Source organism: Suncus etruscus, chromosome 6 (genome assembly GCF_024139225.1).
Source record: "Suncus etruscus isolate mSunEtr1 chromosome 6, mSunEtr1.pri.cur, whole genome shotgun sequence".
NCBI lineage: Eukaryota > Metazoa > Chordata > Mammalia > Eulipotyphla > Soricidae > Suncus > Suncus etruscus.
Window position 1 is genome coordinate 95568529 of NC_064853.1, and position 207243 is coordinate 95775771.

General features: G+C 40.9%; 2 protein-coding genes, 1 non-coding gene and 1 pseudogene across 3 annotated transcripts; 1 reads left to right on the top strand and 3 right to left on the bottom strand.

The window, feature by feature from the left end:
* Positions 1 to 2527: 2527 nt before the first annotated feature.
* Positions 2528 to 55797, bottom strand: LOC126011829 (40S ribosomal protein S3a-like; annotated as a pseudogene).
* Positions 55584 to 181031, top strand: MAP3K13 (mitogen-activated protein kinase kinase kinase 13). The gene is made up of 16 exons (XM_049775823.1): positions 55584 to 55801; positions 80372 to 80428; positions 110019 to 110145; positions 115263 to 115825; positions 126572 to 126755; positions 136428 to 136619; positions 142290 to 142448; positions 145113 to 145271; positions 146448 to 146556; positions 157466 to 157575; positions 159080 to 159196; positions 159895 to 160032; positions 163193 to 163964; positions 168688 to 168758; positions 178249 to 178546; positions 179725 to 181031. Exons 4-16 carry the CDS (start codon positions 115348 to 115350, stop codon positions 179824 to 179826), a joined length of 2889 nt encoding a protein of 962 aa, XP_049631780.1. The 5' UTR covers positions 55584 to 55801; positions 80372 to 80428; positions 110019 to 110145; positions 115263 to 115347; the 3' UTR covers positions 179827 to 181031.
* On the bottom strand, positions 149602 to 149720 carry LOC126012720 (5S ribosomal RNA). Its single transcript, XR_007497133.1, has one exon. It is a non-coding gene; the product is annotated as a 5S ribosomal RNA (ribosomal RNA).
* Positions 181032 to 191448: 10417 nt separating the features above from the next.
* TMEM41A (transmembrane protein 41A) lies at positions 191449 to 200305 on the bottom strand. The gene is made up of 5 exons (XM_049775891.1): positions 200160 to 200305; positions 197952 to 198105; positions 194373 to 194534; positions 193456 to 193594; positions 191449 to 191732 (listed from the first exon to the last, which is right to left on the bottom strand). Exons 1-5 carry the CDS (start codon positions 200276 to 200278, stop codon positions 191512 to 191514), a joined length of 795 nt encoding a protein of 264 aa, XP_049631848.1. The 5' UTR covers positions 200279 to 200305; the 3' UTR covers positions 191449 to 191511.
* Between the last annotated feature and the right edge of the window lie 6938 nt (positions 200306 to 207243).

Consider the following 207243-nt stretch of genomic DNA (forward strand, 5'->3'; position numbering starts at 1 on the left):
ATAAAAGCCATGGTCTTGAGATAAAAAAAACATGGCAGAGCACCTAAAGAAAAAAAAAAGAAGAAAATAAATAAATAAATAAATATAAATGGAGACAACAACTTTAATAACCATACCAAAATGAAGAAATCGACAAAACCTAGATAGAAATAAGAAAAAAATTGTTTTGTGCCTTTTTTTTTCCCCTCCTGCACAGGCACAGTAAATATTGGGGTCATTCGAAAAGGAATTCCCTTGGCCTAAAAGATACAGGGTTTCTCCACCCTTGGAGTATATTGTCATGGGATTAACTATAGACTCCATTCAGGTTCATTTACTCTCCCCTTGGTGCTTTCGTGGTGTTTGGAAGACTTCTGTTTCATCCTGGGTGATAAAATCAGATCTTTGTATCTAGAGATCTCAGTATCTGCACAGGTCAAGGGGTGGAACTTATGATGAAGCCTTTCTTTGTGGTTCTAGAAGTTCTGTTCCCTCAGTGTCATTTTAATCCATCTTCTGTGTTTGGTGGTCTTGGTCTTTGCGCTGATCTTAGGATGGAGCCTATGATAGTGTCTTTTGTTGTGTTTCCAGAAGACCCATTCCGTTGCAATTGTCTCAGATGGACCTGTGGAACTGGAGATCATGGCTGTTGTGCAGGTCGTAGCTCAAACTCTAGACTAGGGCTTTTTTATTGGTCACAGGATACATACAGTCCGGTCTTGATTCTATCAGTCATCTGTAAATCGCGATCTTGGCTTTTGGATTGACCAAAGGGTGACAAGTATTCTGATTTTGTCTTATCGTCAGCTGGAGGGGTAGGATAACCTGATCTTAGGTCAAGTGTTCCCGTTTTCCTCGTTGTCAGGATATCATATTAGAGCTGGCACTTGTTGGTGTCCAAGCAGTATTGAGGATGTCCCAGATGGGATTTGTTTCCTGTAGCTGTCATTAAAGCCCAACTTTTAAAAAGTTATATAACCCATATGCTTTTGGAAATGGCTCAAAGGGCCAGAGTACAAGCTTTGCATGCAGGAGGCCCATAGCAATGTGACTTCAAAACAAAAGCAAAGTCATCCCTATCTTTTCTATATTTCTCTTTAATCTCAAACTTTTCTAGTTCCCTTAGAGGTAAACAACACTCTGAATTTTCTATGAATATGTTTCTTGTTTATTTCAATGGTCCTATCACATACCTGCATGTGATATAAGCAGTATATTAGGTAATGTTCCATATTTTTAACTATAAAAGTAGAATACTAGATGTATTTTATGGGATGTTAGTCACTTAATACTATTGCCTTAGTTCAGTTTGTTTATATTATGTATAACTATTGCACATTAATTTCACCACTTATAATAATGCATTCTTTGAGTAACCCAGGTATTGACTCATGGGCATTTGTAAGGTTTCATTTCAGTTGTTAAAAGCATATACCTACACCAGTACATGTATTTGCCACACACATGCAAGAACTTCAATTTCCTGACATTTATTTTCACATCACAACACACAGAGAAAAATATTGCGTAGTTGTAGGACACACAACATTATAGTATTGAAGCTGTGAGGTTCTGCTTGGGTTCTAGAGGGCTAACAAATCCAGTTCAGGGATGCCTGTGACTCAGTTGTCATCCCATCCCCAGCCCAGGAAGTTTTGTTGGGAAGTATGTGTGCTGGGGCCGGATGCTGTCTCCAAGCATATGCTTCTCTAACTTTTCTAGGTAATAACAGCTTGCACAGCATAATAATAATTCTAGTTAAATTATATCCTAGAAGCTTCTATAAATTCACATTCCTTGACTCTGTATTAAATTAAAAAGAGAATTCTATAGTACTTTCATCATTATAAAGGTCAAGCTGGTAGTAGAATTTATTTTCTCCTTAGATATTAATTCAGATTTGCTTTCTCAAAACTATAATGGCAAACTTCCTATAAAATGTGACAGGCTATATAGACTGTGCTAAGAAGTGACAATATGCTCTCCTAGTTGTTATTTATTGTGAAAGCCAGCAGCCCCAACTGAAAGAAATTCTTGTGATAGCTACAATTCTGCCTGCCATGTTGAGTGTTGCACTTTTTAGTTTTTAGCCTCAAGAGGTACTTCCAAACAATGTACATAAGCTGGAGTCATGAAAGTTATTTCTTATGCAATTTAATTTTAAAGCTAAACATGGGCAGAGAGATAGTCCAGGAATAAAAGTATTACCTATTGTGCATGCAGCTGATTGACACTGGTTTGATTTCCAGCATCATATATGGGCCACCAAGTACTTCCAGGTGTCACCCTTGAGCACAAAGCCGGAGTACCCCCAAGCAGCACCAGCTCACACTTACACCCACATACCAGAAAACCAGAAACTCAAAAATTTAGGAAAGAAGTTGGTTGTTTAAATTATTCTTTAAATAATAAAAAAGAAAACATGAATATACTGTTTTGTTACGAATGAAAGTCTGAATTTTAAAGATTCTTAGTATGATGGTTTTACATCCATCAGATTTTCAACCTTAGTACTGCCTATCCCATGGAGTCCTTTGAGATTTCCTAATTAAAGTTTAGACTTCTTCAGCATTTTTATTTTTCTAACAAAGGCATCTTGGAGTAAGTAGGTAAGTAGACTTACAAGCCATTTCTGTGTCTTTTCCAATGCTGTCTGGAATCAATTTATTGACCATCTCTTTTAAGTCATTTGTCTGCACCTCTCAAGTCATGATTTCCATCATCTTCTTTTGAATCTGGTAGACTTGCTGATGCGGAGAGTAAGAAGTCTTCTGATTAGATTGTTGTGTTTCTTCGTGAAACCTGCACAGAATAGATGGAGCAATTAACCATCAGTAATCTTGACATCAACATGAGCTTTATTCCTGGTCTGTCATTTTTTGGCCATGGAGCACATTTGTCACAGGTGGGGCTAAGCCATGAAAGTTTGTCAGTTTTTGCCCCCCCTCCCCGCACATCTTATGTAATTAGTTCAAATAGCTTAACAACAACTTCATTGTTCTGCAGATCAGCAAAGCTCACTTCAAATACATGACTAGTATATACATATAGCCAGCAGATGTAATTTTGATTCCTTGTTGTCAAGCATTTTCCCAACTTTTCTGATAGTAAACATCACAAGTGCTTTCATGTCATACAGTCTTCCTTAGAAACCCAAACAGCCACTCACTCCTTGGCCATTCATTTTTTTTTTTGCCACCTTTGGTAAGGCTTTTGTTTTTTTGCCAACCTCCATGGTGCCATTCAGAGAACCAAACAAGCTGTTTCGACTGTTCCAAATGTTCTTAAAGTTGCTTTTCTTCCAAACAGTTAAGCTCTCTAAGTACCAGAATTATATTAGGGTAATTATGATAATATTAATTTATCTATTCAAGTGGCATCACACTAGATGATTCATTTTAGAAAAAAAACCCCAACCCTACATAATTTTCCCATGATATTTCCAAGAAGTACCTGAATATTATTAGTGTTTAATATATTTCTCACATATAAGCTTCAAAATAAATCTTTACACAGTAAAGTATTGCCTTGTGGCTTTTAGACCAGGGGTATTTACAATTAGATGGAAAATAAATATAAAGCTTTCAGATTTATGCTTAGCCTGGCTTATAAATACCTAATGCCACAGCAATATTTTTATTTACTTGGCAGCAAATTATATATAAAAATGCATTTCCATTTTACATTTGACTGTGCACAACACATTTGTCAACATTTCTGTTTTTATACAAATTAGAATTGGAAGAAGAATAGGCACTAATTCTTGTGTCAACACCTCTGTTTTTAGTATGTGTCTCAAACCACATATACAGTGTATGTATGATTATATGTACAAATACATGCTCAGAGTATTTTTGGGCCACACACAGTGATGCTCAGGGATTATTCTGGCCATGCACTCAGAAATTGCTCCTGGCTGGCTTGGGGGACCATATGGGATGCTGGGAGATTGAATCGCAGTCCATCCTAGGTCAGCGCATGCAAGGGAAATGCCCTACCGCTTGCACTACTGCTCCAGCCCTCAGAATATTTTTTTGCAGTTAGTATATACCATCATTCTCAAGTAGGATTGATTATGAATCTAGGTAGAGTTAATACTGACTTTCCTCTTAGAATTTAGATCTAAGTTCTAGTTATAGACATGAATAATAAACAGTATATGATTACTTAAGAGTCAGGTATATAATTCTGTGATAGAACACCTGCCTGTGTGTCAGACCCTGAGCTTCGTCTCTGGCAGTGAAGCAACAATAGTAAAAGGCCAATAGCAGGGCCATAGGGATAGTTTTGCACAGGGTTCTCTCTGGTTTTATTGTCAGCTTTACATATGGACCCTGAGCACTGTCAGGAGTGATTCATGAGTACAAAGTGAGGAATAGGCCCTGAACATTGCTGGATGTGGGACACCCACACAAATAAACAAAAACAATAGAAAAATTGTGTTGATTATGATCAATTTAGAATTTTGTTCATTCTTTTTCTTCTTTGAATGTGAAATATATTTATTTTTTAATTTGTTGTGTGAGGCCCTGATTTATAAAGTTCTTGTTTTAATTATGGCTATCCTGAGTCTTAAAACAAGTACATGTGGGGGTGGGAATGTTGCACTGGTGAAGAGGGGTGTTCTGTTTATGACTGAAATCCAACTACAATCATATTTGTAATCATGGTACATAAGTAAAGAATTTATATAAAAATAAATTTACATAGAAAGCAAAAAAAAAAAAGGAACAAGTACATGCTTCTACTTAGCTAGCTGTTGAATCAGGGTTTCCCACCTACTATTTCTACCCTACTACTTCTGTATGGATGTGGACAGTGAATTTATAGACCTAGAAGCATTTATGGGACCTTCTATAAAGACATTCTGTGCTGAAACTATGAGGATTTGTCTTAAAAGTACATACAAAGCTCGCATTCTTTTGTTTTGATATAAGTTCCTGCCAATAAAGCTGACACTATCCCATGACTCCAAATTCCCAATAGGTGAAGCATGATAGTAAATGGAATCCCATTACCTAGTGGCTTTTAAATCAGAAGTACTTTCTGGAAAGAAAACTTGTATACTGGGGCCAGTGGTAGGGCATTTGCCTTGCATGTAGCCAACCTGGGACAGACCTGGGTTCGATTCCCAGCATCCCATATGGTCCACAAAGACTGCCAGGAGCTATTTCTGAGCGCAGAGCCAGGAGTAACCCCTGAGCACCACCAGGTGTGGCTCAAAAACCAAAATTAAAAAAAAAACAATCGTATACAATTGTATGATGTGGGTTCATTTTTTTTTTACAGCAGAACATCATATTTTCTTTAAATCAATATTACACAGTTGATTTTGTATCCGTTTTTGTTGTATGTTCAGAAAACTTTTACCAAAATTTTCACTATGGCACATTCACATACACTCTGTTTAAGAATGTAGGACCTAATATATTCTTTTTTTTTTTTTTTTTTTTTTTTTGGTTTTTGGGCCACACCCGGCGATGCTCAGGGGTTACTCCTGGCTGTCTGCTCAGAAACAGCTCCTGGCAGGCATGGGGGACCATATGGGACACCGGGATTCGAACCAACCACTTTTGGTCCTGGATCGGCTGCTTGCAAGGCAAACACCGCTGTGCCCAGGACCTAATATATTCTTGACCCCCTCTCATTACCAAAAATGTTGATGTGATCAGTTGGATATTTTTATACTCTTTTAGCATATCTGCTGTTGCAAAAATCCTAAAGTAAACAGCAGCACTTTGGTTTTTTGTTTTTCTTTTAATTTTTATTAATATTTTTATTTAAACACCTTGATTACAAATATGATTGTAGTTGGGTTTCACTCATGTAAAGAACACCCCTTTTACCAGTGCAACATTCCCATCACAAATGTTCCAAATCTCCCTCTCCCCGCCCCCCACCTGTACTCAAGACAGGCTTTCTTCCTTCCTTCCTTTATTCATTCAATTGTTATGATAGTTGTCAGTGTAGTTATTTCTCTAACTACACTCACCACTCTTTGTGGTGAGCTTCATGTTGTGAGCTGGACCTTCTCATCTCTTTTGTCTCTGAGAGTTATTGTAAAAATGTCTTTTATTTTTCTTAAAACCCATAGATGAGTGAGACTATTCTCTCTCCCTCTGACTTAGTTCACTCAGCATAATAGATTCCATGTACATCCATGTACAGGAAAATTTCATGACTTCATCTCTTCTGACGGCTGCATAATATTCCATTGTGTATATATATCACAGTTTCTTTTTTTTTTTTTTTTTTTTTTGGTTTTTGGGCCACACCCGGCGGTGCTCAGGGGTTACTCCTGGCTGTCTGCTCAGAAATAGCTCCTGGCAGGCACGGGGGACCATATGGGACACCGGCATTCGAACCAACCACCTTTGGTCCTGGATTGGCTGCTTGCAAAGCAAACGCCGCTGTGCTATCTCTCCGGGCCCATATCACAGTTTCTTTAGCCATTCATCTGTTGAAGGGCATCTTGATTGTTTCCAGAGTCTGGCTACTGTAAATTGCTCTGCAGTGAATATAGGTGCAAGAAAGAGATTTTTATTGTATTTTTTGTGTTCCTAGGGTATATCTCTAGGAGTGGTATAGCTGGATCGTATGGGAGCTTAATTTCCAGTTTTTGGAAGAATTTCCACATCGCTTTCCATAAAGGTTGGACTAGACGGCATTCCCACCAGCAGTGAATAAGAGTTCCTTTCTCTCCACATCCCCACCAGCACTGCTTGTTCTCATTCTTTGTGATAAGCACCTATCTTTGTGGTGTGAGATGTACCTCATAGTTGTTTTGATTTGCATCTCCCTGATGATTCGTGATGTGGAACATTTTTTCATGTGCTTTTTGGCCATTTGTATTTCTTCTTTGTCAAAGTGTCTGTTCATCTCTTCTCCCAATTTTTTGAAGGGATTGGATATTTTTTTCTTGTAAAGTTCTGTCAGTGCCTTGTATATTTTGGATATTAGCCCCTTATCTGATGGGTACTGGGTGAATAGTTTCTCCCACTCAATGGGTGGCTCTTGTATCCTGGGCGCTATTTCCTTTGAGGTGCAGAAGCTTCTCAGCTTAATATATTCCTATCTGTTTATCTCTGCTTCTACTTGTTTGGAGAGAACAGCAAGAACAGCAGCACTTTGTAAGATTACATAGATAACAGTTGCTACATAGTTTATATTTTGACAATTGTGACAGATATAACCCACATCTATATGTTTCAGACCTTTAAATAGTGACCCATAAATTTTCTAGCAAACTAAACATAGTTTTATCATCTCAGTGCTGTGGGTTCATTTGGACTTGAGTCAAAGTGCAAGAGTTCTTCTGAGACCTCCTTTGCCTTCAGTCATCGCTCTCTCCTTAGCCACCTGGCCTGTGGGCTTTTGTCTGCCATCAGCACTTGGATCCTGCATCAATGGAATTCTCTCATCTCATGCCACCATGAGCCTCCAATTTCCCATTTGGCCTCTTCAGTTCTTATCTCTCCCTCTCCATATCATCCCACCCACCTTAATAAACTGCCTGACAATTCATTAAGGCTGACTTATTTCTTGTGTTAGTACATTCTTTAATTTAGGGGATATTTTTTAATATAATAATTTTTATTTTGACCAAAATGAATTACATATCTTTCACAGTAATATTTTAGGTATATATTGACATAGAATCAGGGGGAATTCCCACCACCAAAGTTGTTCTCCCTCCACCCCATTCCCAGCATGCATCCCATATCCCCCTCTGTTACCCCCCAGGCTGCTAGTATAAGTGGTCCTAATTTAGGGGTTAATTTTAAATTTACATTAAAGTTCCAAAAGGAGGGGACCCAGAGTGATCATTCAGCAGGTAGTGCATTTGCCTTGCATGCAGCTGACCCAAAACAAAACCAAATAAAGTTGCAAAAGAAATCTTGATGATGGTATTTTTCTATAACTATGGCTATTTTATTGGTTTTTTCCTATAACCATGGTTATTTTGTCAAAATTAAGGCATTAATATTTAACAGATTGTTCTCTAAAATCCAGATTCTAGTGATTGCATTTAATTTTCCTTTAGGTTTTTGAGCCACACTCAGCTGTGGTCAGAACTTAGTCCTGGTTCTGCACTTCGGGATCACTCCTGGTAATGCTCAGGGGCCATATAGGATGTTGGGGATTGAACCCAAGTTTGCTGCCTACAAGGCAAATGTCCTATCTACAGCATTATTGCTATGGCCCCATTTTTATGTTTTTGGTTTTTCTACTTTTTCTGTTCCGGAATTGCATATAAATATATAAATATATATATATTATATATATATTTATATATATATTTATATAAAAATTGCATATAAACATATAAATAAAGAATTAGCATATCTTTATTTGTTCACTTGCTGAAGACTTTGGGGTTCAGCTGTGCTCAGGGCTTACTCCTGTTCTATAATAAGAGTTCACTCCTGTGCTTGAGCAACCATATGGAGTTTTGGGGATTGAACCAGGGTTGCCCATGTACAAGGCAGTTACCTATGCCTATGTACTCTCTCTCTAGCCCTGATTTTTATTTTATTTTTTTTACTAGGGCCATGCTCAACGTTTCTGGATGGGAGGATAGAGTGACTCCACGCAATGTGGAAGAAGTATGTGCTACTGGGGATCAGACTTAGGGCCTTGCACCTACTAGGCCTATCTCCCTAGTTTATTTATTTATTTATTTATTTATATTTAGGATTTTGGGACCACACCTGGTGACTCTCAGGGGTTACTCCTGGCTGCATGCTCAGAAATCACTCCTCATTTGGGAACCATATAGGATGTCACAGATTCGAACCATGGTCGGTCCTAGGTCAGCTGCATGCAAGGCAAACACCCTACCACTGTGCCACTGCTGCAGCCCCTTTATTTTTTAATAGGTAGTATCAACTTGAGTAAAAATTCAGAAAGGAGAAAAGTAAATAGGTTCATTCCACCTCCAAACTGGAGCTATCCTGTACCTTCCTTAGAATCAAAATATAATTCACTATTTCTAATTACTTGAGCAATTCTTCATATCTCCTTTCATCACTTCTCTAACATACACATCATTATAGTCTTTATACTTTTTCTGTGTCTTGTTTTTATTTTTTGTGTGTTTTTGGTTCATATCCAATGATGCTCTGGGGTTACATCATGCTCTGGGGACTATATGAGATGCTGGGGACTATATGAGATGCTAGGGTCAACCCCAAATCAGCCGTGTGCAAGATAAACATGCTGCAACTGTACTATCACTCTGGCCCCCTTGCATGTCTTACCTTTTTTTTTTTTTTTTTTTTGGTTTTTGGGCCACACCCGGTGGTGCTCAGGGGTTACTCCTGGCTGTCTGCTCAGAAATAGCTCCTGGCAGGCACGGGGGACCACATGAAACACCGGGATTCGAACCAACCACCTTTGGTCCTGGATTGGCTGCTTGCAAGGCAGACGCCGCTGTACTATCTCTCTGGGACCCACGTCTTACTTTTTAAACTTACTCCAGCGTGGTAATTTTTTTTATCAGTATTAATCGCCATTTTTAAAATGTAAAGTGGACATATATACTAGAATTTAATTTACCAGTTCTCTACAATTAACATCTTTGACTTTTGCAAATAGTACTGTAGTGAAGATCTGTAAATATATCAATTTGCATGTGTATGTTTTTAGTTTTAATTGCATAAAATATTGCCTTCATAATTTATTGACCTGCTTTTAAGGAAGGTTCAAGCAATTTATTTTCAATTATTATTTACGCATAGCCCCATCAATGTTATGATTTAGGACTTTTGGAATTTGACTAATTTGATAGATTAAAATGATCTTCTATTTTATTTGCATTGAAATGCAAGTCAAATAAGATGAAAGTCACTCATAACCCTATAATGAGTATATGTAAATATATTCTTATGCGTTAGAACTAGTCCTTTTTCTGTTAGTTGTCTATATACTTGACCCATTTTTCATCAGAACTTCATGCCTTTTTCAGCCCTTCTGTTCCTTTCCTGTAGTTGTGATAGCCTGGGATCACACATACGTAGAGCTTGCACACTTGGTTGTGATGCTTGCTCATTTAGTTTGCCAGGGTTCACACCAGAACATCCTTGCCAGTGAACTAGCACTCAGCATATGTATATCTGCTAAAAAACCAAACCTGCAGCCTCACATTTGATAAAAAAGGTGCTTTACCACTGAGTTATAATCATGGTCTCCAACATGGAGGAGATTCTAAAGCATCACTTCTGAAGAATTTGAATAATCTGGATAATCTCCTTATCTCAACCTTATCTGACCTTAATTATATATGTAACTTTATTTTTGTTGCATTAATATATTCTAGGAATTAGAGCTTACATCTATAATATTTATTTTTTGAGAGGGAGGCATTATTCTGCCTCTCAGATCATCCAGGTAAAAAAAAAGGGTTCAATGGAAATAAAATCAGACTAAGAAGAATTGAAGATGAACCTAAGATTGACTGGGATCAATGAGATATTCTTTAAGTGATGAATGTCATACGATCATAAGGAATGCTTCAAAGGCCAATGACTAGCTCTAAAGGGAACAAACCTTCAAAATAAGAAACAAGATGAAACAACAGAACCCTTTTTCAAGCAAAGAATAGGGTCTGGGTTCTTAGCCTCCATTAAATCTGCAAGGGATTTCAGGAGCAGAAAACACAAGATGTACCCATTAGTAGTGAAGTTGGAGGGGCTGAATACCCAAAGTAGACAACTTTCTGCCTTCTTTCTGACATTCATTGCACAATATATAGTTACGGGGGGAGGGGGAATTTACCTCAGGGGAGATTTAGAACTGGAGAGATTGTTTAACATTCCCCTCTCCTCGGATCAGATTGGCAAAAACCGACTCTGAAATTGAAGCTCAGCCACCGGCACTTCTGGAATGTTCTTCCACTTTCCCTGTAGCCTTCTACCTGAGTTTTGCCCTTATTGAATTCTACCTCCCAGAAGCTGCTGATAATTCTTATCAAGTAAAAGTTAAGTGAACAAACCCTCCCACCTGGCTGCACTGGTGGCAGCTTCTCAGGCCACAGTACACGTGTTTCTGTCTAAACTTGGACAGGAGCAAAGTTTAGTCTGAGAGGAAGTAGATGTTGCTGGTTGGTTCAGACTGTCTGTCCTGACTTCAGCTCGCTGTGCTGTAAGTTGTTTTTATAAAAAATTATTATGATACCTGATTTTAAAGAAAGGCTATAGGAATACTTTTCGTGTAAGATTAAAACAAGACTTTCCCTGGCTCTCAATCCTGAGGACTAGATTTACTTCAAATACATTTTCAGTATTTCACAAGTAGTTTTATTCTTTGAAAAGGAAAGCCATGGAATTTCTTAATAGGTGTTCTGTTCAAAACAGGTTCTGCTCGTGTAAAATGAACTTTGATATCTGTAGTTGAAGGATGGTATTTTACATACAGAAAATAAAAGTAAGTGATTATATGCATGATACCACGGGATCATATCTAAGTAGAAGTTAGGTTTCTCCTCATTGTACTGTCTATGAATTTTTTCTTTAGTTTATGTCCATGTTACAGGTTTATGTTAGTAAATGTTTAATAGTCTCTCCTTACTTTATTTAGGGGGGTGGTTAGTCACACCTGGAAGTGCTCAGGGCTGACTCCTACTCTGCACTCAGGGATCACTCCCTGGAGGTTTGGAGGACCATATGGAGTGTTAGAGATTGAACCCAATTTGGCTGCATGCAACCATATTGTGCAGTTTCTTAGATACTTTAAGCAAGAAGTTTTGGTGTTCAAAAAAGTCAAATGAATGAGAAGACTTAATACAGTGTAATAAGAAGTTGGGATTAGGGGCCCGGAGATATAGCATAGTGGCGTTTGCCTTGCAAGCAGCCGATCCAGGACCAAAGGTGGTTGGTTCGAATCCCGGTGTCCCATATGGTCCCCCATGCCTGCCAGGAGCTATTTCTGAGCAGACAGCCAGGAGTAACCCCTGAGCACCGCTGGGTGTGGCCCAAAAACCAAAAAAAAAAAAAAAAAGAAGTTGGGATTGGAGATTTAAGAACAGCGGAATTTCTTTTCAAAAAGAAGAAACTGTGAAATGGATGGAAATGGCAAGCAGCCTTAGAAATGTCATGCAGCTTTGGAGAAATCTGTTTTTGAAGTTGGGACATATGTAGTACAACTACAGTAGTGTGTAAAACACACTGCTTATGTAAATTGGTCAATGTATTTCTGCTGCTGTAGTTCCATATTGATATTGGGATTTCAGAAATTACGGGTTCTTCACAAACACTGGCTTTCTAGAGTGCGGGAGGATGTTACGCCTGTTAATTTTGTAGTTCCCATTTGCCTAAGAGTGTCTTGTGTTTTGGTTTTGTTTAAAAAGGGACTTCTTACAACACAACAATTTCCTGCCTTTGCATATAGAAGTAATGTCCGATGTGGTTAATATGTTGTATAAAAGTTATAGAGGCTGGCTGTTAGCCAGCAGCCTTAAAAATCACTCAAGTAGTGCCGAGAAGACGACAGCTTGTTCATGTACAAGCACACCTGGCTTCCCCTTGCCTCTGTGGCCATTTGGACCTCACGGAAACAGCCTGTCTATTTAGCCTGCCTCGTGTTCTGACCGGACTAAGCAGGAGCCCAGGTGATGGTATTGCCCCATCTGACCCTTGGTAAAAAGGAACCCAAGACATTCTTCCCCACACAGACCTTAGGACTATATGAAGTGACTGAATGAGTCCTCAACCTCAGTATTTTCAGGCTCCTGATATAGTTCACTTCACTGAAGAACTAGCAACTCCTGAGCTAGGTTATTTAGGTACTTGTTGGACTACGGGGTGAGAGCAGGACACTTGGAGAGTGGAAGGAAGTTCCCAAGGAAAGAAATCCACTTGGCAAAGGGCACTCTTAGGAGTAAGGCAACAATTTCTTAATGGAATTTGAAATATTTCCATTTCTTAACAGCTTGGAACATTATTCAGTGTGTCCTGGCTGAAGTTTAATCAAGCGTCTTGAATTTTTTAAATCTCCCAATAATTGTCCCTAACACCCCCTGGCCCAATTCCTGCAAAGAGCACACACTTCCTACTGTGTCTAACACCAGGGCCATGCACTGTTTTTTTCTTTCAGCTTGCTCCTACTGAGTGCTTGAGCTGTCTTGCAGTGTATCAAGCTTATTCCTCTCCCATTGCCTTTGTACTGTGGAAGGTATTTCCCCTGCAGAGTTTCTTTCCTTCCCTCATTCAGTTCTCTACTCAACTACCTTACCCACCACTACCTTTCCTCTTATTGCTCATTTTGCTTTGGTCTGCTATTTAAGAAAACAGTTGGGCTAGTTGGGCTGATCTGAAGATTTAGGCACATTGATTGCATGTGATTCACCCTGGTTCAGTCTCCAGTACCACATGGTCCCCAGAGCACTGTGGGTTGGCTAAGAATTGCTGTGAGGGGCTCCTGAGCACCTCTTAGTAGCTCATCCCCAATAATAAAATAAAAAATAGCTACCTGGCATTATTGAATTTTGCCACTTACATCATTATTTGTGTGTAAGTGTGTGTAGTAGGTATGAATGCGTGTGTGTGTGTGTGTGTGTGTGAATGTGTGTATGTATTTGGTCTTTCCCCCAGAATCTAAGTTCTGCGACAGCAAGAACTTTGTCTTATTTGGTGTTGTATTGCCAGTACCCAAAACAGTGGCCATATGATACATGACAGAAATTTGGTAAAAATTCATTTTATGAACAAAATAATGTCATTTAAATGACATTTAAAATGTATTTATTTTAAGCAAATGACTTTTTCTGCTTAAAGTAGTGCTTTGATTTTTGAGTAGGTTGCGTGAACCAGCAGTTCCAAAATTAATACATTAAAAAGGTACATTGAAAAGTTTTTGCATCTCAGCAAAGTTCCTATGTCTGCTCAGGGTCCTCAAAATACTGTTTCATTTTGCCATGGGAAGGTTGCAAAGTCTCTTGATGTATATGAAAGACAATCCAAATGGATGAATAAATGCTTACTTCCCTCCTTTTAATTCAGATTACACATGCTGATCTGAATTTTTTTTTTTGACTTTCATATTGGATCTCTTCCCATAACTTTATAGTACCTCCCATGCTGCAAACTATTTGTTTTAAAATAGCGGCATGGGGGCCCGGAGAGATAGCACAGCGGCGTTTGCCTTGCAAGCAGCCGATCCAGGACCAAAGGTGGTTGGTTCGAATCCCGGTGTCCCATATGGTCCCCCGTGCCTGCCAAGAGCTATTTCTGAGCAGACAGCCAGGAGTAACCCCTGAGCAACACCGGGTGTGGCCCAAAAACCAAAAAAAAAAATAGCGGCATGGAACGTACTCTATGATATTTAATCAGTCATCCAGTGATGGACACTTTGCTTGATACCCAAATCTTCAGATTGTAATCAGTTTTAAGTTTCATAATAATGCACATAAGTTATTTCGTACATACATACAGATGTTATAAAATGAAATTCCCCACAGCAGATGAAAAAGTACCATATATATTGCCTAAGTGCCTTCCAGTGTCATTTCTACTTGGGCTTCCATGACAACAAATTAGAGTGCAATTTTCCTATCCTTGTCCATTAGTGTTACCAAACTTTGGGATTTCTTGCTAACTTGGTATATATTAAAATATATTTTAATTTTCAGAGGCCTGAGCAGTGGTGCAGCAGTAGGGCTTTTGCCTTGCATGTAGCTGACCCAGGATGGACCTTGGTTCAAAACACGGTGTCCCATATGGTCCCCCAAGCCAGGAGTGATTTCTGAGCGCATAGCCAAGAGTAACCCCTGAGCATCACCAGGTGTGGCCCCCCCAAAAATATATGGTTCCAGTATAATTTATTTTAGTATTTATGGCAAATTTTGGTTTAATGTTTTTATAAGTCATAAAAAACTTAATATGAGGACAGGAGATAGTAGAGGGGTAAAACACTTACCCTGCATGCACCTCATTCCAGTTTGATCCCCAGCACCACAGATGGTATCCTAAGCTCTGCTAAGATGATCCCAGTTCACAGAATCAGCGGTGAGCCCTGAGCACAATCAGTTGAAGCCCAAAACACAACCAAAACAATCAATATGTACTCTTTTTATTTAAAGAGTAGAGTTTTTTTGTTTTGTTTTGTTTTGGGGCCACACCCGGTGTTGCTCAGGGGTTACTCCTGGCTCTGAGCTTAGAAATCATTCCTGGCAGGCTCGGGGGACCATATGGGATGCTGGGAATTGAACCCCAGATTCATCCTGCGTCTGCCGCATGGGAGGCAAACACCCTACCTCTGTGCAATCACTCCAGTTCTTATTCTTAAGTTTTTAAGGAACCACTAAACTGTCTTCTATAAGGGCCTCACCATTTAAACATTATTTCAATTGTTATTTCTTTTATTTATTGTTGGGGTTGAACATATTTTTTATATTTTAGAGAAACTTGCCCTCTTTTCTGCAAAACTGGTGTTTTTATTTAGTATTTTTGTTTTGGGTTCACACCTGGCAGTACTTGGGGCTTACTTCTGGCTCTACACTCAGATGGTGGTGCACTCTGGCGGTGCTTGGGGGAACTATATGGTGTACAATGGATCAAAACTGGGTCAGATGCATGCAAGGCAAGCACCTTACCTGATATATTATCTTCCTGGGTCCTGCAAAACTTAAAAGGATTTTGTTCTATTAAATTAATAACATTTTTTGCATTTATGCCTCTGAATGTTTTAAATAGACAAACTTGTAGTCTAGGTACAAGCATGAAATAAGAGAAATGGATTTAGATTCTAGATCTGGTAATAAATGTGACATCTTAACCAGCTAAAATTTTTCACAGTTTGGAACTTCAGTTTTCTCATTTGTAAAATCAAAATAACATCCAGCAGTGAAAAGTAAATGATATGTATATGAATATATAGAAATGAATGAATGAATATATAAAAATAATATATTATATCTGATATATTATATATACATACACATATGTAGTTTAGTTTTTCATATACAGTTATAAGTCAAGAAAAAAATTCAGAAAGAAAATCTGTCTTTATTCACATATATTTTGATTTTTTTTTTCTTTTGGTTTTTGGGCCACACCCAGTAATGCTCAGGGGTTACTCCTGGCTATGTGCTCAGAAATTGCTCCTGGCTTGGGGGACCAGATGGGACACCGGGGGATCGAACCGCGGTCCGTCCAAGGCTAGCGCAGGCAAGGTAGGCACCTTACCTTTAGCGCCACCGCCCGGCCCCATATATTTTGATTTTTGTTCCTAGGAAATCTTTTAGACCTGTAATATACAAGTAATGAATTAGGGGCTGGAGAGATAGCATGGAGGTAAGGTGTTTGCCTTTCATGCAGAAGGACGGTAGTTCGATTCCCGGCATCCCATTTGGTTCCCTGTGCCTGCCAGGGGCAATTTCTGAGCATAGAGCCAGGCATAACCCCTGAGTGGTGCCAGGTGTGACCCCTCCCAAAAAAAACCCCAAAACAAACAAAAAACACAAAACAAAACCAAAAAAAACTAGTAATGAATTAACTAATTTAGCAAGGTCACAGTGGCTCTGAAACATTTTATTCAAGATAATAAAACAATTAGAACGTTAATGAAAATATTTTCATTGAAATAGTAAATACATATTAATAAAACTTTAAAAGCGTGGAAGTCCTCTCTATTATGAAGACTACAAAATTTTACTAAGAAAATTTAAATCTCTATAAAAATGAAAAATATATATATTGATCATTGTTTAAAAACTCAAAATTGCTAAAATACCAGTTCTCCCTCAAACTAGAGGTCTATCACAATCCCTCAAAAGTTTCAGCAGTCACTTTGAAGAATTTACTAAATATTCTAATTTACTAGATGTGGAATAAAGTGAAATAACATGTCTATTTTTGCTGTACTCAAACCCAGGACCAAATCCAGGATCTTACTACTACCCAAAAATAATCTTGAAAAGGTAGATGGAGTGAATGATCTATAATATATGATTTTAGTACAAAATTTTAGTATAACTACAAAATTATAATAATCAAATTGCTTTAAATAAATCATTAAAATAATAAATAACAGAATCATGACTCATACTCATAAGTGAGTTGATTTTTTGATCAAGATGACAAATCAGTTCAGTAGGAAGAACTTTAAAGGCATAATGCTGGAATAAATTAATTTTCCCAGGAAAACAAAGAGACAATGTCTTTTTTGCTTCTAACAAAAACTTTTTTTTTTTTTTTTTTGCTTTTTGGCCCACATCCGGTGATGCTCATACTCCTGACTATGCACTCAGAAATCGCTCCTGGCTTGAAGGACCATATGGGATGCCAGGGATTGAAACAAGGTCTGTCCTAGGTTAACATGTGCAAGGCAAAAGGCCTACTGCTTGCATCACCACTCCGGCCCCTTAAACAAACACTTTTTTTTTTTTTGGTTTTTGGGTCACACCCAGCGGTGCTCAGGGGTTACTCCTGGCTGTCTGCTCAGAAATAGCTCCTGGCAGGCACGGGGGACCATATGGGACACCGGGATTCGAACCAACCACCTTTGGTCCTGGATCGGCTGATTGCAAGGCAAACGCCGCTGTGCTATCTCTCCGGGCCCTAAACAAACACTTTTAATTTAATCTTTAATCTACTTGGATCATAGATCTCAAATAAAACTCAAAATCAGAAACCTAGAAAAATATCTTAGCAGTTTTGTGATATATAAAGATTTCTTGAGCAGGACATGAAAGGAGCAATTATAAAAACAAAATATATAAGGGCTGGAGCAGTAGAACAGCAGGTAGGGCATTTGACTTTTACACAGCTAACCTGGTTCAATTCCTGATATCTCATGCTACAAATATTGTTTGGTCCCTTCTGCCCTTCACTACCTTGTCAAGTACCTGGTTGCTAATCCTTTGCCTTTGTTGTTTGTGTAGCTTCTTGAATTCTTTTAGTTCTAAATTACTTTGGAACTTTTTTCTTCCTCCTTCCTTCCTTCCTACCTTCCTTCCTTCCTTCCTTCCTTCCTTCCTTCCTTCCTTCCTTCCTTCCTTCCTTCCTTCCTTCCTTCCTTCCTTCCTTCCTTCTTTCTTTTTCTTTGTTTTTTTCTCTTTCTTTCCTTTCTTTCTTCCTTCTTTTTTCTTTGTTTCTTTCTCTTTCTTTCTTCTTTATTTTTATTTCTTCTTTCTTCCTTCCTTCTTCCTTTCTTACTTCCTTTCTTTCTTTTTTTCCTTTTATTCCTAACCTGTGACAGTCTTAGTTTTTGATTCATGTTTCACTTACAGATTCCTCTACCTACTGTTGCCACCTATGAAATAAACTTATATTTATGAAACATGGGTTGTCTCTTAAAAAGCAGTGAATGGGGCCCAGAGAGATAGCACAGCGGCATTTGCCTTGCAAGCAGCCGATCCAGAACCAAAGGTGGTTGGTTCAAATCCTGGTGTTCCATATGGTCCCCCGTGCCTGCCAGGAGCTATTTCTGAGCAGACAGCCAGGAGTAACCCCTGAGCACTGCCGGGTGTGGCCCAAAAACCAAAAAAAAAAAAAAAAAAAAAAAAAAAAGCAATGAATGAATCAGAAGAGAAAGCAGAGAACACCAACACTGACCATCACACATAAACCTAAATTTGACCCAAATCTCGCCCTAGTTAGTGAAAAAGATACCAGGAAAAAAAGATGGAAGAAAACAAGTAATAGGAATCAAACAATGATGTGTAAGGAGCTGTCTTTATAATAACTTTGGGTTGTGTGGAGGTTTTTAGAAAAGTTCTTAAGATATTTTCTTATTTATCTTTTAATTTTTATTTACAGAATTGTTATAATTATGGGGCCGGAGAGATAGCATGGAGGTAAGGCGTTTGCCTTGCATGCAGAAGGATGGTGGTTCGAATCCCGGCATCCCATATGGTCCCCTGAACCAGCCAGGAGCGATTTCTGAGCATAGAACTGGGAGTAACCCCTGAGTACTGCTGGGTGTGACCTCCCCCCCAAAAAAAGAATTGTTTAGTTTACAAAAGTTATTGATAGTTCAGTTTTAGGACATATCATTTTCTAGCATCAATTCCACCATAAATGTTAACTTCGTTCCACTAATTTTTTTGATTCCTTTCAGCCCCCCAGTTTGTTTGTTTTTGCCGACATAGGTTCAATCCCCAGCACCCTATATGATTCCCTTATTACTTCCAGGAGTGATTCTTGAGCGCAGAGTCAACAGTAAACCCTGAGCACCTATGAGTGTGACCTCACAACCAAAATCAAAACAAACAACAAAAAGTTTTTATTTTAGATCTGCCAATGATTAGCTTTTCTGATACAAAATCTAGTCTTATAAAGAGAAAAAGATTATGCTTACTTCAATTACAGTATTCACACAGATGTTTGTATGTGGCTGTGTGTATAATAAATACACAAACATACCAAACTTGGTCACAGATACTTTCTAATATCGTACTTCTTTTCATCATCTCAGTCTACTTTTGGGTTTCTTAGACAATGAGATCTTTTATTTGTTTGTTTGTTTGTTTGTTTGCTTATTGATTGATTTTTGGGTCACACCTGGTGGCGCTCAGGAATTCTGGGCTCAAAAGTCACTCCTAGCAGGCACAGGGGACTATATAGGATGCCAGGATTTGAACCAGGGTCTATCCTGTGTTGGCCGCGTGCAAGGCAAAATGCCCGACCGTAGCCCCTCTTTTATTTATTTATTATTTATATTTTTATCCTTTTTTTGTTTGTTTGTTTGTTTTGGGACTACTCCTGGCAGTGCTCAGGGTTTACTCCTAGTTCCATGCTCAAAATCACTCCTGGCAGGCTAAGGGGGCCATATGGGTTGTCAAGGATCAAACCCAGATCGGTCCTGGGTCGGCCATGTGCAAGGCAAACACCCTACCTCTGAGCTATTGCTCTGGCCTCCTAGATCTTTTACTTTTTTATAATATTTTTAAATACTTTTGTTCTTAAGTATTTTTTGAAGGGGGGCCACTTCTGGCAGTGCTCAGGGGTTATTCCTGGCTCTGTATTGAGGATTCACTCCTGGCAGTGCATCCTTTGGGATGCCAGGGATCAAACCCAGGTCGGCCACATACAAGGCAAGAGCCTTACCCTTTATACTATCTCTCCACACACCCTTCCAGACAATGAGATTATTTTTAATATATTGTTTTATTTTTTTTTGTTGTTGTTTATTTGGGCCACACTCAGTTGAATTCAGGGCTTACCCCTTGGCTCTGTACATAGACCACTTTTGGCAGACTCAGGGGAACAAATGGGGTACTGGAAATCAAATCCAGGTCAACTGCATGCAAGGCAAGCATTCTACTGTCTTTCCGACCCTTAGACAATAAGATCTTAACACAGTTTTCCTCACTAGAAAATAAGCAGATGCTAAGCAGATAAATATACTACTTTAAATATGACTCTAGAATTTAAGGAATAATCACAGCAATGCTCAGGAACCAACAATAGTGCAATGTGTGTGAGGAAAGGGACATGTGGTATTAGGGATCAAATTTATGGTCTTGGGGCCAGAGAGATAGCATGGAGGTAAGGCATTTGCCTTGCATGCAGAAGGACGGTGGTTCAAATCCCGGCACCCCATATGATCCCCTTAGCCTGCCAGGAGCGATTTCTGAGCATAGAGCCAGGAGTGGCCCCTGAGCGCTGCCAGGTGTGACTCCCCCCAAAAACAAAACAAAACAAAACAAATTTATGGTCTTACTCAGGTAAGGCATGTATTCTGCCACTTAAGCCATATCCCCAGTCCTAATGAGGAAATCTTGAATGCATCCTGTGATATACTTACAATTTCCATAGCAAAAGGCTGTGATGAATTCTGGTCAAATTTATTTACAAATCCATTTTGCAATACAAACTTCATGGAAACAGTTTACACAGGATATTTCACAGACATCAAAGACAATTATGGAACACCTGGAAAGTATAAAACAAACGCGTTTCTGCTTCTCAACAAATGCAAGCCAAAGTAAACACACCCTTCTCCACATTTATGGCACACGTCATCAAAGAAAAACAGGCAAGACCGATATGGTGGCAGATAAATAAAGGCAGGCCAACAATGTAGGCGACAAAAGGATTTTACACTAGAAATGGACAAGCCAATTTTTATTTATTTATTTTTGTCTGGGGGGGGCACATTCTTCAGTGCTCAGTGCTTATTCCTGGCTTTGTGCTCAGAGATTACTCCTAGTGAGTACCAGGGGATCATATAGGGTGCCGGAGATTGAACCTGGGTTGACTATTTACAAGTTAGGCACCCTACCATTTGTACTATCACTCTAGCTAAAAATCCATTTTTTTTTTTGTCTTATTAGGATGAACACAGAGGGCACATCAGGGTTAGGGGCATCCAATGGAAAGATGTTTATGTAACTCATCTGTTTCTTAACCTGGACCTGGCAGCAAAGAAACCTTGATTCCACTTGAAACAGCCTGAGCCTTTATTAAAATCAGAGTGGAGGGACTGAAGATATAGTATAGAAATAAAGGCTCTTGCCTATATGCAGTTGACCTGGATTTGATCCCAAGCACCACATATGGGCTTTTGAGCACCTCTCAGTGAGATCTCTCAGCAAAGATCCAGGAGTACACCGCCAGATGTGCCCCCAAACCCAAATAAGTAAAAGCAGCATAGAATATTTATGAGCTGTGAACCCCAGCCAGCAGTATGGCACCAATGCAGAGGATATGCCTTATCTATGAGGTCCTACATTGACCCCCTTACACCTCAAATAAAATTGAAAGCAGCTACCAAATATCATTTCAAGATGGTCTTTCCATTGTCTTTAGAGCTTTCAGAATTTAATAAGGTGATGGCAGTGGAAGTGGGGTGCCTGGATGCCAGGTATCTATCTAGACAATTTTCTTCACTTAAGTTCCCTGAAATCACCAGGATCTCACAAATGGGGAAAACCCAATTTAAATAAGATCATAAACTTGAAAAGTTGAAGAAGGTTGCTATACATCTATTTTCTAGAAAGGATTAAATAGCAAGATCTGTAGGAAGAGTAAAAAAATAAAGGGAGCAGAAAGACTGCTTTGAGAAACTGAAAGGGGAAGTGATTTTGCCAGAACTTTTTCCAGTTGAGAGGTTCAAGAACATGGTGTTCAAAGAATGCACTATGAACTCAAACTAGGGGCCCAGGGTGATGCAGGTACAGCAGGTACTTGCCTACCAGAGCTGGATTCCTGGTACCACAATGATCCCCAGAACTCACCAGTAGTGATATCTGAGCACAGACCAGGAGTAAGTTCTGAGCATAGCCAAGTATTCCCCTTAATCCCCCCCCCAAAAAAAAAACCCTTCAAATTAACATTATAGAGGCAAATACAATAAATAACAGACAGGGAATTAAACAGAAAAGTGGATATTGCAAGTGCTGGTTCACTGAATAAAGAAACAATGAGAACTCTTTACAAACCACTAGAGAAATTATTCACTAGTGGCATTGCCCCTAATGCCCGTCAAGTGAATTCTTCAGTTTGATCATTTTTAATTCCTATAATTTTCCTTTGATTTTTTTTTTACTCTTCGTGTCAGTTGTCAAATTCCCCACTTTTTATATGCTTTTCCCTAAGACCCTTTAATTGGGGGGTTGATTGTGGCAGCAGTTATAAGATTCTAGATATAAGTCAAAACTCACAGAAAATTTAAAATTTTTAGCCTATTTCACTGTGTGCTAATTTTCAAGCTAAATTTAAAGCAAAGACTGAGTTAACGAAACACATGAGTTAACTAAGAGTGTAAAACAAGGGCAGGCCAGATGACTCAGAGGTCAGGGACATAGGTTTCACATCTATCGGACCCAAGTTCAAACCCTGGCATCACACAGCCTCTCAGCACTTCTGGGTGGTACCCAGGAGACCCTTGAGCACCAAACCACCAGACTTTGTTGGTCAGGTATCTCAGATTAAGTCCTATACCCTCTTACCTTGCTTGGAAATTCTCTCCACCAAAAGGGAGCTATTAAAGACATAAAATATACACTGAGCATAAAAGTGGGAATGATGTGATTTAATATGAAATAGATTGTAACAAGTTAAAATTACATAGTGTTATCTTTTGAACAGTGATTCCTTTTAATATTTTTGTTGGTGGTAGCAAGAATTACTTTCAGAGTCTGAAGCAATGATAATACAGTAGGCTGGATGAACACTTGCCTTGCATGCAGCCAGACAACCCAGGATCAATTCCATTCATCCCATATGGTCCCCCATGTACTGCCAGGAGTAACCCCTGAGCATCCCTGGATGTGGCCCTAAAACAAAAACAAAGAGTTATGTATAACACTCATAGAGCCCCTTATGGTATTAGTGAAAATGTTGCCCCTTGTATAGGATACTACCTATACTTGAGAGTTCACCAACCAGTCAGAGGCCTCAACTCCAAGTTCTAATGATTTGGGATTTTTAAAGTATTTTTTATTAAACATTAAAGCAGCAACATTTAAATAGTTATTCCTAGTTGCTGCAACAATCCCAGCACCAGTGTTGATTTCCCTCCACCATTGTTGTGGGGTTTTCTTCCACCCCTCTACCTCACCCCGCCTGTCTCCATCTCCTTGATAGGCATTTTTTGTTTTGTTTTGGTGCCAAACCCATTTATGTTCAGGGGTTACACCTGGATGTTCACTTAGGAATTACTCCTTGCAGTGGTTGGGGTTATAAGGAATGCCAGGAATTGAACTTGGGTTGACTACATGCAAAGCAAGCACCCTACCTGCTATACTATAACAACGGTCCCCAACAGGCACATTTTAAAGTTTGGTTGTTTTAGCTTAGATTTCATGCTTACAGTATTGTTAGCTCTGTAGTTTAGATATATACATATATGACAACTTTATACCATTGTTGTTCTTAAGGCTCCTGGCTCCTGCTCCTGTTACCTCCATCTGCCTTTTACTTACCTTTACCCCGATTCCTTTCTTCTCCTCATTTTTGTGATCTCAGGTCAAGAGTAATCTAGGCATCCCCCCTTTGATACCATGAAGCTTCTTCTCATTTTCTCTTTTTCAGGGGTGTCACACCCTTTGGCTCTCAGGGGTTACTCCTGGCTCTGTACCCAGAAGTCACTCCTGACAGGCTTGGCGGATCATATGGGATGCCGGGATTCAAACCAGGGTTCATCCTGTATTGGCCACGTGCAAGGCAAACACTTTACCACTGTGCTATCGCTCCGGCCTTCATCTTGTTCTTCTAAAAGCCATAGATAAGTTAGTTCAGCTCATATTTGTCCTTCTTCTTAACATGATATCCTCAAACTTGATCTGAGTTGCAGCAAAATGCATGATTTCATCCTTTATTGCAGCTGCATAGTATTTCATTGTGTTATATAGAAAGATATATATCTCACACTTAAATTGTCCATTGTTGTTAGGCACTCAAGTGTGATTCATATCCTTGCTATTGTGCTAAGAATTGCAGTGAATAGTGGTGTACACATGTTCTTTTTGTTTTATTTTTTTGTTTTTGTTTTTGGGCTACACTCGGTGATGCTTAGGGCTTACTCCTGGCTATGCACTCAAAAATTGCGCCTGGCTTGGAGGACCATATGGGACACCAAGGATTGAACTGAGGTCCATCCTGAGTCAGCTGTGTGCAAGGCAACGCCCTTCTCTGCGTTATTGCTCCTGCCCCCACATGTTCTTTTGAATGAATGTTTTTTTTTATTTTTTATTTATTTATTTTTTTTGGTTTTTCAGGCCACACCCGTTTGATGCTCAGGGGTTACTCCTGGCTAAGCGCTCAGAAATTGCCCCTGGCTCTCATATGGGGGACCATATGAGATGTCGGGGGATCGAACCACGGTCCTTCCTTGGGTAGCGCTTGCAAGGCAGACACCTTACCTCTAGCCCCACCTCACCAGCACCTGAATGAATGTCCTTTGGGATATCACAGACTCAGAGTAAACAAAGATTCTTGAGTGGCCTGTAAACAAGTATCATCAAACATCACTTGGAACCTTATTAGAAATGAAACTCTGGTTCCACATCAGACCTAATTGAATCAGAAATCCTCTGTAAGGCATGATCACATTTCCGTGACTTCAATTCAGGCTAAAATTTAAGGACCACCACTTTATATCAGGAAGTAGGAAACTTTTTCTGTAAAGAATCAGATAATAATGGCATGTTTTTTATTTGTTTTGGGGGGCCCACACCCTGTAGTGTTCAAGGCTTACTCCTAGCTCGAAGCTCAGGAATCACTTGTGATGGGGTTCAGGGAATTTTGGGGGATTCTGGGGATTGAATTTCTGTCAATCCTGGGCAAGACAATCATTCTACCCACTGTACTATCACTCCATTCCAGGAAATGCCATTCCTGAGATGGAAACATTGGGTCCCAGAGCTGACAGTTGGCCCAAAGTCAGGCATTTGGGGAGACAGTGGAACCAGAGTCAGACTGATCTGTCCAATATAAAAACCTGAGCCTTTACCTTGATGCCAACTCAACTGGAAACAGTCAGAGACAGTACACACTGAATGGATGGCCTGTGTTCTAATACAGTGCCCTTTATAAAAATAGGCAGCCAGCTAGCTTCAGATTAGTCTGCTAACTTCTGCTCTAGGGCAACCATTCAAATACATACACATATCCAATACACAGTGACAGCTAAAATGCTTAAAGAAAATAAAATAGAATATATTTCAGAAATACCTACAGTTCTCACTTTGCACAATATTGTGAGACAATAAAAAATCATTATGTAGGCTAAAACCATACAAAGGACAAATTATGATTGCTCCATGAACTTCAACAGTTTTTCTTATAAAACATTTAACTATAAAATATATGACAGAAGGAACACAAAAAACACAGTGAAGTAGAATTATATTGCATTAAGGTAGCATGAAAGATACATGTGTTATTGAAATTCTTTAGTATCTTATCCATATTTATGGATTAATGAATACATACACAAGAGAAAATTGTGTAGATTACTATATACATTCATAAATGTGTACAGATCTGAATAAGATTGTCGGATAATTGTGTTATGATTATTATGATGTTATAGGTTTATAACATTTTATTATTGGACTGCCAAGGTTTGTACCTAAGCAGAATGCCAGGAATAGATAGCTCTGTTGGGGTGTGACCATAAACAAACAGAAAAGTAAGACAAACAAAACAAAACAACAAAAACCTAATAAACAAAATAAGTAAAAGCAGACAAAGGAGACCAGATGTTTTAGGAAGAGACTGTAGCAAGATCTTAAGGAGGATGAGCAATTCATTCTAAATAGAGCCTAAAGAAAGGCATGGCTTGAAATGGGCCTGAGATGTTAGTAGGGTCCCATTAGAATCAGCTTTATTGACAAGCTAAGGAGTTTGTACTTGATACCAAGGCTTCCACATAACTTCCCTCACATCTTTCCTGGAATTCTCTTTTTCCTGTGTAGGACACTGAGCATTGGGAAGAAGGCCCACTCAGTCCTTCTTGGCTTCCTATTGACTTAAATACTGCTGCCAAGGGGCCAGAGAGATAGCATGAAAGTAGGGCTTTTGCCTTGAATGCAGAAGAATGATGGTTCAAATTCCAGCATCCCATATGGTCCCCTGAGCCTGCCAGGAGCGATTTCTGAGCATAGAGCCAGAAGTAACCGCTGAGCATTGCCAGGTGTGACTCAAAAACCAAAAACAAAAACCAAAACCAAAAACAAAAAACTGCTGCCAAGACCCTCATTCAAAATAAGCACACATTCCAAGGTGGATAGGAGTTTGGAAGAGGCCATGCTATGTGGTGTGATGGTGTAGGACAGCCTTTGTGCCTAGTAGTCATTTCTTATAAGCAGAAAAGAGCATATGACATTTGCACAGAGATGGCCATGTGGTAGCAGAGGAAGGTACTGGAGTGGCTGCTACAAGCCAAGGGAACCCAGCGTTCTAGGAACCTCTGAAACTGAGGAAGAGGCAAGGAATGGGATGAGGAGTAGGTTACTCCTACTATTTCAGGGGCTCTTTCTGACACAGTGCTCAGGGAACCAAAAGGTCATAGGTTTCCAGCTCAGGCCTCCCACTTTAGAAATCATGCACTTCAGCCCCCTGGGCCAAATCTCAGCCATTCCTGCTGATAAGTTGATTTTTGACTTGTCCAGTCTTGTCTAGATCTGTGAAGGAATATGTGTCTATTACTTGATGCCACACAATTTTTTTGATTTGTTACAATAACCCTAGGAAACCATTTAAGTATTCTGCTTACAGGGTGATAAGCCCATTGTGACCAGACAGTCTTTTATTCTTCATGTGTAGAGGCAGAGATGAATTCCTCTCCTTGGAGTATGGGCTGGAGTCTTAACAACTGTAAATGGATAGAAAGAGAGACAGTACAGGATCTGATCAGGGAGTGGAAAGCCATAGTCTTGGGCTGCCCAAGGTTTTTAAGAAACCAGCTTGCACTACAGACTGTACTTCTCACATGGCTGTTTTTGCATTCCAATGCTGAAAGCTAGTAGATACAAAAGATTTGGTGATACACACACTCAGAGTCTTTCCTCTCTAGCCCTTTTAGAAAAGGTTTGCTGACCCCTAAACTAGGTCATGCAAAGCACGACTGCTTTCTGTTTGCTCTTAGTGACTTGCTGTGTGGATAGTCAGGTGCCTTGTCACGAGGACACACAGATGGCCCTGTTGAAAGGCCCATGTGGCAGGGAACTCTGGCTTCCTGCAAGCAGCTGAATACATGAACAATCTTAGATGTAGTTCCTTGAACTCCAGTCAAGCTTTCAGATGGAAACACTTCAAGCAATTGTCTGACTTCGGCTTCCTGAGTCCCACCCAGGCTGACTCTCACATACCTTGTGAGATAACAAGGGTTCGTTATTTTAAGTGACTTAACTGGGGTTGGGAGGATTTGTTATATCATATTACATACCCAAGACATTTGTCATTCCAGGTGTCAGTGAAGTCCGCAATTTGCGTTGTGTATCTTACCTGTGCCACAGGCTTTGGCATCTTACTTATTTTTGAAAATAATTGGTTTTATTTCTTCTTAGTGGTTTATGAACTATTGTTCTATTCTTTATCCAATCTGAAGTTATAAAAGAGTTGAAAGCACAGCTAAGAAGTTAAAAAAGAAAAAGGTGTGTGCAGGGACTGGAGCAGTAGTGCAGCAATAGGGCATTTGCCTTGCACACGGGTGACCCAGCACGGACCTGGGTTCTATCCAGGCATCCCAAATGGTTTCCCAAGCCAGGGACGATTTCTGAGTGCATAGCCAAGAGGAACCCCTGATCATCACCAGGTGTGATCCCCTGCCCCCCCAAAAAAGGGGAAAAAAGGTGTGTGCATTAAATAAGTTATCCAGATGTAAAACAAGGAATGTAAGGGATGAAACTTAATGATTTCCTGCTAGTTGAGATCCAACAAAGCCATGATAACTTAAATGTTAACCAAAGTGGGAAGCACATCCTGTGATGACTGAATCACTCCAGTAGTAGAGAAGAAACAGCTGGGAAGAAGATAAGAAGATTTACGTGAGGTAGGGCTGGAGAGATAGCATGGCAGTAAGGTGTTTGCCTTGCATGCAGAAGGTTGGTGGTTTGAATCCCAGCATCCTATATGGTTCCCCCGAGCCTGCCAGGAGTGATTTCTGAGTATAGAGCCAGGAGTAACCCCTGAGTGCTGTTGGGTATGACCCAAAAACACAAAAAGAAAAAAAAGAAAGATTTAAGTGAGGCAACTCTGGTATTTCAGAAACATACTGAGGAAATGAGATCTTTGTAGAAAGAAACTCCCAGGTAGCATAGACAAGAGTTTTGGAGAACAGAGGGTACTGGAAAGCCAGGGCAATCTTTTCCATATAAATTTTTTGTAATTCTTCTTACTGATATAGATCCTACCTGATCATTGTTACCAATTTGGGTTCTCACCAAGTGTTAAGATTGTACTACCTGTTTATTTGAGATGCCAGACAGGATGTTTGCTATTACTCATTATTTATATGAAAGAGATTATTTCAGGGTAACATTATTATAATCTAGATTGGGCATGGTGTTGAGTTCTGTGGGTCTTGAGTTTCTTTTGCTGTATAATAAAGTGTCACAAACTTAGTGGCTTAAAACCACACAAATTCATTATCTCAGCATCTGTAGATCAGAGTGCTGAATGCAGCTGGGCTGGCTCTCTTGCTGAGAGGTCTTCAGCTGACGGGCCAGTGAGAGCCAGTTTCTCTTCTGGAAGCTCAACTATGGGGGCTCTCACAGGATTGACAGCATTCTACAACTTGTGGTAGAGGAACTGAGAGCTTGTTTGGGGGTTGTTAGAGCCTATTGGCCAGAGGCTCCTCTCGGCTCAGAAGAAGCCACCCATACTTCATTACCATTTGGGGCTCCCCAACATGGTCACATGCTGCTTCAGAGCTTTTAAGGAAAAATTCTAGCAAGACAAGCACTGAACTACATTGCATCATTTACAGTTAGACATATGAAGATCACACACATCACAGAACCTTTTTTTAATCTCTTTTATACTCATTAAAAGTCTGACACCAGGGGTGGGTGTGACTATTTAGAGAGGTGGATCATATATCTAGCACCACCAAGATCACAGACATCTTCCTTACATGGTAGAAATAATTCCTTAGCAAAGATGGTATCTATTTTAGCTTCAGTTCTTGCTAAGTGTTCCACACTTTGTTGGAGGTGCTAACACTCACTGTTGCAGAGCTAGGGATGCTAGATTGCAGAGCACTAGAACTGTGCTTGGTTCATCCATGGAGCATCAAGCAGCAAACTCATTGTTTGCAAGGCAGGAAATTTCCTTAGTCACTGAGCCACTCCCCCATTAGTCTACTGTGCCCATAATCTTGCATTCCCATCTTCATTCCTACTCTTCTATTTTCATGAAAAATAAAGTAAGTTAAGACAAGCACAGACATGCATGTCACCTACCTTCTGCTCAAGTTCTTTAGTTCCAAACCCTCTTCCTCCTCATAGTCAGTCTGATCTGTGAGTATCCTCTAATAAGCACACACCTTACTTCCTACAGAATGTACTTTCAGAGAATCTTTTCTCACTATGTGTGTCCCCAAATTTGATGGCTCCCTAAATACTGAGGGGGAAAATGTGTTTATTAAAAAGAGGTCTTTAAAATTAAGTAAGTTACCACAAAAGTGAACATTTACTAATTTAAATAATTTTCAATTTTTTACTTTTTCCAAAAGTAACACATGTGTGCTCCATGGTATTTTGAAATGAAAGTAAGAAAGTAATATTACTATTATTTTACAAGAAAATAAAACCACTATGTGTTTTCATTAGAATTCTTATAATTGGGCCTGGAGAGATAGCACAGCGGCGTTTGCCTTGCAAGCAGCCGATCCAGGACCAAAGGTGGTTGGTTTGAATCCCGGTGTCCCATATGGTCCCCCGTGCCTGCCAGTAGCTATTTCTGAGCACAGCCAGGAGTAACCCCTGAGCACCGCCGGGTGTGACCCAAACCCCCCCCCCAAAAAAAAAGAATTCTTATAATTGGGGCCAGAGCAATAAATCAGTGGGTAAGCCTTATACACAGCAAACCTGGATTTGATCCCCAACATCCCATATGATCCCCAAAGAAGAGCCACTGAGCTGTGTCAGGTACAGCCCAAACCAAAAAAAAACCCTATTATTAATATTCAACATATTCTTCCAATCATCTATATATACATATATCAGATCAAATGCTACTTCCTATCATGTTGCCTTTCTTTTTGTACATTAGGTTGTGGACTTTTCTGCCCCCATATATTCATATAAAATTTATACAAGTTTTATATTTATCTTGTCTTCACCTTATAGGTATTAAATTGTTCCCAAATATATTTTTTAAAAATTATATGAGGTGCTGGAGAGATATTACAAGAAGTAATAGACTTACCTTGTAAGTTGTTGGCCAACCTGTGCTTGATCCCTTGGCACTTCATAATAGTTCCCCAAACATCACTGCTGAGTGTGAGACAAAAACAAAAACAAACATGAGAGGCTGGAATTATAGTATATACTTGCTCTTGCATGCAGTGGACCAAGGTTTGATCCCAGCGTTCCATGTGGTCCCCCAAGCACCACCAAAGTAATTTCTGAGTGCAGAGTCAGGAGAAACCACATTGCTGCATCTGGTCCCCAAACCAAAAATGAGGTAAATAAAAGAATATATGGTGGAATCATTATGGTTAGTATCTTTTTGCAAATTCCTGATTGTTTAGAACTAAATTACTGGAAGCTGGATTTTCAATTAAAATATATTTATGTTTTACATCTTTTGATAATCTATTATTAAAAACAATATATTATTGTCCTTATTTATATTATTATTATAGATCTCTCTCAGGGCCAGAAGGTAGGGCATTTGCCTTGCATGCAGCTGACCCAAGATGGTTGGTGGTTTGAATCCTGGCAACCCATCTGGTCCCTTGAGCCAGCCAGGTGTGATTTCTGAGCGCAAAGCCAGGAGTAACCCCTGAGCTCCGCCAGGTGTGACATAAAAACAAAAGCAAAAAAAATGGTAATTAAAAGAAAAAGTGTGACCATTATTCAACAATCAACAATGTGTAAGAGTGTCTGTTTTCTCTCACCATCCTAGAGAAGTTTATTGCCATTTATAAATAGGTAACAGCTACTTGGAAGAAGGAACTGGCTTCTTTTGTTTAAGTAGATATTTTTTGATGCCAAACTTAGCTATTTTTCTTTGTGGTTATCTTATCTTCTTTTGTGTTGTGCCTGTTTATGAACTTTTCCTCTATGCCATTTTATTTGCATATTTATCTACTTTGACAACTTTGAACTCAATGTTATTTACATTAGCAAATGTTAGTTTTATGCTTTTATTCCCATGCTAGCTCTGACTTGAATTCTTTCTCTACACCAGTGATAGAACTAATGCTCACATTTATGATAGACTACAGGGAAAAATTTGACATGCATGTATTTGGTTTTATATTTCATATACAGAGTATCTATAAAGCTGTAGTTTGACCACTGCTACTTAATACTGTTCTGTTTAACTTATTTATTCTATTACTTTATGCATTACCTTATTAATTACTCAGGGTCTGGAATAATTGCTAGATTAATTTAGAGAAAAATATAATAATATTGATCTCAGTTTAAGAGATGAGTGTCTCTCTTATCGATTATTCAGCATTATATTTCATATTCTTTTAGAAAGTAGTTTAAAATGTTTTCAAATTATCTTTCAAGCTTGCAGTAGGTGGCAGCAGCGGAAAGTTTTTTTTTTTCATTTGTTTCAGAATTAATCAAATTTTGGAGAGCACATTATAAGGAAACTTACCCTAAATGAGAATAAAGATGTAATTCTAGAAATGTAAATAACAACCTAAGATATATGAGTGTTGCATAGCCCAGCTAAAACATGACCTGCAGCCATTATTCTTCTTGGGAAACATTTTTTTTTTATTGTTAAGGTTGTTGTGCTAATTTATTATAATATTATACTATGTTTTATGATTTTGGGGACATTTCTTCCCCATTCTTTTTATTTTATTTTTAACTCTTAAAATTTATTTTTATTTTTATTTTTTGATTGGGGCTACATCCAGAAGGGTTCAGGGCTTACTACTGGCTCTATGTTCAGGAATCAGGCATCACCTCTGACAGTCTGGGAATGCATATGAGGTGCTGGGGATTGAACCCAGATCAGCCATGTGAAAGGCAAGTAGTTCCAGCTCCCTTTCTGTCTTTTCTTCTTTTTTGTTTTTTCTTTCTATCTTTTCTTAAGCTTGCCTCAAAATGACAAAGATCAGTCTTTGAGGGCCCGGAGAGATAGCACAGCGGCGTTTGCCTTGCAAGCAGCCGATCCAGGACCAAAGGTGGTTGGTTCGAATCCCGGTGTCCCATATGGTCCCCCGTGCCTGCCAGGAGCTATTTCTGAGCAGACAGCCAGGAGTAACCCCTGAGCACCGCCGGGTGTGGCCCAAAAACAAAACCAAACAAAAAATCAGTCTTTGAATTAATGATCAAAGTAAAGGTGGTTTGGGGGCTGGAGAAATAGTATCATGGGTAGAGTGTTTACTTTGCAAGAAGTTGACCCAGGTTCGATCTCCAACCCCAACCTGGAGTAAGCCCTAAGCACCACTGGTTGTGGCCCCAAACCATAAGATAAAAAAGGAAAGGTAGCTTTTCATATTCCAGGGATTAAGGTTTGGGGGAGCTGGGAATACGTGAGAGGCACAAGTAAAGCACTCTTGCACCCCTAATTTTATTCCTGCTCAAGTTCTGTGAACATGTATTAAAAGAGGAGAATTTGGAGCCAGAAGCTAGTTCACAACTAGGTTGCACGTCTAGAGTGTGCCCAACCCAGGTTTGATCCCACAAGCTCCTATAAGCATTAGTCAACACAATCCTGGAGGCTACTGAAGTGGTTGTAGCAAATCCCAGGCACTGCAAACCTGAGCAGCTCCACATCCTCCAGCCCTTACATGGGATCACTAGCCAGAGATTTGCTGCTGGGACCCCTGGGGCTCTTGAGCACTGCTTAAGAGCTCTGCCACCCCCAAAAGAAAGAATTTTCTTTTTGAATTTAAATTTTATTTTACGTCTGTTGTTTATAATGCTGTTACAATAGCATCTCAGGCATAACACATTCTAGCACTGCATTCTCTGCCAGACTGTCCAACTTCCCTTCACTGTTGACCCAGTGTCTCCCTCCCGTCTAATATCCCCAGCCCCCCACTATGGTAGTTTCCTACCGGAAACAAATTCTCATTTCTGTAGGCTTGGGTATTTGTTATTACTCCACTATGTTTCATTATATCTCACATATGAGAGAGATCACTCCGTCTCCTAAATAACTTCACTCTCAGCATGACATGCTCCAGATTCATCTATGTGGCAGCAAATTTTTTGATTGCATCTTTTCTTAGAACTGAGCAGTATCCCATTGTGTATTATGTATCAGTTTCTTTACCCAACCATGTGTTCTTGGAGACTTGGGTTGTTTCCAGATTGGGGCTATTGTGAGTTGTGCTGCAATGAAAATAGTAGTGCAAGTGTCTTTTCTCATTTGAGATTTTGGACTCTGGAGATAGATGTCAAGAAATGGAGGGCCCAGAGAGATAGCACAGCGGTGTTTTTCTTGCGCCCGGAGAGATAGCACAGCGGCGTTTGCCTTGCAAGCAGCCGATCCAGGACCAAAGGTGGTTGGTTCAAATCCCGGTGTCCCATATGGTCCCCCGTGCCTGCCAGAAGCTATTTCTGAGCAGACAGCCAGGAGTAACCCCTGAGCACCGCTGGGTGTGGCCCAAAAACCAAAAAAAAAAAAAAAAAAAAAAAATGGAGTTCCTGGGTCATTTCCAGAAGCTCAATTCCTTGTTTTTGTAGAAGTATGTGTATTGTTTTCCAAAAGGCTGGACCAGTAAGCATCTCCACCAACAGTGAATGAGGACCCCAAAAGAGGGAAATTTCTGGGGCTAGAGAGATAGCACAGCGGCATTTGCCTTGCAAGCAGCCAACCCAGAACCTAAGGTGGTTGATTTGAATCCCGGTGTCCCATATGGTCCTCTGTACCTGCCAGGAGCCATTTCTGAGCAGATAGCCAGGTGTAACACCTGAGCACCACCGGGTGTGTGTCCCCCCGCCAAAAAAAGAGGGAAATTTCTGAGGCTCCAGATCTGCTTCACAAAGGACAGCACCTATGCTAGAATGTGCGAGACCCTAAGTTTGATGGTACTATATGCCTGGACCTTGAGTGTGGAGTGTGAACCTGGTGGCCCCCATCATTCTCAGGCCCGGAACTGCACAGAGCATCCAGGCAACACTGGGATTAAGTATTACAAAGGGGTTAACACAATAAAAAAGAAAGAATATTCCATTATTTAGAAAAAATATTACAAAGGGGAACTTTATAGTTCCAGATTGGGAAGTTTTTTGGGAGCAGAGACTATGTATTTAACACCTGATTTCAGCTTGATGCTGGCACAGCTAAGTGTGTAGCAAGTTTTTCTTGATAAATCAAAATACCCAAACTCAACTCTCCCCATTCTATTCTCCCTACAAATGCCCCCTCTCTTCAGCTCCATAGTGGAACTAGTGCTTTCAGTGAACTGGGCACAGACTCTTCCTACTCAGCCTTCTTACGGTCAGAATTTTCTGGGGGAGATTAGTACTGTTGGCTGGTCATCAGAGAAGAGACCTCCCCCCACCTCCACATAGGCTGAAGGTTTGGAACATAGTTTTAAAAATATATTAAAGCATTAAATTTTTTTCAGGCTGATGAAAGGAACAAGTTTTTTTTTGGTTTGGGGCCACACCCAGTGATGCTCAGGGGTTACTCCTGGCTATGCACTCAGAAATCGCCCTGACTTGGGAGCCTATATGGGATGCCAAGGGATCAAACCGTGGTTCATCCTAGGTTAGTGCATGAAAGCAGACATCCTACTGTTTGTGCCACCGCTCTGGCCCTGGAACAAGCTTTTTGAGAATTAAAAATATATTCCCTTAAGGTGATTGTAGAGCAGGTAAGACACATGGCCAACCTAGGTTCGATTCCTGGCATCCCGTATGGTTCTCTGGGATCTCAGAAATGAGCACAGAGCCAAAAGTAATCCCTGGTGTTGCTAGGTGTGTCCCCAAAACAAAACAAATAGAGAAAATATATTCCCAGGCCTGGATTTGTTTAATTAGGTTTCAACAGAGCACTTGAGCACCAATTCAAATATTCTTGAATCACATTTTCTGTGTGTTTTCAAAGCAATAGTTATCAGGAAATGAACTACTTCTATAAATCACTTATGCCCATTTCCACTTATAGCTTGTTAAATCTGTCTAATTTTTTGGAGTCTGTTTCTTGGTTGTTTATTTAATCCTTTATTTAGTCCTACCATATGGTTATGGCAGCATTTTATACTGGATTGCGGATAACTTTCAGACAATCTCTGTGATCTGAAAAGGTTTTTCTGACTCTGCTTTAGAACTGAGGACACTATTCTTCTCTGCATCACTCCAATTTTAGTGTATGTACTGCCAAAGCAAGCACTTGAGGACACTCTTCCATATAAAAAATTAAAAATAGCTGTATCAAAATTGCTGACTGTGAGTGAGACTTCCTTAGCAGTTGTATGCATTGCAACCCAGCAATGACTTAGAATGATGGAATTACTCCTGATGGAGCTTGGGGAATCATATGGAATACAGGGATCAAAATCAGGTCAGACAAATGCAAGGCAAGTGCCTTACTTGCTATACTATATTTCTAGCTCCTTCCTCAGCTGTCTTAATATATGCAGATATACTAGAATAGACAGCTTTACTTTACGGGAGCATTTGAAGCCCAAAACTACTTGGCCTTTATTGCTTTGCTGTTACTTGGATACTGGCATGTTTTGTATGGTAGCAGATGATTCAGCATAGAAAGGTAATGACTGCAGAGAAGACCCCTCAATGGTAAGTATCACTTTCACTCTATCTTTCTGCTGGAACTTAATTATGTGCAACCAGAAGTCGATGGAGTCTTTATCAGCATGGCATGTACCCACATAAAGGCATTAAGAGTGCATATAGGGGTCAAGATTCTATAGAAGAAGGGGAAGAAATTGAATTCTGGGAGTCAGCCTTCACCTCTTTGCCTTTGTTTATGATTTCAAGCCACTAACAATTCTAGTTATACTATTTGCTTCTTTACTATCTGATAAAATGAGTCTAAGATGAGGACAGCTTGTGTCAATGTATCTTGAGCATAGATGAGATTCTTGAAAAGTGTCTTTTTGATTCATATATTGATTTTTTTTTTTTTGGTTTTTGAGTCACACCCAGCAGCTCTCAGGGGTTCCTCCTGGCTCTACGCTCAGAAATCGCTCCTGGCAGGCTCGGAGAACCATATGAGATGCCGAGATTCGAACCACCATCCTTCTGCATGCAAGGCAAATGCCCTGCCTTCATGCTATCTCTCTGGCCCCTTCATATATTGATTTTTTAAGGCATTTAAGTAAGTTCTGTGTCTGGTATGCACCTCTGTGCCTTACTATGCATACTTTTTGCTTGAAATATTGTGCATAAATCTTTCCAGTTAACTGAGGTTCAATTAGAATCTATGAAGTAGTAAAATGAAGAAACATATATGATGGTTTTATATATTGATTTATTGGTAATTGTTGATAACAACTAGCTTTTTTTTTTTAACCTAATAGTAGGAAAGTAGAAACTATGCTGTTTGGGGGCAGCATGAGGACATGTAATGGAAGACAGAGTTTTCTAATGTGGCCTCTTCCTTTGCCACATTAAACTCACAAGGGGACTCCTTGGACATCTCATATAGTTATATATATGAGGAAACTTGAAAGCAGCTCCGTTTCCTATATTTATATACATAATAAAGCACTGACTATAGTGCTTAGTGTGAGCCTATATTATATAATGTGTGAGCCTATTGGTGGCTCATTGTATACTTGTTCATTTGCAGTTTTTCTTATTATTAGTTTTGAGACCATACCAGATGGTGCTCAGGGCTTACTTCTGACACTGTATATGGAATCTACTCTCTCTGGCTTTAGAAGTGTCATTTTAAAAACAGGTCATTAGTTCCTGAGTGAATGAAAATCTCTCATCCTCTTTGACTTTAGTTCTTTACCACTGAATTTACACACTATAATTCCATATGCAAGTAGAAGAGTATGTGTCTACCCAGTCTTGCATAATATGCTAATCCCTTCCAGAACACTTTATGCTCACCCATATCCAGTTTCCCTACATCTTTCCTCTTCAAGACTCACCTCTCTTTTTTTATTTTTATTTTTTTTAACTTTATTGATTGATTGATTGGTTTGGGGGCCACACTCAGTGGTGCTCAGGGGTTACTCCTGATTCTGCACTCAGAAATCACCCCTGGCAGGCTGGGGGACCATATGGGATGCTGGTAATCAAACTGGGTCCCTCCTGGGTCGGCCTCATGCAAAGCAAACACCCTACCCCTGTGCTATCTCCCCAGTCCCTTACTTCTCTTTTTTAGAATTGACTATGATTACTCAGCCTCAAATGATCCCTCTATCAAAAGGAAAAAACTTGGTTCAAGCCTTAGGCAAACTGTAGCATAAGAACAGGGTGTGTTTGCATACTGGCAAGCCCTTATTCCCTTTATAAACATGCCAACTTGCCAGAGACAAACAAACAGGCAGTCTGAACTGGAAGAATGCTCCTAACCAGCATAGCCTCACATTCCTAGAACTCACTGAGACTCAGTCAAGTTCTTGAGACTTTTTCTCCAAGGAATTAGACTCATTTTTCTGCTCAGGACTGAGTCCTTCCTCTCCCTCTCCCTCCCTCTCCTCCTCTTTTTTATCTCCCTCTCCCTGCCCACCCTCTCTTGCTCTCTCAACAGGGGCAGCGGAAGACACCAGTAGATAATCTAATTTAAACTGTGGAAACCCCAAGACCCCTACTCTCTAGGTAGGCGAATCTAAGAATAACCCCCCTACCACCATGCCACCATCTTTTCCCCCCTTTAAACCACAAAGAGGCATAGAGTGAGCTAGGCCTGCACGCTACCCATTAGGCAGGACAGTTCAATGCAAGGAAGAATATTCCTCTCAGAGTTATTTAAGTTTTTGGTAATATTCTTCAACTTTAAGGAAAACACATCTTCCTGCCACACTAATTTTAAATCTTCACCATTTTGAGTAGTTGCTTATTTCATCAGAGCTCAGATATCAAGAATTTGCTTCTGCAGATTTGCTTGGCCACTTATTTTATTCACTTTTACTTGTTAGTCATTACATGATTCTGGATTTACCTTTAATGGAAATGGGCTTCAAGGAGAGAATTTAAAAGTATAATCTAGGTCCGGGAGATGATTCAAAGAGGCTGGATTGCATGTTTTGTATGTGGGAACTCCAGATTTTATCCTTTGCAAGGAGTAGCCCTTGACTACCACCAGGTGTGGCCCCAAACAAAATACTTAGCCCAAAAGCAACCAAAAAATGAACTAGTAGGTTACATTCTATAAATAGAGTAGATGATCCAGTCTCTCTAGTTTAATTTGGGTTTTGGGTCCGACCTGGCAGTGTTTAGGGGCTTGATGTTGGGATTTGCTCCAGGCAATACTTTAGGAACCATGAGGTGTGGGATCAAACCTAGGCCTCTGCATGCAAGTCTTTTTCTCCCTCTCCCTTTCCTTTTTCTACCTCCTCATGTGTTAAGAGGAACATGGAATGTCAGGGACAGAACAACTAGGCAAGACCAGCATCATATCCCTGTACTCTCTCTCCCACCTCAATGTTTCTAAATCTCCATTTAACAGACTTCTATTTTACTTTATTTAATTTATTGTTATTATTATTATTATTTTAGGCTGACTCTCTTAAGCCCATGTTCTTCCTTGATCATCTATCTCTCTGTCTCTTCTCTTGCTTTCTGGCTTGTTCTTTTAGCCCTGGGTTCTCCCTTGGAGACATATCTCTCTCTAAATAATTTTTATTTTAAGCACTTTGGTTTACAATATTGTTAATGATATGGTTTCATGGCAGTTTTATTTCAGCACCAGTGTGTTGTGTGCCAGTCTCTGGTGTGAGATGATATCTCATTGTTGTTTTAATTTGCATTTCACTGATAATTAGTGATACAGCATGTTTTTCTTTTTTTTTTTTTTTTTTTTTTTTTTTTTGGTTTTTGGGCCACACCCGGTAACGCTCAGGGGTTACTCCTGGCTATGCGCTCAGAAGTCGCTCCTGGCTTGGGGGACCATATGGGACGCCGGGGGATCGAACCGCGGTCCGTCTCCTAGGCTAGCGCAGGTAAGGCAGGCACCTTACCTCCAGCGCCACCGCCCGGCCCCGATACAGCATGTTTTTCATATGGCCATTTGTGTGTCATCTTTGAAGAAATTTCTTCTCATTTCTTTTTTTTTTGTTGTTGTTTTTGGGCCACACCCGGCAGTGCTCAGGGGTTACTCCTGGCTGTCTGCTCAGAAATAGCTCCCGGCAGGCACAGGGGACCATATGGGACACTGGGATTCGAACCAACCACCTTTGGTGCTGGATCGGCGGCTGCTTGCAAGGCAAACGCCGCTGTGCTATCTCTCCGGGCCCTCTTCTCATTTCTTTTCCCCAGTTTTTGCTCATCTCTTTACCCCATTTGTTTTTGATGGAATTGGATTTTTTTTTCTTGTGAAGTTCTACCATTGCTTTATATTTGGAGGGTGTTGTATGAAATAATTAACGATGGGGCTGGATGGCGATGGATGGAGGCCTTTGTGCTTAGGCCCCAGCCACGTGGCTTCATCCCCATCCAGCTGGCGGATTCCAGGCCCAGGTAATCGGCGTAATCAAGACTCACTCACAGTCAGGCTTCAGGAAGCATTAACTTTATTCATACCCTATTCACCACATGTGTGTGGCCTATCTCATAACCTTTTAAGCACTAGTTATTCTTGGCCCTGCATCTAAACTTCTTTCAGCCATCTTCCTCAGAGCGCCCAGCAGCGCAGAAAGGGCCAAGAGCCAAAGGGGCCCGAATCCCCTTGGTTCCGCCTTATCTAACATTTCCCAGACCCCTCCCAGGAATGGGAGGGGCTCGCAGGTAAAGTTACACCTATTATCCGGTTCCCAAGACCCCTCCCAGAAAAGGGTGGGTCTAGGGTCTTAAATAGGTACACCCACAGGAGGGGAGTAAGCTTTATTGGTTGAATGATGGGAAAATATTTTCTCTCAGTCTGTGGAGTGTCTTTTTATCCTGGTCATCACTCCCTGTGAGGTGTAGAGCTTCTTAATCTGATTTGATAGAATGACATTTGTTTATCTTTGCTTCCAGTGTTGAATCCTACAAGATGCCTCTAGCTTCAGCATTATGGACAGTTCTGCCTATATTTTACTCAATGCAGCTTATAGATTCAGGTTTAATATCAAGGTCTTTTATATATGTTGATTTGACTTTTGTGCATTCTCAGAAAGGGATTTTGAATTCTCTCTTTCTCTTTCACTCTTTCTCACTCTCTCTCCCTCTTTTTTTTTTTTTGCTTGTGACTATGTGACTGACCAGTTTTTCTAAACTCACTTGTTGAAGATTTCAGATATATTAATTTCTAAAAGCTTAGTTATTGTGTAAAGAAGATACTTGCAGGTTGGAGAGATAGGACAGAGGATAGGAAGTTTTCCTTGCATATAGCCAACCTGTGCTTTAATCCTAGAATCCCATATGATCCCCAAGCCTGCCAGGACTGATTTCTGAGTATAGGGCCAGGAGTAACCCTGACCACTGCTGGATGTGGCCCCAAAACAAAAACAAAAACAATTTAAAATGGTATTCTATATAATACAGTTATCCCACTTGTGAATATTGACCCCTCAAATACAAAACCACAAATTAAACTAGATATAAATATTCCATTTTAATGCAACGTTATTTACAAAAGATCTAGAAGCAGCCTATTTACCTCTTGACAGAAGAATAATAAAGAAGACATGTATATATCTACCATGGAATATTCATCAGCTATAAACAAGATGACATCCTGCCATTTGCAAGAGCATGAATGAATCTAGAGGGTATTCTGCATAGCAAAATTAATTGGATGGGGTGAGAGAGTATAACAAGTAGGGTGTTTGACTTGCATATACTTGACTTACATATACCTAACCTGAGTTTGATCCCCAGCACTACATATGGTCCTCCAAGCCCCACCATGAGTAATCCCTAAGCAAAAAGCCAGACTTAGTTCTGAGGACTACCAGGTGTGGTACCCCCTCCAAGAAAAGAAAGAAAGAAAGAAAGAAAGAAAGAAAGAAAGAAAGAAAGAAAGAAAGAAAGAAAGAAAGAAAGAAAGAAAGAAAGAAAGAAAGAGAGAAAGAGAGAAAGAAAGAGAGAGAGAGAGAAAGAAAGAGAGAGAGAAAGAAAGAGAGAGAGAAAGAAAGAAAGAAAGAAAAAGAGAGAGAGAGAAAGAAAGAGAGAAAGAAAGAAAGAAAGAAAGAGGAAGGAAGGAAGGATGAGAGAGAAAGAAAGTGAGAGAAAGAAAGAAAGAAGAAAGAAGGAAGGAAGGATGAGAGAGAAAGAAAGCGAGAAAGAGAGAGAAAGAAAGAAGGAAGGAAAAAAGAAAGGAAGGAAGGAAGAAAGAAAGAGAGAAAGAAAGAAAGAAAGAGGAAGGAAGGATGAGAGAGAAAGAAAGCGAGAGAGAGAGAGAAAGAAAGAAGGAAGGAAGAAAGAAGAAAGGAAGGAAGTAAGGAAGGAAGGATGAGAGAGAAAGAAAGCGAGAAAGAGAGAAAGAAAGAAGGAAGGAAGGAAGGAAGGAAGGAAGGAAGAAAGAAAGAAAGAAAGAGAGAAAGAAAGAAAGAAAGAAAGAAAGAAAGAAAGAAAGAAAGAAAGAAAGAAAGAAAGAAAGAAAGAAAGGAAGGAAGGAAGGAAGGAAGGAAGGAAGGAAAGAAAGAAATAAGGAAGGATGAGAGAGAAAGAAAGCAAGAGAGAAAGAAGGAAGGAAGAAAGAAAGAAAGAAAGAAAGAAAGAAAGAAAGGAAGGAAGGAAGGAAGGAAGGAAGGAAGGAAGGAAGGAAGGAAGGAAGGAAGGAAGGAGAAAGAAAAGAAAAGATGCTTGAGATGCTGGATGGAGAAAGTCAAACACCATTTTTATGGTTTCACATAGTCACTTGTTTATGGTGTATAGAGAAAATAAACGAATGAGTGAAGTAAAACAAAAATAGTGTAAACCATTTAGTACTTCTAAAAGAAAAATAAGGAGATAGATGGTTACTTTAGGTAAAAATAAAAGGAACTCTCCCCCCAAAAAGATGGAATTGAACTCAGTAGTAAACTTCATGTGGTATACATCCATGTTGATTATGTGTAATTTAGGGGAGTCACACTAGAGGCTACTCCAAGCATGCTTCTGAGGGGTCATTCCTAGAAATGCTTGGGAGTGATCATATGTCTTTGTGCTCAGAGATCACTTTTGTCAGTGGTGGCGGACTGGAGATAGAGCCCAGATTAGGTACACATAAGTTACACACTAAACTATTTCTCCAGCCCTACAGTGAGATTTTTTATATAACAATAAAATGCTTAGGGGCCGGGCGGTGGCGCTGGAGGTAAGGTGCCTGCCTTGCCTGCGCTAGCCTAGGATGGACCGCGGTTCGATCCCCCGGCGTCCCATATGGTCCCCCAAGAAGCCAGGAGCAACTTCTGAGCGCATAGCCAGGAGTAACCCCTGAGTGTCACAGGGTGTGGCCCAAAAACCAAAAAAAAAAAAAAAAACCAAAAAAAAACAATAAAATGCTTATATATACTACACATTGTAAAAGTTACTGACTTTAAAATGTCATAGACAGAACTTGCTACTGAGAGGTGATGTTGGGTTTTAACAATGTTGAACATCTGGAGTGGCAAAGATGCTAATGAAATACAGACACTATGAAAGTGGAAGATCTGGCAAAGTAATTAACTTCAGATAAGACTGAAGTTAGGTATTTTCAGCTTTTTTTCATTTGATAGCCTTCAGCTTATGACAAGTATTCTGACAAAACAAAATGTGTCATTTTGAGCATAGAGCCAAGAGTAAGCCCTGAGCATAACTAAATGTAGCCCCCAAACTCAAAACTCAAAAAGAAACAGATTTTCAAATGTGTCTTTTCTCCTTTTCCTTTCATGTAGCCTTCATGGAAAGCAGGATGATCTTTTCCAAAAAGTTAAAAAGAAATTGCATATAATCTAGTTATCTCACTTGTGAATATTGACCCCTCACATACAAAACAAAACCACAAATTAAATTAGATATAAATATTCCATCTTTTATTTATTTATTTTTATTTAACCAACTTTATTACATACATGATTGTGTTTGGGTTTCAGTCATGTAAAGAACACCACCCATCACCAGTGCAACAATCCCATCACCAATGTCCCAAATCTCCCTCCTCCCCACCCAACCCCCGCCTGTACTCTAGACAGGCTTTCTATTTCCCTCGTACATTGTCATTATTAAGATAGTTCAAAACGTAGTTATTTCTCTAACTAAACTCATCCCTGTTTGCGGTGAACTTCATGAGGTGAGCTGTAACTTCCAGCTCTTTTCTCTTTTGTGTCTGAATATTATTGCAAGAATGTCTTTCATTTTTCTTAAAACCCATTGATGAGTGAGACCATTTTGCGTGTCTCTCTCTCTCTCTCTCTCTCTCTCTCTCTCTCTCTCTGACTTATTTCACTAGTATAATAGATTCCATGTACATCCATGTATAGGAAAATTTCATGACTTCATCTCTCCTGACAGCTGCATAATATTCCATTGTGTATATGTACCACAGTTTCTTTAGCCATTTATCTGTTGAAGGGTATCTTGGCTGTTTCCAGAGTCTTGCTATGGTAAATAGTGCTGCAATGAATATAGGTGTAAGGAAGGGATTTTTGTATTGTATTTTTGTGTTCCGAGGGTATATTCCTAGGAGTGGTGTAGCTGGGTCATATGGGAGCTCGATTTCCAGTTTTTGGAGGAATCCCCATATTGCTTTCCATAAAGGTTGAACTAGACGGCATTCCCACCAGCAGTGGATAAGAGTTCCTTTCTCTCCACATCCCCGCCAACACTGCTTGTTCTCATTCTTTGTGATGTGTGCCAATCTCTGGGGTGTGAGGTGGTATCTCATAGTTGTTTTGATTTGCATCTCCCTGATGATAAGTGATGTGGAGCATTTTTTCATGTGTCTTTTGGCCATATGTATTTCTTCTTTGTCAAAGTTTCTGTCTATTTCTTCTCCCCATTTTTTGATGGGATTAGATGTTTTTTTTTTCCTTGTAAAGTTCTGTCAGTGACTTGTATATTTTGGAGATTAGCCCCTTATCTGATGGGTATTGGGTGAATAGTTTCTCCCACTCAGTGGGGGGCTCTTGTATCCTGGGAGCTATTTCTTTTGAGGTGCAGAAGCTTCTCAATTTAATATATTCCCATCTGTTAATCTCTGCTTTCACTTGCATGGAGAGTGCAGTTTCCTCCTTGAAGATGCCTTTAGTCTCAATGTCCTGGAGTGTTTTACCTACGTGTTGTTCTATATATCTTATGGTTTCGGGTCTGATATCGAGGTCTTTCATCCATTTGGATTTAACCTTTGTACATGATGTTAGCTGGGGGTCTAAGTTCAATTTTTTGCAAGTGGCTAGCCAGTTGTGCCAACACCACTTGTTGAAGAGGCTTTCTTTGCTCCATTTAGGATTTCTTGCTCCTTTATCAAAAATTAGGTGATTGTATGTCTGGGGAACATTCTCTGAGTATTCAAGTCTATTCCACTGATCTGAGGGCCTGTCTTTATTCCAATACTATGCTATTTTGATAACTATTGCTTTGTAGTACAGTTTAAAGTTGGGGAAAGTAATTTCTCCCATATTCTTTGGCACAAGACAAGGCTGTCCTCTCACCACTCCTATTCAACATAGCACTGGAAGTACTCGCTATAGCGATTAGGCAAGAAAAAGATATCAAAGGAATCCAGATAGGAAAGGAAGAAGTCAAGCTCTCGCTGTTTGCAGATGACATGATACTCTACTTAGAAAATCCTAAATTCTCTACAAAAAAGCTTCTAGAAACAATAGACTCATATAGTAAGTTGGCAGGCTACAAAATTAACACACAAAAATCAATGGCCTTTCTATACACCAATAGTAAAAGGAAGAAATGGACATTAAGAAAACAACCCCATTCACAACAGTGTCACACAAACTCAAATATCTTGGAATCAACTTGACTAAAAATGTGAAGGACCTATACAAAGAAAACTATAAAACTTTGCTGTAAGAAATAAGAGAGGACATGAAGAAATGGAAGCACATACCCTGCTCATGGATTGGCAGGATTAACATCATTAAAATGGCAATACTCCCCAAAGCATTGTACAGATTTAATGCGATCTCTCTAAAAATACCCATGACATTCTTCAAAGAAGTGGATCAGGCACTTTTGAAATTCATTTGGAACAATAAACACCCTAGAATAGCTAAAGCAATCTTGGGAAACATTCTATCTTAAAGCAACATTATTTAAAAAAGATCTGGAAGCAGCCTATCTACTCCTTGACAGAAGAACAATAAAGAAGAGATGTATATATATATATATATATGTATGTATGTAACAAACCTCTTGGGGATGACTTGGGTAATTTTCATTGCCTGACTAGGTGCATATATCCATCCTTGCTCTAATCTTTAGAACCAAGTAGGTAAAATTACTCACTCTTGGGGCCTAGTTTTAGGTGGAGTTGGCCCTGGACTGACACTGAGTTAGAGATAGTTAACTCAGGTGAAGAAGATCCAGAGGTAGACCTTATTTAAAAGGCCAGATGTTTACTATTTCCATGTTTTGATCTTTCACTGTGGTGCCAACACTATGAGGCTAAAGTGCAATGCCAGCATTTTTCTAGTGGTGGGACTTTAAACAGGATTAGAAAAATGGAAGTCAGGGACTATGGATATTTCACATGACCATTGAAGAAGTAATGCAAATTTTATGTGGTTGGTAAAATAAATGTAAATGGTTTTATTTTATTATTTCAAGATAAAAATTATTACATATTTAAGATACAACTTCTAGTCCCACAAAAGATTTCACTTGTAGTAACTTGCCAGAATTTCTATATTATGGAATGGTGCATTTCAGGGATGTTAAATATTTTATTAATCGAAAAACCCATTTGCTTTGATTTGTTTTAGTGCATTTTCATTATTGATCAGAGAAAAAAAATTCTTCCATCCCTTATCTGTAGACATCTGTTTGACAGGGATAATACATTAAAACTTCATTAAGCTGTTAAGATTTATTCTAAATAGCATATAAAATCCTCTAGGCAATTATGCTTCTCAGGCTTATTAGATGTTTTATTACCCTTTGATTAAAAATATTGGAGACTTCAAATCCACTTAACTCACAGTCTTCTTTAAAGTCTGTCATAATAGTGTGTATTTTGGGGATTTTCTTTTTATCATGGATATTATTGTAGCTTTTTTTTTTTTTTTTTTTTTTTGGTTTTTGGTTTTTGGTTTTTGAGTCACTCCTGGCATTGCTCAAGGGTTACTCCTGGCTGTGTGCTTAGAAATCACTCCTGGGGGCCAGAGAGATAGCATGGAGGTAAGGTGTTTGCCTTACAGAAGGTCATTGGTTAGAATCCCGGCATCCCATATGGTCCCCTGAGCCTGCCAGGTGTGATTTCTGAGCCTGGAGCCAGGAGTAACCCCTGAGCACTGCCGGTTGTGACCCCCTCCCCAAAAAAAAAGAAAGAAAGAAAGAAAGAAAAGAAAGAAAGAAAGAAAGAAAGAAAGAAAGAAAGAAAGAAAGAAAGAAAGAAAGAAAGAAAGAAAGAAAGAAAGAAAGAAAGAAAGAAAGAAAGAAAGAAAGAAAGAAAGAAAGAAAGAAAGAAAGAAAGAAAGAAAGAAAGGAAAGAAAGAAAGAAAGAAAGAAATGACTTCTGGCAGGCACGGGGTCCATATGGGATGCCAGGAGTTGAACCACCATCCTTTCTGGGTCGGCTGCATGCAAGACAAATGCCCTACCGCTGTGCTATCTCTCCAGCCCCTAATTGTGGCTTTTAATAGAAGGTTTGCTACAACTATGAGGGGTCAGGGAGAAAGACACTCCAAATCCTTCATCTTTTTAAAGGGTAATAGATATGCATGTATTTAATATAGGTTTTTAAAATGCTTATCTTAAAGCATATATATAGTGAGGTTAGGGAAAGGAAAATGAAATTCCTCAAAATGATGATAAAGCACATATCTAACCACAAAAGTGAAAATAAAGTATGTATAGAGATAGATGGATAGATAGATTTAATAGATAGATAGATAGATAGATAGATAGATAGATAGATAGATAGATAGGTAGGTAGATAGATACGTAGATAGATAAGAGACTGGAATATAGATGAGATAGAAGATAAGAATGTAGACTGATTTCAGCTTCCCAGAAGAAAGGACAAAAAAAGAACACTCAGTGGATTCCATTGTCATTTAAAAAGTGGAGGCCTCCTAATAATTTTTCAAGAATATAAAACTGGGACTGGAGAGATAGCATGGAGGAATGCCTTGCATTCAGAAGGTCGGTGGTTCGTATCCTGGCATCCCATATAGTTCCCTGAGCCTGCCAGGAGCGATTTCTGAGCATAGAGCCAGAAGTAACCCCTGAGTGCTTCTGGGTGTGACCCAAAAAACAAACAAACAAACAAACAAAGAATATAAAACTATTCCCTGGTATTTAGTTATAAAACAAATTCTTCATGAAAATTTCCAAAATATGAGAATTAATATAGGATAATGGACAATATAGAGGTTAAAAGGCTGGTCCTTAAAATAATTCTAGATATTTCTTTAAAAAATTACTTCTAATCTCAAATTACAGAAGACTGACTTTGACAACGACAACTGAGCAGAATGTTTCCTGGCACCATAAAAAGTCCTGGGGGTTCGACAATGTACATGGTTGGAGCCTGTAGAAGATCCCATGATAGTATGCTTCAAGAGTGGAGAAACCTTATATCTCCTAGGTCAAGGAAATTTCCTCTCTAACTTCCCCAATACTTATTGTGTCTATGCAAAACAAAACAAAACAAAACAAAACTATCACACCAATCCCCCTTTTGTTTGTTTGTTTATTTATTTATTTATTTATTTATTTATTTATTTATTTTGGTTTTTGGACCACACCCGGCGATGCTCAGGGGTTACTCCTGGCTGTCTGCTCAGAAATAGCTCCTGGCAGGCATGGGGGACCATATGGGACACCGGGATTCGAACCAACCACCTTTGGTCCTGGATCGGCTGCTTGCATGGCAAACACCACTGTGCTATCTCTCTCTGGGCCCTCCTTCCATTTTTTTTTTAAATTTTTGTTTAATTTAGTTTTGTTCTGTTTGGGTTTGTTTTTCCTTTTCCTCTTTTTGTTCCTTCTTTTTTAAATTTATATTCACAGTTTTTAAATGGGGGCTCCTCCCTGATTATTTTTCCTTCTTTTTTTTTCTTATCAACAAAACCATAGAACTTGAATCATCTTGTTCTGCTGTTTAAATTGAGGGGGGAAAAAGTGTATGGCACCAGGGACAAGCAGTCTCATGAATATTGCATGGAAATAAAAAATGACCAGACCTAAATGCCCAACTTGAAGTCAATGACAATGGAATCAACCCACAACAAGCTATACACAAAAGGGACCTGTTACACCAGCAGTACAGGGGACTAAGGTGGAGGTACACATGCTAGGAACAGGGGCAAAGGGTGGTCAACACTGGTGGTGGGAATTGTCCCAATACACCATCACTATATACCTTAAACATAATGTGAAAGACTGTAATTCACATTGGCCTTAATAAAAGCTATTTAAAAAAATCACTTCTATGGATAAACATTTAGTAGGAATAGGGAAACAGTAACAATAACTTGAAGTTATGGTCTGCTGAGGTCTTGGAATATTGAAACTAGAATATTAAATATCAAAATTGTTGACAAAGGAAATTCATATAATTTGTATACAGAGAAACACTTAACATTCTGGTATGAAAGCAGAATTCTAACCAATGTTCCCATTAATAAACTATTTTTTATATTATTTTCTTTTTCTCTACATTATTGCCATGAGTTTGTTCATAACCTGTTTGGTAGAAGCTACTCTCATAGGTCTTAGATGACATCCCATTGTGGTTTTGAGTTGCATTTTCATCAAGATCAGTAGACTGTGTATGCCTTCTTTGAAATGGTGCTCTCAGGTTTGGATATACTGTATTTTCTGGCTTATAAGACAACTTTTTTTTTTGGGGGGGGGTCACACCCGGCAGTGCTCAGGGGTTACTCCTGGCTCTATGCTCAGAAATCGCCCTTGGCAGGCTCAGGGGACCATATGGAATGCCGGGCTTTGAACTACCGACCTTCTGAATGCAAGGAAAGGCCTTACCTCCACGCTATCTCTCCAGCCCCTAAGATGACTTTTTAATCAATGAAAAACTTCTTTAAAGTTGGTAGTTGTCTTATACACCTGAATACAGTTGCTGAAAACTACTCCAGTTTCAGGAATGAGTGATCCGCCCCCCTCTTACTACCACATCCCATCCAGCTGCCAGGTGTCATCACTCAGTGCTCTGCTAGTCCTGATTAATCTTTCAGGGTACATAGAAGAGCTGACTTACCAACTGCTATATCTCATCCAGCTGCCGGTATCATTGTTGATATGTGGCTTTCTGGTGCTCAGTCCTCTGTTCAGTTTTTATGGGATAAAGAGGAGGCTCTCCGTCTTCCTCTAGCTGTCCTATTAATCACTGCACCCAGCCAGCTGCTCTTGGAGGAGCCCCCTCTCCCTGCTATCAATGTAGATAGCAATTAAAAAAATCACAGTCACTCACTACAAATGACAAATGTAAAATGATTGTTGGCACTCCAAAGTCTAGCTTTATTAAACATATACTGTTAACCTTTGAGGGTTCTACCAATTTTTTTTTACGTTTTTAATTTTCCATTTGTTGTGTGTTAAAAGAGAGGTGGTCTTTATGGCAAATATAGTCCAAATCCTATATTTTAACAGGAAAAGTAGGGGGTTGTCTTTTATGCCCAGTAGTCTTATATGCCAGAAAATACACTATGTCATATGCAAATATCTTATCTTCCAATTTCTAGGTTGTCTTTTTGTCTTTGTGGTAGGTTTTTGTTTGTTTGTTTGTTTTGCTGTACAAAAGCAAGGTCTGGAGAAATAGCATGGAGGTAGGACGTTTTCTTTGCATGCAGAAGGATGGTGGTTCAAATCCAGTCATTCCATATGGTTCCCCGAGCCTGCCAAGAGCAATTTCTGAGTGTAAAACCAGGTGTAACCTGAGTGCTGCCGGATGTGACCCCAAAAAAACCAAACCCCCCCAAAAAAAACAAAGCTCTTAAATTTGATGCAGTCCCATTTGTTTATCCTTGCTTTTATTTTCTTTAACATTGAAATTGAATCTCCAAATAGATCTAATATCAAGGTTCTAGAGTATTTCTTCTATGTATTTATGATCTTTAGCTTAATATATTAATCTTTAATCCATTTTAGGTTAATTTTTGTGATGTCAATGATTTAGGTCTTCTTTTCTTCCTTTTTTTTTCTTTTTTCCTTTCTTTGCAGTGATCAGCATACTATATAAGATCCTGGGGATTGAACCTGGGTTGACCATGTGCAAGGCAAACACACTACCCACTGTGCTATAGCACTCCAGCCCCAATCTTTACTTTTTTTAACCACTAACCACTTATATCTTTGAGGGAAGTCTGAATCTTCACACATTCTAAATTGCAGTTATTAAACTTTTTTTTATATATTTCTGACCAAAAAAATATCACTGAGTTTTGATACTTTTTACTTTTCTTAGATTTGGGTTCAAATGAGTTATTTTCCTTTTTAAAATAACTGTATATACCCTCAACTCTAGAATAGCTCGTCTTTTTATAGCAGAATCTTAACTTCTATCCTTAGACTAATAATGAGTTTTTAATGTCTTCCTGGGAGCTTAGGCTCCAATCATCTGCTAATCATTATTGAAACCTGAAGAGATTTATTTGGTTCATAAAAGAGCTCACTCATCTTGATAATGGCTTTGTAGTTCTCCACACTTTCCATGCCCACACGAAGTAAAAGATTACTAGTGATGATGGAAGTGATTTTTCTAGAGTTGCAGTGTCCCAGAGGGTAGCTAAGAGCCACTTGTGACTGTTTTAAAATTTTAAATTAATTTAAATTTAAGATTCTCAATCACATTAGCCACATTTTAAATACTAAGGTGCCATCTGTGGCCCTTAGACAGTGAAAATTACAGGACATTTCCATCATCTCAGAAAGTTCTCTCGATGTGAGTGCTCCTCCTGGGTATATAGTTTTCATGGTACCCTCTCTCTACCATCTATCTGTCCCTAAAACAATGGCTTCTAAACAAACAAGTAATCTCAAGAAACCCTGTATGATTTCTGTGATTTGAGGATATATATGTAAATATGTTTATGTAGCTATAGATGTAAATATATAACTTTTATTCCCAATGATTTTCTGTGATTTTTGACATAATGTTTTAGGCCTCACTGGTATTTCTGTTGAAAGGCAAGTAGCCAAGCCAGCCATGCTCATCTTACTAAAACAGCAAGTCCATACAACTAGCTTGTTTTTATCTGCCAGTCTACCTACTGAGCCAGCATCTTAGGCCACTGTCATTCAACCCATTTATAGACTGTTCTTTTGAGTTGTTTCAGAGACTGTCTGCTCATTGGTGGATGGATTGCTAGTAACGATGGTGCTGCTTTTAGAAAGCATGCTTAGTTTCTATAACAGTCTATTCGATGGATGTGTTCTATTTGTCAGTATTATTTTTAAAGAAAAGTGTGCCTTTTTAAACATGTGATTCAATGTATTCTACTTGACTTTGAATGCTGTTCTAAAATTCAAATTGTTTTCTTCAGCTTTTTACTTGTGGGTTCTAAAATAATCTGATATGTGGACATATTGATTTAGTTCAATGTGGAATACTCAGGCCTTTGGGGAATGTACTAGTAATGGATTGATTGGTCTGGAGCACTTCAGCTTACATGAGTAAATTTCTTGCTCTATCTTTTACACAGTGTTATCTCACAATAAACTAAATTAGAAAAATTTGTTGAATTGTGGGGCCTTAGGTTCTGAACAAGGAGGACCATTTGATAAAGGGCCACATGTTGTAGACTTCTTATGCTTCTCTTTCTGAAGCCTAAGTTTCCATTAACACTGCTCCCAAATACCTGGTCATACCAGGTAGCCTATCTGGAAAGGACATAGGGAGCTGTAGGAAGGTACCCTAGACAACAGCCAATCATCTAAAAGATTATTAGAAGCTAGACCCTCTCCCACCCCTCCCTGTATAAACTAACTTGTGCCCTTGCTTTATTTCAATTGTGCTATCTTGTCCTTAGACTCTAAACCCTAACAGAATGTTGTTTGCCAGTGATATTCTATTGCTTATGTGTGTAAAATAGTACTCTGGAGCTTTGCTATGTCTAAAATAGTCCTGGAATTTTCTTTTCCCAGATGAGCTAAACAGTATATAATACTGGGGATGGATTTGAGCCCTTCATAAATCCTGGCCCTGTGCTCAGGGTTCACTCTTGGCAGGGCTCAGGGGATTATGTGTGGTGCAGGGATCTAATCTGGATCAGTTGCCTGCAAAAATGAGAGCCCTACCGGCTGCATTATTATTCGAGCCCTAAAGTCAAGATCTTTTTTTTATTATTATTCGTTTACTTTTAATTTTTTCTACTTAAACCATTGTGATTTACAAAGTTACTCATAGTTGGGTTTTAGACATATAATGTTTCAGGACCAATCTTACCACCAGTGTTAACCTCCTTCCACCAATGTTCCCAGAATGCACCCATGCCATCACCCTCTTGTCAGCATAACAGGCCCATTTTTAATTTTGGTTCTTAAAATTTGGGTCATGTGATTTTATTGTTGTTGACTCTGGCTTGGCTAAAATCAGGATCTTAAAAGAGGTTTCTGTATCTCCTTCCATGTTCATAACAGCACTATTCATAATACCTGAGTGTGAAATGGCCCAGTTGCCCAATAGGTGAATGGTTAATAAAGAATGAATAAATCAGAAGGATATTGTTTAGCCCTTAAAAAGAAAATAAATCCTGCAATTTGGGGACCACATGGATGAACCTGGAGAGTGTGAGCTAAGAAAAATAACTCAGTTACAAACAGACAAATACTGCATGAGCCCATTTAACTAAGATAGTTAAAATAGTTGAATTCATACAACAAGAGAATATAGCTCTGTTTACTAGGGAGAGGGACATGGGGTGTTATGTTGTAAATATTGAGTCTCAATTTATAAGATAAGAAAGTTCTAACAATCTGTCATATCCATAGTACCTGTAGCAAACAATATAGTACTGAGGTTCTCAAAATTTGCTGAGAATATAGGTTACATGAGTTCTTACCCTCAGTACCAGGCCCAAACAGTTGGATGATCACTAAGTAGTAAGCTAGACACAGAGGGGACCACTTGTACTGGCAGCCCGGGGGGTGAGGGTGGGGGATAGGGGATGCAGGATGGGAATGGGGGTGGAGGGAGGACAACTTTGGGTATGGGAATTCCTCTGATTCAATGTTAATATCTACCTAAAATATTATTGTGAAATATATGTAAGACGCTGTGGTACAATAAAATAAAAAAAAAAGAAATAGTAATACAGACCAAATCTTCTCAAGCCATTTAAAATAAAAAGAGTTCTTACCCTCAAAACAACAACAACAAACAGGGACTGGAGCTATAGTACAGTGGGTAGCGTACTTTTCTTGCAAGTGGCCAACTCAGGTTCAATCCCTGATACCCCATGTGAAACCCTGAGCCCCACCAGAAGTGATCCCTGAGTGCAGAGTCAGGAGAAAGTCCTGAGCATCACCCAGTTTGACCAGGAAACAAAACAAAAGCAAAAAGCCCAAATAAGCAGCACCCTCAAAGAAACAGAAAGAATGCTGGGAAATGTAGCAAATGCCTACTGTCTTCATCACAGTGATGGTATCAATAGTTTGTATACTTAAAAGGAAGAGTCCTTTTAAATATAAGCTCATCAAATTGTCACATAAAATAATTCAGTTTGGGGGACTGCAGCAGGTGGACAGTTGAGTTGCACAAGGCTAACCTGGGTTTGATCTTATCGATGCCCAGGAATAATCCCTGAGCATCACCAGGTGTGTTCCAAAAAGTAAACAAAGAACAAAGTGTGTTTTTATATGTCAATTACATCTCAACGCTATTAAAAATTAAATTTTATGAAATTAGGGGCCTGAGGGGTGGCACACACTAACGTAGTTCTATCCCTTGGAGTCCCATATGATCCCCCAAGCCAGGAGCGATTTCTGAGCGTATAGCCAGGAGTAACCTCTGAGCATCACCGGATGTGACCCAAAAAAAAACAAAAACAAAAACAAAAAAGTTAAATTAGAACAAAATTAAACGTCATGATTTCTTTGGGTGAATTTAGCACGGATATTTTTGTTGTCAGTAAGATGTCCTACAAAATTCAAATTTGCACAAGAAGCACTGAGTAGATTTAGAACAGTCGTAATTGAACGTCAGAAGTTTAATAAACCAATGAGGAAGTGTTTGGCCTTATTTCAATGTGGCTTAGAGAAGTCTTCCTTGTCTAGTTTGCATGTGTCCCATTGGTCTGTAGGATGATCTTGTTGTAGGAGACAGTTACATTATATAATTTTGTCATATTTATGTTTCCTTCATCACTAGGTTACCATTTCTATGAATTTTCCCCTTCCCTTTTGCTTTTCTATGCTAGGTGTGCAGGGCTTCTGTCTACTGGCCTCACTTCGATTTGTTTTTACAAAACCCCAGCAAATCAGCCGCGTTTTATTTAACCCTTTCCTTTACATAAAATAGCTCTTAATGATTAGATTGCTATTTCTTCCCTATGAATTTTACTGGCAGATTCCACCGAGACCTCAGTCATGGAATATAATCCTATTATTTATGTGATCATCATAAGCTATACATTCGCACATTTTCCTTCTGTCTCCCAAACCCCACCCCAACCCAGCCGGCTGGTCTGTCAGTCTGTCTTAGGGCAATGTCAGATGCCTGATTGGCGGGGCTGTGTTTATTCTGTGACCAGATTCCTTCTGAAAGGAGGCAGGCCCTGAGTGCCTGAAGCCCATTGGCCCAGGCTGGCCTGGACCCTCCCTTTCTTTTTCATGGCATACTCCACTGCGAGGTCTGTACGGAATCCTAAACCGGCCCCAATTTACATCCATTCATGAATCTGTGACGTCAGCAAGCCTCCGGGCTCCTCTGCGGTGGGCTGGAGGACTGTGTAGGTGGAATCCCTCTCCCTTTGCTCTTGCCGATTCCGCCTGGCTTTCTAAACCCACCTTCCATCTTTTAAAAGCAAGAACATGGGGCGGAATGTGTAGGAATTCTTCATCGTTGTGAGTATCACACTAGGGTGTTTTGGGTGGGTGGGAGATTTGGGGGGTCTGTTGGGCTTTTTTTTCCCACCCCCTCCGGGTTTCATCAGCGTTTATTTCACAAGGACAGATGGAGACCCGGGTCTGTGATTGGAGGTGCTTGGGAAGCCGATGCTATGGAGGGGCCCGGGTGAGAGGGACAGACCTACCGAGACTGGCAGAGAAACCCGAAACCCCGTTGCTGAAACTGACAGCTGGTCTCTCCTTGCGGGTCCGCGACTGAGACGTGGACTTTTTTCATTGAAGGCTCTCCCTGCACGTTACCTCTGTTCTCTCCCCTTCAGGATCCGTTGTTTTCTTTCTTTTTCTTTTTCCTTTTTTTCCCTTTTCTCTGCGAGACGATGTATATTGCGTTAGACGAGGTGTTCTCGTCTTGTATTAGGAAGAAGCCTAAAGACCTTAAAGGAAGGCGCAGGGGAGGTTAGCGGGGCCAGCTAGACCGTGCAGGTTCTTTCCTGCCGAGCACTTGTCTCTCTGGCTGCCCTCCTTTCTCTCTGTGTCAACCCTTCACCTTGCCTTTGTGCAATCATTGTGTAACAGTCATTATCTTGGAGCTGCAATTTGGGGGAGATGAATACGTGTCCAACCCTTTTTTTGTCAAAAGCTTTTTATCATGGGAACTCTTTTATACTAGTGCTATTTTTATATACACTTGCAGCTTTTTGTCACTCTGGGCCATTTGATGTGGCTGTGCAAAGATCTAAAAGCATGCAGCAGTGGCCAAAAAAAAAAGGGGGTGGGTTATCCATAAATTCTGCTTTTTAAATATTTCCTCTCCTGACAAGGAGGAAGCGATTTTGTTTCTATTCTATAATAGCAGGGTATCGACACGCAGTACAATTTTCTGCGATGAACTTCCAGCTGAAAGTAGTTTATTCCACCGTGTTTGGGAAACAAGGAAAACTTGGAATGTGTTTTATCTTTTAAGTTGGGTTGGTTGATTGGAGTTTGAATGAAAAGCATTTGTAGTCGGATTTGCTTTCTGAGGTTCTGGTTTGTTCTGATGAAAGCAGGGATGGTCAAGAGGACTCATGGGTCAGAGATGGTCAAAGTGCTACTTTCTGGCACCTGAGCCCCAATACTTTGCTAAAGGTTTCACTTGGAACATTTATATTCTAGTCTGTGGCAGTACTTCACGATTCTTTCCAGTGAAAGAAAAGAAATATCTGTTATTTCTCATCTTCCAGCCTTGCCCTGCTTACCTTCAGTGATCAATACTTAGTCTTGAGATTATGTCTTTTCTCTTAGGAAGAGACATCAAAGATAAAAGATGAGAGATAAAAGATGCCTTTTGTAATGAACCATTCTTTGTAATGAACCATTCCAACTGGAAACTCATTTTATTTCTAAACGACCATATTAGAAGAACTGAATGATGTCTTTGCTTTCTCATGTTATTAGCAAGGACCTCACTCACTTTGCTTTTCTGAGCGCATTTGAGCTCACCAAGATCTAAAAGGAAAAACTTTTTGCTTTTCTCTAAACCAGGTTATTAGTTGAATCCACAGACAGCCATACTTCCATATTTTGCTATTTTTAATTGGCTGAGTTAAGCAAATTATACAATCTCCTTTATTTGTGAATATCACAAGTTATTTTAACATTTTCTTTGTAAGAAAAATCATTGGAGAGATTTTGTTGAAAATAGAACATTTGAAACTATTTAATTTTATTGGGGGGGCATAATTGGCGATGCTCAGGGCAGAATCCTGGCTCTGAAATTCAGAAATCATTCCTGGCAGTTGTTGGGAGACCATATGGGATGCTTGGGACTGAACCCAGGTCAGCTGCTTTATGCAAGGCAACTGCCTTACCCACTATACTATCTCTTCAGCCTTGAAATTATTTTAATATTTTAAGTTACTAAAGTCTATGAGAACTCAGGCCGATCAAAAGATTGAATTCTTAGAATATTTACAAATGTGTTTAGACAATAAAACTTAAATGTTTCAACAACTCATATACATTTTGACAAAAGAGCTTTATTCCCACCAAAGACATAGTCTATATCATTGATTTATTTTTAAAACTATTCCTTTACTGCACAGAGTAGATAGAGAATTTTTTCTCCTCCCTCCTAGTGGCTATATTCTAGCTAATATTTATTTTCATGTATAGTTTACTTGTAGGGGACAAAAACAACAATAACTCTTAATTGTTTAATATCAAACAATAAAATCCTGTGTATCAGTGACTGTCAATAGATGGCTTTCTGTTTAAAAATTGAAGCTACTCCAGAAGTAGGAATTAATTTATTTAGTAAACAGTCAAACCAGAGCCATGTCCTGGGGAACTAGCTAAAGAATAGCTCCTAAGGGCCAGAGGCATGCTCACTGGTAGATGAGGGAACCACCTCTTCGTGATGGCAAAACCGGTCAGTTTGGTTTGCACTGTCTAACTTCCACTCTCACTGTGTCACAGCAGAATTCAGCTGGGGAGTTCAAAGGAGTCAATATAGCCCAGAGGGCCAGTCCTTCCAGACAGTCTAATTCATGCATTTTTGATTAAAAAAGAAAATTGCCTAGTGGGGCCTGAGTGATAGGTAGGGCAGAGTAGAGTGTTTGCCTTAAACATGGCTGATCCAGGTTTGATTCCCAGTACAACATGGTCTCCTGAGTCCACCTGTAGTGACCCCCAGGAATAAGCACTGTGCACTGCTGGGTATGGCCCCACAACAAAACAAAACATAAATAAAGGGTCACTTTATAGATAACACATTCCTGGTCTATTGGTTATTGTTCCCAAAGTTATGAATATGATAAAGGCTTGGAGGAAACAACCCTAAACTGGAGGTAGAAAATGTCTAGAAATGCCTAGAAATTCTCTCTCTCTCTCTCTCTCTCTCTCTCTCTCTCTCTCTCTCTCTCTCTCTCTCTCTCTCTCTCTCTCTCCCCTCTCCCTCTCCCTCCTTCCCTCCTTCCCTCCCTCCCTCATTTTCTTCCTCCCCTGTCTTCTTCCTTATTCCCTCTTCCTTGCCTTCTTCCTTCCCTTCCTCCCCCTTCTCTTTTACTTGCCAGTCATTTATATCTTGATCATAGAGTTGTTCAGTCACTATAATCAACTTTAAAATATTTTCCTCAGTGCAAACAAAGAAACTGCATGTGCACTGGCACTATTATTTCAGCATATCTTCTGGCAATATTACTTTTTATTTCTTCTTGACCTCCTAGGCTGGACAAACTTTAATACACTTTCTCTGTATACATATACTTACCTGTACAGATCATTTTATACAAATGGAATTATGCAGCATTTTGCCGTTTTGACCAATTTCTTTCATGCAATACAAATTTTTCAAAGTTCATCTATATTTATCATGTATCAGTACTTTATTCCTTATTACTGATAATTGTCCTTCATATAGATATGCCACTCTTTCTTATCCATCAGCTAACAATGTTTGGGTTGTTTCCACTTTTTGTCATACTAGCAGTGCTATTCTGTACATTTTTATACAAGTTGTTCTTTTTATGAGCACATGTTTTGATTCCTCATGAGTTTAATAGACTGAGTAATAGAATTGCTGGGTCTTATAATCATTTGTAGGAAATGACCAACTATTGGGGGGCATAATTTGAATATTCTTTTTAAAAATGTTATTATTTTATTTTAAGTCACTGAATTACAAAGTTATTTATGATTTGGTTTCAGGAATACAATCATTCAACATTAATTCTTTTACCAATGTCCACTTTCCTCCATCAGTGCCAGTCCCCTGCCCCCATTTCCTTTCCATTCACGAGCCTGCCTTTATGCGAGGTACTTTAAAACATTATTGTCAAACTATTTTCTTTTTTTTTTTTTAATTCAAGACATTTCTAATATAGCTGTGTAGAGGTTGGGACAATGGAGCAATGGGTAGGACATTTGCCTTGTATGTAGCTGACCAGGTTCAAGCCCTGGTACCCCTGGTGGTTCCCCTCAACCCTTACTGTGAGCCTGCCAAAGCAGAGCCAGGAGCACCACTGGGTATGGCCCCAAAACCAAAAAAGTAAAATAATAAAACAACTGTATAATTTTAAATTTTAGCAGCAAGCTAGGACAGTTTCAGTTTTTCCATATCCTCCTCACTATTTGTTCTTCTCTATTCTTTTTGTTTTATTTTATTTATTTATTTATTTATTTATTAATTTTTTTGTTTTTGGGCCACACCCAGCAGTGCTCAGGGGTTACTCCTGGCTGTCTGCTCAGAAATAGCTCCTGGCAGGCACGGAGGACCATATGGGACACTGGGATTCGAACCAACCACCTTAGGTCCTGGATCGGCTGCTTGCAAGGCAAACGCCGCTGTGCTATCTCTCCGGGCCCGTTTTATTTTATTTTAATTTTTGGTTTGTGAGTAACATTCAAGAGCACTCAGGACTTCTGGCTCTGCACTCAGAAATCGCTCCTGGCAGGCATGGGGGACCATATGGGATGCCGGGATTCAAACCCCCATCTGTCCTGGATTGGCTGTGTGTAAGGCAAAGGTCCTACCACTGTGTTATCTCTCCGGCCCCTATTCTTTTTTTATTTTTTTTTATAAAATCTTTTTTTAAGCACCATTATTACAAGCATGATTGTAGTTGGATTTCAGTCATAAAGAAAATACCCCCCTTCACCAGTGCAACATTCCCACCACCAATGCCCCTCCACTTTCCAGGCCCCTATTCTTTTTATTAGAGCCAATGTAGTGAGTATGGTATTCAATGGTATCTCATTGTGGCTTTAATTTATATTCTCCTGATGGTTAATGATGGTGAACATCCTTTCATAGGCTTATTGACCTTCTGTATTTCTTCTTTAGAACAATGTCTATCCAGATTCTTTGTCTATTAAAAAAGTTAAGTTGTCCTTTATAGTAAGCATCTTCTTTCTATGCTGAACATCAGTTTTTTTTATCAGATATTTTATTTACAAATACTTTGTTTCATTCATGAATTGTCATTTCACTTTTTTGGTAATGTTTGCATCACAAAAAAAATTAAAATGATGTAGTTAAGTTCCTTTCATTGCTCATGCTTTTTTGGTTATTATATTCAAGGAGGCTTATCTAACTGATATAGGTTATGAAGGCTTATTCCTATACTATTTATACAGTTCCCCAAAATATATAGTTTTAATTCTTTTTTGTTTGTTTATTTGGTTTTTTTTGGCCATACCCAGTGACGCTCAGGGATTACTCTTGACTGCGCTCAGAAATTGCTCCTGGCTTGGGGGACCATATGGGATGCCAGGGGATCGAATCGTGGAACATCCTAGACTAGCGTGCACAAGGCAGATGCCTTATGGCTTCTGCCACCACTCTGGCCCAATTTTAATTCTTATATTTAAGCCTTTGCTCTATTTTTTAGTTAATTTTTGTGTATTATATAAGGAAATGTTCATATTTATTCAGGTGTAGCAGTATTTGTTTAAAAAATTGTTCCTTCCCTCCACAGGATTGCCTTGACACCCAACCAGGGAACTTAAATATATGTATTTATAAAAATAATATTTATATTTTAAAATACATATTTATTATGAATTATAGATAGAGATAATATATTTAAATATATACATTATATAATAAAAGGTACATAATTAAATAGAAAATGCAGTATATATTTATATATAAATGTATATTTCAGTTTCCTGGTAGGAAATATATAAATAAGTTTCCTGGTAGTGTACCTAATATATATTTTATAAATTAAAAAATATATATTATATTAGTGGCTGGGAGATGGTACATTGATTAGGGCACATGCCTAGCAAGTGCTTTATCTGGTTTAATCCTCAGTACCACATGGTCCCCCGAGCATCTCTAGCTATAGCCCTAAAGGACTCCAAGTATTCAGGTATATTTCTAGAGGCTCCCAGCAACATGAGGGTGTCTCCAGTATCTCAAAGCCTGAGCAGCACCACATCCTCAGGCCCTTATTTATGGAGTCCTCCAGATCTTCTGAGCACTGCTTGGGAAGATCCATCTCCCCAAATTCCCACAGCCAGAGATTCATATTCATTAAGTCTGTGGTGGGACTTAAATTCATATTTAAGTCTGTGGTAAGATCCAGCCTTATGGAATTTTTTAAGTCCCCACTGCTATCCCTCATGATTATAATATGCAGCTAGAGTTGAAATTATCAGTGTAGACACAGAGTTCATCTTAGAGAAGAATCAGGACACTATTTTGGAAACAGGAGAGAGCATGAGCGAAGATACAGAATTCTGATATAGAAAGGGAGGAAATGAATAAGATTGCTACCAGAAAGCAGAGATTTTTCTTGCTTAGGAGGCATTAGTTATTTTCACAAAGGAAGGCCATCCTTGGAGGTTAGTGAAATAAGTTGACTTTTATGCTTTTAGAGGGAAACTATGGGGTAGGGCTCTAAAACAGTGACTAGAGGCCTTACATGCTGCAGACCCAGGTTCAATCCTGGGACCACATATGATCCCCAAAGTATACTAGGAGTCATCACTGAGTGCAGAGCTAGCTGTAAGCCCTGAGCACTGTCAAGTGTGTCTCCCCCCTAAAACTGAGAGGCTCAGGGGAGAAAATACTTATGAAGCATCTTCTACATGAAGCCTCAAACCAGGGTGCTTTAACCCTGAATCTCTCTGCCACACACCCTATCAGCTTCATTCATCCTTCCTTTTTCCTGTGAACTATATATTTTGAGTTTTGAGTCCTATAAAGATAAAATTATGGCATGAAGGGGCCGGGCGGTGGCGCTAGAGGTAAGGTGCCTGCCTTGCCTGCGCTAGCCTGGGATGGACCGCGGTTCGATCCCCCGGTGTCCCATATGGTCCCCCAAGCCAGGAGCGACTTCTGAGTGCATAGCCAGGAGTAACCCCTGAGCGTCACGGGTGTGGCCCAAAAACAAAACAAAACAAAAAAAATTATGGCATGAGCATAAGATTTTTAGCAATGGTATAGATTGAAAAGTGGAATAGGAGGATGAAGGTTAAAGGGGGCCGGAGGGGTAGTGCAGCAGTAGGGCACTTGCCTTGCATGGTGCTGACCTAGGATGACGGTTCTATCCCCAGCTTCCCATATGGTCCCCCAAGCCAGGAGTGATTTCTGAGCGCATTGCCAGGAGTAACCCCTGAGTGTCACTGGGTGTGGCCCCAAAACAAACAAACAAATAAACAAAAGAAGTGGAAGATAAGAGGCTGATGTGTAAGAATTATCATGTGATAAGGAATCATGTAACTAGACATAGAGTAGAAAGTCTCTAGATATTAATTTATTGTATGAGTACTATAGAGGATTAGTTATTTTTTGTTTTGTGAAGGCCAAAGGAGGGAAACTTTTATATATTTTTCTTGCTGCCCTGTTTGGATATATCCTTCTCATGTCTGGGTATGTTTGTGGAGGAAGCGAGAAGGGATGTCTTTCTGATGTCTCTCCCTGAGAATTTCTGCATAGTAAACAACAGCTAATGCAGAGTTCTATTACATTAATGCTTAGTTCTATTACATTGGGCAGCAAGCACCAGTGAGAGTGACACACATATTCCTCTGGTTTTTATATTTGCACTCCCTTTAATTAAGATTAAACTTGTGTATAGTTTTTATTTATTTGTTTATTTGTTTTTGGGCCACACCCTGCAGCTGCCCTCAGGGGTTACTCCAGGCTCTGCACTCAGAAATTACTCCTGGCAGCCTCAGGGGATCATATTGGATGTCCCTTGCAAGGCAAACACCCTAACCATTGAGATATCTCTCTAGCCCTTCGTGTGTAAGTTTTAAAAACTTGTAAAATTTTTATTTATTTGGAGAAGGTCACAATCACCAGTACTCAGGGTTTATTCCTGGCTCTGTATTCAGGGATTACTCTTTGGCTTTGTGCTTGGGTGATCACTCCTGACAGATCTCAAGGGACCCTCTGGGTTATGTGGGGGATTGAATTCAGGTTGGCTATATCCAAGTCACTGTTCTATCGCTCTGGCCCCAGGGCTTATAATTTTTAATAGTGATAGTTATTTATTCAGTCATTTACATTCAGTCTTTTTTCCTATGGAAGATTGCACATATTAAGTAGAGACAAAAAGCCACTTCTGGGGCCGGAGAGATAGCATGGAGGTAGGGCGTTTGCCTTTCATGCAGAAGGTCATCGGTTCGAATCCCGGCGTCCCATATTGTCCCCCGTGCCTGCCAGGAGCAATTTCTGAGCATGGAGCCATGAGTAACCCCTGAGCACTGCCAGGTGTGACCCAAAAACCACAAAAAAAAAAAAAAAAAAAGGCCATTTCTTTTCAGCTGAGCTGCATAGTGACAGGGAGAATAGACCCTGTAATAGTCTCAGATCATCTTTGGCAACAAAATTCTCTTGGTTTTTTTTTTTTTTTTTTTTTGGTTTTTGGGCCACACCCGGCAGTGCTCAGGGGTTACTCCTGGCTGTCTGCTCAGAAATAGCTCCTGGCAGGCACGGGGGACCATATGGGACACTGGGATTCGAACCAACCACCTTTGGTCCTGGATTGGCTGCTTGCAAGGCAAACGCCGCTGTGCTATCTCTCTGGGCCCAATTCTCTTGGTTTTAAAAATATTGCCTTGGTTTTGATTTTTAACGCTTGTATCAAAAGAAATTCTACTTCACAAATGTTCTAATGTGACAGGAATCTTGAATCTGGTTATGGCTATTATTAAATAGAAGCAACAATTTCTAAAATGAATGGATTCAAATTAACCTTATTTCAGCACCTCATACCCCCATGACCCCATGTTTGCTAGAGCTGAGGAGTAAGAAAACATGTGGGAGGTTCCAGAAGGGACACTTGGGATGAAACAGAAAAATGCTCCATTTGTCCAGGGACTTTCTCATATGCTGGAAATTGAGTCCCGGTGAGATCTGACCTTGCCTAGTTGAGACATGACCATTAAGGGTGTCATATATGCCCTTTGTTGTTTGGAGTCCTGTGAGTTTTCATTAGACTAATAGATGGTGGCATGGGCTAAGAATTAGGGCAAAAGATATTTTAGTTGGAGTGTCTTGTAGCCTTTGAAAAAAATACTTACTCTTGGGGCTGGAGCAATAGCACAGCGATAGGACACTTGCCTTTTACGCAGCCAACAAATGGTGTGGTTCAAAATCCAGCATCTTATTTGGTCCCCTGAACCTGCCAGGAGCAATTTCTGAGTGCAGAGCCAGGAGTAACCTGTGAATATCACGGGTGTGACCCAAAAACAAACAAACAAACAAAATTACACTTATTAGTGTTTTCTCACTGTCTCTGTTGTCTGTCTCTCTCTCTCCCTCTCTTCTATTCCACCTCCTCCTCCTCCCCCCACAGAGATCAATCTCAGACCTCACACATACAAGGCAGGATCTCTTCCACTGAGCCACATTTCCAGTCCTATATTTATTACTGCTCTTAAGAAGCAAAATGCAAGGGTCAGAGCACTAGTGCAGTGAAGGTGCTTGTCTGCCATATGGCTGACCCATGTTCAATGCCCATCATCTCATACAGAGCCCCAAGTACTAGGAGTGATTCCTGAGTACAGAGCCAGGAATAACCCCTGAGCACTGCCAAAAATGCCACCCCGCTAAATAAAGCAAAATGCATCATATTCCATCTTTCCCTATCTCCTTTCATTCTCTAATTCTGTTTTGGGGGAGGGTCACACTCTGCTTTGTTACTGAGGGTCATTCCTGGCTCTTTGCTCAGGAGTGACCTTTGTCAGTGCTCAAGAGACCATGTTCAGACTCAAGGATTAAATTGAAGATGTCTGAATTCGAGGCAAGTACCTAACGTCCTGTAATATCTTTCTGGCTCCTCTAATCCATTTTGAAGTAAGATGAAGATGAAAGACCGTAGGAAATAGAAATGAAGACCCATTAAGTCCATGAGAAGTCTAACTAGTCTTTGAAAAAAAAAAAAAGAAAAAAACAACCCATGATTTTTTTTTTTTTTTGGTTTTTTTTTTTGGTTTTTTTTTTTGGTTTTTTTTTTTTTTTGGTTTTTGGGTCTCACCCGGCAGTGCTCAGGAGTTACTCCTGGCTCCATGCTCAGAAGTCGCTCCTGGCGAGCACGGGGGACCATATGGGACGCCGGGATTCGAACTGATGACCTTTTGCATGAGAGGCAAACGCCTTACCTCCATGCTATCTCTCCGGCCCCACAACCCATGATTTATAATTTTATATGGCAGAGTTGTTAACTTCTGAACATTATTTGCTTTGCAAATTACAAGTTGGGAATTTCCAAATAGCAAGTTGGTTGATGGATTGGTTTTGAGTTTGGAGATTTTATCAAAGAAAAAAGATTTTTTCTAAATTGTAAGACAGAAACCCTTCTTTTCAATGTATCCATCTAATCAGCCTAGCAATTTTCTTAAATCCTTTTTTTTCTCATTTGTATAATAATTGAAGAGATGAATAATAATTAGTCCTAATGCCTATAATAATTTTACATAGTGGTTCCATTTAGTAAAAATACTTACGTCTGATAGTGTGGTACAAACATTTTGCACAAAGCAGTCATGTATTACAGAGTAGCCTTAAGAGAATGTAGAGTAACTGTGAAATTTTAGCTATTGAAAAATTGTAAGGAAAAACAGTGCAGGGCCTTTTCACCAACAGATGGTGATCGGCTTTTAGCATGCACATTTGTATTGTGTATTTGGGGCTGAGGGTTAAGAAAGAGTAAGTAGAACTGAGCAGTACTGGGAGCACATCTTTGTGAAATCCTAGATTCAAACAGGGTCACAGAGCGAAAGAGTGAATTGATCGCGGGTGAAGGGCTTAGGAAAGAAGCAGAGATCAGATGGAAGATGGCAAAGCTCAGGGAAATAAAGATGGAGACAGAGCTGACAAATCCCTTGCTCTGGTGGGAGGCAGCCAGGACAGCAGTTCCCACCTTAAACCAGACTGGAAAAGACTCATTTAGAGCCCTAAAGAAGGCGGCACAGTTGCCATTACTAAAGAGGGCTCAATTTGCAAAATAAGCCCAGGGAGGCGGCTTATTACCCCCGAGGCTCTATGCCTGCGTTTCTAGTGGCTGGCGCTCCTGCTTTTAATGGGGCACATTAGGCGAGCTGCAGGCGTGGATAACCAGGGATAATTGAGACTAGGGAGAAAAGCCCACCAAAATACAAAGCCATAATTGCTTTTTTCCCAGGGAAAATAATCTTCTGATTAAAGCGAGATCAAGCCTTTTACCAATTACTCACCAATTATTCCCTTTCCCGTAACAAAGTCAAAAACATATGCCCACTCAAGAAGAAACAGATATGACTAACATACCTTTGGATATTCCAGTCACTGCTTCTAGTCACTACAACCTCATGGCAAGTCTTTGTTAAGCCTAAAAACCCACGGGTAACACACACCTGATAGTGCAGCTGCTTGGGCTCAAGAGCTAATTGAAAAAAATAATCTTCACTACTTTGCCAGATCTTCATCCTCTACCCCCACCCCACCCTGCTTTTATTTCTAGCCATTTTTGAACAGAATCCCTTCCATCTGTGTGTCTAATCAAAACGAACAGAACATTTGCTTTATACTGCTTGTGTTAATGGTCAGAGCCAGGTTCGGATCTGATTCTATTCTCTGAGATCTGGAGATAAGATTTTTCTTGGAGGAAGAGAAACAGTCACCAGATCTTTGGTGTTTTCTGTAATTTTTTTTTTCCCATCAGGCCTTCTGCCATAACACATTGAGGGAACACTCTCTCTCCCTGGCCAGCTCTCTTTGGACTAAAATGGTATCCACGTTGACAAGGATTTCTTTGAACTGAATCATTTTCCTTAGCTACTAGCTTTTGTTAGTTTGGCTGCTTTTTTCCCTGACTTTCATAAACATTGCCATTGTCTTTTTCCTGCTGTTTCAAACGCCATGGAATGTTTTTATTTTATTTATTTTATTTATTTTAAAAAAAGAAAGAAAGAAAGCCAGGCATCTAGATTTGAAAAGCCTTGAATCAGATCTGGAAGTAAAGAGCTGTGACCAAGAGAATCTTATTATTAAGTCTTTGTGGTAGAGGGAGGCAGACACACCAAGGAGTCTCCAGGAGACTCGATTGCCTACAAGCTTCACCAAGCTCATGAGCAATATAAATATAGTTGTTGTCATTTACCTTCAGTGCCTTGACCCAGACATTTCCTTACCCTGGAAAATAATTATGCATCACAATTGACTATGTACCTGGAAGGTTCAGGATAAGGAAACTGTAGCCTCAAAACTTCCATCGTCTTATAGAAATTTCTTTTGTAATCCTGGGTAATCTCATCCAAGCTATTTGCCTTGAAGTAGCTTTGGAGCTTTGTTGAGACAAATCCTTTCAATACTTTATATTATTTTTCATTACAGGAAACTTATACTGCCAAAACATGTTTCTTTGAGGTCAGAGTGATAATACAGTGGGTAGAGTGTTTGCCTTGCAAGCTGCTGACCTGGGTTTGATCCTCAGAGTTTGATCCCTACACATGGTCCCTCAGAGCCTCACCAGGGGTGATCCCTGACTGAAGAGCAAGGAGTAAGCCATGCATACCACTGGGGATAAGCTCATCCCCCAAAAATGTTTTTTTGACACTTTTTACCAAGAAGTCTATTGTGTACATACATCATGAGATAGTTATGAGAAACTATAATAGCTTTTTATAGATACTTTTATAAATACAGTCTTTTATGGCATGTACCTACATTACTAGAGGAAAAAAATGTTTGTCCTCTATTTCCATCTCAGTTACCTTTTCCATATGCCTTCCCTCCACCCAACAAATCCCAGATACAAACAGATACACTGTGGCTAGGCCTAATCACATTGGATAGCTCCCCTGCCTCCGCTATGATTCTGTACAGCGAGGAGGATTTCTTTTTGTTGTTTTGGGGGCTCAGATTCAACACTTCTAAGGGCTTATTCCTGGTTTTCTGTCAGGAATAACTCCTGGCAGAGCTCAGACGACCATATGTGGGTGTCAGGGATTGAATGAGGTTTGGCCACATGCAAGGCATGTATTCTACTTCTCTTCGGCCTCTAGTGAAAATTTCTTTTGATGAGCCATTAATCATTTCCCCTTCCCTTCTCTTTACCAAGAAAAGATGCATTAACAGTTTAAAAAAAATCAATTCTGGAACTGGAGCACTACCAGGTATAACCCCCCAACCCCCCCAAAGCATGAATTCTCAGGTGCATTTCCCTGCCCCCACATCAGCGTGTTAGCAAGCTGGCTTGATGCTGCTGATGGTACACTAAACCTGAGAACAGTGATTTCTATCAGAACTTCATAGACTTTGACATACCTGGCCGTCACTTAAGGAGTTTATTAAAAAAATAAATTCTGAGTCACTTAGTCTGGAGTGATTTTGTCAGCCTTTTTAATTGGTCCCCAGGAGGTGTTGATGCAGTTAATCTGGGCCCACATTGTGAGTTACCAGAAATCTGAAGAATAGGCATGAGCCATTTCAAACATAGTCATCTCAGTAATTCCCACAGAAGGACTCCTGAAATAGAAAATTATGTGCATATATTAACCCCAGCATTTAGTAGAAAAAAAGAAATAGCCCAACTTTTCAATAATAGGGCAACATGAATGATAGTCACTATTAGCAGGTTCTGTATTTGAGAATTTACCTATTCAATAATATGTGGGGACTGGGAATTAGGCCACACCTGGCAGTGCTCAGGATTATTCCTGGCTTCATGCTTAAGAGACCATATATAGTGCTTGGGATTGAAATAGAATTGGCTGCATACATGGCAAGTGCCCTAACCCTTGTTTCTTCCTGGCCCTTCCCTAAAATATATTTTACTTTAAATAATTATTTTTAGTTTTTTGGTGACACTGTGCTTTGGAGCTACTCCTGGCTCTCTGTTTTGACTCTGTTCAGCCATGGCTTCCTGCATACAAAACTTGTTCTTAACCTATTGACCTATCATTCTAGCCCTAAAAGTTTTTGAGTCGCAAATCAACACTCACAATGTTTTTATGACCATTTGTAGACATGTGCAGAACACTAAAAAACAAACAAACAAAAAGCTGAGTGACATGATGCACGCTACTCCCCCCCCCCCCAACCAGGTCCCTCTGCCTTGTTTTAGCTCTCACACAGCAAACAAGTAACCTTAAGTCACTTTAGTGACTTAATGCCCTCTTTTTTGCATTTGTTGTACTACATGTTTTAGTTTATGTTAGAATTTGGTTGTTGTTTTTTTTTTTTAAGGTTGAATAATAAATTCGGGGTTTTGTTTGAGAACATATAAGTCAGAGCCACAAAGAAGGTAGGGCACTTGCCTTGCATGAGGCCAACCCAGATCGGATCCCAAGCACCCCAGATAGTTCCCCTAGCACCACAAGGCATGATGATTCCTTGCCAGAGTCCAGTCCCTGATGAAGCAGGGAAGCCATGAGGATTTAGAAAACAAGACAGACAGACGTAAGAGAGACAAGCATGGGGACAGAGAGCTCCAGCTTCATGGACTGAGAGCCCTGACTGTCCTCCATGTATGATATTTATTGGTCAGTCTCAATTAACATGGAAAGAAGGGCAGATGTAGTTAATAGACAAAAGTACCTATCTAGTGCTAAATAAGCCTAAATGGGTCTTTACATCTCAAAAGGGGTGTGTGAAGGGCAAAGTCTCTGTGGACTGTCTTCCCCCTGGAGAGAGGCCAGACAAAAGAGTGAGCACAAGAGCCTCATAAGCAAAGCATTCTTTGCTGATGCCTGTAGTCAGGTAATTCAAATTAAGAAGCTGCAGATCATCTCTTTTGGCCACTCTCCACAGCCTATCAACTCTCTAGCTAAACTTATTTATTTTTTTGGATGTCCTCATGTACAAAAATTCTTGAGCTCTCGGAGCCAGAAGTAATTCCTGAGTATCACCCAGTGTGGCCCAAACAAAACAAATCAGAACAAACAAAGAACATATCAATCATATTGAGCTCTGGTTATAATAGAATCCCTGAGTTTCTACAGTCCCCAAAAGGAAATATTAGTTAATTATAAAAAGGAAGAACAAGTTGTTCTTTCTGCTTTCTTTAAGACTGTAGAGTCCTGGGGCCGGGCGGTGGCGCTGGAGGTAAGGTGCCTGCCTTGCCTGCGCTAGCCTTGGACGGACCACGGTTCGATCCCCCGGTGTCCCATATGGTCCCCCAAGCCAGGAGCAACTTCTGAGCACATAGCCAGGAGTAACCCCTGAGCGTTACCGGGTGTGGCCCAAAAACCAAAAAAAAAAAAAAAAGACTGTAGAGTCCTGGACTTCTTTTGTTTGTGTGAACATTTCCCACCATCAATGTGTCTGGTTTCCCTCCTACCCTCCCCCCTTAACTCTTAACTATATTTCTCTTTCTCTCTCCCTTCATTTATCTTTTAGACACTGTGGCTTGCACTATTATTAATGGAGTGGTACTGTGCATATCATGTTATCTCTGTCCAACACCCAGTTATTGTCCAGAGTGATCTATTCCAACTATCATTGTCATAGAGGTCCCTTCTCTGCCCCTAACAGCACTGCTCTCCTATTGTGGAAAGCTTCCTACCATGGACTAGTTCTCCTGGATCTCCTCTCTATATCTCTATATCATTGCTTCTAGAAAGGAACAATTTAAAAAGCAGATAAGCTGAGTATTTGTACTCTGATTCTACAAACTTCAAATGTGGACTAACTGAGGTGAATTCTATTTGAGTAGAATTTCTCCTAGCTCGAGGGGAGAAGCTGTATCCCCCTCATGGTCTTTAAGAAGAATATGTGACTGAAGTTTTCTGGCATTATTTTATAACCAGATAAAGATTGCATATGGGACTTGTGAATGACTACTGGGTGCAGGACTCTGTCTCAGCACCTGAGATACAGAGGTGAATAACTTAGTCATGGAAGTGCCTCATAGATTTGGTAGAAGAGTAGAGAAATCATTAAAGAGCAATTATCTAGTGTTACGGGCTATTTGTGAAGGAGAACAAGAATGTGTTGTCCTTGTTGAATTAACTAGCGATAAGATTTGAATAATTATGTCTAATAAACCTCTGATCTTTGTGTCCACGTTAGAGCTCTTCATTTACACATGGCCCTGTAGGCACTGGTTGCTAGGAGTAAGAGGCCTAAAAGAATGATGTTAAGAATGTAGGTGGAAGAACTGGATTCATAGTGCAGCATAGGATTTTTGCCTATACATGGTTGACCCAGGTTTGATCCCCAGCACCCCCATGTTCCTCTAAGCTCGCCAGGAGTGATTCCTGAGCAGAGAGTCAGAAGTAAGTCCTGAACACTGCAGAGTGTGGACAAGGAAAAGAAAAGAATGTAGATAGAGTTTTTGTTTGTTTGTTTGTTTGTTTAATGAGGTGGGAGGGGACTCCCAAGCAAGGCTTCAGGGATCCAGAGTCATAACTGATGATACTCAGTCAACTGGTGCAGATGGTTCAATGACCATTTCTGGTCGTGTGATGTTATTCACACCACCAGGGTCACACTGATATTCAAGGGCATTCAGATGTACACCAGTGGTGTTCAAAAATGCCATGGATTAAATTCATGGTCTTGAGTTCTAATCCTTTGAGCTATATCCCTGACTTAAGAATATAGATGGGGGCTGGAGAGATAGCATGGAGGTAAGGTGTTTGCCTTTCATGCAGGAGGTCATCGGTTCGAATCCCGGCGTCCCATATGGTCCCCCGTACTTGCCAGGAGCAATTTCTGAGCCTGGAGCCAGGAATAACCCCTGAGCACTGCCAGGTGTAACCCAAAAACCACAGGAAAAAAAAAAAAGAACATAGATGATTTTGACTTCACTAAGTGGATTTAACAAAAATAAATGTTGAAGACAGAGAACCATGTATTTTATATTTTTCTATTCCTGGAGTTCCTAGCTTAGCATCTAGCAAATTTATAAGTAATATAGAATTATAAACTCATGTATCAGATTATGGTCTACAGTGCTCAAAAGCTGACCCCAGTTAAATAGATGCTTAAGGAAGGATTCAAACTGAGTTTTTCTGACTTTATGGCTGTCATTAGGATGAGTAAGCTAAATTAACAAAGCTCATGTGCTTTTGAACCTACAGTCAACTGAGAAAAATAAATAATATTCATTTGTAAAAAAAAAAAAAAAAGAAAGAAAGAAAGAAAAAAAGAAATCACTCCTGGCTTGGAGTACCATATGGAATGCTGGGGGATTGAACCACGGTCAGTCCTAGGCTAGTGCGTGCAAGGCAGATGCCTTACCGCTTTTGCCACTGCTCCGACCCCTGTTCCTTCTCTTTCAAATTTATATCTACAGTTTTTTGATAGGGGCTCCTCCCAGGATTTTTTTTTTTTTTACTTTTTTTAAATTTTATTTTTATTTTATTTTTTATTATTTTCCCCTTCTTTTTTTTTCTCATCAACAGAACCATAAAACTTGAATAATCTTGTTCTGCTGCATAAATTGAGAAAAATAATGGATGGTATAAGGGACAAACAGTCTCAGAAGCTTTTTCTAAGAAAGTACAAAAGTTCCTCAGAAAAACTGAGGAAAACTGAGGTGGTAGAAAATATTTATAGGTAAAAGGTGTTATACATTTACCACTGAAACCCAGTAATGAACAACTTTGTAATCATGATGTTTACATAAAATAGGAAAATGTTAAAAAAAATAAAAGACAAAACTAAATATCTAAACCACTGAGTCAGCAACACTGAAATCATGAGACCTAAACAACCAAAAAAAAAAAAAAAGAATATTCACTTTAGTGTTTGAGTAATAAAATATAACTAATATTGAGATTATTTTTCTCAGGAGAGCTAACTCCTCCCCCCCCCAAAAAAAACAAATTTAAAATCATATGGGCCTATCTAGCCATCTGCTATGTAAGCTTGAATGCATGATTTAACCTTTTAGCTTTCCTATTTATAAAATGGTAATACTGACCTCTATGAAAGTATAAAGATTACATGGCATAAGTATATAAAAAGTATAAACAGGGGCCGGAGAGATAGCATGGAGGTAAGGCATTTGCCTTGTATGCAGAAGGTCAGTGGTTCGAATCCCGGCATCCCATATGGTCCCCCGAGCCTGCCAGGAGCAATTTCTGAACATAGAGCCAGGAGTAACCCCTGAGCGCTGCCAGGTGTGACCCAAAAACCAAAAAAAAAAAAAAAAGTATAAACATACTTGGCCAGGTGACATTAACATTAGGGAGTTTTTTTGTTTTTTGTTTTTTTGTTTTTTGATGCTTTAAGAATATATACTAGTCAAAAAGGACAAGCCTAATGAATGCCTTTGCAAATCTTGGCCATTTTTCCCTTTAATGATTGCAACTTTGTTTTGTTTTGGGGCCACATTCAGCGGTGCTCTGGGGTTACTTCTGGCTCTGTGCTCAGAAATCACTCCTGGCCAGCTTGGGGACCATATGGGATGCCTGGAATCAAACCCAGATTCCAGGTCAGCAGCATGCAAGGCAAATGCCCTACCGCTGTGCTATCATTCCAGTCCAAATGCTTGCAACTTTTGAGTTCTGACTTTATTCCAAAATCTGCTGTTATCTGCACATGTTCTATGTTGAGCACTTAATACCCTTGTTTACTTCTTATCAATCAAAATTGTTTTTCCAATGTAATTTTTATGGAAAGAAGCTATCTTTGTTTCTTTATATGTTAATCAACTTTCTCCACATATTTGACTTTCCCTTTTCTCTGATGTTTAACTTCTCTTCCTCTCAGTGTACTAAGCTTTACCTGTTAACATCTTTTCAGAATCACTTACTGGCTTACAACTTCAGTTTAGTGTGGTTTGTTATATGTATATATTTGTTCTCTCTCTCCCTTTATCATTTTCTCACAGGACATTTCTATTTAACATCTATTTCTAATTCAACACTTTCCAATGCTACTGCAATTCAGAATCAGTTCTTCTAAAAGGGTGTTTCCTGAAATTTTGCAAGAATAGTTATAGTCCTCTATGACTTCCTACATAAATATTGGTATTTTGATAACAGAAACAGATAGATATATCCTGCCAGACCTCTTATGACCAATGAATGCATTTAAGGGAGTAGTGAGGGACCAAATAAAGATTTTAGCTGTTTCCCATTGCTGAAGAAAGGGAGTGTTACTAAACCTCAGTCAGCCTCTGTTTTCCTCAGCGAAGGGTCAGTATTGGGGCCATAGTGATAGCACAGCAATAGGGCATTTGCCTTGCACGCATCTGACCCAAGTTGGACCTGGGCTCCATCCCCGGTATCCCATATGGTCCCCCGAGCCAGGAGCAATTTCTGAGCACATAGCCAGGAGTAACCCCTGAGCATCACTGGATATGGCTCCAAAATTTAAAAAAATAAAGAAAAAAGGTCAGTGTTACATGCTCACTGGCTTTATGAAACTCAAGTGAGAATAAAGTACATAAAATTTCTCTGGAAACTCAACTCACTATATACACATAAGAAGACACAGTGTTAGTTGTTTTATTTGTATTCGTTGCTCTCTTGAGCAATAGAGGCCAGCATGGGGAGGTGTGTGTGCCCGCAAACAAATGAGAAACTATTATTACTCTTCCCTTTTCTTTGCAAGGAAATTTTCAGGCTGGTGAGCATAAGGCTTAATATGGTAAAACCTGATGTGTCTACTTTAGAGGGACTGTAGTGTAGGCATTTGTACCTTTTCATTGCTGTGTATAGTGTTTGAAGAGTTCTTCACACCACCTAGCAACCTGGTCAAAAACAAATAGTCCCTTCAGTTTCTCAGTGACTTGCTAAACCTGCAGTTGCTTTGTTAATAGTGGCAAACATTTATTGTACCTCGAAGATGGCACTCCCCTTCTCCACTTGAACTAGTCAATGCACTTTACTCCTCAGCTCTTTTGTCTCCAGAATTAATCCATAAGGTGAGAGAATCTGACCTTTGAAAAACATAGGAGAGGTCATTTGATTCCTTCCTCTTCATCAAAGCAAGAGAAATGAACATGCCCAGTAAGGGGGAAAATGAATGAATTTTCAGATAAACTTTCCATTATTGGAGTCTTCTATTTCCTTAGGTTCACTAGACTCTTTTTTATTGCTAAAAGAGCCCTTAGAGACCATTAGAGTCCAATTCCTTCAGTTTGCAGATGAGGAAATTGAGACCCACAAAAGTGAGGTGACTTGCCCAAGGCCAAACAATTCATTTGTTACCCAGGTGGGGCTTCTGACTGCTGTGAGTTTCTTTCTGAATCATTAAACTCAAAATCACCCATGTCATAAAAATTGGATGACATTAAATATAATTATGCAGCATGGAAATGCTTCAGGATGAAGCTTAATTTAGCATAGTCAAGATTTATGATCTACTATAGATAAACTTATTTTGCTTTTTAATGGAAAAAATTTATATCTTTCCTTTTCAATGTATACAGTTATTTCCTTAAAATCTCAGGAGAGGGCCAGGAGTTAGTACAGTGTTAGAGTGCTGGCCTAGGTTCATATGGGCTGTGGCCTGGAGAGCCCTAAGCATCACCGGGTAGCCCAGATAATCCCTAGCACTGACAGGCCCAAGCAGCACAGCATCCTCTGGTCCTCATTAAAACTCAGCTCATTGCTTGAGAATCACCAGGAGTGGCTTTCTGACCCCTGACGACTGCTTGAGATCCCTCCACATATATATATATATATATATATATATATATATATATATATATATATATATATATATATATATATATATATATATCCTGTGTGGGGCCAAAGCAATAGCACAACGGGCAGGGCGTTTGCCTTGCTGCAGCCTACCTGGGTTTGATCCCTGGCATCCCATGTTTCCCTGGACCTACTAGAAGTAATTTCTGTTCACAGAGCCAGGAATAACCCCTGATTGCTATTGGGTGTGGCCCTTCCCAAATAACCTTGTGAGAAGCTCCTTTTTGGTTTCTCTTTTAGGTTTCCCTTTTAGGTTTGTATGATGTTTGGGCCACACCAGGCAGTTACTGGGGTCTCAAACTCAATTTACCTGGAGGCTGCAGGAGGCAAAGTCGGGGTGATCCTTGAGTTCAAAGTCAGTAGTAAGCCTTGAACATTGGAGGGTGTGATCTAAACAACTAAAACAAAACAAAACAAAAAAAAGATTCCTCTAGGCCAGGGCCACAAAATATACGGAGGGCCGTCACGGGCCACGAGTTTGAGACCCCTCCAGAATCACTCCTGGTAGAGTTCAGGGGATCACATGAGTTGCTGGGGAACGAACCAGGTCAGTCTTGTGCAAGGCAAATTGTCTTACATGCAATACATCTCTTAATGATAAGGAACTCCCTTTTTAAGCAAAATATTTTGTTTATGTTGTTTTCCTTTTGGCTTTGGAGGGAGAAGGAAGAAATCATTAGGCTCTTCAGTTCTAGTCTCACATAATATCATATATATGTCATATGTAAATAGACATCTGTCCAAAAGAGAAAGTAAAAAATGTTTTTGTGTCTGCCTGGAGGTTGTGCAGGGGACTGGAGCCAGCCAGGGGCTTTTTGATATCCCTTCAGGCTTCTTGCTCCCCACAAACTAATAGACTAATTAATTCTTTCTAATTCCACTATTCTTCACGCCTATATTTTAAGCCCTGATGAAGGTTTGACTTACTTGTGTTTGTAACTCTCTCTCCTACTAAATATGAGCTTTGCAGCTGGGAAAATTTAATTAATTCCTTTATTTTTAGTTTGGGGAGCCCACACCTGGCAGCACTCAGAGCATACGCCTGGCTCTGTGCTCAAAGATCTGTACTAGAGAATTTTGGAGGACCATATGGAGTGCCAGAAATTGAACCCATGTTGACTGCATGCTATATCTGCTGTACTATCTCTCCCGCCCTCACCCTCATTTCTTAAAATTCTGAGGCAAGTAAAGCATACTGAAAGACAAGACCCACCTTTCATGCCTTTCTAGCCCCTTATGGTTTCTGGGCCCTCCCACAGCACCTCTAAGCTGCAAGACCTTCTAATCTGCTGCTCTGACTTTTTCCCATGTTCCTCCATCATCCTTTGCAGACGATGTGGATTCAGAATCATTTCCTCTTGGAAATGTAAAATTAAATCACTAGAACAATAAATAACTGTTAGAAATACTGGCTTCCTCAGGGTCAAGCTGAGATAGTCTAAAGGTCATAGAACTAGTAGGTTCTCTGAAAAGCCTCTAGAACAGCAGTGCTACTTGCTGATGTTCCTTAGAAGACTTCTAGAGTAGTGAAGTGTTCTATTCACTAAGGTTTAAATAAAGCAGCGAGAGTGAGGCAGTAGATGAGGAGTCCGAGGTGCATATTTTGCTTGCACTAAAATCCAAGTTTGATCCCTGTTAGCACACAGCTATCTGAATACCACTGAACCCAACAGCCCTGCATTGCCAGGACCTAGCATATGTTTTTAGTGGATTGAGATTCTGTGATTTACAATACTATAAATGACAGTTTCTCGGGCACTTAAGTCTAACACCACACTCATAACCATGTGCCTCTCTGCCTCCCCCCAGGATCCCAGTGCCCCTTGCTTTCAACTCCCCTCCTCCCTCACCAACTCAATTTTGTGGATCAGTTGTCCCATTGTGTTGGACCCCTGACATTAAACTGTCTGGCCTAACTGACTGAGAATCATTTGGACACTCTGAGCAGTGCTCAGGAGAACCCAAATATAAAAATAAATCAATAAAACATTAATAAATAACTGTTAGGAATGTTGTCTTTGGGATAGAAGTAATTTGCTGTGTACATTTGCTTTTAGCCATTGTTACTTTTTTGGGAGGAGACCCAAAGAAAGTGGATCATGGGGCCAGAGAGATAGCGTGGAGGTAGAGAGTTTGCCTTGCATGCAGAAGGATCATGGTTCAAATCCCGGCATCCCATCCCATATGGTTCCCCGAGCCTGCCAGGAGTGATTTCTGAGCAAAGAGACAGGAGTAACCCCTGAGCACTGCCGGGTGTGACCCAAAAACCAAAAAAAAAAAAAAAAAAAAAAAGAAAAAAGAAAAAAGAAAAGAAAAGAAAGAAAGTGGATCATGATTTTGAAGACAGAAAATTTGAAAATAGTAGGGTTTTTTTGTTTGTTTTTGTTTTGTTTTGTTTTGTTTTGGTGTGGGTCACACCTGGCAGGCTTAGGGGTTACTACTGGCTCTATGCTCAGAAATCGCTCCTGGCAGGCTCGGGGGACCATATGGGATGCTGGGATTCGAATCACCCTTCTTTTGCATGCAAGGCAAATGCCTTACTTCCATACTATCTCTCTGGCCCTGAAAATAGAAGGTTTTGAAGGAGCATTCTTTCTTTTTTGGAGGACCACACCCGTTTGATGCTCAGGGGTTACTCCTGGCTAAGCACTCAGAAATTGCCCCTGGCTTGGGGGGGACCATATGTGATGCCGGGGGATCGAACTGCGGTCCTTCCTTGGCTAGTGCTTGCAAGGCAGACACCTTACCTCTAGCACCACCTCACCGGCCCCTTGAAGGAGCATTCTTAGTGGGAGAAAGAATAGAAGGGAAACTATGCATTGACGGGTAGTGGAGCAGAAAGGGATGGACCATGGTATTAGATTAAAGAGGATCATAAGAAAAACTATGGGAAGTGGATCCAGTAACCAACCCTGGAGAAAAGAAATACAAATCAAGTTAGAATGAAAGGAGACCCTCAAATCCATCACTCTCCTGACCCGAGTGTAATAACAACAAGCTATACAAGGGGGTAATTCTCCTGTATTTGTGTCCAGCACAAAGTCTGTAGCCCTTTGTCCCAGTTTCAGGTTAGCCACTTCCTTATTCCCTTGCCAAAGACCTTGTTCAGTGGAGGGTGTGAAAGAAAAAAGACCTTACGTCTGTCCTCACAAGCCCCTATTCTGGACTCCCTGCTTTGATAAAGGCAGTTTTTGGGCAAACCCTCTCTTACTGACATCTGCCACCAGACTACCCTGTCTTCTGAGGGTCCCTCAGAGTCTTAGATTCTCACACTAGCTAGCAGCTTTGCCTAGCTTCCCTCTTCCATCCACCCATCACCTACCTATAAAAAAAAATGAGCAAATGACATTTCCCTTCATCTCTTTGTAGTTGTGCGCCCACCTCTCCACTCTCACTACCCATGGGAGGGATCCCCCATCTACCTTTCTGGTTTTGCTTTCATCACCTTTCACCAGTCCTGCTGCCATTGCAGAATCTAAAGCCCCAACGAGCCATATGACTTATTTCTCCCCTCCATGTATTTGTGAGCGCCTGTTTCTTTGAGTGGTTCTGGTTTCCGCCCTGGCTGGTATTATTTATCCCCCTTTCCCATTCATCCTAGACAGCAATTTCCCCTTCTTTGGACCTAGTAATCATCTATTTATGTATTTCTCCTCTAATGGTTGGTTTGCTCCTCCAGACATGGAGCCATTATTGTGTTCATCTTAGCATCATCCCTCATCAAAGAGCCCTACTCTAGGGGATGAGTAAAGCAAGTGTTAAATCAGTGGCTGGAGATATCTGATAAGCCTGCATCTTCTTCATGGAGGAGAGGGGTTTGCAGTGTGCTCTTGTGTTTTCCGTGGCAAATCAGATGAGTGCTGATGTGAGGAAGTCCAGAAAAGTCCTTGAATATCTCCAAGCTTTAGGGATTTAAACAACATTTCCATCTATCTCAAAAGAAAACAAACAAAAGTCACTTCTGGTTTGTATTCTTATTTTCAGAATGATCTCAGGTGCTCTTTCAGGCTTCATGCAAGACCTCAAAGAAGGATTCTAACTGTAAGTTTTTCTTTCAAGTTGCAACTTTCTGATGATTTTTCCTAAATGTCATTCCCTGCACTGTTTTTCTTCTTAGAACATTCCTGCTTTCTGTCCTTCTGCGTGCACCTACCAATTAAAAATGTTCATATTTGAAGGAAATAGCCTAAAACAATCAAGTCTTTAGCTGATAGTGTGAAGTAGAAGCAAATAAACAAATACTAATTGTGTCAGCTATGGGCTTGAATAAGTTTCTTACAAACATATGCCTGTAGAATTGTACCATGTCTTGACTGATGAGCTGAATTATCAGTCTCTGGTAAATGTGACTTTTTTTTTTCTGGACATGTTTGTAAGTTTGCTCAAAAATAGATGAAGTACCTATGAATTTATTGTTTACTATCTTATTTGAGGTTCTTTGCTTTTTCACTCAAAGTTTATGGAATTCTAAATTCCCCTCTAAGTGCCAATATTTAAATAGTAAGAAATGTCCTTATAATTGTCTAAACTCAGAAATTTGGTGGAGAGAGAGAAAACTAGAAAGAGAGAGGGAGAGGAAAGATAAGAGAGAGAATAAGGGGTGTCTGAGAGTAGCTTTAGAAAATATGTCAGCTCCAGGTCTTTGTCTGGCCTTGGCTCATGGATGGCTGCACTAAGAGATGGGGCGCTCCTGGGGGAGCCCTAGGGAGCCGCCCCCCCATCCATTACCGGCCATGTAGAAGGATTATAATTTATAGACCCAGATGGTGACTCACCGCCCTGTTACACCCCCTTTACTTCAGTAAAACAGCAGACGTATTAACTATTAAATTGCTCCCCTCTCTTGGAAACAATTGATATTTTTTCTTTGTACAAAAATATTCATAAAAGCATTGAAAAATGTCAAGTTTTAACAGAATGGGAAGAACCTTTTGCATTCTAATAAATAATAAGCCACCACATGGTCAGGCTTATTTTTCTTGGCACACTTCCATGAGGAAATGAGGTTTTGAGGCACAAACTCTGGCCAGATTCCCGAGTTTCTTTGGAGGGTGACAGCACTTTCTTCATATTAGATGGTTACTAAAATATATGAGTTTTGCCCCTTCAGTGAAAACTCAGTCTAGCGGCATTCCAGGTTTTTGCCAGAACTATAACCTATCATTCTTAGCTACTTTGCTTTTATGGAGAGCTTTGTTAGTGAAGCCTATGGCTCCCAAATGAGGGTCTCGTGAGACGCAGGCCCTGGAAGCAAACGTTGACACAGGAAATAATCCACACAGTAAAAAGGTACAATAGGGGTTTCAAGAAATTCAGCACTTGAACAAGAAATTCAACCACCCAAGCTTTCTGCTCCTAAGATGAAACGAAGATCAGTGGAAGAAGATCAAGAACTGCCTTCCTCAGACCCCTGCTTTTATTGACAAGAATTAGGCCCCACCCTAGGGTGGAAGAGGAATACCAAGTAGGGAATAATCCAATATACCATCACCAGATCACACCCTAAGGTGGAGTACGAATATTGATTAAGGTAAGATCAGTAACCCAACAAGCTTGAGTGTGAAAAATAAGTCAGGGAAGATTTCCTCAAGAAGATTGGAATCTGTGCCCTTCTGGATTATACCAAATTTTCAAAGAAATGTTTTCTATAAATATTGCTTCTCTAGAATATTTGAGAATACCTTGTGTGGAGAGGTCCTGAGGGGGGCTAGAGATGTTGCTCAGTAGTAGAGCACTTGCCTTCCCTATTAATCAGGGAAGGCCCTGGTTATCAATCCCCCAAACTCAACAAACAAACAAGGTCTCATCCTAAGAAGACACTATATTATCTGAAGAATATTATTGAGGCAGTTTGAGCTTCCTCATTTTGTGCATATCAGTGACAGAAAGGGCCCCTGAATCTTACTACAAGCAAAATCTGCTTACCCAAGCAATTAATTGTGACTCTGTCTCACTGTGATCCAGGAAACTCTGGGTCCTATTTGTCAATAATTTTTCCAAGTTGTTAGCTTTACTAGCGTGATCCACCAGCTTTTATCTCCGGCGTTTTGTTTGTTTGTTTTGTGTGTGTATGCCATCTTGTTTTGTGTTCACCTGCTTTCTTCTTGTTCTTTCTGTATCATCATCATCATCATCTCTAACTGCATGGCCATTTTAGAACAAAATCGTATGTCTATCTCCTCCTGCTTCGACATTTGGTTATGAAGATCACTTTAAGAACTCACACTTTAGAGTTAATTGCAAAGAAATCAGAGGATTCTGTTTGGATTTTAGTCTTTGGTTGTATGGATTTTAAATTCAAGATCTTGAACAGCTCCACACTGCTCACCATCCACAGTATTTATTAGACAGGATGTTGGTGCCAGCTGACGCCTGGAAGTCTCACTGTGTAATTTAATCCTGGGTTCTGTGTTGTTTGGCTTTGCTGGACTCTGAGTGTGCATATATAATTATGTGCGCATGTGTAAAAAGCCCAGCCCTGATAGGAAGGAGAGGCAGGAACATCATTAGCAGAGATTAGATTTGTCTCTCCAGCTGGGCAGTGTGCCTTTGAATTCCAAGGGCTTTCCCCAGTGTAAATTATTACACTAACTCAGCTGCTGCTCAGTCCCCTCTGACTAAACTGCTTCTGCTAATGCTGTTAGACTGTGCTTTAGGACATGCAGTGTCAGAAACAGTAGATTTATCTTCTGCCTGTGAAAGGAAAGACCTCTTCCCTTTGCACAGGCATGACTAGTGGTGTATATGTGTGTGTATGTGTGTGTGTGTGTGTGTGTGTGTGTGTGTGTGTGTTCACTTTAGAGGAAAAATCAGAGGGCACAGTAGAGAAAGAGACTGTGCCAAATTCAGGACAGATACATTGCTTTGAAGATTATTAGTAGACTGTAAAATGGTCTGATGGGTAATCTAGTCTTGCTAATGATCAAAGGGATAATGTAATCCAAAGCACTGAATTTAGAGTGGTTGATAAATCTGACTTTATGTTCATGGCTGTTTTGAAATTGGTGGTGGTCTACACAAATTAACCCGGTTTAGCACTCTATGGACTACAGACAGGAACTTCTTGTCTGAAGTTCTTCATCAGTGACTGTGAACTTTTTTTTGGTTTTTGGGTCACGCCTGGCAGTGCTCAGGGGTTACTCCTGGCTCTGCACTCAGAAATCGCCTCTGGCAAGTACGGGGGACCATATGGTATGCCAGGATTCGAACCACCGACCTTCTACATGAAAGGCAAATGTCTTACCTCCATGCTTTCTCTCCAACCCCGACTGTGAACTTTTAATACAGAAACTTGCTCCCTTCTAAGATAGCCTGGAGCACAAGGCCCAGCATAATCTCATACCTACTAACTGGTTAAATAGAATTTATAGCTATAGTTCAATGCTCTGGTTGGGTTTTTCTCATTGACAATCAAGACTCTGTATACTTTATTAAGTGATTTCAAATAGCATAGTGTATTCCCTATTTTATTTCCTGCAGAGTCAACTTATTCATAACGATAAACCTAATGGTCAGTTTATTCTTTGGAGGTCTAGGAAAGTAAAGGAAGTACACAGATAATAGGAAATTTGTAAATAGTTTTTAAACAATGTTTTTTTTTTTTTTTTTTTTTTTTTGGTTTTTGGGTCACACCCGGCAGTGCTCAGGGGTTACTCCTGGCTGTCTGCTCAGAAATAGCTCCTGGCAGGCACGGGGACCATATGGGACACCGGGATTCGAACCAACCACCTTTGGTCCTGGATCGGCTGCTTGCAAGGCAAACACCACTGTGCTATCTCTCCGGGCCTTTAAACAATGTTTTTGGGGGAAAGAGGAAAGGATTGAACCAGGGGTCTCAAACTCACGGCCCGCAGGCCGTTTGCAGCCCTCCGTACAACATTTTGTGGCCCTGCCCTAGAGGAATCTTTTTTTGTTTTGTTTTGTTTTAGTTATTTGGGTCACACCCCCCAATGTTCAAGGCTTACTACTGACTTTGCACTCAAGGATCACCCCGACTTTGCCTCCTGCGGCCCCCAGGTAAATTGAGTTTGAGACCCCTGGATTAGACAATTAGTAGTGCTCAGGGGCTATTCCTAATTTGTTCTCAGGTCCCCTAAGGGGACCATATTCTGTGCCAGGGATTTGAAATGGGTTGGCAGGCTGCAAGACAAGTGCCTTACCCCTGTAACTATCTCTTCAGCCCCTAAAAATGTTTTTGACTTTTTTTTTTCTCACCACCTCTAACAATAATGTCTGACTCGTCTGTTTGGTTTTGGGGGGGGCATGCCCAGTGACGCCCAAGGGTTACTCCTGGCTATGTGCTCAGAAATCGCTCCTGGCTTGGGGGACCATATGGGATGCTAGGGGGATTGAACCGTGGTCTGTCCTAGGTCAGCACGTGCAAGGCAAATTCCCTACCACTTGTGCCACCACTCTGGTCCCTGTTTGGGTTTTTTTGTTTGTTTGTTTTCCCCTCTCTTCATCCTTCCTTTACCCCCACCCTCTGGAAAAAGTGCTGATATGCTGATAAGTAGTACTAAATTATATTGAGATTGTATTCTAACAATAGGATCACCGCCGATCAATGAAACACTGGTGGAGGGATTGGTGCAGTTACTCTGCAGGTATAAAATTAGGCACTTCAATAGTATTGTAAGCTATGATACCTCAATAAAAAAAATTAAAGAATCTTTTCAGGACTATAAAATACCCAGCAGGGTATGATTATCAGTAGCAGTAGCAGTAGCAAGAGCAGCAGTGGCTGTACTTACCACATTGGCTTTATGAACACATCAACTTCACAGGAAATATTACATGTGATTCAGAATTTATTAGCTCTCTTGCCTCCTATTAGTGAAGACTCTTTGAAGGGCAGAGATTTTTTTTTTCATACACAAAGAATAAGGCGAAGAAACATGCATTATCAGAACAGAAGAGTGGACTCCTGAGGACTAAAAGATTAAGCCCTTCTCTGAGAAGTGATCCCTTGTAGTCACTACTTGCCCCAGAGGAAAGCAAACTTGTGTGGATCAGATAAATTCAAGGAGGGAAATTGGTGCTCAAAGCTCACACTTGAATGTGAGAGCGGCTTTAAACATCTTAGGCTGTGCACTTATATATTTATTAATTTATTTTGGTTTTGGGTCACATCCGGCAGCGCTCGGGAGCCACTGCTGGCTCTGCACTCACCCCCTGGCAGGCATGGGGGACCATATGGGATGCCAGGATTTGAACCAATATCTGCCCTGAATTGGCTGTGTGCAAAGCAAACGCCCTACCACTGTACAATCTCTCTGGCCCAGGCTTTGTACTAGTTAGAGCTGCCAGCCAGTTCGTGAATACATACCCTACTGCATTTAAATTGATGCCTTTATTTGTTTGGTCCCACATTTGGTTTGGTCCTTTTCTCTCTGCTTGAAATTCTTTATTTTATTTTATCAAGACACAGTGTTTTACAAAGTTGTTCATAATAGAGTTGTTTCAGGCATACATTGGATTAATGCCAGTCCTACCACTCATTTTCCCCTCTCTCTATCAAATATCCTCACTTTCCCTCCCAGTCCCCAAGCCTGTTTCCTTCGCAGATATATAACTAATTTGTTTCATATTAAACAGAACTGAAAGAATTAACAAAACTTAAAGGAATGGGCAAATGGAATTCTCAGAATATAAATCAATAAGAGTCAATTTGTGATAATTAAGTGATTTTAACCAATATAAATAAGACATTAATTCACTATTGAAAATGTGTGAAATTCTATAGCAAGGAGTAAACATTCCTTTCTGAGTCTCCTAGAAGGTATTCAAATGCATCATTAGTTAGGACCCTTACTCAAGGCCCCCTGTTGGGAAGTTTGTCCTTTAGAGAAGTTTTTTAATGCTTCTTGCAAAAATGATTTCAAGACTATGAATTCCCTAAGCTGTTGTCTGTCCATGAAACTCTGTATCATTCTTTCAGCTCTGATGATAATCTAGCTGAATAGAGTATTCTTGGTGAGATGTTCATTTCATTAAATTTTTGTACTATATCCCTCCATACATTTACTGGCTCACAGTTTCTTCTCATAGACTTGCTATATACATCTTAATGGTCTTTCCTTTATATGATAATTCCTTTTTTGATCTTTCTGCTTTTAGTATTCTGACTCTATCTTTGTATTTTGTCCTTTTGAGTATACTATGTCTTGGAGTTTTTCTTGAGTTTATTTTCCCTAGAACCCTTCTAGCCTCTTGATTGTAGTGCCTGGAATTCTCAACTCTGGAAAATTCATATTGAAGATTCTTTTCTTTATATATTTTTGTTGTTTTTTTTGTTTGTTCTGGGCCACACATAGCAATGCTCAGTCAGGGCTTATTCCTGACTCTGTGGTAAGATTCATGGAACGATATAAGATGTTGAGAATCAAACCCAGGTCAGCCACATGCAAGGCAAATGCTTTGCCTGCTATTTAATTGCTCCAGCTCCTGATTTTTTTAATTATCTTTTCATCACATTTGCTATACTCTGATTCCTATATTGTTTCCTTTGAGCTAATCCCATAATTGTCTGGTATTTTTCATCTTGTATTATTTTCTAGTTATGTCCTTTTTCTCATGTTGGAGATCTTTCATTTTTTTGCTTAGTTTCATTTAGTCTGCTATTCAGAGCATCTATTGACTTTTTTCATAACACTTGCTATGTTCTTTATTTCTGTCATTTCTCACTGTAGTTTTTCTTTCAGTTTTCGTCTCAATTTATATTTTCATGTGATTTGCTGGCTACCTATAATATTGGTTTTTTTTTTTTTAACTTGTTGAACCAAAAACATTGTAGGTTTACTGCTGTTGTTTATGTCTTTGGTTATCTCACATATTGAACTTGGTGATTTTCTGTGTTTTCCCCATTGGATCTCTAATATTCTTGTTGTGTTGTAGCTGAAACTTTGTAGTTAAGCCCCTGGAAGATGCTGAGGAATTAAGCTGAGGTTACTCTATTTTTTTTTCTCTGCCCATCTTCACCATATAACAAGAAGAATAACTGAACAGTATGTAATTTGTTGAGTAGGACTGTCACACAGCTGCATAAACTGCCATGTGCTGCAGAAGCTGTTGTATGGGTCCATTTATATGGCACAGTTTGGATGTGCAGGCTGCTAGGAGCTAGTTGGAAAGGAAGGTCTCTGCCTCCCAAGCTGGATTAGTCCCAGTGATGTCAGCTGGAGGCAAGCCTCACCTGGAATGGCCTGCTTGAAATTCTTAATAGTTCCTGAACAATGGGACTTGCCTTTTTATTTGGCATTGATTAACCCAGCCAGTTTATAGCCAGGCCTATTGGTAATATATAAAATGGTGATTAGCCTTCAGTTTAGGCTCTCCCTGGCATTGAATCCCAGTAAGCTAAAGACTCTGGTGGCTTTTTGCTCAAAGGCCAGCATGTTTATTTCTTCCTGGCTACAGTAGGATGTTTAGTAATGGCTCTGAAGAATGTGGTTTTTGTACCAGTGAATAACTTAAGAAGGGAAACTCTTAGATTTTATGCTTCCAAACAATCACGACTTACTTATAAGCTGTACATATATGATTTATTTATTTTTTAAGTTTCAATTAATTTTTGTGATTTGGAGCCACAACTGGCTGTACTCTTGGGACAACTTCTGGCAGGGATCAAGGGACCAACTACATGAATGCTGGGGATTTTACCCGGGATCTGCCACATGCAAGGAAAACTTCCTATCAACTATACCATCATTTAATCCCCACATGCACATTTTTTTAATGTTCATACATTATTGAATGTGTCAGCATGACTTCAGAAACTGTTTTATTTTCTTATTTCCATATCTACCTAACACACTAGACTATCTATGCCCCAAGGCTAGGATGTAGATGCAATATAATCTAGCTTCCTTATGCACTGCTTCCTTATGTGAAATGGGTGCTTGGGGTGCTAAACAAAATATGCCACAGAAAACTGAGTAGCTGATGAACAATTGAAATTTAATCCTTTCCATTCTGGAGGATAAAAATACAAGGTCAAAGTGACTTCATGATCAAACAAAAGTCATCTTTGAGACTGCATACTTCAGAAGGGCAAGCAATTCTCTGGATCTTCTTTTATGGAGACCACCAATCTATTCATGAGTCCTGTTCTCTCAGAAAATCCCACCTACTATACCATCATCACCGTTGGAAGTTAGAGCTTAAACTTAAATTTGAGGGCAATATACTCAGACCACAGCAAGGAGCAAAGTGGAAGGATTATGCTAGTTTCTTTTATAATATCATCTTGTGTCTATAAAGCATTTAGTTATAAGTCCCTATAACTTTATCTTGTTGGATAGTTGTGATTTTGAGAATCATGGGGTGGGGGAATAATAAACTCAGGGCTGGCCAGGGAATAAGGCACTTTACAAACATATAATGTAGCAAAATTGGATGCATGAGTGAGTAGTGAAAGTCCAGTTGCAGAAAAGTTAAAAGAGACCAGTAGAGTTGACAGGGCAAAGCACCTTAAAACAATCTAAAGATAGAAAAACAGGAAGTCTGGAGTACCAATTGACTCTCAATTTAGCCATCTCTAGCCAGTAATTTAGTGCTCCAATTTTTCTTTCCATGGCACCTTCCCTTAATTAAATTATATTTCTATGTCAGGAAAGAGTTTGAAATAGAGCCAGTAACATGGCAGGCCTATTTAGGACTGTGCTAAACACAATTTTTATTTTACCCTTATCTCTGAAACTAGTGCTACCTATTGTGAAATCTTTTCTCTTGAAAATGCTATGAGAGAAAAAGGAGATCAGAATCTAAAGCCGCATCTGTTGTTGTTAAAAATGAACCATAATTTTTTTTTTGTTGTTTGTTTGTTTTTTTGTTTTGGGTCATACCCAGCAGCGCTCAGGGTTTACTCCTGGGTCTATGCTCAGAAAGCGCCCCTTGCAGGCACAGGGGACCATATGGGATGCTGGGATTTGAATCACCATCCTTCTGCATGAAAGGCAAAATGCCTTACCTCCATGCTAGCTCTTCGGCCCCAAAAATGAACCATAATTTTCTTGAAATTTCTTTATGATCACAGCCCATAGTAATTTTTAGTTTTGTCCTTTGTCCTTTGTGTTAAACATGGGTTGGCTAGAGGAAAAATATAATTAATATCAAATATATAAAATAGTATCAAATATCAAAATATCATTAATCCCCAAACCCCAAAACCTGACTTTTCCAGGAATAGTAAGTGGGTTAATTTCCAAGTTACTTGTACAATAGAAGAAACTGCCTAGTCTATTGTGATTTCAGTGATGTTGAGGTCCTTTAGTAGACCCAGTACAAGGACTGTGATATCTCATAGATACTTAATCATTTGTTTCCTGGTTTTAAATTGTGTTAATTATATCATTTTGGTTCAGTGAGGTTGAATGAGTACCCCATTGAAAATCACATTCTTAATAATGAGTCTACTTGTTCTTATGCTGGGTCTAAAGAAAGGTCAGAAAGAGCTTCATGGAAAAATTCTGAAAATGAGGAATTGGAATCATAGTACAGCGACTAGGGCACCTGCCTTGCATGAGGCCAACCTGGATTCAATCCCTGGCACTACACATATATTGTTCAATCCCCCAAGCACCACCAGGCGTGATCCTTGAGTACAGAGCTAAAACTAACCTCTAAGCACTGTTAAATGTAGCAAAACAAATAAAAACAAACAAATAAAAACCAAAGTCTTTATATCTAAGTTGGAAATTTTAGCTAAGCGTAGGATCATCTAGGGCCAGAGTGATAGCACAGCGATAGGGCATTTGCCTTGCACACTGCTGACCTGAGACAGACCCAGGTTTGATCCCTGGCATCCTATATGGTCCCCCAAGCCTGCCAGGAGCAATTTTTCAATGCAGAGCCAGGAGTAGCAATGGGTGTGGTCCAAAAACAAAGCAAAACAAACAAACAAAAAAGAGTAGGATCATCCTACACAATTCTTTATAATTAAATAAAGCTTAAAACTAATATTGGAAGACTATCTGGAAAAGAAATAAAATGACCAATAGAAACCCATTGGGCATTATGGGAAGAACCCTTTGATTTGCTTCAGTAAATGAGGAAGGATTAATTTATAAACAGATTGATGTGTTTGTCTGTGAAACTCAGGATATAACAAATGTTTCCACATCTACCCCATCACTTTCTGCCAACAGACTGTGGGTCTTCACCTTACTCTTTAACTTGATACCTGGATCTTGGATCAGCAACTTGAGAGCTACTTTTAGAGAAGCTATGGCTGACACTGTTTAACTCAGCTCACTTTGTTTTCCAGACTCATATTTGATATAACTTAGAAACACCCAGAGGCACTGCTGTTTCATAGGATATTACAGGATTCTTAATACAGGAGTGTATCAGTATACACAGAAAGGAGAATAGAATGCTGTAAAACAATGCAGATGCATTTTAACAGGGTGTATCGCAAGTTACATTCTGAGCAGAGATTGTTTTTATCAAAGCCATCCTAGTGAAAGGATCAAGAAAAAGTCTTGCTGTCCTTGGACCAGTGATCATTTCCAAGGAGCTTTTAGAAAGACTATTGATGTGAAATGTACTGGGACTGTACTCAGGAGAGTTGGGAGACTTTGCCAGTCTTGGTGCTCGTGTTAGGGTGAGGAAGACCCCTTTTCCCAATCCTTCCTCCTTAGCCAGTGGTCTACTTTCTGTCTCATACTTTCTGTCAATAGATTTCCTATCAATAGAATCATACTTATGTAGTCTTCTGCATTTGACATTTTTCTCTTAGCAGAGGGCTTCTGCTATTTATCCATGCTGTTATAAGGTTAGCCTTTCTGTTTTATTTATTTCATTTTTACATTGCAGGGCACACGGAGCAATGCTCAGGGCTTACTTCTAAATCTGTGCTCAGGAGTCATTCCTTGAGGGTCTCCAGGAACCACCTGGGATGCTAAATGGACCTGGGTTGAACTGTGTGCAAGGCAAGCGCCTTAATTTCTGAACTTTATCTCCAACCTTTGTTAATTTTTTATGCCTTTTTTGGGGACCCAAAATAGCAGAGCACTTTGACCTGCTTATGACCAACCTGGATTTGATCCTAAAAGTCCCCTGAACACTGCCAGGAATGATCCCTAAGCACAGTGCCAGGAGTAAGTCCTGAGCACTGCTGAGTGTGACCTAAACACTTTCCACACACACACACACCATAAAAAAAAAAAAAAGGAGAAAGATTACCTCTTAAATCATGGTAGGATTTGGTGGAGGGAGGAGAAAAGAAACCAGGGGTAGAGTTTTACATTCAACCTATCATGCTTAATGACTGATCTTACTGAAAAAACTTAGAAAAAAACTTTAAAGTGTTCATTATGAGTGAAATCTTGAGGTTTTGCAAGAAACAACTTCTACAGATGCAAAGTGCTAAGATATAAGGAAAACCTTTGAAGATTTTGAGGTCTTTGGTTCTGTTTATGGGCCATACTGGACAGTGCCCAGGGCTTACTTCTATAGAGCTCTGCATTCAGAAATTACTCCTGGCAGTGTTCAGGGCACCATTTGGGGTTCAGAGAATTGAATTGAGGTTTGCTACTTGCAAGGCAAGAGCCCTACCCCCTACACTATACCTCTGCCTCCAGATTTTAGGGTCTTTTTGAAAATTTTTTGTTTGTTTATTTTTGGGTGCCACACCAGGGGTACAAGGGCTACTCCTAGCTCTGCACTCAAGGAGTACACTCTGCTCATAGCCTGGCAGGATCTAGGAACCATATGAGATACTGGGAATCAGACTCAGATTGGCAGTGAGCAAGACAAGCATCCTGCCACTGTACTATCTCTCTGGCCCAGATTTTAGGGTCTTAAAATCATAAGAACTCAACATAATACCTGTTAGTTTGAATTACATCTCTAACAACCCCCAGAGTGAGAATATATAGATGAGTGTACAAAAGAGATATTTATATAACTTGTTGAAAACTTCACAGCTGTTAAGCGACACAGCTAGAAGTCAAATAAGGTCTTTCTGTCTTGCAATGAAATCACACTCTTTCCTATTATAACACATCATAGGCATAATGTAATGAACATGGGAAACAGTTATACTATATTGGACCTAGTTATAGTCTGATTCATTACTACCGAGGGAGGAATCTTCTAACTGTGGTAGTTATTCACTGATGAAATTTGCTCAGAGGGGTATTTATTATGGCTAGTTTGCTAATTGGTTTGGGTATCTGCGGAAGGAGTTTAGCAAAAAAAAAAGAAAAAAGAAAAAAGCTGTCTGCTCTCCTTATTTCACAACCAGAGGGTGACATTTAACATAATTCTGGATGGTAATCTTAGCAAAAGATAAAGTAGGGGTTATCTCAGTGAACTGGGGCATGCAGAATGTCTGGGTTCCATTGGCATTGCATCAGGGTCCCCGAGTACCACCTGGGATGATCCATGAGAACACAGCGAGGTGTAGTCCATTAACACTCCAGTACAACAAACACTCTCTCCTCCAAATTAAAGCACACAAATAAGCAGAAATAACAAGAAGTTGGAGATGGATCAGACAAAAGCAACTGAAGTGATTTTATTTATTCATTCATTTATTTATTTATTTATTTTGGTTTTGGGGCCACACCCTGTGGTGCTCAGTGGTTGCTCTTGGCTCTGCACTCAGAAATCACTCCTGGGGGACCATATGGGATGCTGGGGATTGAACTTGGGTCTGTCCTAGGTATGCTGTGTGCAAGGCAAATGCCTGGCCCCCTGAAGTGATTTTTAATTCCACCACAGGCATGAAAGACCCAACTGTATTGAAGAGCAAAGTTAATATTGATTAAATTATGGAGGACAATTTCTGAAATGCTGTGCTTTAAAACTCTCAGCCTAAATCTGAAACCTTTTTTGCAACACATTTTTTTTTGTTTTGTGGTTGGGTCACACCCGGCAGTGCTCAGGGGTTCCTCCTGGCTGTATGCTCAGAAATCGCTCCTGGCAGGCTCTGGGGACCATATGGGATGCCAAGATTAGAACCATAGTCCTTCTGCATGCAAGGCAAACGCCTTATCTCCATGCTATCTCTCCAGCCCCATGTGCAACACATTTTTAAGTGTTACTATTATTTTTTGGCTTTGGGGCCACACTCAGCGGCACTCAGGGGTTACTCCTGGCTCTACACTCAGAAATCACTCCTGGCAGGCTTGGGGGACCATATGGGATGCCAAGAATCGAACCCACGTCCATTCCAAGTCGGTCATATGCAAATGCCCTACGACTGTGTTATCTTTTTGGACCCAAGTGATACTTTAATTTTTTTTTTTTTTTGGTTTTTGGGCCACACCCGGTGGTGCTCAGGGGTTACTCCTGGCTGTCTGCTCAGAAATAGCTCTTGGCAGGCACGGGGGACCGTATGGGACACCGGAATTCGAACCAACCACCTTAGGTCCTGGATCGGCTGCTTGCAAGGCAAACACCGCTGTGCTATCTCTCCGGGCCCAATTTATCTTTATTTTTATTCTTTTTATTTTACTTTATTTATTGATTGATTAACCTTTACTCATATTTTTTCCTCTCTGAAGTGTTAAGAAAGAAATAGTGGAATCCTTATTCACAGCAAGATTCTCTTCTAGTGGGAGAAATATGTAGGTTGAAAATTGCTTATAGTAAGTGTTAGTGATAAAAATTAAGGCCTTGTGACTTACTATAAAAAGAAGGGGGCCAGGGAAGAAGTACTGGATTAGATGTAAGGGGGCTGCAGAGATAGAATAAAGACATCCTACCCTGTTTCTATCCCTGGTACCACAAGCCACCCCAGCCCTTCTGGGTTCAACCCTGGAGGCCCCCAAGTATTTCTGGGTGTGATCTTGTTGACCCCTAACATCATAGGGCTTGATCAAGCTCCACATTCTCAGTTTTTTTCATTGAACCACTAGCCTGGTTGTTCAAAAATCATCAGGTGTGGGACCGGAGCAATAGTATAGTGGGTAAGAAATTTGCCTTGAATGCTGCTGACCCAGGTTCAATCCCTGGCATTGCATATGATCCCCTGAGCCTGCCAGGAGCAATTTCTGATTGCAGAGCCAGGAGTAAGCCCTAAGCACTGCAAGATGTGGCCCCAAACCCTCCCCCCCCAAATCATCAGATGTGGCCCCAAACCCTCCCCCCCAAATCATCAGATGTGGCCTATGACTCTCTAAGTATTGTTTGAGAAGACTCTAAAGAAAAATAAAATTAAGTTCAGCACATGAATAAGATTCTTTAATGAATTATGAAGGAAAGCAAGAAATTTTTATTTTTTTATTTTTTTTTTTTGTTTTTGTTTTTTGGGCCACACCCAGTAATGCTCAGGGGTTACTCCTGGCTATGCGCTCAGAAGTTGCTCCTGGCTTGGGGGACCATATGGGACGCCGGGGAATCAAACCGTGGTCCATCCAAGGCTAGCGCAGGCAAGGCAGGCACCTAACCTCTAGCGCCACCGCCCGGCCCCAGAAATTTTTATCTTGTTTATTTATTTATTTTTGGCTTTTGGACCACACTCAGCAATACTCAGGGGTTACTCCTGACTCTTAGCTCAGAAATCTCTCCTGCTCCTAAGGATATACTCTAGGAACACAAAAATACAATTCAAAAATCTGTTCCTCACACCAATATTCATTGTAGCACTGTTTACAATAGCAGACTTTGGAAACAACCAAGATGCCCTTCAATAGATGAATGGCTAAAGAAACTGTGGCACATATACACAATGGAATATTATGCAGCCATCAGGAGAGATGAAGTCATGAAATTTCCCTATACATGGAATCTATTATATTGAGTGAAATAAGTCAGAGGAAGAGAGATAGACCAAAATAATATCACTCATCTATGGATTTTAAGAAAAATAAGACATTTTTGTAATAATTCTCAGAGACAATAGAGATGAGGGCTGGAAAGTCCAGCTCATGATATGAAGCTCACCACAAAGAGTGGTGAGTTCAATTAGAGAAATAACTACATTGACAACTAAAATAACAATGTGAATGAATGAGGGAATTAGAAAGCTTGTCTCAAATATAGGTGGGGTGGTAGGGAGGTGGGAGATTTGGGGCATTGGTGAAGGGGGGTGTTCTTTATATGACTGAAATCCAACTACAATCATGTTTGTAATCAAATTGTATACATAAAGACATTAATAAAGAGAAAAAGAATACATTCATGCAAAGGATAAACAGAACAAATACATTTCTGGATCCTGCATGTTATCTGTCATTGGATTAAAATTAAAATCTTAAAAAAAAATAAAAGAAAAGAAATTGCTCCTGGCAGGCTTGGGGGAACAATATGGGATGCCAGGGATAGAACCTATGTCTGTGCCAGGTTGGCAGAGTGCAAGGCAAATGCCCTATTGCTGTGCTATCAATCTGGCCCAGTAATCTTTATTTTCTATTCAATCCTTTTGGAAGTTGAAATCACAAAAGCCGGTAGCAACCTCTAAGCACAGAGCAAAATTTAGGCTCTGTCCTTCCAGTTGAGCGGTCATAAACCAAAATAATAAAATGATGATGATGATGATGATGATAAAACTATTTTCCAAATTATTGCCTATTAGGCTAAAAGGGTCATTTGCCTTTCATAGCTTCTTCAGAGAGTCATTGTTTCTTGCCCAATTTTATTGACTTTCATGCTATGTTTTAACTATGTACATCAATTAGACATACATCCACAGACAATTGTAAGCAATTATTTACCAGAAAATTGTCAGGTGAGAGGCCAGAGTGATAGTACAGTGGATTTAGGCTCTTGCCTTGCATGCAGCTGACCCAGGTTCAAACCCCAGTACTACATATTCCCAGAATCTTGTCAAGAGTTATTCCTAAGCATAGAGCCAGGAGTCACCCTGAGCACAGGCAGGTATGATCCGAAAGTTAACAAACAAAAAGGAAAAGAAAATGATGGGGTGAGACATTCTAATATTAGCAAATAAATGTCATGAAGTCATGCATAAGTTCTTAGAGTTTATTCATAAGATTATTCAAACCCAGGACCAAAGCGGTGACACAAGCGGTAAGGATGAACCACAGGTTATCCCCTGGCATCCCAAATGGTCCCTCAAGCCAGGAGCAATTTCTGAGTACATAGCCAAGAGTAACCCCTGAGAGTCACCCAAAAAACAAACAAACAAAATTATTCAAACCTTTGTTAACAAAAACTTAATTGTTGGGCTTAGAGATAACTCAGAGTTGGAGCACATGCTTATCATAAGGGGGAGCTAGGAGCAATCTCAGTACCATATAGTCCTCCTGAACACCCATAGAGCACTAAGTCAGAGTAGCTTCTGGCATTACTGAGTATGATTCACCTCCCCTCCAAAAAAAAATAGTTGCTATTATTCTGTTCATATTTTGAACAAGCATGGTTCATTGCCTCTAAACCTAGGGAAAATTTTAAGAACATATTTACAACTCAGGCAGAGTTATTTTGAAAAGATGTGAAGCAGTTGCTAGTGAGTTGACCAGTGGCTTTATACTAAACATTAAATCAGAAGAAAATTTGAGGTCGGGGAGATAGTACAGCGGTGGAGTGTTTGCCTTACAAGTGACCAACCCTGGATGGACCTTAGTTCAATTCCAGGTATCCCTTATAGTCCCCTGAGCCTGCCAGGAGCGATTTCTGAGTGCAGAGCCAGGAGTAACCCCTGAAGCATTGCTGAGTGCGACCCACTCCCCCGCCCCATAAAAAAAGAAAAGAAAAGAAAAAAATTCAAATAAGAGCTAGCGTTGGGGGGCCCGGAGAGATAGCACAGCGGCATTTGCCTTGCAAGCAGCAAATCCAGGACCAAAGATGGTTGGTTCAAATCCCGGTGTCCCATATGGTCCCTCGTGCCTGCCAGAAGCTATTTCTGAGCAGACAGCCAGGAGTAACCCCTGAGCACCGCCGGGTGTGGCCCAAAAACCAAAAAAAAAAAAAAAAAAAAAGAGCTAGCGTTGGAAAGATAGTATGGTATTTGTGCCTTGCATGAGGCTGACCTGGGTTCAATCTCTCTCATCCCATATCCCCACCCACAGCACCACCAGGAGTGATCCTTGAGCAAAGTTCCAAGAGTAAACCCTGAGTAATACCAGATGTGCCCCCTCCAAAAAAAAAAAAAAAAAAAAACCATTAAAAATGAGCTTTAAAAAAAGTTCAATAAAAGCCATCATTTGCATTTTAAAGGGATTCCTCACTTTGCTATCAGACTTACAGATATTATGGGGGTTGGAGGGGAGAGTAGACAGAGGGAGGATTGGACCACACTGCTCAGGGGTATTCCTGATCCTGTGCTCAGGGTGACCCCTGGCCTTACTGAGAGACCACATGATTGGATCAACCAAAATAGTACATGCAAGGCAAGTGCCTTCCTTACTTCCTGTACTATGTCTCTGGCCCCTAATGTTGACTTTTTATACAAGTGATTTATATACAACTTTTTAGAAACTTGTACTGAAAACCTGAACCCATATAATGAGCTTATATTCTGAAGGAAGCAGCTAAATAAGCCTTTAAATTCCATCCTTTATAATATTCATCCTTGGATTGAGGAACTACACACTGACTTTTAAAATCACAAATATTTTATTATTCTGCATTTATTTTTCTTCCCATTATGACTAACCCCATACACTTATTACTTTTTAACATTGAAAATGAATATTTAATATTTATTGATGTTTGTCTTTGTCATCCTCATCTTAGATGAGACTCATGCAGGATCCTTTGGAAGTCTGCAATTTCAGCTCTGTGTTGGGAGTAGAAATGGAAACTACCCCAATGAATAATTAAATAATGGGCTTGGATTACTCTCTAACACAAAGTCAAATTCACATTCCAAAACAGTGACACACAAAAAAGGTGAAAAATGATTGATCTGTGCCAGTTTCAATTTTCTATTCTTGGTACAACTCAAAATGTTCTATCTTATATGTTATAGAGTAACATCTTGAACCATTACCTTAAAAGTTAAAACTCAAGACTGCTCTTGGGAAAAAGAGCAATGTAAAGCAAGGGAAACTGTAGGTGTTTTAAAGTACCTTAAAGTCTAGAGTCTAAATCTATTTTCCCAAAATGGCTTTAATTACTTCTGTATTAAAATTTAGCCCTGGACCCAGAAATGAGTTCTCTGCTCCTCTGGGTGTCTTTATCCCAGGGTGTGTGTGTGTGTGTGTGTGTGTGTGTGTGTGTGTGTGTGTGTGTGTGTGTGTGTGTGTGTGTGTGTGTGTGTGTAAATGAGTTCTTTGCTCCTCTGGGTGAGAGGGTGTGTGTGTGTGTGTGTGTGTGTGTGTGTGTGTGTGTGTGTGTGTGTGTGTGTGTGTGTGTGAGATTTGATTTGGTTTTGGGGAAACATCCAACAATACTCAGAGCTTACTCCTGACTTATGAGCTCAGAGATAACTCCAGGCTGATCTCAGAGGACCATCTGTAGTACAGGGGATTGGACCAAGTCTGCTGTGTGCAAGGCCAGTGCCCTATCTATTATATTATCTTTATGGGCCCTTACCTTGCAAGATCTTTTGTAATATAGCCTTCTCTTAGATGCAATTTTCTTTCTCTACTTTTTCTTTTTTTAGTTGTTAGGTCATACCCTAATGTTTAGGGCTCACTCCTGGCTCTGTGCTCAGGGTTCACTCCTGGTGGCCTTGGGGAATCAGATGATGTGCCAGAGAATGAACAGTTGTTTGCAAGGCAAGCGACTTACCTGCTGTACTATCCTTCCAGTCTTCTTTTATATTACTTTTTTTTTGTTTGTTTGGTTTTTTTGGTTTTTTGGGCCACACTCATTTTGACGCTCAGGAGTTACTCCTGGCTATGCATTCAGAAATCGCTCCTGGCTTGGGGGGGGGGGGACCATATGGGATGCCAGGGGATCGAACCACACTTCATCCTAGGCTAGTGCTTGCAAGGCCTTACCTCTAGCACCACCACTCCAGCCCCACCCTTTTATATTACTTTTGAAATATTTTGACCCACACCCTGCAGTGGTCAGGTTATACTTTTGACTAAATACATGAAATTCTATTACTTTCTTTAAAATAAGTTGGGCTGGAGAGAAAGTATAGGGACTAAGGAAATTGCCTTGCACACAGCTAAGCTGGTTCAGTTCCTGGTACCACTTATGGTCCCCTGTGCCATATATTTTCCTGAACATAACTAGGGTTCCCTCCTGAATACAGAGCCAAAAATATTCCTTGGCCATTGTAGGGTATGGTCCAAAATGACCCCCTTTGTCTCTTATAATAGTTTTAATCTTGAAGTCAATGTCTGATACCAGTATGGCTACGTTGGCCTTTTTGTGGGGGTTGTTTGTTTAAAATATTGTGTTTCACCCTTTGATTTTGTCCATTGTTGCCCTTACTGTTCAAATGTGTCTCTTGTAAGCAGAGAAGATTGAATTCAATATTCTAATCCATTCTTCCATTCGTGTCAATTGATGCATTTAAGCTGTTGAATTGCGTGAGATTATTATGAAAGTAAGTTTTTGCCATCTTTCTTCAGAAGTTTTGTGTGTTTATGAATTTGACTTTTTTTGTGTGTGTGTGTGGTTTTTGGGACACACCCGACAGTGCTCAGGGGTTACTCCTGGCTCCATGCTCAGAAATTGCTCCTGGCAGGCACGGGTGACCATATGGGACACCAGGATTCCAACTGATGATCTTTTGCATGAAAGGCAAACACCTTACCTCCATGCTATCTCTCCGGCCCCTTGACTTGTCTTTTTATGGGGGGGGGGGGTAAGTGTTTGGGGTTTTGAGCCACACCTGCTGATGCTCAGGGGTTATTCTGGCTCTGTGTTCAGAAACTGATCCTGGCAGACTTGGGGACGATATGGGATGCCGAAGATAGAACCCAGTCTGTCCAGGTTGGCTGAGTGCAAGGCAAGCTCCCTATCACTGTGCTATTGCTTAGATCCAGATTTGACTTTTCTTAAAGTAGCCCCCATAGTTCCTTTTTTTAGAAAATTTTTATTGTGACCAAAGTGAATTACGAATCTTTCACAATAGAATAGCTTTTAGTCTATGACATTCCTCAGCCGTTGCTTATCCATATTTTCTTCAAATTTGAATGACATTCTGGCTGTGTAAAGTAGCACTTTGGACATAATTTAGACCCCAGAGACAAAACCTCAGATTTACGGGTAGTTATCCTCTGAAAAAGGAGTTGGACACTTAACATCAAGTAAGGGCTTTCTCTTCAACAAATGTGTTTGGAAAAGTGGATAGCCATGTGTCAAAAAATGAAACTGGATCTACATTTCACAGTATTCACAGAAATTAATTCAAAAGGAATTGAAGATCTCAAAATAAGACCAGAAACCATAAAGTACCTTAAGAAACACAGGAAAAAAAAAACCCTTCAGGATATTTTGAAAAATAAATGAGCCTCAGAGGTGTCTTCAGTGATTTAATGCCATTGGAAAGTTAACAAATATAATAATAGGGGCCGGGAAGGTGGTGCTAGAGGTAAGGTGTCTGCCTTGCAAGCGCTAGCATAGGACGGACCGCGGTTTGATCCCCCGGCGTCCCATATGGTCCCCCCAAGCCAGGGGCGATTTCTGAGCGCCTAGCCAGGAGTAACCCCTGAGTGTCAAACGGGTGTGGCCCCCCCAAAAAAACAAATATAATAATAAACAAATGGAATGACATCAAATTTAAAAGGTTTTGTAAGGCAAAAGAAACAGACTAAAATGAAGGCATTCTACTGAATGAAAGAAAATATTTGCACACAAACATCAGATGAAAGACTAATATCCAAGAAATATGAAGTACTCAGAAATCTCAAGAACAGAAAAAAATACAAATCCCATTAAATCCTATTAAAAATAACCCCATTACAAACAGGGAGAGGAGATGAATAAGCTCGTGAAGATGACATATGGACTGCAAGATAGTATTCATCATCACTTATTATCAAGAAATGCAAATGAAAACAGTAAGAATGAAAAATCTTTACATATAATCTTATATACAAGTATTGATGATGCTACAATATGAGTAAACCTTGAAAATATTAAAGTAAAATAGTTAGAAAAAAGTATCTTGGTGAGGTGATTATTTTATTGACATTTTTAACCAATCCCATTGCTGTCTTTTAGTCATAGGGTTTTGTATAATAAATCTACTGTGAATTTTATTGATGCTTCTATGATGACATGTCACAATATATCAGTTATTTCTTTGATTTTTGCTGCTTTTGTATTCTCTCTCTGTATATGGCTTTTATCATTCCGATTAGGATAATTTTTGGAGTATTTTTATTTGGAACTCTTTTACCTGGTATACCCTTCTGGTTTTTTAGATCTGGATGCATGTGTTCTCCATTTCTGGGTACTTCTCCACAGCAATAACTTTAACTGTTGCTTCTTCAAGAGGATTGCCTTCCTGTTTTTCCAGGATGTTGATGATTCTTATGTTGTTCCCCTTGAATTTATCCCAGAGTTCTCTTGTGTACTGTTCATTTATTTTGAATCTTTTTTCTTTCTTCTGCTATTGTCTGGAGGTTTTCTGCATCTTGAATTTGTCCTCAGCTATTGTTACTCTATTGCTAAGATCTTCCAATGAGTTTTTTCATTTTACCTAACAAATTCTTTAGTTCTGTCATATCTACTTGTAGTTTTCTCATTTCTGCTCTCATATCCTCTTGTGTTTTATTGATTGTCTGTTTCATTAAACATCCCCAGCATTTCCTCTCTAAAGTCCTTAGCAGATAGGTCATATAATTGTTTATTACTGGTTGAGTCTTGAGAGTTACCATCTTCATTCACTAAACCTGGTGGGTTCTGTGTTACTTTCTTATCATGACTTTTGCACCCCAGAGGTGCTTTTTTGTGTGTTGTTGTGTTTGGTGACTAGAGTCAAAATGTCAGAGTATCTTCTCTGTGAGATATGATGAAGTAAAGAAAATTCTGGCAACTAATATCATGCACTTAAAAGAGGTTCTGACCAGGGGGTTAAATGACATGTGTTTTTTTTTCATATCTGTCATGGGCTTATTGTAAATAGCCTTGACTATATATGTATATATATTATAATATTTTTAAGCACCATGATTGCAAACATGTTTGTAGTTTCAGCCATAAAATAACACCCCTCTTCACCAGTGCAACCTTCCCACCACCAATACCCCCCCATCTCTCTCCTCCTTCACCCCTGCTATATTCAAGAGAGGTATTCTATTTCTCTCACTAGCTATCTATAGTCATGATAGTTGTTAGTGTAGCTATTTCTCTAACTGCACTCACCACTCTTTGGGGTAAATTTTGTATCATGGGCTGGTCCTTCCAGCTCTCATCTCAATTGCCTCTGGGTATTATTACAATACTGTCTTTTATTTTTCTTAAATCCCACAGATGGGCACCAGAGAGATAGCACAGAGGTAGGGCATTTGCCTTGCATGCAGCAAACCCAGGACGAACCCACGTTGATTTCTGGCAACACATATGGTCCCCTGAGATTGCCAGGAACGATTTATGATCACAGGACCAGGAGTAAACCCTGAGCATCGCCAGGTGTGGCCTCCAAACCAGTCAATTAATAAATAAATAAACTGCAAAAATCTTTTAAAATCCCACAGATGAATGAGATTATTCTGTGTCTATCTCTCTCCCTTTGACTCAGCATAATAGTTTCCATGTCCATCTGTATATAGGAAAATTTCATGACTTAATTTTTTCTGATGACTGCATAGTATTTCATTGTGTAAATATACCACAGTTTCGTTAGCCACTCATTTATTGTTAGGCATCTGGGTTGTTTCCAGATTTTGGCTATTATAAATAGAGCTGCAGTGAAGATAGGTGTGCAGACGGCATTTTTGTATTGTATTTTTGTGTTCCTCTGTGTTCCTAGGGTATATTCCTAGGAGTGGTATAGCTGGATCATATGGTAGCTCAATTTTCAGTTTTTTGATGAATTGCCATATTATTTTCCATAAAGAATGGATTAGACAGCACTCTCACCAGCAGTGAATAAGAGTTCCTTTCTTTCCACATCCCCACCAGCACTGATTGTTCTTGTTCTTTGTAATTTGTGCCAGTCTCTGATATGAGATGGTACCTCTTAATTTTGATTTGCATCTCCCTGTGATGATTAGTGATGTGGAACAATTTTTCATGTGCCTTTTGACAATCTGTATTTCCTCTTCTTCTTCTTCTTCTTCTTCTTCTTCTTCTTCTTCTTCTTCTTCTTCTTCTTCTTCTTCTTCTTCTTCTTCTTCTTCTTCTTCTTCTTCTTCTTCTTCTTCTCCTCCTCCTCCTCCTCCTCCTCCTCCTCCTTCTTTCTTCTTCTCCTTCTCCTCCACCTCCTCCTTCTCCCCTCCACTCTTCCTTCTCCTTCTTCTGTTTCTTTGTTTTCTGGGGCACACCCGGCAGCGCTCAGTGGTTACTCCTGGCTCTATGCTCAGAAATCGCTGCTGGCAGGCTCAGGGAACCATATGGGATGCCGGGATTTGAACCACCATCCTTCTGCATGCAAGGCAAATGCCCTATCTTCATGCTATCTCTGCGACTCCGTGTATTTCTTCTTTGAGGAAGTGTCTGTTCATTTCTTCTCCCCATTTTCTGATGGGTTAGATGCTTTTTCTTGTTAGGTTCTTTCAGTACCTTGTATATCTTTTATATTAGCCCCTTATCTGATAGGTACTAGGTAGTTTCTCCCATTTTGTGGGTGGTCTTTGTATCCTAGTCACTATTTCCTTTGAGATGCAGAAGCTTCTCAGCTTAATATAGTCCCATCTGTTTATCTCCACTTCCACTTGTTTGGATAGTCTGTGCTCCATTTTGCATTTCTTGCCCCTTTGTAAAGATTAATTGATTGTATGTCTGGGGGTCATCCTCTGAATACTCAAGTTTATTCCATTGATATGAGGGTCTCTCTTTATTCCATTAAGATGCTATTTTAATGACCATTGATTTGTGGTACAATTTAAAGTAGGGGAAAGTGATGTCTCCCATCTTCTTTTTTCCTAAGGGTTGCTTTAGCTATTCATGGTGTTTATTGTTCCAAATGAATTTCAGGAGTGTTTGATCCACTTCTTTGAAGAATGCCATGGGTATCCTTATAGGAGTTGTATTAAACCTGTACAATGCTTTGGTAGTATTGCCAAATGATGTTAATTATGTTAATCCTCCCAAATCATGAATAAGATATGTGTCTCCATTTCCTTGTGTCCTCTTTTAATCTTGAAGCACTGTTTTGTAGTTTTCTTTGTATAGGTCCTTCACCTCTTTAGTTATGTTGACTCTAAGGTATTTGAGTTTCTTAGGCACTAATGTGAATGGGAATTTTTTTGTAATGCCCATTTCTTCTCTATTATTATTTATGTATAATATGGCTATTGATTTTTGCATATTAATTTGTAATCTGACACTTTGCTATATGAATCTGTTGCTTCTAGAAGCTTTTAGGTAGAGTCCTTATGATTTTCTAAATATAGTATCATGTTATCTGCAAACAGTGAGAGCTTGACTTCTTCCTTTCCTATCTGGATGCCTTTGATATCTTTTTCTTGCCTAATTGCTATGGCAAGTACTTTCAGTACTATATTAAGTAGGAGTGGTGAGAAGGGTATCCTTGTCTTGTACCAGATTTTAGAGGAAAGGCTTTTAGTTTATCTCCATTGAGATTAATATTTGCCATTGGCTTGTGGTAAATGCCCTTAACTGTATTGAGAAAAGTTTCTTTCATTCCCATTTTGTTGAGTTTTTATCATGAATGAATGTTGGAACCTTATCAAATGCTTTCTCTGCATCTATTGATATGATTAGATGGTTTTTATTTTTCCTTTTGTTGATATGGTGAATTATGTTGATTGATTTACATATGTTAAATCATCCTTGCATTCCTGGAATGAAACCTATTTGGTTATGGTGTATGACCTTCTTGATGAGGCATTGTATTCTATTTGCCAGGATTTTATTGAGAATCTTTGTATCTGTATTCATCAGGGATATTGGTCTGTAATTTTCTTTTTCTTTTTTTTTTTTTGCAGCATTTCTGTCTGGTTTTGATATCAAGGTGATGTTAGCTTCATAAAAACTATTTGGGAGTGTTTCTGTTTCTTCAGTTTCCTGGAAGAGCCTGAAAAGTATTGGTATTAGGTTCTCTTGAAAGGTTTGAAAGAATTTGTTAGTGAATAAAGGCATAGTTTTGAGCAGTTGACTTTGTGGGACCAGGGATGGGGTCCTCTAGGGCCTAGCCAGGACCTTGGCCTATCTGGGCTAGCTGGTACACTTGAGATATGGGGATGTGAGGGAGGTGAGCATAGTCCTTGACCTGGTTGCAAAATGCACAGTTTCGAGTCGGCTCCCTAGCTTTCTGCCTTTTCTTTTTATGTCCTTTGATTTCACATATATATTTGGTACATCGGCATATATATATATAAATATATATATATATATATATAATGTATGTATTCTGCTTTATTTTATTGAAACCATTGTGATTTACAAAGTCCTTCAAAGTTGGTTTTCAAACATATAGTAAATCAGGGCCAATCCTACTACCAGTATTGACCTCCCTCCATATTCTGATTTATTTTCCAAAAATTTGATAGGTCACAAGTTTTCATAGTGTAGCTAGTAAGTATGTGACATCTGTATTATCTCACATAATCATCTCATCTGTTCTATGAGGTGGATTCTGTTATTGTCCTCAATTATAGATGTGAAATTGAGATTGAAAGGGGGGAGGAGACCAAATTAATGAAAATCTTAGATTAAAAACTTCTGATTAGGGCCCGGAGAGATAGCACAATGGCGTTTGCCTTGCAAGCAGCTGATCCAGGACCTAAGGTGATTGGTTCGAATCCCGGTGTCCCCCGTGCCTGCCAGGAGCTATTTCTGAGCAGACAGCCAGGAGTAACCCCTGAGCACCGCCGGGTGTGGCCCAAAAACCAACCAAACAAACAAACAAACTTCTGATTAAACAAGTAAGATGCTAATAATGGAAATTTGGAAAATATAAAAAGAACAGTAGCAGTCACTGTTACCTTTTTAAACCTACTTCCTATCTTCTTGCAATACTTGTATTTGTTTAGGTTTTTTTTTTTTTTTTTTTTTTGGTTTTTCGGGCCACACCCGTTTGACGCTCAGGGGTTACTCCTGGCTAAGCGCTCAGAAATTGCCCCTGGTTTGGGGGGACCATATGGGATGCTGGGGGATCGGACCGCGGTCCTTCCTTGGCTAGCGCTTGCAAGGCAGACACCTTACCTCTAGCACCACCTTGCTGGCCCCTAGGTTTGGTTTTGTTTGGGACCACACTTTATGGTGTTTATGGGTTATGTATAACCTTGTACTCAAGAATCACTCCTGGCAAGCTCAGGGGTCCATATGGGATCTTGGAGATTGAACCCAAATACATGGAAGAAAAGCATCTGTGATAGTAACTTTCTGGCTCCTTGTGCATTTATTATTATGCTTTTAATACTTAAAGACATCCGCATATCACTATCTAATTTTTATTTTTATTTTATTTTATTTTGGTTTTTGGGTCACACCTGGCAGCGCTCAGGGGTTACTCCTGGCTCTATGCTCAGAAATCACCCCTGGTAGGCACGGGGGACCATATGGGATGCCGGGATTCGAACCACCGACCTTCTCCATGAAAGGCAAATGCCTTATCTCCATGCTATCTCTCTAGCCACGACTATCTAATTTTTAAAGACATTTTAGGTAAATGTTCAGCTATTGGTTTGTTTCATATGGCAAGGTAGGCTTTTGTCAGAAAATGTTGATTCTATTCTCAATTCATAATACCTATAACAATAAATGACATTTATTAAAGAGTTTTAGGAGCTATGGAGAAATTTTTAACCTTTATATTAAGATATATTTGAAACTTTTAAAAATGTGTTCTTTTTTAAGTTAATAGTCTACAGCTCTGAAAATGAGACATCTTTATTCATTTTTATTTTTAATTAATTATTGTTTACTATAAAATTTTAGGAATATAATTTTAATTGAATCATCATGAAATATAATTAAAAGGTTGTTGATGGTTACATTTTATAGAATGTTCCAAAATCCATCCCTTGACTAGTATTCATTTCCCACCACCAACAGACACATAGTTTTATATTTCTATGTGTACACCCCCACTACACCCCTCACTACATCCCACTGATGTTCTAGTACCCTTCTACCACCAAAAGCCCTATTTCTTCTTTCTTCTTTCTCTCTCTCTCTCTTTTTTTTTTGGGGGGGGGGGTCACACCCGGCAGTGCTCAGGGGTTACTCCTGGCTCTATGCTCAGAAATTGCTCCTGGCAGGCTCAGGGGACCATATGGGATGCCAGGATTCAAATCACCGTCCTTCTGCATGTAAGGCAAATACCTTACCTCCATGCTATCTCTCTGGCCCCTTTCTTCTTTCTCTTAATTAATTTTAAAACTTGAATTGCATTTATGGATCCTGATATTCAAAAGGAAGTAATCCATCACTGAGAATGATTTTTCTCTCTGTAAATTTTATTTCTTGATGACTCTAGCATAACATTTGTAATCTCGGGATCGAAGAAATAGCATGGAGGTAAGGTGTTTGCCTTGCATGCAGAAGGATGGTGGTTCAAGTCCCATATGGTCCCCCATGCCTGTCAGGAGCGATTTCTGAGCGTGGAGCCAGGAGCGACCCCTGAACACTGCTGAGTATGGCCCACCAATCAATCAATCAATCAATAAAGTTTAAAAAAAATCACTCCTGGCAGGCTTGTAGGACTATATGGAATGTCAGAATCAAACCCAGGTCTGCTACATGCAAGGAAAGCATCCTCCTATCTTGGGAATATCTTTTTACATTATTACTAAGACAAACAGGTAACTTAATCTCAGTTTTCAAATAGAGTAATGTATTAATTTTAAGAAATACACAAGAAAACATTAAAGAAAGAGAGGATCACTTGTAAACAGCTCAGGATAAATCAGTAAATTACAATAACGTTAAATTTCAAGTTATACTCAATGTTGTGGTCAGAATAAAGATAGAGCAAGGAAGGCTCTTGCCTTGCACACAGTCAATCTGGGTTCAATCCCCAGCCTCTATATTGATCCTCAAGCCTTAGTGCTGAACCAGGAGTAAACCCTGAGCACCGTTAGGTATGGCACAAAAACCAAAACAAGCACACACAAACAAAATATAGTATCCAGTTTTATCATCTTAAAATATTACTTATGGTGCTAATTTCTACCAACTCCTTGGTTTAACTTCTGATTGTAATATTGTGAAACTAAAAAAAAATCACATTTATTATAAAATTATTCTCTGTTAGCATTAGAGAATAAATTGTAGTGTCTAATAAAAACACAGGATCCAAGGGCCAGTTGGCCAAACCTCTCTCCCACTCCTCCTTCTCTCTGTGCCACATCTATCTTGGCACAAAGCCACAGTAATTTCCAGAAATTGGCAGTGCCTTGGCAAATGCACATCTGCTGCTGTCTCCAACCCTTGCCTACTAATTTTGCACAAACCACTTCCTTTTCTTGGGGCTGAAAAATTCACTGAGGAAGTGGCTGTGCCTGAGGGCTGATCTGGAAGCACTACCTGGTGCTTGGCACATGGCCCACTCACTGCCCAGCTGCCTCACCTGTAGTCCTGCCATAGAGCTCCTGCAGGCCACGTTCCAACTTTATCCATTGATTTTTTTTTTCCTCTTTTCTTTCCTGTTGTTGTGATGATGCCAGGAGTCTACCCTTGGTAGCAGAGTGGTACTCAATATGGATGGAGTCGGTATGGAGGGAGTGAGAAAACAGATCTTACAATTGGTTACAGGATACCAGAAATTATAAACTAGTGATGTTGGGGATCAAGGCCAAGAACGCCATCATTGTTAATGTGTTTTTAAAAACTCACTCCCGCAAGACAATTGCTGTACCACCAAGCCATATCCCCAGGCCTTCCAACTTAGTCCTTTCCTGGCTATTCTTCCCTTATCCATCCCTTTGACTTGCACTATTGAAAAATCTCATCCTTCAGAGTGAAGAGCTAGTCCAGGTGGGAAGGCACTTGCCTTATTCATGCTGGTTCAATCCCAGGCCTTACATATGTATGTTCTCCTGAGCACTGCTAGGAAGCACTCCTAAGCACAGAGCTAGTTCCTGAGCACTCTGGTGATAACCCTAACTGCCCCACTAGCCCCTATACACACCCCAAAATCTTATCTTGGGCTGGAAAATTCCAATAGATGGTGGCAGTAATAGTGGGCATGATGTGACAACTGATTCTAGGAAAAATAATCTGAAACATGATGTCAACTCCTTTTTACATGAATAAAAATAGATGTCTTGATCATTTTTAAAAATTAAAATTTGGTTTCGATTTGCATTGTCTTCTGTTAAATACCCATTTTGACTGCTCGGGAATTTAATGAGCCAGGAGGTCAGTGTCTATGGGAATGCTGAGCCAGAACCAGGAGAGTGAAACAGAGAGGGTGAAAGAAAGAGGACCTGGCAGTGCTCAGCTTGTGTCCCCCATTCCCTAGTTTTCCCACAAGAGATGCTCCTCAGTGCAGCAGCAGAGTGGGTGCGCGTGCAAACACAGGTAAAACGGAGATATTTTTATCCTCCCACAGGTTCCTTAAATGTAGCCTCAGCTCTGATCAGATTTGAATATAGTCATGGTGATGATTTCTTTCCCTTTGTTCTTGTCTCCATCTCTGCCTCTGTGGGTTGAAATTGGGCTTGGCATTGTTGGGAAGCAGAAGGAAGCCCCTCTGACTAAATGTCTTTGTATACACCTGAGGTTTGCTGAAGCCTCTGCCCAGCCCCATATCATCCATCGTTGGGGGCATTACGTTGGCTGTTGACAGGGCAGTACCTTCCCTGCAGGTAGGTGTCTGTATCCTTAGGGTGGGGGTTGGACAGCTTTAGTACCTCTAGAGAAGTGGTTCTCAAACAGTAGGGTGAGCCTCCTGGGGGGGGGCACAAGGCTCCATAAAGGGGGGCTGCATTTGACCTCGGCAAACACTGTCATACCAAGCTAAGCCCCGTGTTTATGACTCTGTTTGTCTCTGGAGCTGAGAGTCGCTGTGTCCTGCTTCAAATCCCACTTCAAACAAAACATGCTCATTGTAGCCATTAATCCAGACATCGCCTCTGATTAAAAAATCAGCTCAAATTATTTTATATATTTTTGTTTTGCAGGTTAAAGTTTTTTTAATAAAGATACTATTTACAGTCATGCGGGGGGGGGCATGAAAAATGTTTTCTTCCTAGGGGGGCATGACAGAAAATAATCGAGAAGCACTGCCCTAGAGTAACACTGTGAACTGTGATTTCTGTCATCTAAGGTTATGACCTCGCTACTATTTGTTTCTCTCCCTAGAAAACAAACAACCAGACCAGGGAAAAGAGCAGAGGATGAGCAAGAACTCATTCTAGCTCTGCACTAATTACTTGTTGTACTAAGCAAGCCTATGTAGGATTTGATTGTCATATGTGAAAAACTGGGTTGAGCTATATCCCTAGAGGGGCTCTGTTATCACTTGATTTCTTAAATATAAATTGCATGTAAGTCTTCTTTCCAGTGCTAATGGGAATAGTTCTACTTCAAGTGCTTCACTGACCTCTTAAAAATGAAAAGACAGGAGTAAGGCATGAACATCAGAAAGAGGAAGGAAGGAAGGAAGGAAGGAAGGAAGGAAGGAAGGAAGGAAGGAAGGAAGGAAGGAAGGAAGGAAGGAAGGAAGGAAAGGAGGGAGGGAGGGAGGGAGAAAGAGAAAGAAAGGGAAAGAAAAGAAAGGAGGGAGGAAGGAAGGGAGGGAGAAAGAAAAGAAAGGAGGGAGGGAAGGAGGAAGAAAGGAAGGAAGAGAGAAAGGGAGGGAGGGAGGAAGGATAGAAGAGAGGGAAGGAGGGAGAAAGAGGGAGAGAGGAAGGAAGGAAGGAAGAGAGGGAGGGAGAGAGGAAGGAAGGGAAGAAGGAGGGAGGGAGCAAGGGAGGGAGGGAGGAGGAAGGAAGGAAGGGAGGAAGGAAGGAAGAGAGGAAGGAAGGAAGGAAAGAAAGAAAGGAGGGAGGGAGGAAGAAAGGAAGGAAGAGAGAAAGGGAGGGAGGGAGGAAGGAAGGATGGAAGAGAGGGAAGGAGGGAGAGAGGGAGAGAGAAAGGAAGGAAAGAAGAGAGGGAGGGAGAGAGGAAGGAAGGAGGGAAGGAAGGAAAGAAGAGAGGGAGGGAGAGAGGAAGGAAAGAAGGGAGGAAGGAAAGAGGGACCGAGGGAGGAAGGGAGGGAGGGAGGAAGAAAGGGAGAGAGGAAGGAAGGGAGGAAGGAAGGAAGAGAGGGAGGGAGGGAAGGAGGGAGGAAGGAAGGGAGGGAGGAAGGAAGGGAGGGAGGGAGGAAGAAAGGGAGGAAGGAAGGAAGGATGGAAGAGAGGGAAGGAGGGAGAGAGAGGGATAGAGGACAGAAGGAAGAGAGGGAGGGAGAGAAGAAGGAAGGGAGGGAGGGAGAGAGGAAGGAAGGAAGGAAGGAAGGAAGGAAGGAAGGAAGGAAGGAAGGAAGGAAGGAAGGAAGGAAGGAAGGAAAATTTTGATCTGGAGCATAGGTCATGAACACAGTATGAGGTCTTGAGTTTGATTCTTGACAACAGTAACAAAAAATGGGAAGAGGTTACAAAATAAGCCTGTGTTGTGCTAAGGTTTTGTATGTGAGCTCATGCCCATATGATGTCATCAGGAAGAAACAGAGTAAAATTGGGCAAAGTGGAAAATTACCAGGAAGTAAAATAAGGTTCTGTTTTTGATTCAAAGACTGAATTGTACAGAATATATTATTCAGGTTCAATGTACATGACCTGTTTGCATTATCCACAAGTGTGATGCAAACAAGTAGCATAATGTTTGTCTGTGCTGTTTAGGATACATATAAGATGTGGCAAAGGAAAGACTAGAAGGAAATATTGAGGCAATGGTCAGGTTAGGGATTATGAAATCAACAGTCTCAAGAGAGCAAACAGAGCAGGTGGGGGGAACCAAAGGCAAAAGTCAGCCCAAAGTTGCAGCAGGTCAGCAAGAAAGCAAAATAAGGGGATTAGTAATGCCAAAATTTAGAGATGAACACAAAAGAAATGGGGTGGGGAAGATGGAGTGGAACCAAGGGAATCATGCCAGCAAGCAGCTTTCAAAGAGCTCTACTTACTCACTTTCTTCATTCCCAAAATCTTACATTCTCTCTGGCAGCATCCCAGTCCTTAAATTTTTCCACACACTAGAATTTAAGATGCTCTTAACCAAACCTTTTTCTGTTAAAAGGAGCACTCTGGTTCGCTTTAGGGAAGAATGTTGCATGATTTCATGAGCTTAAAGAGTCCATAAGTGAAGGCAGGAACCACACTTATTGCATGCTGCTCCCCATCTTCATTTCTGGGTTACTGGCCCGCTCACATGTGACTTGTTCATATCTGTTTCCCTGTCTCTGAGCAAACTGCTTCCCTTCTGTCTCCTTGCCCTCCTTCCTCTCAAACATACTTCTTTTCTGAGTTTCCCTCCAGTTCTGAACCTTTGCTTCCATTCACATTCAGTTCTGTTGCTGTTTCCTTCTCTCACAATATATCCAAGGAGGGCACATTTGCTGAGTTGTGGATGGGATAAGTAAACAAACAAGAGATGGTTCCCTCGATGTAATTATGAACTCTTTCCATAGTTCATAGGTATCAAAAGGAAGGATCTTCAGGAGACTGTGGGTACTAGAGAGACTGGGGATTTGGGAAAATGTCTCAATTCTGTCCTTGCAGTCTTGAACTGTTCCTCTCCTAGACCTTGCTGTCCTCTTATGATGAGTAGGGATAATAAAGCTATGCTCTGATTTCCTGACACGGTTGATTGATATTTAGAACCCAGTAATGTTAGACCACAGAAAACAGCCCTTTTATTTTTTTAACCTATAAAGTACTCTGAGAAGGTGAGGGACTATTGTAAGACTTACTCTCGTGTTATTAAAATGGTAAACAGAGGGAATCAGAGATGTGACTCAGATAGAAAACATATTTTGGAGGCTAGAGCAATATAGCACAGTAGAGAGGACATTTGCTTTGCATGCAGCTGACCAGGTTTAATCCCCAGCATCCCATCTGTCTGCCAAGCCTTCGAGGAGTGGTGTCTCAGAGCAGAGCCAGGTGTTACCCCTGAGTACCAACAGGTGTGCCCCAAAATAAACAAGGTGTGGGGGAGAAAATAAAAACAAATAATAAAACTTCAGGAATGTGAGGACCTAGGATCCATGTGGCTCAATGAGAGAGTGCTTGTGTTGCCTAAGGCCCTAGGTTTGATCCCCTATACACAATTTTTTTTAAAAAGATAATTTAGGAATCTGGATTTTTAATTAGATTTTAATTCCTGTTTAACTTATTCTATATATGGCCGTAGAAAAGGGTTTTTGTTAAGTAAGAATGGCCCTATTCCCAGGATCATGGTGCTGGAGGTGGCTTTGACATTTTGTAAGCACCGATTATCAAATATTTATTAACTTGTCAGCAGGTTCTTAAATTGTTATTTGCCTGAAATCTGCCATAGTGTATTCATGCCACAGGAATCAGCAAACATTTCAGTTTATAGCACTTCATTTTATCAATGTAGGTGAGCAACAGGAATAGTGGTGATAAATATAACTTGGCCTAGTGCATATTTAATAAACGTGTTTTCAGTGTAACTTGGGTTTATCCTTATATTATTGTGATACTCCAGCCTTGTGCTAAGGAACTTCATAATTTCCTCTTTTCTCTCTCTCTTTTCCACACCCACCCCATGTCTAATCAACCACTACATCTTCTAAGTTCTCTATCTTGTAGTTCTTCCCTCCTTTCAATGGCTGTGGTCATTGCTACTACATTGGCTCAGATGTAGATGCTCATCATGTCTGATTTGAATTTTTCTTTTTTACCAATATCTTGACCTTCAGTCTTTCAATATCTAGCATCTGCCTTTTATTTATTTATTTATTTATTTTTGGTTTTTGGGTCACACCCAGCGGTGCTCAGGGGTTACTCCTGGCTGTCTGCTCAGAAATAGCTCCTGGCAGGCACGGGGGACCATATGGGACACTGGGATTCCAACCAACGACCTTTGGTCCTGGATCGGCTGCTTGCAAGGCAAACGCCGCTGTGCGATCTCTCTGGGCCCATGCCTTTTATTTTTAACAGAACCAAAGATGAAATGCAACCCATGTGAATCAAATCACTAATCTCAACCTCTACTATACATATATATTTTTGTTTTGTTTTGTTTTGTTTTGGGGTCACACCCAGAGTGCTCAAGGTTTTCTCCTGGCTCTGTGCTTAACAACTATTCCTGGCAGAGATCAGGGGATTATATAGGGTGCCAGGGATTGAACCCAAGTTGGCTGTGTGTAAGGCAATTTCATACCTGTTGTACTATCACTCCTGCCCCTATTGATATAATTTCAAATAGTAAATGTGACCAAATAACTCTATTACTCTCCTCCTATTATCTATTTGGTTTTTGGGCCACACCTGGTGATGCTGAAGAATTACTCCTAACTATGCGCTCAGAAATCGCTCCTGGTTTGGGGGACCATATGGGACGCCAGGGGATAGAACCGAAGTCTGTCCTAGGCTAGCACATGCAAGGCAGATGCCTTGCCACTTGCACCACCGCTCCGGCCCCATCACATGATGTTTAATTGCTGCATAGTATTCCACCATGTGGTTATGTGCACCATTATTGAACCATTCTACATTTTGGAGATGTTTTGTGACATTATGCGCAGAAGTGTGATCTCCTGGATGACTAAAGCAAGGGTGATCTCTGGTAGACAGATAATAGAGCAGGTAGGGCACTTGCCTTGCACACAGCTAACCCAGGTTGGATCCTCAGTCACATTTAGTCTTTTGAGCACCACCAGGAATGATCCCTGAGCACAGAGCTAGGAGTATACCCCTGGGTGTGACCTAAATACAAGAGAAAAAGATGATATTAACCTCCTGCCCTTATGTTTTGACAGGTAACAGCACCCTCGCGCCTGTGGGAACTCTGCTCTGAGAATCCCCTAAGCGTCCTCCCAGGACCTGGGGTACACTCATGGCACCATGGCTGACTCTCAGGAGCCCCTGAGCCGCTCCCCGTCCACACACGCGCCCTTGAGTGAAAACAAAACGTCCAGTGCACTCAGGGATGAATTTTCACCTCCGGGAACCCACCACCCGTCTCCACAATTGCTAAAGGACCAGCAAGAAAAGGAAGCAGGGCCCACAGATACAGCCGAGAGCACGGGCAGCCCCACCACCACGACGGTGCTGACAAGCGTCAGCGAGGATGCCAGGGACCAGTTTGAGAACAGCGTTCTGCAGCTCCGGGAACACGATGATGCTGAGCCCAACACATCCCAGGGGAACGGGCACCCGGTGGACAGAGAGAGCACGGGCGGGGCTGAGGACATCAAGATTCAGTTCAGCAGGTCGGGTAGCGGCAGTGGGGGCTTTCTTGAGGGGCTCTTCGGCTGCTTAAGGCCCGTCTGGAACATCATCGGGAAGGCCTATTCCACCGACTATAAGTTACAGCAGCAAGGTAAGCTAATGCATGCTCTGTGTCCTCTATACCTGGGTGACCCCGCTGCCAAGAGTAAATGAAATAAAAATCCTTGGGATTTTCTTGAGGTTTTTTGTTGTTGTTTTTGTTTTGCTTTTTCTTTATACTATTCCTTTTATGCACTAATGAACTAATGAACATGGTTCTTAGTTACACCAAGAGTTCAAATAGAAATATTTTCAGTGCTTAGGGGCTGGAGCAGTGACACAAGCGGGAGGGCATTTGCCTTGCACACGCTGACCAAGGATGGACCTTGGTTAGATCCCCCGGTGTCCCGTATGGTCCCCCAAGCCAGAAGCGATTTCTGAGTGCATAGGCAGGAGTAATCCCTGAGCATTACCGAGTGAGGCCCAAAAACCAAAAACAAAAACAAAAAAAATTTTTTTTCAGTGTTAAAGAAAATTTGAATACTAGATGTATTGGAATACACTCAGAAAGATTATTCACGTATGAAGTTTGGGCAGATAAATGCTCTTCAATCTGATGTACCAAAATTAAGCGTTCTCTGACACTTCATGTGTAAAGGAAGTTTATTCTCTAAATAATGAGTACATCAAAATTCAAGTTCTTAAAATTATAAGTGTCTTGTCTCTTTTATATTGCAGTAATGTTAGTTTATAAGACTATATATTATTTTTATAAATATGTTTATTGAAGTACCATGATTACAAGCACTTTTGTAGTTGGGTTTTAGTTATATAAAAAGTAAAAACAGAAATTTTTGTATTAAAGACACAGATTCACTGTGCCAACCGAGTCCTTTCTGCTTGAAGCCCATCTTTTGTAATTTTCCAGTCCAGTGACATCAAAAGTACCCAGAAGACAACCCACATACTGTTCCTTTGATCTCATCATTTAACTTTTTCTGTTTTCATGCATGTTTTTCATACAAATATGGTTAATCAATAAAGTCAGGCTGATATTTTGATCTAAGTCACAGTGGCCCAGAGCTCACATCTATACTCTATGGAGGTTGGAAGTTCCCAAGCAGTGTTCAGCAGCATCCATTTGGATACTTGCCAAGTAGAGCTCAGACACTGCATACTGTTTGGGGATTTAAAATCAGGACCCTTGTGTGCTTTCCAGGCACATGTACCAGTCTTTCTAACTGTCGTCTAGCCCTTCGATATTTTCCCCCATAAGTGTATCCAACCAAGAAGTCTGATGGCCATGGGACTAAAACCAGACACCAGACACTCAGTCATGCCCCTGATGATTGCAAACCTGCCTTTAGTTCTAGAAAAATAAAATTATTTTCATACAGCCAGGGAACAGAAGCCTCACATTTTGGAAAAGAACAGAAAAGGATGTCCAATCTCAAGAAGTATTCTTTCTAGCTCCCACATTCCTAAACAAAAACAAAACAAAACAAAAGTTTAATTCCCATCAATGTGAAACCTTTATATCTAGCATATTTTAGATCTAGCACTGAGCTTTTGAAATAAAATGTACACATGGATCTCGTGTTCTCTGTACTTCAAACTTATTCTCAGCAAATCTGTACAAAAGTACTACATGTAGAAAACTTGGAAATACTCCTAAATACTGCCAAGTTCTTATTTAACATAAACATAGGACCCCCATCTCCTGATAAAACCAACTTATATATTACTATACTAGTCTAAGTGGTTTTAAAAAATAGTTATTTTTTGTTATACCTTTTCACTTCACGTTGTCTTCCATATTATAAGACACTTCTTCGGCATAATTTTTCATATTGGTACTTTAATTTTATTTTTTATTAAATATAATTTTTATTTTAATCATAGTGGCTTACATATAGTTGACAATAATATTTTAGGTACATATTAACATAAAATCAGGGAAATTCCCATCACCGAATTGTCCTCCCTCCACCTCCGTTCCAGTTCTTCTTTCCATATCCTCTTCCCTTACTCCCGGGGCTGCTAGAATAAGTGGTCCCCTCTGTGCCTAGCTAACTACTTAGTGTTCTTACACCTATTTGGTCTTGGTACCTCCCTTATTCCCCCCCAAAAAATGGGAGGCAAGACTAGATAGTTCAAGTTATGCGGTTTTGTTTAAAGAAGAGAAAAGTAATAACCTGGAGAAAAAAAAGAAAAAAAGAACCAGATACTCCGGAAATGGGTGGAGTCCTTCTAGAGGCTTTCCTCCTTGGTTTGAGAGATGAAGGGGGAAAAGAAGGTGAAACACCCACAACAGTACATAAAGAACTGTCAAATAAAATATCCAGTGAGCATTCCAAACTGTAAGTACCTCTCTATGGCTTGACAGTTTGTATGCTGAATGATTTCCTTTATGCCTGTCGGAATGTCTTTGAGGAACCCCAACTCCCATCCCACTTAGACTCGGTACAAACCTTCCCAATTACCAAGGGAATGATGCCTTACTCCCCTCCTTGACAGGGCACTTTCTGTAAACCAGGTCTTTGCCCAAAATGCAAAAAAGGGTCGCCACTGGGCGAAAGATTGCAGATCAGAAACCTCATTGATAACAACCTAAGTAGAGGTTTCAACACAATCCTGAGGAGGCAAATCGCCTGCTACCATTGTGGAAAACAGGGGCATATCAAAAGAAATTGCCGATTCCTTATAAATTCAGCTCCTCAAGGGCACACATACAAGATGCAGGAAAACACCCACAGTATGCTTTTTATGATAATTATAAGACACACCCAAGTGAACCTCTTTCTATTACCACTTTCTCTTTGATTACTCAGGATAAATTCCTATAAATTGAATGGTTGGCTTCAATGGGTTTATTGCCTTTAAAGCTTTTGTTAAATATCCTCATAGCCTTATAGAAGTGATATAGATGTTAGGATGCCTTATCATCAAGACATTTTGGAATGGAGGAACTAGGTATGTGACTTGGTAGAGGACTTGCCTTGCATGTGTGAGCCTCAAGATTTGATTCTTTTTTTGTCTGTTTGTTTTTTGTTTTTGGGTCACACATGGCAATGCTCAGGGGTTAGTACTGGCTCTGTGCTCAGAAATCGCCCCTGGTAGGCTAGGGAACCATATGGGATACTGGGATTCGAACCACCATCTGTCTGCATGCAAGGCAAACATCCTACCGCTGTGCTAACTCTCCGGCCCCAAGCCAAGATTTGATTCTTGTAACCTGAAATGGTGCAGGGGCAGGACACTTGCCTTGCACACTTCTGACCTGGGTTCAATCCTCTGCACCCAGTATGGTCCCCAGCTCATTAGGAGTAAGCCCTGAACACAGCTGGATGTGGCCCAAAATACAAAAATATATAATTTTTGAATGGGAAAATATCATGAAATAAAATTTTATAACTAATTCTATGTTGGGCTCGGTAGAACCCCCTTGAAAATATTCTAATTGAGGCTAAAACCTAAACAGGGATTCATCACACAGACCCCTGTTCAAATTCCTCACACTGTATATGATCTCCTGAGCACCACCAGGGCTTGTATCTGAGCACAGAGTCAGGAATAGCCTCTGAGTACCAACAGATGTGGCTCAAACACTTCCCCAATTACACACACACAAACACACACTCATACAATGAATATATATATATTTTTTTTCATTTCATTTCATAACTAATAGTCACTTTAGCTACTTTTTTCACTCTGTTCAATTTTGTTCATTCTGTTCTTCCTGTTTCTGAAATCCATACCAACATGTTTATCAATATTTCTTACTCCTACTATGCAGAAATTCTCTGTGATTCTGTTTGTTAATTTTGTCTGTCTCTCATATGCACTCTGATAACCCATGTTCATCCCATCCTTTCTTTTCTCTCTATGATTTACAATTTCAAGGACATTAAAAAGTTCCTTTATCCCACAAGAACATTGGGGATTCCTATGTTAAATGGCATTTTCATTTATCATTTTAAAAATTGGAAATAAAGATAAGCAAAAAGAGAAAAGTATAAAGTCAGCTGTCACCCTAGAGACAACCATCCACGAACATCTGCTTATGTGATAAACTCCATTTGATTTTTAGGGTCTTGTTCAATCTAGTAATTATTTGGTGGTAATTGAAGGTCTCAGAATCCAAATGCAGTGTTGAGGTGCAGATTTAGAACAAGAAGAACAGATTGTGTGTCTACTAAAGAAGCCTGAAGCATTTTTACACTGTTTTTACAAATCTGTATTGAACTGTTTGCCAATTGATAGTTGACTTTCAGAAAGAAATGTTTCAAGAATAAATAAGAAACAGGTCTAGTCAGCTTGTAAGGACTCAGCAGCTGCCTAAATCCTCAACATGACAGACTGTTCCCCCATGGACTAGGGGCACTAGGGCGAGAAAAGAGATTTGCTGTTCAGAAAACTTTGTGTAGTTTTTACCTTGTCAGCTCTGGGATCAGGGAGCTAATCTTTAATCCTGGATTATAGTCAAGCAAAGGATAACACATCTAACAGATGTGTCTTTGCATTTGGTGTTTCTGAAGAAATTTCACTAACCCTTTAAATGTTTTAATGAAGTTTTCATTTCCCACTTAGCACGTTGGTGTAAGTCTAAGGATGGTTGTTTGTCTAATTGAATTCTTTTATTGGCAAATTGTCCCAGTACGAAGCAAGTATTGTGTGAATGGATAAAGGAGAATTTATGATTTAAAGTGGGAAGGCATGTGGATTCCTAGGAACCTTGTGGATAGTGGAATTTTGCTATAGCAATGAATCAGAGAGAAGAGGAAAGCTGCAAAAGACAATACAACTGGGGCATATAGAAAAGCAGCAGAAATGCTGAGACTAATTCTGGAAGGAACACAGTTTACATTATTATGAGGTTAGTTATCTTCTTTGTGTCAATTATTTGGGCCCCTATTCATATTGTTAAAATTCTTTTATTTTGGGGCCAGAGTGGTGGCACAAGGGGTAAGGCATCTGCCTTGCCTGCTCTAGCCTAGGACAGACTGCGGTTCCATCCCCCAGCTTCCCATATGGTCCCCCAAGCCAGGAGGGATTTCTGAGCGCATAGCCAGGAGTAATACCTGCGTGTCACCAGGTGTGGCCCAAAAACAACAACAAAAAAAAATGATTTTTCCTCTGTTACTATTTTACTTCCTTGACTGAGAGGATCATAGAGATAGGACAAAAAGACTAAATTGCAATAATGATTTTTTTTCATCATTTTAATTAGTTCTAGTGAAAAGATTGAGAGAAAGATAGGTTGAAATACTACATTACATTAGACTCTCACAGGTCTAGTGCTATTTTCTATATTTTTTCTTGGATAATTCAGATTTAGCTTTTTGGCTAAATAGCATAAATATGAGCTACTATTGGTAGAGGAATTTTCATTCCGTATTATAACATCCTACCTTTATATTTGAGTACTAAATTACTTATCATTTGGTTTTTTTTGTTTTTGTTTTTGTTTTTTTAGTTTTTGGGTCATACCCGGCAGCGCTCAGGAGTTACTCCTGGCTCTATGCTCAGGAATCACCCCTGGCAGGCACGGGGGACCAAATGGGATGCCGGGATTTGAACCACCATCCTCTGGACGCAAGGCAAAACACCTTACCTCCATGCTATCTCTCCGGCCCCTTATCATTTGTATTTTAATCATTTATTTTTCATTTTATGAAATTCTAAATAATGTTTAATATTAAATAGTAAGCAACATTTATAAAAAGTATTATAAATTATCATAGAGACTATAATATGATCTGATTATGTTTAATATATAATTTAATATATATTTATGTGGGGCCAGAGAGATAGCATGGAAGTAAGGCATTTGCCTTCCAAGCAGAAGGTCATTGGTTCGAATCCCGGCATCCCATATGGTCCCCCGAGCCTGCTAGGAGTGATTTCTGAGCATGGAGCCAGGAGTAACCCGGGTGTGACCCAAACACCAAATATATATATATTTAAACATCATTTAATATATGATGTTTAATTATATAATGATGTTTAATTTTTTTGGTTTGCTTTGTTTTCTGAGCCACACCCAATGACACTCAGTGGTTACACCTGGCTATGTTTTCAGAAATCAATCCTTGCTAGGGTGACCATGTGGGACGCCGGGGGATTGAACCCTGGTCAGTCCTAGGCTGGCAACACGCAAGGCAGATGCCCATACCTCTTGCACCACTGCTTCAGCCCCTATGTTTAATAATTTTTTTTTTTTGGTTTTTAGGCCACACCCAGCGGTGCTCAGGTGTTACTCCTGGCTGTCTGCTCAGAAATAGCTCCTGGCAGGCACGAGGGACCATATGGGACACTGGGATTCGAACCAACCACCTTTGGTCCTGGATCGGCTGCTTGCAAGGCAAACACCGCTGTACTATCTCTCCGGGCCCTGTTTAATAATTTTTAAATCACTTCGAGCAACATGAAAAACTTTAATTTGCATCAGTCCTCATATACCAAAATAAACCTCAGGTTGACGTAAAGCTTAGAACTTTTTAAAAAACAGATACAGTTTAATATTTGAAAAGATTAGCAGCAGAAGAAATTGCAAAGGGAATTACAAGCAAGTACAAAAATACTCTAAAACTAATAAAAGAAAAATGTTTTTTTGGGCCAGAGTGGTGGCGCGGAGCGGTAAGCCATCTATGCAGGCCTGGGGGACCATATGGGATGCTGGGATTCGAACTACCATCTGTTCTGGATCGGCTGTGTGCAAGGCAAATGTCCTACTGCTGTGCTAACTCTCCAGCCCAAAATTGTACTTTTTATAATAGGAGCTAAATCCAGTTACGCTGGGGTAAGATATGCTATGCAATACTAGGGATCAAATTTAGGGCCTCTCCTAATCCTAATGCCAGGCTGGTGCTCCACCACACTCTCCTCAGCCCTGCATATAACTTTTACAAAACTGGGGCTGGAGTGATAGCACAGCAGTAGGGCATTTATTTGCCTTGCACGTGGCTGACCCAGTACAGGTTCAATTCCCCAGCATTCCATATGGTCCCCTAAGCCAGGAGCAATTTCTGAGCACAGAGCCAGGAGTTACCGCTGAACTCTGCTGAATATGGCCCACCCTCACACCCAAATTTTTTTTACAAAGCTGTATACATGTGAACATATACTAGAGAAGATGAAAGTTGACTATAGCATGACTTTTCAGTTTTTACTAATATTTTTAATGATTAGTATTAACAGTACATAAAGATTTTCTTTTATTTTATCTCATTTATTGAAACCATTTTGATCTACAAAGTCCTTCATAGTGAATTTTAGACATACAGTGAATCAGGGCCATTCCCACCACCAGTATTGACCTCCTTCCACCAATGTTCTCAGAGTGCATACCACCACCCTTTTGCCCCCTGGCCTACCAATATAAAAGGCCCATTTTAGAGCCCGGAGAGATAGCACACCAGTGTTTGCCTTGCAAGCAGCCAATCCAGGACCAAAGGTGGCTGGTTCGAATCCCGGTGTCCCATATGGTCCCCCGTGCCTGCCAGGAGCTATTTCTGAGCAGTCAGCCATTTAGATTGTTAAAGTCTAGGCCTCTTGATTCTATTGTCGTTGACTTTGGGTTGGATATTTAGTTCTATCCTTTATTTCTCTACCAGTGCCCCTGAGACCACTTGGCCCGTGACCACCATCCTTTCTTTTTTCTTTTCTCCTTAATTTTATAGGAAAAAAGCAGAAATGTGAGATAAGACAAAGTAATCCATGTCTTGAGAGTCTATGAAAAAGGCAGGAGCTCCTCTCTGAAAGATAAAAAGGAAAGGTGGGGGCCAGAGTGGTGGCGCATCTGTGTTGCACACGCTATCCTAGGAAGGACTGCGGTTTGATCCCCTGGCATCACATATAGTCCTCCAAGCCAGGAGCGATTTCTGAGTGAATAGCCAGGAGTAACCCTTGAGTTCCACTGGGTGTGGCACAACCAAAAAAAAAAAAAAAAGGAAGGAAGGAAGGAAGGAAGGAAGGAAGGAAGGAAGGAAGGAAGGAAGGAAGGAAGGAAGGAAGGAAGGAAGGAAGGGTGGCATTTTTTTTTTTTTTGCATAGGCACAGCAAAAGTTGGGAAAAATAGAAAGGAAAAATCTTTGGCCTAAAAACAGGCAGGGAGACCCTACCCATTAAGCATCCTGCCATAAAACCAACTACAAGCTCCAGGCATACTAATTTGTCTAACTCCACAGTCTTTCTTTATGGTCCCAGTAAAATTTCTCCTCATTAACCATTTTCACACTCAGGCTTCTGTAATTAAAGATCTTGGGTTTTGCACAGAACACATTAAGCAAATTAAGGCAACACCAAACATTAATTTTTGTAGCTATTTAATAACATTAGATGATTTGGGTTTTCATAAAGTTTTCCAGAGAAATATTGTTCTATTACATTTTTACCCTCAAGTCCAATGAATAATACTTTGTTTAGGATCTCAAAAAAAGGTCAAAATTATACTGCCTTCAAATCTCCACCTTCTTTTCTGAGTATAATTCTTCGAATGTCAATATCTGATCCCTATGTATGATGTATAAATAAACCTGGGAGGAAAAGTGAGAGTAACTTTTTATTTGTTAGAATGCAGAACAATGTGGAATGTTTTATAACCTTTTTTAATTTATTTACTTCTTTTATTGGTGCCAGGAATAGAGCCCAATAGCTATCATGTAAGCATGCTTGCTGGCACTAAGTTATTTCCTAAAGATGTCAAACGTCTAACCAGAGAGATAGTACAGCAGGTAGGGTGTTGCCTTACATGCAGAAATCAAGATTTAATCTTCAGTAACACTTGTGGTTCCCCGATCAACCGCAGGAGTGATCCCTGAGCACTGCTGTGGCCCCAAACAAAACAAAAGATATCAAAAGTCATAAAGCCTATTTCTTACTCTTTCCCTTCCCCAAATCATTCTTGCTATCATTTGTCCTTTTGGTGATTTTATATTTATGATCAATTTCTATTTGAAAGAGCAAATCCTGTTTTTGCTTTATATAGGATTAATTCAGAAACATGTAATGTTTGTGATAAGAAGGGACATAAAACTGTGCTAACAAAATATCCTCAGTATAATTTTCTTTTAAAGTTGTGTTTTAAGCATCATGAGAAATGATTTTTATTAAGAATCTACACAGAGGCCAAAGACATAGTATTCAATTAAGCCTCTTGTCTTGCATTTGGGTCATATACCACATAAGGTGTCCCAAGTACTGCCAGATGTGATCCCTGAGCACAGATAGGTGTGGCCTCAACCTTGCTCCCTCCTTCACTAACAAGAATCTACACCTTCTTTTCTTTAGGAAAAGGAAAATTAGAGAAGAGGGCCATGTAAATTCCCTTCTAGATATTGATGAATCCTTTCATGCTTATCAGCATTACAGAGCATGAGTTAATTTGCTTTCAAAATGAGAATATCTTCAGAGCAAAGACAACACAGACTCCTCCAGTGTTCTGCAAATAGAGGCCTTTAGGGTCTGGTGATGTGACAAGAATCTCCTAACCTTTGCTTGTCCTCATTTTCTTCCCTCCGTTGGGTGCCCAGCTTTATATGTTCTTCCTACTATAGCAATGATGAACTGGGACAAGGGAGAGAACCAATGGATGACAGTTTGTAAGAGTTCTTGTGTTTTATTTAAGTTTCATGAGATTAAAGAACATGTTGATTGGACTTCTTGAAGTGTTTTATTTAAAATAATTTAAATTTAAAGTAACATAGGGTTATGGCCCAAGAAATTTAATACAGATAAGGATGAAAAACGTAATTTGAATCATCCATAATGGAAGCACTTAGAATGACCCTTGTTAAAATGTTGATGCAAAAATAAATAAATAAATAAATAAATAAAAGAAATTTGAAGAAAGAAGCTTGAAAATATTGCAGTTATATGAGTCATCTTATCCTGACCCACAATTCTCTATTAGTTCATGAGAAGTAATTTGATAGAGTAGAGAAAGCATTGTGCCTAGAATCAGTCAGTTATAAATGTGAAAGCCCCAGTTTTGCAACTCACCAACTATATGGCCCAGGATAAGTTACTTGCATACCCTATGTCTTAATTTTCTCCCTCTCTTTTTATTTTGTTTTGTTTTGGGGTCATACCCGGCAGCACTCAGGAGCTATTCCTGGCTCTACGCTCAGAAATCGCCCCTGGCAGGCTCGGGAGACCATATGGGATGTCGGTCCTCTGCATTGCAAAGAAAACGCCTTACCTACATGCTTTCTCTCCGGCCCCTAATTTTCTCGTTTTTGAATAACTTTTTTTGCCAGGCTTTAAGAATTGTTGTGAGTGTTAAATAAATGAGATATCTAAATCACTGTGCAAGTATCTGGCATGTAGAAAGCACTCAATCGATGTGAGATAAACACTGATATGTAGGAAGTACTCAGTGAAAGAGAAATACTAATCTACTACTAATATGTTTTGGTTATTAAGTCCTAATTATTATTTAACTTAGGAGCATATCGTTGATATTTTATTTAGCAAGGATAAATTGGGCATCTGACCTGGAAATTAAAATAGGAACAAAGCAACACTTAGAATGAGTGAGAGGTTGGGGGCAGTGGGATCCAGACAAATGAATGAAGTGAACTTACAAGCCTGAATTGAGGAGGAAGTACTGCAGGGGTGTAAAGATGAGCTTCATTTAAAGGAGAGTAGCTCTCTGATAGGCCTGATTTCACTGGTTTAAATATTGATGTAAAGGAATGCATCTTACTATATGATCTATATGTATCAGGAGGACTCAAAAGATAGAGGTCATTGGAGTGGTGAAGTTGGAACCTTCATGAGTGGCCTTGCAGAAGAGTCCATAAGCCAATTCTGAGATCCCTCTAAGCCTGTTTCTTCTCACTCATATCTCTAGATACTTGGGAAGTACCATTTGAGGAGATCTCAGAGCTGCAGTGGCTGGGTAGTGGAGCCCAAGGAGCTGTCTTCCTAGGAAAGTTCCGAGCGGAGGAGGTGGCCATCAAGAAAGTGAGAGAACAGAATGAGACGGATATCAAGCATTTGAGGAAGTTAAAACACCCTAACATCATCGCTTTCAAGTAGGTCAAGAGCTTTTACATGTTTCTTCTTTTTTGAAAAAATATGATTTTTCTTGCTCCCAATATCAATGTATCCTACTTTGAAAGTCAATATGGTGAACATGGTAGACATATACCAGGCTATAGGTACTTTGGGAAGATACCAAAGAACTATGAAATTTGAGCTCTGTCTTCAAGAATTTTATAATCTACTAGTTCTCTTTGCCAGAATATAGCTGCACTGCTTGGAAGAGAGAGGAGCATATTAACAATTAAGATGAAAGTGGATTCTTGCCAAGTGCTCATGCCTACTTAATTAGCCTCATTTGTCTCTGGGATAAGCAAGATACTGGGAGATAATCTGAGTATTCTGAACTTTGGAATGAGAGTACAAGACTTAAGGGCCAGACCACCCAGTATGTACTCAATCTCATCTAATCTCAAAACCAAGTCTGACAGATATGGTTACTACTTGGATGGAAAAGTACAAAGGTAATATCTGAAGTGACTAGAGAACTATTGGTTCCTGTTTAATAAAAATGCAATATAGAAATAGAAATATTGGGGTCGGAGAGATAGCACAGCGGTAAGGTGTTTGCCTTAGACGCAGAAGGATGGTGGTTCAAATCCCGACATCCCATATGGTCCCCCGAGCCTGCCAGGAGCGATGTTTGAGGGTAGAGCCAGGAGTAACCCCTGAGCGCTGCCGGGTGTGACCCAAGAACCAAAAAAAAAAATATTTTATTCACGTCCATTAATGTGCCTAAAATATTAGCTTATGGTATTAGCTTAAATATTAGATTAAGTACCTTCAGATTAGTTCTCTCTGCCTCATGTGCTGCTTAAATCCCTTTTCAAGCAATGCCAAATGCTTAACTTTCTAAAGCTATTAATAACAAAGTTGATGTAAATTGTATGTTATGTTTATTTCACAGTGGTTATTTTTAAAGTGTGTGAATATCTGTTTCTACCTTAGGCAATATTTTTATAATATTTGTAGGAGTTCGCAGCAGTAGAGGGCGAATAAAGGGAAATGTGTGGCCATCACTCACCTTTGCAGTGCTAACCTCTAAATTTATGTGTAGTCATTTCTGCTTGCATTTTTCATTTGAATTCCCTCTTTTCAACCTTAATTATTGCCTTAGCCTTGAATAAATGAATCAATCATTGGCTTTAGAGGTGGAAAAATGTAGAACACAAAACCCATTAGGTGGGATCAAAGTTTCTTCATATATTCTTTAGCTTAGGGATTCTTTCTTTTATAATCTTAGAATAGAGCTAAGGATGTCATGTGTGATTATTAATTCATTGAAATCAGGTCCTCGAAGCAAAGACTTTGGTACACATTTGTGTCTTGAATTTTTGGCATTGGGGTGTTTTTTTTATTTGCAGTGCTGGGAATCAAAGTTAGGTCTCATTTATGTAAGGCATGCACTTTGCTGCTAAGTCACATTCTAGACACCTTAGAATGGGTTTAAATGAGTATTGAGGTTGAGTTTTGACACTCATATAAGAACATGCATATAGGAAGGAATAATGGTGCAAAAAAAGAAGCATTCATCTTGGAAACTAGAGAGTGTTTCAATTGCTGGAGGGACTGCCCAATTAGAGCCAATAGGATATGACAGAACAGCAAAATATCAAGAGACCAATTAGAGTCTTCCCAAAGGTGACAAATCCCAAATGGCAATCAGAGGGTTTTTTTTTTAATCTGAGATATATTTATCTCAACCATTTCACTTTAGCAAGCTTATGCTCCATCCTCTTACACAGAATGAAGACCCTCCTACTTATGCCAACTTTGATGGCATATGCAGAGCTCACTGGAACCTGGAGTTGAGGCAAAGATTAACTTGGATATTGGGGGGAGGGTGCCTCCTGAAATAATCAATGCTAGTTCCGAGGATATTCTGGGAAATAAAGGCTAGAAACATGTTCTGAGAGAGTGAGTGTGAGAAGATTCTTCCTCCCATTGTTTTGTTTCTTTTTTCTTTGTGGTCTTTACCCTGGGTCATGCTTCTCTTCCTCCTACCTACAGAGAAGCAGTTCTCAGCATTTGGGACGTGTGGCCCTGCTGGAATTCAACTCTTTAGACTAAAGATGCCTGAATAGTCTTTACCTCGACTTGGAAAACAATAGTGAAATTGTGTCCCTGGCCCATGACACCATGGTCTCCAGGCATTGTGCAGTGTTAGTTCTGTAGCCATCTGTGCCACGTGTTGTTTGGCCTATGAATCATTCAAGACCGTCTGGAAGATATGAAGGCAGATTAGGTTTGAGTGCATTTCTTTGGATACTGATTTCTGCACTTTGTTCTACAAGCTTCTTTATGAACCACGTACAGAAGGAGAAATAGAAGGAAAACGACTATTGTGGTTTTGCTTTAAGCAAAATTTTAAGTAAATTTGTAATAAAACCCAATCTAATTGTTCATTTTGGATTTAAGTGCCAACCTGGGGGAAGAAGCAATCAGAAATAATTGTAGAGCAGTTATTTATAGCTACTAAGAAGTCTTGTCATAGTACAGGGCTGATAAGATGATTACTTCTTCATAAGTCAAGAAACATAAAAAGTACATCACATCACTGTTAGACCCTTTCTGTAACATTTTAAAAATATAGTTCAGGGCTGGAGAGATAGTACAGTGGTTCAGACTCTTGCCTTGCATGCGGCTAACTCCAGTTCAATCTAAGTGCCATATATGATAACTTGAGCACCTCCAGGAGCAACCTCAGCACAGAGGCAGGAGTAAGTATGGAGTACAACTGGGCGTGTCCCTACCCCTTCTCCAAAATACAATTGAATAGAATGCTAAATACATTCAAACTAAGACTATTTGATATTCCAGAGCCATTTGCTTTATCCCTACCTTGCACATTATTTCTCTGTAATGAAAACTAAATGGATTGTATAATTGCTATCTGCTTGTGCTCTGTAAAGATTTCCTAAAAGGAAAATGACAGAAACCTGGAAAAGAATTTTTCCATTAAAAATATAGATGTGGGGGGCCGGGCGGTGGCGCTAAAGGTAAGGTGCCTGCCTTGCCTGCGCTAACCTTGGACGGACCGCGGTTCGATCCCCCGGTGTCCCATATGGTCCCCCAAGCCAGGAGCAACTTCTGAGCACATAGCCAGGAGTAACCCCTGAGCGTTACTGGGTGTGGCCCAAAAACCAAAAAAAAAAAAAAAAAAAAAAAAATATATATAGATGTGGGGCCTGGAGAGATAGCACAGCGGTGTTTGCCTTGCAAGCAGCCGATCCAGGACCTAAGGTGGTTGGTTCGAATCCCAGTGTCCCATATGGTCCCCCGTGCCTGCCAGGAGCTATTTCTGAGCAGACAGCCAGGAGTAACCCCTGAGCACCACCAGGTGTGGCCCAAAAACCAAAACCCAAAGAAAAATAGATAGATAGATAGATAGATAGATAGATAGATAGATAGATAGATAGATAGATAGATAGATAGATAGATAGATAGATGTGAAGTCTGGGTAGCTTAGAAAATGACAGGGGAGCAATATAAATAGCTTTGTGACATTTGACAAGCTCATCAAGGCAAGGAGAGAGAGTAATTTGTGCTTCTTCATAACCTGCTATTGTTATAAGATCTTCATGTGCTCATAAGCATGACCTCTGAAGTCTTTCAATTCTTATAGCTACCTAAGAGAGGGAAAAAAATGTCTGCCCCAGAGGCAGACTGGGGACTGGGCAGGAAGGAAACTAGGGACATTGGTGATGAGAAATGTGCACTGGTGAAGGGTGTTGTACATTGTATGACTAAAACTCAATCATGAACGACTTTGAAATTATGAAAAAAATCCAACAGTACTATGAACAACCTTGTACCCACAATGTTTAAATAAAATTAAAAAAAAAGAAAAAGAATTTATGAAAGGAAATCATACATACCATTAAAAAATGGGGCATAGGGGCCAGTGATATATAGTACAGGGGTTAGGGCACTTGCCTTATATGTGGCAAAGCATGGTTTGATCCCCAAAGCTTCACAATGTTCCCTGAGCACTGCCAGAAGTGATCCTTGAGCACGGAGCCATAATAAACCCATCACAAAAGCAAAAATGAGAGGAACGAGGCACAAAGGATTGAGGCAGGTCATTTTTTTCTACTTATTGTTATCCTTAGGAGCACCACCACCAAAAAAACAAAAATACTATTTCAAGCAGAGTGTGATGATTTTACTCTTGCAAAGTAATGATATTAATAAAGGAACCCTTTAATGGAAACCTTAAAATGTTTGTCAAAGCAAAAAAAAAAAAAAACTGAAAGGAAAACAATGTCACATAGGAAAACAGCATGAACTGTGAAGTGAAGCTCTGAGCTCAATTTGAATCCCAGCTCTTTACTTTTCTAGGTATCTGTTATGGTTAGGCCTGAACAGTAGTGAGGTTCAGCAATAGGTGGCAGGAACCAGGAGTCTCCTAAACAGTTTCTCCTGCAATTCAACAGTGACCATCCAGCAGGAGTGGTAGCAGCAGAGTCTCCTTGCCCTCCTTCCCCACTGCCAGCACTTTGACCCTTTATATACCCCCAATTGACTTCTGGTAACTGACATCTTCACCTTTGAGAGACAGCACTCTTATGGCTGACCAGGGGCTATAAGAGTCTCTGTTTCCTTATATCTGTCTAATCTATCCCTAAGCCTTAGCTAGAAAAATGGAACAGGTTAGAGAGACAGATAGTACAGGAAGTAAGGCTCTTACTTTGCATATGGCTGACCCTGGTTGGATCCAAGTCACTATATGGGCCCCCATCATTGTCAGGAGTGGCCCTAAAGCACCCCCACGTTTACTCCCACACCACTAGGTTGACTGGGTAATCCTAGCACCTGCAGCAGGGCCTGGGTGGTGCCACATCCTCAGGCCTTGTTTGAAAGGCTGAGAGCTCAGAACTGCATGGAAGACCCATCCCTCCAAATACAAATAATAGAAAAATAAATACCTATCTTATAATGGCTTGAAGCAGACAAACAAATATGCTACCTACCTAATAAGTAAATGTGCTTCCTTTTAATACCTTTCCTCCTACCCCTAGTCTCTGAACCTGTTTTGTGAAGGTTTTGGTTGTTTTGTTTTGTTTTCAGCAAGAAAAGTTAAGGGGAAATTAAGAAATGTTTCTCAAGAATTTAAAGCTACTAGGCCTGGTGGTAGAGAGCAAAGGATGGGGAGATCTCTGCTTTCAAGGAATCCATGAAGTACAGAGAGGAAAAGAATGCAATAAAAATTATGGCAGGGGATGAAGAAGTAGTATAGCAGGTAGGACACTTGCCATGCATGTGGCCAATCTAGGTTCGATCCTCAGCACCTCATCTTGTTCTCTGAGCCCCTCTAAGAGTAATCCCAAGCGTAGATATCAGAGTAGCCCTGAGAACTGTTGGGTGTGTCCCCAAAGGGAAAAAAAATCCTATGGGATTGGAATTGAAAGAAAATAAAGGGAACTTTGGGGACTGAAATAATCAGGAAAGGCTTTGTCCAGGGAAATTAATGATAGCAAGAAATGGAAATAGCCTGGGAGCCGGGAGTCTAGCAGGAGGAGGTTTGGCAGGCCCCCGCCATGCCGGAGGCCTGCTTGGCCAGGCCTAGTGGGGGTGCGGGACTTGGGTAACCCCAGCACCCCTCTACCGCCTTGCTCCAGATCTCCAGGGCTTCCCCGGGCCACACGCCTGGGCAAGCCGGTGAGTTGGGTCCCTTGGTGGAGCTTGAAGGTACCCTAGGCCTTCCCCCACCATCCATGCAGCTCCTTAGGGAGGGTCTGGGTGGGGCTCTGAACTTCTGGTCTCCCAGCTTCTTGAAGGATCTCTCCTTCCTGGGAGCCGGGAGTCTAGCAGGAGGAGGTTTGGCTGGCACTGGTAATCTCTGTCCAGTCTACATTTTCAAATCAAGAAACATTAATAGTACTCTCACAAGAAACATTAATAGTACTCTCACAAGAAACATTAATAGTACTCACTATCATTGAATTATGTTTTTATGTATGCAGAATGTCCATTTTGTACTCTGCCCTTTTGCATACCCCTTCATAAGTTCATATTTCTCTTTAACTTCTTTAACTCCTATCATCATTACTCCTTTTTTACCCTTTCTAACTTAAGTACGGTAGAGTCCTAAGTCACAGACCAAAGTGGTGCCCTAGAGTTAACACCCACCCAACTATTTTAAAAGGCATAAAAAGGACACATATCTTTTCAACATTTTATGGGTGTTTTCTTTGACGGCTATAACTTTTGCTAAATACTTTCTTATACAGTGATGATCCCCCTCCCCATGTTTTTTATCTTCTCTTTGTGAACTGCTCAATATGGAATTTGGTGTGAAAGAATCCGTCAGTTTAATACTTACGTTTGAACCAAGTCATGGGTCTTGTTGGAAATGTTCTTACACCCCATATATCTGATAGCACCACGTGGCTTTATATCTTCTTTGCGTAGGCACACTAACATGGGAAAATACTATATATACCAATAAGTTCTTATCTAATAGAAATGGGAACACACAAATCTTGTAGTGCAATGAGACCTTACACCCTGAACATTGACATAAAGACCTGGCACAGGCCTCAGAAGAATGGGCATTCTCCATTTACCCCTTGATCTACAGAAGACATTTACAAAACATCCAAGGTTGTATATAACATCACCCGGAGGCATTCCTGTACCAGGGATGACCCTACAGCTGCTCTGACATCGATCTACCCAAAAGAGACACCCCTTAACACTGAGAAGACAACAAGAACAAAGACCTGCTTACTGGACAGGGCTTGCTGTATTGCCCCTTAATGGTGAGGTTTGTCTATAACATCACCTGGAAGCAATCCTCTACCACAGAAGACCCTACCACTGCTCAGACATCGTCCTGCTCAAAAGAGACTTCCCTTAACACTGAGAAGACTTAACAACAACAACCTGCTTACAGGACAGGGCTTCCTGCATTGCCCTTTCATGGTGAGGTGAAATGAGAAGGCACTCCACATCATGACTTCAATGTAGGACATGCAGATTCCAGAATCTTTAATACAGAAACATGAGACCAACAACAGAGACTGTGTGATAAGTGTGTTGGCGCTACGGACAATGTCTTGGATCAAACGATAACTTTCCTGAGGCCTAGAGCTGGTCTTATGCCAGGAAACTTCAGGGGTAGGATCTCTTTGTATTTAGGCCAAGGTTATTCCTTTCCATGCCTCTCATATTTTGGTGGGCCTATGCAAACAACAATTGCCACTCTAACACCGTTTTTACTGTGCTCCTTTGACTCTAATCCTTAAAACACACCCACTTAAAATTTGAGGTTAACTTAAGCTAATATGCATGTACATGGAAATGTAAAAAATACTATGCCTCTAATGTTTAAGGAGTTACGTAAGTTTGATGGCTTTAGACTGCCTTGTGTGCTGTTAAGAAATATTATAATGTGCTACAGTCTGGGAACTTGAGGGACAAAGTAATTGCACATGGATTCTGTTTTATTTATCTTAACTTTCTTTGGTGAAAGTTCAAAGTTAAGATATCAGCAAGGGGACTTCTTCTGATAATTATGTTATGGGTGATTGTCCTTCCACTGTAACTTTACCTTATCCTCTTTCTTTGCATCTTTTGTTCTCATAATTCAAAATAAAAAAATTATAAAAAAAAAGTTTAGCTGATTAGCAAACTTAAAAAAATTACTGAGGATAAATAACTTGCCAAAGTTTATGAATTCTACAGTTACAAAACTCTGGTTTTCCTGGCTCAAAACCTTGTTTGTATTTGAAAAAAAAATGTAATGGTTATATAAGCAAGCCCAAAGTTTTGAAAACAAGGTTTAATAAATTCTTTAGAATGGTAAAAAAAAAAAAAAAAAAAAAAAAGAAATGGAAATAAAGTCCGCAAAGCTGTCACATAATTTGTCACACTAATTTTATCTTGAACAGAAACATTTTTCAAAGGCTGTATAAATAATTCTCTTTTGGGCCCTTAGTTTACTTTAAGTTGGAGTGATTAAAAAAACATAACAGCTTGGGCCCGGAGAGATAGCACAGCGGCGTTTGCCTTGCAAGCAGCCGATCCAGGACCAAAGGTGGTTGGTTCGAATCCCGGTGTCCCATATGGTCCCCTGTGCCTGCCAGGAGCTATTTCTGAGCAGACAGCCAGGAGTAACCCCTGAGCACCACTGGGTGTGCCCCCCCCCCAAAAAAAAAAAAACATAACAGCTTGGGCCCGGAGAGATAGCACATCAGAGTTTGCCTTGCAAGCAGCCAATCCAGGACCAAAGGTCGTTGGTTGGAATCCCGGTGTCCCATATGGTCCCTCATGCCTGCCAGGAGCTATTTCTGAGCAGACAGCCAGGAGTAACCCCTGAGCATCATCGGGTGTGGCCCCCCAAAAAAACAAACAAAAAAAACCAGCTAATAATAGAATTTGCAATTGATAGTTTGAATCCTTTCTTTATGTATACTATATGCAATATTATTTCATTTAAAAAAATCTATATTAGGGGGCCAGAGCGGTGATGCAAGGGTTAAGGTGTCTGCCTTGCCAGCGCTAGCCTAGGATAGACCACGATTTGATCCCCCAGTATCCCATATGAGCCCCCCAAGCCAGAAGTGATTTCTGAGAGCACAGCCAAGAGTAACCCCTGAGCATCACCAGGTGTGGCCCAAAACTCAAAAATAAATAATAATAAAATAAATAAAAAATATATATTTGATCTCAGGGTGGAATGGTTTACAGAAAAAAAAGCCTACTTACTGATATTTTTTGTCATAACAAGACAAACTAAAATTGTAGCATAATAGAAAAATCTATAGACAATAGGGGTCCTAATGCTCATTTTTTAAAAATTACTTAAGGGGCCAGACCAGAGCAGTACAGCAGATAGGGTGTTTCCCTTTGCATATGTCCAGATCTGTTTTTTGTTTGTTTATTTGTTTTTGGGTCACACTCAGTGGTGCTCAGGAGGTACTCCTGGCTCTGTGCTCAAAAATTGATCACTCCTGGCAGGCTTGGGGGACCAAACGGATGCTGGGATTCAAACCACCATCTGTCCTGTATCTGCTGCATGCAAGGCAATACTCTATTGCTGTGCTATCTCTCTGTCCCCTTGACCCGGGTTCTTTTTTTTTTTTTTTTTTTTTGGGTTTTTGGGCCACACCCGGCAGTGCTCAGAGCTTACTCCTGGCTGTCTGCTCAGAAATAGCTCCTGTCAGGCACGGGGGACCATATGGGACACCGGGATTCCAACCAACGACCTTTGGTCCTGGATCGGCTGCTTGCAAGGCAAACGCCACTGTGCTGTCTCTCCAGGCCCTTGACCCGGGTTCTTATCCTCAGTGTCCCATGTTGTCTCCAGGCCCTTGACCCGGGTTCTTATCCTCAGTGTCCCTTGTTGTCCCCAAGCCCACCCAGAGTGATCCCTGAACACGAAGCCAGGAGTAAGTCCTGAGTATCACTAAGTGTGACCCAATTAACAAAAATTATAAATAATTACGTAAGGTTTATGGAGTACATAGTATATAAATGTTAAATTATACCTAATGTAAACTTGAAATTAGACAATGTTACAAACAATGATACTACAATTAAAAATTAAGAGATGTTAGTCTGAATTGCTTAATTTAATAAAATGCTCAAAATACGAATTTGCAGATATATATTTTTTTCAGATGCATGCATTTATATATGTGCCTGTGCTTTCTTGAAAGGGGTGTTTGTACTCAGGCCCCATGTTACTGTATCATCATGGAATACTGTGCCCATGGACAACTCTACGAGGTTTTGCGAGCTGGCCGAAAGATCACTCCTCGACTGCTGGTAGACTGGTCCACAGGGATTGCCAGTGGGATGAATTATTTGCACCTCCACAAAATTATCCATCGTGATCTCAAATCGCCCAAGTGAGTTTGTGAGTTAATTGTTCAGCCATTTGTTTTATTGTATTGAAATAAACTACTAACTGTAGTGGGAGTTTTCAGGCATCACATTTTCATTTTAATCAGCATGGTGGGTAATTCTATTTGGCTTGTCCTTTGGATTGTGGGTGACCTACTTACCTACCTATATGGCAGATATGTGGTCCAGGCCCCAGCCATTAGTTTTGCTTTTGTGTGTGTGTGTGTGTGTGTGTGTGTGTGTGTGTGTGTGTGTGTGTGTGTGTGGTTTTTGGGTCACACCCGGCAGTGCTCAGGGTTTTTTCCTGGCTCTGTGCTCAGAAATCGCTCCTGGCAGGCACGGGGAACCATATGGGACACCGGGATTCGAACCAATGACCTTCTGCATGAAAGGTAAATGCCTTACCTCCATGCTATCTCTCCAGCCCCTAGTTTTGCATTTTTATTGTTGTTGTCCCCCCCTTTTTTTGGTGGGGTGGGAACACACCCAGCAGCACTCAGGGGTTATTCCTGGCACTCCACCCAGAAATTACTACTACAAGCTGGTGCGTGGGGGGGAGTATAAAGAATGCTGGTGATCAAACCCAGCTGCATGCGAGGCAAATGCCCTACATGCTGTGCTGTCACTCTTGTCCCTATTGTTCCTTTTTTAAAAAAAAAAAGAACAGGGGTCACCCCACTGTTTGGGTTTGGTTATAAAGTATTGCTGGAACCATTGAGGCCACACTCTACAGTGCTCTGGGAGACCCTGTGGAGTCAGGGATAAAACACGGACCTGGTGTGTGTCAGGCTTGCTTTCTCCTACTTAATCTATGTACTTCCCATATTTTGTTGCATTTTAATTATACAACCATAAAACAAATTTTTTAAGTTTTTTGGGCTACATCATGTGCCTCCGTGCTCAGGACTCATTCTTGGTGATGCTCTGGGGCCGATGTGGTACTGGGGATTGAACTAGGGTTAACCACATGCAAGACAAGTACCTTATCTATTGCCCTACTTCTCTGATCCCTCAAAATTAACTTACAACTGAAATATTTACTGTTTATTATCTTAAATAGTTAACATATACCTTTCTCACTTTGAAGACTCAATGGGTTGTTTTTCAACTATGTTCCAAAAAAACAATTTTTTTTTTTTTTGGTTTTTGGGCCACACCCAGTAATGCTCAGGGGTTACTCCTGGCTATGTGCTCAGAAGTTGCTCCTGGCTTGGGGGACCATATGGGACACCGGGGGATCGAACTGCGGTCCGTCCAAGGCTAGCGCAGGCAAGGCAGGCACCTTACCTTTAGCGCCACCGCCTGGCCCCTAAAAAAACAATTTTTATAATTGATATTCAGATATGTTTCAACAATATTTTGTTGAATAAAAATGGATCAACAATGGGGCTTAAGCAATAGCACAGCAAGTAGGGTGTTTGCCTTTCATGTAGTCAATCTGGGTTTGATCCCCAGATCCTTTATGGTCCCCAAAATAATACCAGTAATGGCTTCTGAAGCAGGGATCTTCAAACTACGGCCCACGGGCCACATATTGTATTTATTCCCATTTTGTTTCTTCACTTCTAAATAAGATATATGCAGTGTGCATAGAAATTTGTTCATAATTTTTGTTTTTACTATAATCTGGCCCTCCAACAGTCTGAAGGACAGTGAACTGGCCCCCTGTTTAAAAAGTTTGAGGACCCCTGCGAGCCTGGAGTAACCCCTGAGCTCTACCAGGTGTGGTTCAAAAATCAAAAACTAAAAAATTAAAAAGGATAAACAAGGGGCTGGAGAGATGGCATGGAGGTAAGGTGTTTGCCTTTCATGCAAAAGGTCATTGGTTCGAATCCCAGCATCCCATATGGTCCCCTGAGCCTGCCAGGCGCAATTTCTGAGCATAGAGCCAGGAGTAACCCCTGAGCACTGCTGGGTGTGACCCAAAAACTAAAGAAAAAGAAACCAAAACAAACAAAAACAAAAAACAAAAAAATAAAGGATAAACAAAAAAGAGGCAAATAAAAAGAAAAATATTAAAATGAAAACACATTCACAAAATGCACCAAATATTTATCATAAGACTCTGTATAGTTGTTAGAAGTAAACTATATATTTGGCTTTGAACTTCCTAGAATCTAAGTAAAGAAGAAAATAAGTAGAAGGTTCACAGTGCCGATAGGAAAAATACTAACTAGAACAAGGTAGTTCAAAGGACAAAACACATGTTTTGTATAAGGGAGGGCCTGGATCAATTCCTGGAATTGCCAGTCCCCTAAGTACTGACAGGAGTGACCACTATCAGCTATAGTTCACAGAACTAATAGAAACATTCCAGCTGGTTATTTAAGAGGAAACACCTCACCATAGTGTCACTAAAGTCTTTGAGGATTTACAAATCTGGTCGGTGCTGGTTGAATTTTCTGTATTTTTTTTTTGGTTTGTTTGTTTTGGGGCCACACCTGACAGCACTCAGTGGTTACTCCTGGCTCTGTGCTCAGGAATCACTCCTGGCAGGTTTGGGGACCATATGGGATGCTGAGGATGGAATCTAGGTCAGCTGTATACAAGGCAAATTCACTCCTCGCTATGCTAAAGCATTGGCCCCTGTGTTATTGTTTTTGCTCATTAAACTTGGTGGGCTTTTAGATGTCTTCCCCATTGGCTTTTCTGTGCTCCTGCTGTGTGGAGGATGAGTCTTTGAGTTATCCCCTTAAGGATTCTGAAGAAAAAGTGTGGGAATTACTCTTTTCCTTCCCTGACTATCTACATCTGTGAGAAGTGTGAATTTTGATGAGGAGCTATATGTGGCTGCTTCAGGAACTCTGAGTTTGAGCTGAAATGGCAAAAGTTGGGTATGAGACTTGATATTAATCTCACCTTGTAGGGTGTGACAGCAAGCAGAGTTTTGGAAGCTCTGACTGTAGACCTGCTGAAAATACCTGCTAATTTTTTCCTTTGGGGTGTGTGTGTGTCTGTGTGTCTGTGTGTGTGTGTGTGTGTGTGTGTGTGTGTGTGTGTGTGTCTGTGAGTTTGGACCACACCCATCTGTACTCAGGAATTAATCCTGGCTCTGTACACAAGGTTCATCCCCTGGCAGGCTCATGTGACCATATGTGGTACCAGAGGTTGAACCGAGGTCAGCCACATGCACAACACACTTCCAAAGAAAGTACATAAAATGCTTACCAGAAATAGCTTTAAGCAGATTCTTTCTTAACCACCTTGTTCTCCTTGATAATCAATTCTAGTGTTAGAGGCCATGGCCATAACATTTTAGAATACATAAAATCACATGCTACTCTGTTTAGCTCCCATTCTTTTTCACTAATTTGAATTGTGAATGAGGTGCTTGGGATCAAACCCAGAGCTTCACATATTTAAGGCAAGTGCTCTACCACTGAGCTATACTCCATCCTTAACTCCTGTCATTATATATATATTAATCTCCTGTCATTTAAATTTCAGTAGTGGGCTTGAAAGAATTACAGAGGCTGACCAGAGAGATAGCTCAATAGTCTGAGTTCATGCTTGCATGCACAAAGCCAGGATTTAATCTCCAGTAATGCCATTAAAACCCTACCCTTCAGCTGAACTTGGAGCATCCTTTGAGCACTGGCAGGTGTGGCTCAAAATCAAAAGAGAGAGAAAAAAAGAAAAGTAAAGGACAGGAACTTAGAGAATCTGCCTTGCACATGTATAGTCACAAATTTAAATTATCAGTGTCTTGCAAGTGCTGAGTACAATCCTCGCACCACAAGCAGTTTCCAGCAGCACCACAACCAGTTGTGTGGATGCATTATAAAAAGGTATGATCCTTGGAGAACATTACTCAATGATGTGTGAGCACCACAGGCAAGAAGTACAGAGTTGGCAAGCCCAGGTCTGAGCCCCACAGCTCAGTTATGGTGTGCATGACCACCAAAGTCATGGGCATTCACTAAGAATGTTACCCTGGGGGCTGGAGAGAGAGTTTGGAGGTAAGGCATTTGCCTTGCATGCAGAAGGATGGTGGTTCAAATCCTGGCATCCCATATGATCCTCTGAGCCTGCCAGGAGCGATTTCTGAGCGTAGAGCCAGGAGTAGCCCCTGAGCACTGCTGGGTGTGACCCAAAAACAAACAAAACAAAACAAAACAAAAAGAATGTTACCCTCATGAGCACAGGCACAGGAGCTGCTGCTGGAAGATGTGAACCTTAAAAAGCACCTAGATCAACAGCACAATCTGACATGGGAGCCCTAGACATGCTAATACTTTGCATTTGACTGGTTCCAAACTGTATCCCTTAAGCTTCAACTTATTCCTGCTTCTCCTCATCAATATTAGTGGAGATATAGTACAGTGAGTAGGGCACTTGCCTTGCATGTGGCCAACATGGGTTAAATCCCTGACATTCCATATAGTCCCCTGACCCTCCCTGAACCCTCTGGATAAGGTATGGAATTGTTGAACTAATTTCAACAAGCATTAATGGAATCTCAGCACCCTTTCCTACTTTGTAATGTACTGAATCAGTGCTGTCATGTTTTTGTGCGTGACTTTAATTGGGCATCTTTTAAACAATGTGTTAAAATAAGTTTTTATTTTATTCACTGGGACCAGCAAAGGCAGAAACCAATATTTATTCCAGAATTTATTAAACATAAGTGCTCTACAATTGATATTTAGTTTATGAGATCTTTATTACAGGTCCATAATTCCTATTCCAAAAACACTTGGAGTGAGATGATTTCAGGAAGTAACATAATGCATTACCTTACACCTTCCTCACATTCATGCATCTAGAGTAAGACCTATGATTGTCACACCAAGTGGGATAGTTTGCTTTATACATGATCACCCCTATGTTAAATGTACCTTTTTAGACCCTTTTGGCATTTTTGAATTGTGGATAAGATATTTTGGTGTGAATTCTCTCCATTTTATATGTGTGAAAACTGGCTTACAGGAATTAGGTAAATTAGCTAAAATTGCATAGCTAGCAAGTGGTAGAGACAGAATAAACTAGGGTAAAGACTCCAGAGTAATGTCATGGCTCACATGTATAAGATCCCAGGTTTCTTCCCTGACACTACATAGTGCATCAAGAGAAAGAAAAATGTGACAACCCACTCTACTCCACTGCCTCACAAGTGTGAATGATGTTGTTTCAAGTGTCTCAGTAGAGTTCCAATGTGGGGGTAAGTTCTGGGGCTTGCTGGTTGACTGGTTTCCCAATTGTTGATGGCTGCCTCCTGCAGCCTGCTTTTAGCTGCCTGAAGTTCACAGTATTCGCTGTGTTCATGTTTATGCTAACCCTAGTATGGACCATTCGGCAGCAAGAAGAGGCACACAAGAAACCAGACATAGTCAAGGAAAAAGAGTACAATTTGGCCAGGGGTTGTTGAGCAGCTTCTTATATCTTACTGAGCCAAGCTTTCTGCTCTCTGCTGCTTTCCCTGAAACTTTTATTAGCCAGAGTTAAACATAAATTGCCTGAGGGTCAGGGTTGGCATAATTAAAGGTACTTGTGCTAATCAACTCAGAAAAGGTGAAAGTAAAATGTAAAAAGTGATTTTATAAGTGTATGACAACGCTCCAATAAAAATGGAAATTGCAAGGTGGGAAGTTGCAAATGAAATCTTAAGTTACCCATTTGAATCATGTTTTTCATTCGTCTTAATGATCTGACTTTATTTTCTTCTTTCTTTAAAGTGTTTTAGTGACTCACACAGATGCAGTCAAAATTTCCGATTTTGGTACATCCAAGGAACTCAGTGATAAAAGTACCAAGATGTCCTTTGCTGGCACAGTTGCATGGATGGCGCCAGAGGTGATCCGGAATGAACCTGTCTCCGAGAAAGTCGATATATGGTGAGTGCTGCCAACTGGAAAGTCTTTTCTGCTCTCACTTTATGGCCACTTTCCTCTTGAACACTTCTGACTTCCCAAAATAGTCGTTAATGATATTTCTGACCATTTCAGTCTCACAGCGTTGGAAAAAATGTGCCCAAGATGTATGCACGATATAGAGGCTGACAATAAGAAGGATGGGACTTGAGCCCCAGATGATTATTGATCCAATAAACTATTGACTTGTTGGGCCCTCAAAGAATATGCTAGACTTTCTAGAAAATGAAAAACTTCCTTCAAATCATCTCTTAATAGGAAAGTCTTTTTGAAATAGTTAATAAAATTATTACCTTTGTCAATAAAATATATTGAACAAAGTTTGCCTATTCATGCTGACCATCAATAATAGATCCCAGTGATCTTTGCTATCTTTCATATACTTGCATTAGTCCTATTTGTAGTGCTTAATATAAGAGCAACATGCTCTGTTATTTTTTTTTTCTAGTTAAAAGGAGCTGCTTGATCCTTTATTAAATAGCCCCTATGGACCATATTTACTTTTTTTTTTTTCTTTTGGTTTTTGGGCCACACCCGGCGTTGCTCAGGGGTTACTCCTGGCTGTCTGCTCAGAAATTACTCCTGGCAGGCACGGGGGACCATATGGGACACCGGGATTCGAACCAACCACCTTTGGTCCTGGATCGGCTGCTTGCAAGGCAAACGCCACTGTGCTATCTCTCCGGGCCCCATATTTACTTTTTGTTCTTATAAAATCTTCAACTTTCCCCCTGAGGTTATCAATCTTTTCTATAAAGATCTTTACTATAAAACATACCAGTATGTTTTCCTATAGTTGCTTTTAATCCATTTTTAGAACTGGCTGATGGCCATTTTCAGACTTAAAAATAAGAACATTTGTTAAAATGGCATGTAGCACCAGAGTAAGAAAGATAAAATAGGAAAGAGGTACCATTTATAATTTGGGTAATTGTTCCTAAAGTGTCTTCCTTGGGGAGTATATGAATTTCTAGTTCCAACAGAAATGAGTGTTTTTTTTTCTCATTCTTGCCAACAATATGTATTAAACATTTGGATTTTTGCCAACTATATAAGTGAGAAAAAAATGACATCTTGGGCATAATTTTAATTTGTATTCCTCTTCCAATTTAAGATTGCACATTTTTCACACTTCTGAGTAATTTGTAATTTCTAATTTGTTAACTACTATGCTTTGTGAAAGCTTCTGATCTTTATTATTTCAATTTATAACAGTGCTTTCTTGATTAAGGAGATTAGTCTTTTGTGTATATGACTCACAGATACTGTTCTTAGTTTTTCTTTCTTTCTTTTTTTTTGCTTATATTATACTGGATTATTTTATGCCATATTTTAAGTGCAGTTTATTAATTTTTTCCTTTATGACTTCTTTTTCATAATTCAAAATGATTCTACCACTCTATGTTTTTTTCTTAAATACAAATAGAATGGGGTTTTATTGATGTATTACTAGTTAACAATATATTAGAATTTCAGGAGAACATCTTAATACCTTCCTGTTTCAACCACAAAGTTTCAGTGCCATCTGCCACCAAAAAGACCTCCTCACCTAATTCTTTTTTTTGGGGGGGGGGTTTGGTTTTTGGTTTTTGGGCCACACCCAGCGTTGCTCAGGGGTTACTCCCGGCTATCTGCTCAGAAATAGCTCCTGGCAGGCACACGGGACCATATGGGATACCAGGATTTGAACCAATCACCTTTGGTCCTGGATCAGCTGCTTGCAAGGCAAACGCCACTGTGCTATCTCTCCAGGCCCCTCCTCACCCAATTCTATGCCCCCTGAAATTTTGCTACACCTAGCAGTGGTCAGGGCTTACTCCTGGCTATGCACTTAGGGATCACTCCTGCAGTGGGGGACCCTATATGGTGCTGGATATCAAACCTGGGTTGGCCACATACAAGACAGGTTCCCTGCTGACTATATGATTAATTTGACCCAGATCATTTTTAAAAACTTCCCACTGAATCTTTCAGGATTTCATTGACATCATTTTTCACAGTTAGATCTTTGATTCATTTGTAATTTCTTCTGATATAAGACAAGATACAGAATTAATTGTCCCCAGTGGCCTGTAAAACAGTTTGTCAATAGTCAATCCCTCCTGATCCTGATACTGAGATATCAGTGCTCTCATCCACTCATCTCCTTGGTCTGTTTCAGGATTTTTTTCTTTTGTTTTTTTTTTTTGTTTTGTTTTTGTTCTTTTTTGGGGGGGCACACCTGGTGATGCTCAGGTGTTATACCTGGCTATGCGCTCAGAAACCACTCCTCTCTTGGGGGACCATATGGGATGCCAGGAAAGAACCCAGGTCTGTTCTGGGGCAGCCTCATGTCAGGCAAATGCCCTATTGCTATGCTATCACTCAGAATTTCTTTTCTATTCCAATAGTGTGCCTGTCGACTCATCCACCAGAGTTAATGTTTAAAGCCTCATCATTTATCTATCTGGTAATGTTTGTTACCCCTCATTGATTTTTTTTTCAGAGTTTTCCTGGTTTTATCTTTCTAATGCTATTATTCAATGGTAAACTTTGTGTGTTTTTTTTATTAAAAATTGATAAAGTAACAAAACACAACTCCATATATCTAAAAATGTCTTTATGCTCCTCTTTTGGCTACTCCTCTAGGTCTTTTGGAGTGGTGCTGTGGGAGCTGCTGACAGGAGAGATCCCTTACAAAGATGTAGATTCTTCAGCCATCATTTGGGGTGTTGGAAGCAATAGCCTACACCTTCCAGTTCCTTCCACTTGCCCTGATGGTTTCAAAATCCTTATGAAACAAACATGGTAAAGAAATATATCTCTCCCAATATTCTTTTCTCTTCTCTCTGAAAAGCCTATCTAAAACTTCTCTAATACTGTATCCTAATTTATTAATGTGTATTTAGAGTGAATCACTTGATAGGGTGTAGATCAGGAAACTTGGGTTCAAATACTCCACCTTTTGTTTACTGTTGGGTTAGGCCTGTCCATTTGTTCAGTTTTCTTATCTGTAAAATGTAGGTAACATCTACTCATTGACTTATGTTATGATTAACTTAAATTTTTAAGCCCAAAACTTGGCATGATAGCTCGTAAATGTAGCTGTTTAAAAACTGGCTACCAAAAGACAGGGGAGTAGTACAGCAGATCAAATGCTTGCACTTGTCTTGCATGTGGCAGTCCTGGGTTCAATTCCCTGTACCCAATATGGTTCTCTGAGCCTGCCAGGAATGATTGCTGGGCGCAGAGCCAGGAATAAGCACTGAACACAGCTGGGTGTGGCACCAAAATGAACCAAAAACAACAACTAAATATAAAAAAAAGGCAACCAGGGAGTCTCACAGCTGACTGCTACAAAGATGGACTATTATAATAGCTGGGAGATAATCTGATGCCACCCACTAAAATGATAACTATCTGAACTGTGACTCATCACTCTGTAACTTAACAAAACGGTATCTGCTTTCTACTCTTAAAATGGTAACATTTGGGGCCACCCAGGTTCAGTCCTCAGCACCCCGTATGGCCCTTTATACCTGCCAGGTGTAATCCTTGAACACAGAGCAAAGAGTAAGTCCTGAATACCACCAGGTATCACCCAAAACCAAAAACAGGGTAGGATAATTTTATAATGCATAAATAAGGATAAATAATGCATAAATCAAGTGATTTTTAATGTTCTTTTAAAAAGAAATAATAAGACTTAAATGATAGTTATTATTACTTTCCCACTTTTAAGGTATATATATTATTATTGTTATCTGAAGATGATTGATTTATCCTGAAGCTGCACATTTCCTCATGAGAGGCATTTTGTAGTTCCATTTTCTTTTTTGTTCTTCAGTACACCAAAACTGCTTCAAGTAATAGCCTTGCATGGAGTCCAAAGTCCAAAGTACTTTTTCATAACTTAGAATAAAATCTATAATCTTTCTGGATTCAACTTCTGAAATGCTCAAGTTGTCTTTTTGTTACCTTTAGGCAGAGTAAACCTCGCAACCGACCTTCTTTTCGGCAGACACTCATGCATTTAGACATTGCATCTGCAGATGTGCTTGCCACCCCACAGGAAACATACTTCAAGTCTCAGGTAAGCCTAGGCCTAGGAAGTTTCTTTCTGGAGGTAACAGGGCAGGAAGCCACCAAGTGGTGCTCAGGAGACAACTTCCTGTTATTTATGGTCATCCAGGCTTGTAATTCAATGTCAGGTGATGCTCAAGGGCCTCTAGAGCCATACCTAGTCATTACCAGGGGACCCCATGTGTGCAGGGCTCAAACCTGGGTTAGATGTATACAAGGCATGCACCTTAATCCCTATGCAGCCTCAAGCCTGGAAATTTTCTACACACAGACAGGGAATTCTCATCGAAAAAGACGTAACTCTTACAAGGGGGCCATTATGACCATTATGACTCCTACAAGTAGGTAGGAGTCTTGCCTTACATATAGCTGATGCAGATTCAGTCTCTGGCATCGCATATGTTTCTCCAAGTCCTGCCAAATAGTGATTCTGTAAGCACAGATTTGTACTCCTTGAGCACTGCCAGGTGTGCCCCCCCCAAAGAAAAGAGGATCATTCTGATCTAACAAATAATACAATTTAACAATTAAATTATTGGTCAAATTATCATTATGATACCTTAAACAGATGACAGTTGAGCTTTTTTAAACTACTTTTCATATGTTATTTTCTCTTTTTAAAGAGCTTTTGTTTCAGGGGCTGGAGAGATAGTACAGTGGTAGGGTGCTTGCCTTGCATACAGCCGACACAGGACGGACCTGGATTCAATTCCCGGTATTCCATATGGTGCCCTAAGCCTGCCAGGAGCGATTTCTGAATGCAGAGCCAGGAGTAACCCCTGAGCACCCAAAAACCAAAAAAATAAAAATAAAAAATGCTTTTTTTGTGTGTGTGTGTGGTTTTTGGGTCACACCCGGCAGTGCTCAGGGGTTATTCCTGGCTCCATGCTCAGAAATTGCTCCTGGCAGGCACGGGGGACCATATGGGATGCCGGGATTCGAACCGATGATCTTCTGCATGAAAGGCAAACGCCTTACCTCCATGCTATCTCTCCAGCCCCATAACACCTTCGGTTTCTTTCTTTTTCTTTCTTTCTTTCTTTCTTTCTTTCTTTCTTTCTTTCTTTCTTTCTTTCTTTCTTTCTTTCTTTCTTTCTTTCTTTCTTTCTTTCTTTCTTTCTTTCTCTTTCTTTCTTTTCTTTCTTTCTTTCTTTCTTCTTTCTTTCTTTCTTTCTTCTTTTTCTTTCTTTCTTTCTTTCTTTCTTTCTTTCTTTCTTTCTTTCTTCCTTCCTTCCTTCCTTTCTTTCTTTCTTTTCTCTCTCTTTCTCTTTCTTTCTTTTTCTTTCTTTTCTCTCTCTCTCTTTCTTTCTTTCTTTTTTCTTTCTTTCTTTCTTTCTTTCTTTCTTTCTTTCTTTCTTTCTTTCTTTCTTTCCTTTCTTTCTTTCTTCTTTCTTTCTTTCTTTCTTCCTTCTTTCTTTCTTTCTTTCTTTCTTTCTTTCTTTCTTCTTTCTTTCTTTCTTTCTTTCTTTCTTTTTTCTTTCTTTCTTTCTTTCTTTCTTTCTTTCTTTCTTTCTTCCTTCCTTCCTTCCTTCCTTCCTTCCTTCCTTCCTTCCTTCCTTCCTTCCTTCCTTCCTTCCTTCCTTCCTTCCCTTTCTTTCTTTCTTTCTTCTTTCTTTCTTTCTTTCTTTCTTTCTTTCTTTCTTTCTTTCTTTCTTTCTTCTTTCTTTCTTTCTTTCTTTCTTTTTTCTTTCTTTCTTTCTTTCTTTCTTTCTTTCTTTCTTTCTTTCTTTCTTTCTTTCTTTCTTTCTTTCTTTTGGTTTTTGGGCCACACCAGCGTTGCTCAGGGGTTACTCCTGGCTGTCTACTCAAAAATAGCTCCTGGCAGGCACGTGGGACCATATGGGACACCGGGATTCAAACCAACCACCTTTGGTCCTGGATCAGCTGCTTGCAAGGCAAACGCTGCTGTGCTATCTCTCCAGGCCCACAAAAAATACTTTTATTCCAGCATCATCCTAATGATGGATTCTGGTAAAATTATTGGAAAGAGGAAAAAAAGAGTCTATCAGAAAGATAACATATAGACATCTGAAGTAGAATTACAGCTGACCTTCATGAAGTATTGCTTTTCTTGAAACAGATATGCTATGGTATGGAGGGTCATTGAATGCCAGAGAAACCTTTGAATGCCAACTGGTAACACCTAATAAAATATAAATTAATTTGTCTGTTGACCTTTATAGCTTCACAAACCATCCAAGATCTTAGTTAACTTGCAATCCTGTGCGTTGGAGTGCTGGGTGAAGCAGTCCTGTACTGCCTCTGTCCAGGTTCATTCATATATCTGTTGTCAAATGCCAGGTTACTGGCATTTGGAAGAGGTGGAAGATCAGACATAGCCTCATTCTCAAATCTTGTCGGTTGAATCTTGGCTGGAGTACTTTAGTTCTCTTCCATGTGGCCTCAGTCCTCAGCAGATCCTCTTGGGCTTCTTCACATAGCATTTTCAGAGCAACATAGGTAGCAAGAGAGCAACCCTCAGGCACAGTTGACTTCCCATGTTTCATTGGTCGTGCTAATGTCTCATGGGCCAAAGCAAATCATGGGTCACCCAGATAGAGAAATAACAAGAATCTCTCAACAAGAGAATCTGTCACTGCACACTATAAGGGCTTGAGTGCCAAAAGAGGAGCAATGTGTAAGGATTAAGCTGTTAATGTCAGAAAACTTAGAGCTCTAATTGTGACTATGGAAGAAGTGTCATAAGAGTTGAGTCTAGGGGCCAGAGCAGTGGTGCAAGCCAAGAGTACCCCTGAATGTCACCGGGTGTGGCACAAAAACAAACAAAAAAAAAGAGTTGAGTCTAGGTGAAATGATTAATCTCAGGAGATCCAAGCAACAGCAGAGTAAAATGAGATAAATGATGACTCTCTTTTTTTTTTTTTTTTTAGTTTTTGGGCCACACCCGTTTGACGCTCAGGGGTTACTCCTGGCTATGTGCTCAGAAATCGCCCCTGGCTTGGGGGGACCATATGGGACGCCGGGGGATCGAACCGCGGTCCGTTCCTTCGTAGCGCTTACAAGGCAGACACCTTATCTCTAGCGCCACCTTCCCGGCCTACAGCATCCGGTATTCCCTGGCGGTCTCCCATCCAAGTACTAACCAGGCCCGACCCTGCTTAGCTTCCGAGATCAGACGAGATGGGGTGCGTTCAGGGTGGTATGGCCCTAGACAAATGATGACTCTTGATCAAAATTCAGGGGACCATATATGGCATCAGGTATCAAAATTAGGTCAGCTGTGTGTCAGCTTTTCTCATTGTACTATGACTCTAGCCCAGAATTTAAACTCTTACAATCTAATTTGTTGTTGCTGCTTTTGTTGTTTGGACCACATCAGGTTGATGCTCAGGGTTACTTCCTGGCTATGTGCTCAGAAATCACTCCTGGCTTGCGGAACCAAATGGGATGGTGGGGGATTGAACTGCTGTCCATCCTAGGCTAGTGCGGGCAAGGCAGATGCCTTACCACTTGCACCACCACTCTGGACCCTAAAATCTAATTTTTTTAATTATCTTTAATCCTTCATTTTCTATGTTTCAAAAATAAGTTTTTATACTTCAAATTCCATCTCCACTTTGATGGTCAATACCATTACAAAAGATTATTTCAGGGCCGGCGAGGTGGCGCTAGAGGTAAGGTGTCTGCCTTGCAAGCGCTAGCCAAGGAAGGACCGCGGTTCGATCCCCTGGCGTCCCATATGGTCCCCCCGAGCCAGGGGCAATTTCTGAGCGCTTAGCCAGGAGTAACCCCTGAGCATCAAACGGGTGTGGCCTGAAAAACCAAAAAAAAAAAAAAAAAAAAAGACAAAAGATTATTTCAGAAAAAGTATTTTATTCTCAAGAGAGGCAATTCTCCCTCATTTCTCTCATCGATAGGTATTGAGTTCATCTGTTTGGAGTGTGTGTTGTAGAGTGTTGGGTTGGCGGACAACATCCCTGAAGAGTAAAAGCCACCCGCCTGCCTCCCACCTGTCCCACCACTGGAGTATTCTTTAATCACTTCTAGTGGGAGAGTCATCATCTTTTCATATTTGTTGACTTTCACACTTTACCTCAAGATGAAAATTTTTCCCTCTCTTTAGCACCAACTCTGCTATCCTTACAAATTTCTAGAATTTTTTTCTTAGATTCTGACAAGGTGATTTATTCATGAGTCTGAAATGCTAACTATCTGATCAATAATAATAATAAAGTATTGATAAACTAGCTTGTGAGTTGCTAGGAAAAACAGCAGACCTCAAGTATAAAGCTCTTGCTTTGTGATCTCAGGTCAGTTTGGATCACATCTCTTAATCTCAGCCTCCTTTCTTTCTGGATGGAGTTTTGAATTAATAAAACAATAAACATGCAAGTGCATTGAGATTGTGGAGAACTGGGGCTGGAGAAAGAGTATAGCAGGTAGACTGACCCAGATTAAATCCCATATGGTCCCCTGAGCACTGCCAGGAGTAATTCCTAAATGCAGAATCAGGAATAACCCCTGAACATCACTAGGTGTGGCCCCAAAACAAAGAGCAAGCAAACAAAAACCAGAAAGAAACTGTAACGAACTAGCTAATTGTGAGATGTCATTATCCTCTCCCCAAAAGTTACAATAATTGCATTCTTGGAGAAATAGGCTATTGTCTAGTAATGAAGCACTTGCTTTGTTGGAATCTAATAGTGTACTGAAATTGGTTGCTTCACAGATTGTTCACTGGGTTGTTCCATCCTGAGCACTTTTTGGAGGGCGGTGGGGGGCTTGTGATTGACTATTTTTCCTAACACCTTTGTGGAAGAGGCTTTCCTTGCTTCACTTTATATTTTTTGCTCCTTTATCAAAGATTAACTAATCTTACACCTGACGGTCTAGCTGTGATTCCAATTCTATGCCACTGATTGGAGGGTCTCTCCTTATTCCAATATCATGCTGTTTTAATTACTACTGCTTTGTAGTATAGTTTGAAGTTGGGAAAAGCAATGCTTCTCATCTTTTATCTCAAGGATTGCTTTGGCTAGTCAATATGTGTGGTGGGAGACAAATACAGAGAGTGTAGAGAGGTCATTCTTCCATATGAATTTCAGAATTTTTTTTATCTATTTCTTTGGAAAATGCCATAGGTATATTTTATAGGGACTGCATTGAATCTGTAGAATGCTTTGGGGATTATTGCCATTTTGATTATATTATTCCTCCCTATCCATGAACACAGGCTGTGTTTCTATTTTCTTATGTTCACATTCATTAATTTAAGTAGTGTTTTGTAGTTTTTTTGTTTGGTTTTGTTTTTTGGGTCACACCCAGCAGCGCTCAGGGGTTCCCCCTGGCAGGCGTGGGGACCAAATGGGATGCTGGGATTCAAACCACCATCCTGCTGCATACAAGGCAAATGCCTTACCTCCATGCTATCTCTCCGGCCCCTGTAGTTTTCTTTGCATAGGTATTTCACCTGTTTGGTTAAGCTGACTCTTTTTTTTTTTTTTTTTTTTTTTTTTACAAGATGTGACTAAAATGTTCCAGTTTGACCACTATTAAGTGTGTGATGCAGGGGTACTGACTATATTCACAATGTTGTGATTCATGATAATAAATAACCCAAGTTTCACAGCAATTTCCCTTGCTTGCTTATTTAGAACTCAAGTACCTAGAGAAATTTATCCCCAAAATATTTCGACCTCCCATCAAGCTAACTTTTCATCTTTCTCCACAACCCTCAGTAATGAATTTAGGTAGCCACCAAATTTGTCTCTTCTGAATATTATCTTTAAGTTAAATTATATAATATTTGTATCTTTGTGTTTCACTCAGCATGTTTTTAAGTTTCATCTCTGTTGGAATATGTGTCAAAAGTTTGTTCCCTTTTTTACTATGGAATAAAATTCTTGCAGAGTGTCAGGGTGGGTTACACCAGTAGTGCTCAGGGGCTATTCCCAGATCTGTGCTCAGTAGTAACCTCCGGGCATGCTTGGAGCCACTGTGTATACTTCTAGGGATCAAAGTGGGGTTGACTGTATATATCCCCAGCCCTCTGAATAATATTATTTTAAGGAGATAACTATGTTTTGCTTATCAATCCATCTAATTTAACTTCCTTTAGATAACTACATTATGGGAGAGAAAAAGCAGACAACTAAAAGAACTCCAAGAGTCTACTGAAGTAAATAATTTGAAAAATGGAAAAGACAAAAAAGTTTCTAAGTATGATGGCCTTTCTCAGGCATTAACTTGGAACTTAAAGAGACCCCATTCATGGTAATAAATAGCCCAAGTTTCACAGCATTTTCCTTGCCTGCTTATTTAGAACTCAAGTACCCTAGTGGGGTCCAAATAGTAGCACAGGGCATTTGCCTTGCATGCAACTGACCCAGGACAGACTCAGTTTAATCCCCAGCATACCATATGTCCCCCAAGCCAGAAGCAATTGATTTCTTCCTTCCTTCCTTCCTTCCTTCCTTCCCTCCCTCCCTCCCTCCCTCCCTCCTTCCTTCCTTCCTTCCTTCCTTCCTTCCTTCCATCCTTCCTTCCTTCCTTTCTTTCTTTCTTTCTTTCTTTCTTTCTTTCTTTCTTTCTTTCTTTCTTTCTCTCTCTCTCTCTCTCTCTCTCTATCTTTCTTTCTTTATTTATTTCTTTCTTTCTTTCTTTCTTTCTTTCTTTCTTTCTTTCTTTCTTTCTTTCTTTCTTTCTTTCTTTCTTTCTTTCTTTCTCTCTTTCTCTCTTTCTCTCTTTTTTTGGTTTTTGGGCCACACCTGGCAGTGCTCAGGGGTTACTCCTGGCTGTCTGCTCAGAAATAGCTCCTGGCAGGCACGGGGGACCATATGGGACACCAGGATTCGCACCAACCACCTTTGGTCCTGGGTTGGCTGCTTGCAAGGCAAACGCCGCTGTGCTATCTCTCCGGGCCCTCTTTCATTCTTCTTTCTTTCTTTCTTTCTTTCTTTCTTTCTTTCTTTCTTTCTTTCTTTCTTTCTTTCTTTCTTTCTTTCTTTCTTTCTTTCTTTCTTTCTTTCTTTCTTTCTTTCTTTCTTCCTTCCTTCCTTCCTTCCTTCCTTCCTTTCTTTCTTTTTTCTTTCTTTCTTTCTTGCAAGGCAAACACCGCTGTGCTATCTCTCCGGGCCCTCTTTCATTCATTCTTCTTTCTTTCTTTCTTTCTTTCTTTCTTTCTTTCTTTCTTTCTTTCTTTCTTTCTTTCTTTCTCTCTCTCTCTTTCTTCTTTTTTTCTTTTTTTTTTTTGGTTTTTGGGCCATACCCAGTGACGCTCAGGGGTTACTCCTGGCTATGCACTCAGAAGTCGCTCCTGGTTTAGGGAACCATATGGGGCGCTGGGGGATGGAACCTCGGTCCATCCTAGGCTAGCGCTTGCAAGGCAGACAGACACCTTACCTCTAACGCCACCACATCGGCCCCACCATGAGCAATTTCTAAGCACAGAGCCAGGAGTAACTCCTGAGCACCAGTGGGTGTGGTCTAAAAAAAATAAAGAACTTAAGTACCTAGTGAAATACCCACATTTTCCCTTTGCATGCATTTCAAGGAATTACTAATGAAGAGTAAAGAAGAACAGGGAATCTTAATAGTAGTAATACCAACCCTGTTTTCCATGCACTGGCTGGACCCATAGTATCTTCTGGCATCAGTTCATTCTTTTGCACTGCTTTCTGAGAAAAAGTCTAGCCCCCCCAGCTGGCATCAATTGGATGCTGCCTTCTTAAGGCACTGCTCCACCTGGCAGGGGCTGTGATTTGCAGTTCTGATGATAAGGACAAGTTCTGGATGTCTCAGGATTCCAGAATTGTGCATGCTTCTGTACAAGCACTCTTCTTTCTCTGTGCAGCTGCACTTTTCAGAAGATGCAGAATGTTACACATATTTCAGAGTGACCATGCAAAATATAGCTCTCCTCTACTAGGACACATTGCTCAGAGGTCATGTTCCTACAGGACTTCTCTTTCCCTTGAAATGTTTTTCTCAGAGGCTCCTCAAGCTCTGTAAATTATCTTCAGGCCTGCCCCACTCCATTTCTTTAGATGCACTGAAACAGACCTGACTGCAGACTAAGTGCCAATAAAAACTCTTCTTATATAAAGATTCTAAAGAGAAGTGATGGAACTCCAAAACTAATATCTTTCCTTTTGGGAAGAAAAACAGTATTATTCTCAACCTGACAGCTTCTCATACATCTTGTTCCCTCTTCATGAGAAGAAACTCTTGAAAAATCTGCACCTTTCTGAGAAGATGGAGCAGTTGGGCCACATCTAGTCTTGTTCTGGGACTGGTATGGACTCTGTATTCAAGAATGACTCCTAGTGGTGCTTGGAGAACCAGTTGTGTTGAGGATTCGAGCCAGAGTTGGCTAGATGCAAGACAAGAGCCTTAATCCCTGTGCTATCTTTCCAACCCCAGGAAATCTACTTTCTTGATACATAGCAACCTTCAGAAGTTTCTTTCCATTTCAGACCTCTACCTATGTGCTAGATATTGGAGGTTTGTTTCCTAGAGATTTTTCTTAAATCTGATTCTTGCCACCAGAGGGAGGTGTTTCTTCTTATAAGCCTGCTTTATGTATTAAACTAAGATCCACCTTCTAGCAATTTTTTGCCCAAAAGAGAACACTTTAAGTTCCAAATTTGATTCTTTCCCTTATTATTTTTTATGTATTTATTTATTGTAGCGGTGGTGGTGAAGTTGAATCACACCCAGTGGTACTTAAGGCATACTCCTGCCTTTGTACTCACAAATCATTCCTAGTAGTGCTGAAGGATTATATTGTGGTGCTGGAGATGAAACTCAGGTCAGCTGCATGAAAGACAAGAGTCTTATCTTCTATACTATCTCTGACCCTTATCCCCTCATTTTTTAAAATCCAAAAGTCTTAAGTGTCAGTCTTAAAGCTGAAGTGTTCATGACAGGGGTCGGAGAGATAGCATGGAGGTATGGTGTTTGCAGAAGGATGGTGGTTTGAATCCCGGCATCCCATATGGTCCCCCAAGCCTGCCAGGAGTGATTTCTGAGCATAGAGCCAGGAGTAACCCCTGAGTGCTGCCGGGTGTGACCAAAAAAACAAAACAAAACAAAACAAAATAATAATAATAATAATAATAATAATAATAATAATAATAATAATAATAATAAAAGTGTTCATGACTTTGACAATTCAACCAAACCTGCACTTACTGCTTAGATGCTGTCACAGACTATTACCAAACAATGGGCAACACATTCTATATCTTTCTGACAAAGCTTTTTGGCAGATTTGGGGGCTCAAAAGTATACTAGCTGACAGAAATCTCTAACTATGGTCAGTCAACATATCTTTCTGATAAGTGAAGCATATTATAAGCAAATAAGCAGGATGGTCACATTCTAAGTTTTACAGTCTATTTTCTTCTACAGAAAAGAATGAGAAAAGACTACTTTGGGTGAAACCATATGTAATTTTACAATTTCTTAAGCATTACCTTTGCCATGACAAACATCATTTTTAAAATACAAATCTAAAAGTAAAATCTAAAGGTAATATTACTTGAGGAAGATGAAAAAGTTCAAAACATCTAGTTACATACCTGACCTTCACAGAAATATCTAGATCATATTTTTTCTCAGGGTGATAGTCTATACAAAATGTGGGAAAATATCTCCTTTTTCTATTTTTCTTGAAACCACCTATAAGACCCCAATAGATTAAATTTCTGGAAATTCTCTTCCCTATGAAAATGCAGTGTATTTTTGAATACTTCTGTGAATGGAATATTTCTGATTTTGTCCTCATTTTGGCCTGTTTTCCTGAAATTTTTGCCTTCATTTCTGCCATATTATGAATATCTGTATTTGTCCTATCATTGAACACATCTAAAATTCAGTAACATTTTTTTTTTTTGGTTTTTTGGGGGGCCACACCCAGCTGTGCTCAGGGGTTACTCCTGGATCTGCACTCAGAAATCACTCCTGGCAGGCTCTGGGGACCATATAGGATGCCAGGAATAGAACCTGGGTCCATCCTGGGTCAGATGTGTGCAAGGCAAACACCCTACCACTGTGCTATCTCTCCGGCCCTAGTACCATTTTCTTTGTTCAGTTCTGTTTCTCAAAACAAGAAATATATTCATCCCAAACTAGAGAATTAACAAAAGTTTTAAGAAAGCGGCGTTTGCCTTGCAAGCAGCCTATTCAGGACCCAAGGTGGTTGGTTAGTATCCCGATGTCCCATATGGTCCCCCGTGCCTGCCAGGAGCTATTTCTGAGCAGACAGCCAGGAGTAACTCCTGAGCACTGCCGGGTGTGGCCCAAATACCAAAAAAAAAAAAAAAAAAAAAAAAAAGTTTTAAGAAACTGGAAGAAGCTTTATGTTTGGAGCAATTTTATTGTATTAGACCTATCTGTTCCTAAGAGTTTTTGTCTAGTTACAAAGTTGAGTTTTTGCTCTTTTTTCTTCTTTTTTTATTACCCCCCCCCACTCCCTAGTTCCTCTACACTTCCCTTATTTTGTATTTTCATCTCCGTGCTTCTTGATTCTTCTAGTCATAGTATTTTCTCAAAATATTTTGATCAGCAAAGCCTAAGAGAAATTTGGTGCCGATATAAGGAAAATAATATTTTTATAGACACACCCAATTGCTCTTTCTGGCTAGGATATCAGAGCTGCCGTCCTGTTTTAAAACTGAACTCCCTGTACCAGAGATGATTGTTAGTGCGTCAACAGTGATGTGTCTTGTGGGCAAAATCTAAAAAACACTGGAGAAGAGATAGTATCTCAAGTCGGACTACATACTGAAAATGCATTGATGTGCAGTTTACAGTAGCTGGAGAGATTTTGGCTTATCACTAATATTCTGAAATGCTTATTCTGAAATGCTCTTCAATGAAAGTTTGCAAGAAACAAAAAATCTGTTCATGATCTTATGGTTGCACATATTAACCAAACCATCTCTGATTTTGCTCAGGCTGAATGGAGAGAAGAGGTGAAAAAACATTTTGAGAAGATAAAAAGCGAAGGAACTTGCATACACCGCTTAGATGAAGAACTGATTCGAAGGCGCCGAGAAGAACTCAGGTCAGTGGGTCTCTCCCCACTTCTCTCCCTCTTTCCTGATCTTCAGATATTCACAGAAACCCTCTTAATGAATCATCTTTCACTTTTCACAACCATTTCATCTCTTTTATGTGTTGTTTATTCCTTTTAAAAATTAGCATTTGAGGGCCGGCAAGGTGGCGCTAGAGGTAAGGTGTCTGCCTTGCAAGCACTAGCCAAGGAAGGACCACAGTTTGATCCCCTGGTGTCCCATATGGTCCCCCCAAACCAGGGGCAATTTCTGAGCGCTTAGCCAGGCGTAACCCCAGAGCATCAAAAAAACAAAAAAAAAAATTAGTATTTGAGGCCAGAGGTACAGTAGGTGGGGCATTTGCCTTGCATGTGGCCAACTCGATTTCAGTCCCCAGCATCCTATGTGGTCCTCCAAGCACCAGCAGGAGTAATTCATTAGTGCTAAGCCAGAAATAAGCCTTGAGCATTACTGAAGTTGACCAAAAATCAAAATATAAAATTATTATTTCTTGGGGCCTAAGAGATGAGATTGGAACACATGTTTGGCATGCTAGAGGCCTGAGTTTCTTCTCCAGCACTACCAGGTCTTCCAAGCACTACCAGGAACAACTCATAATACCATGGCAAGAGTGATCCCTGAGCACCACCAGATATGGCCTCAAATCCCCAAATTAATCTTCCTCTATAACTTTTCTGTGTTATTCTCCCCTGTTATTCTTCATTAATATTCTGCCATGAAGATTCCTGGAGCAATGCTGTTTGTGAACTCATCACAGTCCTTGACGACATGGAAGACCAGAAATTTAGAAGATGTTGTCTCTGGTCTCAATGCATATATTCTTTTTGCAGGCTCTAAAACACAGTCCTTGTAATGATTATATTAAACAGGAGCTGTGTCATGGCTCATCTCAGTGAGCTGGGCCTCCTTTCTCTGTACATTTCCAGTCACAGATGAGTCCCTCATCTGGGACTCTTATTCCTAACACTACAAAGATAAACCTATAAATTGGACACCAAAATCAGATTTTTATCTGAGGCACACGTGACCCTTATAGTTAAGGCCAAAGATAAGCTTAAATGTCCTTTCCCCTTTTCCATCTCACCCCAAAGTCACAGCAATAGAACCTTAAAAACAGGTATTTTGGCCAATGCTTTGGAGATCAACCTTTCTAGTGTGTTCATCACATAACTTTGCTTTCCTCCAGGTTATTTGGCTCTATTATTTTATTTAAATTTTTATTTTTATATAAAATTTTGATTTAACCACCATGATTACAAGCATGACTGTAGTTGGTTTTCAGTCATAAAAAGAATACCCCCCTTTACTAGTGCAACATTCCCACCACCAATGCCCCCCACCTCCCCCACCCTTGCCTGTATTTGAGACAGGCATTCTTCTTCTCTCATTCTTTAACATTGTCATGCTAGTTGTTAGTGTAGTTATTTCCCTAACAGCTTTCACTACTCTTTGTAGTCGGCTCTCTTTACCCCACGGTGTGTCCTTTGTTTGCAGGCATGCTTTGGATATTCGTGAACATTATGAGCGGAAACTTGAGCGTGCTAATAATTTATACATGGAGCTAAGTGCCATCATGCTGCAGCTAGAAATGCGGGAGAAGGAGCTGATCAAGTATGTGTGCAAAGCATCATCTGCATTGGTGGATGGGGTCTGTCTATCAATAGAACGATTACTCTTCCACATTGCTGCACCTCTGAACTGGAGGCCACAAGTAGTCTACAAGGCATTTAGTCTACAAGGGCTGAAGGGACGTGCTGGGTAAAAGGTCATGGCTTGCCTGATTGAGGTTTACCATTAAGTGGGGTTTCTGCAGAGACAGCTTTAAGGAAACATGCCCTTGACACTGAAATCTGCACCTTAAAATAGTTTGGCAAGAGGGTCTTCATTTCTGGAACAGCTCGAGAGGGAGGGATGGATGGAAGTTTTTGCCCCTGCACTTTCCCCCAGAGGGAACCACTGCAGGTGGTTTAAGGAATTTCCCAGAAAAGCCAGAAACCCAGGGTGTTGGGACAGGGGAAGCTGAGTCAAACTTCCTTCACTGAATGATCTCCCACCAGGTGTGCTGGGGAAAGGTGGGTCCTCTTCAGTCAGACTGGATCCCAGTGCACAATGTAGTCACCTGCCTTTGACTTGAGTATCTCTTTTTCTCTGGTATGGCCCCATCATATGTTACTCAGAAAAACAGCCTTGTTGTTCAGCTTGTCAGAATTTGCTGCATGTAACCCAGCTCCTTGCCCATCCAGGCACACAGATTGCCCAGTTTTCCCACAGTAGTGACAGAACCATGAGATTTTCCTTGTCCTTCACAGGCGTGAGCAAGCTGTAGAGAAAAAGTACCCTGGGACCTATAAAAGACACCCCGTGCGTCCAATAATCCACCCAAATGCCATGGAGAAGCTCATGAAGAGGAAAGGCGTACCCCACAAACCCGGAGCACAGACCAAACGGTGAGACACCTGTGCCTATGTACTGGTCACTTGGAGGGGAAAATATCCCCCTCAGGACACATTGTCAGTCCTGAGGGTGCTGCTTCTCCTTCCTTATTCTAACTGAACAAACCTCCAGATAAGTCAGAAGAGAAAAGTGAGGGAGCATTCATTCTGGATTCCAGATCCTAGTTCTCAACCCTGGAGGCGCATCTTATGGCCTGGGCTTGGACTAACAAAAGGAGAAAGACACATAAATCCTGTCTCTGCCTTTTAAAAAACATGATATAGAGTGAGAGCAATAGCACAGCAGGTAGGGTATTTGCCTTACAAGCAGCCAACCCAAATTCGATCTCTGTCATCCCATATGGTCCCCTGAACCCTCAAGGAGTGACTCCTGAATACAGAGCCAGGAGTAACTCCTAAGCACTGCTGAGTATGGCTCAAAGAGCAAATAAAATAAAATAAAAACCATAATATGGATTATGTACCTGATCTCCCCCAGGATAAAGTGACAGAGTTCCTTTCCCTTTTTTGGCCTCAACTGCCTGGAACTGATGGGCTCACCACAGATCTAGAGCTGGGCAACATTGGTCCATACCTAGCCCCACCCTATATTATTGATATTAGTTGTTGTTGTTGTTGTTGTTAGAATATACTAAGGACTTATATAAAAATTAACCAAAAAAGGGGGGGTCGGAGAGATACCATGATGGTAGGGCATTTGCCTTGCATGCAGAAGGATGGTGGTTCAAATCCCAGCATCCCATATGGTCCCCCGAGCCTGCCAGGAGAGATTTCTGAGTGTAGATCCCGGAGTAACCCCTGAGTGCTGCCGGGTATGATGCAAAAACAAAACAAAACAAAAAAAAAAAAATCCAAAGCCAAGGCTTTGATCATATCTGTGTTTGACCTCAAGTTAGGATCTGTTCCTGATGCCAACTTCTTTGAAATTAAAAGTACATGTCAGGTAGTTTTCATTATTTATCTTTTTTTTTATCCAGTCATCTGTTCATGGGAATTTGTATTGTTTCCATATTTTGGTTATTGTATATTGTGCTGCAATGAATATAGGAGTGCAGATGTCTTTTCTGTTTTGTGCTTTTGAACCCTTTGGGTAGATTCCCAAGAACAGAATTGTTGGGTCATATGGAAGTTCAATTCCTAGTGTTTTTTTTATAAATGTTCATATTGTTCTTCCCAAAAAAAGGCTGAATCAGTTGACATTCCTAATTGGCCATATGAAAAGATTAAGTCATGCAATTTGCAACATTAATGGATCTGGAGAGTATCATATTGAGTGAAATCAGTCAGAGGAAGAGGAAAAGACTCAAAATAATCTCTCTCATATGTGGGATATAAAGAAACCTTATAGGGGAATATCCCAAGGATATGCCCAATCGCAATAGAAACGAGCAAAAGCACTGGTTTTCAGTAGAAAACTTGCCACTGGAGATGGAGCAGGAGGAGGAGACGTTAAGGAAAGAAAAACTAGCACTATGCTTTTTTTTGTTTATTTTTGGATTTTGTTTTTTAGGCCACACCGGGCAGTTACTTTTTTGCTCTGCACTCAGAAGTTACTCATTGCAGGCTTGAGGGACCAAATGTGATATCAGGGATCAAACCTGGGTCAGCCACATGCAAAGCAAATGCCCTACTCATGGTGCTATCACTCTGGTCCCAGCTTGAGGGGAGAAAAGTACCCACAATAAAGGCAGGCTGGGGGCAGAAGGGAAACTAGGGACATTGGTGGAGGTAATAGACTCTGATGAAGGAATTGGTGTTGGAATAATGTATATCTGAAACTCAATCACAAATATATTTGTACTATATTTCATGGTGGATTTTTTTGTTTTTTGTTTGGTTTTTTTTGGAGGGGTTTGGGCCACACCTGGCAGCGCTCAGGGGTTACTCCTGGCTCTACACTCAGAAATTGCCCCTGGCAGGCTCTGGGGACCATATAGGATGCCGGGATTTGAACCACCAACCTTCTGCATGCAAGGCAAATGCCTTATCTCCATGCTATCTCTCCGGCCCCATTTTATGGTGTTTTAATAAAAAATAAAATACATGTTAGATCACCCAGAAAATCCAAAGTGTTCAAAAAATAGGATTTTAATTATTTTCCAAAAATCTCTCATTTCCCCTACAGACAATACATTTTTTATGAGTTTAACCTTAGAATATCCTTTGAGGACTGGACAAAAGTACAGCGGGTAGAGAGTTTGCCTTGCCCAATTCCGGCCTCAGAATCTACTATGATCCCTGAAGCTCACCAGAAATGATCTCTGAGCACTACCAACTGTGATTTCCCACCAACAAGCCCCTTCAGTCCATTTTATTCAGTTCTACCATTTCCCCTGAATAATGGATTTTGCTATCCTAGCAGAGGGCATGGACAAGGGTCTTCTAGTATGGACCTCACAGTAAGACCTGAGTTCAGTGTAGTAAGATAACAAGGCAATGAGGAAAGGCAAACCAAGGGTAGGGTGTGGATATTTGGGGGGAAGTCCTTCTAAGCAAGGATCTAGGAATCTCTTCTGGTGATTCTGGGTCTAATTTTGTGGATCTAACAGGTCAATGCCCACAACCCTGACAGACCCTGTGGCCCAATAGTGATGGAGGACTCTAGGGTCACACCCAGCAGTGCTTGGGGGTCATGTGGAGCCAAAGGCTAGACTAGGGCCTCTACTTGTAAGGTATGTACCCCAGTCCCTTGAGTTTTTTTTTTTGGACCCCAAGAACATATTTTAAAGGTTCAGAGGTAAGGCACTTGCCTTGCACGCAACTGGCCCAGCTAGATTCTCAGTACTGCATATTATCCCCTGAGCACAGCACAGAGCCTGAATTAACTCCTGAATACCACTAAATGCCACTAAGTGGTGGCACACGATGGAAGGAAGGGAGGAAGGAAGGAAATTCAGTTTCTCAGCGCATGAGATAGAGAGTAAGATCCAGAAGGAATAAAGGAAACCCTTTATAAATGGTATCTAAGCTGTTATTTTATTCAATGCTACAGCATTTTTTGTACATCCAGATTAGTACATACATCCCATCTGCATTGAATAAATCCCTGTATATGTGATTGCTGATTCAAAGAGTATTTAAGGTTGGGTTATCATTTCTCAGAGCTTGAAAAAGTTTCTGTCTGTTTAAAACTACACGTGTTCTCTTCCCACAGGCCAGATTTGTTGCGATCCGAAGGCATTCCAAGTGTGGAGATGGCCCCCACTGTATCCCCTTTGTCCGGAAGTCCCAAGATGTCCTCCTCTAGCAGCAAGAGCCGCTATCGGAGCAAACCACGTCACCGCCGAGGCAACAGCAGAGGCAGCCACAGTGACTTTGCAGCCATCTTGAAAAACCAGCCAGCCCAGGAAAGTTCACCTCATTCACCTTCTCTCCACTCAGCCCCATCCCAGTATCCTTCTCCCCAGCCACCGCAGTACCAGCACCCCTCTCCTGCCACATCCCAGAGCCACCATCCCAGACTCAACATGCATGGCCAGGACATTGCGACTTGTGCTAACAACCTGAGGTATTTTGGTCCAGCAGCAGCCCTGCGGAGCCCACTTAGCAACCATGCTCAGAGACAGATGCCTGGCTCCAGCCCTGACCTTATCTCCACAGCCATGGCTGCAGATTGCTGGAGAAGTTCTGAGCTGGACAAGGGTCAGGCTGGCCACTGGGGCTGTTGTCAGGCTGACCACTATGACCCCTACCTCCAACGCAGGCCAGAACAGTATGGGTCCCTAGAAGCACCCTTGACTGAGCCAGTGCGGAGAAGCCCCGACCTTTTCACATCACCAGCAACCAGTTCCCTCTTGGAAAATACCCGTGCTTCCGAAAAAATGGAAGAGAGTGAATTCAACAGCTGCAGGTCGGCCTCATCCCTTGGCCTTGCTCATCACAACACCCCCCCAGTGCTACCTCGAAAATCAAGGCCTCTACAGAAGGTAAGTTGTAATGACACTCTTTTTTTCTTTTTTTGGTTTTTGGGTCACACCTGGCAGCACTCAGGATTTACTCCTGGCTCTATGCTCAGAAATTGCTCCTGGCAGGCTTAGGGGATCATACGGCATGCCAGAATTCAAACCACCGACTTTCTGCATGAAAGGCAAACGCCTTACCTCCATGCTATCTCTCCGGCCCCATAATCACACTCTTATGTCACTGCCTATCCAGACTCTCAGAAAATGCCCATTTTGTCCCAGGTCTAACAAACATAATGTTAGTCTTAGATTACACATTGATTCAAACAAATACATACACTAGTGAAGGTTTTTTTAAACATTAATGTTTCAGGGCTGGAGAGATAATAGAACAGGAACTAAACGTACCTTGCATGTGGTTGACCCAAGTTCAATAACCAGCATCCCATATAGTTCCCCAAGTTTACCAGGAGTGATTCTTGAGTGCACAGCCAGGAGTAACCCCTGAACATTGTCAGGTGTGAGCCAAAACAAATAAAAAATAAATATTAATGTCTCATAGGCCCCAAGGGGAAACAGACTTTTTATCAAAGGACACAAATTTAAAGCATTTCTTTCTATAACTTAATAATTCCTAATAGTTCAGATGTTTACTTCTATTTTGAATAACACTATCTTAACTGGTCCTAAGAGATGTTGTAAAATAATCAAACCCATATTCTCTGACATCTCTGGGAATTTTCTAGTACAAATTTTGGGCTTCAAGATGTGGTAACCAGGGTTTTTTTTGTTGTTTTTTTTTTTGTTGTTTTGGTTTTTTTTTTTTGGTTTTTGGGTCACACCCGGCTTTGCTCAGAGGTTACTCCTGGCTGTCTGCTCAGAAATAGCTCCTGGCAGGCACGGGGGACCATATGGGACACCGGGATTCGAACCAACCACCTTTGGTCCTGGATCGGCTGCTTGCAAGGCAAATGCCGCTGTGCTATCTCTCTGGGCCCAACCAGGTTTAATCCAGCATGGCTCTCACCTATTTTCTGCATTGCTTTTTGTAAACAATACCCATTAATTCACTTGGAATGCTCTTTCCTATCATATGTTTTGTTTTTTATTTGGGGGCCAGACCAGGTGGTACACAGGGCTTATTCCTTGCTCTACACTCAGGGATCACTACTGGTGGTATAAAAGGACCATATAAGGTGACAGAGATCGAATCCAGGTTGTTTGCTTGCAAGGCAAGCATCCTAACTGTAGTACTATCACTCTGTCCCTTGCAATCCATTTTAAAATTTATTTTTCAATACCTTTTTTTGTTTTTTGTTAGTTAGTTTGTTTTTTTGGGGGGCCATACCTGGTGATGCTCAAGGGTTACTTCTGGTTATGCGCTCAGAAATCTCTCCTGGCTTGGGGGACCATATGTGACTCCAGAGATTGCCTTAATGAAAAACTTTCAAGACCTGGGCCCGGAGAGGTAGCACAGTGGCATTTGCCTTGCAAGCAGCCGATCCAGGACCAAAGGTGGTTGGTTCGAATCCCGGTGTCCCATATGGTCCCCCATGCCTGCCAGGAGCTATTTCTGAGCAGACAGCCAGGAGTAACCCCTGAGCAATGCCAGGTGTGGCCCAAAAACCCAAAAAAAAAAAAAAACAAAAGAAAGAAAAACTTTCAAGACCTTCGAGACCCAACCAGTTCTTAATCACTAAAACCTGTTTATTTCCTGATCTTTGGTTTCCAGTGGTTTATTCACTTAGGAAGTAGTCACCTGACGTAATTAAGAGGATAGGCAGGCTTGTGGCCTGAGTTCACAACCAGACTCGTCCACTTAGTACCTCTATGAGCCTTGATGTCTGTCTATAAAATAGGACGACTGTATTTGCCGGCATATAAGACGACCCTTCAACCCATGAAAAACTTCCTAAAAGTCTTAAAAGTAAGTTACTTCTTAAAAGTAAGAGGGGTGCGGGGCCAGAGAGATAGCATGGAGGTAAGGAGTTTGCCTTTCATGCAGGAGGTCATTGGTTCGAGTCCCAGCGTCCCATATGGTCCCCCGTGCCTGCCAGGAGCAATTTCTGAGCCTGGAGCCAGGAATAACCCCTGAGCAATGCCCGGTGTGACCCAAAAACCACCACCAAAAAAAAAAGAAAAGTAAGAGGGGTGCGGATCACTCGTCCCCGAAGCTGGAACAAGTTTCAGCATGCCGTATACCAGCATATAATATGACTCCCAAGTTTTAGGAAGTTTTTCATTGGTTGAAAGGTCGTCTTATACACCAGAAAATACGGTAGTAATAATAACAATGGGGATTGCCTCATTGGTTGATGTCATTTTTTTTTGGTTTGGGGGCCAGACCCAGGGGTGTTCAGGTGTCTTAAACTTACCCCTGGCTCTATATCAAGGATTACTCCTGTTAATGCTCAGGGAATGCCTTATGTGATGCCAAGGATTAAATTCAAGTCAGTTATGTGCAAGTCAAGCACTTTCTTGCTGTACTATTTCTTCAGCCCCTTATATGAAAAGTAACTGAGTTAATATTTATAAAACATCTAAGACATGGTCAGTCTCATAGCAACCTTTCAAAACTATTAGCTTATCTTGCTAGTGAATTAAAAATGTTTAGCACCCTATTAACACCCATTCAGGGTTTATTTGTTTTTTTTTTGTTTTGTTTTTGGATTTTGGGTCACACCTGGCAGCACCCAGGGGTTACTCCTGGCTCTATGCTCAGAAATTAGCCCTGGCAGGCACAGGGGATCATATGGGATGCAGGGATTTGAACCACCATCCTTCTGCATGAAAGGCGAACACCTTATCTCCATGCTATTTCTCCAGCCCCCAACACCCATTCAGTTTTAAGGATTATTTCATCTCATCACCATTCACCAGTTTAGTTGAGGGAATGGAAGGAACTAAAGTGTTTGGTCAAGGAGCTAGATAATGGGAAGAAAATTTGACTATCACTCATTGTCTCAAGACTGAACTTCTTCCCAATACAGTGCTGTGGCTAACTAAGGATCCCCAGAGGTTAAACTGAGTTTACGGGGGGGGGGGGGAGGGGGGAGGGGTGTAGTGAATTAAGATTGATTCTCTTCTCCACCTCCCTCATCCCCTTCACTAGGAACATGCTTTTTGTAACAATTTTTCAACATAGAATTCACAGACCTACATTTAGAGTGTACAACTCATTGTTTCTTATTCACAGCACTTTGAAATTGGCATCACAACCAGTCTAGAATGTTTGCATCACCACCAAAACATCCTACACATTTTAGTAGTAACCCTATTCCCAAAACAACCTACATATTCAAATTTGCCTGAGGTTAGTTTGATCCCATCTGTGGGTATGCTGACCTTGAAACTCATCCCTTACACATTGGGCCTCATCAGAGCTTCATGCCTGTAGAACAGGTCAGCTTCCTTCCACTGAAATCCACTATCACAGAGACCCCTGATGTCAAGGGCTCAGCATTTCTGCAGTCAGGAAAATTCCATTTCTGCCTTTCCCATTCAGAAGACTCTTCAGAATGTCAATGGCTAAAAGTGAGGGAATTTTAGGACTGAGTTACTAGAAGGTGGATTATCCTCACTCTTTGGTATAACCAGGGCCCACTTAGCCACCACAAAAGAAATTATGGTGATCCAGTGCATCATGGCACTGTGGAGAAATATACTTGGTCTTAAGTTGGGCTGTTCCTAGGCCCTTCAAGAGAGACGGAACCTTCTTAAGAGAAAAGATCTTCTCAGACAGGACATTACCCAGCCTGCCAGAACAACCACAGAGCTCTGATGACCCAATCAGAGCACCCTTACTCCACTCAGTTATGTGTTTTATAGCAATATTATGTCAATGGTGGAAAAAGACTATAAGGCAAAACGATATTGGCTGACTTTCAAATAATGTTTATTTTAATAGTATGAAATAGTATGAGAGATGATATAAACATAGTAACTCTAAGTGTAGTTAGAAAAGTGACTGGTACAACAATGGGTCTTATCTTTAAGAAAAAGCTTTACATGGGTAAGTTGAAAGAAACTCTCTGTGCCAACTTGGGATAAAGGAGATACCACATGTGTGTTGCCAGCCCATCCATTTGGTATCTGCACACACATGTCACCTACATATCTCCTAAGATATGTACTTTCAGACTTTCTTTCTTTTTTTTGTTAACATTGGGATGTATACTGGGATTCTCTCTGCCTTTGGAGAAGCCCGCACTCTTTTGAGCTCATGCCTTTCTTTTTTCTCTCTCTCTTTTGCCCTTCCTCAGAATTGCAAAATAAAAACCTGTTTTCACTTACTAAAGAAAGTCATTGGTACATTACACAGGGCAGTGGGGGGATAGTTGTTGGGTTTTGAAGAAACCAAGAAGAATTTTCTTGGTGATATCTTTAAGATAAAGCCTGAAATTCCAGTGACAATAATTATGAGATTACACACACACACACACTTCAAATACAAGACCTCCTCTGCAATGTTCCCTCTCCATTCCTTGCCCTTGGACCTGCTTATGAAATCTTCACCTTCCTGAGGACAAAGATAATATTTACTCAGTTCTATAGATTTGCCAGCATCAAGTACACACCTATCTGCTATATCCAGCAAGGTATTACTCGATGAATGCCTTTTGATAAATAAATCTTTACAGGAAGTGTGTGTGTGTGTGTTAGTGTGTGTGTGTGTGTGTGTGTGTGTGTGTGTGAGAGAGAGAGAGAGAGAGAGAGAAATAAAACATATTTCTCTTGTTCTCCTCAGAGTGGAGATGACTCCTCTGAAGAGGAAGAAGGGGAAGTAGATAGTGAAGTTGAATTTCCAAGAAGACAGAGGTAAAACCAATAAACAGTTATGATTGCTTTCATTGAAATTGGAAAAATCCTGTGTTTGCCATACCTCTTGCTTTAGAGTTCACTTCATTCACTCCCTTATAGGAAACTTGAATCCATTGTGTTCATGGGTTCCCGTTCCACATTTTGACAGCTGACTATGTACAAATAGAGCTTGAACAGAATTGATTTCATAGGAACTTCAAGGTGAGAAGTATAGAAATACCAGGTTATAACTGAGAATATAATGAAGGATGGTCATACTGTTTTATGAATAATTTTATTGGCTTTTGATGTTCCTTCTGTATTAATCTGCTTGAGTTGCCATAACAAAACACCAGAGACCAGGTGGCCTCAACAGTGGAAATTATATCCATCAAGATATTAATTATTCTTGTTCTCTTTGTACCTCATTCTTTGTACCTCACAGTTCTGAGGCTATGAAGCCTCCAGAGCTGTCTATAACCAAGATTCTTGGTGCGGGCTCTTGTTCCAGCTTGCAGACCAGTTGCCTTTCTGTGATTTCTTCACAGATGGGGAAAGAGAAAAAGGTATTCCTCTTCTTTATAAAACCACAGTTGTACCAAATTTGGGTCCCACACTTATAACCTCATTAAACCTTAATAACTCCTAAAGGCCCCTTCCCACATTTTTCACATGAGATTGGACTTTAGTATGTGAATTTCTGGAACTTATAATTCAATCATAGCACTTATGTCTAGGCCTCAGGTTTTATCTTTTAAGGTAAGTATAATTGCATCCACCAAGTCCTTCTTGAGTAGAACTTTAGAAATAGCTTCTTAGTTATTAGCAATAATAATGTTTCTTTTTTTTTTAATTTTTATTTTTTTTATGAATTTATATATTGTTTTTTTTTATTAATGCATAATTTTTTTATTTAAACACCTTGATTACATACATGATTGTGTTTGGGTTTCAGTCATAAAAGGAACACCACCCATCACCAGTGCAACATTCCCATCACCCAAGTCCCAAATCTCCCTCCTCCCCACCAACCCCCGCCTGTACCCTAAATAGGCTCTACATTTCCCTCATACATTCTCAATATTAGGACAGTTCAAAATGTAGTTATTTCTCTAACTAAACTCATCACTCTTTGTGGTGAGATTCCTGAGGTGAGCTGGAACTTCCAGCTCTTTTCTCTTTTGTGTCTGAAAATTATTATTACCAGGGTGTCTTTCATTTTTCTTAAAACCCATAGATGAGTGAGACCATTCTGCGTTTTTCTCTCTCTCTCTGACTTATTTCACTCAGCATAATAGATTCCATGTACATCCATGTATAGGAAAATTTCATGACTTCATCTCTCCTGACAGCTGCATAATATTCCATTGTGTATATGTACCACAGTTTCTTTAGCCATTCGTCTGTTGAAGGGCATCTTGGTTGTTTCCAGAGTCTTGCTATGGTAAATAGAGCTGCAATGAATATAGGTGTAAGGAAGGGGTTTTTGTATTGTATTTTTGTGTTCCTAGGGTATATTCCTAGGAGTGGTATAGCTGGATCGTATGGGAGCTCGATTTCCAGTTTTTGGAGGAATCTCCATATCGCTTTCCATAAAGGTTGAACTAGACAGCATTCCCACCAGCAGTGGATAAGAGTTCCTTTCTCTCCACATCCCCGCCAACACTGTTTATTCTCATTCTTTGTGATGTGTGCCATTCTCTGGGGTGTGAGGTGGTATCTCATCGTTGTTTTGATTTGCATCTCCCTGATGATTAGTGATGTGGAACATTTTTTCATGTGTCTTTTGGCCATGCGTATTTCTTCTTTGTCAAAGTGTCTGTTCATTTCTTCTCCCCATTTTTTGATGGGGTTAGATGTTTTTTTCTTGTAAAGTTCTGTCAGTGCCTTGTATATTTTGGAGATTAGCCCCTTATCTGATGGGTATTGGGTGAATAGTTTCTCCCACTCAGTGGGTGGCTCTTGTATCCTGGGCACTATTTCCTTTGAGGTGCAGAAGCTTCTCAGCTTAATATATTCCCATCTGTTAATCTCTGCTTTCACTTGCTTGGAGAGTGCAGTTTCCTCCTTGAAGATGCCTGTAATGTCCTGTAGTGTTTTGCCTATGTGCTGTTCTATATATCTTATGGTTTTGGGGCTGATATCGAGGTCTTTAATCCATTTGGATTTTACCTTTGTACATGATGTTAGCTGGGGGTCTAAGTTTAATTTTTTGCAAGTGGCTATCCAATTGTGCCAACACCACTTGTTGAAGAGGCTTTCCCTGCTCCATTTAGGATTTCCTGCTCCTTTATCAAAAATTAGATGGTTGTATCTCTGGGGAACATTTTCTGAGTATTCAAGCCTATTCCACTGATCTGAGGACCTATCTTTATTCCAATACCATGCTGTTTTGATAACTGTTGCTTTGTAGTACAGTTTAAAGTTGGGAAAAGTAATTCCTCCCATATTCTTTTTCCCAATGATTGCTTTAGCTATTCGAGGGTGTTTATTGTTCCAAATGAATTTCAAAAGTGTCTGATCCACTTCTTTGAAGAATGTCATGGTTATCTTTAGAGGGATGGCATTAAATCTGTATAATGCCTTGGGGAGTATTGACATTTTGATGATGTTAATCCTGCCAATCCATGAGCAGGGTATGTGTTTCCATTTCCGTGTGTCCTCTCTTATTTCTTGGAGCAGAGTTTTATAGTTTTCTTTGTATAGGTCCTTCACATATTTAGTCAAGTTGATTCCAAGATATTTGAGTTTGTGTGGTACTATTGTGAATGGGGTTGTTTTCTTAATGTCCATTTCATCCTTATTACTATTGGTATATAGAAAGGCCATTGATTTTTGTGTGTTAATTTTGTAGCCTGCCACCTTGCTATATGAGTCTATTGTTTCTAGAAGCTTTTTGATAGAGTCTTTAGGGTTTTCTAAGTAGAGTATCATGTCATCTGCAAACAGTGAGAGCTTGACTTCTTCCTTTCCTATCTGGATTCCCTTGATATCCTTTTCTTGCCTAATCGCTATAGCAAGTACTTCCAGTGCTATGTTGAATAGGAGTGGTGAGAGAGGACAGCCTTGTCTTGTGCCAGAATTTAGAGGGAAGGCTTTCAGTTTTTCTCCATTGAGGATAATATTTGCCACTGGCTTGTGGTAGATGGCCTTCACTATATTGAGAAAGGTTCCCTCCATTCCCATCTTGCTGAGAGTTTTGATCAAGAATGGGTGTTGGACCTTATCAAATGCTTTCTCTGCATCTATTGATATGATCATGTGGTTTTTATTTTTCTTGTTATTGATGTTGTGTATTATGTTGATAGATTTACGGATGTTAAACCAGCCTTGCATTCCTGGGATGAAACCTACTTGATCGTAGTGGATGATCTTCTTAACGAGGCATTGAATCCTATTTGCCAGGATTTTGTTGAGGATCTTTGCATCTGCATTCATCAGTGATATTGGTCTGTAATTTTCTTTTTTGGTAGCGTCTCTGTCTGGTTTAGGTATCAAGGTGATGTTGGCTTCATAAAAGCTATTTGGAAGTGTTTCTGTTTGTTGAATTTCATGAAAGAGTCTTGCCAAGATTGGCAGTAGTTCCTCTTGGAAAGTTTGATAGAATTCATTAGTGAATCCATCTGGACCTGGGCTTTTGTTTTTCGGCAGACATTTGATTACTGTTTTAATTTCATCAATGGTGATGGGGGTGTTTAGATATGCTACATCCTCTTCCTTCAACCGTGGAAGATTATAAGAGTCCAAGAATTTATCCATTTCTTCCAGGTTCTCATTTTTAGTGGCGTAGAGTTTTTCAAAGTAGTTTCTGATTACCCTTTGAATCTCTGTCATATCAGTAGTGATCTCTCCTTTTTCATTCCTGATACGAGTTATCAAGTTTCTCTCTCTCTCTTTCTTTGTTAGGTTTGCCAGTGGTCTATCAATCTTGTTTATTTTTTCAAAGAACCAACTTCTGCTTTCGTTGATCTTTCGGATTGTTTTTTGAGTTTCCACTTCGTTGATTTCTGCTCTCAGCTTTGTTATTTCCTTCTGTCTTCCTATTCTTGGGTCCTTTTGTTGAGCATTTTCTAGTTCTATTAGCTGTGTCATTAAGCTACTCAGGTAAGCTCCTTCTTCCTTCCTGATGTGTGCTTGCAAAGCTATAAATTTTCCTCTCAGTACTGCTTTTGCTGTGTCCCATAGGTTCTGAGAGTTTGTGTCTTGATTGTCATTTGTTTCCAGGAACCTTTTTATTTCCTCCTTGATTTCATCTCGGACCCACTGGTTATTGAGCATGAGGCTGTTTAACTTCCAGGTGTTAAAGTGTTTCTTCTGAGTCCCTTTGGAGTTCACAAATAATTTCAGAGCCTTGTGGTCAGCGAAGGTAGTCTGCAAAATTTCTATCCTCTTGATCTTATGGAGGTATGTTTTATGTGCCAGCATGTAGTCTATCCTGGAGAATGTCCCATGTACATTGGAGAAGAATGTGTATCCAGGTTTCTGGGGATGGAGTGTCCTATATATATCCACTAGGCCTCTTTCTTCCATTTCTCTCCTCAGGTCTAGTATATTCTTGTTGTGTTTCAGTCTGGTTGACCTGTCCAGTGTTGACAAAGCCGTGTTAAGGTCCCCCACAATTATTGTGTTGTTGTTGATATTATTTTTTAGATTTGTCAACAGTTGTATTAAATATTTTGCTGGCCCCTCATTCGGTGCATATATGTTTAGGAGAGTGAATTCTTCCTGCTCTACGTACCCCTTGATTAATATAAAATGTCCGTCTTTGTCCCTTACAACCTTCCTGAGTATAAAGTTTGCATTATCTGATATTAGTATGGCCACTCCAGCTTTTTTATGGGTGTTGTTTGCTTGGATAACTTTTCTCCAGCCTTTTATTTTGAGTCTATGTTTGTTCTGACTATTCAGGTGCGTTTCTTGTAGGCAGCAGAAGGTTGGATTGAGTTTTTTGATCCATTTAGCCACTCTGTGTCTCTTAACTGGTGCATTTAGTCCATTGACGTTGAGAGAAAGAATTGTCCTGGGATTTAACGCCATCTTTATTTCAAAATTTGGTGTGTCTTTTGGGTAGTCTTGTCTTAGATTAGGTCTTTCAGTTTTTCTCTTAAGACTGGTTTTGTGTCTGTGAAGTTTCTGAGCTGTTTTTTGTCTGTGAAACCATGTATTCTTCCATCAAACCGGAAAGTGAGTTTTGCTGGGTATAGTATTCTGGGTGAAGCATTCATTTCATTCAGTCTTGTCACAATATCCCACCACTGCTTTCTGGCATTGAGCGTTTCTGGTGACAGGTCTGCTGTAAATCTCAGGGAAGCTTGCTTGAACATGATTTCCCCTTTTGATCTTGCTGTTTTCAGAATTCTGTCTCTATCTGTGGGATTTGTCATTGTGACTAGGATGTGTCTTGGGGTGGTTTTTCTGGGGTCTCTTTTGGTTGGTACTCTTCGGGCATGCAGGATTTGATCACATATATTCTTTAGCTCTGGAAGTTTCTCTTTAATGATGTTCTTGACCATTGATTCTTCCTGGAAATTTTCTTCCTGGGTCTCTGGGACTCCAATGATTCTTAAGTTGTTTCTGTTGATCTTATCATAGACTTCTATTTTCGTCTGTTCCCATTCTTTGACTAATTTTTCCATTGTCTGCTCATTTGCTTTAAGTTTTTTGTCCAATCTCTCCTGCTGTATGGAATTGTTATGTATCTCATCTTCCACAGCACCAAGTCTATTCTCAGCTTCTGATACCCTGTCCCAGAGCTTATCCATTTTGTCATTCACTTCGTTTACTGACTTTTTCAGTCCTGTTAGTTGACATGTTATTTCAGTTTGGAGTTTTGTCATTTCTGCCTTCATATTTTCTTGGTTCTTATTAGTGTTCTGTTCAACTCGATCCATGGTTTCTTGGAGTCTGTTGAGCACCTTCCATATTGCTAGTCTAAAGTCCTTATCTGAGAGGTTGATTAGTTGTTCAGTCATTATCTGGTCCTCAGAATTGTCATCTTCATTCTCTATGTCTGATGCTGGCCTGCGTTGTTTCCCCATTGTCACACTTGTATTGTGGGTTTTTCTACGTGTTGTGGTGGTATTCATTGTCTATGTGATGTAGGCAGCACACTCCTCTGGCTCCTCCCTTTCTGGATGGGCTGACTTGCCTCTAAGGGAGGGGAGTCCTCCGTGGATGAAGCCTCACACCGGGTCAAATCTTAGGCCCGAGCATGCAACAGAGAAGACAGTCCAGAGAGAAATGTTTGCTTCTGTGATATAGCGCCGTTCTTAGTGTGATTTTTCCTTCTTGTTGCAATGGAGTTCTTTCCTTAGAAAGAGTGCACGGCCGCGTAGTGAAGCGGAGCGGCCGTGCTCCTCTGAGCCTCTTTTTGCCCCACTCGCAAGAGTTTCACGCAAGAGGACAGTAGACAGACATAGACAGGTCACACTCACAGTCTTTCACAGCTGAGCCCCACTGGGCCGGTGTACTTTCGCGGATTTTCCCCGCCTGGTGTCACACACAGGGAGCCAGCTTTTGCAAAGGTTAGCCAGTTTTTATGCTCTGAAGTCCCTCCCTGAAAATGGCGTCTGGGCGAGCGAGGTTTCTGGAGGCTCTTTTTGCCCCACTCGCAAGAGTTTCACGCAAGAGGACAGTAGACAGACATGGACAGGTCACACTCACAGTCTTTCACAGCTGAGCCCCACTGGGCCGGTGTACTTTCGCGGATTTTCCCCGCCTGGTGTCACACACAGGGAGCCAGCTTTTGCAAAGGTTAGCCGGTTTTTATGCTCTGAAGTCCCTCCCTAATAATAATGTTTCTGATAGAGGCCGGAGAGATAGCATGCATGCCTTGCATGCGGAAGGATGGTGGTTCAAATCCCAGCATCCCATATGGTCCCCCGAGCCTGCCAGGAGTAACTCCAGAGCACTGCTGGGTGTGACCCAAAAACCAATAATAATAATAATAATAATAATAATAATAATAATAATAATAATAATGTTTCTGATAGGTTTAAATAAGTATCACATTCTCCTGTATCTAGAATAAGAGCTTCCCTTCTGTAGAAAATGAGGATAGTCTTCCTTCCAGGAGGTATTTTCTGATAATATTTATTCTGTTCTTTAAGAGTAAGGCTATAAGAATTCCCCAGGAGCCTATATACCTGCCAAGAAACAAAAATTTTCACTAAATCAAGAGATTCCCAATTCTTTAGTAAATTTACTTTTCTTCTCCACCCTGTACACAAAATTGAAGTCTTTTCCAACTTCTGAACTTTTCCTGCCACTTTGCTATAAGTGTTTTATTGTTTCCTTGGACACTACTTGTTCCTGTGTAATGGGACAGAGACCAAATAAAATGCCCTTTCTTTAACCTCGTTGTACTGGCATCACTTATTATGTTCCTTTCAACCTGTATTTCTAGGATATATTCTGAACTCACCTCACCTGTCTTTCTTGCTCCGCTCCAAATTATCCTTATGTTTCTAGCTCATTATTTTGCTCATATATTATAATAATTTCCCTACTCCTGCTGGACTACCAGCCTTAAGAAGCTGTGTGAATCCTGCTTTAACTTTCTTTGTGTGCATGGCCTTCCTGATGGTCTCTTTTCTTGTGTCTTTCATCATATCACCTGACCTGATTGTCAATAAAGCTCCATAATCTACCATTAAGATTGCTTCCCACTAGAAAGTACAGAAATATTAGGCAAAGTAATAAAATGGCAGACTTCTTTTTTATTTTTGTTTTATTTGGGTGCAGAGGTTGTTTGTTTTGAGACATTACTAGTGGTGCATATTGTTCAGGGGCCACTTCTAGAGGTTCTGGGGACACTGTGGAACCTACTATCAAACCTAAAATGTATACATGTCTCTTAAGCCCTCTCCCCAGCCTTTTTTTTTTTTTTTGGTTTTTGGGCCACACCTGGCAGTGCTCAGGGGTTACTCCTGGCTGTCTGCTCAGAAATAGCTCCTGGCAGGCACGGGGGACCATATGGGACACCGGGATTCGAACCAACCACCTTAGGTCCTGGATCGGCTGCTTACAATGCAAACACCGATGTGCTCTCTCTCCAGGCCCTCCTCAGCCTTTTTTTAAACCAGGAAGCTAACAGTATTCTAATTTATTGGACTGTTTTTAAACAATGAAAGGAAAATGAAAAACTTTTGCAAAGGTCCCAGCATTCAAAAGATTTATTCTATTAGGGCTAAACCCAGATATTAATTGAAATGAGTTGCTAATTAATTGAGTGGTGCATACATTATGAAGGGAAAGATTTTTTGTGGGGTTTTGGATCACATCCAGTGCTCAGGGCTTATTCCTGATTTTGCCCTAAAGGATGATTCCTGGTGGAGCTTGGGGGACCATAGAGGATGCTGGACGACTGAACTTGGGTCGGCCATGTGCAAGACAACCACTCTCCTCACTGCATTATCTCTCCAATCATTGGTAGTTGTTTTTTTTCCCAAACTAATTGCTATTGAGGAATTTGTCATAGGGGTCCTAAGGACACTCAGACCTTCCAGAGATGCATTGTTCATCTCTTCTCTCCAAGGTATCACTTCTCTCTAAGAAATGCTATTGGGATAAATGCTAAAGCTAAGTGGGGTGTGAATAGACCTGCCCAAACTGCCATTTGGCCAGTTTTGTTCCAGAAGTCTCTTTTGCCTGTGAAATCTGGAATCTTCTCCTTTTTCTTTTTTTCTTTCTTTTGTTTCTTTCTTTTTGGGAGGGGTTTGGGTTTTTGGGTCACACCCAGCAGTGCTCAGGGATTACTCCTGGCTCTACGCTCAGAAATCGATCCTGGCAGGCTCCTCAGGGGACCATATGGGATGCCGGGATTTGAACCACCAACCTTCTGCATGCAAGGCAAACGCCTTACCTCTATGCTATCTCTCTGGCCCCCTCATTTTTTTTAATTGAACCTAGAGCTGTGCACATGCAAGGAATGTTCTCTTTCACTAAGTGCCAGTATCTAATCAGAAGCTTAATTTCAATTAAATTGTTTACATACTATGCATACATGTTCATCATTTGGTTTGAATTTTTCAAAGACTGTTGGTTCTCATCAGCTCTAGAATGTGAATGTGGTGCTGCGTACAAGAAGCATGAAAGCTGAACAGAAAAGGAAAATCTTAAGTACTTCTCAATTGCTTTAAAATTATCCTCAGATGATTTAAAATAAATATCATTCTAGCTTGCTCTTCAAGAGCATGTTCTCCCTTGGACACATATGCTGTGTGGTTGTCTCTAAGTTTCTTTGCTTGCCTATTTCCACTCTAGAGATGCCTGTGTTCTCTCTTGAACACATACTTCTTTTCTCTTCCCTTACATCTTTCTAAATAAGTTTCAGTAAAATAATCTTTTTAAATAAAATAAAACAGAATAGTTTCTACTTATTTAAACCAAAGAGTCTCCAGGGCAGGCACAAAAACTTTCTTGTCACAGCTCCCAGGCACAGATGAAGAAAGGGAAGTCAGTGATGTCTCTGCGTAAGGGTTGATATGCTGTTTCTCTGTGGTTCCAGGCCTCATCGCTGTATCAGCAGCTGCCAGTCCTATTCCACCTTTAGCTCTGAGAACTTCTCTGTGTCTGATGGAGAGGAGGGAAATACCAGTGACCACTCCAACAGTCCTGACGAGTTAGCTAACAAGCTTGAAGACCGCCTGGCTGAGAAGCTCGATGACCTGCTCTCCCAGACACCCGACATCCCCATTGACATCTCCTCACATTCCGACGGGCTCTCTGACAAGGAGTGTGCTGTGCGCCGGGTCAAGACACAGATGTCTCTGGGCAAACTGTGCATGGAGGAACGTGGCTATGAGGTGCGCCTTCTGCCCCCCTCCTTCCCTCAGCAAGCTTCTCTTCGTGTCACTTCTGCAGGACTGGTGGACAGTTAGAACCTTAACTCACCAGGCCTTTCCAGTGAGCTTTAGTATATAAGACACAATTGCTGCCTCCAAGACATAGCCCAAAGATCAATAGGGCTCCCAGAAATGATGGCAACTATTCCCAATATAGGCACAGAAACAGGGAATGGTCTCAAATATAACCCCCATATCTCCTTCAACAAAGCAAACATCTCAAGTTAGGGATGGAGTCGCTCTCTCCTCCAGGTTCCTGGGATCCTTCCCTCTGCCTTCATGAGCCCCCTAGCTCTTTCATTCACCTAGAGCTCTGCCTTTCCTGAGCCAGGGTAGCTTAGAACTTGAGTGCAAATCCCTTGGAATGTGATCACCTAGATGCAAAGCCCAACTTTTCCACTTTTTTTTTTATCTTTATTTAAGCACCATGATTGCAAGCATGTTTGTAGTTGGGTTTCAGTCATAAACAGACTACCCCCCTTCACCAGTGCAACATTCCCACCATCAATGTCCCCTTCTTCCCCCACCCCTGCCTGTATTCGCAACAAGCATTCTACTTCTCTCATTATTTTTGTTCTGTTTTGTTTTGTTTTTTGTTTTTGTGTCACATCTGGCAGCGCTCATGGCTTACTCCTGGCTCTACGCTCAGAAATTGCTCCTGGCAGGCTCGGGGGACCATATGGGATACCGGGATTCGAACCACTGTCCTTCTGTGTCTAAGGCAAACGTCCTACTGCTGTGCTATCTCTCCAACCCCTACTTCTCTCATTCTTTAACATTGTCATGCTACCAACTTTTCCACTTAATTGTGCCAGAATGGTGGGATGAGCCTGGGCCTGTAAAATGAATATGATAGCAGCATTTATCCCTGAGGACTGTAGGCATGACAGGCGAATAAATAAGTGATTAGATACAAAGTTTATATCATGAACACACTCCTGGCTAACCAAGGTGTGCTGAGACTTTTCTGATTCTCTCTCTCCATGTCTTCTTTCTCCATCAGCCTCATCTGAACAGGAGGACCTGATCTCATTTGCCTCTGTAACCCAGTGCTGTGCCTTTAGCCACACCGATATTCCCTATGTCTCCTGTTTTGCTGCAGAATTGAATAATAGTTTCATTTTGTCTTGTCTCTGCAGAACCCTCTGCAGTTTGAAGACTCGGACTGTGACTCTTCCGATGGGGAATGTTCTGACGCCACAGTCAGGACCAATAAGCACTACAGCTCCGCTACGTGGTAATGAGAGGATGCCCTTAAAGAAGAGCTCCTGGATCAACTGGCATTTCAGACCCATCCCACACCCAAACTCTTTTCACTCTCTCCTTGCTTTCTTGTCTGGGAAGAGAGCTGCCCTTTCTTTCTCACCCCTAGAAATGAGCTGCAATAACAGGAATATGAGACTTCACAAATCTCTGGAAAAAAAAATCCAAATGAAATCAAGTCTCACTGAACATTTCAATCAAGAATGGCAGGGATCTATTTTATTGAATATTCTAGCTACTGTAACATTGATATTTATTTTTGTTCGGCATTTTAACACTTTGTACTGTAAAGAGTGAACTATATTATGATAGAGAGAGAATAATTTCTTGCAAAAAAAGAGAGAGAAAAGAAGGAAGAATAGAAAGAAGTGGAATTTAGGAGAAAATCTTTGAGAATTTGTGGGGCCAGGAGGCCTTATTGCTACGTAAACAAGGGACCAGTGTTCTTTTGGCCATTAAGTGACTGAAGAGCCAGAGCAAGACATTCTTGAGTATTTTAGAAAACAAAGAACATAAAAGAAAAATAAATTTCAGGTACCTTACGAACAGATCACATTAAATTTAACCAGCTTGTCCATATGGAGAATCAAAATGACCCTGAAACATTTGGTGACCAGATATTTGTATCTAAGGTTTTTGAGGGCCTGTGTTTCATCTACAAGGAAAAGAAAACTGTGTATGTGAAAGCTGACTTTATTTTTTAAAACATAAAAGCAGCATTCAGTAGTGAGACTTCCAGATAGTGTCAAACCTTGACCTTGACCAACATGTCCCTTTTTAATTCTGTCATTGTCATTTTTAGGACCAATATGTTACCTAATGTGTTGATTTTTCAGACTCAAGTGCCATTGTCTTTTTTGTTTTTGTTTTTGTTTTGTTTGTGGGCCATACCCAGTAGCATTCAGAGGTTACTCCTGGCTCTGCTTTCAGAAATTGCTCCTGGCAGGCTTGGGGGACCATATGGGATGCTGGAGATTGAACCCAGGTCAGTCCAAGACTGGCCAAATGCTAGGCAAATACCGTATCAATGGCCCAGTCTTCTAGTTTATTTCCTTGCCACTTGTCAACCTGTTTTTTTAGTGAGCACAGGGAGAAGACTGAGAGATTAAGAGATTGAGAGAGAGAGAGAGAGAGAGAGAGAGAGAGAGAGAGAGAGAGAGAGAAGGATAGGAGAACAAGAAAATATACAGCAACCATAGAGAAACAGAAAATTTGTCAAATACGCTCTTAAAATGTCTCAATTCAGTGATGTAGAGATGGACTTGTCCCCTCCCTAGAGCCAGGTTATTTGCCGAATAGAATTATAAGGATTCGATAGAACAGACTGTGAAGGCAGCTAGCTGCGTGTGAATCTATCCAATGTCCAAACTCATATGTTCCCCTTGTTTTCTTTCCTTAACTCCTTCTATCCTAGAAGCTTGAGTGACTGGCTACCGCTTCAAAATAAAGACAAAATAGGCAATTTGCAAAAGGCATCTGTTCCTGTCATCACCATAGAATTTTTTTTTATGCAAGACTCCTTGTAAAAACATTTAATTTACTTCACTTTGCTTTAATATAATTCTGAATAGTTGCATTGAGGAATTGTTGGCAAGAACCACTGATGCTGAGCAGCAATTCAAGGGGTTTTTTTAACATTGTCCAAAGCATGAGGTTCAAATTCTCCAGGGTTTTGAGGTCTGCAAAGCAAACCAAGGTACCTCAGGATGCCACTGCTTTAAGGGCATTTTTTCCTAGAATTTGCTGCAAAGTAGATGTCTGCCTAGCTCCTGTTTATCTCCAGGACAGGTGACTGTCTTGCCACCGTTCTAGATTCCAGGCCTAAAGCTGGCTAACCCCTATGAAAGAGCTTCCTGTTGGACATTGGTAGAGATTCACACAGCAGGTATTAAGCCATTTCCAATGCAGATGAAAACATGCCCTCCTTAGTTTTCACTGCTTTTATCAGCCAAATAGGAAAGGCAGGAGGGAATCTGGAGCAGTTCCTTTTGCTTGTGAGATCCCTCCATTTGTTTACATTTTATGTTGACATTAATTTCAATAGTCATGTCTGTAATTTATAGCTCTTTAGAATGAAGGAAAATGTTTAACTTATCCGAGAACAGTATTGTTTGCATTAAGTTATTCCATTTTGTACCCATTCTGTAGCTGGACTACATGAAAGATCTTAAGTTATGGCATTATTATCACTGTTATTTTATTTTATAATAATTATTCTCATTTTCTGTTGATCAGAAGGTGTGGTTTACAGTGTAGCACAATGATTGTGTTTCTTGCTGTGTGAATTATTGCGGATTTTTATGATTTTTTTTTATGAAGGCGTGAAAGTGCTACTGCCATGTAGGCACTCCCTGGTATTCATCTCAGTTGTATTTCTTTGTTTTCTGTGTACAATTACAATCACCAGTGGACGTGTGTTATGCCTGGGAGCCCAATAAACAGTGATCGTGAATGCTCCTGGGATAAGATGGCTCGGTGGATGAACACATAGTTCAAATGCTGTAAACTTTCCTAAGAAATAAAATCATGGGACTCCATTAAAAGTAAAATGAGAATTCTTTACTACTTCAAGAGAAACAGTTCCAGAGAAGAACCACCTGGGGTTTGTATGAAAGATGATTTCAAGAGCTGGCAAACTTGTTTTAGGAGCCCCCTGCCAGATCCCACAAATCTAATTATTTTTCTCCTGAGAGCAGCAGGAAGACAAAAAAAATAAAAATTGTATAATTCATATATATGCATATATATTCAGTATATCATGCCAAACTGTCTGGCTATGATGTCATCTTTTTATTTTATTTTATGTAAGCACCATGATTTACAATCCTGTCAATGATAAGGGTTCATACTTACAATGTTCCAACACCACATTCTCCACTAGTGTCTGACTCTTTTCATTCCACCTAATTCACTCCCATTCCCCCATTATGAGAAGTACAGTTCTGTAACCAGTTTTCAAGTTCTATTGCTTTTGGCCATTTGTTATTCCCTTCCTCTGTGCCTTTAAATCACACACATGAGAAATCATTCTTTATCCATTTCTCTCCTTCTGGTTAACTTCACTCAGCATGATACACTCCAAATCTAATGTCATCTTATAATAAGACCAAAGAAATTCTAGAATGAGGCCTAGTCTCTTAGAGGATTCTAGGACTGTAAATGGTCATTTTTTTAAATAACATAGAGGCTTTATTTTTTGTTTGTTTGTTTGTTTGTGGTTTTTTGGTCACACCCAGCAGTGCTCAGGGGTTATTTCTGGCTCCAGGCTCAGAAATTGCTCCTGGCAGGCACGGGGGACCATATGGGATGCCAGGATTCCAACCGATGACCTCCTGCATGAAAGGCAAATGCCTTACCTCCATTCTATCTCTTCGGCCCCCAAATGGTCATATTTTTACCCTTGGATTTCAGACCACACCATCCTATGTGACTCTCTGCCACATTGCACAGAAAAGCTACAGCTCTATGTCTTCTTCATGTCCAACAAAAATCACTGGCTCTTCTGCCTGTCCAGTTCCTACTTAAAATCAGAGACATGAGGATGTGTTGGCCTCACTCCTCTCACTGATTATCTTCATACAGAACCATGCCCTACACTCAATTTTATTTTCTAATTACTTTCTGGACTCTGACATGACAATACCGGATAGCTTCTCTGTAATAACTGTTCCAAGCATGATCATATATCATTCACTGCATAAACAACAGTGAATAAGTAGATCAAGTTCCACTTGACCATTCTTAGTTTTATCAATCCAAGTGACAAGGCTTCAGAGAAAAGTGCCCTTAGTCTATATTTAAGAGTTTTGTCTTTTCTATCCCGGCCCTTCTCTTCACTGCTGCCTTAAGATAAGTAGACTATCTTGAATGGGCATGTGCTTCTTTGACAACAACTCCACCCTCCTCAGACATTATTACATCAAGAACTCAGAATTTAGTTGCAAATTCTTTAGTCCTGACAAGAATGTGATAGCATTCTTAGGAACCTCAGAAGACATTACAAACTTTATTGTTGACTTCAAGTTTATTCCCCTTGGGATGACTGCCCACATTCATTTAGCATCTGTTTAGACTCAGGGCAAGATAATGAGTTCATTTGTGTTGCAGATGAGCATTTGGTTCTGATTTCCATCTATTTCTAGATTATGTCCTTTGAATAACAATTCTCCTTAAAATTATTTAGCAGAGGAACTGAGACGCCTGCATCCATGCTGAATGTCTAATAGAGTTGAGTACCATGAAACAAGTTAAACCCAAGTGCAGGATTTTGGGTCCCTCCAACTCAGAAAGGTGAAGTTGCTTCTGTTTTGTAATATGATCTGGTATTTAGCCAGGGATGTGTGCTCTGTAGTATAGTGCCTGCCTTGCATACATGAGACCTAGGCTTGATCCCTGGCAGTGCATTCACATTCATGCACACATACATACATGCACACACATGATAAGGCTTCATACTTACAATGTTCCAACACCACACTCTCCGCTAGTGTCCCCTCTTCACTCAACCCAATTTACTCCCGACCTCCCACTATGAGCACAGTTCTGTAACCAGGTTTCAGGTTCTGTTGCCTTTGACCATTTGTTATTTCTTTCCTCTGTGTTTTATATCACACTTGATATGGCCAACTGTAAGTTCAGATATTTAAACACTTGAGTAATAGGAGTCAGTAACAGTACAGCAGTTGGACATTTACCTTGCATGTGACCAACCCAGATCTCCAACATCCTAAATCATTCCCCGAGCACTACAGTTCCTTAGCAAAGAATCTGGAGTAACTCCTGACACACCCATCTATAAATAAGGATTTATGGATATTTTTTTTTCTTTTTGGTTTTTGGGCCACACCCGTTTGACGCTCAGGGGTTACTCCTGGCTATGTGCTCAGAAATCACCCCTGGCTTGGGGGGACCATATGGGACACCGGGGGATCGAACCACGGTCCTTCTACGCTAGCACTTGCAAGGCAGACACCTTACCTCTAGCGCCACCTTCTCGGACCCGATTTATGGATATTTTTAAAAGGGCTGGATAAGTTCTAGATATTTATTGCACTAACGCTAAATTGCTTCTGTTCAATGTAATGCCACTTTATTGAGCAGCCAGTATACTCTTTCTTCCTATATTGCTCCACCTTAATATTTGCATATTTGCAGGGCCAGAGAGAGCATGGAGATAAGTTTGCCTTGCATGCAGAAGGTCGGTGGTTCAAATCCCGTCGTCCCATATGATCCCCCGAGCCTGCCAGGAGTGATTTCTGAGCATAGAGCCAGGAGTAACCCCTGAGCGCTGCCGGGTGTGACCCAAAAACAAACAAGCCAACAAAAATTTGCATGTTTGCAATATTTGCATATTTCCTAAATATTTCTACTCAAGCTTCCTAGAACCAAATGTTCCAAACCAGAACTTAATATTTGCTATTTAAGGAAATTCCTGCTCTGTGGTATAGTGGCATTTATAGTTATTTTTGTGTGGTATATATATTTTTTAATTTTTATTTATTTATTTATTTATTTATTTATTTATTTTGGTTTTGGGGTCATACCTGACAGTGCTCAGGGGCTACTTCTGGCTTTATGCTCAGAAATTGCCCCTGGCAGGCTCAGGGGACCTTATGGGATGCCGGGATTCGAACCACCATCCTTCTGCATGAAAGACAAACGCCTTACCTCCATGCTATCTCTCCAGCCCCAGGTATATATATAGTTTTGTTTTCCTACTAAGCCATAAACCACACCATTTATTGTATCCACCCTGAACACCCAAGGCTAGTATTATTTGAGCATCATAGTCTTTCTGAGTCTGGATACAGCCTCAGAATCCCTCACAACATGGCCCTTGGAACCAACACTTAATAGGAATTGATCAAGATGTTTGTCCTCTCATAGAAATGCTATCAAAACTCATCATATCCTAAAGGTGGTTTTCAATCTGAGCCCTGACAGAAGCTCTAGACTGGATCACTTTCTCTGGCTGTCGGTGGACAGCACCATTAATGGGAAAATAGCCATTTGCTTCTACCCCCTCTACTTTCTAAGCAATCCTGAAGATTAATAATCTTCAATAAGATTAGTAATCCTGACTACTAATGAACTAAATCCCAATGTCTCTTCATTTCATCATTTCATGTGTCAAATGAGCACCTACCTTCCTCACTTCCTATAAAGTTTCTATGTTAAGTCCAACTTACTTGCTTCTCCCATAGACTTTGAGACTTTTGTACCAAAACAATGTGACATTCTTTTTAAGATTGACTTTTACTGTCAGGATAAACTTAGTGCCTTTCTAGGCAGATATGTTTTCTTCTTTGCTGATTTCATAAAAACATCCTAGTATACTCATCACTAGTTACCAACTTTACAGGCAAGCACAGGAAAATCACATTAATCTGCACTTCTTTTAAAATGTTACAGCCAATACTGCAAGCGCCTGTTAAATGGAATGATAGCAGCTAGGCTGCCAAGTTGGGGACTGTTATGGAACCTGGAATGTACCTCGGGGACAGGTAGCAGAAGAGGGGGCTCTGAAATCACTATTCTGAAAAATAGAGCTACCTAGAAGACTTAGCTCAAGACATTTGTTAACTGTCACATGCCTAGAGAATGATGGCAGGATTTCAGAGTTAAGCTAAGGCAAGGTCACGATCAGAAAACTTCCAACAGAATGAATCCCACGTCTACTCTTGAGCTACTTCATTGCATTTGGGAAGATGCTAGCTCCTGATCTCAGGTCCAGTTTCCAGAAATGGGTGCTCTATTGGTTACTAGCTGGAGGGCAGCCAATTAGATTGTTCGAGGAATTGGAAGATACCTCGCACACTCCATCATCCAAGCATTTTTCTGCTTCCAGAATCATCACTTCTCAGACACTAGATGTGGCAAGATCCACTTGGAGTCATCATTGCAATAACTTAAGTTCTGGGGCCAGAGTGCAGTGAATAAGGCACTTGCTTTGCATGCAGCCGACTGGGTTTATCCCTGGGACCCCATATGGTCACTGGAGCACTTTCTGGAGTGACTCATGAGTATAAAGTCAGGAGTAATCCCTAAGGATCTCCAAGTGTGATCCAAAACAAACTAAAAGCCCACAAAAATAATTTTTAGTTCCTTGGAGCAAAGAATTTTTTTATGGTTCAGTCTTTAAATGTCAGTCTTCCTTCCCCCCCAGTCTCCAAAATTGTTATTTCCTTGCTCCATATTGGTCTCTGCCCAAGTTCCTTCTTTGCATTGAACAGCTGTGCAGCACTGGGAACAAGAGCCATAATCAAAGCAGACTAGTGCATGGCATTAAAAATGTACCTCACTGAGGTCGGAGTAGTGGTGCAAGCAGTAAGGCGTCTGCCTTGCCGGCGCTAGCCTAGAAATGACTGTGGTTCCATCCCCTGGCATCCCATATGGTTCCCCAAGCCAGGAGCGATTTCTGAGTGCATAGCCAGGATTGTAACCCCTAAGTGTCACTGGATGTGGCCCCAAAAAACAAACAAAAAAATGTACCTCACTATTCCTAGTCCTGTTTTTTCTGTAAGGCACTGTTTTATCCTAAGATGCCAAATTTCAGCATCTCTAGAACTTTGGGGAGAGAAAGACTTTACATGACTAGATTTCCCACTCCAACCTAAAGTGAATGACAGGAGCCAAAGAATATGATGCCATCAAATCTTCCCAGGTAGTCTGGTCTGGGCTCACAACTCTGAGGCCTTCTTGGAACTGGGGCAGGTATACTCCCCTTTATGCCTGATGGTGCAGCAGTCCATAGTCACACTCAACACCTTCTGATATAAAAATGAGCCAGCTCCACAACTGAACCTTATCAAACTGCCAACCCATAAATTGTTCTAGGTCTATAACTGTTGGACCACAGGGCTACATATGTGGCTGTGGGACACCTTCAAATTTCATAGTACTTTCTACCCTGTAGGATGACAGCAAATCTGATAAAAAAAAAAAAAGTTGCATAGGACACTATGCTAAATCAGCCCAAACAATAACACGGAAGATTCAACTCGAACCAACCAGCCAGGTAAATCCTTAATGACTTTAGTAGCACCATTATAAAATATAACAATGATCACAAATTGACTCTGATTGATCTAAGTTTTGGTCATTACATTTGTCTATGTTATAACAACAACAACAACAACAAAATGATGTAAATGTGAGCTGCTATGGTGGTAGATGTTAACCTGATATCATTGATGAAAGGACGATTACACTGATAGTGAGATTGGTGTAGAGCATTTAATGCCTGAAACAACTATCTGATAAACAACTTGGTAAATTATGGTGTTAAAATTTTTTAAAGTTTTTTTTGAAGAAGGGTGATGGAAAAAGCAAGTTTCTGTGTCTCTTTCATGAGAAATTCATGGAAGGAATAGCCAGTCTTCATTCTTTGGCTGTAATTTCTTCTTGATTACTTTCACAGTGTTGGCAGGTACTTTGCTTCGGCCCTGTATTTCCTACTGCCCCTCTTGCAACTGCTCCTGTTCTGAGTGTACCCAGCATAAACTGAGCAATGAGGGGAAACGGGGCGTGAAAACTGCCTTCAAGAATAACATCAGGGGCCGGAGAGATAGCATGGAGGTAAGGTGTTTACCTTTCATGCAGAAGGTCATCGGTTCGAATCCCGGCGTCCCATATGGTCCCCCGTGCCTGCCAGGAGCAATTTCTGAGCACGGAGCCAGGAAAAAAAACCCTGAGCACTGCCGGGTGTGACCCGAAAACCACAAAAAAAAAAAAAAAAAAAAAAAAAAAAAAGAATAACATCAGTAATCCTATTGTGACTGGTAAGTAGAATCATCATTGGTAGGGGTGGAAAGCCCTCCTACTCAGCCTAGGGGGTTACTCCTAGCAGTATTTGGAATCCAAATGTGGTAACAGAAATCAAATCACAGTTGGCCATGTGCCAGGCAAATGCCTTTAATCCCTATAGTATTTTTCTGGCTCTAAAACATCATTTTAGGGGCTGGAGAGAGGATAGTGAATATGGCACTTGCATTGCATTTTGCCAACCTGGATTTGATCCCCATAGTGTGTGAACCGAAAACCAAAAAAATTTTAAACATTACAAAATTAAACAAAACATCATGTTAGACTGCTTTTCAGCCAACTCTACTTCCCATTGATTAAAGGAGCTAAAAGTTATGCATTAGGCACCAATAAGCACCACACTGAGGGGCCAGAAAGATAACACAGTGGTAGGGCATTTGCCTTGCAAGCAGCTGACCAGGACCAAGGCTGGTTCGAATCCCAGCATCCCATATGGTCCCCCGTGCCTGCCAGGAGTGATTTCTGAGCACAGATCCAAGAATAATCCTAGTGCTGCCGGGTGTGACCCCAAAAACAATAAAACCAACAAACAAGTAAAAAATATCACACTGAACATTTATATTCATTTATTTAGGAGCCTGCCTGTAAACTCACAATGATAAGGCACATTGTTCCAATAAGAAGGAAGAGACAAATACAATAAAGGAGCTTTCTGATACAAGGCAAAGGGCACACATTTGTATGTGTGTGGACATTCCTGTTTCCCTCTTCCTCAACGCACAGCACACAATGAGCTACAGATTTCCAAGTCCAGTTGGCCACTTCACCTCCATACATTATTAAGTTCCTCTGAAAGCAGCATAGCTTTGAAAATGAAGTCCTGGGTCTGGAGAGATAGTATGGAGGTAAGGCATTTGCCTTGCATGCAGAAGGACAGTGGTTCGAATTCTGGCATCCCATATGGTCCCCCGAGCCTGCCAGGAGCGAATTCTAAGCGTAGAACCAGGAGTAACCCCTGAGCACTGCAGGGTATGACCCCAAAAAAACAAAAACAAAAAAACAAACAAAAGAAAATGAAGTTCTTGTGTGTTTTAGGTCATGGGGTGGGGCACCGCTTGAGAATTCAATCCTCTGGCTGAACGTTAAATATTTTCCAGACTTCATAGAACAATATATTCAGACTAACACCTTAGCAATATCTTTGGTCAAGTCCATTCAAGAACCTTGAAGATGAAACAATAGAACTAATAGGATTAAGAGCAATAGGACTAGTAAGAAATTGAATTACTCCTATAAGTACCAAGTCTAAAAACCAGCCACATTAGATTAACAGGCTCTTTCTGTCCTTGGAACTATTTCTAGGGAGAGTAATAATGAGTAATAATAATGGACGAGTAATAATAAATAAAAATCAATACATTGATACCCATGTGTGCCACTGGTGGCTCATACTTCCCACCAGATGGGGTATACCAAAAGAAATGGTCACTTGTGCCAAAATTTCATTTTATGCTTTAATTTTTGGTGGGGAGTGAAGATTTCATCATAATTTATTCTAGGCTCTGTGCTCAGGGATCACTCCTAGAAGTGATTAGGGATTATGTGACACTGGGGAACAAAGATGGGCCCAGTGCATGTAAGACAAGTGCCTTCCTGTTCACTGTTCTATCACTCTGGTCCACCGTATTACTTTAGTACCATCTGACAGCAGAACATTCACTCTGAATGAAGTGACATTGCCATGCGAGTGTCTATTATGTTAAAAAAAAAATAAAGTGATAGCTGGAGCCACAGTATAGTGGGTAGGGCATTTGCCTTCCATGATACCAACCTGGGTTCGATCCCTGGTATCCTATATAATCTCCTGAGCCTGCCAGGAGTGATCCCTGAGCCAGAGCCAGAAGTAAGCCCTGAGCACAGCCACATGTGGCCCCAAAGCAAAAACGTAAGCTAACAAAAACACACACACAAAAAAAAACAACACCCCAAACAAGGTTGCCCTCTGATTTAAGAAAGGGAATTATTGCTCAGTTGTTCTCAGCAAAAGACAAAATGAAAAGCATCCAGAGTATATAAACTGTACTATAATGGGTACTAAACCCATTCTCCAAGCAGGAGGCTCTAAGGAAAGGATCCTCACACAGGAAGAACAAGTAAGAAAATGGACCATCACTGGCATCAGGAAAATAAAGAGTTTTGGACTGTTGTCATGGGTAAAGATTTCTCCAGAACACATTCATAATGGAATTAGCTCCATTCCTGCAGATTCACTGGCTTGCCACACGCTTCACTACCTGCAACCCAGAGGAAAGCTTGCAGATATAGATATTGGTGTCTCTAAACACGGAGAACATCATGGAAGCTGCAGTATTCTGGGCTCTCACTGGGAGCATGATGTAGTTTCTGGGCTTGTTTCAGTTTAGAGAGGAGGTAGGTTAAGTCATCGGCAAAACAAAGCACAGAACACTTCCAGAGCCTAACAAGAGGAAGAGCGATGTCAGTGTGTAGGTTCACATGTCATTCACACGAAAAACATCTGCTCAAGGTGGAACCAAAAGCTCATCACAATAGCCTAGCACCACACAAGAGGCTGTGGGCCAGGACAATTGCATCCTCTTCAGGTGGCTCGGAGTGGCACAGGGCATCAATAACCAATTGTCCTGAGTTCCTTGTTTAGGAAAATATAAACAAGATTGCCCAAAAGACCCCATTTTGGTGTCCCGCCAATACTAGGGCAGTATCAACACCAGACACAATTCACTTAAAGCAGATGGCTCTAAGATGGTGCACATAACAAACAGTACAACTTTTGGTAGAGGGTAATAAAAAAATGATTTAAAAAAAAGCTTTAAAGAACCACACCCATTACACAGGGAAGAAACAGATCCATGCAATCCATGTCACGTGTCCTTTCTAATAGTGGGGTGACTGCTGTTGCTAGTTTCATTCAAATGCAGCTTTTTCTGGCTGAATTTTTTAATGAGGGTCCCAGGAACCAAAGCCACCAAGGCAATGGCCAATAGCTTTAAGATGGTTTCCCAGGAGAAAATAGCATCCAGGGAGGTGAGGGTGGACAGGATGGAGCCTGTCTGCACACAGATGAAATTGTACGGGATCAAACCTGGAAAAGGAGAAAGCAAAAAATCTGTTACCAGGACAGGAAAATGAACCACCACCCTTCAGAAACGTCATCGGGAAATCCAGCAGGGATTCAAGTTTTCCTACGTTCTTATTCATTTTGTTTCTGGGCCATACCAGCAGTGCTCAGGGTTTTCTACATCCTGGCACTGCACTCGGGAGTCACTCGTGGTAGGGCTCATGGACCATAATGGAACATGAGAGATTGAACCTGGGTGGGCTGTGTGCAAGGCAAATGCTCTCACTGCTGAACTATTTCTCCGGGCCCCTCTCTAACTTCTGACATCACACAGGTGTATCTTCCCTCTTCATTCCTCACTTCCCAATTATTTTTTTTTGTTTGCTTTTTTGGGGATCATGTGTGGCTATCTTCAGCACTTACTTCTGGCTCTGTGCCAGGGATCATTTCTGGGGGGCTCAGGGAACCATAAGTACTGAGCATTATCATGTGTAGACCCAATGTCCTTCCCAAAGACTGTCCCTACTCCAGCACCCCTTGATTCTGACTGATTTGAGAAACCCTTATCTTCCTCTTCTATAGCATATGACAACCTTAATATCACGGATCACTCAAGCGCGGATGGTGGGGCGTAGCCCTAGAGCACTGATCTCACTGGTGTGAGACTCCAGGTTCCATCCCTGACATTGCAGATAGACCACTCATAGATACACAGCCGGTCAGAGGAGGCACTTGAAAGCCCAGGCTCCTTTCTGAGCTTTATGCCTCTTGGATAAGTCAAGCTGCTCACTGAGGTACCAAAGCTCTTTATCTGAAAGCTCATCTGACCAGAATTAGCTGCAGAGTCAATTCTGGTTCAATTTAGCATCGTGATTTCTCTCCGGAATTCCCTATAAATAGCTATGGCTCAAAGACTGTTTGACCCAAAAGCCATGAGTGCCCTTCTCTGCCTGCTCTCAAGGAGGTTTGTGAGAGGTGCATGTTTAGGCTGAGAAAAGGGGGTTCACTCCAGCAAGGAAAATAAAGGACTGGGTGGACAGCACACTGGCACTTCACGGCTCTGCTCAAGTTGATCCTCAGCCCAGACTAAACAGTAGCCCCAGTCCTACATCCAGCCTGCTGGCTTCTGAGCAGACCTTACTACGGTGATCAAACCATCAATGCACTAGAGGGGGAAAATCACTGATGGTGATCAGCCAAACTGAACCACAATGGGCCCAAAGCAAACAGGAAGTCCTCTGCATTGTTTGCTTCTACCTTCACTTCTCTGCTGACCAAACACCCTCACTCCAGCCCTCTTTTCCTATAATGCTTTAGCAATACTTTACTGTAGGCCAACTCATTCACATATTACATATTTCCCAGGGGAGTGGGTTCTCAGGGTTACTCTTGGCCTCTGTACTTGGGGGTCACTCCTGAAGAAGCTCAGAATATCATATGTGGTGTCAGGGATAAAAACAAGGTCAACTTCATACAAAGTAAGTGCATTAATCCTTGTATTATCCCTTCAGACCCTACTTATTACCCTTGTTCAGTGCTTGTTACAAGACAAGCACTATAGTTAGAAAATGAAACAGCCTTTCTTTTCATGTTCTGGAGTATTTATAATACACCGTGGAAGTTGAGATCTAGAATACTGAGTGCCAGCCAAGGGCTAAAATATGCTTTTCCCTCTATGACTGCTGACCCAGGGGATCCCCCACCATGAAAACTATGATGCCCCAGCTTTACCTCACCAGCATCTTACCGATAAGCACAGAGAAGAAGAACTGCACCAAAGGGATGTTCAGGATCGGAGCAGAGAGATTCAAGAACCAGTTTGGAGTAATGGGAAAAAGTCTCAAAAACAGCAAGAAAAAAAACAAGCCGTTTCTGTTCTCCTCCACCTGTAGCCAACAAAGACATTGCTGTTAAGAGACACAGTGGTGGACCCAACTGATTGCACAGCAGGTAGGAGGTTTGCTTGCATGAGGATGACCAGGGTTCAATCCCCAGCATCCCAAAGCCCACCAGGAGTGATTCCTGAGTGCAGAGCCAGGAGTAAACCCTGACCATTGATGTGTACACACACACACACACACACACACACACACACACACACACACACACACACAGAAACAGAGTGGCCAGGGAGTGAAACTTGGTGGTACCAGATTCTAGGTACTTTCCAGATTCTGGGGCTTAATCTGCACACACACACACACACACACACACACACACACACACACACACACACACACACACAGAAACAGAGTGGCCAGGGAGTGCAACTTGGTGGTACCAGATTCTAGGTACTTTCCAGATTCTGGGGCTTAATCTGCACAGTACCCTCCAAAACATGTTGTTTGTTTTTTTCTTTTTCTTTTTTCTGCAGTGCCAGAGATCAAACTCAGGGCCTTACACTAGAGGTACAAACCCTCCCAGAGGGTCAACTCATTTCCCCATTTCCCCTCAGTTTTTCTAACAGCGACAGGTGAGGCTCAGAGACATATGGGACTTAACCAAAGTCAGAGAGTCAGCGAAGGAAGCATAGGGGCTGGGTCCCCAGGAGTCAGTGCCAACATAGTGCCCCTCAAACCTCCCAGAGAACTGTGAGGAATCCAGGCTCCGAATGCCCCCAAACACGAGGACTCTTGATCATAGGATGGGGGACTCAGCCCTTACCTTCCTCTGCAGCAAGTTTACTTTGTCCGGGAAGTAGGAGATGACTAGCTGCTTGCCGAAAAGGCTGGTGAGCAGGTAACAGCAGGTGGCGCCCACCGAGGTCAGCACGCAACACAACAGTAGCCCCAGCCATGGCCCAAACAGGGCTCCAGCTAACACATTCTGCAAGGGAGACACGGTCAGCATGAGGGGCTCATTGGAGAGGAGGTAGGAAAATAGAAAAACATGGAGACCAGCTTAGAACCATCTCAGAAGCATGAGACAGAACACTGGCAATGTTCAGTCTGGCTGACAGGCATCATGGGACATTAAAGAAAAAGACAGAAGGGGCTGAAGTGGAGTGATAGTGTAGTGGGTAGGGCGTCTTGTCTTGCATGTATCCAACTTGTGTTCGATCCCTGGCATCCCATATGACCTCCACCCCAAGTCTGCCAGGAGTTATTTCCAAGCACAGAGCCAGTAGTAATTCCTACATACACTGCCAGATGTGATCCAAAAACCAAGAAGAAAAAAGAGAGAAATTTGGAGGAGGGTGTGCCTGTGGAGCCTCCATATGTGGCAAGTGTTTTGATTATGTGACATGACCTCTTTCACTTCACCACAGCCCTGAATCATTATATCTAGAGGGGGAAATGTCACTATCTTTATTTGAGGTCACTCACTATCTTATTCAGTGCCACGCAAAGCACTGACCAGGAGTTGGCTGGTGTGGAACAGCTGGCTCTTTGCCCTGCAGAGGGATCAGCTCAAGAAAAAGCAGGTAAAGAGAGTCAGCCTGAACTCAAGCACTTCTGCCCTCTCTCCTGATCTCCTGGCTCAAAAGTATTTGTCCTTCTTTTTTCCAACAAAGAAACCACAATGTGAGCCTGGAGCCAAGTGGAGACGCTGGGCAGGGACAAGAAGAGGTCAGCAGGGAGCGCCCCAGACATCCTGGTTCAGATTCCCAAGCACTCAGAGCATACTACCAGCCTACACCCACAGAGATAGCTCATCCTCCCACACCACAGCCCTAGGGAGCAATGGAGGAGTGTGCCTCCTTCACAGATGGGGAAACGGGAATAGAGAAGGCAAGTGGCGTGATTCACTTTACACAGCAGGGATCTGACCCACCCAGGCTCTATCACATACTTGCACTGATTTGAACTTACTTCCAAGACTGCTGGGGAAACAGCTTAAGAAACAGCACACATGGAGTTACCAGGCCCTGAGAAAGAACCCCAACACTGCATGATTCTTCCCCATAACTATGCGCCAGTGATGGCCCATGTCCACCGAGGATCACCAGTGCCAGTGGGAGCAGTGCTCTTCTAGGAGTGGTCCTGAATCCCAGGCCAAAAAAATAAAAATAAGAACTGGGGCCAGAGAGATAGTATGGCAAGTAGGGCACTTGCCTTGCAAATGGCCAGCCTGGATCCAATCCTCAGCATCCCACATCCCCTAAGCCCCCACCCCCCACCCCAAGAGTGATCCCTGAGCACAGAACCAGGAGTAAATAATGCCAGATGTGACCTTACAACCAAAATAAATTTAAATAATAGAATAGTATAGTATAAATAAGTAGATATTTATACTATACTATTCTATTATTTACATTTAAAAGGTTGTAATCGCTACTCAGCCTTTTGGCTAAGATCAAGTGTAGTAAATAAAAGACTGTGGGAAGTGGGAGAATAATTCAGACTCGACTTTAGATTAAAAATTGGCAACTTCGGGGCTGGAAAGATAACATGGAGGTAAGGCATTTGCCTTCCATGCAGAAGGTCGGTGGTTCAAATCCCAGCATCCCACATGGTCCCCCGATCCTGCCAGGAGCGATTTCTGAGCATAGAGCCAGGAGTGACCTCTGAGTGCTGCCAGGTGTGACCCAAAAAACAAAAAAGAAAAAGAAAAAGAAAAATTGGCAACTTCAAGAGCCTAGAGCCCAGAGATATTGCTGCAGGCTCGGGGTGGGGAGAGGGGGTTTAAGGGGGTCCCCCCTGGAGACTTCAAAATCCAACCCTCTCCCTCTCCATTTAAGGCAGATTCCATGTCTCTTTGTCTCTTCAGCCAAGGACTAACCAAAAACAACTTCTTTCTGTTGTTATTTTTGAATCACACCTGGTGACTCTCAGGAGGTACTCCTGGCTCTATGCTCAGAAATTCCTCCTGGCAGGCTCAAGGTTTTCATATGGAATGCCAGGAATCGAACCCGGGTCAGCTGTGTGCAAGCCTACCTGCTGTGCTATCGCTCTGGCCCTACCAAGAACAACTTCTACTTGTAAAACGACTGTTCCTTCCCTGGGCCAGCAGAGGAAGGCAAAGGTGAGAGCAAGGATTGGCCTTCTTGACCAAAACGCCTACAAATATCTGAACCAACTCCAGATGGTTCGAGTTCCAGCCCTCACCTTGCCAGTTCACCTTTCTTGCCATAAGAAATTAAGGAGAGGGAGCCAGAGAAATAGCATGGAGGTAAGGCGTTTGCCTTGCATGCAGAAGGATGGTGGTTCGAATCCTGGCATCCCATATGGTCCCTCAAGCCTGCCAGGGGCGATTTCTGAGCGTAGAGCCAGGAGTGGCCCCTGAAATGCTGCTGGGTGTGACCCCCCCAAAAAAATAGAAATTAAGGAGGGCTAGAGTGTTAGAACAGTGGGTAGGGTGCTTTCTTTGCATGCAGCTGACCTGGGTTCAATCCCTGGCATTCCATAAGGTTCCCTGAGTCTGCTAGGAGTGATTTCTGAGTGCAGAGCCAGGAGTAATCCCTGTTTGTGCCCCCCCCCACCAAAAAAAAAGAAAAATAAATTAGTGACTTAATTTATCACTTATATTCTTTCTTTTAAATGTGGAATATAGGCTTTTGGGAGACTATTAAGGTCATGCAGTAAGCATGACAGTGCCTAATCTAAAAGGTAGGAAGCCAGGGAGCTAGAGAGACAGTACAGAAGGGAAGGCATTTTCCCTAACATATGGCTATAGCACCCTGGTTCAAATATAGTCCCTGAGTACTGCCAGGGGCCACTCCTGAGCATAAAGCCAGAAATAACCCCTGAGCATCACTGAGTGTGGCCCAAAATTTTCACTCCCCGACCCCACCAAAGGAAAACAAATGAAAAAAGACATAGCTGAAGGCTAGAGTGATAGTACAGTGGGTAAGGCACTTGCCTTGCATGTGGCCAACCAGGGTTCAAGCCCTAGCACTACATATGGTCCCCTGAGAACCACCAGGAGTGATTCCTGAGTGCAGATCAGGAGTAAGTCCTGAGTACCCCTGAGTGTGGCACCCCTAAAAAGACAAAGCTGGGATCCCAGGAAATGAGTCAGGGCCTAAAATACCTGAGTTTTATCCCTGGAGCTACCCACATAGGTCAAGCATGGGCCAAACACAATCCTTGCATCCCTGTTGTCTGGGATCCACAGCCGATGGTGTGCAGGATCCAGTGAATGGCTGTGTATGTGTGAGCCCCACTTCTGAAACTTGTAGACAACCCCATCTCTGCCTCCCACCATCCCCTCCTGTCATCATCATACCAATAGCAACAAGAAAGGGAAGGGAGGAAGATAACGAAATCAAAGATAAAGGTGGTGTCCTTGCAGGGCACTGACCAATAAACTGGAGCCAGGGATGGCAAAGCCCTGCTTGTAGAGGTAAGCGCTGCAGAAGAGCAGGAACACGTAGGCTTCGTGCTCCTTCCGATACTCTCGAAGGACCTCAGAGAGCTCCCGAAGCTCAGCCAGGTCTGAGGGGAATGACAGTGACCTGGGGATTTGAAAAAGCAAAAGGAAATATGAAAGCCAAGCACCTAAGAAAGTCATGTGCATGGGGCCAGAGCGATAGCATGTGGCCAACACAAGATGGACCCCGGTTCGAATCCCAGCATCCCATCTGGTCCCTGGAGCCCCTGCCAGGAGCAATTTCTGAGTGCAGAGCCAAGAGTGACTTCTGAGCACTGCCGGGTATGACCCAAAAAGTCATGAGTGAGCCCGAGTGACAGCCCAGTGGGCAGGGCACTTGCCTTGCATGTGGCCAACCAGGTTCAACCCTCAGCACTACATATGGTTCCCCGAGCACCCACCACCAGGAGTGATTCCTGAATGGAGAGCCAGGAGTAACCCCTGAGCACTACTGGGCATGGTCCAAAAAGCAAACAGTAAATAAATAAAGTCACGAGTGACTTTTCTAGAAGGGAAGGTGACAAATGTGGCTGTCATCAGGCCAGCTGAAACACCCAGTGATGCACACAAGGGGGTACAATCTGATTCCATAAACAGGCAGAGGCTGCCAGAAGCCAAGGTGGATATCAATAATAAATCTCTGCTAAAAGAAATGAAGGCTTGGGTTGGGATCACCACTAGGCTCCCTTTCAGCTTCGTGTTTGGTTATTCTCAAAAATCAAATGAAGACTGGAGCTATAGGACAGCAGATAGAGAGAGCACTTGCCTTGCAAAAGGCCGACCCAGATTCAATCCCCAGCATCCCATATGGTCCCCAGAGCAACACCAAGAGTGATTCCTGAATGCAAAATTAGAGGTAAGCCCTGTGCACTGCCAGAAGTGCTCCCCACATAAAAATAATTTTTAAAAAAGGCAATTGGGGGCCTGGAGCGATAGTGCAGCCGTAGGGCATTTGCCTGGAATGTAGCTGTCCTGGGATGGGCCGTGTTAGATTCCTGGCCATTCCATAGGATCCCAGCCTGCCAGAAGCGATTTCTGGGAGCAGAGCCAGGAGTAACCCCTGAGCACAGCTGGGTATGCTCCCCACCCCACCCCCAAAAGGCAATTGGACTCATTCCCCAGGAAGTCCTAAAAGTAGCAAATGGCTTTCTCCTCAAAGAGCATCCCTTCCTCCACAAACTAGAAGTCAAGGACAATTCCAACTCAACACTGCCCTGAGTCACTAAGATAGTGACTTTAATCAGTCATCAACAAGCCAATTAAAAACTCCCCAAGAAAGACTATCTGACCCACGCGGTAATTGCAGCTTCTCTGATAATGTCAGGCTAAAAGACAAGCGTTTTTTAAAGGGCCTGCGTTTTCACTTGGCTCCTAATCTGGTCCTGGGTGTACTCTGACACCCGGACAAGGGTTATACTGTAAAACTTGCCTCTTGTCACTGAAGGATCATGGGGAGCAAAACCCTTCCTAGCTCCTAGCTGTTCACCAGACTGTTTCTCCTGGTTCAAACACCCACTCCCCACCCAAACCTTGTCAGCTAGAGATAAATAAATGCCTATAGCTCTGTAGATGGTAAGTGAAAGCAGCTTCTCCTGATGCCCAAGTGAGCAGTTGGCACCTCTGGCAAGGTGAAGAGATCCTGGCACCCTTCTAGGGTGTATGTATGCAGCAGGCAGGCAGCACAGGGGACCAACCAGCCTGGTTGGTGGGGAGCCTGCAGCTAGTGAAAAGAGCAGGCGGGAAAAGAAGGTGCAAGCCCACACCTCCAAACCCCCTTCTGCCTTCAGTCGTGCAAAGCCAGAGTAGAGCCTTTCCTTTTGGGTCAAAGACCCAAGGCTCTACAGTCCCACGCCAGACCAGAATTGGGGTGGGGGGGGGAGCCCCCAGAGGGTTGGGGGGATGGTGGCTGCAAAAGGGGGGGGGGCCTGGAGAGCGCCTGGGAAGGAAGCGAGCAAAGCTCCAAAGCAGGGCAGGGCTGCAATGACAGCTCAGCTTCGGGGCGCCGGGGGTGCCCTCCGCCAAAGCACCGCCCAGGTTCCGGAACTGATCCCTCGAGCGACTGATCCCCAAGCCCAGGCAGGAGGTCGGATCTCAGGGCGCCGGGTCCCCCTCCTCGGACCCCAAGTGCCCGCAACGCACCTGCCTTCGGCGTCCTCGGGAGAGCCTCGGGTCCGCCCGCGGGGCAGGCGAGTCGACAGCAAGTACAGGGCGAAAGTGCAGGTGGCGAAGATGAGGAGCAGGCCGAGGAGGGGACGCATGTCGGCGGTCGGGAGAATCAGTCGGGGACAGCGAGCTGACGGCGCCTTTAGGGCGCGTGCGCGGGAAGACTGGGCGGGGCCTGGAGGTAAATACCGCCCCTTGATTGACCAAGCCCCTAAGTACACCACGCCCCGAGAGGCCTCCTGGGCGGAAATGCTTTGGGAAATCTGCCTAGGCGTAAAATTCTTGGCCTTTGTCCCTCCTCTTGGCTTCCGCCTGTTTTCCTAGCCTGCTATGGCGTGTCTTTACCTCCTTAGTAGCAGATCACCTCCCTGTTGCGGGGAGACCCCAGGAGTGAATTGGCGAGCTTGCATCTTGATGATGGAGTCTTGCTCACCATCAGCTAGCTGTCACACTACCAAGCAACTGGATTAGAGATAGCAATTTCTATGGAGTTCGGGTGCATGGTGCTAGTGACCTCTGCAACATCAGAAGTCACTTTCATTGGATATTTATGACATATTCATTGCCTCTCATCTTCACCTCAGTCCTGCAAGGTTGGGAATTTTGTTTTTATTCAATAGATGAAAAAATGTGGCATCCCCTCGCCCCCAAGAGAACTACAATTAAAAAAATGCAAGTCAATCTATGTCCAAAGCCAGTACCTATACCCAGCTTGAATTCATGGAGTCAGCGGGGCTTGAGTTTACCTTGAGAAATAGGCAGAATTTCTACAACAGAGACTGTAGAGTTGGAAGGGACCGAGTGAATGAGGATACTTAGACCTTCCAGTTTCAGCAAGGCCTAAGATGTGTAGGAAAGGGGAGTAGAGAGGGGCAAACCGAAAAGCACTGAGAGGTGGGAGAAGAAAGTGGAATTTTCAACATCATTTGTATTGAGACACCAATTGATGAGTTTAAGCAAGAGAATAGGATATTAGTCCTAAGGGGCAATTACAATACACCCTGAGCTAACAACTCTTTGTTGTTGTTTTTTTGTTTTGTTTTTTGTTTGTTTGTTTTTTTGGGACACAGCCTACTGTGCTCAAGTCTTACTTCTAGTCTATGCTCAAGGATCATTCCTGGGAGGCTCATGGAAACCTTATAGGATTCTGGGATTGAACATGGTCAGCCTTCTGTAAGGGATGTGTCTTACCCATTGAACTATCTCTCTGGCCCCAGAATTAACAACTCTTAGAATTAACATCCTGTTAAGGATGCCTACCTGAGCCTAGACCTCAGTCAAAACTAAGGGAGGAAGCTGGCTGCACAAAGGTGTTGAATTGAAAGGGAATATGTAGGATTCAATAAGAAGGTGTTAGAGAGCTTGCAGACACTCAGGTTTTTATCCTCAAGCAGTTAAGATTGAAAGCAAGGGACTGGAAATCAAACAGTCGGATTCAGAAAATCCCTTTATAAATAAATGCCCTTTATTTAAGGAAAAGGGGAAGGCAGGCAGGGAAGCTCCCAGGTTATTAAAGAGGGTCCCCTAAAGAAATATTCCATTAAAAGATAAAAGTCCTCCTTTTATTTTATTTTGGTTTCTGGAGCACATCTGGTAGCACTCAGGATTACTCCTGGCTCTGTGCTCAGAAATTACTCCTGACAGGCCATATTGGGTGCCAGGAATTGAACCTGCATTAACTGTTGTATTAAATATTAATTATAGGAGCTGGAGAGATAGCATGGAGGTAGGGCATTTACCTTGCATGCAGAGGGATGATGGTTCAAATCCCAGCATCCTATATGGTCCCCCGAGCCTGCCAGGAGCAATTTCTGAGCGTAGAGCCAGGAGGAACCCTGATCTCAGCCAGGAGTGACCCAAAAAATATATTAATTATAATGTTCTTGATGTTCATGGAGTGGGTGAATGGATCGTGCCTGCAACCCCTTTGGCCTAGCAGGTCTGTAGGTATCAGGGTGATGGCGAAGAAATGACCCATAGTCAATCAGTAGAAGTCAGGAGACACCAAATTTTATTAATAGGGCCCTAACCGCCATGTGCGTATCTAACATTGCTGCATCCTCCTTGTGGAGGCTTCTCTTCTGCCCTCCCCCTGAGGCAACCCCTTTGTTACCAACATAGACCCCTCCCAGATGTGGGCTGTTCTGACAATCAGGTAAAATTAGCATTTTGCTTTGGGAGGGATACCAGTTGACCCCTCCCAATAGAAGTAGGTGGATGTTTACTATGTCCCAAAAATGTGGGTCATTAAAACAGGGGGGAAAAACACGAAAATGTTTCTCTTCTGGTGTCCAAATCCACCTAGGCTATCCTGTGACATTCCATATTGATGATTCTCTTTATTAAGGACATGTCCCTACTCTTTCCCTGACTGTACCTTTTCACCCCCTCCCCATCAAAGTGACAGAGAACTGAAAAGAAAAACCTCCTCTGTCTAAACAGACAGTATTATTCTGGTCACTTTATGCAAAGCATCTCTTGAGCCAAACAAAGAAATCCTGGTAGTAAAAATATAAAAGTTCTAGCAATTTCATGTTCAATAATTTAACCTACAGATATACATATTAGAAACAAAGATGGATTTCAAGAGTATTGAATCAATCTCTTTTGTTGAGTTATTATGGGCATATTGACCAATTACTTGGGGACTAGCTGGATTTAATATGCTAGCAGATGTTCACAAATGGAATCTGAGGCAGCCTCCTAACCAAGGTAATTCTTGATAACTTGATACGATAGTCAACAGATGGCTAGGATAAAAATCAAACAAGTTAGAGGACGCTATGACTCATCTGCAAGGGGAAAAACTAGACATGATACTCTGTTCAAAACATCGCAATATTCATGAATGAAATGATTTAGTATCTGGGATTTGCATCCAAATAATGGAATAGGAACTTAGTGGGAAGGGATACAAATAAAACAAGATCAGCTGCTGGGTTGATCACTGAAACTGTAAGATGGGCATGTGAACAAATGGATGAGTTTGACACCTTTTTCTCTAGATCTGCCTGTATTTGAAATTTTCCTTTAAAAGAAAAAGGGGGGCGGAGAGATAGCATGGAGGTGGGTCATTTGCCTTGCATGCTGAAGGATGATGATTCGAATCCCGGCATCCCATATGGTCCCCTGAGCCTGTTAGGAGCTATTTCTGAGCATAGAACCAGGAGTAACCCCTGAGCACTGCCGAGTGTGACCCAAAAACCAAAAAAAAAAAAAAAAAAAAAAAGACGTGATCTCAGACCTCCATTCTCATTTTCTCCTCCCAATCTCAATTTCTGTTCACTATGTACCATGCTGGTGCTGTCCAACCTCATTCTTGAACAATATTCCAAACTTTACATGTGCTTGGAAATTTCTCCTCTCTCATCAACACCCAGGGCAGCTGTCACTTTCTGTGAGGAATACTCACCTGCTCTGTTATTCATAAAGGTCGCTTTTTGTCTGTGCTTCAATCTTCCCCTGGTGCCTATATTTCTACTATTATTAAAATTATTTTGTTTTTTTGGGGGGTTGTTTTTGTTTTTGTTTTGTGCTACATCCAGTGCTCAAGGCTTACTCCTGGTTGTGTGCTTTGGAATCACTCCTAATAGGGCTTGGGGGCCATATAGGGATCAAACCTGGGCCAGCCTCATGCAAGGCAAATGCTTTACCCATTGTATTATCTCCCCAGCTCTTATATTACTATTATTCTTGATATGTTCCATTGTTCCAGAGATATGATCCAGTTATCCATCTCTCCAGTGACCCTTTCCATACATAAGGCAATATACCATTAATGTTGTATATGTCCCAACTTTTAACTGTTTGGCTTAAGAGGTGAAGCTGAAGACAGAAAAAAACAGGTTTTCTGGTGCAAGACAAGTGTCCTACATACTGTCGTACCACTCCTGCCCTACATTTTCCCACTTTTGGATGAATGTATAAGAGGATGTTCATATGAAGTCACTTTTTTTGTTTGTTTGTTTGTTTGTTTTTGTTTTTGGGTCATACCCGGCAGCTCTCAGGGGTTACTTCTGGCTCTACACTCAGAAATCACTCCTGGCAGGCTCGGGGGACCATATGGGATGTCGGGATACGAACCACTGTCCTGTTCTTCTGCATGCAAGGCAAACACTATACCTCCATGCTATTTCTCCAGCCCCTTATGAAGTCACTTTACTAAGTCCAAAGCTATGAGCTGTGAGTGACAAGACTGAACTCTGTCTATACCCACCCCTTCGTGGGCAGGTCAAAATGCAGAGCTGACTGAGAATTTAGATTAAGAAGCTATCTAGGGGCCGGGCGATGGCGCTGGAGGTAAGGTGCCTGCCTTGCCTGTGCTAGCCTAGGACGGACCGCGGTTCGATCCCCCGGCGTCCCATATGGTCCCCCAAGAAGCCAGGAGCGACTTCTGAGCGCATAGCCAGGAGTAACCCCTGAGCGTCACAGGGTGTGGCCCAAAAACCAAAAAAAAAAAAAAAAAAGAAAGGAAAAAAGAAGGGGCCGGAGTGATAGCATGGTGGTAGGCCATTTGCCTTGCACACGGCTGACCCAGGATGGACCTGGGTTCAATCTCTGGTGTCCCATATGGTCCCCCGAGCCAGGAGTGATTTCTGAGCACATAGCCAGGAGTAACCCCTGGGTATTACCCAAAAACCAAAAACCAAAATAAGGAAAAGAGGAGTGTAGTGAGGAGGAGCCAATGTTCTGTACTTACTACATCACAGACGACCCTGCAAGCATTTTATACACATGAATATATTTCATCTAATAGCCTTCTCAGAGTTGGAACTCCTGGCATTTTCTGGTTGTTTTAGTTTGGAGGCCACACCTGACAATACTCAGGGGTTACTCCTGGCTCTATACTCAGGAATCACTGATGATGATGTTCAGGGGGTATTGGATTATTGGGAGCTAATATTCAATATTTATTCTCCTCCTCATGAAGTGATCTAGTGTTGGATTATGGAGTTCCTCCCTACTTAGTATTCATTCTACATCATAGGGTGTGGTCTGATTCTTGCTAGTAAAAAGCCTGTGTCTCTGGAAAGCAGTGCATTCATTCTGTTCCGCTAAGCTGCATTCCTTCTTAGGAGTAGAAGTCATGTATGTTGTATGTTGGAATTCCTGGCTTGAGTATTGTAATTCCTGAACCAGTTCTTACCCCCTTTTCACTGTGTGGATTATTTCCTGTATCTATCAGCATTTGGTTCCAGACCCACATCTATCCAGGTCCTGGTTTTGGAACCTGAGGCCTCATTCACTAGGGGACCATATAGGATGTCAGGGATTAACCTGGACCTCCCACATGCAAGGCAAGTGCTCTCCTTGCTGTACTATCACTCCAGCCCACTCCTGGCAGTTTTGATGTCAATGTTCTTCACCATTTTTTTCTTTTCTTTTCCTATCCATTGGAACATTCCAGTCAGCCAGACACCAGGAAATATGAGAAACTGGAACACCCACTGGCCAAGGAGCTGATAAATGAATAGATGTGCTATTCCTAGCATTTCTCTGTTGTGGTTTTAATCTGCTTTTCAGACAAGAGGTAGAGTGAAAAGAAATCCCCACACTATGAAATCACCTCACACGCCATATTTCCACTCCTGTGGCAGATGGGTCTGAAGAAGGGTAGCCATTAATAATTAATAAAGTGGAGCCAGAGAAATAGCACAGCAGTAGGGTGTTTGCCTTGCATGCAGCCAAAACGATGGACCCAGGTTTAATTCCCATGTGGTCCCATGAGCCTGCCAGGAGTAATTCCTTTGTGCTGCCAGATGTGAACCCCAAACCCCCCAAATAAACCCAAAGAAAAGAATTAATAAAACAAGCCAATCAGGAGAGAATCATTGAGTCAGTTTGCTTCTCACCTCACGGTCTCTCTGAGTGCCAAGCCAGACTGACCTTTCTTTATTAAACCAGTACCAATTCAACCATGTGGGGGAGGGTGGAATGAGATTTGGAGGGAACTTTTACACATCAAAAGAGGTAGGTTTAAAGGAAAGAGGAAGTTAGGGGAATCCCTTTGTTTGGGGTTAATAACTGGGTGTCATCTTATAGTAGAGAGCACAAATACTAGGCTAGTCAGAAAAAAGGATCAAGGAACCAGAGTGATATCACAGTAGGTAGGGTGCTTGCCTTGCACATGGCCTACTTTAGTTCAATCCCCAGCATCCTATATGGTCACCCATGCCCATCGGGAGCATTTAATTCCTAAATGCAGAGCCAGGAAAAACCTCTGAGAATTGTCAGGTGGGACCAAAAACAAAAGCAAAACAATTTAAAAAAGAGACAGGATCTGGGCCAGGAAGCCTAGAGTTTAAGCCCTGCAGCACTACATTTGTGTTTTTGTTTGTTTGCTTGTTATTACATAAAGGCCATTTATTAACAAAATATAATCTCAAGAGTTCTATTTACAAACGACGACTACTATGACCTCCCTTTCTGCAGGTACTGTAAGAAGGGATAGGGGTGACATCCTCAATTCGCCCAATCTTCATTCCTGAGCATGCAAGAGCTCAGGAGGTCCAGGAGTCTTGGTCCTATTTCTTCCTGTGGCCTGGAGTTTCTGGAGAGCAGAAACCGCTGGGCCACAACCTGGGCAGCCAACATGGCAGCATATGGACAGCATCTCTGTCTGCCTTCGCCTTCGTTCCACCAGTCACATGACAGATAGTTTCCTGTCAGAAAGATTAGTCACTTGGACAAAAGTGTCATTCAGGACCCGGAGAGATAGCACAGCGGCATTTGCCTTGCAAGCAGCCGATCCAGGACCAAAGGTGGTTGGTTTGAATCCCGGTGTCCCATATGGTCCCCCGTGCCTGCCAGGAGCTATTTCTGAGCAGACAGTCAGGAGTAACCCCTGAGCACTGCAGGGTGTGACCCAAAAACCAAAAAAAAAAAAAAAAAAAAAAAAAAGTATCATTCAAGGATGCAAAGATGTGGCAGACATCAAATATATTTCTCCTTCAGCCACGTGAGATCCAAGGATGATCACCTGTTCTTCCTTCTTTTCCTTCCCTTTGCCAGGTGCTGTTTCTGCGTATCTTTGCCAGACCCTGCCACTGGAAAGCAGACT

Excerpts from the sequence above, each read along its gene's own strand:
- TMEM41A (XM_049775891.1), bottom strand. The coding sequence starts at position 200,278 with ATGCGTCCCCTCCTCGGCCTGCTCCTCATCTTCGCCACCTGCACTTTC. Across the intron at positions 198,106-200,159 it reads CCCGAGGACGCCGAAGGCAG|GTCACTGTCATTCCCCTCAG; the intron begins GTGCGTTGCGGG and ends TCAAATCCCCAG. Across the intron at positions 191,733-193,455 it reads CTTCTTCTCTGTGCTTATCG|GTTTGATCCCGTACAATTTC; the intron begins GTAAGATGCTGG and ends CTCCTTTTCCAG.
- MAP3K13 (XM_049775823.1), top strand. The coding sequence starts at position 115,348 with ATGGCTGACTCTCAGGAGCCCCTGAGCCGCTCCCCGTCCACACACGCG. Across the intron at positions 163,965-168,687 it reads AATCAAGGCCTCTACAGAAG|AGTGGAGATGACTCCTCTGA; the intron begins GTAAGTTGTAAT and ends TGTTCTCCTCAG. Across the intron at positions 178,547-179,724 it reads TGGAGGAACGTGGCTATGAG|AACCCTCTGCAGTTTGAAGA; the intron begins GTGCGCCTTCTG and ends TTGTCTCTGCAG.